The following is a 288,358-nucleotide window of genomic DNA, read 5'->3' as shown; positions in this document are numbered from 1 at the left end:
CCCCAAAAAAAAACTGTCAATGCTGGAGCTCAGTCAAAAATTTAAAAATGGATTTTGATAGATTTTTGTTAGTCAAAGGTATTAAAGATCATGGAGTAGATGAATTCAAGTTTAAGATCAGTCACGATCTAATCGAATGGCAGAAGAAGTTCAGGAAGCTGAAGGCCTCCTGCTTTCCTATCTTCCTGTGACACTTGGGAATGCCACACTTACCGTTTTTGGCATTGAGTGGCATCACATACCCTCATATAGAGTTACATGCAGAACAGAATTCCCTCTGCTCTACCTCAGTCATACCCCTATGCCTCATAATCAGAGGAGCCTGCCTTACTGTATCAGTGTGGCATTTTTCATTACCCCTCACCTCCCCTGATACTGGTTTCTGAGTGAAATTGCTGTTTGCCAATTTAATGCTGCATTATGTGGCACTGAAGCTATGGTATTAAGAGAGAGGGAACTCTGCTTTTTCTTCTTGTGAATATTTCAATGGCCATGCTTCTGGATGTTAAACCTGTGAATACTAGTATGGAAGATGTTGGGATCATTTTGAGTTTTGTAAATCATCACACCGTCACGACCTCCAATACGGTTAGGTCAAGGAGGCAGGTCCCGAATACACCCCAGTCAGAAGGGAGATTGATTCCTGTGCTCTTGATACCAATCTGATCCACACTGGCGGTCCAGCTGACTGAACCAATTGGCGTCCCAAGGAGTCAGGGATACTTTTACATGCTGTTGTAGCTTGGCACTATGGATAGTGATGGTAGAGGCTCCGCTTTTTTTCCATCATATGGCTGACTAAGAACCTCTTCCCTCCTGCTATTGGCATATGTTGGAAGGATTTACAAATTGATACTCAACCTGTTTGGCTGTGTTATGAACCCACCTTCCTTAGCTATCAAGTGCTGGAGTGGGACTTGAACCTGAGCCTGGTTCAGAAGCAGGGAAGCTACTCTCTGCACTACAGGACCCGCGCGCCTCCCCCATTGCCATATACTGAATAGAATAAAAAGAAGAAATGTGGTAAACAATCATTAGATCAGGCAGCATCTGTGAAGTGAGAAACAGAATTAACATTTCAAGTCAATTGGAAGATATTAAGAGGTGAGCAGCTTTTAACTACATAGAACAAGAAGAAAGAACATAAAAAATAGGAGGAAGAGTAGGCCATTCAGCTCTTTGAGCCCACTCTGCCATTTCAGTAAAATCATGGCTATTTTTTATGTCAACTGCACCGCCCCCATAAGCCTTAATTCCCGAGTATCCAAACAGCTGTTGCCCTCTGTCTTGAATATATTTAATGACTGAGCACCCACAGATCCCTGGGGTAGAGAAAAGATCCACAACCCTTCGAGTGAAGAAATTTCTGAGACTTTATATAGACTCCCCAGCTGGGGTTGGGTAGGGCAGGTGGTGGTGGGATGAGCAGAGAAACAGGATGTCTGATAGAACAGAGGGCAGGAGTGATTAAATGTCAAAAATGGGTTAGTTCTTGTATAATTTCGAATCTGAGCATTCTTGTGTGGTGCCTCCCCTGGATGGCATGAAGCTGTGAGATTGATGCATTTGATTTCATATTATTTATAGGCAGGAATATAGATCTGAGAAAGTGTCATCACTTTTGCATAATTACAATTGGTGAGAACTTGCTCGTGTTCCCCTGGTTGCAAAGGGACGGTGTCGAAAATTGAGTTGCATCAGCGGGTGTACAGCACATGGCACAGCTAGTCTATGCTGGTGTCTAACCCCATCAGTATATCCTTCTATTCCCTTTTCCCTCTTGTACCTATCTAGCTTCCCCTTAAATGCAATTGTAACTGAGGATTTTTAGCCATACTGCGGTTTGAAAGAACACCGACGTAAAACGCAAACAATTTTTGTACAGCCCCTTTTAAGTTGTACACCTAACATTTTTTCACTTTCTGCACTATTCCCTCTGTAAAAGTACAAACAGGAAATCAAAGTGGATGGGGTGGCTTCATGTCTCTTGACATCATAGTTTTTAAAAATTATTACAATCTTTTCAGCCAATTTGCAATAAATGAAAATAAAAACTGCAAAGAGAGTTGGAATCTAAAGTAAAAATAGAAAATGTCAGACAAACATAGTGGGTCCATTAATTAATATCTGAGAAAGGGAGCAGATAGATTAATGTTTTGGGTTGAAGGAATTTATCAGAACTGAAGTCTCCGCGCAGAATGAAGGTCATGGACTTGATTTTTACTGCAGGGCTTGAACATCTTATCTAAGCTGACATTCCCCAATGTAGAACCGAGAGAATGCTCAATTTTTGCATGGGCCTCTAAAAGGACAGTTAGTGGACCCACCCGAAAGAGATGAGAGCCTCCAACAAATGTTTAAATTGGAAACTCTAGTGGCCCCAGAACCTTCTAGGATACCTGTGCGTATCTAATTCTGGCCTCTTTAGCATCCCCGCTTTTAATTGCTCCACGATTGGTGGGTATGCCTTCAGGTGCCTTGGCCCTAAGCTCTAGAATTCTCTCCCTAAACTGCCCAGTGCTCTCCTTTTTCCTTCTTTAAGACTCCCCTTAAAACCTATCTCTTTGATCAAGCTTTTGGCCATCTGCCCTAATATTGCATTATGTGCCTTAATGTCCAAATTTGTTTAATAAAGCTCCTTGGACATTTTATTATGTTAAAGAGACTATATAAATATAAATTATTGTTGTTATTCTTCAGATGAGACATTAAGCCAGTCCCCCATGTTCGTGTTGCTGTGAATTTGGTGGGTGTCAGAGATCCCCTGGAAGAGGAGATGGAATTTCTCTCTGTGCCTTGGCTGGCATTTTTTCCCCCAGCTTTCGTCAAAAACAGATTATTTGGGTCATTCCGTCTCCTTTCTGATTCTGTCTGCACTGCACTTGAAAGTAAATCAGCACATATAAAGCACTGAGAGTCCACTATAAGACATGAAAAGCTGCTGGATAAAAGCAGGTCTTCAGCAGACCTGTGTATTCCCAGCATTTTTTTGCTTTTACTTAAGTACTGATGCACAAAGTGATACTTGTAATAAAAAAAATCCAAGTTATTGCGATGATTTGAAGTTGATGATTTTAACATGGTAAAAAGGTTAGTTTTAAAACTGGGTTTTTTTTTTCCTTTCAGCATCACCATAGATGATGTGGTTCATGTGATAGACGGAGGAAAGATAAAAGAGACTCACTTCGACACTCAAAACAATATCAGCACAATGGCAGCAGAGTGGGTCAGCAAAGCTAATGCCAAGCAACGAAAAGGTCGAGCTGGCAGGTAAAGTAAGCTTCTCTGTCAACTTGTGTTAGATGAAGTGTCATGGCAACAAGCTGTCTACAGTGCAGTCTGGAGGTCTTCGCAGAATTAAAGGTCACTTATTGGCTGGACTGGAAAAGAATGTCACAAGTATTTTTTTGTTTATTTTGCCAAAATTGTTGTAGTCGGTCAAGGTTATGCTGCCTGTTCAGTTTTCAGGGCAGTTGGTGACCCCAAAGTCTTACGGAATTATTTGCAGCATAGAAGCGAGCTATTCAGCCTATTAAGCCTATATTGATGCTAACTCTAAAGGAGTTGATTACTTTAATTCCATTTGTCTGCCTTTTATTTCTTTTGACTTGCTTTAAAAAGGAAATATAATAGTCCTTGCCTCCATTGGTGCTGGTGATTGGGTTACATCTATGATATAACTGGCTGAAGTGTATGCATGAAGTAGATGTAATTTAATTTACGAAAGTTTGCAACTATTAGAAAAGCAATCAAAAAAGGTTGTCGGCTTGCATAGTTATAGCAGTATACTAAAGCACTTATATGATACAAGTTAATTGCATGAGCCCAGATGATGCAATTAAAAGGCTAAAAGACTTCCTTAGCTTTTCTTGCCTCTGCAAGGAAGTTGGATTTTGCTTTTGTCATTGATTACAAGATAAAGCTCAATGACATGTAGCTGTGTTCAATATTATGGTACAGTGCATTAATATTTAATATAGTTATGCTTTGATTGAAAGTTATCTGTGAGCTTCACATCACTGTATTAGTTATTTCTGCAGCACAGTACCATTGCTTCCTGTTCTAATTTGAAGCCTGTTTTAAAATGATGAATCACTGTCATTGGACTATCTTAAATTTGCTGTTTCCCCATTAATCTGTTTTCTAACACCCTCGATTCCGATTAGTACAAGAAAATAAGTCAACACTCAAGTGAACAAAAGTTTTATTCCCAAAGATAAAATGAGCTGCTTACAGAGCCAGAATGTCTTAATTCGAGTGATAGTGCACTCGCGTTACAACGATGATATTGGTGCAAAGCGTTTTGTTTCACACTGGCAAAGCAGTTGTAAAAATAGCCTGAATCTGGAGTTGGGGCCTGAACTGACATTGGAGCAAAGCTCAGTCAGTTCGTGCCTTAATACCCGAAGTACAGTACAAATGGTTCACGTCTGTGCGACGCCAAACTCACTTTGTACTGACAGCCTTGGCCAGTCCCTCAAGGATGGCTTGCTTTAACTCAAGTTTGATGGATTCTGAGATGACTGATAAGTCCAATACATCTTCTACAGATTCTGCCACATGCAGGACAGGCGGTACTTGAAGGATCAGGTAGATGAGATGTTTCACCTTTCTTCACCCTTTTCAGGCAATGCATTCTTTTCCTTTATCTTCTACAACCCCTGTCCATTCTTGGAACCCATAAAAGTGAGGCTCCCAGACTCAGGAGTTCAGCTGTTTGGCATCATAATGTGCTGAAGTACTTGCGAACTGTTAAAGCAAGAATGCCTGCCGATGAAGACTGCTGAATATGTGACAACTGAGGATGCAAATCTATGGCTCGATATTTTATCACACTGGTTATTGAATCCCAACACACTAGCTAATTGCATCGAGTGCAGACCATTGCCTGTATTTGCAGGCTGGCACGTAGAATAGATTATATTTCATTGTCTAGACAGGGCAATAATCATCACAATGCTGCTTTAATTTACAAACACACGAATTAGGAGCAGGAATAGGCCACTGAGCTCTTCAAGCCTGCTCTGACATTCAATAAGGTTCACGGTTGGTCTGATTGTAACCTCAACTCCATATTCCTGTCTATCCCCGATAACCTTTCACCCCCTTATTAATCAAGAATCTATGCAGCTCTGACTTAAAAATATTCAAAGACTCTGCTTCGACTGCCTTTTGAGGAATAGAGTTCCAAAGACTCTCAGCCCTCTGAGAGAAAAAAATTCTCCTCATCTCTGTCTTGAATGAGCAATCTGTTATTTTTAACAGTGATCTCTGGTTCTATATTCTCCAACATGAGGAAACATCCTCTCCACAGCTACCCTGCCAAGACCCCTTAGGATTTTAAAGGTTTCAATTAAGTTGCCTCTTACTCTTCTAAACTCCAGTGGATACAAGCCTGATTTATCCAATGTTGCATTGTTCATTATTCATTCACTAGATGTGGGCTTCACTGGCTGGGCCAGCATTTATTGCCCATCCCTAATTTCCCTTGAGAAGATGGAGATGAGCTGCCTTCTTGAACTGCAGCAGTCCCTGTGGTGTAAGTACACCCACAGTGCTGTTAGGGAGGGAGTTCCAGGATTTTGACCCAATGACAGTAAAGGAATGTCGATATATTTCCAAGTCAGGATGGCGAGTGATTTGGAGGGGAACTTCCAGGTGGTGGTTTTGCCATCTATCTGCTGCCCTTGTCCTTCTAGATGGTAGCGGTTGTGGGTTTGGAAGGTGCTGCCTAAGGAGCCTTGGTGAATTCCTGCAGTGCATCTTGTAGATGGTACACACTGCTGCTACTGTGCATCGGTAATGGAGGGAGTGAATGTTTATGGATGTGGTGCCAATCAAGCAGTCTGCGTTGTCTTGGATGGTGTCAAGCTCTTGGGTGTTGTGGGAGCTGCACTCATCCAGGCAAGTAGAGAGAATTCCATCACACTCCTGACTTGTGCCTTGTAAATGGTGGACAGGCTTTGAGAAGTCAAGAGGTGAGTAACTCATCACAGGGTCCCTAGCCTCTGATCTGCTCTTGTAGCCACAGTAATTATATGGCTAGTCCAGTTCAGTTCCAGTTAATGGTATTCTCGCCAGATTGTTGATAGTGGGGGATTCAGTGATGGTGATGCCATTGAACATCAAGGGGCGATGGTCAGATTCTCTCTTGTTGGAGACGGTCATTGCCTGGCACTTGTGTGGCGTGAATGTTGCTTGCCACTTATCAGTCCAAGCCTGGATATCATCCAGGTCTTGCTGCATTTTGACATGAACTGTTTCAGTATCAGAGGAGTTATGAATGGTGTTGAACATTGTGCAATGATCAGTGAACATCCCCACTTCTGACCTTATGATGGAAGGAAAGTCATTGATGAAGCAGCTGAAGATGGTTGGGCCGAGGATACTACCCTGAGGAACTCCTGCAGTGATGCCCTGGAGCTGAGATGACTGACCTCCAACAACCACAGCCATCTTCCTTTGTGCTAGGTATGACTCCAACCATTGGAGAGTTTTCCTCCTGATTCCCATTGACTCCAGTTTTGATAGTGCTACTTGATGCCACACTTGGTCAAATGCAGGCACGATGTCAAAGGCAGTCACTCACCTCACCTCTGGAGTTCAGCTCTTTTGTCCATGTTTGAAAGAACGCTAGAATGAGGTCAGGAACTGAGTGGCCCTGGCGGAACCAAAACTAGGCGTTAGCAGGTTATTGCTAAGCAAGTGCTGCTTGATAACACTGTTGATGACCCCTTCCATTACTTTACTGATGATCGAGAGTAGATTGATGGGGCAGTAATTGGCCGGGTTGGATTTGTCCTGTTTCTTGTGTACAGGACATACCTGGGCAATTTTCTACATAGCCAGGCAAATGCCAGTGTTGTAGCTGCAGTGGAACAGCTTGGCTAGGGGCGTGGCAAGTTCTGGAGCACAAGACTTCAGTACTATTGCCAGAATATTGTCAGGCCCCATAGCCTTTGCAGTATCCAGTGCCTTAGCCATTTCTTGATATCATGTGGAGTGAATCGAATTGGCTGAAGACTGGCATCTGTGATGCTGGGGAACCAGTCTAGTAAACCTTCTCTGAACTGCTAACGCATTTACATCTTTCCTTGAAGAAGGAGACCAGTACTGTACACAATACTCCAGATGTAGTCTCATCAGTGCCCTGTACAACTGAAGCATAACCTCCCTACTTTTGTGATCCGTTCCCCTCACAATAAAAGATAACATTCTATTAGCTTTCCTAATTACTTGTTGTACCTGCACATTTGTGGACTCATCTTCAGCAGATGGAGGAGCTGCAGCTTGTGGTGACTGTATTTACCTTGTTAGTACCAGCTAAAACTCTTGATTATTGTGTCTGCTTCTAGGGTGCAGCCAGGTTCCTGTTACCACCTGTATAATGGATTGCGAGAGAGCCTTCTTGATGACTATCAGCTTCCAGAAATCATGAGGACTCCACTTGAAGAGCTTTGCTTACAGATCAAGGTTAAAGATAATTGCTGTTCAACAATTTAAAGTGCTTTTGTCGATTTTTGCAAAATGGGTCAATTAATATATGAGTACTGTGACATAAGATTATCTTTTTGTATCTGTGAATAGGGATGCACAGTGCCAGAAAAGACCTCTGTGGTCATGGTTTGATATGTAGAAGGACCCTAAATCCATTTGATCTCATTATCCATGATCCTGTCCTCCCATTACAGCTTATTAAGCAACCTGAGGAGTTAGACAAACCTTAGTTTAATGTCTCAGTCGCTGACCGTTACCATGAGTCTGATCCAGAGGGTGCGTGTACTCTTCTGGACAGGCAGTCACAGAAGAATTTTCCATATTTTTTCCCCTTATAGGCACTATAGTTGTCCTCTCTTTTTGCTTACCCAGGAGATTACATCACCATGGGGTGGGAGGGGTAAGCAAGTATTTTAGTCATGATGTTCTAGCCATCATTGTGTCTGGGGCAGGTTTGACGACCCAGCAAGTTGCTAACTTTCGTTTGGAACTTGGTGATTATGGATCTGGATGAGCAGCCCAGTCATTGTGAATTTGCATCCTGCCAGGGCAATGAACCTGGTAATCATAGAATCAGAATCCAAAAAATAATCATTTCTTTATTGTTTCATGAGGTGAGAGTGTTACTAGCAAGGCCAGCATTTATTGCCCATCCCTAATTGTCTTGGAGAAGGTGGTGACGAGCTGCCTTCTTGAACCACTATATCCATGTTGTGTAGGTACACCCACAGTGTTGTTAGGGGGGGAATTTCAGTCTTTTGACCCAGGGACAGTGAAGAAAAGGGGATATAGTTCCAAGTCAGGATGATGTATAGCTTGGAGAGGAACTTGCAACTGGTGTCCTCGTCATCTTGGGTAGCAGAAGTTGCGGGGTTGGAATGTGCTGGCGAAGGAGGCTCGGTGAGTTGCTCCAGCGCATGAATGCTTTTGGATTGTTATGTGAAGTCAACTTGCTCAGGGAAGCAAACTTGCCACTCGTGCCTGGTCAAGGCTAGGTGTAACTCCAGGCCCACAATATGCGATTGACTCTTAATGTCCATGGGCAAATTGGGACTGGGCAACAAATACTGCCATGCCCTCACCCACATACCAACTGAGTTAATCGTAAGATTGTAAGGAGCAGGAGTAGGGCATTTGGCCCATCGAGCCTGCTCCACCATTTACAAAGATCATGGCTGACCTGAATGTGGCCTTAACTCCACTTTCCTGCCTGCACCTCCATAACTCTTGACTAACCCTTTGATTGACTCCCTTGTCAATCGAAAATTTATCTAACTTAGCCTTGAATATATTCAGTGACGGGGCCTGCACTGTTCTCTGGAGCTAACATGCCATATAGTGCCACCTTCTTAACATGATGAAATGTCTCAAGGTGCTTTACTAAAGGGAAGTGTTTTAACATGGAGCTTGAGGTACTGGGAGCAGGCGGAAGGTACAGTTCAGGAGAGAGGTTTTTTAGAAGGCCAGTGAAGGAGCAGAAAGGTAGAGTGATTTGGGGCGGGAATTCTGAGTGCAGAGCCATGATGGCTGAAAGCTATGCCAGCTTTGGTGGAATGGAACATAGGCAGAAGCTCAGACGTCCAGACTCAGAAGAGCAGAGGTACACAAATATGTGACTTAGCAAGAAAAGTGCCAAGGAAGCTCCACTAATCGTCAGTATATTAAGAGTGATATGTTTGCCTGGCTCACCTATCTACCCAATTTTAGTCTTCACTGCCTGACCCCATCTTCATTGAACTCAACATTGTGGCCTTGATAGGACCCCTCCCTTATACCATGACTGAAAAGTTAACATGGTTCTGGCTGCATTCTTGCCCTCACCAATCCACCACCATAATGCCTGTACCCCTGACTGTATTCCTGTCCCCTGACCTGCTACCATAATGCCCACCTGGCATCGTGGCTGGTCCCTGCTCCATGGCTAGCTCCTGGCCACCCGAAGGATGCCATCTAGCTACTGTCCAGCATTAGAAGCCGAGACACAAGCGAAATAGAATCAGGCAAAAAAGCAGAGACAGAAATAGCCAGAGTGGGGCGAGAGGGAGAGGCAGTGTAGCTATGGAGAGAGAAGCAGCATGCAGAGATGAAAGTAAACAAAGGAAGAGATGAAAAGAGACAGAGGAAAGCATTAATGCACGAAGAGCAGGCCAGATTGTATCCTCCGTCTCAACACTGTTATGTCGAGGTCACCCAGACACAGCACTTTGTTTTAATGTGAAGCGATGTTTTTTAGAGATGCAGCTTGAAGTTGGCTAGAAATCTTCAATTTGCAAAGTTCCCTAATTAGACAACATTAAACTTTGGTCTTTGAACCTGTGCTTATTTAATAGTAACTAGAGTTAAGGAGACTTGGTTCCACCTTGGCTGCAGATTTGTCAATAAACGTGGTACATCACTGCTGTCAGTTCAAAATACGTATCATCTGACTTGGATGATGAATAATTCAGACACTCTGCTGGAATACTTATATTTATAGTTCACTCATTCATTCTCCTCTTCCCTAGTTGGAAGTTTAAATAAATTTGACACCTGGTTATAATTTGAGCATCTTTTCACAATTTTGTCTTTTAATGTAAAATGACTACCATTTGTATTTGAAGTGTTAAATAACAGTTTTATAGTTTAATGCTATTCTAAAGGCATAAATACATGAAGGTGTGGAATATATTAAAAGCCCCAAGTTTTAAATTATGAAAATTTTCTTTTACAGTCAAGAGGTTTATTTTAAAAACATATAGGTTGATTAAGGATCTTTGCTTTCATCTGTGTGTGACAATGTGTTTGATTAACCAGGTGCGTTTTGTTTTAATTTTGCCATAGATTTTAAATCTTGGTCGAATTGCCCATTTCCTGGAGAAGGCAATGCAGCCTCCATCGAAGGAAGCTGTCAACCTGGCTGTGACCCATCTTAAAGAGCTGGTAGGTATTTGCTGACCTAAAGTCAGCTGACAGGCAAGCTCAGCTCCTTTTGCTGGCTGACTTTGGAACTGTAAAGCTCCTGTTACAAAGTGATTTTCCTTTTACGCCTCAGTGACTGTGTCAGTGCAACCCAAGTCCAGAGTGACAGAACCATAGCACAGAGGGAGACCGTCGGCCAATCAAGTCTGTACTGGTTCTTTGGTAGGCCTATCCAAATAGTCCCACCCTCCTGTTTGTTCCCCCTATCCCTACAATTTTTTTCTCTGTCAAGTATTGATCCAATACCCTTTTGATAGCTATTGTTAAATCTGTATCCACCACTCTATCAGGCAGTTTTTCCTAACCACTCAATGCGTGAAAAGGTTTTTCCTCATGCTGCCTCTCGGTTTTTTGCCAATAGTTTTATATCTGTGCAGTCTGGTTGTGAATGCTACAGCCATTAGAAACAGTTTCTCTTTAGTTACACAGTCGCAGCCTGAACTGACTCTGGGATGCAGCGGAGCGAGACACACTGCAGTTAAGAACCTTGTTCCGCTGCATCTTGGAGTCATTGGGCAAGGGCAGGATTAGGCCAGTGTTTGAGAGGGCAGCATGGCCAAATATTGTCTTAGATTTATTTTCTTATGGTGAGACTGTGCTTAGTGAATTAGATTGCCCTGTGACTGATTATCTTTGTTAACCCCTTCTGCTGTCTTAACATTCCAATCACCTGGCATTTCACACAGTGGCTGCAGAATATGCTATCTGCAAGATGCCCTAGCAACCTGGCAAGGCTGCTTCCACAGTTCGTCCCGAACTGGCAAGGTTCACCATCTAAAAGGACTAGGACAGAAATTTCTTGGGAGCATCACCATTTCCAAGACCCCTCCAAAGCGCCTACCAGCTTTGGACTATTTGTCACTGAGTCACAATCCTGGAGCTTGCTACCCAACATTATCATGGGTGCACCTTCACCATACGGGTTCGAGAAGAAGACCTGCCATTACCTTCTGGAGGGCAACTAGGGGTGGGCAATAAATACCTGTCTAGCTCCTGAAGCCAATATGCCAAGTGTGAATTTTTTAAGAGTGACGGAAAATATGTCTGAAAATCTATTTCCGTCATTATCATATCATTACAACATTGGCAAATGTATTCAGAATCCTTGTTACTTCTGTCATGAAGTGCTGGAAGTGGAATTTTTTTTTAGTTATTAATTCTCAGAATATGGGTGTCACTAGCAAGGCTGGCATTTATTATTGGTGGTGAGCCATCTCCTTGACTCACTCCAGCCTGTGGTGAAAGGACCCCCACATTGCTGTTAGGTAGAGAGATCCAGGATATTGATCCAGCAGGCACAAGAGAGCAACCAATATATGCCCAAGTCAGGCTGATGTGTGTGACTATGAGGGGAACTCGGAGGTAGTGGCCTGCCCATGTAGGCCGACTGACCTTTACCTTCTAGCTGGCAGAGGTCACACGTTTGGACGGTACTGTTGAAGAAAATTGAGTGAGTCGCTGCAGTGAATCCTGTGGATAGCCCACTAGTAGTGGAAAGAGTGGGATGTTCCCTTTTCACTTGCGCATCTCAAAATGACCTAAAAATGAGTGGGAAGAGCTCTGAAAAGTCTGAAACAATGTGCAGGGTTATGGGATTAAGGCAGCAGAATGGCACTGGGCGACATGCTCATTCAGACAGCCAGTACAGACATTATGGGCCAAAGGGAGGAGGCAGTGGTGTAGTGGTATTGTCAATGGATTAGTATTCCAGAGACCCAGGGTAATGCTCTGGGGACCCAGGTTCGATTCCCACCACGGCAGATGGCAGATAAAAATCCGGAATTAGGAGTCTGATGACCACGAAACCATTACCGATTGTCATAAAAACCCATCTGGTTCACTAATGTCCTTTAGGGAAGGAAACCTGCTGTCCTTACCTGGTCTGGCCTACATGTGTGACTCCAGACTCACAACAATGTGGTTGATTCTTAAATGCCCTCTGAACTAGGGCAATTAGGGATAGGCAATGAATGCTGGCCTAGCCAGTGACGCCTACACCCTAAAAAAAAAGGCCTCCTGCGCTGTAACATTTCTGAGATTCTGTGTGCAGGTGATCATGACCAGAATGATGAGTGTTCTGTTTTGCTACTTTTCCTTTTGTAACAGATTGTGTGATGTTTGCAGAGCTTTTCTGAAGATTTTAAAATTTCCTTTTTCCCTTTCTGACAGAATGCCTTGGACAGGAATGAAGAGCTTACTCCGCTAGGGGTCCATTTAGCCCGTCTGCCCGTGGAGCCCCACATCGGGAAAATGATTCTGTTTGGAGCACTGTTGTGCTGTTTGGACCCTGTCCTCACCATCGCAGCCAGTCTCAGTTTCAAGGACCCATTTGTGATCCCATTGGTAAAGTGATAAGATTATTACCCGAATGATACAAAGGCTAAAGGGCTTAAATCATGAGAACATGTTGCATTGACTAGGCCTGCATTCCCTTGTGGATAGGTGATTAAGGAGTGATCTGAAAGCTTGATTCAATGATTTGATGAGGCAGATTGAGAGAAACTACCGAGAACAAGGGGGCAAATCCTTTAAAATGAGAGCGAGGTTATTCAGGGGGTAAAGTCAGGAAGCAATTCTTCACACAAAGTGTAGTGGAAACCTGGAACTCTTTTCCAACCCCCCCAAGCACTGTGGAGGCTGGTTGAACACTTCAATTCTGAGATTGATCTCTGTAAGCAAGAATATTTAGGATTATAGAAGCAAGGAAAATAAGACTCAAGATACAGACCCACAATGTTCGAATTGAGTGGCAGAACAGGCTCAAGGGACTGAATGGCCCCCTCTTGGTCCAATGTTCCTCTTAGATTTGCTCTGAGCCTCAGCAGAGAGAGAGACTTGCAGCTGGGGCATTGGCCATTCATTTAAACTATTACTTTGTGAGAGGTGTTGATGTTAGTATATCTCCACCTTATTTACTCAATGATAGTCTGGTCACGTTGTGGGCTTATTCCTCACCAAGCATTGTAATACTGCATTAGGGCAAATTGAATAGAAATCAGGATGCAACAACTTATCATGTTATCAAAATGCCTTTTCACATAATGAATTACTTCTGCGGTGCAGTCACAATCAATGTAATAGCACAGCGGAGGGAAATGTTTAAATATGCACTATTTTAGAGGGCTTCTTAGAATTTTTTTGAGAGTGAAGGTTCTTTCCCTAACAGGATTGCAAGAACCGAGAGGCATCGACCTAGGCACCGGAAACGACAACGGCTAACTCAGCCCTGTCACTCCTGCAAAGCCCTCCTTAGTAATATCTGGGGGCTAGTGCCAAAATTGGGAGAGCTGTCTCACAGATTAGTCAAGCAACAGCCTGACATTGTCATCCTCACGGAATCATATCTTACAGATAACACCCCAGCCACCCCCATCAGGACCCCTGGGTATGTTCTGTCCCACTGGCAGGGCAGACCAAGCAGAGTTGGCTGCACAGTGGTGTACAGTTGGGAAGGAGTAGCCCTGGGAGTCCTCAACATCGACTCTGGACCCCATGAAGTCTCATGGCACCACGTCAAACATGGGCAAGGAAACTTCCTGCTGATTACCACATACCGCCCTCCCTCAGCTGATGAATCAGTGCTCCTCCATGTTGAACACCACTGAGAGGAATCACTGAGGGTGGCAAGGGCGCAGAATGTGCTCTGGGTGGGGGGTTTCAATGTCCATCATCAAAAGTGGCTCGGTAGCACCACTACTAAAGCTGACCGAGCGGGCCGAGTCCTTAAGAACATAGCTGCTAGTTGGCAGATGGTGAGGGAACCAACAAGATGGAAAAACATACTTGACCTCATCCTCACCGACCTGCCTGCCGCAGATGCATCTGTCCCTGACAATATTGGTAGGACTGACCACTGCGCGGCCGTTGTGGAGACGAAGTCCCACCTTCACATTAAGGATACCTTCCATCGTATTGTGTTGCACTACCAACGTGATATATGGGATAGATTTCAAACCGATCTAGCAACTCAAGACTGGACATCCATGAGGCGCTGTGGGCCATCAGCAGCGGCAAAACTGTACTCGAACACAATCTGTAACCTCATGGCCTGGCATATCCCCCACTCCACCATTAGTCAAACCAGGGGACCTACCCTGGTTCAATGAAGAGTGTAGGAGTGCATGCCGGGGGCAGCACCAGGAATCCTAAGAATGAGGTGTCAACCTGGTGAAGCTGTAACACAGGACTACTTGCATGCCAAATAGCATAAGCAGCAAACGATAGACCGAGCTAAGCGATCCCACAACCAACAGATCAGATCTAAGCTCTGCAGCCCTGACACATCCAGTCGTGAATGGTGGTCGACAATTAAACAACTCACTGGAGGAGGAGGCTCCACAGATATCCCCATCTTCAATGATAGGGGAGCCCAGTACATCAATGCAAAAGATAAGGCTGAAGCATTTGCAGCAATCTTTAGCCAGAAGTGCGAATAGATGATCCATCTCTGCCTCCTCCAGAGGTCCCTAGCACCACAGATGCCAGTCTTCAGCCAATTCAATTCACTCCACGTGATGTCAAGAAACAGCTGAATGCACTGGATACTGCAAAGGCTATGGGCCCTGACATTAGTACTGAAGACTTGTGCTCCAGAACTTGCTGCGCCCCTAGCCAAGTTGTTCCAGTACAGCTACAACACTGGCATCTACCCGGCTATGTGAAAAATTGCCCAGGTATGTCCTGTACACAGAAAGCAAGATGAATCTGGGTTGGCCAATTACCGTCCCATCAGTCTACTCTCCATCATCAATAATAGTAGTCATCAACACTGCTATCAAGCAGCACTTGCTTAGCAATAACCTGCTCACTGACGCTCAGTTTGAGTTCCACCAGAACAACTCAGCTCCTGACCTCATTACAGACTTGGTTCAAGCATGGACAAAAGAGCTGAACTCCCGAGGTGAGGTGAGAGTGATGCATCAAAGCCATATTTGACCGAGTATGGCATGGAGGAGCCCTAGCAAACTAGAGTCAATGGGAATCGGGGAAAACTCTCCACTGTTTGGAGTCTTACCTTGGACAAAGGAAGATGGTTGTTGTTGTTGGAGGTCAGTCATCTCAGCTCCAGGACATCATTGCAGGAGTTCCTCAGGGTAGTGTCCTTGGCCCAACCATCTTCAGCTGTTTCATCAATGACCTTCCTTCCATCATAAGGCCAGAAGTGGGGATGTTTGCTGATGATTGCACAACATTCAGCACCATTCCCGACTCCTCAGATACTGAAGCTGTCCATGACCAAATGCAGTAAGACCAGGACAGTATCCAGGCTTGGGCTGATAAGTGGCAAGTAACATTCACGCCAGGCAATGATCATCCCCAACAAGGGAGAATCCAACCATCGCCCCTTGACGTTATCAACATCCTGGGGGTTGCCATTGACCAGAAACTGAGCTGAACCAGTCAAATAAATACCGTTGCTGCAAGAGCAGGTCAGGGGCTAGGAATTTTGCGATGAGTAACCCACCTCCTGACTGCCCAAAGCCTGTCCATCATCTACAAGGCACAAGTCAGGAGTGTGATGGAATACTCTCCACTTCCCTGGATGAGTGCAGCTCCCACAACACTCAAGAAACTTGACACCATCCAGGATAATGCAGCCCGCTTAATTGGCACCCCATCCACAAACATTCACTCCCTCCACCACCGACGCACAGTAGGAGCAGTGTGTACCATCTACAAGATGCACTGCAGGAATTCATCAAGGCTCCTTAGACAGCACCTTCCAAACCCATGACCACTACCATCTAGAAGGAGATGGGCTACAGATAGATGGGACCACCACCACCTAGAAGTTCCCCTCCAAGTCTCTCACATCTTGACTGTCGCTGGGTCAAAGCCCTGGAACTCCCTCCCTAACAGCACTGTGGGTGCACATAGACTGTAGCAGTTCAAGAAGGCAGCTCACCACCATCTTCTCAAAAGCAACTAGGGATGGGTAATTAATGCTGGCCCAGCCAGCAAAGCTCACATCCCATGAATGGATAAAAAAAAAACGCTATGTAAAAAGTTAGTAGTTTCTTCAGTGGTGAATAAGTGCTGCAAGTTTAACCTTCCTGTTTTTGTGCTGCTGACAGGGTAAAGAGAAACTGGCAGATGCAAAACGCCGAGAATTGTCCAAGCAGTCTCGGAGTGACCACCTGACTGTGGTCAATGCGTTTAAGGTAGGTAATGCTTAAATATACAACAGAGGCATGCTGAAAACCTGAAGTAGAAACAGGAACTGCTGGCAACTCGGTTTGTAAGCCAGCACCTCATAGGTGAAATGATGAATAAATGTTTGAAGCCTTGTCGCTTTGTCAGAAACCCATGGAGCTACTGTTCTTACCTCTTTTTAAAAAAAAAATCGTCTATAAACTTGTTAGCAATATTGTCCTCTGCGGCTTTTTATGTTTTGATTTCTTGTGTAAAGGGTAAGAAAGATTCACGTCTCTATAGCATCTTTAATGGCCTCTGGTGTCCCAAAACACTTAATAGCCACTAACGTACTTTTGAGATGTAGTCAGCGTAGGAAACGTGCCACCCATTTGGACACAGCAAGCGCCCGTGAACAGTAATGTGATGATGACCAGGTCATCTGTCTATAGTGATGTTGGTTGAATGATAAATATCGGCTAGGGCGCTGGGGAAAACACCCCTGCTCTTTGAAGTAATCCCACAGGATCTTTTACATTCACCTGAGGGGGCAGACAGGGCCTTGGCTTAACACTGCATCCGAAAGGCAGCACATCCAGATGTGCAACAAACCTGCAGCACTCCACTGGGAGGGTCAGTTTTGATTTTGTGCTCACACATCTGAAGTGGGACTTCAAATGCACCCCTTCCTAACTTCGAGATAGGAGTTCAACCCACTGAGCCATGGCTAATGTGACTATCTTCAGCGATAATGGGCACAGTAACACCGAGTAACATGTTACGAAATTTTGGGAAAATGCAACGTTGGGGTGCAGCAAAACTTTTACTCTAACCGTTCATAAACTGAAATGGCTTTGCTGGGGAAGTGGGTAGGGGGAAGGTTTGCAAGCAGTCCTTTACCTCTTGTGGTGAGGTTTGAATCTGAAGTAGGGGATTGTCCTCTGTTTCTGACCAAACAAAGAGCGCGAATCCCAATGAGATTTTTTCTTTTCCTTCAGCTCCGGCATTAAGGCCCAAAGTCAACCGGCTCCCCACACCTGATTACCACAGCCGGTCGGTTTGCTGGATAACTTTAGCTCGGTTTTATATCCCATGGAATTTTTTTTTTTCCTCTGTGTCTTAGGGATAGCACTCCACAGTTCCATCTCATTTCTCTGAAAATGGGAAGCTGCTGGCTTTTCCTGACCGTTGTAGACTGCCCTCTGTTGGAAAGTTTGCTTGTGTAAGTGAAGACAGGGTCAGGCATGTCCATGATGACACTGGTGGTTGAATAGCCTACCGATGTTTACTCACTTGTGTGGAGTGGGTTTCATCCAAGGTATTGGCAGTTGCCTGATCCCAGTTATGAAAACCACCTTCAGGAGGAGATAATTGGGAGGTAAAAATCAGCAATGTCAATTAGCAGATTTCTAACATGAGCGTGACCAGTTGTAAATCACTTTTACTTCAGTTCTAAGAGTTCATCATTGCAAAGAATAAGCTGGGGTTAGTGGAGGTGTCAGCAATTTGCTTCATGGAGAATTGCTAATTTCCATTTTGGTTTTCACAGATTGTAATGTCAATAGTTCTGACAAGGATTTTGAAGTATGCCAAATACTTTTCGAGATTGGAGCTATAGTGCAAATTTCAAAATGACTCCGAGCTACTATGTTTGATGGTGCCACTCGGTGTTGCGCGCTATCAGTTTCATACTATGGGTGTCACCCTCATGTCTTGGTTTATTGCCCTTGGGTGTTTTCCTGCATCTTTGTTGCCTATAACATGCTGCTGCCATTGTCAGTCTCAGTCACCCTCTTTGTCGTCTTGTATTGTCCAACTATCCTTTTCTTCCTTGTTCCTCTCTGTCTTTGGCCTCTGCCTTCTCTCATCATGCTTCATCAGATTTGAAAATTGCAAACGTGACTCCTCTAATCAAGAAGGGAGAGGGACAGAAAGCAGGAAACTACAGGCCAGTTAGCTTACAGCCTATCATAGAGAAAATGCTTGAATTTATTATTGAGGAGGTTACAGCAGTGCACTTAGAAAATCTCAGTGCGCTCAGGCAGAGTCAACATGGTTTTGTGAAAGGGAAATCATGTTTCACTAATTTATTGGAGTTCTTTGAGGAAGTAACAAGCAACATAGATAAAGGGAATCCTGTGGATGTCCTGTACTTAGATTTCGTGAAGGCATTTGACAAGGTAACACATCAAAGGTTGCTACACAAAATAGGAGCTCATGGTGCAGCAGGTAACATATCAGCATGGATGGAGGATCAGTTAGCTAACAGGAAACAGAGTAGCATAAATAGGTTAGCTTTGGGTTGGCAAGATGTGACGAGTGGAGTGCCACAGGGATCCGTGCTGGGGCCTCCACTATATACAATTTATATCAATGACTTTGATGAAGGTCCCAAATGTATGGTTGCTAACTTTGCTGATGACACAAAGATAGGTAGGAAATTTCTGAAAAAAGCAGTCAGAGTCAAGTTAAAAGCAAAATACTGTGGATGCTGGAAATCTGACTCAAAAACAGAAAATGCCTGAAAAACTCAGCAGGTCTAGCATCATCTGTGGAGAGAGAAACAGAGTTAACAAAGGGCCATACGAACTCGGAACGTTAACCCTGTTTCTCTCCCCACAGACGCTGCCAGACCTGCTGAGCTTTTCCAGAATTTTCTGTTTTTGTTTCAGATTTCCAGCGGTCAAATTGCCTGGTTTAAATTTCAAACAATGCTGGGCAGTTACTCGTCAGTCACAATCAACTATGTATCCTCCATGGCAGTGCCTTTACCAATCAGTCCACTTGTCAACCAATCAGCGCCCTCTTCTCATACAGTATAAATATGTTGTTTCCCCTGACATTGGTCGTTTCTTGCGAGTCGTCTCGATGAGTGCAAGACAAAAAGCTTCAACAAAAAAGTCCCTCGTTTTTTTCATCGGTACTCAAGTTCTGTGCTACCAAACGACCATAGGTAGGAAAGTAAGTTGTGAAGAGGACATAAGGAGGCTGCAAAGGGATATAGATAGGTAAAGTGAGTGGGCAAAAATTTGGCAGATGGAGTATAATGCGGAAAAATGTGAACTTGTCCACTTTGGCGGGGGAAGGATAGAAAAGCAGCATATTATTTAAATAGAGAGAGATTGCAGAACCCTGAGGCACAGAGGGATCTGGGTGACCTCATACAGGAGTTACAAAAAGTTAGTATGCAAGTACAGCAAGTGATTAGAAAGGAAAATAGAATGTTGTCATTTATTGCAAGGGAGATGAAGCATAAAAGTAGGAATGTTTTGTAACAGTTGTACAGTGAGATCACATCTGGATCACTGTGTACAGTTTATTTAAGAAGTTGTATAAATGTGTTCGAAGCAGTTCTTAGAAAGTTCACTTGACTGACACCTGAGATTGGGAGCTGGCGGGAATGCGGTTTATCTTATGAGGAAAGGTTGGACAGGTTTGGGCCTGTATATATTGGAGTTTAAAAGATTGAGAGGTGATCTTATTGAAACATATAGGATCCTGAGGGGACTTGACAGGGTGGATGCTGAGAGGATGTTTCCCCTTGTGGGAGAGACTAGAACTAGGCGATGCAATTTAAAAATAAGGGGTTCCCCAGTTTCAGGTGGAGATGGAAATGAAAAAAACTTTCTCTGAGGGTCGTGAGTCTATGGAACTCTCTTTCCCCAGAGAGTGGTAGAGGCAGGATCATTGAATATTTTCAAGGCAGAGGTAGACTCCTAACAAGGGAGTCAAAGGTTATCCGGGGTAGGCGTGAATGTGGAGTTGAGGCCACAATCAGACCAGCTGTGATCTTGTTGAATAGCGGAGCAGGCTCAAGGGACCGAATGGCCTACTCCTGCTCCTAATTAGCACGCTTGTATGTTTGTCTTGCCTTAGATGGTATTCCCTCTGTCTCTCCGCGCAGCCGACACATTGGGCCCTCCTTTTCTAATAACAGGGTGAGCATTGTTCTTTCATGTATTTACCTTTAAAGGATTCTGTCAGGTTGTTTTCTTGACTGATTTGCCACAGCCAACACTGTTACAACCTTCCATTGAGTGTGGTCTGATTGATGAATGTTTCTGTTTTCAGGGCTGGGAGGAGGCAAAAAGAAGAGGTTTCAGGTCAGAGAAAGACTACTGCTGGGAATACTTTCTTTCTCCAAACAATCTGCAGGTAACGAACCTGTGTAACAATCTGTGATTTTTCCCTTTAAAACAGAGAAGGTTAAATGAAGATTTATTGCAAGCGTTCAAAAGTATGAGGCTTTGGATAGAGTAGACGGGGAGTAATTGCTTCTATTGTTGGGTGGGTCAGTAACCAGAGGATCCATGTTAAGGTAATAGCCAAAAAAGCCAGAAGAAAGGTGAGAATTCTTTTTATGACCAGAATGCACTGCCTGAGAGGGTGGATAAAATAATTGAGTAATAACTTTCAGATGGAAATTTGATTTGTGCTTGAAAGTAAGAATTTGCAGTGTTAATAGGTGATAGCGGGAGGAATGGGACTAATTGGCTGGCTCTTTAAATGAGCTGACACAGGCACAATGGCTGCCCTCTGTGCTGCATCATTCTATGATTCTAAAATGGTCATGAGAAACAGACGTCAAATCAGGTCAGGAACAGTTAGAAGGAATGACCAAAGATTGGGTTTAAAATGCTATTTATAGGGGTGAGGGAGTTGGAAATGTGGTCAGATTTATGAAGTGAGTTCCAGAGAACAGACACTTGGAACACCCACCTCAATTTCTGTAGAACATAACCTTGAGACTAAGATCAATAAATGTTTTTGTCGGGTAAGAGTATCAAGGGATATGGAGCAAAGGCAGGAAAGTGCAGTTGTGATACAGATTAACCACGATGTGATTGAAAATGACAGAGCAGGTACAGAGACCCGAATACCCTCTTCCTAATGTTACTGTGAGACATCATCATGTTGTGCAGTACGCTGATGCCTTGTTATCTGTATTGCACTTCTGTGCCTAGTCTATTGCTGTACCGTATGTGTAAGACAACTGCGGGGGGTGCTCTCTAGCACGCTCCAATTTCCATTATGTGAGTGGGGGTCCTCCTATTAAGGTGGTTGAAAAAGGTTTCAGACGTGCTGGAGAAGTGTTTTGAAATAACCTTTTACTCATTGCGTCACTACAGATGCTTCATAACATGAAAGGACAGTTTGCCGAGCACCTGCTGGTGGCTGGCTTTGTCAGCAGCAAGAATCCCAGAGATCCCAAGGCAAATATAAACTCAGGTAATTAACGGAGGGAAAATCTATTAAAATCTCAGCAGGGATGAAGCCGTTTCTAATCTTGTTGTTTTCCGGTCACTCTTATGGAATAATATCTGTTCTGTTCCAACAGACAACGAGAAGTTAATTAAAGCTGTGGTTTGTGCTGGCTTATATCCAAAAGTGGCAAAAATACGACCAAGTTTCAGCAAGAAGAGAAAAATGTGAGAAAATTACTTTTCATAATCAACTTGACAATGTGAACCTGAGTCATAAAGAAAAGGTGGTCACTAATAAATTCAACAGAGAGTTCAGCCAAAAATATCTCTACCCAGGAAGTGGTTAGAATGTGAAACTCATTATTACAAAGCGTAGCTGAAGTGAAAAGCTTGGATACCTTTAAGGGGAAGCCAGATAAGTACATGGGAGAAAGGAAAAGAAGAATATGCTGAAAGGATGAAGTGCAGAAGGATAGGAGGAGGCTTGTGTGGAACATAAATACAGGCAGAGCATTTTTGGGCTGAATGGCTTCTTTTCCTGCATTGCAAATTCTATTTATCCTGTGTAATAAGAATGCCACTGGGTAACCTGCTCTCGAAACCCTGCTGTAACATCTCTGTCAACAAAGGACTTGAGACTTCAGTTATGGCTTGTGTCCATAAAGAAGGCCATTTGGCCCATTTGACTTCATTCTTCCATATTTATGACCCTGTTGCCTTTCCCATTGCAGTTTTAAATTTAACCTGAAAGAAACGGGTAGGTTTGACATGTCTTCTAAACTGCAGCATCTCTAAATGTGTAACATTCCCCTTAGCACTGGCCTGAACTATCAATCTAGGCTGAGGTCCTGTTGTAGGCCCAAGTGTGACCTCTGACCCAGAGGCGAGAGTGTGACTTGTTGAACTGACACTCGACAGCCAGTTGACACTTGCTGGATCCGGCTGGTTGGCCCCATCAAATTAATGTCTTTGCTTAGGGTTGCTGCTGTCCAGCTATATTGCCTAACATATAAATCATGTTAGATTACTGTATAAATGTGTGCAGTGAGGTTGTTAATGGAATTCTCCGGCTGCTGCGTAATATCTGTGTGAAAGCCAATGTTTGAGTTTTCTTTTTTGTTTTTGGAAATTAGAAATTTAAACAATTGTACAACGTGTTGCTTTAATTGTCAGATATTTATCAGTGTTCATGTAGCCTGTTTGTTTATAATGTTTAGCTTAATTGAAATAAAATGCGGAAGGGACAGAAATGCAGTAAATACAATTTGAGCTGCTTAGGCCTTTTTGAGTGTTGTTTTGCAGCTAGAGTTCCAGGGTTGTCTGTTGCTCTGTTTTGTCAGTGTTCCTTCAGTTCTCAGATGCAGCATTAGATGGAGTATAGAGCAAAAGTTATGTACTTGGCCCATTTGCTTTTTTCTGGAATGACTGCTGAACAAGATGGAAGCAAGCTTTGATCCTCACAGCACCATTTTCCTGTCAAAGGAGAGTGCTTCCCTTTTTGCCAAGTTTCCTATCTCCACATGAAGGCTGCTCTTAAAGTTCCTTTTGGGGTTAAACGCACTGATCACCCTCAGGGTAACTCGCACAAGTGGTTAATCTCTGATTATCAGCAGCCCATTCTACATTGATGGGAAAGGTGTCAAAATCCAGCCTCATCTCCCTGATGTCTACTTTCATGAATATGCAAACGTGTGCTCACATGCAGACACAATCTTTCACACGTACTCTCACACACATTAGTGTGTGCATTCACGCAGTCACACATTCACATACACTTATATAATCAAAGTCAGTACTCACTGTCACACTCCAGAAGAGGTAAGAGGCTGTCAGCCAAGAATCCTGCTTATTTTTTCCCCCTCTCCCTGGCCCAGGTCAGTTATTAGAGACCAACTCTTACACTCAGATCAACTCACTCAACAAAGATGAGGAAGGGATTTCCTAGCCTGAAAGACTTAGTGACACCCTGAATGATACCTTTGTTCACATAATCAGACCATTTACTCATCATTAGTGCTCACTGGATGGGATGTAAAAATAGAGTTCCTCCTGGTTCCTCCATTTGAGGGTGATCCGTCCCACATAATGAAATACATTTTCCTTTTGGACATAAAGAAAGAGTTTCAGTAAAAAGAGGTAGAAATTTTTAAGATTTGGTGGCGCATTTCCTGTGACCCTCTTGTTCTCCACTGTAACATCAAGAGGATGAAGCCCGCAATCCCCAGCAGAACAACACAGTCTCTGAGTGTTTGCGATTCTTCCACCAAAGCTATGGCTGACAATCAGGTGACACCCCACTCTCCCATCCCAAAGGAAATTCAGCCCCATTGTCAGGGGTTCGCATGCCATTACTTCTACAAGAACCTTAATTAGACTCCAGGCATCCTGGTGACTTGCTGGTCCTCACCTTTGTACTTTCAGGGCTAAAGTCTTCACCAAGTCAGACGGAAGAGTCAACATTCACCCAAAATCTGTCAATGCCGAAGAGGGTGAATTTGAGCACAACTGGTTAATCTACCATTTGAAGATGAGAACAAGCAGCGTAAGTGTTCCTATGAAAGTCTCCTTCTCTCTGTCTCCCTCGCTCCTTGTCTAAACCACTCAGATCTGTTACAGTACAGTTATTCTATGGATGTAAGGGATATTCCACAACCTATTGCTCCTGCTGGGGAATGCCCCTTCCTGACACCTCAGCCTGATCTGTTTCTTTCAACAGGCCTGAGAGAGCAGCATTTTGATTGTTCTCCACGGTGCACTTACTCGAAGCACTGGATTGTGGTATCGAGCCTGTGGTTTAAGGTTTTAGTGAAATATTCATTGTTCCGAAGCCCTCGTTTTGGATTCAAACTACATTTGGAAGGATCATGCCTGCAAAAATTCCAACCCCTGGCTTTCTTTGGGAAGCGCTATTATAGTTTTGCCATGCGGATCATTCATCTCCATCTCTTGTACCCTCGGCCCTTCTCAAAGAGATTCTGGGGGCTCTAACATCAGCTGTAACAATAAGAGCCATGTGCTTTCCGACCTTTCAGTGTACCAGCTTGATGGTAGCATTCTGCTGTCTAAGTCAGATGGGTTCAAGTTCAAGTCTGAGCATAGAGACTTGAGCACAAAATATAGACACACTCCTAGGGCAGTATTGAGGGAGTACCACACTGTTGGAATAGTGCAGTCTTTTGGTGAAATGCTAAGCTGAGGCTGTGCTCTCGCGCACTATCTTAAAGAACAAGGGAGCGCTCAGCAATGCCCTGGCCAATATTCATCCCTTGACTAATATCACTAAAACGGATTATCTGACCATTATCACCAATGCTCTTTGTGGGAGCTTACTGTGTGTAGCTTGGCTGCCATGTTTCCCTTCATTACAGCAGTGACTACACTTCAAATGTACTTCTTGGCAGTGAAGTAAGTGCTTTGGCTTGTGAAAGACACACATATAAAAGTTCCTCAGGGTAGTGTCTTAGGCTAACCATCTTCAGCTGCTCCATCAATGACCTTCCTTCCACCATAAGGTCAGAAGTGGGGATGTTCGCTGATGATTGCACAATGTTCATCATTTACGACTCCTCAGTTACTGAAACAGTCCATGTCCAAATGCAGCAAGACCTGGACAATATCCAGGTTTGGGTTGACAAGTGGCAAGTAACATTGTCCGGCACTTGTGTGGCACAAATGACCATCTCCACCAAGAGAGAATCTAACCATCGTCCCTTGAGGTTCAGTGGCATTACCCTCGCTGTACCCCCCCATGATCAACATCCTGGGGTTTACCATTGACCAGAAACTGAATTGGACTAGCCATACAAACACTGGCTACAAGAACAGGTCAGAGGCTAGGAATCCTGCAGCGAGTAACTCACCTCCTGACTTCCCAAAGCCTGTCCAACATCTTCAAGGCACAGGTCAGCAGTGTGATGGAATACCCTCCACTTGCCTGGATGAGTGTAGCTCCAACAGCACTCAAGAAGCTTGACACCGTCCGGGATAAAGCAGCCCACTTGACTGGCACCACATCCACAAACATTCACTCCCTCCATAACTGATGCACAGTTGCAGCTGTGTGTACCATCTACAAAATGCATGTTAGAAACTCACCAGGGCTCCTTAGACAGCACCTTCCCAACCCGCAACCACTATCATCTAGAAGGACAAGGGCAGCAGGCATATGGGAACGCCAACACCTGGAAGTTCCCCTCCAAGCCACTCACCATATATTCCTTCACTGTCGTTGGGTCAGAATCCTGGAACTCCTTCCCTAACAGCACTGTGGGTGTTCCTACACCACATGGACTGCTGTGGTTCAAGAAGGCTGCTCACTACCACCTTCTCAAGGGCAATTGGGGATGCCCACATCCCTTGAATGAATAAAAAAAGTAAGTCGTTCTTTCCAAGGTGGGGGGTGGAGAGCAGAATTCCTGGTCTTTGGAGGACAGCTTTGTAGTGTTCCTGAAGTACAGAGTGACCATTCAAGCCCAAATGCGCTTACTTTGGGAGCATTTAGAGAAAGCTGGGTGCCTGGGGAGCATTTGTCCTTTTGGGGCACACGTCACCCTTCCTTCTTCCCCATTGCAAACTTTGAAATACCACCCTAAGTGTTTGCAATGAGCATAACCGGGGAACACTTATCACTAATTTGTTTGACGCAGATTTCATTGCTAAGGTTTACACAGCAATGTGAAAAAATCCTGTAAATGTAACGGTGGGTTGGCTTTCAGAGTTAAAATGATCACGGGTATTTAATTGGCTGTAGGCTGTAAGGTGAAATGGGAGATAGTGAATCAGATGCTCATTTCACACTCCGCCCAGTATTTTCCTTTTTTTTCAAACTTGGTTGGCTTCAATAGAGAAGAAAGTTGAGCGGGTGTAAAATGGAATGTTGATTCACCAGCACCTGTTTTCTGCTACACGCACCTCAATCCCCACAAGGCTGATTTTCTCTCTTCCCATAATAGGAAAAGGTTTTTAATAGGGGTCTGAAATTCAGAACCAGCAGTGCTGCCCTGGGGCATTCTGCAGGGTGCACCCCCTATAGATTTTCCTAAATGCTACTGAATGACTTGACTGCTGAGGATCCATTGGGTATGTTGATACTGAATATTTTCCTATCCTTGCCGGATCTCACTGTGTGTTTAGAACTAGAATGCATCTGATCACCTGGTCCCAATTACAGCACCCACTGCAGCATTTAAGTAGTAGCTGGCCATTGCGCGGGTCTTCCATATCTATACTGTTGCTGACTTGCACTTACTTGAGGACCTTGGTGTCTTGACTGTTTTACAGATCTACCTGTATGATTGCACTGAGGTCTCCCCTTACTCTTTGCTGTTCTTTGGAGGAGATATCTCGATACAGAAGGAGCAGGGCCAGGAGACCATCTCTGTGGATGAGTGGATTGTGTTCCAGTCGCCATCTAGAATAGCCCATTTAGTAAAGGTAAAAAAAAAACAAATCGAGAGTTGTATTGTGACAGTGAATTGAAATTCAAACCAATCTTTTGCTTGCGGAGACCGATTCTGGCCTGCTGTGCATTTGCAACATGTTTTTATTTGAGAAATTCAATAACGCGCTGTAGATTTGAAACTTAGTTTATTGTGCTAATTAGCCAAATCATTCCTCTTTTATCATCACAAAAACAAAAATACCTGGAAATACTCAGCAGGTCTGGCAGCATCTGCGGAGGGGAGCACAGTTAACGTTTTGAGTCCGAATGACCCTGTTTTTGTTTTGGATTTCCAGCATCCGCAGTTTTTTTGCTTTCCTCTTTTATCATCATCTCCTGATCCAGTTCTAGGGCTGTTATTTTGAACCTCGGGGAGAGCTGCCTGTAAACCTCGCACTTGTTTCAAAAGAAAAAAGTTTATTAGTTAATTACAAGGGGCTTTTGCTTGAGTAAACAAGCGATAAGCAATGAGGCTAATTTTGTTTTAACATAGTGAGTTGCCGCGAACTGGCAGCGAGTTTTTGGAAAGCGTGTGGGAGGCAAATTCAATAGTAGCTTTCAAAAAGGAATTTGATAAATACTTGGAAAGGAAACAAAATTGTAGTGCTGTGGGGAAAGAGGAGGAAGCTTTGGGTCTAAATGGATCGCCCTTTCAAAGAGGGTGGCACAAGCACAATGAGCTGAATGACCACCACCTTGGCTGTAAGATACTATGATTATCAGTAGGTGGCTGATATAAATACGGACCCTGCAACTGCTCAGCTCCCTAAGCTCACGGGCAGCTGAGTCAAAAAGGCTCTTCATTTCTTAATTCATTCTTGGGACGTGGGTGTTATTGGCGGGACTGGAGTCACACCTAGGCCCAGACCGGCTAGATTTACTTCTCTGAGGGGCCCTAGTGAGTCAGTTAGAACATAACATAAGAAATAGGAGCAGGAGAAGACTAAATAGCTCATCGAGCCTGCTGCACCAATCAATATGACCACGGCTGATCTTGGGCTTCAACTCCACCTCCCCACCTGCTCCCCAGATTCCTTGATTCCCTGAGAGACCAAAAATCTGTCTCTCCTAGCCTTAAATGTATTCAGCAATGGATAAGTAGCAAGTAGTGGTTTGAATTGGGTTGTTTAAGACAATCTGATGGTGTCACTTTTGCTGATATCTTTTTACTTCCAGATTTCTTTAAACTTGAAGTCAAATCCTCAACTTACCATGGTCGGATTTGAACTCTCATTCTCATAGATTGATACAGCACAGAAGGAGGCCATTCGACCCATCCAGCCTCTGCTGGCTCTTTGAACAAGTTATCCAAATTGTCCCCCTCCGATATTTCCTGGGATTTTAGTGCAGGACTCAGGTCGAACAAGGAGGGGCTCTTTTATTCTCTAGAAAAGGGAAAACCTGGAAATGATCTGTGTTGGAGGCCCTCGAGGATTATGAAAATGGTTTGATAGATAAATGTAGAGGTGTTTACATGTGTGGGTGAGACCAGAATTGATGACCATAAATACATGATAGTGACTAATAAGATCAATAGGGAATTCAGAAAAAAAATCCTCTATCTGGAGATTGGTTGAAGAACACAAGAATTAGGAGCAGGAATAGGCCAGTCTAACCCGCAAGCCTGCTCCGTCATTTGCTAAGATCGTGGCTGAACTGATTGTGGCCTCAACTCTACTTTCCTTCCTGCCCCCCATAACCCCCCAATTCCCTTGTCAATCAAAAACCTGTCTAACTCAGCCTTGAATGTATTCAATGACCCAGCCTCCCCCTGCCGCCTGAGGAAGAGAATTCCCCAGACTAACGACCCTCTGAGAGAGAAGAAATTCTCATTACAGTAAAATGTGGAACTCTGTACTGCATGGAGCAGCTGAGGTGAATAGGATAGATGAAGGAAAGGGCAATAAGCATTTGGATGGGAAAGGAATAGAAGGATATATTGATGGGGTTAGATGAAGAGGGGGGGCGGGGGGGGGGGGCAGGGGGGGGTGGTGGTTGGAGAAGCCTAAATGAGTTGAATGGCCTGTTCCTATGCTAAGCTACTTTGTAATGCTAGCCTAATAACATACCACATCCTGGGTTAGGAAGATGCAGATTGGCCAGGTTTCCACTCCTGATCAAGAGCCAGTGATTTCCTCTGGAAAGTGCTTGTGTTTTGAACTTTGGTTGAGAATTTGACCAGGCTCAGGCCACCCTTGCTCAGTTTCACAGCTGACTGATGCGTGAGGTAGATCCTGGTGGGTAACCAGCTCATGTGGAACTAAACCCCAGCAGGAAGGAGATAGGGGAGAAGATCAGTAAACCACGCTGTATGTGAACAATTTCCCAGCCTGACACCTGTAACCACAGTGAACAGAATTAATTTAGATCCATTATATAAACTTCTGTCGGTAGCTGATTGTGAATAATAATATCTGGAATTAATGAAGTTTTGACCTTAGAATTATCAGATTAATTGCAGATTAATTTGTAGATGGACTGTCATTTTTTATATATATTTCATTTGAACATAGGAATAGGAGGCCATTCAGCCCCTCGAGCCGATACCATAGCTCTATCTACCTACCCATCTTGGTTCTGTTCCCTTTAATACGCTTGCCTAACAAAAATCTATTAATCCCATTTTTAAAATTTTCACTGGACCCCCAGCCTCAACAGCTTTTTGACGGAGCGTGTTCCAGATTTCCACGATCTTTTGTGTACGGAAGTGCTTCCTGACATCACCCTTGAATGGCCTGGCTCTAACTTTTAAGGTTATGGTCCCTTTGTCCTGGATTCCCCCTATCATGGGATATAACTTCTCTATAATTGGGAATGCTTCAACTTAATCTTCTGTACCCACAGAAATACAACCTTGTCCATGCTGCTTGCCCTTATAAATGAACACTTTTAGCCTCAGTATCATGCTAAGGAATCTGTGCTTCTCACCTTCCAAGGCCAGTATATCTTTCCTGAGCTGCAGTGCCCAGAACCTGAATACTGTGATCCATTAGAAATAATAATGGACGGCATTGTTTCTGTGACAGGCACAGAGAAACAATCTCTTATATCAATTAAACTGTACTTATCCCTGAAGTGTGAAACAATGAGACGCATAGGTACACTGTACAAATGGGTAATCATATCCCTCATTAAGTTATCAAAGTCTCAATTGAGCTGATTTGTGCTCGTCAGCCTAATTATAGCCTTTGCAATCTGATCGTAAGTTGTGGGCTGCAAGCCTGATAAATGAATCCTCAAACCAGCTGCTAGTTTGGAATTAATTCTCTCAATTTTACTTGGCACTTTATAGGTTATAGTTGGAGTTGAGCGTTATAGTCAGGGCCACAGTGTCTGCACTCGTCACATTCTGTCTTTATTTCCTCGGGATACTGGGAGTTTCCCTGGGGTTGTGGGGAATTGCACTGCGGTTTTTTTGTTGTAGAAACTAAAATCCTGAAGGATTGATAATGATTCAAGAACAGGGCAAAATTCAAAGCTCCAGCTACTGACAAACTGTCCAGACAGTGTTTAGGAGAACCAATCACTCACCGTGACTTCCCCATTTTTATTCAAGCTGTTTCTTTTACCCTTTTCTCCCCTCAACTCCTCGAGGTACTGAACCTGACTGTTGTTTGAGACGTGGTTCTTCAGATGCTTGGCATTTTTGCCCCACATTGATCATTCTTTACAAATTTAGTGTCAGTGACTGTGAGGGGTGCCACCTGCAAGCCCATTTCTGACCTCCCTTGAAATTCATATACATATGTTTCCCTGCATGGGTCACTGGATAGTGATGAGTTGGAATTTTTTTTTTCCCCACACACATTTCCTTAACCTGGCGAATCGATGACTGATTGTAGCATTCGCAATGCTGCAGTTGTCTGAGACCTGTTAACTTCACGAGCCGGGAACTGATTGGGTCTGCTTAGCTCAATAGCACAGAGGCACTGAAACAACAGGATCACTCAGTGGTTATCTTATCAAGATGTACGTGGGCGCAAACTCTCACAAGCTTGCTTTTCCAACACTGTAAGGATCACCTGGAAGGTCTTTAGCCCTTTTCCTCTAGTTAGAAATTGCATCTTATGAAAGAAAAGCTAGTCCAACGAGACTTCCTCTGGCCAAATGCAGTTGAAGATTTAATCAGATCTCTAGATTTTGGTTGTAGGCTTGCACTGTTTAATATGGACTTGTATTCATGCTGAGGCCCTTCCCTCACCACAGGACCTGAAGAGGGAACTAGATGCCCTCCTGCAAGACAAGATTAAGAAGCCCCGGCCTGTGGATTGGAATAATCGATCGAAAGACTGTGCTGTCCTTTCAGCAATCATAGACTTGATAACCACACAAGACAACGCCAACGCAAAGAACTACACACCCCGATTCCAGAGCTACTGAAGCCACAATGCCTGTCACCAGTTTTCTAGAGGGGTTCAGGCTGAACCTAAAACACTTTATTGTAGCTCACAAATACAGAGTTGTTTTGTGTCATTGACATTTTTTGACTAACTGAACAGAGGTTTTGGAAAATATGCCCGAGGGTCTCAGTGGTAAGATTGCATTGGCCTGTGCATGTAGAATAAAATGCCTGGTGTGTTTAAAAAGTGTAACTACATTCTGCCTTAGAATGTAGACCCTACAGAGAAAGAGGGATGCAGGTGTGACACCTTGATGATCTTAGGCAGCTCTCCTGGATAGCTTTGTTTTTCATATGTCACCTTCCAGAATAAAAAGCTGTGCTTTCCCAATTCTAGGTTGAAGTGGAAAACGTTCCTCATCCCCGCCCCCCATCCCGGAAAAGTTCAGAGGTTAGACTTTTCTTTTAAGATTGAGATGAAGGATAAGTAAGTTAGAGTAAGAACAGGAAATACACACAAACCTAACAGTGTCAAGGGTAATATTTAGGTGCAGACCCCTTATCAGATCCCTGGGTTGACCTGAAATTATAGCCAAGACATTAACCCTTCCTTTCTCCTTACAGGTGTTGATGCATCTGCTGTCTGCTTCCAGCACCTGCATTCCTTTTCATTTTCTTTTCTGTTTACAGTATGTTAATTTTGTGATGGGAGATACTTCTTCTGAAATGTAACCTTTTTTTGCATAACTCTCAAGTGATGGAGGGGAAAGCTTCATGCCGTTGGTTAATTTAACATCGGTCCAGGGTGAAGCAGCAGGTGCTCTACATGGTTTTATTTTTAATTTTTAACTGTTGTTAAAAACAAAATGACAAACAGCATGAGTCAATTTAGAAAAAAAATTGACTCATGGACACTGTCGTCTGTTACATCCAAAAATCCAAGGGAAAAATCAGGGGGGCGACCGTCCACTTGACGGACAATTGTCCTTGATCACCTATCACCTGGCATCTCCTCTCTTATGGGTTGTAACTAACTGAAACCGCGGGGGTAATTTTAACCTAACTGCCTGATGGGAATCCCAAGGGATCCACTGCAACATCGATTTTACAGCCTCCCCAACCCCTCTTATCCCATCCCCAAATTTCTCGTTCAGTTCAGTTGGGAGCGATACTGACCAGGGGTGTAAAACCAGCATTGTCATGATGACCGGGTTGGGTTAGGTTAAAATGATCCCTCTCTGTGGTTCAACTGCCTGATATCAGTGGGATCCATTTCAGGCTCTGGGCCTGAAGATAGGAACAGGATGAGACCATTTAGCCCCTCAAGCCTGTTCTGCCATTCAGTGTGCTCGTGGCTGATCTGCAGTAACTCCATATACTCACCTTTGTCCCATATCTTTTAATAGGGTTTGTTAACAAAAATCTCAGATTTAAAATTATAAATGACATGGCATCAACTTCCAAATTTCTTCTATGCTTTGTATGTACAAGTGTTTCCTAAATTTACTCCTGAAAGACCTGGTCCGAATCTTTAGACTATGTTCCCTAATCCTGTACTCCCCAACCATTAGAAATAATTTCTTTCCCTTGACTCCTTACTATCCTGAAAACTTTGAAATCACCCCTACCCTTCTAAATTTCAAGGAATACAATCCTAGTTTGTGCAATCTCTCCTCACAATTTAACCCTTGTGGTTTTAAAGACTTAATTTTTTTTTTTATTCTGGTTGGATTTAGCCTCCATTCCCGTGCGCTGAGTTTTGCCTTTGTGACGACATGTCTTGCCTGTAGAATTTTTTAAATTCCATTCGTGGGATGTGGGCATCACTGGCTAGGTCAGAATTTATTGCCTATCCCTAATTGCCCTTGCGAAGGTGGTGGTGAGTGCTGTCTTGAACCGCTGTAGTCCAGAGGGGCCTTATCTTGCCATTGGCCCGAGCGCACCGAGCAATTCAGAACATCGCAGAAGTCACAGCTCCAGTGTCCTCTATCCAATGTGCCATAATGTTTGGGAGGGTTGGCTACATGATACAATGGTTGGATTGATCATGGCGCCCCCTGCTGTCAGTGCTGCTTTGAATCCACCAGTGCATATCGTGGACTGCGAGCAAATACCATGTAAGACTCTTCCGCAAGCATTTCCTAAACTCCAATCCAAGACTTGAGCACATAATCTAGGCTGGCTGTACAGTAGTTTGTGGGGTGCGTCTTTGTCAGAGATTAGGTGTTAATCTGCCCAAGATTCAGTCGGACGTTAAAGACCCCATTATTCAAAGAATACTGAAGTTTTCCCCGTGCCCTTGGTCGATATTCTTCTCTAAACCAACATTGCCAGCAAGTGATTTATCTGGTCGCTCACCTCAATGCCACTTGTGTGATCTTGCTGTTCACAAAATGGCTGACGAACATACCCACATCGTGGTAACTTGCTAATGTAATATGTTTAGCAATTCAATCAGTTCTGCATGTTTCTGAGAGAGATTGAGGTGTTACAAAAAAACAAGCCCTTGCATTTGGTTGACATTTAAGCACTTCCCCCTATGTTAATGCATTGAGTATGTTTGCCTGGCTGTTGCGCAGAAATTTACATTGAACTTGTGTCTCAGCTGATTAGCGCTTAACTGGGGATTGGTCCCAATCTCCTTTGCCATCATTTTTAATGTATCGACAACGTATCACTGCTTCTACTCATCTCTCTGACAGGCAATCTATATATACAGAGTCAGAGGGGTAAAAGCTGTTGACATAAAACTCTTTTATCAGGCGACAGAGAGATCATTAATGGCTCAGCCTCACTCCCCAATTCTTTATGAAATGCTGATCAGTCATAGTTATCTCAAATGCGCATGGGATGACTTGACCATAAGTTCCAAAAAAGGACACCCCTCAAGCTTTGGAAACTTCTCCCTCCCTCCCTCGGTCTTTTGGTGATTGTAATGACTGAGTAAGAAACTTACCTTTCAAAGGAGCAAGATTTGGTCTAACGATCCTAGAGGTTTCCATTAGAATTCCAATTTCTGGGCATTTAGTATGTATCAGTAACTCTGTGCCCGATGCACTAGTTCAGCCCGCATATCAACGAGCTGTACCCAATAGTAAACCAATGGTATAACGCTGGCGAAATTAACGAATTGCCCCAAACCCTTTTTTTTTTGTTGTTGGAGAACTCCTGAATTTTGGGCAAAAATAAAGGACAAAAGGGCAAACCTTTTGTTGTTAGTGTAGTCTTAAGGCTCAGAGGGAAAGAGAGAGCAAAATTAAGCGATGTCGAGGAAGACTATTAGAGATTATACATTAAAGGCAAAATCTATTCGTGTACCTGTGCTCATGAGATGTTCAGACCATTGAAATTGCAGTCTGCCTGCACGCTGTTGTGTTCGGGTGCTGTCAGAATGCCCAGTGCCCTCTGTCATGCTGTAGTCGTAATCATTCCTGGTAAGTGAATAAAACACACAATGCTTTTTCTTTCCGATGTCCTGGCTTGAATTTTCTAGTTTCTGTTTTGTAGACTGTATTTATTTCTGTGACGGTTTATTAAGATGCGATGGCTGTTCTTTTTACATAGTCCAAGAATTTGTATTTTTTTTCCCCTCCATTAAAATCCTTACTGTACCTAAACCACCTTTGGTTTCTTGCCTGCCATCACTTCACATTGAGCTGCCTGCTATGTATGAGATAATTAAGGAAGAAGATGATGGAACGTTGCAGATGTTTTGAGGTCAGTGGGGTGGCAGGTTTTCGATTTGTTTCCTTGCATCCGTTAAAATAAGAAACTCAATTTTTTTTTTCCTGAATTGCTGGATCTCATGCATGGCAAGGATGGATAATATTTTGATGTTGGATGTGGATTGTGGTTAAATGAGACACATTGCAGGAAGCAAAATAGCACACATCCTGGAATTCTGAAAATAAAAACAGAACGAGGTGGAAAGACTCAACAGGTCAGGCAGCATCTGTGGCCAGTCATCGGATTCCCTTTCGCAGGACCCAGAGAACTTCTCGGTCATTGAGACAATGACTTCTGTTTCTGCACAGATGCTGCCTGACCTATTCATTTTTGAGGTGTGGACATCACTTGCAAGGCCAGCATTTATTGCCCATCTCTATTTGCCTTGAAAAAGTGGTGTGCCGTTCTTGAACAGAAATGGTATTTACATAGGATTGCATAGGAAATATGGCACAGGAAAACAGGTCATGCCAACCAAGCAATGCTGGTATTTATGCCCCACTGGAGCCTCCTCTCATCCTTTCTCATCTAAATCTGCCATCATAACAATTTATTCCCTTCTCCCTCATACACAAGTCTAGTTTCCCTTTAAATACATTCCCTGTGGCAGTGATAATTATCCTCCACATTCTCACCATTCCTTGGGTGAAGAAGTTTCTTCCCAACCCTCAATTGGATTTCTTGGTGAATATCTTATATTGATAGCTTCCCTACAAGAGAAAATAGTCTCTCTCTATCCACTCTATCAAAGCCTTTCGTAAGTTAAAGACCTCTGCAATACAACTGAATGGTTTCAGATAGCAGTGAAGAGTCAACCACCTTAGTGTGGAACTGGAGTCATACATGGAACATACTGAGTAATGATGGCAGATGTCCAATGCCCTAAAAAAAGGCATTGGTGAACCAGCTGGGTTTTTACAGTTATCCAACAGCTTCAAAGTCCTTTTTTTACTGATAACAGTTAATTTATTTCCAGACCTTCTGAAATGCATTGTAATTCTCAAACTGCCATTGCGGGATTTGAAATTGTATTCTCCAGGTCCCACAGGACTATTTTGAAGAAGGGCAGGGGCGTTCTCCCCAATATTTGTCGCTCAATCAATAGCACGAAAATCTCAAGTTACCCGTTTCTTATCACATTACTCCTTGTGGAATCTCGCCATGTGCGAGTTGGTCCCCACTTTTCCTACTTTAGTGATGTAGTGACATCTTCTATATCATTGACATAAAAACTTGTTGGCAGCTGCAGCGTATAACTGCACAGAGAATTTTAAACTTGAGAGAGCCTGGTTTAATGTCAATTTAAAAAAAAACCACTTCAATGTAACGCAAAGCCTTTCTGTGGAAAAATGGTCAGCAAACCTTGAACTGTGCCACTTGTGTTCACAATTACAATTTTTATGTTTTTCATATTTGACCTCTGGATGAGCTTCCAACCACATATTCCTGACATCACTAAGATTAATTAACCTCTAATATTGCCTAACTTCATCCTGTCTCCGCTCATCTGCTACTGAAACCTTCATCCATGCCTTTGTTTCCTGTAGATTTGGCTATTCCAATGCACCCGTAGAATTTGAGGCCATCCAAAACTCTCTCTCCCAAACATTAGCTCTCAGCAAGTCCCATTCACCTATCGCCCCTGTGCTCACTGACTTACGTTGGTTCCTGGTCAAACAATGTCTTGATTTTAAAATTCTCGTCCTTGTTTTCAATTTCCCCCATGGCCCTCCACCTCCATCCCTAACCACCTCCTGCTTCACGATCTGTGCCCATCCAATTATGGCCTCTTGCACATCCCGTTGTCAAGGTCCTGACCAGTGATATTCACTGGAAAAGTAGTGAGGGCCAATTGGGATATTGAAACATTTTAATCAGGCAGCAAATAGAAATGAGAAAATACTTGGAGATCCACTGATCTCGGTATGAAAAAAAATGGTTATAAAAAATAAACACAGTAACCGTACACATTGCCAAGTGGTACATCTTCAGGCTAATTGAGTAGCTATCCAAACTCAAATTCTTGTGCCAATATCATTACTGAAGACAGAAGATGCACCTGCAACTTAAGATGCACCCTCAGAGTTGCACAGTGTGTCATGAGAGGTTTTGTGGCAAAGTAAACTCTTGCAGCCTGACGGCATTTCTATAGGGCCACAGACACTTAACTAAACTAGAGAATTTAGCTGCAAGGATTATTCAGCACAAGGCATTGTTAAACTCCCTGCTGAATGTCAATCTAGGAACTGCTGACCCATCATTTATCAGCGGCACACAACACTACTGTGGACCTAATTGGATCGCTTCAGATTGGCCTGTCTGTCACACCTAGTTTACCTGGTTCCAATTGGGCATCTTGTGGTGTAGCCAACTATATTCACCCCCACAGCCCTGTACCCCCACACCTCCCAGACCTTGTATCAAGTAACAGAGCATCTTTCAAAGTAGTTACATTAAACACTGAACCATTTTTTAAAAGACGCAAATATATTAATGGATTGTTAACAAAGCTGTATGGAAAAGTAAAAGAGAAGTCAAGTACTTTCGGGTAATTGGCAAAGAACTAGAGCAGAGAGGAGACAATTTATTTTTCCTTGCAACAAGTTGTGACCTGAAATGCAATGGCTGAACGGGAGGGTGAAATATTCAAATGTTTGAAGGGAAAAAAACTGCAATCCTATGGGCAAAAGTAGCAGTGTAGGACAAATTGGATAGCTCTTAAGAGCCAGAGCAGACCTGATGGGCCAAATAAGCACCTCCTGCGCTGCTAATATAAAATAATAAAATATTTCAGTAGGTGGCAGTATCACTGCAACTGTGAAGTTATTCTCCCAGATCTAACAAGCGGCCAGTTTTACTACTGGTTCAGAATATTCATGTGAAAAAAAAAATAGCAGTGAAATATATATCTTGTGTTGGTGGGATGAAAACAGCCTGGTGGAAATTTAATTAAAAGAAATGTCACTAAAGTGGTGAGATGTGGTCCCAGCAAAGACAGATGCAGGAGAGGCTGTAATGGGTTCATTGCTGCAGTGTTACTGCCACCTAATGGCAAGTTTTATTACTTTATTTATCACAGAATGGTGCAGGCCAGGAGGCCATTCAGCCCATCATGCCAGTGCCAGCTGTTTGAAAGAGTCATCCAATTAGTCCCACTCCCCTACTCTTGCGCCATAGATCTGCAATTTTCTCCCCCTCAAGTATTTCAAAGTCATTATTGAATCTGCTCACAACACACTTTCACGTAGTGCATTCCAGATCATTATAACATGTTGCGTTTAAGAAAAAAAACCTCAGTCTCTCCTCGCAAGTTCTTGCTAATGGTCTGAAAGTGCTTTGTTTCGTAATACATCAGGCATTGCTGAATGAATACTTCTTCCACAGCGGGAGAAGTGGACAAAATTTTACCAGCAGTGTGAAGAAACCTAAAAATAAGTCATGGGGAGGAAAATATTGAATTTAATTTTAAAAATGGTCCTGAAGAAAATAATGGGATTTTGGATAGACAATTGTCCGGTACTTCATGCAGGACATTAAAAGAAATTGGTGAGGAAATTGTAGAAATGTTAGTCATTTCTCTGATACAGAAATTGCATTTTGGATTTAAAAATTGCATGTTATTCCATTATTTTAAAAGGAAGGGTGAGAGAAACCAGGTAACTACAGACCTATCTGTTCAACATCAAATTGCGAGGAAGTTACTGGTACCCGCAAACAGAGAAAGGGTGGATACAGATGAACTATTTCTGTTGGTGGGACAATGCAGAGGAAGAGAGCATAAGTCAATAATTAGAGCCAGGCCCATTTAATGATGATGCCCTTTCACAGCACCTTCTAAACCCATGTCCTCTACCACTGAGAAAGACAAGGGCAGCAGTGCGCAGGGACACCACCACCACCTGCAAGTTCCCCTCCAAGTCACACGCCATCCTGACTTACACAAGAACACAAGGAAAAGAGGAGTAGTAGACCATATGGCCCATCGAGCCTGTTCTGCCATTCAGTACAATCATGGCTGATCTTGGGCTTTAACTCCATTTTCCCACCCACCTCCCATATCTCTTCATTCCTTGAGAGAGCAAAAATCACAATGAAGCATTCACAACCCTCTGGGGTAGAGAATTCCAAAGATTCACCGCCTTTTGAGTGAAGTAATTTCTCCTCATTCTCAATCCTAAATGGTTGGACTCTTATCCTGACTGTGCCTCCATGTTTTAGACTCTGCAACCAGTGAAAATAATCTATCAGCATCTACCCTATCAAGCCCCTTCAGAATTATTTGGAACTATATCACCGTTCCCTCACTGTCGCTGGCTCAAAATCCTGGAACTCTCTCCCTAACAGCACTGTGGGTGGGGCCTACACCACATGGACTGCAGTGGTTGAACAAGGTGGCTCACCACCACCTTCTCAAGGGCAATTAGGGGTGGGCAATAAATGCTGGCCTAGCCAGCGACGCCCAAATCCCATGAATGAATATTAAAAAAATGTACTTTTTCACCCCTGAGGACAGTAGAATTCTGGAACTCTGTCCCCCAAAAGGTCATGGGACAATTGGAGCTCTCAGGGCTGAGATCAATTGATTTATGTTGGGTAAGAGTACCAAGGGAGCAAAGGCAGATCAATGGAGTAGAAAGAAAGATTTGCATTTATGTTATACTTTTCATACCCACTGGACATGTCAAAGTGCTTCGGAGCCAGCAAAGTACTTTTTGAAGTGTAGTTACTGCTGTAATGTAGGAAATGTGACCACCGATGTAAACAGCAACCCTCTTCAATGCTGCATCGGAGTGTCAGCTTTGATTTTTGTACTCAAGCCCTGGGGTGGGATTTGAACCTGAACCCTTAGGGTTGAGCCACATGAGCTAGGAAGATTTTTAAAAATTATTCATTCATGGGATGTGGACATTGCTGGCTTGGCCAGCATTTATTGCCCATCCCTTATTGCCCTTGAGAAGGTGGTGGTGAGTTGCCTTCTTGAACCGCTGCAGTCCATGTGGTGTAGGTACACCCATAGTGCAGTTAGGATGTTCCAGGATTTTGACCCAGTGACTGAAGGAATGGCGATATATTTCCAAGTCAGGATGGTGAGTGACTTGAGGGGAACTTCCAGGTGGTGATGTTCCTATCTATCTGCTGCCCTTGTCCTTCTAGATGGTAGTGGTTGTAGGTTTGGAAAGTGCTGCCTAAGGGGCCGTGTTGAGTTTCTGACATGCATTTTGTGGATGGTACACACTGCTGCCACTGTGCATCGATGGTGGGGGGAGTAAATGTTTGTGGATGAGGTGCAAATTAAGTGGCTGCTTTGCCCTGGATGGTGCCAAGCTTTTTGAGTGTTGTTGGAGCTGCACTCATGTAGGCAAGTGGAGAGTATTCCATCACACCCCTGACTTGTGCCTTGTAGATAGTGGACAGACTTTGAGGAGTCAGGAGGTGAGTCACTCACTGCAGGATTCCTAGTCTCTGACCTGCTGTTGTAGCCACAGTATTTATATGGCTAGTCCAGTTCAGTTTCTGGTCAATGGTAACCCCCAGGATGTTGATAGTGGGGGATTCAGCAACGGTAATGCCATTGAATGTCAAGAGGTGACAGTTAGATTCTCTTTTGTTGGAGATGGTCATTGCCTGGCACTTGTGTGGCACAACTGTTACTTGCCTTTGTCAGCCCAAGCCTGGATATTGTCCGTGTCTTGCTGCATTTGGACATGGACTGGGATAGATCTTTAATCTGCGTCGAGGTTAGTGATCCTAATCTGGCCAATAATTGGGGGTTTCAATACCTTTGGGATCTGGAGATGAATATTAGCCAATGTTCCTATTGTGACCAGTGGCTCTGGATGGAAAATGTTTTGCGCCCATGTCAGTTTGACCAATTGTTACTACAGCAATGGGAAACTTGTGCTCAACAGTAAATCACGGAATCAGAAAGCTCGGAAGGAGACCATTTGGCCCATCATGCCTGCTTCTGGTTCTATGAAAGCACTTCTCAATTAGTCCCAGTGCCCTGCCCTTTCTCCATAGTCCTGCATTTTTTTTCTTTTTCAAGTATTTACCCAACTCCCTTTTTAAAGTTACTCATGAATCTGCTTCCAACATCCTTTCAGGTAGTGCATTCCAGATCATAACTCACTGCATAAAAAATGATCTCTTCGGCTTCCCTGGAATTCTTTTGCCAATTATCTTCCGTCTGTGACCTCTGGTCACTGACACTCCTGCCAATGAAAAGAGTTTCTCCTCATATATTAAAATATCTCATAACTTTTAGAGCAGCTCTGTTAAATCTCTACCCGAAGGAGAACAATCTCAGCTTCTCCAGTCTTTCCACTTGGTAGAGGTCTATGCTTTCAGAAGAGCAGGCTAAAATATACACCATCCCGACTTGGAAATATATCACCCTTTCCTTCACTGTCGCTGGGTCAAAACCCTGGAACTCCGTCCCAAATGGCACTGTGGGTGTACCTACACCACAGGGACTGCAGGGGTTCAAGAAGGCACCACCTTCTCAAGGGCAATAAATGCTAGCCTAGCCAATGATGCCCACATCCCATGAATGAATATGTAAAAAAAAGTAAATGGCAGTGTATAAGTCGACTGGTGTATAAGGTGACCCCATTTTCCCAGCCCCCAAAATCAAGTTTCTGCATATACTCAGTGTTGTGTTTTTACAATGACCTAAAGGCACCAATCACTCGTAAGGGATCAGGTAAACACCTTGGGGATTCATTTATTAAGACTAGGCACCTGAGAACATATATACGTGTATAGAAAGCTTGAAGACATCAGCAGAATCGTCTATGTGCTCTGCTCTAAGCAAAAGCGAAACTAAAACTGGATCGCATGGCACACCTCCTTTCTAGTGATGTCATGCTGCAATCCTTTAAAGGCATATTATAACACTCGGCATCCATATTGGCCCCCACCCCCAGCACTTTTAAGCCACGACATGCTATATTCACGTTAGTCGTCAGCCTCAGTTTTTCACCCCATGTTTTACTTACCGGTACTTTATGATGGTGCTGGGCATCAAGCAGGCTGTGTTGCAAAGATGTGTGGGAGTTTAAGACATGCTCATTCTTTGATGGGATGATGATATTTCAATATGGTGACCACCCATGCTGGCAGTTCACTTTTATACTAGGCTTATATAAGTCCACCCCCATTTCTTTGGAGGGAGTTCTCGAGGCTTCAAAGGCCGATTTGTCTGCCGGCATCTACGGCACATCACCAAAAACATAAATAAATAAATTCCCCAAATGAGGGAGTTGATGTAAAAGGATTTGTGAGTGACTAGTAAATTATGTTTTCCCATAATTAACCAAAATGTGAGAATTAATTGATTTAAAGCACGCGACCACTGGTAAATCAGGTTTGAATGGTGGAGGATTTCACAGCTCTTTGCCGCATAATCAGATTGCCTTAATATCTCACGCTTTTGTTATTTATTCAGAGTGCCAGCTGTGGCCCAGTGGGCAGTACTCTTGCCTTTGTTTTGGGTGGTTGGGGTTCAGATTCCACTCCTGAGTTTTGAGCGCAAAATTGTACTGCATCGCTGGGGGAGTCGGAGGTGCCATCTTTCAGATGAGACCTTAAACTGAGACCCCCAACTCGTCAGGTGGACATAGAAGATCCCATTGCAGTATTTTGAAGAAAAATCAGGGGAGTTCTCCGAATGCCTTAGCCCTTTATCCCTCGACCAACACCTAAAAAAAAAATTTTGCTCATGATCTCATCTGTTTCTTGGAGTTTTACTTGGGTTGCAAATTGGCTGCTGTGTCTCCAACATTGCAACAGTGACTATACTTCAAAAGGTCCTTCATTGGCAGTAGATGCCCTGAGGTCATAACAGATGTTAAATGCAAATTCTTTCTTTTACCAAACTAATTAAGAAGCTCGTAAAGATTTTTGATTTTTTAGTGTTACAGTAAATCTTAACTCAAGGCTTTTGTGTTCCTACTCACTTACACAGTCGATGCTGGAATGCTCAGAAACCTGTAGTGTAGGAGATGAAGGGTTCCTGAAATATGTTCAGTGACTAGAAAACCAATTTTCGCTCAAATGGTTTTTGTGTAATTCACTACTGACTGTATTGTGGCAGGAAGCCAATTGTATTTGACTTGATGTCTGAGCAGTTGAGAATTTAAAATCATGCGACCTTTTATACAGGAAATCTGAGTGGCAAAAGAATGTAGGTGAATATTAATGAAATTTGTGAATTTCTGTGGGAAGCTCTGAATATTATCACTTGTGTTAATTGAATTCTCAAGTAAAGTCCTTTAGTACCTTTCTTTTGTGAATCTTTTAAATGAATAATGGCAAATTTGATTTAAGCAGTAGAATTAAGTGCATTAATATAAGAGCAAAAATAAAAGCAAAAAATTGCGGATGCTGGAAATCCAAAACAAAAACAAAAATACCTGGAAAAACTCAGCAGGTCTGGCAGCATCGGCGGAGAGGAACACAGTTAACGTTTTGAGTCCATATGACTCTTCAACAGAACTAAGGAAAAATAGAAGAGGGGTGAAATATAAGCTGGTTTAAGGGGGGGTGGTGTTGGGACAAGAAGAGCTGGATAGAGGGCCAGTGATAGGTGGAGATAACCAAAAGATGTCACAGACAAAATGACAAAGAGGTGTTGAAGGTGGTGATATTATCTAAAGGAATACCCAGAGCATTACCCAGACCTCCCTGTCACTTGCCATTTCAACACTCCACCCTGCTCTCATGCCCACATGTCCATCCTTGGCTTGCTGCATTGTTCCAGTGAAGCTCAACGCAAACTGGAGGAACAGCACCTCATCTTCCGACTAGGCACTTTACAGCCTTCTGGACTGAATATTGAGTTCAACAATTTTAGATCATGAACTCTCTCCTCCATCCCCAGCCCCTTTCCGATTTTCCCCCTCCTTTTTGTTTTTTCCAATAATTTATATAGATTTTTCTTTTCCCATCTATTTCCATTATTTCTAAATGTATTTCCATCCATTGTTTTATCTCTACCTTTTAGCCTTTTTAGATTCCTTCACCCCACCCCCACTAGGGCTATCTGTACCTTGCTCGTCCTGCTTTCTACCCTTAATTAGCACATTCCTTTAGATAATATCACTACCTTCAACACCTCTTTGTCCTTTTGTCTGTGACATCTTTTGGTTATCTCCACCTATCACTGGCCCTCTATCCAGCTCTTCTTGTCCCACCCCGCCCCCCCCTTAAACCAGCTTATATTTCACCCCTTTTCTATTTTTCCTTAGTTCTGTTAAAGAGTCATACAGACTCGAAACGTTAACTGTGTTCCTCTCCACAGATGCTGCCAGACCTGCTGAGTTTTTCCAGGTATTTTTGTTTTTGTTTTGAATTAAGTGCATTGATTAGGAGGAACATTTCTCCTTCCCTGAGACTGTTTCAGCCCAACTGCCATATCATTGTATATTTTACAATCGTTGTTTACTTCTTTGTAACTAGCTGCTTGCTAATCATCTTGTGCTGTCATGCATCTCATCAGGGGGTGGTGAATCTTTGGAATTCTCTACCCAGAGGGCTGTGGAAGCTCAATTGCTAGGCATGTTTAAGACCAAAATTGATCATTTCTGGATACATCGAGGAATATTGGGTTCATGCAGGAAAGTGGTGTTGAGGTAGATGATCGGCCATGATCTAAATGAATGATGGAGTAGGCTCGATGAGCCAAATGGCCTCCACCTGCTTCTATGTTCCTTATCCTAGTAGTGCTGTTACTGGTTCAAATCAATGCAGTACTATGAAATAAGCCATTCATTGTAAAAGGAAAACTTGGTTAAGTACTTCTCCCCAGGGCGTATATCTCACACCTGAGAGATGAGAAGCACTAACGTAGGACTTCTTCCCTTTATACAAGCTTGTATTACCCGGTAGCTCGGGAAGACTATCCTTCCCTGTTGTTTTCTCCACGTTAATGCCATGACCAATCAGAGTCAACTTGCCAAAACAATCAGCACCCTTTTCTCCTGTAGTATAAAGTGTTGTGATCATTTGAAATTTGGCATTCTTGCATTTGTCTTGATAAGTGCAAGATGAAAAGCTTTGCCAACAAGTCTCTCTTTTCGGCAATATTCAAGTTCTGCGCTACCAAGCAAATATTTGTTTATATCCGGGCTGCTGTTATAATCAACTTGAGTATGAAGGAAAAGAATCCTATGTTAGTGCTTCTCATTTCTCAGATATGAGACATACACCTCTCTTTTCAGCTACATAAACAAATATAACCTGGCATATGCTTTCTCTGAAAAAGCTGGAACTCAGTCTTGTAATGCTTTTCAGCCCTCACATATATTCTAATCAGGTCAGTCGGGAGAGCTCTGTGCTGTAACTCTATCTTAGCTGCGTTGCTGCTGTGTTACTCTCAAGTATATCATTACTTGGAAATGGCTGCACTGAAACAGATCCTTCATACGAACATATGAACAAGGAGGAGTAGGCCATTCGGCCCCTTGAGCCTGCGCTGCCATTTAATAAGATCACGACTTTAAGACCTGAAATCTACCCCCAATAACCTACCACCCCCTTGCTTATCAAGAATCTATCTGCCTTTGCCTTAAAAATATTCAAAGACTCTGCTTCCACCACCTTTTCAGGAAGAGAGTTCCAAAGACTCACGACACTCTGAGTGAAAAAATGTCACCTCATCTGCATTTTAAATGGGCGATCCCTTAATTTTTTAAACAGTGACCCCTAGTTCTAGATTCTCCCACAAGAGGAAACATCTGGAGACAGCAAAAGTTCCGTCATACCTCACTGACTTGGATTAATGATCAGGAGAAATGAGTTCAATCCCACCACGGCCACTGGAGAATTTCAATTTAAGCAACTAAATAAATAATCCCTGTGGAGCCAAATCTTCACATCGAGGATCCCCATTGTATTGTGTGGCATTATCACCGCGCTAAATGGGATAGAGTCAGAACAGATCTAGCATCTTAAAAAGGGGCATCCATGAGGCGCTGGGGGCCATCAGCAGCAGCAGAATTACAATCCATCATCTCACGGCCTGGAATATCCCTCACTCGACCTTTACCATCCGTTCAGGGGACCAACCTTGGTTCAACGAGGAGCCAGGAGCAGCAGCATGCATACCTAAAACTGAGAAGCCAAACTGGTGAAGCTGCAACCCAGGGCGACATGAATGCTAAACAGCAATATCCTGTGTAATCCATGTGAGATAACTTCACAGTGTCAGACACTTGGGCCTCAGTGGGCAGCACTCTGGCAACCATAGAAAATGGGAGCGGGAGTAGGTCAATCGGCCCTTTGAGCCTGCTCCACCATTCAATATGATCATGGCTGATCCTCTATCTCAACGCCGTACTCCCGCTCTCTCCCCATACCCCTTGATGCCATTAGAGTCTAAAAATCTGTTTCCTTCTTAAATATATTCAGTGACCCGGCCTCCACAGCCTTCTGTGATGGAGAATTCCATAGGTTCACCACCCTCTGAGTGAAGAAGTTTCCCCTTATCTCAGACCTAAATGGTCTCCCCCATATCCTGAGACTGTGACCCCTTGTCCTCGACCAGCCAGCCAGAGAAAATATCATCCCTGCATCCAGTATGTCCATCCCTGTCAGAATTTTATATGTTTCAATGAGCTCTCCTCTCATTCTTCTAAACTCCAGTGAATACAGACCTAGTCGGCCCAATCTCTCCTCATACAACAATCCTGCCATCCCAGGAATCAGTCTGGTGAACCTTCGTTGCACTCCCTCTACAGCAGGTCTATCCTTTCTTAGGTAAGGAGACCAAAACTACACACAATACTCCAAGTGTGGTCTCACCAAGGCCCTGTACAGCTGCAGTAAGACATCCTTACTTCTGTACTCAAGTCCTCTCGCAATGAAGGCCAACATATTATTTGTCTTCTTGACTACTTGCTGCACCTGCATACTTGCTTTCAGTGACTGGTGCACAAGGACACCCAAGTCCCTTTGTACATCAACATTTCCCAATCTATCACCATTTAAATAATACTCTGCCATTCTGTTTTTTCTAACAAAGTGGATAACTTTGCACTTATCCACATCATGCTGTATCTGCCATGTATTTGCCCATCCACTCAACCTGTGTAAATTGCCTTGAAGCCTCTTAACACCCTCCTTATCGCTCACATTCCCACCAAGTTTCACGTCGTCAGCAAACTTGGAAATATTACATTTGGTTCCCTCATCCAAATCATCGATATATATTTTGAATAGCTGGAGCCCAAGCACTGATCCCTGTGGTACCCCACTAGTCACTGCCTGCCACCCGAAAAATACCCATTTATTCCTACTCTCTGTTTCCCATCTGCTAATCAATTCTCAGCCAATGCCAATATATTACCCCCAATCCCATGTGCTTTAATTTTATACACACTAACCTCTTATGTGGGACTTTATCAATAGCTTTCTGAAAATCCAAATATATCACATCCACTGGTTCTCCCTTGTCTATTCTGCTAGTTACGTCCTCAAAAAGCTCCAATAGGTTTGTCAAACATGATTTCCCTTTCATAAATCCATGTTGACTTTATGTAATCCCGTTGATATTTTCTAAGTGTCCTGTTATCACATCCTTTATAATCGACTCCAGCATTTTCCCTATGACTGATGTTAGGCTAGCTGGTCAGTAATCTGCTGTTTTCTCCTCTCTCCCTTTTTAAATAGTGGGGTTACATTTGCCACCCTCCAATCTGCTGGGACTGTTCCAGCATCTATAGAATTTTGGAAGATGACAACCAACGTGTCCAGTATTTCCATGGACACCTCCTTTACTACCCTGGGATGTAGATTATCGGGCCCTGGGGATTTATCGACTTTCAGTCCCATTAATTTCTCTAGCACTATTGTTTTAGTCATACTAATTTCCTTCAATTCCTCCTTCTCACTAGACCCTTGGTTCCGTGGCATTTCTGGGGAGTTATTTGTGTCTTCCTGTGTGAAGACAGAACTAAATTAGATGTTTAATTGCTCTGCCATTTCCTTGTTCTCTATTATAATTTCTCCCATTTCGGACTGTAAGGGACCTACATTTGTCTTCACTAATCTTTTTCTTTTTACGTATTTATGCAAGCTTTTACAGTCCGCTTTTATGTTCCTTGCAAGTTTACTCTTAATCAGTCTCTTGGTCCTCCTTTTCTGAATTCTAAGCTGCTCCCAATCCTCAGGCTTTCTACTTCTTCTAGCAACTTTATATGACTCCACTTTGGATCTAATGCTATCCTTAATTTCTTTTGGTAGCCATGGTTGGGCCACTTTTTCTGTTGCACCAGAAAGGAAGTCATGGGTTGAAGCCTCACTCCAGAGCCTTTAGCACAAAGTCCAGGTTGACACTTTCCGTGCAATACTGAGGGAGTGCTGAGCTGTCACAGGTGCCATCTTTCAGGTGAAACGTTAAACCGAGGCCCCGTCTGCCCCGAGGCCCCGTCTGCCCTCTCAGGTGAATTCAGAAGATCCCATGTTGCTATTTTGATGAAGAGCAGGGGAATTTTCCCTGTTGTCCTGGCCAACGTTTATCCCTCCAATAACACCATTTAAAAAAAAAAATAATTAGGGAAATATCAGACTGCTGCTTGTGGGAGTTGGCTGTGCACTAATTGGTTGCTGCGTTTCCTACATTATAACAGTGCCGACACTTCACAATGACTACACTGGCTGCAAAGTGCTTTGTCCTGAGGCTGTGGAAACGCTGCATGACTGGACGTTGGCTTCTTTTTGGAGTGGATTTTTGAATTATACAACAGAGCCCAGAGTTCGAAATATATGAAACAGGCCATAGGATAATCGAGTGTCAAAGCACCTAAAAAAAAGGGGGGGGCAACAAAACTCAGGGCTGGTTACGGGGCTGTAAAGAAAATGTCAGTAATCTTCCCCCTCCCTCACCCTTGGTAGAACTTTTCTTTAATAAACTGCATCTTTATTCAGTGCATTGTAATCACATTAATAGTACTACAGAGCAACTCATAGTGGGGCCATCCCTGTAGTTTACTTCATTGTTTTATGTGTATTTGATAAATGGTCCAACAGCAGCAGCTTTGCTTCAAAGGCATCCACTATTTACATGAAGAAACCCTGATACTTGTCCAATCGATCACTGCTGCTTTCATTCATAAAACGCCAACCTCTGGACTTGCTGCTCCATCCAATGTTCTCGGGGGACTTTTCCTTTTCATCCAGTTAAACAGAACAATTCCCCCTCCTCCCCCCCCTCCCTCCTCCAATTCATCACTGGGTTGTGGCAGAGATGATCCTGCTGAGGTTCAAGTGCAACATTGGACAGGCCATTCAGCCTGGGGCTTTCTCGACTGCCTTTTAATTATATGACCCCTGACCCCACCCCCGCCACGCCCCGATAGTCCTTTCAAGTGGTACGGTCCTTGTCATGGAGAATTCTCTTGGATGACTTTCTCCCAAGGCTTGACTTGGACGAGGAAGGTGATGCAAAGATCTGGGACCGACCCTCTGTGAGGCCACGAGCACCATCGCTCCTCAGTGAATGATGGAGGGGAGAATGCCGAGCCTCTTGTAACCTGCGCCCACGCGCTCTCTCTCTCTCTCTCTCTTAGACATTTGTTTCCAGTCCCAGTAGGCGGCCCATACGTTGCATGTTCTTGCTGATCGTGGCTTGGCAGGTGATGACCTTGGCACACTCCATCGGGAACCAACCTATCTCACCATCTCGCAAACGCTCGCCTTCATACCAACCTGTAAAAGGTCAAGAAGTACTTTAGTGCCCAGTTTTACCATTTTATGTGTGTGCGTGCCAGAAGGAATGGATAACATCTCCACAGATTGAGAATCAGCAATCGGGTAAGTCTCAGGGTGCAAAGACTCTCCTCCCAGAGAAACCACTGACTCCAACAACACAGAAAGCAGGCCATTTGGTCCATCTAGTCTATGCCATCTCTCAGCAAGTGCAATTCAGCTAGTTCCACTGCCTTTTGGCCCTGCAAGTTTTTTTCTCTTTTCAGGTCCTTACCCAATTCCTTTTTGAAAGCCAAAATTGAATCTAGGCAGTGTGTTCCAGAGACAGGGGTGTAGATGGTGGTGTAATGGTAATGTCACTGGACTAGTAATCCAGAGGTCCAAGCTAATTCTCTGGAGACATGGGTTCAAATCCCACCATAACAGCTGGTGGAATTTAAATTCAATTAATAAACCTGGAATATAAAGCTAGTCTCAGGTAACCATGAAACTATCATCAATTGTTGTAAAAACCCAACTGGTTCACTGATGTCCTTTAGGGAAGGAAATCTGCCATCCTTACCTGTTCTGGCCTACATGTGACTCCAGACTTGTTAACTCTTAACTACCCTCTGAAATGGCCTGGCAAGCCACTCAGTTCAAGGGCAATTAGGGATGGGCACCAAGCAATGCCTGCATCCCATGAAAGAATAAAGGAAAAAAATATAATACTTGCTGTATAAAAAAAAATTTTCATCATTGCTTAAATGGAGAATGGCTGCAGAATTCCGAGGTGCAGAGGGATCTGGGTGTTCTAGTGCATGAGTCACAAAAAGTTAGTATGTACGTGCTAGTACTGCAAGTAATTAAGAAGGCTAATGGAATGCTATCCTTTATTACAGGAGGAATTAAGCACAAAAGTAAGGATGTTATGCTTCATTAATACAGGGCTTTGGTGAGACCACATTTCGAAGATTGTGTCTCCTTATTTAAGGAACAATGGTGCATTGGAGGTTCAGGGGAGGTTTAATAGATTGATACCTGGATTGAGTAGGTTGTCTTATGAGGAAAGGTTAGACAGACTGGGTTTGTTTCCACTGGAGTTTAGAAGAGTGAGGGGTGACTTGATTGAAGTATATAGGATCCTGAACAGTATTGACAAGGTGAACCTGTTTCCTCTGGTGGGTGAGTCCAGAATTAGGGGACACTGTTTTAAAATAAGGGGTCACCCTTTCAGGACAGAGATGAGATGAGGAGAATTTTTTTTTCTTTCAACTTTGGAACTCTCTGCCTCTGAAGGCGGGTCATTTAATATTTTTAAGGCAAAGGTAGATAGATTCTTGTTAGGCAAGGGAATCAAAGGTTATTGGGGGTAGATGGGAATGTGAAATTCGAAACATAAACAGATCATCCATGATCTTATTGAATGGCGGAGCAGGCTCGAGGGGCCGAATGGTCTACTTCTGTTCCTATTTCATATGTTGGTAAGTTGGTTTTGCTTTATTTGATAATCGCCTTAAAGCTGTGTCCCCTGTTCTTGATATTTCTGCCACTCTCCTGCTCTTTTACCACAACTCTGCATTATTTGCTTTGTCAAGCACGCATCCAATTTCTGACTCTACTGCTCTTTCAGGCATGCAAATTCTGGAAACAGTGCTAATTTACCAGCATTTGAACTTCAATCTATTTAATAGGCAGCCTATTGAATGCTCTTTACTCGTCATCTATCACAGGCGTTTAATCTAAAACCAGCCTCAAAAATTTACATCAATCTCAGACACTGTCCCAATGTAAGTTTACAATCAGGAAGCAATTACTGCTAGATTACTGTGGTATAACTTTGTAACCTCTGTTATTTATGGCATCAGTTGGCTCCATCTCATAATTATTCTGATATTCAATGTTTAAATTTCAGTGCTGCTAACCATAATTCTATGGTCAATAAATAATTGTGAGTTTGTAGCTCTGTTGTCTGACTTTGATATCTGGCAAGTAAGGGTTAATATGTTTGACTTGGTAATTCGTGCGATGGGAGGTGAATGGAATAACTGAGCCTCTAATCTGAACTGGTTGATGTAAAAGTAGCTCTACCAGATTTAGGCATTATTAACACCCAGACACAGACTGGGTGGGTATGCTGTAGGAAGTTCCTTGACATGGGGTTAAGATGAAAGGTTATGGATTTCTCTGGTGCCTTAGATGAATATTCTTGTCAGTGTATCACTCTCAGGGTTCTTACAGAATGTCATCTTGAGGGTAGCTTAGGCCAGGTACATTTTCTCAGAACATAAGCAATAGGAGCTGGTGTAGGCCATTCAGCCCCTCGAGCCTGTTCTGTCAGTCAGTAAGATTATGGCTGATCTATTGTGGCCTTAACTCCCACTTTTCTGCCTGACCCCATAACCCTTGACTCCCTTGTCAATCAAAAATATGCCTAACTCAGCCTTGAATGTATTCTTTGACCCGGCCTTCACTGCGGGAATGAATTCCAAACACTAATGATCCTCTGAGAGAAGAAATTCCTCCTCATCTCCATCTTAAATGGGAGACCTCTTGTTTTGAAACAGAGTTCGCTAGTTCTAGATTCCCTACATAAAAGAAAACATCTTCTCAGCATCTACCCTATCAAGCCCCTCAAAATACGTTTGAATAAGATCACTCTAATGAGTATAGGCCCAAACTGCTCAACCCTTCTTCATAAGTAAACCCTTCATTCCAGGTATCAGCCTAGTGAGTGAATCTTCTCTGAACTGCCTCCAATGTAAGGATATCCCTCCTTAAGTAAGGTGACCAAAACTGCACACAACACTCTAGGTGTGGTCTCGCCAATGCCCTGTACAGTTATAACAAGACTTGGATATGGTCTTGGATATGAGATCAGGCATACACTCCTGATTTTGGCTTGATGTACCTTGATGATAAAAAAAATGACATACTGCCAAACTTCTCCTCAGTAGATGCAATGGGTTGGAAAGAGTCTAAGATGAAGTAGATTGTCTACACGTTCTTGGGGGAGAAATGGGTTTGATGGGTTCTCCTTGCTTTTTGCTCACAGTCACCCCTGTACCACAAGTCCTGCATCAGCTGAGAACCTGGGTGGGTGACCTCTTTCTTGCCCCACATTACTGTTGCTCCAGGAACAGCCTAGAATAGCCTGTGTGAGAATGAGTGAATGTGGCAAACCGTGCAAGCGCCTACTGACCCCAACATGACAAAGACAGAGAGGAGGCAGAGTGAGCTGGACAGTATATTCAGAGGTATTAGTGTGCAGTTCATAGGAACAGGGCAAGGATATTCAGCCCTTCGAGCCTGCTTCAATCCATTCAATTCGATCATGGCTGACCTGTACCTCAACTCCCATTTACTCGTCTTTGTTCCATATCCCTTGAAATTGTTACTGAACAAAAAAACTATCGATCTCTGTCTTGAAAGCTCCAATTCTCCTCCTGCAGCCACAATCAAGAGACAGAGAGATTTCCAGACAGAGTAAAAGTATATGAAAAGAGCAGGCAGGGAGGGGATGAGATTGGGGACAAGGTGGAAGGGCGCGGTTGACTTTTGTTTCTACTTGTTCTTAGGATGTGGCTGAAACTGGCAGGAGTGCACTTATTGCCCATCCCTGGTTATCCTGAGGAGCTGTTGGTGGGCCTTCACCTTGAACTGGCGGAGTTTTGGTGGTGAATATATGCAACAACTATTTTTAGACATGACTGGGACTTGCCAGAAAACACTTTGCCCCATAAAAGGTATTGAAAACCTGTAACTCTTTATCCAACTGTTGAGTCTGGTGGGGGAGGTACAGGGGGCAGTCAAATGAAAATTTCAGAACCGAGTTTGATAGATTTTTGTTAGGTAAGGGTATTAAGGGTTACAGAACTGAGGTGAATCAATGGAGTCAAGTCATAAATCAGCCATCATTTAATTGAACAGAAGAACAGGCTGGATGGGCTGAATGGCCTCCTCCTGTCCCAATGACTCCCATCACAGGTTAGGAAGGGTACCAGGTTCTGCCCCTGAAAGACAACAAGGAACCACATTAAGGGATTTTTGTTAAGGCAATCTACCGCCTTTTATAAATTACATCGATGGATGAACTCAATTTTCAAGTTGTGGGTGGATTTGACCTCATGACTATAGGTATTCTTGGTCTGGCAAAATAGCTGCCAAGCCACCACATATTGGAGTGGTGCTACTCATATTGCATTCAGGGCAGCTTTAACACCAGAGCTGAGAAGTTTTAAACAGATTGAGGCTCTTCTTTCTTGTGAAATGAAGGTTGAGACCCCCCAAAACCAAGTGCCACAAATAGATGAAATAGTCATTAATAAATTCAACATGGAATTCAGGGTAAACTTCTTTGCCCAGAGAATGGTAAGAATGTCGAACTCGGCTAACCCAGGGAATGGCTGGGGTGAGAACACATTTAAGGGGAAGCTAGGTAAGTACACGAGGGGGAGAGGAATAGAAGGGTTATGTTGATGGGGTTAGATGGAGAAGGGTGGGAGGAGCCTCATCTGCAGCATTAGCCAGTCTCTGGCACATACTAGCATGGATCAGTTGGGCTGAATGGCCTGTCTCTGTTGTAAATGTAATCTTGTAGGCGCGGCACTGGAGTTTTCCTCGGTGATCCTTCTGTTCCGACGATGCAAGACTGGTGAAAGTTCAGCGGAAGATCCTGTTATGGTTTTACAGGGCGCATTCACCCATTTCTCCCGTGTTCGCTGACTCACGATGACTCCTGGTGAAGCAATGCCTCAATTTTAAGCTTCCCATACTTCTTTTCCAATCACTCTATGGCCTCACTACTCCATATCTCCGTAGGCTCCTCCTACCCCACAACCCTCTGAATTATCTATGCTCCTTCAATTCTGGCCTCTTGCACATTCCCCAATTCTAATCAATCCACAGTTGGTACCTCCAGCTGCCTAGGCTCCAATTCCTTCCCAACCTCTCTGCAACATGGTTCTGGGTTCAAGTCCTACTCCAGGCTTGGGCACATAAAATCAGCGCTGACACTCCAGTGCGGTAGTGAGGGAGTGCTGCACTGTCAGAGGTGCCTCAGTACCTCTCTCACCTACTTGGGATCTTTTGGTCTCTCAGGGACTCAAGGGATTTGGGGAGTGGGTGAGGAAGTGGAGTTGAAGCTGAAGATCAGCCATGCTCAAATTGAATTTCAAGGCAGTCTCAACAGGCTTTATGGTCTATTCATGCTCCAAAATCTTGTGTTCTTGTGATGTTCCTTAAAACCTACCTCTTTGACTAAGATTTTGGACATTGGACCAAATATTTCCTTATGTGGCTTGGTGTTAAATTATATTTGATAACCATCCTATGCAGCATATTGGGATATTTTACTATTGCTGAAAAAAAGACATACCGTTAAAGCTTTTTGTCTTGCACTCATCAGGACAGACGCAAGAATGCCAAATTTCACAGGGAACAACAATTTATACTGCATGAGAAAAGGGTGCAGGCATAAATTGTTGCTCCCTTTGAAATTTGGCATTCTTGTGTTTGTCCTGATGAGTACAAGATGAAAAACTTCAGCAACATGTCTCTCTTTTCAGCAATACTTCAATTCTATACTGCCAAATGACTATAATTTATTATGTTAAAGATGGTATGTGGCGGAGAGAGAGGGTCCCCAACCATGCCATGTCGCCCCCTCCCCTCCCCCAGATAGTCAGCGCCTGCATAGTTTAACTATCGTACAGAGCACACAGGGTAGGATACTCACCATCATCTACACTCTGGTATAGCAGGACCACATCAGCGACCTGGAGGGACAGCTCATCAGGTTGTTTGGCTGGGTACGTTCTGGTGATCTCCACCTGGGTCAAGGCTGTTATGAAGGGAAAGAACGTGGTCAGGTATCGTTTGGCCAGCACACTGTTTAAGCCTTTGAATACTCAATGCTCATGTGCCATCTTGGAAGAAACAGAATCTGGTCAGCTGGGTCAGAATTCAAAAGCAGAGAAGTTGTGTTAAACCCTTGATTAGACTGCGCTTGATGTACTGTGCACTGTTCTGATCTCCTCTAACATACAGGATACAGAAGCACTGCAATAAAAATTTATAAGGATATTATATCAGACTGCAAGGGTAGAATAAGACTGAACAGGCTGGAGCTCCTTTCTGTAGAAATGAGAAGACTGGGAGACAACCTCATAGAGGTGTAAAGATTGGATTTGATAGGTTGTATATACAGAAGGTATTTTTGTCTGAGTTGAAAACTATGGCTATAAATATTATATAATATCCCTAAAGCCTGTCCACCATCTACAAGGCACAGGTCAGGAGTGTGATCTCCACTTGCCTGGATGAATGTGACTCCAACAACACTCAAGAAGCTCAACACCAACCAGGACAAAGCAGCCCACTTGATTGGCATCCCATCTGCAAATATTCACCCCGTCCATCACCAAAGCACAGTGGCAGCAGTGTGTACTATGTGCAAGGTTCCCCACGAGCTCTATCACCTAAAAGGACAAGGGCAGCAGACGCATGGGAACACCACAATTTGGAAGTTCCCCTCCAAGCCATACATCATACTGATTTGGAAATATATCACCGTTCCTTCATTGTCACTGGATCAAAAACCTGGAACTCCCTTCCTAACAGCACTGTGGGTGTACCTGCACCACATGGACTGCAGTGATTCAAGAAGGCAGCTCACCATCACCTTCTCAAGGGCAATTAGGGATGAGCAATAAATGCTGGTCTAGTGTGTGGTCAGCTATGACTCTGTTGGTAGCACTCTTGCCTCTGAACTACAAGGTTGAAGTCCCAGTCCAGGGCTTGAAACATAAAATCAAAGCTGTCACTACAGTGCAGTAATGAGAGAGTGCTGCACTGTTGGAGGTGCCATTTTTTGGATGAGATGTTAAACTAAGTACCTGCTTGGGTGGATGTAAAAGATCTCATGGCACTATTTCAAAGAGGAGTAGGGGAGTTATCCACAGTGTCCTGACCAGTATCTATCCCTCAAATCAACATCACACAAAAAAAAAAATCTGATTATCTGGTCATTATCACATTGTTATTCATATTCTTAAAAAATATTGGCAGAATATGGATGTTAGTCTGTGATGCTGAGACAACCAAGCAGAAGAAGCCAGTGACACCCACATCCCATGAAAGAATAAAAAGATGGTCGCTAATAAATCCCAAGATGGAATTCAGAAGAAACTTCTCTTCTCAGAGCAAAACACGATAGATGCTGGAAATTTGAAATAAAGACAGAAAATTGCTGGAAATACTTAGCATCAGTGGAGAGAGAAGCCGAGTTAATGGGCTGAATTTTACCACGGGCTTCAGGTGCTGACGTTGGGTCAGAGTGGGAGTCCAAGGTCCGCACTTATCGGCAGCAGGGCCTGTTGGGTGATTTTCCTGAAGTCGGCCTCCTAACTGGCTGCCTCCAGTTCCGCTGTCCAATTAAGGCCCGGCAGCCCTGAAGCCTCAGCAGTGCCACTGGCTGCTGTAGCAGGTAAGAGACCGAGAGGTCTAGGAGGTGTAAGTTAAATAAGAACTAGTGAAGACCGAGGGTGAGAAGGCCCCCTTTGTCAGAAATGGGTTAAGTTTAGAGATGTAATGGTTGAAACAATTGCAGAGGCTGTGAAAGGGATGGGGGGGGCGGTGGTGGTGAGGAGTGTGGGAAAAACAAAAAGGTCTGTAATAGGATGGAAGGCAGGAGAGATTAAATGACAAAAGCAATGATGGTGCAAAATGGAGCGGCGATTGGATAAGTAAAGAAATAAAAGATATGTCCAGTGGAGGTGTGAATGACAAAATAATGAGTGTCTGCTGTCCGAAAGCCAAACTAGGAAAGAAAGAGGAATGGGAGTATGATCTGAAATTGTTCAGGTGAAGATAAACATTCGCATAGATCTGTTGGGCCGAATGGCCTCTTTATGTAAAAGCAAACTTCACTATTGTGTCAGTTTGAAGACCTCCAGAATCACCCCGCCTTTCTGGTTTGCTCTCCAATATGAGTTTCAGATATCCCCTTGTGAGCTAACGGATTGCATTCGGTCCTGGTGCAGAAATGTCACACGTTCTCTGACGGTTCCCAGCAACAGCGTGTGGGCTGGCAGAAATGTAGGAGCTGCACTCTGCCCCAGTGTCCAGCTGGTGGCAGTACAGGAGCAGCAATCGCTGGCTCCTTTGCCATAATCATTCCCTTCCTCGCGAACCCTCCCCACCCACCAGCCACCAGCTCCCATCCCACACTTCTGGCCGCACACTTACTTGTCCTGTCTGGGTGTTGTCTCTCAGTGCTCTTCTGCCCCAGAGCTGTGAACCAACGAGCACGGTCACTCCTGCACAAGAACCAACAAAAACAAGTGAGATTCCATCCTTTCCCAAGTGACCTTTGAGTGGCCGCAGTTTCCAACCTTCTCCTGGGCCTTTGACCAAACTGCACAATTCTCATGGTTAACTGAAGCTCGTTTAACATCCCACAGAATATTAAACAACAGTGCTCAGTTTAACTTCCTCACAGAAAGTTGCTGTTCCTGTGAAGTGCATAGTAATTACTCCATGTGTAATACTCAGTGTGCGATCCTCCCGTTGCCTCAGATCACTCAAATGACCCTTTTCTCATTATCCTTTGTATTCTCGCCCTGCTCTTCAATTTTAAATTTCTATCATGGGATGTGGGCATCATTTGTTGCCCATCTCTAATTACCCTCGAACTGAACAAATTTCAGAGGACAGTTAAGAGTCAACCACATTGCAGTGGGTCTGGAGTCACATGTAGGCCAGACCAGGTAGGGATGACAGAACAAAAACAGAATTACCTGGAAAAACTCAGCAGGTCTGGCAGCATCGGCGGAGATGAAAAGAGTTGACGTTTCACATCCTCATGACCCTTCAGCAGAACTGAGTGAAGTTAGGAGAGGGGTGAAATACTTCACTTCACTCAGTTCTGCTGAAGGGTCATGAGGACTTGAAACGTCAACTCTTTTCTTCTCCGCCGATGCTGCCAGACCTGCTGAGTTTTTCCGGGTAATTCTGTTTTTGTTTTGGATTTCCAGCATCCGCAGTAGTTTTTTGTTTTTATCTATAGGGATGACAGACTTCCAGGCATGAGTAAACCAGATGTCTCTAAAGGGCATGAGTGAACCAGATGTTTTCTTTAATACGACAATCAATGATTGTTACTGAGGCTAGTTTTCAATTCCAACAGCTGTAATCGTGGGATTTGAACCCACATCCCTAGAAAATGACTCTGCCCTCTGGATTACTAGTCCAGTGACATTACCACTACACCACTATCTCCCTAGCTTTGTACTGGGGCTATGGTTCTACTGATCAACTTCATCGTCCTGAGAACTCTGCATGAATCACCACCATATGATTATTTACTCAATTATGGGGACATTGTGGCTAAGATAGGTTGTTATGATCTGTAACAAAAATAAAAATAGCTGGAAAAACTCTGCAGGTCTGACAGCATCTGCGGAAAGGAACACAGTTAACATTTCGAGTCCGTATGACTCCATCAGAACTAAGGAAAAATAGAAATGAGGTGAAATATAAGCTGGTTGAGGGGGGGTGGGACAGGAAGGGCTGGATAGAGGGCCAGCGATAGGTGCGCGCAAAGAGGAGATTGCCAAAGATGTCATAGACAAAAGGACAAAGGAGTGTTGACGGTGGTGATATTAGCTAAGGAATGTGCTAATGGTGACATTAAGGGTAGAAAGCAGGACGAGCAAGTGACAGATAGCCCTAGTGGGGGTAGGGTGGGGGGAAGGGATCGAAATAAGCTAAAAGGTGGAGCTAAAAGAATGGATGGAAATTTGTCCTTAAACTCGTCTCACTTCCTCCAAATAAAAGGTGTGGCTATGGGTACCCGCAAGGGCCCCAGCTATGCCTGTCTCTTTATGGGGTATGTGGAACATTCCTTGTTCCAGTCCTTAGGCCCCCTCCCACAACTCTTTCTCCGGTACATCGATGATTACTTCGGTGCTGCTTCATGCTCTTGTCTGGACCTGGAAAATTTTATTAATTTTGTTTCCAATTTCCACCCCTCCATCATTTTCATATGGTCCATCTCTGACACTTCCCTTCCCTTCCTTGATCTCTCTGTCTCAATTTCTGGTGATAAACTGTCCACCAATTTCCATAACAAGCCTACCGACTCCCACAGCTACCTCGACTACAGCTCCTCACACCCCGCTTCTTGTAAGGACTCCATCCCATTCTCTCAGTTCCTTCGCCTCCGTCGCATCTGTTCTGATGATGCCACTTTCAAAAACAGTTCCTCTGACATGTCCTCCTTCTTCCTTATCCGAGGTTTTCCACCCACGGTGGTTGACAGGGCCCTCAACTATGTCCGGCCCATCTCCCGCACATCCGCCCTCACAGCTTCCTCTCCCTCCCAGAACCATGATAGGGTCTCCCTTGTCCTCACTTATCACCCCACCAGCCTCCGCATTCAAAGGATCATCCTCCACCATTTCCACCAACTCCAGCATGATGCCACCACCAAACACATCTTCCCTTCACCCCCCCTGTCGGCATTCCGTAGGGATCATTCCCTCCGGGACACCCTGGTTCACTCCTCCATCACCCCCTACACCTCAACCCCCTCCCACGGCACCTTCCCATGCAGCTGCAGAAGGTACAACACCTGCCCCTTTACTTCCCCCCTCCTCACCGTCCAAGGGCCCAAACACTCCTTTCAAGTGAAGCAGCATTTCACTTGCACATCCCTCAATTTAGTCTACTGCATTCGCTGCTCCCAATGCGGTCTCCTCTACATTGGAAAGACCAAACGCAGACTGGGTGACCGCTTTGCAGAACACCTTCGGTCTGTCCGCAAGCATGACCCAGACCTCCCTGTCGCTTGCCATTTCAACACTCCACCCTGCTCTCATGCCCACATGTCCGTCCTTGGCCTGCTGCAATGTTCCAGTGAAGCTCAACGCAAACTGGAGGAACAGCACCTCATCTTCCGATTAGGCTCTTTACAGCCTTCTGGACTTAACATTGAGTTCAACAACTTCAGATCATAGACTCTCTCCTCCATCCCCAACCCCTTTCCGATCTCCCTTTTTCCAATAATTTATAATTTTTTTAATACATTTTTAAATATATTTTTCCTTTCCCACCTATTTCTATTATTTTAAAGTATATTTCCATCCATTGTTTTATATCCGCCTTTTAGCCTATTTCGATCCCTTCCCCCAACCCCATCCCCAATAGGGCTATTTGTCACTTGCTGGTCCTGCTTTCTACCCTTAATGTCACCATTAGCACATTCCTCAGCTAATATCACCACCATCAACACCTCTTTGTCCTTTTATTTATGACATCTTTGGCAATCTCTTCTTTGCCTCCACCTATCACTGGCCCTCTATCCAGCTCTACCTGTCCCACCCCACCTTAAACCAGCTTATATTTCACCTCATTTCTATTTTTCCTTAGCTCTGATGAAGAGTCATATGGACTGTATGTAACGTTAACTGTATTCCTCTCCGCAGACGCTGTCAGACCTGCTGAGTTTTTCCAGCTATTTTTGTTTTTGTTTCAGATTTCCAGCATCCGCGGTATTTTGCTTTGATTATATTGTTATGATCTGTAATGCACTGTGCAACATGGTCACGGCAGTAGATTCAATAGTAGCTTTCAGAATTAAATTGGATAGATACTTGAAAAGGAAAAAAAAAATGCAGGGCTCTGGGGCTAGAATAATTGGAAAGCTCTTTCAAAGGGATGGCAAAAGCACGATGGAGCGAATGGCCTCATTTTGTGTTGTATGATTCCACCAATGAAATTGTTCCTGCGGGCAAGTAAGAATGTTATGGTAATATGCCGATCTTTCAAGAACAGGCAAGTTCGCTTCAGTATCCTGGGCCATTATTTATCACACAAACAGATTATCTGGTCCATTATCACCAGGCTGTTTGTGGGAGTTTGCTGTGTGTGAGCTGGATGCATGTTTCCTTTTTATATCAGTGACGGTAATTAAACGGTCATAAAGCACATTGGGAAGCCTTGAAGTTATGAAAGGCTCTGTAAGAAATCCATTTTCTTTGTGGTCTTATGAATACTTTATACAGATTTGTCGTTCAATTTTGACTTGTGAGCACACAAGGATCAATAGGTTATATATTTGACTGGGAAGTAATCCTCTCTTTGTTCCTCCTGCTTGCGCAACAGCCAAAAGAACCATGGGCAAGGAGTGTGTGGATGAAATGACGGACACCCCCTGCCGTTCACGGTCAGTTTATGGCATGACTAGTTACATATTAGACAGACAAACGTGGGAACAGCAGTGTAGTTAACTCGCTACCCAAGACCTGGGCTGCAAGGTGCAATCACTAATGTATTAACACACACACACACGCATCGATATACACAGGACATTTTCTGACAGTATCTCAGCTACTGCCTTGTGCTGGGCAACGTGTGAAGCTAATTCAGTGTTAACGTGTGATTTGGTCACACATACACTGAGAGTGTATTATAGGTTCAGTGCTGCGTAACATAAAAGCTGACATTGTGAAGCCAAGGCATTGTACTGAGATGGCTGAATGAATTATTTGAGCTCCCCTGTCATTTCTGGGCTCTGAGCCATTTTTCATTCACTTATTTCCACAGGAGACTCTCCCTGCTGAGGGACTGAGTGCACATTCTGTCACGCTATGTATCAAAAGGAAAGGGCTTAGCACTTGGAGCTCGCTGGGAAGATGCAGGCTACTTTGGCACCTTGTCTCCTCACTCTCTTTATTAATTGCTAACAGCACTGTCACATTGAAGCCGTTATAAAGATGGCCCCCTTTTGTGCTCGCTCAAAATTCTGCATTAAAATGTCAACCCCAATATTTTCCACTCCTCTTATTCTCTTCAGTGCCTTTCATGACTTCAAGACATCCAAAAGCACTTCACAGTCAATGACTAATGTGGCAGCCAATTTGTGCACAGCAAGATCCCAGAAACAGCAACTTCATAATGATCAGATAAGCTACTGCAGTGATTTGGTTGAGAGATAAATATTCTCCCCTGGTCTCTGAAGAGATTGGACAAACTCCACCTGCCCTTCTTCCACACAGTGCCATGGAATTGGAGCCTTTTAAGTCCATCCGAGAGGGCAGACGGTGCCCTGGACTTTGCGTCCCACTGAAACGACTGCACTTCTGACAGTGCAGCGCTCCCTCAGTGCCTCGCTGGATTGTGCGGCTAGCTTACATGCACAGGTCCCGGGAGTGGGGTTTGAAAATATCCTCCGACTCACAGGTGAGAGTGCCAGCCATTGTGCCAAGATAGTTACTTAAACTATAATGTAAAATAGATAATTCAGTGTTCTTATCAGTTTTGTTCTATTGCAGCTGGTGCCGAAACTGGGACTATACCCAATGTCAGCAGAACGGTAAGTATAATTTAAGGAGGGGTGCTGGCCTGCATTTTAGATGAAACGCTTTGGGCTACACCCTCTCATTGGCCCTCACGCACTGATTACAACATCCTCATTATTATAAGGCACTTTATGGCGCATGAAGGACTTTGGCTGTGTCGATAAGGAGAAACTGTTTCTAATGGAAGGAGGGTCGGTGAGCAGGGGTCATGGATTTAAGGGAATTGGCAAGAAGAACCAGAGCAAGAGTTGAGGAGAATGTTTTGAATCTGAAAGGATGGTGGCAGCAGATGCAACAGGAAGCTTTCAAATCGGAACTGGACAAATACTTGATGGGAAGAATATTTGCAGGGCTCTGGGGAAGAAAAGGGGAATGGGACTGATTGGATAGCTCTACAAATGAGCCAGTAAAGGCACATTGGGCTGAATGCTCTGCTTCTGTGTTGCATCATTCTGTGATCCTATGTGTAGGAAGAAATGGATTTGTCTTTTGACATCCAATATAGGTTTCCAGAAATCCCACTGTGTATGTCTGGACCAAGCCCTGGACTGGATGCTGAGTGTAAGTCGCTGAGAGGCATTCAGAATTCTCTGTGTTGGTGTGAGCTGAGAGCTTGCATGACCTCATTAAAAAACAGCAATCATTCCTTGTTGGGTCACATCTGTGTTTGCACAATTTGGAAACAATTTAACTGTCCTTGGAGACCAGTCTACTTTGACGATCTGAAACCCAGAAGTGTATATGAGAGTTTAATAAAACCACAAAATCATAAGGAACCAGCAGAGGGAGGGCAGAACAGAAAAGGTTGAGGGGGTGACCTGATACAGGTCTTTAAGATCATGAAAGCATTTTAAAAAATTCCTTTTACGTTATGTGGGCATCGCTGGCTAGACCAGCATTTATTGCCTATCCCCAGTTGCCCTTGAGAAGGTGGTGGTGAGCTGCCTTCTTGAGCTGCTGCAGTCCATGTGGTGTAGGTACACGCACAGTACTGTTAGGGAGGGAGTTCCAGGATTTTGACCCAGCAACAGTGAAGGAACGGCGATATATTTCCAAGTCAGGATGGCGTGTGACTTGGAGGGGAACTTCCAGGTAGTGGTGTTCCCATTTATCTGCTGCCCTTGTCCGTCTAGAGGTTGTGAGTTTGGAAGGTGCTACCTAAGGAGCCTTGGTGAGTTTGTGCAGTGCATCTTGTAGATGGTACACACTGCTACTACTGTTTGTCAGTGGTGGAGGGAGTGAATGTTTGTGGATGGGGTGCCAATCAAGCGGGCTGCATTGTCCTGGATGGTGTCAAGCTTCTTGAGTGTTGTGGGGGCTGCACTCATCCAGGCAACTAGGATGGACGTAGAGATGTTTCCACCTTCAGGAACCCACCAGAACTAGAGCTCATAAATATAAGATAGTAAATCCCCTAGAGAATCCAGGAAAAACTTCTTTACCAAGAGTGTGGTCAGGATCTAGGACTTGGTGCCACATCATGTGCTTGAAGCAAATAGCACAGTATCATTTAAGAGGAAGTTAGATAAGCACGCTGGGGAGAAAGGAATAGGAGGATATGCCAATTCAGTTAAGAGAAGTAGAATAGCAGGAAGCTTCTGCGGAGCATGAATAAAGGCACAAGACAAGTTGGGCCAAATGGCTGTAAATTCCATGAACGGCTTTGGCAGCTTTTGATAGAAATTCCTCTTTGGAGCCCGAGCATCAGAGCTCGGTGAGTTTTGTCGCAAAACCGACAGGAGTTGGCCAGTGGCCTGGCTTCTGCCCACCAAGCTGACACCAATAAAGCTTACATATTGTGAGCAGAAAAATTTCTTTGCCAAATTAACTGCCAACAATAATTCCTTCCTTGGCTTGCCAAAACACAGTTCATTAATCACCAAGCACATCACCCCCCCCCGGCCTCCACCACCCCCCGTCCCGGGTTCCAGCTTCCCTCAGTCTGAGCTAAGTTGGCTTGTGGGTGTTCATTGGCAAGCAAACTCACAGGATGGGGCAGTAAACAGTTCCACCCCTCAGTACTTCACTGGAAGCTGCGGTCTGGATCCTTGAGCTGTGCTCCTCTAACTCAGAAGCAAGAGTGTAGCCCGTTGAGCCACATCTCGCAGCTCACCCCGGCCGGCAGGTTTGCATAGGTGAGGCGATGCAGAATCACAGGTTAGTGTGACACCCGCTGATCAAACATGAAACAAGCAGGATGTTTTCCCTCAGTCCAGGAGAAACTGGGAAAAATTTATTCACATCACTACCGTTTTTCCGGACGTAGCGATTTCCGGGCTGTGAGGTCCTTGACCAATGTGGGCCTCTGATGTGACTATCACCTTGTTGGTCTTTGGCTGCTTATAGGTCTCCTTGGCAGCCACCTGAAAGCATGGGAAGAAAGATCCTGCACTAGATTCAAGCCTCCTCTACGGTATTCGTCAGAAACGAGGCAGAGAATGTGCAGGCCAGGAGCTCTTGGTTAAGAAGCAGGGGCCTAACCTTAAAGGGATTGCCAGAGGCCAAGGTAACAGGCAAGTAAATGTATTCTAACTTCCCGTTAAGAGGGAGTTGGGGAGGGAGAGCGCAAGAGTCAGTTCCCCTGGTTGCATGGCGAGCTGCCTCTAGACACTGGGCATCCCCTAGCATCTCACTGCACACCCTGATCATTGAGATGAGGCCTGAGGGTCAATTTGCAGAGGGTCCTTGGTCTTATTTCTTCAGGGGCTACCCAATTTTGGCCCTACCGGTTAAAACCTGGAGCACCATTACTGGTGAACGTGTACATGAGGTGCTGTCAGATTAACGATTTCTCAATGAGAGCTTCAAGGTCTTCATGTGCCGAGTGCTGCTCTAATATCTGCGATCAGTTGGACGGCACCAAAGGCCAGTTTCAACTGGGCTGCACAATATTAGTAATACAACTCAGAAAATTGCTCTGCACACTGTGTAACAAAGCTGTTTTAAAAAAGGGGAAACTCATGCTAACAAATTCATTGCTCATTTCAGAAGGCCCAATTTCACCCCCAAGGGCACAGTCTGAATTCATCCCTTCATTGCTTCATAAATGAACTGTTTCAACTAGTGATTAAACATGAAGGGTTTTCTCTTGCGTGTCAATGAGTGTCCCTGTCTTTTCTAGTGAAGTCAAAATTAAACGGGATGTCTCAGTTTCCATGGCACCGCAGCAAACAGTTGGATATTGTTGCTTGGTGTCGGAGGCCTCCCTCCAAGCCAGCAAATGGCTGCCCTCAGGAAATTGGGAGCATCCACAACAAAATGTTCATTTCCTGTGCTGATGAAATGATAAGAATCTCAGCATTGTGGGAACCGAATACTGGAGTACTGTTCTGCTTCAGCTAGATGTCTGGATGTTCTCACTAAAGCAACAGAACAACTTGTCCAAGGCAGCAACCCAACACCACCCTAACTTGCCTGAAGATCACTCAAATCCAGTGTACACACCCCCTGATGGGTGTAAGTGAAGCCTGTGCTGAACCAAGTACACAGGGCTTTTATTTATTGTTCTTGATGCAAACAAAATGTACCAGTGAATTATTTTTATCATTCATTCTCAGGATATTGGGGTTGGTGGCAAGGCCAGCGTTTGTTGCCCATTCCTAATTGCTCTTGATGGTGGTGAGCAGCCTTCTTTGACCACTGCATTATGTAGAATTACACAGAATTGTGTAAGTGGAGCAACAGGCTGTTCAATCCAACTTAGCCCATGCCGGTGTTTATACTCCACACAAGCTTCCTCTCATCCTACTATATCTCACCCTGTCAGCAGTGAGTATGGTGATGGTCCTCCCAAAGTGTTGTCAGGTGGGGAGTTGCAAGATTTTGACTCAATGTCGGTGAAGGAATAACCAATATATGGCCAAATTGGGGTAGCGTATGCAACTTGGAAGTGGCGGTATACCCACCCACCTGCTGCCCTTGATCCCGCTAGGCATCAGAGGCGTAGGTGAATTACAAAATATTGGCGGTTATTCAGAAATTAGACTGTCATCCCGTGACTGAGATAGGAAGAGCAGCAAAACTATTACCGGAATTGGGCTCCCCATCTCTGTGACCACCCCCAGTTCTATAACCCTCCGAGATGTCCACTCTCCTCCAATTCTGGCCTCTAATGCATCCCAATTTTAACTGCTCCACCATAGGCGGCCACGCCTTCAGCTGCCTAAGCTCTGGAATTCCCGCCATAATCCTCTCCACTCTTTCTCTCTCGCTCCCTCTCTTCAAACTACTCCTTAAAACCTATCTCTTTGACCAAGCTTTTGGTCACCTGCCCACTCTATGTGGCTTGGTGTCAAGTTTTGTTTCACAATGCTGCTGCCAAGCATCATGGGATGTTTTCCTATGTTAAAGGTGCTGTATCACACTCTGAGCTTGTTTGAGTTCTGAACAGGAATCCCTTGTCGCTGATGTGCACTCTTTACTGACAGTATGTCGGTCTGGCTTCATTTCCATTATATTCCACTCCTGGTTTTTGGCATCCAAAGCCTTTGACACATTAGGCATATGCTGTAATGGCATTTACAGTGCAGCTCACATGCTGCTGAATCCACTAACAGCTGATCTGATTACCCTATGCCCAAGAACTGCCAGTTTTTATTCTGTAAGTGTAACTTGGTGCCTGATGATGGATTTTGGACCCGCTGGCTCCCTCAGTTTTTACAACAGCTTATTTTGCAACCCCCAAACTACAGAAGAACGACAGGCTAGTGGATTTGTTCTCCGAATCCAGCATTTTCAATTAGTTCTAATTAATTCTACCCATACTCTGGAGAGGAGACATTGACACTATAAAATGTGCTTGGATTCAGCACGAGAACTCTCACTGTATGTCCCCTCACCATTAGACAACCTTCATTTTAACCCTTCCACAAATATTGGTAGAAAATCATATATATATATGTAAATCACAATATCCTAGATAAATTTATCCATTGACTTTCCTTTTGTGCCTTTAAAGAGGGTCCTGAGCAACTCGCAAAGTCCTGGGCTCAGGGTCAATGAGCCACATTTTGCTGTCAAAATAACAGTAAGGCTAATGGCGGTCCTCATTATTTAAACCGACAACAACTCCAGGCGAGGGGTAGGTGCGAGGTCAAACACCGATATCCCAAATTTGATGTCTGAGGTGCTTTGTGTAAACAGTATCTCTCTGTCTGCTGCACTGTTGAAATGTGTTGCAGGGTGTCAAGCTGCTGTATTGCACAAAAGGTTTGAACCAAACTCAGTCTTGTCACTTCAAGTGTAAGTTCCCCTTAAACTATGGGGAGAATTTTCCGGAAGGCAAGCGGGGGTGGGGCCCGCTTGCCGCGCCTCATTTGGATTTTCAGTTCGGCGGGTGCGCAGCCAATTCGGCTGCACGCCCACCAAACTGTCAAAGGCCTATTAAGACCTGTTAAAAACTAATTAATATAATTAAATGAGCTGCCTGAACAACCTTAAGGTCAGCGGGGGGGCAGGCGAAGAACCCAGACGGCCTTCGCATTTTTCATCCACAGGCGGGATGAGGTTTCGTGAAGTGTTTAAAAATCCAAAAAAAAAATTATTTTAAAAATTCATTGACGTGTCACAGCTCATGTGACATGAGGGGACATGTTTTAAAAGTTTTTAATTACTTTATTCAGATGTTTAAAACTTAAACAAATCTCCCTGAGATTTCTGCGCTCTTTCACGCGCATGCGCGAAACAGCGCAGGCCCAGACTCAGGGAATCCCCCTCCCCCCGCCTGCACAGGGAGCGCTCAGTGCTTCCAGGTGAGCTTCACGCTGGGCGGGACTTAATTGGCCCGCCTACGTAAAATGGCGGCGCAGACCCGATTGGGGGCGCCGATTGGGTTCGTGCTCCTCCCCCTCACCCCCGCACAACTCCCCGACAGGGGGAAAATTCAGCCCTATGTGATAGTAATTAATCACTGCCAATCAACCTACCTGGCACTGAAAATGAACTATTACGAGTGTGGAGTCTTATTCCTTCACATATTAATTGTTGTTGGAGATTTTAAAAATGCAAAATTTTGAATTTCTTTCCTAACTTTTCCTTTCTGTCTCTTTTGCTCTCTATTAATTCAAATGTTTCTTTCCCTCTTTATCTCTCTTTTTATACTTGATTTGACCTTGAATTCATCCATTTTTTGTTACTGTTCCTTCTTAGTCCTTGCCCGGTTTAATTCCACAATCCTTTAATCAAAATTGGTTAAGGGCACAAACAATTGTTTGTCCTGTTCACTGAAGTTCTCGATATCTGGTTTTCCTCCAACAACTCCCCATGCAATAAATTTAAAACTCTAGTGGCAGGCCCTGTCAGGTCCTTTGGCAGCAAAATCTGGCCCGATATTTTTGCTGTGAATCCTTGAGTTGAACTTGTATAGTGTGGTCTGAGTATGTGCAGTGTACCTAATCCCCCAGGATGAGTTATTACAATTGCTGGTACTGATGAGACATCCTAACACTTTCTGCTCAAACTTTTTCCCAAGATTACTTGAACTAAAGCTTGCAAGTAAATTTCAAAATCTTTATATTCTGGTGTATTTTTACTATTTTTTGTGGGGATGTGTGGAAAAACAAAACTGTTGCCGTGTTACAATGCAGGTCAATGCAGTCTTGATTAACAGTACCTCGTCTTTTGGCTGGGCACTTTAAAGCCCTCTGGACTCAAAACTAAGTTTAGCTTCTACCCTCTGCCCCCATTTGTTTTGTTTTTCTTTGCTGGTTTGGTTGTTATTTCTCTCATCTACTTCTTATTCCTTTTATTTTACTTTTGGGCAGCAGCCATTCAGGATATTGCCATTCACACCTCTTCTAGTCACCCACTTTTGTTTCTTTACTTGTTCCATTCCCACTCTTTTGCCTTTGCGCCACGAAGCCTTTTGTTATTTAATCCTTCCTACCCTCCAACCTACCACAGACCTTGCCATATTATCCTTTCTGCCCTGTCCCCTTTCGCTTGCTCAAAACCTATTACATTTCTAACTTTTCCCGGGTTCTGATGAAAGATCGCAGCTCTGAAACGTGAACTCTTTGCATTTTCTGTTTTCACTCCAGATTTCCAGCATCAGCTTACGCGTCAGCTGATCACATGTCTGATTCTAGCTTTTGGTTTGTGTTTCATAAACTCCTGAGGGTGCACTAAGCACAAAGAGAGAAAATTAAAGATTTTCCATATTACATTTGTTATTTTTTCAAATAGCTGAATTTTGACGCACAACAGTCTATAATCATAGTGCCTGATTTTCAACTTTTTCATTGAGAGTTGAATTACCTGATGTATCTGATGCAGAGGTAGACACATGCACACCTTTCTCACTTAAGAATAAGAAAAAACTCATTTTGAAACATATTAAAAAATTGATTATTGGAAGTGCTAAAATCTATCATGCTTTGTTGAGATTAATTCCTTAGATTTCCTTATAGCTTATATAAATAGTGATTATTTTTATTCTTTCATGGGATGTGGGCATCGCTGATTGGACCAGCATTTGTTGCCCATCCCTAATTGCCCTTGAGCTGAATGAATGGCTTGCTAGGCCATTTCAGAGAGCAGTTAAGGGTCAACCACATTGCTGTGGGTCTGGAGTCATGTGTAGGCCAGACCAGGTAAGGATGACAGATTTCCTTTCTTAAAGGACACTAGTGAACCAGATGGGTTTTTACACCAATCGATGAGATTTGTCACAGTCACCATTACTGAGACTAGCTTTAGATACTAGATTTATTAATTGAACTTGCATTCCATCAGCTGCCATGAACATTAGCCTGGACCACTGGATTAATAGTCCAGTACCACTGCTCCACCTTATCCCCCAAAAGCTGGGCTGAGAGGGACATGGAGATACCTGTCCAACATGTAAATAGCATCCTGAAACTCCTGTGCTTCTGTCTCGGTCCTCAATCCGGACAGACACAGGTATCATGGAGATCAATGCTGTAATACGGGGCACACTAGCTGAAATAAGGGAACTGAAAAGCTAACCAACCGCTTGTTGTATTTGTCACAACTCGAGGGGACAGTTGCGAGCAGCACCTTGAATATGAAGTGCCAAGATTTATACCTTGCCTTGCCCTGTACAGGCTGTTAAATCACGTGCCCATTGCATCACCTTCCCCATTTCACACCCAATTTCACTTTGGAACTTCTTTCAGTTCTGATGAAAAGTCATCGTTCTCTCTCTCCACTGTGTGTGTTGTGAGTTTCCAGCATTTCCTCGTATTAATCACAGCATCACCTTGTCTGGTTAATTACCTGATTGAACAATCTTTCTGACAGGCACCTCAGAACTGGCTTTAAACTGATGCTCTCCTATTAACTTGGGATAGTTAAAAATTTTCACACTTTTAACGAAGAGCACGTGAAATAGCACAATTTTATCAGCTACAATCGCACAAAAATTTGTTACAACTCACAAGTTAATACAAAACAACTGATGCAATTGGATAGATACTTGAAGGGAAAACAACTTGCAGGGCTATGGGGAATGGATACTCTTTCAAAGAATGGACATGGCACGATGGACCCAAGGGCCTCCTATTATGCTGTAAGATTATATGATTCTATGAATAACGGGCGCTGTAGCTGGTCATTTCTACAGCGGCTAGAACTAGGGGTCATAGATTCAGGATAAGGGGTCAACCATTTAGGACTGAGATGAGGAGAAAGTTCTTCACCCAGAGGACTGTGAATCCTTGACAATCTCCACCTCAGAGAGGTGTGGCTCAGCCGATGAAGACATTCAAGACTGACATCGATAGATTTTGGGCACTAAGGGAATCAAAGGATATGGGGATAGGATGGGTGGAGTTGAAGTCGAAGATCAGCCATGGTCTCATTGATTGGCAGAATAGGTTCAAGGGACCTACTGCTGCTCCTATTTCTTATGTGTTTTATGTTGATTTACGCTCTTGGCCTTACTATCCACTTTGGTGTCAAACACGACACCCTCATGCCCACCACTGAAACAAGTACAAGAAGTTCGGATTCTGCTGTGACATGTGTGTCTTTTTCCTTCCACAACCCTGACCATAAAACTGAAGTCCATCTAAGACTCAAATACATTTCCATCTCAGTGAGCTAGTACTTGTGTTAGAAGCAAGAGACTTCTTGACTCATTTTGATCTAGCCTCCAACCTCCCTCAATATCATAAAGTATCACAAAGCATTTACAGCACAGAGATAGGCCATTTGGCCCAACTGGTCCTTGTCAGCATTTGTGCCACATGTGAGCCGCTACACGCTATCTTTATGTAATCCCATCAACATGACCTTTTATTCCTTTATCCCTTGTGTGCTTAACTAACTTTCCTTTCTAATCCCATTCCAGGAATTCAGCACAGAAATCCAGGCTGACACTCCGAGTGAAGTACTGAGGGAGCGCTGCACTGTCAGAGGTGCTGTCTTTCAGGTGCGATGTTAAACCGAGGCCCCGGCTGCCTTCTCACATGGGTGTAAAAGATCCCATGACACTAATCCAAAGAAGAACAAGGAGTTATCCCTGCTAAGATAAAAGCAAAATACTGCGGATGCTGGAAATCTGCAATAAAAACAGAAAATGCTGGAAAAACTCAGCAGGTTTGGCAGCATCTGTGGAGAGCGAAAAAGACTTAACGTTTCGAGTCCCTATGACTAGTTCAGAGCTTTGAAATAGAGTCGTACAGACTCAAATCGTTAACTCTGTTTCTCTCTCCACAGATGCTGCCAGACCTGCTGAGCTTTTCCGGTATTTTCTGAGTTATCCCTGCCCAAAATTTATCATCCCTCAATTGACATCACAAAAAGAGATTATTTGGTCATTATCACATGGTTGTTGTGGGAGCTTGCTGTGCACAAATTTGCATTTCCTACATTACAACAGTCACTACATGCCAAAAGGACTTCCTTGGCAGGAAAGTGGTATGAGATGTCTGGTAGTTGTGAATGGAAGTCTTTTTTTCCCTTCATCTTTGTCAATCTCTCCTTTGCTCCCACCTATCGCTGACTTCTATCCAGCTTCACCTGCTCCACCCCCTTAAACAGTATAAATTCCATCACATTTCTACTTCTCTTGAGCTCTGAAGAAAAGTCATACGGACTCGAAACGTTAACTCTGTCTTTCTTGCCACAGATGCTGCCAGACCGGCTGAGTTTTTCCAGCATTTTCTGTTTTTGTTTCAGATTTCCAGCATCTGCAGTATTTTTCTTTTATCTTTTTTTTCTCTCCTTGAGTTGTTTCTGTGATAGCTCACAGGGGTCGTAGTGTTCAGAATCCAATGTGTTGCTCCCCTCACCTTCTCTACGTTAAATTTGCAGCAAATAGCTGGCTGGCTTTGAGTTGCTTCCTCGCAAAAAGTAACTGGGGGGAAAAGATTGGGTTTTCTTGTCGTGTTTGGGTAGCACGAATTGAGGCAAACGTAGGAAGCAGTGTAACTGCAATACTCATACACAGAATACCACTTTTATTGGACAACACTATTACGGTCATTGCTCCTGCATGTCCTTCTTGTTCCAAACTCTAAATGGAAGTACAGCCCTGTGTGTCTTCCAGTCTGCCAGCATTGTCACTGTGCTAAAATAATGGCAGCACACCATTGTCCCTAACTCACTCTTTACAAGATTTCAAACCTGTGGAATTTCTTTAACCTCCTTCAACTTTCGCTTCCTCTTACAATCGTTTCAAACACCAAGTGGGATCGGAAACCTGACACCGAGGTGAATTTCAGGTTCTGACCCCGCCTGCAGTTGCAAGTCCAGCCCCATATGTCTTCTCGTCCAATCGGGGCAGGCTCATCAATCCGATGGGGTGCAGGCTGGGACTGGGGCAGTTCACCTGACAGGGGTTTGGAAAATCAGTGGGACCTGTTCCTGTGGGGATCCCGTCTTGTCCTTGGATTACAGAATAGAATCATTTTAGGAGGAGACCATTCAACCCAACCATGCCCATTCTGGCTCTTTGAAAGAGTCCAATTTATCTTATTCTCTCTGCTCTTTCCCCAGGGTCCTGCAAATTTTTACTTTTCACGTGTATATCCTGCAACCGCTTGACAGTTACCATTCAATCTATTTCCATCACCCCTTTAGGTGTTGCATTCCAGAACATAACAACTCACTGTCCAAAAGAAATGTCTCCTCACCTCCCCTTTGGTTCTTTTGTCACTTTACCTTAAATCTGTATCCTCTGGTTACCGACCTTCCCTGCTAATCTTTTGTTTTATGATGGCAGCGGGTGAGGTGGAAGGCCAAAGGCCTTAGAGACAATGGGTCTCCTAATGACCTTCATGTGCCAAGTAGGTGTGTTGGGGCAGAGAGGACAAACAGAGCACCTCAGAATTACAATTTTAAAGGGTTAGAGCAGAACTCTCATTGGCTGAGGGTTGCCGAGGCTTCAGAGAAGGTGCCAAATCCTGGCAAATTGATCCAACTGGAGTCAACGATATCTAGGCTTCTTCTGTCCTTCGCTAGAAAGGGACATTGCGTCTCCTGTTAATGGAGCGGTTGATTGAGGCAACTTCTACAGTGAACCAGCCCCACAACTCGGTGACAGAAGTGGTGGCCATCAGTAGCCGGGGGCCAAGCTTGCGCAAGGTGAGTGAGCCCATCAGCATTGCCTTTGTAACCGCAGTGCTGTGTCCTGCACTACAGCTTGCATTGTGATAGCGTCTTTATCACAGTAAAACGCACCCCCACCCCTCTCCCAACACAGGATTCTTCACAGAAGCGTAGTTGAACAAATATGACACTGAGCCAATTGAGGAAATATCAGGGCAGATGATCAAAAGATTGGTCAAGGAAGAAGGTTTTAAAAAAAGCCTCTTAGGGCTGGAGGAGGTGGGGATGGGGAGAGATGAGCGTGGCCTTGAAGGATGAGGAAGTTATAAACTAAAATCCAGAGGGAATGTACTCACGGTGACTCTGCTCCAAACACCATCACCACCTTCTCTCCAGCGTGGTTATTGAGCATGGTGAGCCGAAAGAGGTGGTTGATGGAGCTCTGCCGCGAATATAACATGCCAGACGCAGTCTTCATGGGAGATAGGTTTAGTTCCTCAGCCTCACAGGGCTCAACCTGTAGAAGATCCCTCATGGCGTAATCCGTCACACTGTAACTGTCCTCGCTGGAACACCAGAATATATTTAAAAATCATTAAGATGCAAAAATCAAAGCATAAAATACAATTTCTCCCTCACCGCCGCCCCGCCCACCCCATCATTCTCATTTCCTACAGGTCCTGAATCCCATTGAGATAGAAATTCATAGCAGCCAGTAGTCTCTCTGATGCAACAGTTCTATTTAGTTCCCAGTTTCATTCATTTGGCAAGACTCCCCTCTCTGACTGAGATGCTCGTGGATTCACACCTCATCTCAGGGTTTTAGATCAGGGCTGAAAGGGTTAAATGATGAGGTCAGGTTGCCTAGATTAGGGTTGGGTGTACAAGATTAAAGGGTAATCTAACTGAGATGTTTAAGGTGATTAAAGGAATTGATAGGGTAGATAGATGGGAACTATTTCTTCTGGTGGGCAAGTCTAGAACAAGAGGGCATAAGCTTAAAATTACAGCTACATCGTTGATGACGGGCAGCACTTCTTCACACAATGGCTAGTACAATCTAGAACTATCGCCCCAAAAGGCCATTGAGGCTGGGGAGCAATTGAAAATTTCAAAACTGAGGCGATAGTTTTTTTCGTTAGACAAGGATGTTGAAGATTGCAGAACCAAGGTGGGTGGGTGGAGTTAAGATGCAACTCAGCCATGATCCAAATGAATGGGGGAGCAGGATCAAGGGGCTGAATGCCTCATTCTGTTTCTATGATGAAAGGTCACGACCTGAAACATTAACTCTGTTTCGCTCTTCATAGGTGCTGCCAGACCTGCCGAGCATTTCCAGCATTTTCTGTTCTTATTTCCTCCTGTTCCTGTGTGGTCAGGCTGAAAACACCTGCGCAGTACTGAAGTCACAGTCAGCTTTGTTTGGATGAGGCCCCGTCTATCTCTCCCTGTGCTAAAAATCTGAAGGCAGATTGTGTAGGGGGTGTCCTCCAACTAAAATGTTGGCGAGTCCCCAGCACAAACTCTATTCCCAAGACAGGGACCATATCCATCTACCTGGTCACTGTCTAGGGCAAAGCCAGAGCGTGCACAACCTTGCTGTCCTGTTTGACCCTAACAGCACTGCCGATGTACCTAAACTACAGGACTGCAATGGTTGAAGACAGTGGCTCATCACCACTGTCTAAAGAGCAATTATGGTGGACAAAATAGGTTGGGCTCACCAGTGATGCCCACATCCCTTGTAAAATAATTTTAAAAGGTGAGCTTCCAACTCCTTGTCCACAGCATCACCAGCACTGCTTACTTCCACCTCCATAACATTGGCCATCTCTACCCATCTCAGCTCATCCGCTGCAAAAACCCTCACCCAGGCCTTTGTTACCTCGAGCCTTGATTCTTGCAATGCACTCCTGGCTTGGCTCCCACCTTGCACCCTCTGTTAACTTGAGCTCATCCAAAACTTTGCCACCTGTATCCTAACTCTCACCAAATCCCAATCACCCATTGCCCCAGCTCGCTGATCTAGATTGGGTCTCTGTCCTGCAAGACCTCGATCTTAAAATTCTCGTCCTTATTTTCAAACCCCTTCATGTCCTCACCCCTCCCAATCTCCAGTCTTACAACCTTGAGATTCCAAGAGCAGAGCAGAGGCTGGGAATTCTGAGGCTCCTGACTCCCCAAAGCCTGTCTATCATCTACAAGGCACAGGTCAGGAGTGTGATGATGGAATATTGTCCACTTGCCGATGAGCGCTGATCATTTGCAAATTGTGGGACCTTGCTATGTGAAAATGACCATGCTGACCTACATAATGAGAGTAAGCACACCCCAGGAGTAATTCACAGGCTGTGAAACCCTTTGGAATGTCCCAAGAATGTGAAAATGGCTACATAAATGTCATGTCTTCCTTTTTTAACCTCTAATGGAGAGAGCTAGTGGAACTGGGAGACCCAGCTGTCATCAGTTGTATGACTCAACTTCACAATCAAATAGATTTAAAATTAAATGGATTGGGAAGCTCAATCCTGACTGCAAGGTCGGGAAACATTGTACATGTACTACAATTACACATATTGTGTATACTGCCTGTTATACTTCCTATATTACAATATATCGACACTTCAAAAAACACTTCACTGGCTGGGAAGCACTTGGGACATCCTGAGGTAGTGAAAGGTGTTATATGAGTGCAAGTTGCTGTTATTGATTTTATAGATTCTTAAAATTTCATAATTTAATTTTACCCCAAGTTCCTCAGGGTAGTGTCCTAGGCACAACCATCTTCAGCTGCTTCATCAATGACCTTCCTTCCATCATAATGTCAGAAGTGGGGATGTTCACTGATGATTGCATAATGATCAGCACCATTCATGATTCCTCAGATACTGAAGCAGTCCATGTCCAAATGCAGCAAGACCTGGACAATATCCAGGCTTGGGCTGACAAGTGGCAAGTAACATTTGCACCACACAAGTGCCAGGCAATGACCATCTTCAACAAGAGAGAATCCAACCATCACCTCATGACATTCTTAGGCATCAGCATCACTGAATCCCCCACTATCATCATCCTGGGGGTCACCATTGACCAGAAACTGAACTGGACCAACCATATAAATACTGTGGCTACAAGAGCAGGTCAGAGGCTGGGAATTAGGAGGCAAGTAATTCACCTCCTGACTCCTCAAAGTCTGTCCAAGATCTACAAGGAACAAGTCAGGAGTATGATGGATTACTCTCGACTTGCTGGATGAGTGCAGCTCCGTCAACAGTCAAGAAGCTTGACACCATTCAGGACAGGGCAGCCCGCTTGATTAGCACCCCATCCACAAGCATTTACTCCCTCCACCACCGACGCACAGTAGCAACAGTGTGTACCATCTACAAGATACACTGCAGGAACTCATCAAGGCTCCTTAGACAGCACCTCCCAAACCCATGACCACTACCATCTAAATGGACAAGGGCAGCAGATACATGGGAAGACAACCACCTGGGTGTTCCTCTTTAAGCCACACATCATCCTGACTTGGGAATATGTCGCCGTTCCTTCACTGTCACTGGGTCAAAATCCTGGAACTCCCTCCCTAACAGCACTGTGGATGTACCTACACCACATGGACTGCAGCGGTTCAGGAAGGCAGCTCACCACCACCTTCTCAAGGGCAATTAGGGATGGGCAATAAATGCTGGCCTAGCCAGTGACGCCCACATCTCACGAATGTATTTAAAAAATAATTCTGATGAAGGGTCATTCGGACTCGAAAGGTTAACCGTATCCCTCTCCGCAAATGCTGTCAGACCTGCTCAGTTTTTCCAGGTATTTTTGTTTTTGTTCTAGATTTCCAGCATCCGCAGTATTTTGCTTTTATTTTTAAAAATAATTTATTCTTTCCTGGGATGTGAGTGACACCAGCAAGGCCAGCATTTGTTGCCCATCCCCAATTACCCTTGAACTGAATGACTTGCTGGGCCATTTCAGAGGGGAGTTACCAGTCAACCACATAACTGTGGGTCTGGAGTCACATGTAGGCCAGACAGGTAAGGACAGCAGATTTCCTTCCCTAAAGAGCGTTAGTGAACTAAATGAGTTTTTACAACAATTGATAATAGTTTCATGGTCACCATTAACCGAGGCTAGGTTTCAATTTCCAAATTATTTCCTGAATTCCACCAGCTGACATGGTGGGGTTTGAGCATTAGCCTGGGTGTCTGGATTACTAGGCCTATTACTATTACTACTACTATTACTAAATGACATCACCACTGTGCCACCGTCTCCCTATAGGTGCTGATGGAGCTGTTAGTTTTGTGTACTGCATTTGCCTTTGCTGTAGAAACCAAACTGCACCCAATTCATTTTACTTGGGGCCATCAGAAAGAAGGGTTCTTTTTCAAACGTACACATTCTGGTTTAAATATGGGCCGAGGTTCCAGCTGAGATATGATTGTTCCACCCACACCACTCACCCCGACCATGAACTGGCATGGAGCATTTCGCAAACAAGACACCACTGTTTAAAAAAAAGTGCAACCTTCATTCAGCTATTCTCACATGTAGTTGCAACCCTTCAGCGATTCCTCTGTATATGCAAGTTGTCTGAATTAAAGGAGCTGTTGAATGCATGGTAAAAGACAAACATTGCCACAGCGATAACAAGATCTCAACAACATCATTAATTCTCTTTCTGCCATTGATCTCAGGCAAGTGCTGGAATTTCCCAGAGACAAAGACAACTCCAAGAGAACAATGCACACAGACTTACCATCCGCCACCCATCCCAACCCCCTACTGCAAGCTGTTTTCAATCAACACAGGTCTGTTTATGCTCTGCAATCCTTAAATCGTTGTTAATTGGTCAAAGGGGCCCGATTACAGGCGCCAAGGATTTGGCAGGGGACTGAGATTAGAGCTGCAGCACTCTCAGTAGGAAACTACACTGAATTACAAAGAATTTTACAGCACCATTCGGCCCGACAGGATTGTGCTGGCGTTTATGTTCCACACCAGCCATTCTTACTTCCCGCTCTTACCTCATCTCACCCTATCAGGTTACCCTTCTATTTTAAAAATACCTGGAAAAACTCAGCAAGTCTGGCAGCATCTGCAGAGAGGAACACAGTTAACGTTTCGAGTCCGTATGACCCTTCAACAGAACTAAGTAAAAATAGAAGAGAGGTGAAATATGAGCTGGTTTAAGGGGGGCGGGGTGTGGGTGGGACAGGTAGGGCTGGATAGAGGGCCAGTGATAGGTGGAGATAGCCAAAAGATGTCATAGACAAAAGGACAAAGAGGTGTTGAAGGTGGTGATATTATCTAAGGAATATGCTAATTAAGGGTAGAAAGCAGGACAAGCAAGGTACAGATAGCCCTGGTGGGGGTGGGGTGGGGTGAAGGGTAGGGATCGAAATAGGCTACAAGGTAGAGATAAAACAATGGATGGAAATACATTTAAAAATAATGGAAATAGGTGGGAAAAGAAAAATCTATATAAATTATTGGTAAAAAAAGGGGGATCGGAAAGGGGGTGGAGATGGAGGAGAGAGTCCATGATCTAAAATTGTTGATCTCAATATTCAGTCCGGAAGGCTGTAAAGTGCCTAGTCGGAAGTTGAGGTGCTGTTCCTCCAGTTTGCGTTGAGCTTCACTGGAACAATGCAGCAGGCCAAGGACGGACATGTGGGCATGAAAGCAGGGTGGAGTGTTGAAATGGCAAGCGACAGGGAGGTCTGGGTCATGCTTGCGGTCAGACCGAAGGTGTTCCGCAAAGCGGTCACCCAGTCTGCGTTTGGTCTCTCCAATGTAGAGGAAACTGCATTGGGAGCAACGAATGCAGTAGACTAAATTGAGGGAAGTGCAAGTGAGATGCTGCTTCACTTGAATGGAGTGTTTGGGCCCTTGGACGGTGAGGAGAGGGGAAGTAAAGGGGCAGGTGTTGCACCTTCTGCGGTTGCATGGGAAGGTGCCATGGGAGGGGGTTGAGGTGTAGGGGGTGATGGAGGAGTGGACCAGGGTGTCCCGGAGGGAATGATCCCTGCGGAATGCCGCCAGGGGGGTGAACGGAAGATGTGTTTGGTGGTGGCATCATGCCGGAGTTGGCGTAAATGGCGGAGGATGATCCTTTGAATGCGGAGGCTGGTAGGGTGATAATTGAGGACAAGGGGGACCCTATCATGGTTTTGGAAGGGAGGGGAAGGTGTGAGGGCGGATGCGTGGGAGATGGGCCGGACACGGTTGAGGGCCCTGTCAACCACTGTGGGTGGAAAACCTCGGTTAAGGAAGAAGGAAGACATGTCAGAGGAACTGTTTTTGAAAGTGGCATCATCAGAACAGATGCGACGGAGGCGAAGGAACTGAGAAAATGGGATGGAGTCCTCACAGGAAGCGGGGTGTGAGGAGCTGTAGTCGAGGTAGCTGTGGGAGTCGGTAGGCTTGTAATGAATATTGGTGGACCAGAAATTGAGACAGAGAGGTCAAGGAAGGGAAGTGTCAGTGATGGTCCATGTTGAAATGATGGGGCGGTGGAAATTGGAAGCAAAATTAATACATTTTTCCAGGTCCAAGCATTTCTGGTTGAAGGTGGTTGAAAATACTTCAGCCTTGGCTTTTGCACTGATATACTGGGGTCCCCAATCATTGAGGATGTGGATACTTGTGGAGCCTCTTCCTCCTATTTGTTGTTTAATTGTCCACCACCATTCATGACTGGAGGTGGCTGGATTGCAGAGCTTAGACCTGATCTGTTGGTTGCGTAATCATTTAGCTCTGTCTATCAGTTGCTACTTCCATTGTAGTCCTGCGATGTAGCTTCACCAGGTTGGCACCTCATTTTTAAGTATTCCTGGTGCTGCTCCTGGCATGCCCTCCTGCACTCTTCATTGAACCATGGTTGATCCCCTGCCTTGATGGTAATGGTAGAGTGGGGGATATGCCGGGCCATGAGGTTACAGATTGTGTTCAAGTACAATTCTGCTGCTGCTGTTGGCCCACAGAGTCTCATGGATGCCCAGTCTTGAGTGGCTAGATCTGTTTGAAAGCCATCCCATTTAGCACGGTGGTAGTGCCACACATTATGGAGGATATACTCAGTGTGGAGGCAGGACTTCACCTTCACAAAGACTGTGCAGTGGTTACTTCAACCAATACTGTCATGGACAGATGCAACTGCAACAAGTAGATTGGTGAGGACCAGGTCAAGTAGCTATTTCTCCCTGTTGATTCCCTCACCACCTGCCGTAGACCCAGTCTAGCAGCTATGTCATTTAGGACTCGGCCAGCTCGGTCAGTAGTGGTGTTACTGAGCCACACTTGGAGATGGACATCGAAGTCCCCGACCTACAGTACATTCTGCGACCTTGCCACCCTCAGTGCTTCCTCCAAGTCGTGTTCAACATGGAGGAGCACTGATTCATAAACGGGGGGTGGCGGGGGGATGCGGAACAGGTGGTAATAAGCAGGAGGTTTCCTTGCCCATGTTTGACCTGATGCCATGAGATATCATGGGTCCACAGTGAATGTTGAGGACTCCCAGGGCAATTTCCTCCTGACAGTTGCACAGGGTATACCCAGGGATGGTGATGATGGTGTCTGGGACATTGTCTGTAAGGTATGATTCCATGAGTATGACTTTATCCGGCTGTTGCTCGACTAATCTGAGGCACAGCTCTCCCAATTTTGGCACAAGTCTACATTGCTGGGAGTGGCATCACTGTTCCCTGTGCCAACGTCAAATTCAGGTGGTCCATCCAGTTTTATTCCTTTCTGACTTTTCTGTCGCGGTCTGGTACAACTGACTGGCTTGCTAGGCCATTCCAGAGGGCAGTTAAGAGTCATCCACATTCTTGTGGGTCTGGAGTCACACGTGGCCAGATGTGGTAAGGAGGGTAGATTCCCTCCCTAAAGAACGACAGTGAAACCTGATGGGTTTTTATGACAATCAAGGGTGGTTTTCTGGCACCGTTACTCAGAATCGCCTTTATTTCCAGATTTTTATTCATCAATTGAATCACATCCTTGTTTTCAAATCTGTCCATGGCCTTGTCCCTCTCTCTCTCTGTAATTTCCTCCAGCTTCACAACGCTCTGAGATATCTGCACTCATCCAATTCTGACCTCTTGTGGATCCCCAATTTTAATCTCTACCATTGGTGGCTGTGCTATCCGCTGCCTGGGTAATAAACTCTAGATTTTGCTCCCTAAATCCCTCCTGCTCTCTCTCTCTCTCTCTCTCCTCTTTTAAGAGTCTCCCTAAAACCAACATCTTTGACTAAACGTTCAGTCATCTGTCCTAATATCTCCTGTGGTTTGTTTTGTTTGAGGCACCTCGGGATGTTTTGCTACCCTAAAGGTATCATCGAAATGAAAGTTGTCAGTCTGGTTAGGCCCCAGGATGGGAAGCCAGCAGAGCTTGGAGGAGTCAAAAGTGAAGAGAGGCTAAAGAATGCAGGAACTCTCAGTAAGACTTGCAGAGGAAGATCATTTTATCTTTCAATGGGCACCTCCCCGAGTTGTCTCTTCACCCACTGCGAGAGGCTTCTGAAACCAAAACTAATCTCCGTCCAACGACCTCTCGTCTGTAACGCAGCCAGGGTCAATGAGGTCAGTGTAGATTCAGGGAGATGTGCCACCCCACTGGGAAACATTCCCCAACGAGAGGGAACCTGCCCCAAACTCAGTTTTGCCGATAGCTGACAGAAGAACCAGAGAGGAAGATGAGGAAATTTGTTTTTCATTGGAATATGCGGCCTGAAAGCAGATTCAATGATAACTTTCAAAATACTTAAAAAAAGAAAAAAATGCAGGGGCTTTGGGGAAAGAACGGAGGGAGGTGGGGGGGAGGGAGACAAATTCGATTGAAAGAGCCAAAACAAACAGGGTATTTTTTGCTGTTGTAAAGCTTGGTATAATCTTGATCACTATTCATCCTTGGCTTGTAATGGCTGTGCTTAGTGCTGAAAACCAAACTAACCTGTTTCAAATTAATCCTTTCAGTTCTATTGAGACTGTATATAGTTTCTGACGAGAATGCCTCTAGGATGTTTACCAAGACTTTTGTCTCTCTACATTCTTTGGGTGGAATCATCCCAGATTTGCATTAAGTGTGGTAGCCAGCAGGAAAAATAATGTTTTACCTGCTGGCCGCAATGGTGGCTTCTCACGCCGTATCCTCTCAATCCTGCCTCATTGATCACAAATTCCCGGGAAACACGCTGTTTCGATGGCGGGCGGGCTCTCGTTTGCCCGCCAAGCTATCACCTCGCCGCTTCGTCACGCCGGACGCCATATTTAAAGCACAGCCGCACGCACATCTCTCAGTGCTTCCAACCCAGGACTGCTACACAGATAGGATGGCGCCGAAAGGCAAAAAGACTGCAGCCCCCTCCGACCCGGTTTAGTCATGCCGGTGTGAGCAGACACTATGGTTTAGTGACGTGTCCTTCAAATGCCTTTTGGACGTTGTGGAGAGCCGCCATGATGTCCTCTACCCCCTACTCAGGCCGGAGGAGGGGCAGCGGCATCACCAAACCAGCATAGGCTGCGGTGGTCAGTGTCAACGCCCTGCAAGAGAGGACAGCCACCCAGTGCCGCAAGAGGATGAACGATCTCCTCTGTTCTGCCAGGGTAAGTCACTCTTCTCATCACTCTCAACTCACACACTCACAAACCCATCGCACATTCACAGGGCTCTCACTCACTGCCAGTTCAAGGGACATCACCATTCACTCTCACACTCACCGACATTCTCCTCATCCTGTCCATGGGACCACTCACCACCCACACGTGCCAGGCATACTTATCATCTGGCCTGGCAGGTGTCCTGCTTACAGTCTCTCCATCTCTATTCATGCAGGACAAGCTGGCACACAACAAGAGAGAGAGGTCACAGTCCGGTGGAGGACTGCCTGAAATCAAGGTCCTCATGGACTTTGAAAACAGAGCCATCCACTGGCAAGGGAAGGCCATTCCTGTGCTGATGGTGAGGTCGATGGTGCTCTACCAAGTGAAGATCCAGCAGTACAACATCCATCATATATGCAGGTCTATTACAATGAGGTTCCCGATGTCTGATGGTGGGAAATGCGGCCCTCCATCGACGGGCTGAGCGGACGGTCGCAAACTGGTTTCACGATGTTGTGAAACTGGTTTTGGCCTTTTCGCCATTGTTTCCGCTCACACCGGCATGACGCCTGGTGCCATTGGGCAGGGAAAATTCCACCCTTTGTTTATTTGTGTGTGTGTGTGTGTGTTGTGATGCTTTGTTCAAGGATGTTCTCAAAGCATCCCTGAAGAAGTCAAGCATCCCCTCAGGCCTCATGGGAGACCCTGGCTTCTAACTGACCAAAGTGGAGAAGGTTCATTCAAAACCGTACCGAACACATCGAAAGGTTTTGTTGGGAATGAGCAGAAGTGAAGTGGAGGTGTTGTCAGAAGGAGCGCACACACCTCCAAATGACCCATCTATCGAACCCTTCAAGCACCATCTGCCCTGTCTGTGACACTCTGAATTGGACCTATCAGCCATCTCAGAACCCATTGAACTGCAATGAAAGCAAGTCATCCTCATTCCCGAGGGACTGCCTCGAAGAAGAGGTGAGTAATGAAAATAATTTTCTGACTGCGTGGCAGCTATTTAAACAGGCTGGCTGCACTATTGTGGCATTGCTCGTGGATGGTATAGGCCCCTTGGAGCAGCACATGTGATTTAACTGGTAAGAGCCATCCTCATCTGGCCTGTTTCTGTAAGTAGTGGAGTGCTGCAAGGATCAATGCTGGAGCCTCAGGTATTTACAATCAATGTTAATGGCTTAGACAAAGAGGTCAACAGTAATGTAGCCAAGTTCGTTGATGATACAAAACTAGGTGGGAATGTAAGCTGTGAGGAGGACACAAAGAGACTGCCAAAAGATACAGGCAGGTTTGAGTGAGTGGGCAACATAGTAATAGAAGGAGCGTAATATGGGCAAATATGAGGATTTGTTATTACTTTGTTATTACTTTGGTACTAAGATTAAAAAGTTGTTTATGTTTTAAAAGGCATGAAAGTTTTAAGTGTAGATATTCAGAGGGACTTGGGCACTCACACAAGAGACACAAAGTTAGCATGCAGGTACAGGAAGCAATTAGGAAGGCAAATAGCATATTGGCCTTAATTTCAGGGAGATTGGAGTACAAGAATAAGGAAGCCTTGCTACAAATATACAGTAAGATTCTGCTTTAAGTCATTCCACTTTCACTTCGGTGGTATAATGGGGCCCGTATTGGTATTTAGCATTGGGGGGTTTTGTTTTAAACTCATTTCGTGTCAGCTCTGACATAGGGTCGCGTGATCTGATTGGTGCCATTTTGCAGCGACCTTGCCCGCTCCCTGACCCTTCCTCTCACCGATCCTCCAGCGTGTGGCCTCTCCCGTTCCCTGACCCTTGCCCTTGCCGACTGTCCTGGTCACAGCTGACCCTTGGCTAATGGCCTCTCCTGCTCCCTGGCCCTCCTAGCTGCTGCTGACCTCTCTCTTGCCACCTCTCCAGCTTGCGGCTTACCTCCTGCAAGTTGAAGCTGCTCTTCCTGCCTCTCACTGCTCATTTCCAGAGCCCTCGCTCAGAGTGAGGCTTCGGGAGACGGAAGCGGCGAGCGGGAGAGACGGGGAATAGGAGATTTGGGTGAGAGGGAGAGTTTGGAGAGGGGAAGGGTCAGGAAGCAGGGTGTGTAGCAAGCCAGTGGTTCAATGAGCAGGATTGGCAGGGACCATGAAGGTTGAGGCGTGGGAGAGGCAGCAAGTGGGAGGGTAGGCGAGCAGGTTCGGCAGCGAGCAGGGGGATAAGTAGAATGAGTTTACATATTTCCTTTATTTCAAAGTTTATTTTATTTTGAAAGTAATTTATTTTACCAGTATAGGAATTTAGCAAAGTAAAGTATTTCAGCTTATAGGATATAATGTTTTAATGATGAGAAAAGTCTTACAGAGCCTAAATCTCTACCCCAGAGGGTTGTAGTATTTTTTTTGTCCATTGGATGTGGGCATCACTGGCTAGGCCAGCATTAATTGCCCATCCCTAACTCATTTAAGAGTCAACCACATTGCTGTGGGTCTGGAGTCACATGGCTAGATCAAGTAAGGACAACAGGTTTCCTTCCCTAAAGGGGCATTAGTGAACCAGAAGGGTTTTAACAGCAATCAGCAGTGGTTTCATGGAATTTATTAGACTTTAATTCCAGAATTTTATTGAATTCAAATTCTACCATCTGCTGTGGCAGGGTTTGAACCTGGGATCCCCAGAGCATTACCCTATCACTGGATTTCTAGTCCAGCAACAATACCACTACGCCTGTTACCTCTATTCAAGAATGGGATGTACAGACTTCTGGTCTCTCGAGGAATCAAGGAATACGGGAGCAGGCAGGAAAGGGAGGTTGATCCCGAAGATCAGCCATGATGGTACTGAATGGCAAAACTGGCTCAAGGGGCCATGTGGTCTACTCCTGCTCCTATTTCCTATGTTCCTTTAAGATCACTGGTGAGGTACTTCCTGTAGCATGGGAAGGATTCAGAATTGACGCATGCTGAGGTCAATTAACATGCAAGTGCTTGCATTGTTGGAGGTGCCATCTTTCGGGTGAGACATTAAATCAAGGCCCTGCCTGCCCTGTCAGGTAAGATCCCATGCCACTATTTTGAGGAGGAACAAGGGGGTGATTGGCAAAAGGACCCAATGCAACACGAGGAGCATCTATTGTTTTTTTTAACACAGCAAGATGGGCTATGGGGAAAGAGCAGGGGTTGTAATGAATTGGCTAGCTCTACCAAGAGAGCTAGCTCAGACAGGACTGGCTGAATGGCCTTCTTCCATGCTGTATCATTCTACAAAGTCCTTGCATCTGAATGGAGATTAAATTTATTAAATGTGACACAGGGATTTCACAGAAAAGAAAGGGGGCAATCAGGCAGACAACTGACTGCTTTCTTCTGCCTGAAGTGCATCAAAATTGCAATAACACATTAAGAGCATTTATGGTGTTCCCTTACTTCAGGAAGTGGGAGTGTTTCCCTCAATTCAAGTGTATAACTTAGAAACATTCCCTTAAAAGAGTGAATGAATTAGGCAACTGATTTTTGATTCAGACTGCACTGTGCAGCAATCTTCGAAACAAAACTCCCGATTTATTGTCATAACTTTGGCAAAACGCCTAAAGGTGTGAAGGCCACTGACACCATCTCTCCAGGGCTTTCACAGATGTCACCCCCACACACCACACACCCCCCCGAACCCCCCCCCCCCCCCCCCCCTACACCCCATGGCTTTGTTGGTAGATGAAGAAACTGTTTTTTAGAATACAGAGAAAAAATTGGGAAAGATGTAAAACTGGCTGTTGGTTCGTACAAAATCAAAACGTGCACCCTTGTCCTTTAGAAGAGTAAAGCAGAAAGACTTCAAGTGATTGGCTACACTTGCTGAGGTCCTCACTTTGGAAAGGCTTAAAAATCGTGCTTTAAGTGATATTGATTGTTTTTGGATGGTGGTTATTATAAATTGGAGCAATTCCCTAACTCCCACAATTCTGAACACATTCCATTCGGATATAGATCGAACTTATACCCCAGTGTCTAAGCGAAAAGAGAGAACCTGCATTTATACAGCAGCTTCCACATCCGTGATATGTTTGAAAGCAATTTACAACCAATGAAGTACTTTGATAGTGCAGTCACTGTTACATTGGCAGCTAATTTAAGCACAGAAAGCTCCGACAAACAGCAATATGATGCTGACCAGATAATCAATTTAGAGTGGTGTTGGTTGAGTGATAAATATTGACCCGGACACTGGGAGGACCTCCTTTGCCCTTCGTCAAAATGGTGCTGTAGGATTTGTATGCCACTTGATATGGCGTATCTGTTATATCAGTTTAACTTCTCATTCCAAAGACGGCAGCTCTAACAGTGCAGCAACCCCTCAGAGCTACACTGGGAGCAAAAGCCTATATTTTTGTGTTGAAATCCTGGAGTGGGCCTTGAATTCACAGCCTCTTGCCTATAGCTGAGACGGTGTACAACACTAGTCCAATGCACGTGGGGGAGGTGATGACGTTGTGGTATTGTTGCTGGGCTAGTAATCCAGAGTCCCAAGGTAGTGCTCTAGGGACCCAGGTTCAAATCCCACCACAGCAGATTAAATGAAACTCTGGAATTAAAAGTCTGATGGTGACCATGAAATGATTGTTGTAAAAACCCATCTGGTTCACTAATGCCCTTTAGGGTGAGGAAATCTGCTGTCCTTACCTGGTCTGGCCTATGTGTGACTCCAGACCTCACAATTATGTGGGTGACTCTTAAATGCTCTCTGAATTAGGGATGGGCAATAAATGCTGGCCTAGCCAGTGATGCCCACATCTGAATGAATAAAAAATAAGATCACCTTTGCAATGAAACCCCTTCAATTCCCAACTGTGACTTCATATGAACATGTGTGTGCTATATATGTCCAACATCCCTGGACCTATAGTTCAGTTTTTATGGTACTTTGCTCCAGAGCAAACTTTTCCAACATTTTAAGTGGCTTATAAAGTGTAGCTGGAAATCATTAAGTGCCAAGAGTGCAATTGTAATATAGAATCCAAAAAATCTGTAAGAACTTTCATCACTCAGATTCTGGGGTCATTTAGTGCACAGCGCAGTTTGCGAGTTTAAAATAACACAGACTTGCCATTCTTCAATGAAATTCCTGGCATCATTTTCCATTCAATTAAATTCTTCCTTGCTGCCTGGTTAACCTCTCTGCTCCATTACGCCTAAAGCAGTTGAGGTGGTTTCACATTAGATGCTCTTTTGGCTGGTGTCACACTGCATTTACTCTATTACCTTATTTTGTATGGCTGGGTTTGGAACAACAACTATAATTTTACACCAAGATAGTCAAGCCAGGATATTACATCGGGAGTGGCGGTGTGTATCGCGGTAATACCTCCTTCGCATCCGCATGTGCTGTGGTTTATACAGATGTGGGTGAGGGATGCCCATGAGCTTCATGGGAGGTTGAAACCAGGGACCTCCTGTGACGGGTCTTTCTCGAGGCGTTTATTCGTGACTTCTTGAGAGGACCATTCATTTTTCCAAGCTTCTTCGGGGCTGAAATCACATTGTCTCAGGTTGTGTGCCTGGCTCCAAAACGGCTCATGTGATTTTAAACAGAGGTGAAGGACGTTGGTTAGGCCCTGGTGGGTAGGGAGGCGTTTGTTTTCCTTGATTCTCTGAGCTTCACGGAGGGTCACTGTGATTGGTCACTGCTTTGCGGTGGATTGGTTGTGGGCGGGGGGGAGGTTTGGTGCAATGTCTGCCAGCATGGGTAGCCAGGGTGTTGAGGTTGATGTATCCGGTGATGCATCTCATCGCACTGTTCAGTTCAACATCAACCAGACAAGTGTGGCTACTTCTGGTCCATACCAAATGATTGACTCCATTCACCTACTTGAACTGGCCGATCGAGGCTGAAGTCAGAGCAACTTCCTTCTCCCAAGGCCCACTGCTTTATCTACAGTGTCAGGGGGCAGCCTGACATTTGGCAGTCGGGCGTGGCTCAGCGGTAGCTCTTTTCCCACTGAGTCAGAAATTGTCCCAATCCAGACACTTAAGAACATAATCTAGACTCCAGTGCAAAACCGAGGGAGCACCACAGCACTGCAGGTGCCTTCTTTCAGATAGGGCATTAAATTGATATCCCATCTGCCCTCTCAGGTGGGCATAAGTCCCATGGCACTATTTCAAAGATGAGCAGGGGAGTTCTCCCGGTGTCCTGGCAAATATTGATCCCTCAATCAACAGCTGAAAAAAAATTATTTGGTCATATATCACGTTACTGTTTGTGGGGTCTTGCTTTGTTCAAATTGGCTGCCACATTTCCTACATCTTTAAAAATTCATTCATGGGATGTGGGCTTCGCTGGCTGGGCCAGCATTTATTGCCCATCGCTAATTGCCCTCGAGAAGGTGGTGGTGAGCTGCCTTCTTAAACTGCTCCAGTTCATGTGGTGTAGGTACACCCACAGTGCTGTTAGGGAGGGAGTTCCGGGATTTTGACCCAGCGACAGTGAAGGAACATCGATATATTTCCAAGTCAGGATGGTGAGTGACTTGGAGGGGAACTTCCAGGTGGTGGTTTTGCCATCTATCTGCTACTGGTGTCTAAGGTACCTTAGCAAGTTGCTGTAGTGCATCTTGTAGATGGTACACACTGCTGCTACTGTGTGTTGGTGGTGGAGGGAGTGAATGTTTGTGGATGTAGTGCCAATCAAGTGGGCTGCTTTGTCCCGGATGGTGTTAAGCTTCTTGAATGTTAGGGAAGCTGCACTCATCCAGGTAAGAGGGGGGTATTCCATCACACGCCTGACTTGTGCCTTGTAGATGGTGGACAGGCTTTGGGAAGTCAGGAGGTGAGTTACTTGTCACAGGATTCCCAGCCTCTGACTTGCTCTTGTAGCCACAGTGTTTATATGGCTAGTCCAGCTCAGTTTCTGGTCAATGGCAACCCCCAGGATGTTAATAGTGGGGGATTCAGTGATGGTAATGCTATTGAACATCAAGAGATGATGGTTGGATTCTCTCTTCACAGAATCACAGTGCAGAAGAGGTCCTTCGGCCCATCGAGTCTGCACCAACACGTGAGAAACACCTGACCTACCTACCTAATCCCATTTACCAGCACGTGGCCCATAGCCTTGAATGTTATGACGTGCCAAGTGCTTATCCAGGTACTTTTTAAAGGATGTGAGGCAACCCGCCTCCACCACCCTCCCAGGCAGTGCATTCCAGACCGTCACCACCCTCTGGGTAAAAAAGTTTTTCCTCACATCCCCCCTAAACCTCATGCCCCTCACCTGAATTTATGTGCCCTCATGACTGACCCTTTAACTAAGGGGAACAGCTGCTCCCTATCCACCCTGTCCATGCCCCTCATAATCTTGTACACCTCAATCAGGTCGCCCCTCAGTCTTCTCTGCTCCAACAAAAACAACCCAAGTTTATCCAACCTCTCTTCATAACTTAAATGTTTCATCCCAGGCAACATCCTGGTGAATCTCCTCTGCACCCCCTCCAGTGCAATCACATCCTTCCTATAATGTGGTGACCAGAACTGCACACAGTACTCCAGCTGTGGCCTCACCAAGGTTCTATACAACTCCAACATGACCTCCCTACTTTTGTAATCTATGCCTTGATTGATAAATGCAAGTGTCCCATATGTCTTTTTCACCACCCCACTAATATGCCCCTCTGCCTTCAGAGATCTATGGACACACACGCCAAGTTCCCTTTGTTCCTCAGAGCTTCCTAGTGTCATGCCGTTCATTGAATACTTCCTTGTCAAATTACTCCTTCCAAAGTGTATCACCTCTCACTTTTCAGGATTAAATTCCATCTGCCACTTATCTGCCCATTTGATCATCCCGTCTATATCTTCCTGTAGTCCAAGACACTCAACCTCACTGTTAACCATTCGGCCAATCTTTGGGTCATCCGCAAACTTACTAATCCTACCTCCCCACATAGTCATCTATGTCGTTTATATAAATGATGAATAATAAGGGACCCAGCACAGATCCCTGTGGTACACCACTGGACACTGGCTTCCAGTCACTAAAGCATCTTTCTGTCATCACCCTCTGTCTCCTACAACTAAGCCAATTTTTAATCCACCTTATCAAATTACCCTGTATACCATGTGCATTTGCCTTCTTTATAAGTCTCCCATGTGGGACCTTATCAAAAGCTTTGCTGAAATCTATATAAACTGCATCAACTGCACTACCCTCATCTACACACCTGGTCACCTCCTCAAAAAATTCAATCAAATTTGTTAGGCATGACTTCCCTCTGACAAAGCCATGCTGACTATCCCTGATCAAACCTTGCTTCTCTAAGTGGAGATAGATTCTCTCCTTCAGAATTTTCTCCGATAGTTTCCCTACCATTGAAGTGAGACTCACTGGCCTGTAGTTCCCTGGCTTATCTCTACAACCCTTCTTAAATAGCGGAGCCACATTAGCTGTTCACCAGTCCTCTGGCACCTCCCCCGTGGCCAGAGAGAAATTAAAAATTTGGGTCAGAGCCCCTGCGATCTCCTCCCTTGCCTCCCTCAGCAGTCTGGGACACAAATCATCCGGACCTGGAGATCTGTCCACTTTTAAGCCTGCCGACACCGCCAATACCTTGTCACTCCCTATATCAATTTGCTCAAGAACCTCGCAGTCTCTCTCCCCGAGTTCGATACCTTCTTCCTCATTCTCTTGGGTGAAGGCGGATATGAAGTATTCGTTCAACACTCTACCAATGTCCTCTGGCTCCACCCATAGATTGCCTCCTTGGTCCCTAATGGGCCCTACTCTTGTTGGAGATGGTCATTGCCTGGCACTTGTGTGACGTGAATGTTACTTGCTGCTTGTCAGCCCAAGTCTGGATATTGTCCAGGTCTTGCTGTATTTGGACATGGACTGCTTCGCGAATGGTAATTCGACTGAGTCGCGATTGGTGCTGAACATTGTGCAATCATCAGTGAACATCCCCATTTCTAACCTTATGATGGAAGGAAGGTCATTGATGAAGCAGCTGAAGATGGTTGGGCCCAGGACTCTTCCCTGAGGAACTCCTGCAGTGATGTCCTGGAGCTGAGATAATTGACCTCCAACAACCACAACCATCTTCCCTTGTCTTAGGAATGAGTCCAACCAGTGGACAGTTCTCTCCCTGATTCCCATTGACTCCAGTTTTGCTAGGGCTCCTTGATGCCACACTTGGTCAAATGTGGCCTTGATGTCAAGGGCAGTCACTCTCACCTCACCTCGGGAGTTCAGCTCTTTTGTCCATGTTTGAACCAAGGCTGTGAGCGGGTAGGTATCCGTGCCCATGACATGGTGCCCATGACATGACAGCAGGTTTTCTGCACCCCACCTGCCTGCCTATCTGCCCCCTGGGAACCATAAAATCCAGCCCTATATGTAATGAATGTATCCTCTCTGTGCTAACTCTGGTAAGGTTTAGAAATGAAGTTAATTAATTCCAAGATTTGTATGTTGTTCTAATACAAATACAGTGATTCTAATTCTTATGGCATTTTTAGGGACACAATATTAATTGGTGTTCTGTGTTGTCGATCTCCCTCAGTCTCTTCAGCCTTTGAGTCTGGATTGTCCTCCCAACCCATTGCCAGTCATTTGATTCTAAATCTAATTGATTGACAAGCTGAGTCACCCAACTGGTCTCCTGATTCCACTGGCTTTCTCTGTTAGAGGTTAAGAAAGGAAGACGTGGCATTTATATAGCCACTTATTCATCCTCGGGACAATCCAAATTGCTTGGCAGCCAACTAAATAATTCCTTCGGAAGGGCAATCACTGATGTTACGCAGGAAAACACAGCTATTTTCACAAGGCAAGATCCCACTACTAGCAAATGAGCAGTTAAACTGCTTTTTTTAATAGTGTTGTTTGAGGGAGTGATGTTGAAGCTCTTGACTGGCTGAGATTGACTGCCTCATATCATACCTGGGATCTGTATAGCTGAGAATGGACTCATCTATTTTACTGAAGAAAGAAAGACTTGCACTGACATAGCGTAGGAGACAGCAGGCAATTTGTGCACAGCAAGATCCCACAAATAGCAATGAGATAAATGACCAGAGAACCTTTTTCAGTAATGTTGGTTGAAGGATAAATATTGATCCTTAACAACAGGGAGCACTCCCCTTGTTTCTCTTTGTAAATAGCGCCATGGGATTTTTTGCATCTACCTGAGAGGGCAGAGATTTGCTTAACTTCTCACCTGAAAAACGGCACCTCCGACAGTGCAGCACTCACTCAGTGCTAGATTTTGTGGTCAACTCTGTGACCTGGAGGCGATTGTGCTACCAGCTGAGCCACGGCCAACACTTTTAGACAGTGTTAGTTTGGCTTAGTTGGTGGCACTCTCATGACTGAGTTAGAAGGTTGTAGGTTGAAACCTCATCTCAGGATGCGAATACATACTCTACACTGACCTTTCAGTGCAGTGTCAAGGGGGTGTGGCTTTATTCGTGGTGTTCATTGGAGACGTTAAGCCAAGGCTCCGCCTCTGCCTTCTCTCAAGTGGCCTTAAAAGATAGGCTTGGCACCATGCAAAGTGCAGGAAACTGGTATGTTGGCTAGCGTTCCTACCTCAGCCAGTATTGCCAAAAAAAGGACATCTGTTTCTCCAGAAAAGGCTCATTATATAATCAGAAATTCTTCCTGTTTAAAAGTCTCTCTCAAGTTTAATGATTTCATAGAGGATTATGGCGCAGTGCCATTCTTTAAAGAGGAGTCATGGAGTCCAACTTGACATTGGTTATACATGCCCTTAATTTTTAGCAGGAAAATGCTATCCCGGTAAGCCAGGTGGCCTCATGAAGCACCTCAGCCCAACGCAATAAGAAACAGATGCAAAAACGTTCAAAATAGTTAAAGGGAACAAAGTGAGAGTAATGTAATGAAAGGAAGTTCTTCACCATTGGGCTAGTTTCTTTCAAGAAGACAAAGAGGATTGATGAATGATTATGTCACTGCAGAAGTTGAATTCCGAACTTTCTGAGCTTCATTCCAAGGCTGAGGTCTCAAATATATAAGATTGCTGGCTTGCTCCCAATGGGAAATACATCATAAATGTTCAGGGCCCCCTTCACAAAAAGCACAGACTACATCCAATATTTCGCACGAGGCTCTTGCACAGTACATTGAAGTCCCAAAAGGTTGTTTTGAACAGCGGCACAACGGCAATTAGCTATCATTCGCTACATGGTAAGACCAAGTATACCACTCTGGTGAGAGCAGAAACCGGCCCAGAGAGACCGAAGAAGCTTCCTCTTACTCTACCTCTCCTCTCCATTCTATTGATGATTTGTGTATTCCTGGTTCCTGATGTCTGCACATGGACTGTAGCAGCTTCTGAAACTTAACCTCCCCATTCCATCACGTGACTGAATCACATCCTCTACCCAGATAGATGGGCCCATCAGTCTGTGGTGACATCAGCCATTACAGTTTTTCTCCCTCAACTCTTTCGACAACTATTCTGCCCAGAAAACAGTTAAGCTGTTTGGTATTTCAAATCCAAAGGAGGGGGTGTAATCTTGAAATTGGAGCCAGATCAGGAAACACTTTCTCCACAGGAAGGATAGAAGAAATCTGGGATTCTCTGTCCTTAAAATGTCTGTGACAGCTGGAAGACAACTGGAACCTTTGAGACTGAGTTCAATATATTTTTGTCAGGTCAAAGGATATGGGAACTAAGGTGGGTAAATGGAGTTGAGGTACAGGTCAGCCATGATCCAACCTTAAGAGGCAGGCTTGAGGGGTCCAATGGCCTTCTCCTGTTCCTGATATCCCGGTTAATCCCAGCCTAACACCATTGCCGAAGCACAATTACCCCAAGGACTGCAGCGGGAACAAGGAGAAGGCTCACTGTAGCGTAATGGGTTGACAAAATAGTTCTGCTAACAAGTGATGTGGATCATGATGTAACAGTGACGTCAGCAGCCATGTGCCAGACACTCGCGAGAGTGGATGGAATACAGTCTGTATTCATGAGAGACACACCTACTCTGTTACCTAGTTTATATATAGGTGTTAATAAACCAGTTTGAAGTAACTACCTGAATCAGACTACAGTCTCTCTAGATAAGATAGGCCTCGCCACCTGTATATGAAACAGCTCAACGCCACCTTCTCAGGGCAAGTACAGATGGGTAACCACCGTGCCAGTGCCAACCACAGTGCAAACAACATCAGCGGGGGTAATGAGTCATCAGCCATTTCAAAACCTGGTTCTTCCAAACCAACGCCTGCACTTATGTTTGTTATGGTGTGGGATCACCAGTGTACAGCAGTGAGTGACATCAGGAAACATACATCTGTCAGCTTTCCGAGTTGCTGCAAAACATCTGCTTCTGATCTATGTTGGATGTTTACAGCATTGACTTGAAAGCACGCCAGCAAATTTTGAACAGTAAGTCTTCCCCTCAATGTGTCTGGCTATTGAAAACTGAAGCGACAAAGGCCCTTTTACCCACCTTCTTCCCAGCAGCACTTTTCTTCTCTTAGCAAGATGAAGACTTCCAGAAACCAGATCAGACAGTAAACAATTCCTACAAACTGCCTCAAATTAAAGGAGCACTATGTACTAAACCCAGGATGTACGGTTCTTATTATTCTGCAAGTAGCAGCAATTGAGAAATATTTCTGGGAAAGCAGAATTTCAATGATTCTGGTGTGTGGATATAAATAAACAATATGTGATTGCCCTGCTTAACCCTTTGTTCTGTGGTAACATGAATAGTCCGATTGTTGGAAAGGATTGGTTTCAGCATTCCTTGATAGCTCAGGAAGTAAACAGCTGAGCTGTACATTAGGTACAACCCTCCAGGATCTCTGTGCTCATCCAAATCTTACCTCCTTTGCGTCCCTAATTTTAATAACTCACCATTTAAGGTCAAGCTTGCAGCTGCCTGCGTCCTAAGCGCTGGAATTCCTTCCCGAAATGGGTGGAGGAAGGCGAGAGGTGGGGGAGAAAGTGAGAGAAGGAAAAGGCGAGAGAGAGGGGAGAGGCGAGCGAGAGGGAAGAGGCGAGAGAGAGGGAAGAGGCGAGAGAGAGTGAAGGCGGGAGAGGAGGGAAGGTGGGAGAGGTGGGAAGGCGAGAGAGGGGGAAGAGGCGAGAGAGAGAGAAGGCGAGATGGGGGGAGGCGAGAGAGGGGGGAAGCGAGGGAGGGGGGAAGCGAGGGAGGGGGGAAGCGAGGGAGGGGGGAAGCGAGGGAGGAGGTAGGCGAGAGAGGCCGGAGGTGAGGGGGTTGAGAGAGGGGAAGGAGAGAGGGGAAGGAGAGAGGCGGGGAGGTGAGGGGGCGGGGGGGAGGTGAGATTAGGAAAAGGCGAGAGAGGGAAAAACGCGAGAGGGGGGGAAGCGAGAGAGGGGGTAAGCGAGAGAGGGGGGAAGCAAGGGAGGGGGGAAGCGAGGGAGGGGGTAGGCGAGAGAAGCCGGAGGTGAGGGGGTTGAGAGAGGGGGTAGGCGAGAGAGGGGAAGCTGAGAGAGCGAGAGAGGGGAAGGAGAGAGGGGAAGGAGAGAGGCGGGGAGGTGAGGGGGCGGGGGGAGGTGAGATTAGGAAAAGGCGAGAGGGGGAAAAGGGCAAGTGAGGGAGGAGGCGAGAGAGAGGTGGGGTGAGAGGGGGGAGGCCAATGAGGGAAAGGCATGAGGTGGAAGGTGAGAGGGAGAAGGCAAGAGAGGGTGAAGGTGAGATAGGAGGGAAGGCGAAGGGGGGTGAAGGCGAGAGAGGGGGGAGGGACAGGAGAGAAAGGGGAGAAGGGAGAGTGGGTAAGAAATCCCAACTCACCTTTTCTTCTTTGTGACAATAAGGACATCATTGAACAGGAAGAAATACACTTGTTGCCTTGACATGCGTTTGGAAAATATCCCCGTGTCCTCGACGAAACCCATCAGCTCACCTCGCTTGGACAACCATCGAGAGGAAGAGACCAGGGGAAATGGCTGGGAAGAGAAAATACCAGACTTTCAGATCAGACAGAGAGAGAACACAATAGGCAAGTAGTGGGTGCTATTTGATGATCCCCACCTTGACCTAATATAGGATGTAACGATAAAATTAACTTAGTCGGAATGTCCACAATGTGTTGATAGAAGGTGCTCCTGTTAAACCCTGAGTGTCTCCTGTCAATTTAATTTGCTATGAGGTCCATGTGACTCAACGCTAGAACAGAGGAATTCATGATCTGGTCAGACCACCAATCCTCAGGAGAATTTATTCTGTTAGTTTTGAAATAATTGTCCCTGGGAACACTCAAAAATAGTTTTTCAAACAAGCAAATAACACCTCCAGCAGTTTGCCACTTAACACAGGATATTGCTACAACAAATCAAACATTCCACCCCCCCCTGCCCCATGCATCAATCCTATTTAACTCAGCAGGAAGATGCAGAGCTTTTCATTAACAAAGGACAGAGACAACACAATGCAGAACAGATTTTTTCAACCTGCACGCAGAGATGCAAACAACACCCTGCATATACCTGTCACACAATTAGTTGGTAAAAATAGCTTTTCATAAAAATTCATTCTTGGGACATGTGAGTGTTGCTGGGCAAGACCAGCAGTTATTACCCAGCTCCAGTTGCCCTCAAGAAGGTGGTAGTGAGCCACCTACTTGAACCACTGTCATCTGTTTGATGAAGGTAACTCGCACAGTGCTGTTATGTTGGGAGTTGCAGGATCTAATCCAGCAACAGTGAAGGAACAACAATATACTTACAAGTTGGGATGGTGAGTGGCTTGGAGGGGAAATTGTAGGTGGTGGTGTTCCCATGCATCTGCTGCCCTTGTCCTCCTAAGTGGTAGAGGTACAGTTTTGGAAGGTGCTGCTGTGGAAGCCTAACTTTTGCAAGTGATTAAAAACTGTTTTGTTAACCTTACAACGAAGTGTTGCAGTTTGCATTATTAAGGCCACCAGCAATTTGAATTACAAAACATCCTGTGACCTTAACCTATTCAGACTCTACCACAGCTTAGGAGGAATTTTAACATTCGGTGGTATAGAATGAGTGATAATTGGAACGATTGATGATTATAAACTGGTCCGACTGTTCTTCCCATCCATTTCAGAGAAGTTACATTTGCAATTAACAAGACCTCAGCCAGTTTAGATAAGTTAAACCTGGATCACCGCATTAACTTAAAAGCATGACAGAAGGACACGGACACAGTCTGACTATTGTTACGGAAGTTTAATAATTTTCATATTTTTCTGATTTATTGTGAAGTAGGTTTATGGGTGTAAGTATAGTTGGTTCTGTCTGTATGATTGCAGTCAAGTAGACTGCAAGCTTGAAATTATCAAAAGAAGCTAGGCGTAGAAATGTGTTTGAGATGCTAATGTGTAAACATGGATGCTGACTTAGCATGTAAAGTGTGAAGGGAATTTGCATTTTTAGATAAATGAAGGGATTGTTTGAATTTCAAAGGGATGTTAGTCTGTTTACAACTAGCCGGATAAGCAAGGCTAAGGAGTGTCTTTATTTTTCCCAAAGGTTACTGGCAATATTGGCAACATTAAAATTTTTATATTATGAGGAAGATACAGTTTCAAAGACATATGGAACAATATAATTTACATAGTAAAGAGAGAGAAACATATATAAAGGAGAATGAAAGGCTATGTGAAGAGCGGGCCATGTAAGATCTAACAGGAGTGTGTGAAACAGTCTTCAAGAAGCCTGCAGCCACTTATGCATAAGTCTGCTATGTAAAGGAAATAAAGTTGGGGAAGCTATTTGGAATTCCACTGTCAAGTGGGTACTGTGTTAACTTGCTGGTTTTGTTTTAAATCTAAAATCTATTTTGGACTATTGCCTTAAAGGGGATGTGTAACTGGGAATCAGGTCAATTAGGAATTTTAGGAGTTATTATAGTGGTAAGTAATTTGTAGTCTTATTTATGTGTTTGAAATCTTTTACTTTGTTAATAAAAATTCTAATTTAATTTTTAAAATCTCTAAAGGTCTTGGTGGACTCATTACTTCTGAATTCAGTGCACACATCTTCTCATAATAAATACCAATTGTGAAACCATTGTGATAGCGCGACCAAGTTTCCCCTGTGGATTTGGTCCATCTGGCACACATCATCTGCCACATCATAACACTATGGACATGTTTATGCCTGATGCAAAGAAGCTTTCTTCTTCAGATTAAAAGTACACAACATGTGGAATTTTCTGGTGAATAGACTCATGGAGACAAGAACCCTGGATAGGGGACAGTAGGGTCATTTTGGATGCATGAGCTTGGATGGGCCAATTAGTCTTTCTTAACCTAAACCAACAAACAAAAAGGACAAGGGTAGCATATGCAATGGAAACATCATCTCCAACATACCACCCCCCACCTCCCCCCCAAAGTCAAGTGCCATCTCTACTTGGAATATATATTGCCATTCCTTCATGGGCCAAAATTCTGGAATTTTCTAACAGCACTGTGGGAACAGCTTTCACCATCGCAAGGGGAATGAGGGATTGGCAATAAATGCCAGAGATACCCATATTCCCAGAATGAATTAAAAAAACATTGATCCTATGACTTTGTAACTGAAATTAGCTGCATTATCCCCTCTCCATCCCAGTACCTCATCAACAGCTGATGTTGTACGGAACTACCACATGAACTTGTAGGGAAAGCTAACAACAGTTTCCATTTATATAGCACCTTTAGCAATAGTAAATCATCTCAAGGTGCTTCACTGGACTATTGCCAAAGTAAAATCGATATCGGGCTACATAAGGAGATATTAGGAAGGCTGAGCAAAAGAGGCTGGTCAAAGAGATAGGTTTCAAGGAGTGACCTAAAAGGACAGAGGAGAGGTTCAGGGTGGAATGAAAGATCTTAGAGCCTAGGTAGCTGAAGGGACAGCCACCAATGGTGGAATGTTGAAAATCGGGAATAGGGAAGAGTTCAGAATTGGAGGCGTGCAGACCTCTCGTAGAGATTACAGATATAGGAAGGGGTGAGGTCATGGAGGGATTTGAAAAGAAGGATGTGAATTTTAAAATTGAGGCTGGACTGAGAGTCAGTGAAGACCAGTGAACACAGGAGTGAAGGGTGAACAAAACTTGGTGTGAGTTAGGATAGGGGAAGCAGAGTTTTGGATGGTGCAAGGCCGACCAAGATTGGCAACCCTCCACCTGCAAGAAATGGTGAGGCATGCAGCCTCAGAATTTTGGTGAGGTCAGATGAGATCATCTGCTGCATTTCATTTAATGGCTGAACAAGCCGGTTCTGGAAAGGCAAAGTCTGTCACAAGTACCACACATAAAGTTGACCCTTGCCGGTGGTGTGGGATAATCTCTGCTGATGCCTTATATGTTGGGGTGGCATATGCTTTGGAGCTTCTGAACCGACATGTTGGCGTAGTGGTGAGCCCCTGCCCACAGCTGGTGTTACCCATTTGCATTGATCATTGCTTGAGTTTCCCACTAGTCGTGACTTGTGTCTCTTTTGACAGCATACTTGAATCAGAGCTTCGGATGCCCTGCTGGTCTCTTGGCATGGATACCTCCCCATATAGCATATACTTGGGGATGCAGCCATCTTCCATCCTGTGCATATGCCCATGCCAGCAAAGCCTTATTTGCGTGATTAGTGCCAGTATGCTTGGCATGTTTGCCCTAGAGAGGACTGCTTTGTTGGTGACTTTCTCTTCCCTTGTGATACTGAGGGTGTGTCATGGAGATTGAAGCTCCTGAGCTTTTTTTCTTGGTAGGTCTGAGTTGTCCAGGCCTCGCTGCCATACGGCAATGTGCTGAGGATACAGGCCTTATAGATAAACATCTTGGTCCTGTGGGTCAGTTTGTCGTTTCTCCATGCCAATTTTGTTAGTCAGCCAAAGTCAGTGGCTTGCCTTTCCAATGAGGGTGCTTAACTCTTAATCAAGAGACAGGCTGTCTGTCACCGTAGATTCAGGGTAGCAGAATTTGTTGACTGCTCCCAGCGGTGTGTGTTTGAGTCTGATCACAGGTGGAGCACAACACCCTGACCCAGAAGATGATACTGCGGATGCTGGAAATCTGAGATAAAAATCAAAAATATGCTGGAAAAACTCAGCGGGTCTGGCAGCATCTGTGGAGAGAGAAACAGAATTAATGTTTCGAGTCTGTATGACTCTTCTTCAGAGCTAAAGGGAAGTAGAAATTTGATAGCTTTTATACTCTTAATGAGGGGGCGGGGCAGGTGGAGCAAGATAGGAGGTCAGGGATAGGTGGGGGCTAAGGAGAGATTGACAAAGATGTCATGGGTAGAGGACCAAAGGAGTGTTAATGGTAGTGGTAAAGGCTAAAGAAGGTGCTGATAGTGGCATGAAGGTAAAAGCAGAATGTGTTAATAGCAGAACAAGGGTCAGCGCTCTGTGAAAGTATAACATAGAAACCAGTGACAGATGGCTCTATGGGGGGGTTGGGGAAAAAAAAGGATTTTAAAAAAATAAAAAGAAAGAAAAAATTAAATTAAAAAAACAAAAATAAATCAATTGGATTAAGAAAAGGAGTAGAGATGGAGGAGGGAGTTCATGGTCTGAAGTTGTTGAACTCAGTGTTAAGGCCAGAAGGCTGTAAAGTGCCTAATTGGAAGATGAGGTGCTGTTCCTCCAATTTGCATCCCTTGTCCCATAACTACAGTTGTTGCTACCCTGTTCCATAACCACAGTTTTCTTGACACTGATGGTGAGGGAGAACAGGACACAGGCACAGGACAGGTAATCCAAGAGCCGTTGGAATTAGTCTTCTATCTGGGCAACTATCACGCCATTATCAGCATAAAGTTCTCCGATCAGAACATGCTGAACTTTTGTCTTGGCTTTCAATCTTGATAGGCTGAGCAGTTTCCCATCTGATCATTTGTGGAGGTCCACTCCTTCCCTGTCAGCAGAGAAAGCATAGGGCAGTAGGACAGAGAAAAGATACCAGGGCGGGAGCTAAGACACAGCCCCGTTTCACCCCATTCTTGATCTCAAAACTGACAGAAACTGGTAGAGGCCTGCGTGCTCATGGCGACAAATGCTTTTGCGAGATCCACAACAGCAAGGTAGAGTGGTGTTCGCTGATCTCTGCACTTCTCGTGAAGCTGACGTAGGGAGAAGATCACATTTACTGTGGGTCTCCCTGCTCTGAAGCCACTTTGTACTCTGGGTATATTCTGTTGGCTACTTGACAGAGCCTTGTTAGAGGCCTTCCTAGTGACGCTGAGGAGTGAGATGACCCGGTAGTTGTTGCAATCCCATCGATTGCCTTTGTTCTTGTACAGTTCGATGTTTGCGTCACGTATATCCTGTGAGACAACGTCTTCTCTCCAGCAGCGGAGGTGGTGGTCATGGAAGTATGGGAGTGGGTGGGGTTTTCCATGTTTGAGTAGCTCAGTTGGTATCGAGTCCTTTCCAGGCATTTTCTTTGCTGCTCAGGAGTCAGTTGCCGTTTCAAACTTAAGTAATGAGAGTTCTGCATCAAGCTCAGACCTGACAGGTAGCTGCAGAGGACTATCAAGCACAGGCAGAGAGATATTGTCTCACTTGAGGATAGCTCAGAGTAGTGCTCTATCCAGTGGGCTATTTGCTTGATCCTGTCAGTGAGTACTCCCCCATCTGCAGATTTAAAAGGAGCAAATTTGGTGATGGTGGGACTGAGTGTTGTTTTGACACTGTTGTTTGTGGCACGAAGGTTATCCTTTGTCAATTGCAGTTATTATTTCTTCTCATTGCACTTACAAGCATATACAATCCTACAACAATGCAAAAGCTTGGTGAGGAGAGCCCGAGTAAAGCACTTCACAAAACAAATCCCTTTCTCCCCCTGAGGATTTCCGTTACCAGCAACGACATCTTGGTTGAATAAAATGCACTGCCTGTGCCAAACATTAAAGAGCTGTTTCTAGGATTGCAGATTGAATAATGGCAACAGTGGGAGGCTGAATTCCTTCCCCCGTAAAAAATAAAGCACGAGATAGGTTAAAACAAATTAAAGTATTGGCCTCCATAGCAGGTCCCGATCTATGAGGGCTCTGAATAATTGGCCAAGGTTAGCTTGTTGACAGTGATTGCCTTGGCTATTCAATGTCTGCTGTAATGGAAAAAATGCAGAAACAGAGACAACTAGTATGCAAGTCAATATTTTGGTACGGTGGGGCCATTTTAACAAAGCCATGTGGGTGGTGATGAGAACAGGTCACGAAAGAAAGACGCTAGGAGGACAGTGTGAAGTAATAAGAAGTAGTCTGCATGCTAAAGAAAGGAAGCAAAAGACAATTTGCATTTATATAATAGCTACACTTATAAAGTATATTTCACAAACTCACGTTATTCTGAAGTACTTTACAATTTGTGGTGTAACCGTGGTTGTAACATAGGCAAATGTAGCAAGCAATTTGTGCACAGCAGGATCCCATAAGCAACAGAATAAATGACCAGATAAACTGGTTTTGTAGCATTGGTTGAGAGTTAAATATTGTCCAGGTTATTAAGTCACATTTAGCACAAAGGAAGATGGTTGTGGCCAATCATCTCAGCTCCAGGACATCACTGCAACAGTTCCTCAGGGTAGTGTCCTAGGCACAACCATCTTCAGCTGCTCCATCAATGATCTTCCTTCCATCATAAGGTCAGAAGTGGGGATGTTCGCTGATGATTGCACAATGCTCAGCACCATTCGTGACTCCTCAAATACTGAAGCAGTCCACGTCCCTATGCAGCAAGACCTGGACAATATCCAGACTTGGGCTGACAAGTGGCAAGCAACATTCAAGCCACACATGTCAGGCAATGTTCATCTCTAACAAGAGAGAATCTAACCATCACCCCGTGACATTCAATGGCATTACCATCACCGAATCCCCAACTATCAACATCCTGGGGGGTATCATTGACCAGAAACAGAACTGGACTAGCCATATAAATACTGTGGCTATAAGAGCAAGTCAGACGCTAGGAATCCTGCGGCGAGTAACTCATCTCCTGGCTCTCCAAAGCCTGTCCACCATCTACAAGGCACAAGTCAGGAGTGTGATGGAATACTTCCCACTTGCCTGGATGAGTTCAGCTCAACAACACTCAAGAAGCTTGACACCATCCAGGACAAAGCAGCCCGCTTGATTGGCACCCATCTACAAACACTCACTCCTTTAGGCACTGACGCACAGTGGCAGCAATGTGTACCATCTACAAGATGCACTGCAGGAACTCACCCAAAGCTCCTTAGACAGCACCTTCCAAACCCACAACCACTACCATCTAGAAGGGCAAGGGCAGCAGACATATGGGAACACCACCATCTGGAAGTTCCTCTACAGGCCAATCACTATTCTGACTTGGAAATATATTGCCATTCCTTCACTGTCGCTGGGTCAAAACCCTGGAACTGCTTCCCTAACAGCACAGTGGGTGTACCTACACCACATGGACTGCAGCAGTTCAAGAAAGCAGCACACCGCCATGGGGATGGGCAATAAATGCTGTCCTAGCCAGCGACCCCCACATCCCATGAACGAATAAAAAAAACCTCGCCTAGTCTTCAAGTAGTAGCATGGGATTTCTATTTTTTTATGCCTACTCGAGAGGGCCGGTTAGGACCTGGGTTTAACAATTAGCAAAGTCACCCTCAACAGTGCAACATAAATGACACGCTCAAGTCTCTGGATTGAGGGTGGAATCCATGACCTTATGACACAGCTTTCCGAGCACTGCCAATTAAACAAGTCTAACATTATCCTGCCTTTGAAAGAGCACTGTGTAGGGTGAGCTCTATGATTGCGTGACTGAGACAGGAATCGGCTTTTTTTTGGGTCTTGTACAGTCCTCTGTTCCCCTTTGCTCGACTGCTCTAGGGAATAATAGGGAATTTTCCACAGCTTTTCCAGAAACCAGCTACAAATTGGTTTTTCCAGGTGTTACCATTATTTTAGAACTCTCCGCAGAAAAAGTTGAAAAATCTTTCACAAATAAAGAACTCAGATGTGCCGCCACAGCCTCTCTGAAAACTCTCCCTTTTGGATGCTCTGGAGTGTTAGCTAGGATTCTGTTTTCAAGCAGCTGAAGAAGTGCTGAATCCACAACCTGCTGACTGGGTAGATGGTGGCATTGCGGTAATGTCGCTGGACTGGTAATTCAGAGGCCTAGGCTAATGCTCTGGGGATATGGGTTCAAATCCCACCATAACAGCTGGTGAAATTTAAATTCAATTAATAAATCTGGAATATAATGCTAGCTGGTTTTTTCAGGGGTTATCATTATTCCAGAATTCTCTGCAGGAAAAAGTTGAACCATGAAACTATCATCAATTGTTCACTAATGTCCCTTAGGGAAGAAAATTTGCCATCTTTACCTGGTCTGGCCTATCTGTGGCTATTTGTGACCACAGCAAGGTGGTTGACTCTTAACTGCCCTCTGAAGTGGCCACTCAGTTCAAGGGTGATTAGGGGTGAGCAACGGATGCTGGCCTTGCCAATGACGCTCACACCCCATGGAAGGAATAAAGAAAAACAATGTAAAGAAAGGTTTCCTGCATCCACCTCACCTGCCACACAACTCAAGAGAATGGCAGAGCTGATAAGGTGAAATTATTCAGCACTGAAGAAATCTCGGACGGAGACATGCACTTGTGCCTCCACTCATAAACCAGTTTCTTCAATAGCTCGTGTACTTAACTGCGTTGTGAGGTACTAAAACTGCTGCAAATAGCCACTTGCAGCATCATATTTTCTTCTGCAACATGTGTCGACAAATTTAAGTCAGGCTAAAGCATGAAGAGACAAAGGATTGAGGACAGGGTGCCCTTTGAACAAGAGATTTTTCAGTCACTATTTGGGCTGATGTCAAGAATGCAGCCATTTCCATTTAAGTTGTTTATACCAGCAATGAATTTGAACTTGCTGTCCTTTTCTTTTCCACCAGATTGTCAGTAAGCAACACTCTCTGTACAGTGAAAACCTCAGACCCAGTGACATTTGGATGTGGCAAATGAAATATAGAAAGGCTTCATTGTAAGACTGAGAACAGCAGTGCCAATTTGCACTGGGTTGAGACGATCTCAAGTCAATGGCTACTGGCAAGAACTTGTGAACCTTCCCCTTTCCCATTTCAGCCCAATGAACAAATGGCTCATGAAACTCTGGCCCCACAATGTCAAGTTTGGAGCATCTCAGTCCTGTGCGAATCTGTCAGCTGAGAGGCAACATTGAGGGTATTGCAGTGCAAACTAAAGCAACAGATGAGAAATGACGCCTTGGAGGGAATTGAGGAACAATGTGGACTATGGCAGGAAGCATTAGACAAGAAGAAAATACAAACAGGCAGGAGCTTTATAAATTGGCACATGCCAGCTTGGAGCTGTGAGCTATGGAAGTGGGTATCAAGAGCTCGAGCAGTTGTTGAGCTGTTGAACGGTGTGTGTGTGTGTGGTGCCTGCAATTTTCCACATACAAAATGGTGCAGGCTGTTGACTGCCCCTGGTTAAGTTACAGGTTTATAAAGCCGTCACCTGCATCAGTGAATCTTTAACTTGCGAGATTTACTCCAAAAAGGTACGCAAAGAGAAGTTTAAAAAGAAAAAAATAAAAGCAAAATTATTCCTGACAAGAAAACTGTTGAAAATCCATCATTACCAGGTCACCGAATCTGGCCTACCTCTTACGTGGTTCTGATTGTGTGTGTCTTGGTCCCAACATTATAACTTAAATAATAATTATTGATCAAACCAAAAAGGTTCTTGGATTAAGCATTTGTTTTTAACTACTCAACCCTAAAGCCTCGTCGATCCACTATCAAATATTCCCCAGCAATCGCAGAACGCTATTTTGTGAAAAATGAGTTCCAGTTCAGTGCTGTTCGATTAGATTGAGTTGCTAAGCAGATGGGCTGCAGACAGCACCAAGATTTTGGGGGAAATGGCAATTTCAATCTCCAGTTTTATTGTCAACCTTGAACAAAATATAACCTCAATCCAGATACAACCTCTCTTTCCAGAGTGGTTAGTGAACACTGGAAAAAAAACAGCAGGTGGTAGAAAATGAAGTGTATGAAAGAGAAAAACAATAGCTGTGATCAAGAACTGACTAACAGCGATCTAAAGAGGGAGGGAAAAATAAATATCAAATACAAAATGAATAGAATTACAGAAACAAAGGAAATTACTGTATACAATAACATTAAAAAAATAAGTGACACTCGCAAGTAGCAAGTGACACAGCGCTCTTCACGATCTCAGGGCATCCCAAAGCATTTTACAACCAATGGAACACTCCCTCTTTGCAATGATCGCCTGGCAGTCGAATGTTCAAATTCATTAGAGAGCACCTCTGTGTTGAGGTGTCCTCTCAGTCCCCCTGTCTCAGCATGTCCACTCCCCCAGAGGCTCCAGGACTGGCGGCCCTGTGGTGGGCCCGCCATCATCAAGACATTGGAAGGCGGGCTCGGAGGTGGTAAATCCGGAGGCCGCTTCCTGGAGGACGGCTGAGCCGATTTCGGCGCAGGCAAGTGCGAGCTCGGGATTTCCATTCACTCATGGCCCCGAGCCGCGTGGGAAAATCCAGTCCCACGTGCCCCAGCTTACTGTGTTAAACACATCAAAAAATATATTTACCTTCAGTGCAATAATTATTATTACTTCAAAATTTGAGATATTCAAATTGTGAGAGTGGTAGTTACATTAATACAAAGGCATGAAGAATAACTGACAGGTCAGGACCCTCTGGTCCATCCAGTCCCTACCACACAAATACAATACCTTGTCTAGGGGAGAATTTTCCCCCCGTTGGTTGGGGGCGGGGGGGAATTGTGCAGGGGTGGGCGGGGGCTGCCACGAACCCAATCGGCGCCTCCGATCAGATCCACGCTACCCTTTTACGTGGGCGGGCCAATTAAGGCCGGTCCAGTGTGATGCGCGCCCAGAAGCGCTGAGCGCTCCCTGTGCGGACGGGGGTGGGGATTCCCTGAGTCCGGGCCTGTGCTATTCCGCGCATGCGCGTCAAAGAGTGCCAAAATCTCCCTGAGGCACGGAGGTGCCTCAAGGGTATAAGTTTAAGTTTTAAAAAGCTAAATAAAGAAAAGAAAAATTTTTTAAGACACGTCCCCTCGTGTCAATGAATATTTATAAAAAATTTTATTCAAGTTGTAAACACTTCATGAAACCTCATCCCGCCCGTGGATGAGGTTCCATGAAAATTGCGAAGGTCGCCTGGGCTCTTCGCCTGCCCCCACCCCTGCCGACCTTAAGGCTGGATGGGCAGCTCAGTTTGTTGGTTTAGTTAGTGTGGTGATGTCGAGACACATGCCCGACATCGCCCTGCCTCATTTTACACCTCAGTGAGCGGTCCTCGCCCCCACTCACCAAGCCAAACTTTCTGGCCATATGCATAAAATATATATATATATATATGTGTGTGTGCATATATGCTCCCCATGCATAAATCAAAGATTTCAATTATGAGTTTTAGTGATCAGTTTTAATCAGCAGTTTTATTTACAATATCTTGAAATATAACAAGTATAACAAGTAGACATGGTCACGTAAAATAATAGATACTTAGTGAACCGCACGGTTTTGCTTCTCTTTTAAGGCTGTGCTTGTTGCCAACGCTGTGCATGCTCAGTTCTGGTGTTTTACTCTGAGTGTGGTTTAGGAGCATGGGGTGGGGGTTATGGTCAGGAAACCAGGAGGCATGGATTTCTTTGACTGTTTTGGAGTTCCTGACTGCGCTCTTCCCTCCAGCCCCAAGGTTCATGTCACAGCCTCTCCTGGGGCCTTCCCTGCCCGACACACAGCCCAGACTTCCGGGGGGAACGTTTCCCAGGCAAGGGGAGGGGGTTTTGTGCCCGTGCGAGGGATCCTATCTGAGCTTCCCCACTCCATTTACCGACTGTTCTATTTTTCTTGTAGCTGTCCATTCGTAATCCTGTTCTAAGCCTGCTGTTTTATGATAGAAAGGTTTAACTGCCTGAGGACAATCGCAAACTGATTCCCATCTCCTTCCAGACCACGACTCCACGGCCGATGCTAAGCTATTTTTCCCTGGCCCTGGATCCCTGTTACATTGTCCTGCTGGCCCCAAAGGCCGTGACTTCAATTGGATTTCTGCGTAGTAGGGTCTCGGCGGCCATGTTGCATCGGCAGGAGACACGGTGCTCTTCTGATAACAATGGGCAACAGTTTGCAATTCTATTGTCCTCCTTATGCAGGGACACAGCTCAAAGAGCTTTACATTGAAGAATGCAAAATACTGGATGCTAAGGAGGGGAAAACGTTTAATAGAGAGTGGGCGGGCAAATGGAGTAGAAGACCAAGATCAGCCATGATTGCACAGGGTCTACTCCTGCTCCTATTGCTTATATTCTTGTGAAAGAGGGAGGTGGGGGGAGAGAGAGCTGGGGGGAGAGAGAGCTGGGGGGAGAGAGAGAGCTGGGGGGGAGAGAGAGGTGGGGGGAGAGAGAGGTGGGGGGGAGAGAGAGGTGGGGGGGAGAGAGAGGTGGGGGGAGAGAATGGGGGGAGAGAGGGGGGGAGAGAGAGCTGGGGGGGAGGGAGAGGTGAGGGGAGGGAGAGGTGAGGGAGGGAGAGGTAGTGGGGAGGGACAGGTGGGGGGAGGGAGAGTGGGGGGAGAGAGTGGGCAGGAGAGAGCGGGGGGGAGAGAGCAGGGGGAGAGAGCGGGGGGAGAGAGTTGGTGGGGAGAGAGTGCGGGGAGAGAGAGGGGGGAGAGAGAGGGAAGAAGGGGTTTGGCCTCAATTTGCCATTCATTCATTATGGAAGAAAGTAATGGCTATCTGCACGATTCCTGACACGCTGTAGTTCCTCTTCAGTGTAAAGTCAGAAAATTACCTCTTGTAAGCTCAGGGGCCAGGGCTGTCTCACACTCAACACTCACCAACCCTCAACAACAACAACTTGCATTTATACAGCAGCTTTAACATAGCAAATTTTCCAAGGCACGTCACAACTGAATGAATTTCCTCAGCTCCCCATCTGACCACAAGATGGAGCACCAGCTGAACGGTGACAAACTATATTTCAGGCAAGAAGTGGACCTGAAATTAATAACAAAAACAAAAATACCTGGAAAAACTCAGCAGGTCTGACAGCATCTGCGGAGAGGAAATTAATGTTTAGTTCAGTGGATGAGGGAGGTCTTGTGGCGCAGTGGTAGTGTCTCTACCTCTGGGCCAAAAGCTCCAGTTCAAGACCTACTACAGGACTTGATGGCCATGGAAAGTCACTTTATCAAACTGGTTGATTGTCAGCCTATAAATCCTTCTAATCTGGTAAGAGCGGGAGAGTTTCCTGGTCAGCCATAATGCTACAGCAAACCACTTCAGTACTTGGCCAAGTGGAATCATGGACAAGTCCAATGAAAGTCCATGGTTGCCAATACTATCTTAGGGAATGGTACTTGAAAGAGGAAGAGTTCAGTGAGCACTCGAGAAACTAATGGGGCTAAAGGCCCCAGGACCTGATGGGTTGCATCCTAGGATATTAAAGGAAATAGGTGCAGAGATAGTGGAGGCACTGGTAGTAATCTTCCACGAATCCTTAGATTCTGGATAAGTCCCAGAGGATTGGAGAACGGCCAATGTAACACCCTTATTCAAAAATGGAGGCAGACAAAAAGCAGGTAACTATAGGCCAGTTAGCTTAACATCCACCATTGGGAAAATGTGAGAGTCTATTATAAAGGATGTAATAGCACGGCATTTAGAAATGCAAAATCTAATCAAGCAGAGTCAGCATGGCTTCATGAAGGGGAAATCATACCTAACAAATTTATTAGAATTCTTTGAGGAAGTAACAAGCAGGATAGATAAAGGAGGACCAGTAGACATAATATATTTGGATTTCCAAAAGGCGTTCGATAGGGTACTGCCATAAGGCTACTTAATAAAATAAGAGCCCATGTTATTGGGGGTAATATATTAGCATGGATGGAGGACTGGCTAACTAATAGAAGGCAGAGAGTTAGGATAAGGGGGGCATTTTTGGGATGGCAACCTATAACTAGTGAAGTGCCACAGGGATTAATGTTGAGGCCTCAATTATTTGCAATATATATTCATGACTTAGATGAGGGAAATGAATGTACAATTGCCAAGTTTGCGGATGACACAAAAATAGGTGGGAAGGCAAATGGTGAGGATGACACAAGGAGTCTACAGGGGGATATAGGCAGGTTAAGTGAGTGGGCAAAAATGTGATAGATGGAATATAGGGCACAATTTTCCCCCCATTGGGAGGGGAAGTTCAGGAGTGGGAGTGCCTCCAATCTGCGCTCCCAATTGGGGGTGCGCCGCCATTTTATGTGGGCGGGCCTTAACTGTGACATCCGCAAGGAAGCGCTATGCACTCCCTGTGCGGGCTGCGGGGGGGGGAATTCCCTGAGCTGAGAGTGTGCTGTATCGTGCATGCGCACGAAAGATCGCACTCATCCCTCTGAGGCTAAGTGCTGCCTCAGGGAGATTGGCTCCAGAATAAAAAATCTTAAAAACAGAGAAAAAAAAAATTCCCTGGCATGTCCCCTCATGTGACACTGTCATGTGAGTTGGGATATGTCCATCACTTTTAAATACACTTTTATTAAATTTTTAAAAACCTACATGAAACCTTACCCCGCCCGTGGATGAGGTTTGATGCTTTTTCTAATTCCCGCCAGGACTCCCGGGCTGCCCGCCAGCCTTAAGGTTGGACGGGCAGGTCCACTAATCATGTTAATTACTTTGTCAATGGCTTCAATTGGCCATTAACAGGTCGGCGGGTGCACAGCTGATTCGGCTGAGCCCCCGCCTACCTGAAAATTGAAATGAGGCGCGGTGATGTCGGGAGTTCCACCTGACGTCATCCTGTGTCAGTTTACGGGTTGGCGAGTGGGCCCCGCCCCCCCGCTGGCCGACCGGGAAATCCTGGCCCTAATGTGGGAAAATGTGAGGTTATGTACTTTGGCAGGAAGAATAGAGGAGCTGAATATTATTCAAATGGAGAAAGACTGAAGAAAGCTGGAGCACAGAGTGATTTGGGAGTCCTTGTGCATGAATCCCAAAAAGCTAACATACAAGTTCAACAGGTAATAGGTAAGGCAAATGGAATGTTGACCTTTATTTCAAAGGGAATGGAGTATAAAAATAGGGAAGTCATGCCAAAACTATGCAAGGCACCAGTTAGACCACACTATGAATACTGTGAACAGTTTTGGTCCTCTGATCTAAGGAAAGATATACTGGCATCGGAGGCAGTCCAGAGAAGGTTCACTAGGTTGATCTTGGGTATTGAGGGATTTTCTTATGAGGAGAGGTTGAGTCGGTTGGGCCTGTACTCATGGGAAATTAGTAGAATGAGAGACGACCTTATTGAAACATAGGCCAGAATATTTAGGTTGGTGAGCAGGGGGCGGGGCCCACTCGCCGACACGTAAAATGACGGGAGATGATGTCAGGTGGAACTCCCGACCTCACCCCGCATCATTTCAATTTTCAGGTTGGTGGGGGTGCAGCCAAATCAGCTGTGCGCCCGCCGACCTGTCAACAGCCAATTGAGGCCATTGAAAAATTAAGCTCATTAATGGACCTGCCCGTCCAACCTTAAGGTTGGTGGGCAGGCCGGGAGCCCTGGCGGGCTTCAGGAAAAAGCATGAAACCTCATCCATGGGCAGGACATGGGGGTTTCATGAGGGTTTTTAAAAATTTAATAAATGTTTGATTAAAAGTGATGGACATGTCCCGACTCATGTGACAGTGTCACACGAGGGGACATGTCAGGGAAGTTTTATTTTTGCCCCTTCACCATTTTTAAATTTGGCGCCGATCTCCCTGAGGCAGCACTTAGCGTGCGCACGCGCAAAAGAGCGCACTCTCTCGCTGAGGGAATACTACACCCCCCCACCCCCCTGGCGGACGTCACGCTGGGTGGGACTTAATTGGCCCGCCCACGTAAAATGGCGGTGTACCCCCCCGATTGGGGGCGCCGATCGCAGGCGCGCCTGGTCTTGCACTTCCCCCACTGACGGGGAAAATTTCTTCCCATAGGCCAGAATTTTTCCCTCATCGGGCACGGTCGGCTCCGCTCCACAACTTCACGTGGGCCGAGCCAATTAAGGCCTGCCCTGTGTGGATCGCGAGCGGCTGCGCTCAGCGCTACCTGTGCGGTGGGGGGGGTGGGGGGGAGAGGAGAGAGAGTGGGCCTGACGTACAGTTTGTTCATGCGCGTGAAAGAGCACTTCACGGAGCTGCCTCAGGGAGACTGAAGCACTTTAAAAAAATATTAGCAGAGTAAAATTGTTTTTAAAATGGCCCCTCATGTGACTCTGTCACATGAGATGGGACATGTTTTTAAATCCAAAATTAAGTTTTTAGTTAATGTTTGTTTGCTTCAGGACCGGGATGAGGTTTCCTAAAAAAACGCAAAGGCCACTTGGCCTTTTCGCCTGCCCGACAAACGTAAGGTTGGACGGGCGGTGTTCATTTGACTTTAATTAGTTTGTTAATGGCCTTAATAGGCCTTTCAATTATCAGCGGGTGTGCAGCCGACTCCGGCGGGCACCTGCCGGACGAAAAATCGCGGGAGTGTGCAACGACGTTGCCAGGACAAGCGTCATATTACGCTCGGGCATGTCGGGCGGGCGCCCTAACGCCAAACGTAAAATTCTTCCCATCTAAGATTCTTAGGGGGCTTGACAGGGTAGATACTGAGAGGTTGGTCCCCCTTGAGGGAGAGTCTAGGACCAGAGGGCATAATCTCAGAGTAAGGGGTCGCCCATTTAAAACAGAGACGAGGAGGAATTTCTTCTCTCAGAGGGTAGTCAATCTGTGGAATGCTTTACCACAGAGGGCTGTAGAGGCTGGGTCGTTAAGTATTTTCAAGGCTGAGATAGACAGGCTTTTAATCAGTAAGGGAATCAAGGGTTATGGGGAAAAGGCAGGAAAGTGGAATTGAGGATTATCAGATCAGCCATGGTCTCATTGAATGGCAGAGCAGGCTCAGTGAAGAAGCAAGACTTCCCTATTTTTATACTCCATTCCCTTTGAAATAAAGGCCAACATTCCATTTATAAAAACAAAAAATGGTAAACCAGCTTATAGTTCACCCCTCTCCTATTTTTACTTAGTTCTGTTGAAAGGTCATGAGGACTCGAAACGTCAACTCTTTTCTTCTCCACCGATGCTGCCAGACCTGCTGAGTTTTTCCAGGTAATTCTGTTTTTGTTTCCAACATTCCATTTGCCTTCCCTATTTCCTGTTGCACTTGTATGCTTGCTTTTTGGGATTCATGCACAAGGACCCCCAAATTCCTCTGTGCTGCAGCTTTCTTCAGTCTTTCTCCATTTAAATAATATTCAGCTCCTCCTGGGAAACACAGCAAAAATTCATCCCTAGGAAGAAGAAGCATACTAAAGGGAGGACGAGGCAACCATGGCTGACAAGGGAAGTCAGGGACAGCATAAAAGCTAAAGAGAAAGCATACAATGCGGCGAAGAGCAGTGGGAAACCAGGGGATTGGGAAGCCTACAAAGACCAACAGAGGACAACTAAAAAAGAAATAAGGAGGGAGAAGATTAAATATGAGGGTAAACTAGCCAGTAATATAAAAGAAGATTGCAAGAGTTTTTTTAGATATATAAAGGGTAAGAGAGAGGCAAAAGTGGACATTGGGCCGCTGGAAAATGACGTTGGAGAAGTAGTAGTGGGGAACAAAAAATGGTGGAGGAACCGAATAGGTACTTTGCGTCAGTCTTCACAGTGGCAGACACGAGTGACATCCCCAAATTTCAAGAGAATTGGGGCGTAGAGGTGAGAATGGTGGCCATTACCAAGGAGAAGGTGCTAGGAAAACTGAAAGGTCTGAAGGTGGATAAATCACCTGGACCAGATGGATTACACCCCAGAGTTCTGAAGGAGATAGCTGAAGAGATAGTGGAGGCGTTAGTGGTGATCTTTCAGGAATTACTGGAGTCAGGGAGGGTCCCAGAGGACTGGAAAATCGCTAATGTAACCCCCCTGTTTAAGAAGGGAGTGAGGCAAAAGATGGGAAATTACAGGCCGATTGGCCTGACCTCGGTCGTTGGTAAGATTTTAGAGTCTATTATTAAGGATGAGATTTCAGAACAGTTGGAAATGCATGGTAAAATCGGGCAAAGTCAGCATGGTTTCATCAAGGGGAGGTCATGCCTGACAAATCTGTTAGAATTCTTTGAGGAGGTAATGAGTAGGTTAGACAAAGAAGAGCCAATGGATGTTATCTACTTGGACTTCCAGAAGGCCTTTGACAAGGTGATGCACAGGAAGCTGCTCAGTGAGATAAGAGCCCATGGTATTAGAGGCAAGGTACTAGCATGGATAGAAGGTTGGCTGTCTGGCAGGAGGCAGAGAGTGGGGATAAGGGGGTCCTTCTCAGGATAGCGGCCGGTGACTAGTGGAGTTCCGCAGGGGTCAGTGTTGGGACCACAACTTTTCACTTTATACATTAATGATCTAGATGAAGGAACTGAGGGCACTCTGAGGGCATAAGTTTGCAGATGATACAAAGATAGGTGGAGGGACAGGTAGTATTGAGGAGGCGGGGAGGCTGCAGAAGGATTTGGCCAGGTTAGGAGAATGGGCGAAGAAGTGGCAGATGAAATACAACATGGGGAAGTGTGAGGTCATGCACTTTGGTAGGAAGAATAGAGGCATAGACTATTTTCTAAATGGGGAGAGAATTCAGAAATCTGGAGTGCAAAGGGACATGGGAGTCCTAGTCCAGGATTCTCTTAAGGTTAACTTGCAGGGTGAGTCGGTAGTTAGGAAGGCAAATGCAATGTTGGCATTTATTTCAAGAGGACTAGAATATAAAAGCAGGGATGTGCTGCTGAGGCTTTATAAGGCTCTGGTCAGACCACATTTAGAATGTTGTGAGCAATTTTGGGCCCCGTATCTCAGGACGGATGTGCTGGCCCTGGAGAGGGTCCAGATGAGGTTCATGAGAATGATCCCAGGAATGGAAGTCTTAATATATGAGGAACGTTTGAGGACTCTGGGTCTATATTCAATGGAGTTTAGAAGGATGAGGGGGGATCTGATTGAAACTTACAGAATACTGAAAGGCCTGGATAGAGTGGACGTGGGGAAGATGTTTCCGTTAGTATGAGAGACTAGGACCCGAGGGCACAGCCTCAGAGTAGAGGGAAGACCTTTTAGAACAGAGATGAGGAGAAACTTCTTTAGCCAGAGAGTGGTGAATCTATGGAATTCATTGCCACAGAAGGCTGTGGAGGCCAGGTCATTGAATGTATTTAAGACCGAGATAGATAGGTTCTTGATTGGTAAGGGGATCAAAGGTTATGGGGAGAAGGCGGGAGAATGGGGATGAGAAACTTATCAGCCATGATTGAATGGCGAAGCAGACTCAATGGGCCGAATGGCCTAATTTCTGCTCCTATGTCTTATGGTTTCTATTCTTCCTGCCAAAGTGCATAACCTCGCACTTTCCCACATTATATTCCATCTATCACATTTTTGCCCGCTCACTTAACCTGTCTATATCCCTCTGTAGACTCTTCGTGGCATCCTCACCATTTGCCTTCCCACCTATGTTTGTGTCATCCGCAAACTTGGCGATTGTACATTAATTTCCCTCATCTAAGTCATTAATATATATTGTAAATAATTGAGGCCCCAGCACTGTGGCACTCCACTAGTTACAGGTTGCCATCCTGAAAATTCCCCCCATATCCCAACTCTGCCGTCTTTTAGCTAGCCAGGCCTCTATGCATGCTAATATACTACCCCCAACACCATGGGCTCTTATCTTATTAAGTAACCATATGTGTGGTACCTTATTGAACACCTTTTAGAAATCGAAATATATTACATGTTGCCCAGAATTGAACACCATACCCCAGCTGAGGGCTCACCAGCAATTAATCCAGGTTTAGCATTAGCTTCTTTGCTGTTCAGAACTACAGAATTGTTACAGCGCAGAAGGCCATTCGGCCCATCGTGTTTGCATCAGTTCTTCGAATGAGCAATTTACTTTGTGCCATTCTCCCACCTTCTCCCCGTGACCTTGCACATTCTTCCTTTGCAGATAACAGTCTAATTCCCTGTTGAATGCCTCGATTGAACCTACCTCCATCACACTCTCAGGCAGTGCATCCCAGACCCTAACTACTCACTCCGTGAAAACATTTTTTCTCATATCGCTTTTGCTTCTTTTGCAAATTGCTTCAAATCCGTGCCCTCTTGTCCTCGATCCTTTCACAGTTCTTCCCTATCTACTCTGTCCAGACCCCTCATGATTTTGAATACCTCTATCAAATCTCCTCTCAGCCTTCTTTTCTCCAAGGAAAACAGTCTTAACTTCTCCAATCTATCTTCACAACTTAAGTTCCTCAACCCTGGAACCATTCTATTCCCCTATTAATAAAACCAAGGACATTGAACACTCTTATAACAACCTTACTAACTGATGAAGAGTCATACAGACTTGAAACGTTAACTCTATTCCTCTCCGCAGATGCTGCCAGACCTGCTGAGTTTTTCCAGCTATTTTTGTTTTTTTCCAGATTTCCAGCACTCGCAGTATTTTGCTTTTATCTTAGCCTTCTTAACTTGCCCTGCTGCCTTCAAAGATTTATGTATGTACACCACCGCAGACGTCATACATTTGTGGCGAATGGGTATTTTTAAAACCCTCCTAATTTTTGCAGAATGAGGAAGATTATCAAAAATATTTAGGAAGAAGAATATGATTTATTTTAAGGGGGCAGAGACACAGAGACATCAGATGATGAACTGTGTGCTCTCCAACACAGCACAGCCACAGATATTCAGCCAAATAGGACATGACAAAATATGCTACAAATTGGACTGTGGTCTGTCTGTCTGAAAATCCCACCCACTCACTTCCCACTGTGGGAAGTTCCATGGTTATGAACTAAGTGGCTTGCTGGTGCCAAGAGTCTGCCCTTCCTGGGCCAGCATGTTTCACCAAGTGCCAGGACTTAATCGACTCAACTGTCGTTGCTTTTGATATAATATTTCTTCCTATCTGCTTCTCTCTCTACCTGTTTTAATATTTATTTCTCTCTATCGAAGTATCTAGCTATCTTATTCACTTATACCAGCTATTTAAGCTTTCTCTTATCAATCTCGCTACGTAAAATATGCGGGACTTATGGCCAAGAATAATGTTTTGAAAGTCAGCTGTGGAATCTTTCTGGCAACGCATGTTGCCCGATGAAAATCGCCTGATGAATATGTTACAAAGTTATTAAACCCAATAGGTTTACAAGCCAAACCATAAATCATATTTTCTCGCTAAACTGGACTTGCCAGCAATGGCATCCATTCTGCCCATCTGCTTAAAAAAATATCCGATGCAGTGGCAGCATGCTCTTGACAGTATCAAGCTGTCACTGGGTGACACATTGCAAAAGGAAAATCCCAGTTGAAAAGCCAAGGCCTGAAGGACAGGACAACACGGAGGCTGAGGAGAATGAGTCAGAGGATGAGGCAAATCAGCAATCGAGTGAAACAACTTGTTTATTGCATCAGCTCATGTGCGAGTCAGAAAATTGTGGAGACAAGTCCCTCACCGAGACTTGGAACACAAAATCCAGGCTGATAACCCAGTGCAATACTGAGGGTGCTCCAGGCTGTTGGGGGTGCTGTCTTTCAGATGAGATGTTGAACCAAGGCCCTCTCAGGTGAGCGTGAAAGATCCTATGGCACTACTTGAAGAAGACCAGAGTAGTTCTCCCTGGGTTCCTGACCAATATGCTTATTGCTCATCTAACATCACTCAGAAGAGGGTATTTGGTTATGTATTTCATTGCTGTTTGTGAGTTCTCCCTGGGTTCCTGACCAATATGCTTATTGCTCATCTAACATCACTCAGAAGAGGGCATTTGGTTATGTATTTCATTGCTGTTTGTGGGATCTTGCTGTGTGTAAATTGGCTGTTGTATTCCCCTACATTACAACAGTGACTATACATCAGAAGTGCTTCATTGAGTGTAAAGTGCTTTGGGATATCTTGAGGTGATAAAGGCGCTGTTTAAATGTGAGCCCTTCTATCTTCTTTCTATATTGCATCTTCAATGTAATAAGATATTCCAATGTGCTTCTGCTGGAGTGTGATCAGACAAAATGACTGGCTAACATTTCAGGCTCAGACCCTTTATTTAAATACAAAGAAGGTTTAAGGATACATTTTATAAACTGGAATTCCTCCAGCAGGTCTTATAGTGAGAGAAGGGCACTTCAAAGAGAGCGCACCACAAAGTGGCAACCCTGATCTCCATGCCAGACTCTCTGTGAGGTGCTCTTGTTGTGTGACATTCTGTATCAGAAGTTGTACAGTTTACTTAATGGCTAATGATTGATAGATATTAAATCGACTTTGCCCTAAGTATGATACAGGGTGTGTATCCATCAGCCTTGAGGGGGGAATATGGAAGAATTCTTCATAGGAAGAATATGGGCAATATTGTCCTATCGCATGGTGGTGGGGGTTCCAGTGTGTTCTAGTAATGCACTGGCCTATGTGTCCACTCATTAATCAGCGCCTTCCTTTATCCATTCCTCTCAGCAGTTTGAATGCAATTATCCTGTTCATTTTAGTCAGAACACCAGGTTTGTAATCTGATGCCAGAGTGAAGTAGTTGGAAACATTCTCAGGGACCTAATACCTAATCCCACCTGAGCCTGATAATGTGTGCTGTACAAGGCCTGTGTGTTCTAATGCCAGATTTATAAAACTCTCGTAATATCTTTAGGGTCAACTTGGTACTTTGCAAACAGAAATAAGAACAGAACAAGATTTTTTTCTAAGAATGCATTTTGAGACATTAGATGGCTGGCTTGGGAAAAGCAAATGCCACACATCTGCGCCTATGGACGAAGTCATCTTGTGGAGGAGGGACAGGGGTGGAATCATCAGAGGGATTTACTTTCCATCTATCCCAAGCTGATCTGATGATGCTTGACGTTAACAGTGGCTGCAAAGAATGGGGAACCATCTACTCTCCATCATTAGGCAGTCTGCGGGGAGCGTCGGCATAGAACAAAGGCACGGAAATTGGATTTGACCCAGTGAAAAAAATGTTTGGATCAAATAATGCCTGGGTCAGAAGTGAACGCACTTGAAGTAGATTCAGCTGAACAACAAGACTGGTTGATCATTCTGAGGCATCACTCATTGTTAGCTTGGCTCCCACTTGGTAACAACCTGGCCTGCGAGGGCTAAATTATGAGGACATGTTGCACAGACTAGGCTCATAATCCCATGAGGTGAGAAGATTAAGGGGTGATCTAATTGAGGTGTTCCAGGTGGTTAAAGGAGTTAATAGGGCAGATAGAGAAAGACTATTTCCTCTGGTGAGTGAGTTCAGAACAAGGGGGTAGAACAGTGAAGCACTTCTTCACACACAGGGCAGTGGAAATCTGGGTCACTCTCCTCCAAAATTTGGTGGATCAGGGATCAATAGACTTATATTAAGCAAGGACCTAAAACTGAATGGGCTGGAGGGGTTGAACAGCTTGGCGGGGCTGAATGGTCTACTTCATTTCTTAAATGCTGAGACTGTGGGTTCAAACCCCACCCCAGGACTAGGGTACATAATCTGACACTTCAGCACAGGGCTGCATTATTGAAGGTGACACCTTTCAGACGTGATTTTAAACAGAAGCTCAACCTGCCTGTTCAGATGAATGTAAAAGATCCCATCGCACTAATGAAAGAAGAGCAAGGAATCAGCTAGCCAATATTCATTTGGCAAACACCACCAGGAAGAAAAAGATTAGTTGGTCATTTACCTTAGGTGTTTTTCAAAATGTGCTGTGCGCCAATGAAATGACAATGACCATTCTGAATTGTTTTGCAGTGTCCCGCAGACACCAAGGGGGTGAAACTGGTCTTTGGTAACAGCGAATTGGCAGCTCCTCTGCATGACAGACAAAAACCAGTTTCAGCCCCGACAAAGATTTAATAGCTAAACACTTGGAAAACAGTGGCAGAATCGGACAGAGTCAGCATGGATTTACGAAAGGGAAATCATGCTTAACAAATCTACTGGAATTTTTCGAGGATGTAACTAGTAGAGTTGATGAGGGGGAGCCAGTGGATGTAGTTTATTTGGACTTTCCGAAGGCTTTCGACAGAGTCCCACATAAGAGATTAGTGTGTAAAATTAAAGTGCATGGGATTGGGGGTAGTGTATTGAGATGGATAGAAAACTGGTTGGCAGACAGGAAACAGAGTAGGAATAAACGGGTCTTTTTCCGAATGGCAGGCAGTGACTAGTGGGGTACTGCAGGGATTGGTGCTGGGACCCCAACTATTCACAGTATATATTAATAATTTAGATGAGGGAACCAAATGTAATATCTCCAAATTTGCAGATGACTCAAAGCTGGGTGGGAGGGTGAGCTGTGAGGAGGATGCAGAGATGCTTAAGTGTGATTTGGACAAGCTGAGTGAGTGGGCAAATGCATGGCAGATGCAGTATAATGTGGATAAATGTGAGGTTATCCACTTTGGAAGCAAAAACAGGAAGGCAGATTCTCTGAATGGCTTTAAATTGAGAGAGGGGAATGTGCAATGGGACCTGGGTGTCCTCGTACACCAGTCGCTGAAGGTAAGCAGGCAGGTGCAGCAGGTGGTAAAGAAGGCAAATGGTATGTTGGCTTTCATAGCAAGAGGATTCGAGTACAGGAACAGGGATGTCTTGCTGCAATTATACAGGGCCTTGGTGAGGCCACACCTGGAATATTGTGTGCAGCTTTGGTCTCCTTATCTGAGGAAGGATGTTCTTGCTATAGAAGGAGTGCAGCGAAGGTTTACCAGACTGATTCCTGGGATGGCGGGATTGACATATGAGGAGAGATTGAGTTGGCTAAGGATTATATTCGCTGGAGTTCAGAAGAATGAGGGGGGATCTCATAGAAACCTATAAAATTCTAACAGGACTAGACAGGGTAGATGCAGGAAGGATGTTCCCGATGGTGGGGGAGTCCAGAACCAGGGGTCACAGTCTGAGGATACGGGGTAGACCATTTAGGACTGAGATGAGGAGAAATTTCTTCACCCAGAGAGTGGTGAGCCTGTGGAATTCGCTAACACAGAAAGTAGTTGAGGCCAAAACATTGTATGTTTTCAAGAAGGAGTTAGATATAGTTCTTGGGGCGAAAGGGATCAAAGGGTATGGGGAGAAAGCGGGAGCAGGCTATTGAGTTGGATAATCAGCCATGATCATAATGAATGGTGGAGCAGGCTCGAAGGGCCGAATGGCCTACTCCTGCTCCTAGTTTCTATGTTTTTATGTTTCTATACCACAGCTTGCGTTTACATTGCACCCTGAGGAGTGGCTTCTCAAGGCATTGCACAGTGCCAAAATCAAAATGAACGAAGGCTGAGTAGAAGACGACAATCTTTGGACGTTGCTTGGTCAAAGAGGTCAGTTCTAAGGCATGAATTAAAGGAGGAGAAGAGGGAGGTGGGGAGGTTTTGGGAGGGAATTCAAGATGTGGGACCGAGGTGGCTGAAGGCATGGTGACCAATCTGTGTTGGTTTTATCTTGCACAAGCAGCAGTCATAATCCATGTACTTACAATGTTCCCATATCCCATTATCTCCCTTTCCTTTAACCACATATCTAACCTATTCTTCAATGTCAATATGGTCTCTCCTTCAATGCTGAGCTCTGATGATAATGAAATCCAAGCCCCACCACCCTTTGCACAGACAGGTTTCTGCTGTTTTCTGTCTACCACACTTACATTTGATCTTATATCAACGCCCCTATTGCTTAGAGTCATTGAATAGTGGAATCATCTACCACTTACTCGATGGTAATTAATTCCATTTGGCTGAATCATCCAAATAGGGAATTAGATACCCATGAATCAGGGAGCCATGGGTTGAAGGAAGGACAAAGAGGAAATATAATGTAGAGGTGATTTAATTCAGAAGACAGGATGGAATGATCTGAATGAAAGGGCCTTTTGCATTCCTCTCTCTTCAACTGCACCCAAAGCAATGTAAAACACTTACCTTTATTTTGAACTCCAGCTGACTGTTGATGGTGTACATCATCTCTGTTCGTTCCATTCTCCTTGCCCCTTCATTACACTGACGCACCAACTAACACAAAGCACAGGAAAAAGGATTACTTTCTTCCGCTGCCAGGACTTAACTTTGAGCATGGTAAGGTGACCCTGTTCTTGTAATGCAAGATGTCAATCCATCTTTCGGATCAGACAATAAACTGATGTTTCGTCTGCCCCTCTCAGGTGAACAAAAAAGATCCTGCGGCATTATTCCGAAGAAGACCAGGGGAATTATTCCCAGTGCTCTGGGCCAATATTTATCCCTCAATCAATATCCCAAAGAAACAGTTTATCTCGTCATTATCACATTGCTGGTTCCGGGAGCTTTTTGTTGTGTGCAAATTGACTGCCGCAATTCCTACTTGATGTCACTTCAAAAGTAAGTAATTGGCTGTAAAGCATTTTGAGATGGATGGTGCTCATGAAAGGTGCTACATAAATGCAAGTCTTTTCATTCATGTTGTTGATATGTTTAACTGCCACCCACAGTGTCTCAGTACCAACTTTGGCTCAGTGTCAGACCACTTAGATTCAAGCCCACATCAACTGCAGAGACTTGAACACATAATATGTTTTGGCAGGAAGGATAAAAAAGCCAAGTATTACTTAAACGGAGAACGACCGCAGAATTCTGAGGTGCATGAGTCACAAGAAGTTAGTATACAGGTACGGCAAGTAATTAAGAAGGCTAATGGAATGCTATCCTCTACTATGAGAGGAATTTAAAGGTCATTCGGACTCGAAACGTTAACTGTGCTCCTCTCCGCAGATGCTGCCAGACCTGCTGAGTTTTTCCAGGTATTTTTGTTTTTGTTTTGGATTTCCAGCATCCGCAGTTTTTTGCTTTTATAAAAGTAAGGATGTTATGCTTCAGTTATACAGGGCATTGGTGAGACCGCATCTTGAATTCTGTGTGCAGTTTTGGTCTCCTTATTTAAAGGAAGGATGTAAATGTATTGGAGGCGGTTCAGAGGTTGTTCACTAGATTGATACCTGGAATGAGTGGGTTGTCTTATGAGGACAGATTGGACAGACTGGGCTTGTTTCAATTGGAGTTTAGAAGAGTGAGGGTGACTTGATTGAAGTATATAAGATCCTGAATGATCTTGACAAGGTGGACGTGGAAAGGATGTTTCCTCTTGCGGGTGAGTCCAGAACTAGGTGGCACTGTTTTAAAATTAGGGGTTGCCCTTACAGAACAGAGAAGAGGAGAAATCTTTGGAACCCTCTGCCTCAGAAGACAGTGGAAGCGGGGTCATTGAATATTTTTAAGGCAGAGGTAGATGGATTCTTGTTATGCCAGGGAATCAAAGGTTATTGCGGGTAGACGAAAATGTAGAACTTGAAACACAAGTAGATCAGCCATAATCTTATTGAATGGCAGAGCAGGCTCGAGGGGCCGAATAGCCTACTTCTGTGCCTATTTTGTATGCTCATATGTAACTCCAATGTGGGAGTAGGTGATAGATGATTCCATATTGTCAGAAAATGCTGTCTTTGGGAAGAAATGTTCAAATGAGGTCCGGTCTGTCCTCTCAGATGGTTATAAACACTCTCATGGTACTATTTGTAGAAAAGCAGGGGAATTCTTCCGGCTGCCTTGGTCAAAATTACAAACCACCCTGAGCAACTACCCTCAATAAAACCAAATACCCTATCATCTAACTCTTGGCTGTTTGCACACAGTTGGCTGCTATGTTTGTTTACTAAGCAACAGTGACTACACTTCAAAAGTACTTTATTGGGGCTTCTTTAGCATTTCATGATGTCCAGAATACTTAAAAGGCAATATTTAATTGCACGTTCTAAGTAAATGGCATTTTCTTAATGAGAGACAAATTGGTGCCATGAATTTGTAGTTTCAGAGATCAGTCACCCTCCATGGAACCTCAACAATAAACAGAGTCCTTAGAACGAGAGAAGAGAAGATAGATTTTATTAAGAAGAACCAGGCATAAATTTGAAAGGTTTTAGAGACAGGTATGATCAATGAGCTGGTGGTGTCAGCTCTGTTACATATTCCCCAACATACAAACTGGTGCAAGTGTTGTTCTCTTATGGGACACAAAATGTCACGTTAAAGTCTATGCTTTGTATTCGAAATCCCGCTGCTGTTTGTGACAAAGCTCAGCACATGAGGAGGCCACTCGGTCCATCGTGTCTGTACCAGCTCTTCAAAAGAATTATCGAGTTAGTCCCACTTCCCCATAGTCCTGCCACGTTTTCCCCTTTGGGGTTTAGCGAATTCCCTTTTTGAAAGTTACTATTGAATCTGATTTCACCATTCTTTCAGGCAGTGCACGCCAGATCACCACAACTCATATATGGTTAAAAATAAGTCTCTCCATCTCCCTTCTGGTCCTTTTGCTATTGTGCCATTTTTACTTATCCTATAGTAATCTTACGCCAGAGTCAAAGGCCAGGAATTTAACATGAACTTTCACCTTGCCCCAATCTTCCCAGGTTACTAACTGTAGCTGGGTGTATTCCTGGGGACTTCATCTCTCTCCTTCAATTGATCAATCTATCAACATCCTGGGAGTTACCATTGACCAGAAACTGAACTGGACAAACCATGTAAATACTGTGGTTACGAGGGCAGGTCAGAGGAATCCTGCGGCAAATAACACTCCTCCTGACGCCCCAAAGCCTGTCCACCATCTACAAGGAACAAGTCAGGAGCATGACTTGAGGGAGCTTGAGTCTGTTGGGATTGAGTTAAGGGAGTTTGATTCTGTTGGGACTGAGTTGAAGGAGCCCAAGATGTGAAACAGGAGTGTAGTGTTACTCGCCTGCAGTGAGTAACTCATCTCCTGATGCCCCCCCACCCGCAAAGCCTGTCCACAAGGCACAAGTCAGGAGCGTGATGGAATGCTCTCCAGTTGCAGCTCCAACAATACTCAAAAAGCCGGACACCATCCAGGACAAAGCAGCCACTTGATTGGCACCCCATCCACAAACATTCATTCTCTTCACCACCGACGCACAGTAGCAGCAGTGTGTACCATCTACAAGATGCACTGCAGGAATTCACCAAGGCTCCTTAGACAATACTTTCCAAACCCACACCCACTACCATCCAGAAGGACAAGGGCAGCGGGCACATGGGAACACCACTACCTGGAAGTTCCCCTCCAAGCCACAGCCATCCTGACTTGGAAATATATTGCAGCTCACTACCACCTTCTCAAGGGCAATTAGGGATGGGTAATAAATGCTGGCCAAGTCAGCGATGCCCACATCCCATCAATGAATTTTCAAAAAATCTAGTCAAACAGCTTTTCCCTCCATTTCCGATTTTTCTTTTAATTCCAACCAAAGTATTCACTGAAAATGAAGAAAAATACACACTTTTTAATGTCCCGGTGATTTTCTTTCTCCCTGTTTTTAGCCACTGCAGTGTCCAGTTGATTAATTTGAAATTTCCGGAGTTAGGACCAATCCTGGAGGGTTGGCAACCCTACAACATCTGTGGCACAAGACTTCTGAGGAACCAGTTGGCATGATCTCGCTTGCGTTTGCTAGCTGGGACTGGTGGAGCTAATTCTCTGTCCGTGGGCAGCACTCGTGAGTAAGTGAGGTTTGTGCCCACACTGGAGCTTCTGAAGACCAGCCCTAGTTTTTTTAAGTTATTCTTTCACGAGATATGGGTGTCACTGGCTAGGCCAGCATTTATTGCCCATCCCTAGTTGCCCTTGAGAAGGTGGTGGTGAGCTGTCTTCTTGAACCGCTGCAGTCCACATGGTGTAGGTACATCCACAGTGCCGTTAGGAAGCGAGTTCCAGGATTTTGACCCAGCAACAGTGAAGGAACGGTGATATATTTCCAAGTCAGGATGGTGAGTGACTTGGAGGGGAACATCCAGGTGGTGGTCTTCCCAAATATCTGCTGCCCTTGTCCGTCTAGGTGATAGCTGTCATGGTTTGGGAAGGTGTTGAAGGAGCCTTGGCAAGTTGCTGTAGTGCTTCTTGTAGATTTTACACACTTCTGTGTCAGTGGTGGAGGGGGTGAATGTTTGTGGATGGGGTGCCAATCAAGTGGGCTGCTTTGCCCTGGATGCTGTCAAGCTTCTTGAGTGTTGTGGGAGCTGCACTCATCCAGGCAAGTGGGGAATATTCCATCACACTCCTGACTTGTGCCTTGTGGACGTTGGACAGGCTTTGGGGAGTCAGGAGATTAGCCGCACGATTCCCAGCGTCTGACCTGCTCCTAATACTTTAAAATGTTGCCCACCTTTTGCGCAGAGAGATATAGAGAGAGAGAGTGAGAGAGAGAGAGAGAGAAAGAGAAAGTGAGAGAGAGAGAGAGAGGGGCACCAGTTGTACAAAGCAACAGGACAAGGTTATGCCTCAGATTTTTGTTCAGAAGTAAAATTCTGTTCGTCCTGCACAAACTTTTTTCTCTTCTCTCCTTGAAGGTGCTGGGTCACAGTTCCATAGAGCACCACACCTCTGCAAGTATCATGCCCACATGGTCAGACATTTTACATACCAGCATCAATCATTTGTACCAGGCCATCATTGGCTAAAAACGTTTAGGAACAGCCTTATGGCACCATATGAATCCTTTTACAACGTTCAGATGGATTCAACCCACCCATCCCCAGCAACCCCACCTATCAAACAGTACCCAAAAATAGATGCACCCTAACAAGTTATTTAAACTAACAGTCAACCCCCTTTAACACAATCTATTTAAAGAGTAAAAGCAAAAAACTGCGGATGCTGGAAATCCAAAACAAAAACAAAAATACCTGGAAAAACTCAGCAAGTCTGGCAGCATCTGTGGAGAGGAGCAGAGTTAACATTTCGAGTACGCATGACTCTTCAACAGAACTAAGGAAAAATAGAAAAGGGGTGAAATATAAGCTGGTTAAGGGGGGGGGGGTGGGACAAGAAGAGCTGGATAGAGGGTCAGTGATTGGTGGAGATAACCAAAAGATGTCACAGACAAAACGACAAAGAGGTGTTGAAGGTGGCGACACTATCTAAAGGAATGTGCTAATTAAGGGTGGAAAGCAGGACGAGCAAGGTACAAAGAGTTCATGATCTAAAATTGTTGAACTCAATATTCAGTCCGGAAGGCTATAAAGTGCCTAGTCGGAAGATGAGGTGCTGTTCCTCCAGTTTGCGTTGAGCTTCACTGGAACAATGCAGCAAGCCAAGGGCGGACATGTGGGCATGAAAGCAGGGTGGAGTGTTAAAATGGCAAGCGACAGGGAGGCCTGGGTAACGCTTGCGGACCGACCGAAGGTGTTCTGCAAAGCGGTCATCCAGTCTGCATTTGGTATCTCCAATGTAGAGGAAACTGCATTGGGAGCAACGAATGCAGTAGACTAAACTGAGGGAAGTGCAAGTGAAATGCTGCTTCACTTGAAAGGAGTGTTTGGGCCCTTGGACAGTGAGGAGAGGGGAAGTAAAGGGGCAGGTGTTGCATCTTCTGCAGTTGCATGGGAAGGTGCCATGGGAGGGGGTTGAGGTGTAGGGGGTGATGGAGGAGTGGACCAGGGTGTCACGGAGGGAACGATCCCTACGGAATGCTGCCAGGGGGGTGAAGGGAAGATGTGTTTGGTGGTGGCATCATGCTGGAGTTGGGGGAAATGGCGGAGGATGATCCATTGAATGTGGAGGCTGGTGGGGTGATAAGTGAGGACAAGGGGGACCCTATCATGTTTCTGGGAGGGAGAAGAAGGTGTGAGGGCGGATGCGCGGGAGATGGGCTGGACACGGTTGAGGGCCCTGTCAACCACCGTGGGTGGAAAACCTCGGTTAAGGAAGAAGGAGGACATGTCAGAGGAACTGTTTTTGAAAGTGGCATCATCAGAACAGATACGACGGAGGCGAAAGAACTGAGAGAATGGCATGGATACCTTACAGGAAGCGGGGTGTGAGGAGCTGTAGTCGAGGTAGCTGTGGGAGTCAGTAGGCTTGTAATGGATATTGGTGGACAGTTTATCACCAGAAATTGAGACAGAGAGGTCAAGGAAGGGAAGGGAAGTGTCAGAGATGGATCAGGTGAAAATGATGGAGGGGTGGAAATTGGAAGCAAATTTAATAAATTTTTCCAGGTCCAGACGAGAGCATGAAGCAGCACCGAAGTAATCATCGATGTACCAGAGAAAGAGTTGTGGGAGGGGGCCAGAGTAGGACTGGAACAAGGAATGTTCCACATACCCCATAAAGAGACAGGCATAGCTGGGGCCCATGCGGGTACCCATAGCCACACCTTTTATTCCTTCCTCCAAATAAAAGGTGTGGCTATGGGTACCCGCATGGGCCCCAGCTATGCCTGTCTCTTTATGGGATATGTGGAACATTCCTTGTTCCAGTCCTACTCCGGCCCCCTCCCACAGCTCTTTCTCCAGTACATCGATGACTGCTTCGGTGATGCTTCATGCTCTCGTCTGGACCTGGAAAAATTTATTAATTTTGCTTCCAATTTCCACCCATCCATCATTTTCACATGGTCCATCTCTGACACTTCCCTTCCCTTCCTTGACATCTGTCTCAATTTCTGGTGATAAACTGTCCACCAATATCCATTACAAGCCTACTGACTCCCACAGCTACCTCGACTACAGCTCCTCACACCCCGCTTCTTGTAAGGACTCCATCCCATTCTCTCAGTTCCTTTGCCTCCATCGCATCTGTTCTGATGATGCCACTTTCAAAAACAGATCCTCTGACATGTCCTCCTTCTTCCTTAACCAAGGTTTTCCACCCACGGTGGTTGACAGGACCCTCAACCGTGTCCAGCCCATCCCCTGCGCATCCGTCCTCACGCCTTCTCCTCCCTCCCAGAAACATGATAGGGTCCCCCTTGTCCTCACTTATCACCCCACCAGCCTCCGCATTCAAAGGATCATCCTCCGCCATTTCCGCCAACTCCAGCATGATGCCACCACCAAACACATCTTCCCTTCACCCACCCTGGCGGCATTCCGTAGAGATCGTTCCCTCCGTGACACCCTGGTCCACTCCTCCATCACCCCCTACACCTCAACCCTCTCCCATGGCACCTTCCCATGCAGCCGCAGAAGGTGCAACACCTGCCCCTTTACTTCCCCTTTCGTCACCATCCAAGGGCCCAAACACTCATTTCAAGTGAAGCAGCATTTCACTTGCACTTCCCTCAATTTAGTCTACTGCATTCGTTGCTCCCAATGCGGTTTCCTCTACATTGGAGAGACCAAATGCAGACTGGTGACCGCTTCGCTGAACACCTTCGGTCTGTCCGCAAGCATTACCCAGACCTAAAAACAACAAACTACTGCGGATGCTGGAAATCCAAAACAAAAACAAAATTACCTGGAAAAACTCAGCAGGTCTGGCAGCATCGGCGGAGAAGAAAAGACTTGACGTTTCGAGTCCTCATGACCCTTCAGCAGAACTGAGTGAAGTTAGGAGAGGGGTGAAATATAAGCTGGTTTAAGGTCGGGGGGCGGGGGGGGGAGAGAAGTTGGGGGGGTGGAGGGTTGTAGGGACAAGCAAGCAGTGATACAGATGATCAAAAGATGTTACAGACAAAGGAACAGGGAGGTGTTAAAGGTGGTGATATTATCTAAGAGAATGTGCTAATTAAGGATGGATGGCAGGACACTCAAAGTACAGCTCTAGCGGGGGTGGGGTGGAAAGACTGACAGGGTATTAAACTTATAGATTTAAAAATAATGGAAATAGGTGGGAAAAGAAAAATCTATATAAATTATTGGAAAAAACAAAAGGGAGGGGGAAGAAACAGAAATGGGGGTGGGGATGGGGGAGGGAGTTTAAGATCTAAAGTTGTTGAATTCAGTCTTCAACCCGGAAGGCTGTAAAGTGCCTAGTTGGAAGATGAGGTGCTGTTCCTCCAGTTTGCGTTGGGCTTCACTGGAACAATGCAGCAAGCCAAGGACAGACATGTGGGCAAGAGAGCAGGGTGGCGTGTTAAAATGGCAAGCGGCAGGGAGGTTTGGGTCTTTCTAGCGGACAGACCGCAGGTGTTCTGCAAAGCGGTTGCCCAGTTTGCCTTTGGTCTCTCCAATGTAGAGGAGACCACATTGGGAGCAACGAATGCAGTAGACTAAAGTTAGAGGAAATGCAAGTGAAATGCTGCTTCACTTGAAAGGAGTGTTTGGGCCCTTGGACGGTGAGGAGAGAGGAAGTGAAGGGGCAGCTGTTGCATCTTCTGCGTGGGCATGGGGAGGTGCCATAGGTGGGGGTTGAGGAGTAGGGAGTGATGGAGGAGTGGACCAGGGTGTCCCGGAGGGAACGATCCCTACGGAATGCCGCCAGGGGGGCATTACCCAGACCTCCCTGTCGCTTGCCATTTCCACACTCCACCCTGCTCTCATGCCCACATGTCCGTCCTTGGCTTGCTGCATTGTTCCAGTGAAGTTCAACGCAAACTGGAGGAACAGCACCTCGTCTTCTGACCAGGCACTTTACAGCCTTCCAGACTGAATATTGAGTTCAACAATTTTAGATCATGAACTCTCTCTTCCATCCCCAACCCCTTTCCGATTTTCCCCTCCTTTTTGTTTTTTCCAATAATTTATATAGATTTTTCTTTTCCCACCTATTTCCATTATTTCTAAATGTATTTCCTTCCATTGTTTTATCTCTACCTTTTAGCCTTTTTAGATTCCTTCACCCCACCCCCACAAGGGCTATCTGTACCTTGCTCGTCCTGCTTTCCACCCTTAATTAGCACATTCCTTTAGATAGTGTTGCCACCTTCAACGCCTCTTTGTCCTTTTGTCTGTGACATCTTTTGGTTATCTCCACCTATCACTGGCCCTCTATCCAGCTCTTCTTGTCCTTCCCCCCCCCTTAAACCAGCTTATATTTCACCCCTTTTCTATTTTTCCTTAGGTCTGTTGAAGAGTCATGAGGACTCGAAACATTAACTGTGCTCCTCTCCGCAGATGCTGCCAGACCTGCTGAGTTTTTCCAGCTATTTAAAGAGTAAATGTGTTGGTGGTGTATGATAGACATACTGGTTTCACCACCCACTGAAAGTTGCTCCTCCAGTCCTGCCACTTCATGAATTCTTTCCTACTGGTGCCTGTAAGAAGAGACCGCAATTCCTTTCTAGAGAAAGAATTTACGAGTATTTATCTTTAAATAGCAAAATCACCTGTGGGCAAAGAGTATCATACACTTGACATGCATTGTCAAAATGCTTCTAACAATAGCCTTGTCGCATTGCACCACACCTCTCCCATCGTGGGTAGGTTAAGCACATCTCCAGCAGTCCATTTCCTGGGTGCCATTTGCGAAATCTAATCAGGCCCTTGTAATTGACAGTTTCCCACATGCCCAGAATGCCTTCATTTAGCAAAAGATCAGAAGGATATTCCTGGAGGATCACTTATGAGTCCAACTTAGACATTGGCTCTACTTGCCCCTAATTCTTTCGAGGTCTCTCAAACAGCAATGTGATAATTACCAGGTGATCTGCTTTGTGTTGGCAATGGGATCAATATTGGCCAGGAAGAGCTCCCCTGTTCTTCTTCAAAATCGCACCACGGGGTCTTTTAGATTCCAGCTGAGGGGGCAGAGAGGGCGTTGGCTCAGTATCTCATCAAAACGATGGCCCCTCCGACAGTGCAGCACTGCCTCAGTACTGCACTGGAGTGTCAGCATGGACGTTGTGCTCATGTCTCTTTAGTTGGACTTGAGCCCACAATCGCACTGAGCCACTGCTGGTACTTAGGTGCTTAAACTGTATACACAGCTCCCAACACATCATTGCATGCATGTAAGCAGCCGACAGAGTAAAGGCATGAAAACTCCTTCAATAAACTGAGGAGGTAACTGCCTTTTTTGAAGATCAATCTGAATGCTTTCTGTTCTGAATGTTAAATAGATCCAAGCCAGATGGTGAAGTGTGAAACTAGGCACAGATCCTTTTCTCGATAGTAGATTTATTCACAGAATGCAGCACGACATATTGCTGCCTCTTACCTACCAACACCCAGTATCCCAGCAGTTCCTTTTCATAAACAAAAATAAAAATAGCTGGAAAAACTCAGCAGGTCTGACAGCATCTGTGGAGAGGAACACAGTTAACGTTTCGAGCCCGTATGACTCTTCAACAGAACTGAAGAAATATAGAAATGAGGTGAAATATAAGCTGGTTGAGGGGTGTGGGACAGGTAGAGCTGGATAGAGGGCCAGTGATAGGTGGAGGCAAAGAAGAGATTGCCAAAGATGTCATAGACAAAAGGACAAAGGGGTGTTGATGGTGGTGATGTTAGCTAAGGAATGTGCTCATGATGACATTAAGGGTAGAAAGCAGGACGAGCAAGGTACAGATAGCCCTAGTGGGGGTGGGGTGGGGGGAAGGGATCGAAATAGGCTAAAAGGTGGCGGTGAAACAATGGATGGAAATACATTTAAAAATAATGGAAACAGGTGGGAAAAGAAAAACATATTTAAAAATTGTAAATTATTGGAAAAAGGGAGATGTGAAAGGGAGTGGGGATGGAGGAGAGAGTTCATGATCTGAAGTTGTTGAACTCAATGTTAAGTCCAGAAGGCTGTAAAGTGCCTAGTCGGAAGTTGAGGTGCTGTTCCTCCAGTTTGCGTTGAGCTTCACTTTTCATATGTGCTCAAGATACATAACCAATCAATACCCTCCAGCTGTTAATCCTCAACCTTAACACTCCAATTAACACAACATTAACACTGAACACAGCATGTGTAAAACACAAATATCCTTCCTTGCAATAAAAGGGGGGCTCCTATGTTAAGGCAGCTAGTTAATAGGTTTACAGTGAAAGTATAAAGTTCCTCACCTTGCTAACAGCTTGCAACGCTTTCTTTGCACACTCATACTCTGGGGATTCTTTTGGTGTTTTCTGGCAAATGGTCTGCAAAGAAAATTTCAAGGTATGTCAGACAAGGCAGAATGTTCTCTTTCTGAATGATCGCTCCCTCCACCACTGACGCACAGTAGCAGCAGTGTGTACCATGCACTGTAGGAATTCACCAAGAATCCTTAGTCAGCATCTTCCAAATCCATGACCACCACCATCTAGAAGGACAAGGGCAGCAGATAGATGGGAACACCACCGCCTTGAAGTTCCCCTCCAAGTCACTCACCATCCTGACTTGGAAATGTATCGCCGTTCCTTCACTGCCGCTGGGTCAAAATCCTGGAACCCCCTCTCTAATAGCACTGTGGGTGTACCTGCACCACATGGACTGCAGTGGTTCAAGAAGGCAGCTCACCACCACCTTCTCAAGGGCAGTTAGGGAAGAGTAATAAATGCTGGCCCAGCCAGCAATGCCCACTTCTCATGAATGAATAAAAGAAAAATCTAGTCAAACAGCTTCTCCCTCCATTTCTGCTTTTTCTTTTAAGACTAAAGTATTCCATGAAAATGAAGAAGAGTGCACAATTTTTAACGCCCCTGTGATTTTCTTTCTCCCTGTTTTTAGTCGCTGCAGTGTCCAGTCGATTAATTTGTAATTTCTGGAGGTAGGTCCAATCCTGGAGGGTTGGCAACCCTACAACATCCTTGGCACAAGACTTCTGAGGAAGCAGCTGGCATGATCTCGCTTGCGTTCGCTCTCTGGGACTGGTGGAGGTAATTCTCTGTCCGTGGGCAGCACCTGTGAGTAAGTGAGGCTTTGTGCCCACACTGGAGCGTCTTAAGACCAGCCCTAGTTTTTAAAACTTATTCTTTCAGAGATGTGGGCGTCACTGCCAAGGAATGGTGATGTATTTCCAAGTCAGGATGGTCCCTTATACTAGAAAATCAAAAGTCAACAGATCATGAGATCATTAGTCATTAGGAATGCTATTGGGCGCCATCAGTAAAAAATATGTGCTGTCCCCCTCCACTATAGCCTGTATCTGATTTTTAAATTATCCCTGGGTTTAAGCCTTCACTCTTGTAACTGGGAGTCCATTCATGAACTGACCACTGTTTATATCATGAAGATCTTCCTTGTATAAATTTATTCAGAACTAGTTCGAACCTATGTCTGTTTAAAATCATAGAAACATCACAGCACAGGAGGAGGCTATTCGGCCCATCGCATCCATGCTGGCACACTGCAAGAGCGAATCAGCTGGTCCCATTTCCCCACCCTTTCCTGTAGCCCTGCAAATTCTCTCTCTCTTCAGATAATGATCCAATTCCCTTTTGAAAGCCATGATTGACTCTGCCTACATCACACTCTTGGGCAGCCCACTCCAGATTCTAACCACATGCTGTGTGAAAAGGTTTCTCTCCAAGCTGGTTTCTTTCATCATTCACCTTTACCCCGTGTCCTCTGGTTCTCGACCCTTTTACCCACGGAAAGCGTTTCTCTTTATCTACCCTGTCCCGACCCCTCTTGATTTTGAACTCATCATCTTGTCCTACATGCACAGATTTACTTCTTCTGTACATTTACTTATATCTAATATCATAATATAATAGTATACATATTTTATACATCAGTGTAAAACCGATTTAAAACCTCCCTAAGACTTCAGCTGGATGCTTACCAAAGAATTGCCCAACACATGATTGCAAAAGGCAAGGCTGAAGCATTTGCAACTAGCTTCAGCCAGAAACGCCAATTGGATGATTGTAGAAATCAATTATAGGTCATAAATCACCTTTAACTCATGTCTGCAGAAGGCCCTTTTTAACTAATGTTTCTACAAAATTTTGAATAGTTGGGTATGAGGATTCTTGAATAGTAATTCAGGAAAGTTTATTAGAAAGTAAAATAAGAAACAAAATTAAACTTAACAGAGGACCCATGATAGTGACCATATAGCTGTAGTCAGCTGTGTGTTCTGGTGGAGCACAGGTCACAGATGTGACATATACCTTCTCAGGATGTTGTCAGGACTAGAAAATTGCAGCTATGAGGAAAGTTTGAACAGGCTGGGTTTGTTCTCCTTGGAACAGAGGAGGTTGAGGGGAGATTTGATTGAGATGTACAAAATTGTGAGGGGCCTGGGTAGAGTGGATGGGAGGGGCCTATTTACCTTAGCAGAGAGGTTAGTGACTATGGGGCATAGATTTAAAATGATTGATAAAAAGATTAGAAGGGAGATGAGGAAAATCTTTTTCACCCAGGGGTCTGGAACCCACTGCCTGAAATGGTAGTAGAGGCATATAAAAGGGGTCTGGATGCGCACCTCATGTGCTGTAAGCTGTGGAGCTACGATCAGATCCTGGGAAGTGGGATGAGGCTGGGTTGCTTATTTTTCGACTGGTGCAGGCACAATGGACCAAGTGGTCTCTTTCCGTGCCAACAGAATTTCTATGATTCTATAAATCTATTTTTCCAAAAAGAATTAACTCTCAGGACACGGGCATCATTGTCTATCTCTAACCGCTCTTGAGAAAGTGGTGGTGAGCCATCTTCTTGAATTGCTGCAGTCCGTGTGCTCAAGGTGCTGCCACAGTGTCATTAGGGAGGGACTCAACAACAATGAAGCAACAGGTTACAAATGTTTTCCTTTCATGTTGGTTTGTGTGGGTTCTCATTAGCGCCAATGGTGGTTCTACTCTATTTTGTCTGGAGCTTCTAAGAGTGGATTAGCCCAGAATCATTATGGAAATGCATTCCTAACAGCTCGGAGTTGGGGGTGAGAAGGTGGCTGGGACTAATGGAGAGGTGGAATTACAAGAGTAGGTGGGCCTTGATTCAGGAAAGAAGCAACAACAACTTGCATTTATATAGTGCCTTTAACATAGTAAAGCCTCTCAAGGCACTTCACTGAAGTCTGATCAAGCAAACAATATTTGACGTTGAGACACTTAGGGCAGAACTTTATAGCCCTGTCGTGTTGGGGCCGGGGCCATAAGATGTGGGCGACCAAAAGCTTGGTCAAAAAGTTAGGTTTTAAGGAGTGTTTTTAAAGCTGGAAAGCAAGGTAGTGGCGGAGAGGTTTACGGAGGGAATTCCAGAACATAAGGCCCAGGCAGCTGAAGATGCTGCTGCCAATGCTGGAGCAGTTAAAACTGGAGTGGGCAAGAGGCCAGGATTGGAGGAGTGCAGAGACCACAGCTATTTTTATGGCTGGAAAAGGAAATGATGGGGTAATGGAGCAATTTGAAACCAAGGATCAGGATTTTCAAGTCGAGGTGTTGCTTATCTGAGAGCCAATGTGGGTGAGTTTTGGATGAGCTTAGGTTTTTGGGGGGCGGAAGACAAGAGTCCGAGCAGGAATGAAAGAAACCCATGAGCCCCTCACACATCGAACATTAGCGTGAGACAGGGAGTGAGGGGAAAAGGAGAAGCCCACACATCAGAGGAGTGAAACATTACACTGAAAAAGGTCAAGTTATTGGCTTATTCTGCTATTCAGTTGATCCTGGCTGATCTGTATCTTAATACCATTTGGTTCCATTAACTTACCCAACAAAAATCTATCATCGACTTTTTAAATGCTAACTCTTTTAAATGTTTCTCTCTCAAGAAGATAGAGTCACAATCTGCTTCTCCCCCCCCATAGATTTTCCATTTAGTTAAGGCGGTGAATATTTTGATCAGTTCTTACTTACATCCATCAGTAGAGGAAGCCTTGTGACTCGCTGCATCGGGAGGATAAGGAAAGAAATCATGGGCAGGTTCCTGCACTCGGGATGGGCTTCAATCTTAGTCAGAATTTCTTTGAAGTTTGGATTTGTATTTCTGGGGGGAGGCAAAAAAAAGAAAAATTACAATTGTGAAGAGAATGGAGCGCTCAGTGTGGCAACGGGCATGAAAACACATCCCAAATTAAAACCTAACAATTATACTTCAATGTAAAAACGGCATCCATCGCCTGTTAATAATCAAGCAGTTTCCTGCAAGTTTTTGCTCCTGCTGTGTAACCTGTGCAAGCAAAGAGTATTTCACTTACCACAACACCTGTTGCTCAATCTGCATCCATACTTGCAACCATGTGTTAATGGTCAGTTCAGCACTGTTAGCAATGAGACACCTTAAATACAGTCGGGCAGCTCATATTTTGTTTATTCATTCCTGGGATGTGGGCATCACTGGCTGGGCCAGCATTTATTGCCCATCCCTAATTGCCCTTGAGAAGGTAATGGCGAGCTGCCATCTTCAACCACTGCAGTCATCTTGTTTTTTTGTTTCAATGGTGCACACAGGCCGTTGACATTGTAGCTGAGCTACCTTTATAGGTAATACATTTTCCTAACGTTCCATCAAGACAGGTTCCAAAATGTGCCATCTGACCTTCAACCCACAGGTCAGGTGACCCCATATCTAGTACAGAGTACCGTATAGTATCTAATACTGGAGCCCACTACCTATCATGACATAGGCACGCCCATTGTTCAATGCCAGGTGATCCATCTGGTTTCATTCATTGACTTTCTAGCGGTTTGATACAACGGAGTGGCTTGCTAGGTCATTTCAGAGGGCGTTTAAGAGTCAACCATATTGCTGTGGATCTGGAGTCACATGTAGGCCAGACCAGGTAAGGGCAGCAGATTTCCTTCCCTAATGGGACATTAGTAAACCAGATTTTTTTCCCGACAATCGACAATGGCTTCATGGTCATCATCAGACTTTTTAATTCCAGATTTTTATTGACTGAATCTGCAGTGGTGGGATCCTAACCTGGGTCCCCAGAACGTTACCCTGGGTCTCTGGATTACTAGTCCAGTGACAATACCATTACACCACCGCCTCCCCTCATGTTCAAACACACGAGGGTAGGTTTCCCTGGGTCGGAATTTTACGCCCCTGCCATCCCCATCCCACCAGGGCTGGGATGGCAGCCGGTGGGGGCCAATTAATGACCACTTAAGGGACTCTTCCCACTTCTGCTGGGATTTTACCTGCAGCAGGGAGGTGGGGGGCTGGCACCAGGCATCCAGCCTGCCATTAAAACCTGCTGGACTAGCGGCTGGAGAAGTGGGGAGGGTGCCTGCTTTTTGGGCCCCCTGTGTCCACCAGAGGCTCACCTCCAAGCTGTGAACACCCCACCCCTGCGTTCCCCAACCCTTGACCTGTCACCCATGCTTCTCACCCCACCTTCCCAGGGCCTGTCAGCCTGGTCCAGCAAGATCCCAGACTCACCTCTCAGTCTGGGCCGCATCACTGAATATCTTCCTTGGAGGCTGCTGTAGTCCCAGCAGTGGCCACCGTCTCCTGATGGCACTATAGGGGCATGAGAGCCGCTGGTCATTTTGGCTGGCAAAATTCTCGGATGCCGGACTTCTTCCCTGATGGGGGCGGAAGTCCCGCCTCAAACCAATTAATGAATTGGCAGCTGTTAGATGGCTGTGGGCTGAGCTGGCCAAGTGCAGGCAAGCTCCATCCAGACTTTTACACTGGGGTTAGGGGACCCCACACCCACTGGTCTGGGACTTGACATGTCGGATTGCTTGGTCACAGTGAAATCAGGAAATTTGGGCGAGGCGTGCATACTTGTAAAGAAGCCCGTCTCATTTTCCACCCAATTCAATGAATGGGTGGAAATTAATTGCATTACGCCTCATGGCAATAGCTTGAGGATACATTCATGCCCAAACACCCCATGCCTGCCTAAACTCCAGTCAGTTTTTAAAATTCATTTATGGGATGTGGGCATCGCTGGCTAGGCCATCATTTATTGCCCAACCCTAATTGCCCTCAAGAAGGTGGGGGTGAGCTGCCTTCTTAAACCGCTGCAGTCCATGTGGTGTAGGTACACCCACCGCGCTGTTAGGGAGGGAGTTCCAGGATTTTGACCCAGTGACAGTGAAGGAACAGTGATATATTTCCAAGTCAGGGTGGTGAGTGGCCTGGAGGGGAACTTCCAGGTAGTGATGTTCCCATGTTCCCACTGCCCCCGTCCTTCTAGATGGTAGGGGTTGTGGGTTTGGATGGTGCGGACTAAGAAGCCTTGGTGAATTCCTGCAGTGCATCTTGTAGGTGGTACACACTGCTGCTACTGTGCGTCGGTGGTGGAGGGACTGAGTGTTTGTGGATGGGGTGCCAATCAAGTGTCCTGGATGTTGTCAAGGTTCTTCAGTGTTGTGGGAGCTGCACTCATCCAGACAAGTGGGGGGTATTCCAACACACTCCTGACTTATGCCTTGTAGACGGTGGACTTTGGGGAGTCAGGAGATGAGTTAGTCACTGCAGGCGAGTAAAACTACACGACTGTTTCACTAGATCTTGGGCTCCCTCAACACAATCCCAACAAACTCAAAAGTCCTTAACTCAACCCCAACAGTCTCAAGCTCCCTCAACATAATCCCAACAGATTCGAGCTCACTCAATACAATTCCAACACACTCAAGCTCCCTCAACTCAATCCCAACAGACTCACGCTTCCTCATCTCAATCCCAACAGACTCAAGCTCTCAACTCAATCCCAACAGACTCAAGCTCCCTCAACACAATCCCAGCAGACTCGAGTTCCCTCAATTTATGGGTCAAAATCCTGGAACTCCCTTCCTAACAGCACTGTGGGTGTACTTACACCACATGGGCTGCTGCGGTTCAAGAAGGTAGTTCACCACCATCTTCTCAAGGCAACTAGGGATGGGCAATAAATGCTGGCCCAGCCAACGAAGCCCACATCCCATGAATAAATTTAAAAAATTCAATCCCAACAGACTCAAGCTCCCACAACTTAATTCCAGCAGACAAGAGTTCCCTCAAATCAATCCCAAACTCGAGCCCCCTCGACTGGATTCAATAAACACAAACTTCCTCCACCCTATTCCAGTGGGTATGGACTTATCACTTCTGTCCCTATAGAGTCCACTAATTCTTCCCAAAATATCTAAGCTCTCACCACACAATTTTAAAAAACTCCACTTTCCTCCACTCCAACCCAACAGGCTCAAGATTCCTCCAGTATTTCAAAACAAGACTTGAGCTTCATCCACTCTACCTAAAATGATTAGGGGAGATGGCGGCATAGTGGTAATGTCACTGGATTAGTAACCCAAAGGCCCAGGCCAAGGCCAACACACTGGAGAACATGGGTTCAAATCCCATATGGGATTTGATTCCCACCACATGGTGGGAATTTGAATTCAGTTAATGAATCTGGAACATTAAGTCTCAGTAATGGTGACTGTGAAACTATCATAGATTGTTGCAAAAACCCATCGAGTTTGCTAATGTCCTTTAGGGAAGGAAATCTGCCATCCTTACCTGGTCTGGCCTACATGTGACTCCAGACCCAAAGCAATGTGATTGACTCTTAACTTCTGAAATGGCCTAGCAAGCCACTCAGTTCAAGGGCAATTAGGGATGGGCAACAAATGTGGGCCTTGCCAGTGATGCCTGCATCCTATGAAAGAAAAAATCCTCAAATAATAGTAATTTCCAAGACCCACTGATGAGGAAAAGCTTTTTTTTTAATTTACACAACACAGGCAATACTCACAGGAGTTTCTGAAGTGTGCGCTGCTGGTAGACTTCATTCGAGCAGTACGTTACATAGGGGTCAAAGGTGGATGTGGCATGCTTCTCCACAATGTCACTGATATCAGGTATCAGAGCATTCTGTTGGTACCTGGCTTCAAGTTCCTTGAAGAACCTGTCAAATCAACAACAAAAGAGCTCAAATCCAGGCATTCAATGGCTTTCTTATCTCATGTAAACTCATTAAACAGTCACTCTTGCATCAATTTGAGCACAATTCCTACCAGCCCACTTAACACCATTTAGTATACGTTCTCGCAGGGTCCGTTCCCCTTCCCGTTTCCAGTCTCATTTGGGACAATACAAAATCCTTAGTTACTGATAATATTTCCGAACTCTGGTAAGAAATAGGGTACGTGGACTGAGGTCCCAGGCAGCAACAGGGAACAGGCCCAAAACTGTGGCCCCCCGACTGCTCTGGTCATACTGAGTAAAATCAGAAAATTTGATATATTGAGCTAAGGTATCTATGAGGAACTGAAGATAGGAAGAACAAAGCATTAGGGCAGCATCTCAGAATACCGTACTAAATTCTAATTTAGGTGTCAACTATGGCTCAAAGACAGCACTCCCTCTACCTGAGAAAGCGATAGCCAAAGCCTTCATTGGTGAAGCATTACATATGACTCCAATTCCACCCATGGCTGAATTGCCTCTAACTAAGGCTGCCTGGACTCATGTCTGATGACTGGCTGACTTATTTATTGGAGCTTAGGAAATAGGAGCAGGAGTAGGCCATTCAGCCCCTTGAGCCTGCTCTGCCATTCAATTAAACCAAGGTCCATCATTTACCTCAATGTCATTTTCCAGCGCTATCCCCATATCCCTTGATGTCTTAACTACCTAGATATCTATCGATCTCTATCTTGAATATGCTCAATTATTGAGCCTCCACAGCCCTCTGCAATAGAGAATTCCAAAGATTTACCACCCTCTGAGTGAAGAAATTCCTCCCCATCTCAGTCCTAAATGGCCTATTCTCCATTCTGAGCATTTGTCTCCTGGTTCTAGACTCCCCACCCCACCCCTAGCCAGGGGAAACATCCTTCCTGCATCTTCCTTGTCCGAGCCCTGTAAAAGTTTTGTAAGTTTCAATGAAATTGCCTCTCATTCTTCTGAACCCTAGAGGATATGGACCCATTTTTTTCAATCGCTCTTCATAGGGCAATCTCACTATTCCAGGTGAACCTTCATTGCATTCCCTCTATGGCAAGTATATCCTTCCTTAGGTAAGGAGACTAAAACTGTACACAATACTCCAGGTATGGTTTCACCAAGGCTTTATACAATTGCGGCAAGACTTCCTTACTCCTGTACTCAAATGCCCTTGCAATAAGGGCCAGCATACCATTTGCCTTCCTAATTGCTTGCTGCACATGCAAGCTGACTTTCAGTGACTCATGAACAAGGAGACTCAGGTCCCTTTGGACATCAACACTTCCCAATCTTTCACCATTTAAAAAATACTCTGCATGTTTTTCTTACCAAAGTGGCTAACTTCACATTTCTCCACATTATACTCCATCTGCCACGTTCTTGCCCACTCACTTAGCCTGTCTAAATCCCTTTGAAGCCTCTTTGCATTCTCCTCACAACTCACATTCCCACCTAGTTTTGTGTCATCAGCAAACTTGGAAATATTACATTTAGTCCCCACATCCAAATCACTGATACAGGTTGTGAATAGCTGGGGCCCAAGCACTGATCCTTGCGGTACCCCCACTAGTCCCAGCCTGCCAACCTGAGAATGAGCTGCTTATTGCTACTCTCTGTTTTCTGTCCATTAAGTAATTCTCAATCCATGCCAGTCTTTTACCCCCCAATCACATCTGCCCTAATTTTGTGTACTAAATTTATTGGCACTTCTTTATTGCATAGCTAATGCAAATTTCCGCCAAAAAATGAATGTTAATATTTCAGGAAACGTTAACCTCTATCTTAAAGAGCAAATATGAACCTAAATTGCTGACTTGTTTCTGTTTTTCTTTTGTGCTGTGTCATCCTGACAGCTCATTCAGTCACGTGTCCATGGCAACAGCTATCAAAGGGGTGGCTGTGATCGGCATGGAGACAAGACTGATTCAAATTTAAAATAATTGTCCTAAGAACCAGAGAGGGGGCGATGAGCAATACTTTTTAAAAAATGTATTGAGTTGCGATCTGGAACAGGCTGCCCGAGGGGGCAACAGGTTCAATAGTAAATTCCAAAAGGAAATTGGATTAATAGCACACCTGAAGGAAAATGTACCGGATTACAGGAAAGAGCAACAGAGCGGGAATTCTTTCAAAGAGCTGGCACTGGAGCGATGGGCCAAATGGCTTCCTTCTGTGCTGTAGCACTCAATGGTTCTAGTTGAAGCTGATCTTTAGGTCAATTTTCCATCACTTTTTCAAAGTGTTTGTTAAGCTTCTTAAAAGGATTACCTGTGTTTAAGGCCCATTTTCTTCCATCTAAAACTCAATGAGCAAGTGGTCCTGTTCAACAGCAATGATCATAAGATATTAAATTTAGTGCCCCTGATATTCTGGGGATCCCACTCCACTGTTGGAACAGAATTCCTGACTCTCCATGTTCAAGTTGCAGGGTCAGAGTGGTTAAAGGTGCAAGATGGAAGCAACCTGCACTTGTAAAGGTTCCTTTCAGAGGCACCTGACCTGACAGCTAGAGGTAAATATGTTACTCCCAGGCCAGATCCAAGGCCTAAGAAGGGCCAAAGACAAAAATGACAAACCTTTTTAAAGAACTTGTAATGCACTGTATGGGCTAGGATTGCAAATCCTGCAGGATTCCTGGAGTCTCAGGCCAATTGGAAATGAGGAGGTCATCTGATCATGCCCTCCAGGAATACTGCCAGTCAGGGCTGGTAACATGTGGATGTATTTGGAGATCCATTATTTCTTCCTCCTGCAGCCCCCTAAAGGGAACTCATGGCAGCTCTCAGCTCAGGATAACTGTTTGAGCCCATCAGGGAGATGGAGAGCATCAAGTCTGCTGGATTCACTGAGACGTGGGAATAGTAGGGAGTTGGATGCAAAGGACTCAGTCACTCTTTCCCCCACCCTCTGAATGGAATTAGCAACATTGCTTACACGTTGGGAACAAAGCAGATCTGACTTAGGCCCCAAATTCCAGCAGCCAGTCATCAGGCCTTCTGCCTTAGCCCCTCCACCTTTTAAATCTTGGCTATCTTAAGGAGAAAAGGGAGAGGAAGAGAGGTTTAGGAGGGAATTCCAGAGTTTAGGGCCTTAGCATCTGAAGGCACGGCTGTCAATGGTGGAGCAATGGAAATCGGTATTGCACAAATCGTCAAATATGGGAAGAATGGGGGTTGTGGGACTCGAGGAGATTACAAAGATGGGGAGGCGGGGGAAAAGCGGAGAGATTTGAATATGAAGACAAATTTTAAATTCGAGGCATTGCTGGGCATGGGAGTCAATGTAGGTCTGTGAGCAGAGGGAACATGCATGGGAGCACCACCATCTGCAAATTCCCCTCCAAAGTCTCACACCATCCTGACCTGGTACTATATTGCCTTTCCTTCACTGTCGCTCGGTCAAAATCCTGGAACTCCTTCTCCAGCAGCACTGTGGGTGTACCTACACCGCACAGGCTGCAGCAGCTCAAGAAGGCAGTTCACCACCATCTTCTCAAGGGCAACTGGGGATGGGCAATAAATGCTGGTCTAACCAGCGATGCCCACATCCCATGAATGAATTTAAAAAAGAGTGGTGTGTGAATGTTAGTTGGCATGAATATGGATATAGCCAGCAAAGCTTTGGATGAATTCAAGCTTCTGGAAGGTGAAAGAAACAATCGGGAAGGCAATGGAAAGACATGGACATGGGCCACGAGTGTGCCAAGGCCACATGTACAAACGTCACTCAAGTGTTGCCAACCCTCCAAGGCTGCCCAGAAGCGTTTGGAAATTGAAGATTAATCTCCTGGACATTGCCAAGAGCAACACGTGAGAAAGATTACAAGGGCACTAAAAAAAAAAGCTTGTTTCAATTTCTTTGAACATTTTCATAAGTGCCGGAGTAGGCCATTCAGCCCCTCATGCCTGCTCCACCATTCAATAAGACCATGGCTGATCGTCTATCGTAATTCCACCTTCCCACACTACTCCCATATCCCTTAATTCCCTTAGTACCCAAAGTATCATTGATCTCAGTCTTGAATATACTCAACAGAAAATCCATAGCTCCAAAGTGTAGAAAGTTCCAAAGATTCACAATTGCTTGAGGAAAGACATTTTTCGTCATCTTGCTCTTGAAGGGGTAACCCCTAAACTCTGAGACCATGGCCCTGTGTTCTAGATTGCGAACCAGGGAATAAGGGAAAAGGTTATTAATTATGTGGGGCAGTTGGCAGAATATCACATGATGAAATATCCAGAAATATGTCCAATTAGAGTTGGAATAAGTAACATTCACACCACGGAAGTGCCAGGCAATGACCATCTCTAACAAGAGAGAATCTAACCATTTCTCCTTGACATTCAGCAGCATTATCATCGCTGAACCTACCACCATAGAATAAATGCAGCACAGAAGGCCTTTCAGCCCATCGTGTCTGTGCTGACTCACTGCAAGAGCAACTCAGCTAATCCCACCTCCCCGCCATCTTTTCTCTTCAGATAACTATCATATTCCTTTGCAAGCAAAGATTGAATCCACCACCACCACATTTTCAGGCAGTGCATTCCAGATCCTAACCATTTGCAGCATAAGCAAATATTTCCTCATGTTGCATCCGATTCTTTTGCCAATCACTACATCAGTGTCTTCTGGTTCTCAAACCTTCCATCAATGAAAACAGTTTCTCCCTATCTACTCTGTCCAAATCCCTTATGATTTTGAACAGCTCTACCAAACCGGTTTTTATTTGTTCATGGGATGTGGGTGTTGCTGGCTAGTCTAGCGTTTAATTCACCATCCTTAATTGTCCTTGCTCAGAGGGCATTTAAGGGTCAACCACATTGCTGTGGGTCTGGAGTCACATGTAGGCCAGACCAGATAAGGGCAGCAAATTTCCTTACCTAAAGGGCATTAGTGAACCAGATGGACTTTTATGGCAATCGACAATGGCTTCATGGTCATCATTAGACTTTTATTCCAAATTTTTATAGAATTCAAATTCCACCATCTGCCGTGTTAGGATTCGAACCTGGGTCCGTAGAGCATTATCCCGGGTCTCTGGAATACTAGTCCAGTGACAATACCACCTTTCAACCTTTCCTTCCCAAAGGAGAACAGCTCCAACTTCTCCAATCTATTCATGCAACTGAAGTCTCTCATCCCCATAAAGTTCTCCAGTGCCTTCACAGGAACCCAGTTGGCTCAGTTGGTAACACTCCTGTCTCTGGGCCAAAAGGTCCAGGGGTCAAGCCCCATTTAATTGACTGATTATCAATGGAAGGAGTATTCAAGTGGCTCATTAACAACTTGAAAACCCCTTCCAACACTCCACACCATTCAACAAGGGAGAAGGGTGTGAAAATATAAATAACAAACAAATACCTTCACATCCTTACTGAAGTGTGGTGCCCAGAATTGAACACAAGGCTCCAGTTCAGGCTGAACTAATGTTTTTTTAGAGATTTCCCATAACCTTCTCGCTTTTGTACTCTATGCCTCGATTTATAAAGCCCAGGATTCTATATACCTTATGAATCACTTTCTCAATCTGACCCGCCACCTTCTATGAACTGTTCACATATGAACAATATGGAATTATATCTTAAATTTTGTATTGCCTCATACTCATTATTCTGGCCAAAATGTACCACTTCACACCTCTCTGCATTAAATTTTATCAGCAACATGTCCACCCATTCCACTAGCCTGTCTAAAGAAGTATATCGCTACCCTCCTCACAGCTCACACTACTTCCAAATTTTGCGTCATCTGCAAATTTTGAAATTGAACCCTGCACATCACTGACCAGAATCTTAACTGGACTAGCCATAAAAATACTTGACCTGCAAGACCAAGTCAGGGGCTCCTCCAGAACTCACATCCTGGCTCCTCAAAGCCTGTCCACCATCTACAAGAAGTATGACAGAATGATCTCCAGTTGCCAAAGCGCAACTCAAGCACCACTCAAGAAACTTAACACCATTCACAACAAAACAACTGGCTCAGCACCCTAAGGGCCATCATAAACATTCACTTCCTCCACCACCAGCTATGTGTACCATTTACAAGATGCACTACAGCAGCTCACCAAGGAACCTTTGACAGCATCTTCCAAACCCATGGCCTCTGCTACCTATAAGGACAAGGGCAGCAGATGCGTAGCGACACCTGCAAGTTCCCCTCCAAGCCACGCACCATACTGATTTGGAAATATATCGCTGTTCCTTCCTTGTCACTGGGTCAAAATTCTGGAACTCCCTCCTTAACAGCACTGTGGGTGTACCTACACCACATGGACTGCAGCCGTTCAAGGAGGCAGCTCACCACCACCTTCTCAAGGGTAATTAGGGATGGGGAAAAAAATGCCGGCCTAGCCAGCGATGCCCACATCCCTTAGTGAATAAAAAAAAACTGGCAACTTTACTCAGGGCCTAATTCAATAAAACCACGGCAGCAAATCAAAGAGACGAGGTCGTGACCCTGAAGGCTCTGCCAGCATGATGATACAATACACTGTGGGGGTCAAAGACTGCGGCAGGAAGTCAGACGGAGTGCCGAAGGTCACTGCGGCCAGATCACATTGCAGCCATTATGAGGCTTGTTGGTCACTGGGGTCCAGAATTAAAGGGACATCTTTCCCATTTCAGGGAGCAGGTACAGCTGGTGACATAATTCATCAGGGCTTGTATGAAGCTTTTGAAAAGCAGTAGGAGAATGTTGGCTGTGTTCAGTGACTGTGTTACTGGAGTAATAGTTCAGAAAATGCGAATTCAGACGCCATGGCAATTTGAGAATTTGAATTCATTTTCGACTGAGTATTTTTTTCTGGTCCCATCTCTCAGATCACTCGCGAAGTTAAGTCTAGAGTCCTTATGGTTTGGAGAATATCTTCATTATTCATGAACAACTGGGGAAACTTTCCGTAATGTGTCTGAGAATACAAACTACAAACCTCAGCTGTTGACGAAAATTGGGAAATGAAATGCTGGTATCAGTAAAATTGACCATGGAGCTATAGCATTGTCACAAAAACCTAACTGGTTCACTAATGGCCTTGAGAAGTAAAGCTGTTCTTAGACAAAATAAAAACAGAATTACCTGGAAAAACTCAGCAAGTCTGGCAGCATCGGCGGAGAAGAAATCAGTCAACGTTTCGAGCCCTCATGGCCCTTCAGCAGAACTGAAGCATAGTTTCAACAAGGGAGAAATATAAATTGGTTTAAGGTGGGTGGGGGGGAAGAGACACATTGAGGGTGTGGTGTGAGCAGATAATCAAAAGATGTCAGAGACAAAAGGGTCAAAGAGGTGTTGAAGGTGGTGGTCTTTGTCTGAGAAAAGTGCTAATTAAGAATGCAAGACAGGATATTCAAAGTACAGCTCTAGTGGGGGTGGGGTGGAAAGACTAAAGGTTTTAGTTTTAGATTTAAAATTAATGGAAATAGGTGGGGAAAGAAGAATCTATATAAATTATTGAAAAAAAAGGCGGGTGGGGGGGGAAAAGAAACGGGGTGGGGATGGGGGGAGGGCAGTTTAAGATCTAAAGTTGTTGAATTCAATATTCAGCCCCACCCCGTTTCTTTTCCCCCCCCACCCGCCTTTTTTTTCAATAATTTATATAGATTCTTCTTTCCCCACCTATTTCCATTAATTTTAAATCTAAAACTAAAACCTTTAGTCTTTCCACCCCACCCCCACTAGAGCTGTACTTTGAATATCCTGTCTTGCATTCTTAATTAGCACTTTTCTCAGACAAAGACCACCACCTTCAACACCTCTTTGACCCTTTTGTCTCTGACATCTTTTGATTATCTGCTCACACCACACCCTCAATGTGTCTCTTCCCCCCCACCCACCTTAAACCAATTTATATTTCTCCCTTGTTGAAACTATGTTTCAGTTCTGCTGAAGGGCCATGAGGGCTCGAAACGTTGACTGATTTCTTCTCCGCCGATGCTGCCAGACTTGCTGAGTTTTTCCAGGTAATTCTGTTTTTATTTTGTTTTGGATTTCCAGCATCCGCAGTAGCTTTTAGCTTTTTGTTTTTATCTTTCTGTTCTTAGACAGTCTGGCATCAGTATCAGCCATGACTCAGTTGGTTGCAATCTTGTCTCCGTGTAGGTCCCCTTAAGAACACTCCCCTGGGCCCAAGTCTCCCCACTCACCAGGGACTTGAAAATCTAGATTGACATGACCCGTGCAGTACTGAAGGAGTGCTACACTGTCAGAGATGCAAGTGAGACATTAAACCTCTCAGCTGGCTGCAAAAGATTCAGTGGCACTAATTCCATGCAAAGCCAGGGAGTTCTCCCTGGTGTCCTAGCCAATAGTTATCCCTAAAGCAACATCACTGAAAAAAAGTTGATCTGCTCATTATCACATTGATGTTTGTGGGCACAATTTGGCTGCCAAGATTCCTACATTACAACAGGTACTTCAAAAGTAATTCATTGGCTGTAAGGTGCTTTAGGATGTCCTGAAAGACATCATCTAAATGCAATTCTTCTTTATACATGACTATAGTCTCATAGCAATGCATCGAACACTTCTCTGTAACTCATCTGTCTATGAAGCATGGCAATAAATGCCAGCCTTGTCTGCAATATCAAAATCACCAAGAATTGACTGAAGTTATACCTTGAGGCTTCCTGTAGACCAGGTTCTACGCAACCTTTGTTTTTTGAATTGGCATCAGAACACCCTGTGAAGTCAAGGTCAAACGGTGCTAGGGAATCAAGTGGCCAAGGGACACTCTGCAGCTCTTACTGAATAATGAATTGAAGGTAGAAACAGAAAATAGAGGCAGGGGTGGGTCATTAGCTCCATTTAATGTGATCATGGCTGATCCTCTACCGCAACGCCGTACTCCCGTGCTCTCCCCATACCCCTTGATGCCTTTAGAGTCTAAAATCTATCTATTTCCTTCTTAAATATATTCAATGACCCGGCCTTCACAGCCTTCTGTGGTAGAGAATTCCACAGGTTCACCACCCTCTGAGTGAAGAAGTTTCTCCTCATCTCTGTCCTAAATGGCCTACCCCCAAAGGTGTTTCATTTCAAAGATTATTTATTTAAAGACTTCATGCAACAGTGGAGCCTAAACAAACCGTCATCCTGGACATAGGGGCCCCTCAATTAAAAAACAAACACTGTAAAAAAACGATTGAGACGGCATTGTATTGCAAGTGTCAGCCCTGGCCCAGCTGATATCATCCATGCCTCTGAGACAGGAGGTCGTCTATTTATGTCCCACTCCAATGACTTCAGCACAATATCTAGGCTGACACACCTAATGCAGCACTGACTTGTTGGAGGTGTGGTGTTTTGGATGAGATGTGAAAAGGAGAATCCCGTCTCCACTCTCAGATGGATGCAAAAGATTCCATGTCATAATCTGTAAAAGAGCAGGGGAGTTCACCCCAGTCCTCCTGCTCAACAAATTATCATGGTCATTAACACATTATTGTGCGCATTTTCTACAGTGCAATCGTGATGAATTGAATTACACTTCAAAAGTACTTAGTGGTTTTAAAGCATTTTGAACCACCCTGAGGGGGATCTTTGAATTATTTCTGCAGCACCGACCCCAGTGGACTCCCCCACCAAAAGGAAATAGTTTCCATCTACCCCTTCAAATCCTTTAATCATTTTAAATACCACAATTAGGGCAACCTTTATTCCCCCTATTCTTCCCCATACAATTCTGAAATGAGCTTGAATTCTCTGCCTCGGTAGGTGCTTGTTGTAAGGCAGTTCATGGTTTAATAACAGAGAGAAAGCAATCTGGCAACTCCCACCAACTGATGATTCTGAATTTATGTCACTCGTGAATTTAAAGTACATTTTTAAACTTTGCCAATCAGTGCATAGCGTTATCGCTGATTATTCTCTGAGAACAGGTTATAGCTTGCAAAACGTCCAGAGAAACAGCAGGAGTTGTGGGTGAAGTATAGGAAGGCTTCAACCTGATCTACACATGAATCTGCCCTTTAATCAACCGCTGTAACTTCCTCCCCCCATTCACAGCAACAGGCAAATTTTAAGACAGTTAAAACCTAATAAAACAGGACTTGTAATAAAGAGCTTTGTGAAGGCACTGCCTTCAACACAGGGGTGCCGCTACTCAATGGAGGGCTTCCTGAATAATCAAGGTCCTGCTGTTTGCCAACTGTAGCTATGGAGTTTTAGGGTGGGAAGGTCTGAGAACTGACAGACTTGAATTATACCCACTATTGGGAGTCGCAGACATCGTAGAGAAAGGTTTGAATACTGAGTTAGATGTGAGAGAGTCCATCATTTGTACAAGGTAAAAGGAAATTTAAAAACGTTGTGCTCTACGGATGAGGGACTTGTAGTGGAGAGACTAGAGAAACTAGAATTATTTGCCTCAGAGCAGGGGAGATTAGCAGAGGTTTGAATGACGTTTTCAAAACAAGAATAAGCTATTTCCATTGGCAGGTGGGCCGGTAACCAGACGGCACAGATTTAAGGTAACTGACAAAAGAATCAGAAGCGAGCTGAGGGGAATGGTTTTAATGCAGCAAGTTGTAACGATCTGGAACAAATTCCCTCAATTTAAAATTTTGACCCTTGTCTTTGAATCCCTTCTTGGCCTTGACCCTCCTTAATCTTCTCCAGCCCTACAACCTTCTGAGACCTCTGCCCTCCTCCAATTCTCGATTTCTGTGCATCCCCGATTTGAATCGCTCCACCATTGTCTGGGCCCTCAGCTCTGGAATTCCCTCACTAAACCCCTCCACCTTGCTACCTCTCTTTTGTCAATAATACACTCCCTAACCTACCTCTTTGACCAAGCTTTTGGTTTCCTACCCTAATGTTTCCTTATTTGGATGGGGGTCACATTTTCACAGAATTTGATGCCCTCCTTGGTGGCGAATTTGGTGGAAGAAGGACAGGTATTTCATTGGGCAGAAGAGCGGTGACCGTGCTGCGTTATTAAGTCCAGGTGTGAAGGTTTGCAGATGGCCTTGCTGCCCAGATGCTGATTGAGGCCCTTAAGTTGTCAATGTAATGCCCATTTAAGGGTCTCATCTCACCACTGCTGGTATTCAATCAGTGGCGGGCGGGGAACTCGCTATGCGGGAGCCTGAGGGAAAAACCCTATTGAGTTTGCTTGTGGGCTCCTGGGGAGGAGGGGCTCCTGGGGGTAGGGTGTCTCGTTCAAAGATAGCACTCGGTGCCTGATCAAAGGACTCAGTATCAGGAAGGGGAGGACCCAACAAAAGCAAACTCGCTCCCTTTGCCTCCTAACGCCTCTCCTACAACTCCCATCCCACACTCACTCCCCTCTTGTCTCAGGCCCCTCACTGATCCAAGGCTTCTGGTGGATGCACTCCCCTCAGCAGCCACTGCTTCCTGTGGAGAGATGCCAGCCGCAGCTCTTGGGGTGGGGGGAGCAGCATTTTCACCTCGGGTGCTTAATCCCAGGATGGCCTGACGGTGGCCACTTAAAGCATTTAATACAGTGGGCCCTCCTCATGGGAATGATGTGGGGTTCTTGCTGGCTGTCCAGCCAGTAGGCTAGACCCCATCACCAAGATTAAATCCCACTCTTTGATAGCACCCCTCTGTGAAGTTTTACTATGTTTAGTACAATACACACCATTGAAAGGACGGTGGAAGCAGCTTTAGTAGTAACTTTCAAAAAGGAATTGGGTATCGATTTGAAAAGGAAACATTTGTGGGTCTATGGGGAAAGAGCAAGGGAGTGGAACTAATTGGGTAGATGTTCAAACAGTCAGCAATGGCATTAAGGACCGAATGATACGAGAGGTTGTAAGGTGCCATGTTGGTCCCATCAAGGACACTACTTTGCACAGAGCAAATGCTGGCTGACATGCATATATTCCCCTGGAAAAGAACACACGGATAAGCAACAAAGGTGATTCCAGATATTGGGAGCTTTGTGGAAAAGGCAACGGAAATTAGGCACCTGTTTCTACTAAAGAAAATTCAAAATGAGTTCATGTTGGGGGTTAAGCTGAAGGCTTGCACTATGACCAGGGGTTTCAAATTGCAGGAGTCTCAAGATTAAAATTAAGAATTTAGGGATGAGAAAGTAAGTCAAGAGTAACCTTTTCACCTAATAGTTGTTAGAGTTGTGGAATCATTTCCAGGGGAAGGGGATTGACATGGCTAATAGTTGGGGAGGTGGTGCCATAGTGGTATTGTGGCTGGACTAGTATTCCAAGAGACCCCAGGCAATGCTCTTGGGACATAAGTTCAAATCCCACCATGGCAGATGGTGGAGTTTGAATTCAATAAAAATCTGGAATTAAAAAAGTCTGATGATGACCATGGGTTGACATTTTCCCCTTTTGTTGGTGGGGGGAGGGTTGTGAGAGTGTGAATCTGATTGGGTCTGCGCTGCGCTGACATTCTATGTGGACTGAGCGCCCGTGGATGAGGTTTCATGAAAAATGCAAAGGCCGCCTTAATAAGCCTTTGACAGAGTCAGCTATGCGCCCGCCGAACTGAAAATCTAAGTGACGCGCGGTGACGTCAGGACACCTGCCTGATGTCACCATGCATCGGTGAGCAGGCCCCACACCCGCTCGCCGACCAGAAAATTCTTCCCCCATGAAACCATTGTCAATTGCTGTAAAAAACCATCAGGTTCACTAATGTCCTGCTGTCCTTACCTGGTCTGGCCTACTCGTGACTTCAGACCCACAGCAATTTGGTTGACTCTTAAATGCCCTCTGAACAAGGGCAAATAGATGGGCAATAAATCGCCTAGCCAGTGATGCCCACGGGTATTCTGGGGAACTACATGTGCTTCAGGAGAAAAGGAAAGGATCTTGTATAGCGCAAGGAAACCCACAGTGCTCCGCTAATCATACTACCACTCAGTTCTAAAAGAAAACTGAAGTGTAGAGGGGATGTAAGGGCGGCTCCAGGAAAAAAAATCTGCCATCCCATTTATGAAAAAAACAAAGGTTTATTTTGTAGGGCAAGAAACAGGGGTTAAAGAGAGTTAAAAAAAAAAACAAGAGAAGGTAATTGAGAGGGTAATGATTAGCCCGATCAATCTTGGGGTCCGGAATCATAGAAAGTTTTAACAAAGAAGAAAGCCCATCGTGCTTGTGTCAGCTTTTTGATAGAGCTATCCCATTAGTGACGTCTTGTGGTGTAGCGGTAGCACCACAGAGGTACTGGGCCAGATGCTCTGGGTTCAAGTCCCACTTCAATGCTTGATGGCCATGGAAGGTGCATTTATAACTTGACCAAACAGGTTGATCATCAGCCTGTAAATCCTTCCAATATAGCAGGTGGGAGAGTTCTCTGGTCAGCCATACTGCAGAAGGCAACATGGCAAACCATGGCAGTACTCTGCCAAGCATAATCATGGACCAATCCAATGGAAGTCCATGGCTGCCAACACCCTCTTAGGGCATCGTATCTTAAGGAGGCGCAGGAATTCCATTAATCCCATTCCCACCCCTTCCATTCTTTTCCCGTGGACCTGAAGTTATCCCTTTTACAAGGATTGTTGGCAAGGTCAGCCTTTATTGCTCGCTCATCCCTGTCTGTCCCTGAGAAGGGGGTGACGGTGGTGCTTGAACTGCTGCTTTTGGTGCCACAGAGGGGGCATTGGTTGCTGTGGAGATGCAGGAGGTCAAACATTTCCCCGTAGAGAAAAAGCAAAAAAAATGAAATAACTGGGGGTGGAGTGGGGCCTGCAGATTTGTCATTAGGTTTTCTCCCAGGAACCTCTTTCAACCAATAGCCTTTTATACAAAAAATGAAAGCCAAAGTTTAAGGCGAGCACGAGTGTGCAGGACAGCAGCAAGATTGGGTTGAAGAAAATCATTTGCCTGAAGGAGCAGAGACTGATAGACATTAGGAGAGGGAGAAGATGGAGGGTGGCCTATTTACAGCACTGGAGGAGTGAGAGATTTAAGCACAGTGGGGTGCAGCAGTTGGAATTTGATGCTTGTGAGTAATGTACAGCTGTCCCCACTTATCAAGGTGAACGGCACCCTCATCGGAACACAGCCCAAGCGTTTTCTATATGTATTAAACGCATACACTGAGCTCTCTGTTACACCTGGCAGTCGTAGGCCATAGCATGTAACACAATATGAATAAATTCCAAGCCAAAGTCCAAGGATTTATGAAAAAAAGCTTGTAGAAAGGGAGGGGCGCCTTTCGGAGATAGGGAGTCACGTGACAAAGGAGGGATGTGTCCAAGAGATGTAGATAAGATAGGAATGTTTCAGTAGGGAGGGGTGTAAAACAGAGACAGGTTTTCCACCCATAATTATGTTTAGCTTTTAAACTGCCACTGGGATTTGGCATCTTTTACAGTTGAATTTGACGGCAGGTTTTTTTTTTATTGGTTTAATTTTGACAGTTTGCAAACTGTTAAAGTATTGGATAAAATGGCTGCTTCAGTCTTCCTGACTGATCATCACTCTGTTATCCTGGCTGTTACTGGGACCCAGTTGAAGTAATCCTGCACAAAAACAGTTTTAAATGGTAAGAGTTGAAAAAGATTTTTTTTCCCCTTTCTGGAGTTGTTTGCTGACTGAACTTCAAATTGAGCTAAATCTTGGTGCAGTAGATGCCAACCCTCCAGGAATTCCCCTGGAATCTCCAAAATTGAACAATTACACTGCAGTGAAAAACCGTCAGGGTATTACAAAATCATTTGTTACTTTTATTTTCCTGGAACAGTTTCAGCTCTTTTCAGTCATAAAAGTATTAGAAATGGGGATGAAATGCTGTTAAACTGGACAGGCTAGCTGGAGGTGTGACCTCATGTGACCCTACCTCCTGAATTACATCCAACTGGAGTTGCATACTTGAAGTCGCAAGGGTCCAAATTCAACAAGAATTCAAAAGAATTGAACTTGCTCTCTGAATTTCTCCACTTCTCAAAGACAGCCAATTTCTTCCACCAACCCCTTCTCAACCCCTCCACAACTGGCTCGCCAACCATTTTCCTTCTGGCAACTTGTGAAGCATCTTTGGACATGTCTTTACCTCAAAAAGGTGCTACACAATTTTTTTTAAAAATCCTTTCACGGGATGTGGGCATTTCTGGCATTTGTTGCCCATCCCTAATTGCCCTTGAAATGAGTGGCTTGCTCGGCCATTTCTGAGGGCAGTTAAGAGTCAACCACTTTGCTGTAGGTTTGGAGTCACATGTAGGCCAGACCAAGTGAGGATGGCAGATTTCCTTCCCTCAAAGGACGTTAGTGAACCAGATGGGTTTTTACAACAATCGATAATGGTTTCTTGGACTAGCTTTCAGTTCCAGATTTGTTAATTGAATTTAAATTCCACCACTGCTAAGGTGGAAATTCACACTGTTGAAAAATGCCAGACTCAAAAGGAGTGGCATCTAATGTTTATTCAAAGGACTAAATTATGTATTGCAGATAATTAACAGCACAGAAAGGTCATTCGGCCCGACAGCCTCATGTCATTGTGTATATGTTCCAGAAGAGTCACCTCTCACCCCATCTGTCACACTTCATCTATCAGCATATCCTTCTCTCTCCGTCATATGTTCATCCAGCTTCCCCTTCAAAGCCTCCATGATGCAGAGAGCTCTCAGTGTCACTTATTGTTCCCACCCTCCCAAATTTTCTCCCATCCTTTCTCGTGAAGTTAACATCAGACTGCAACACCATTCCACAAATGCCAGCTGCCTTGCTCACCCTTGCTATTGTTTAAGTACCAGCCAAGTGATAGTGCCAGGAAGCTATCCAACTGCAGGATTTAATCAAAGCCAACATACAAGAACACTTACACAGTGATTTGCAAGATGCAAGATGATCCTCTTTAAAAAGGATGCTGAGCAATGTTCTTCGTGGTTTCGAGATGAGTGGATCAGGAAGCTGGAAGCTAGATCTGTATTCTGTGCTAAGCGCTAGGGCAGATGCGGGGGGTGAGGGGGTCCATTTGGCCTCAGTGTCCTGAACTTAGGAATAGGACAAGCAACAGACAGGATTCCTTGATCATGATCCCGTGATTCCTGCTGCCAAGGGGATGATGGATGAGAACATGATTTGAGTTTGGCTGTGATCCCCTCAATGGTTAACATTCATCGTCAGGACCACAGGCCACACAGACTATGGTCAATATCGTCTCTGGCTAATTGGATGGGATACTGGAGGGTGATAGCCAAGTGTACCCCAGTTGGAATCAATGCTTTTGAGACATGGGGTGGGCAGAAAATTCAAATAAAGAAGGAAAAAAAGGACAGCATTAAGAAAACGTGAAGAGGATATGCCCAGACAGTCAGCCCCACAAGAGTTAAATCCAAACAAGTTCAGCTTTACAGGCTTGGCTTGGAAGCCAGTGAATGTGCAACAGCTGCCAAAAAATATCCCAGGAACTGAGTGGAGGCTCTGGTTGATCTGAAGCGTGAAGAGAAGCAAGTTGCCTGTATCTGTTCAGGGCCAAAGTGGATTGTACACTGATCTCTCAAGACTCTTCCAGCTCCACTTAAATCAATGGGACATGGTCCAACAGATAGACAGGGCATACCCTGGCAAAGTTACAACCTACAACTCGTCACACGTAAGTTGGCACCTTGAATAGAGTGACCTGATAGCAGTCTTTGTGATTAGGAAAGGGGCAGACAGGGTGAATATAAAGAAGGTGCTTCTACTTGTAGGGATGGAAGGGGAGGGGGACGCAACCCTAGACACAATTATAATAAGGCACTCACTATTAAATGCAATAGGGAATTCAAGATAAACTCCTCTACCTAAAGAATATTTAGGATGTGGAACTCGCTAACGCAAGGAGTAGTTGAGGGAAACAGAATAGATTCATCCAACGGGAAGCTAGATAAGTACATGATGGAGAAAGGAATAGGAAAATATGCTGATAGGGTGAGATGATATAGGGTGTGAGGAGGGTCATATGGAGCAAAAACACTGGAATGGACCACCTGGGCCGAATGATCTGTTTCTATGCTGTACATTCTACATCATGGTGCCAGCCAGACATTTGTAGAGAAGTGTTTCACCTGATGGATAAGAATAGGTGTTGGATGAGAACATGATTGAGATTGGCTCGATGGGCCAAAGGGCCTACTCCTGCTCCCAAGTCCTATGAGATCCTGGGGGTGAACCCACATCACACCACTGTAAACAACATTGACTCATCAAAGCTCTAGAGCTTCATCAATTCTTTTCACTCTCTCACTGGCCCTGAGTAATACACACAAGACAGGTTTTACCCTTTGCTATAGCAATGAACCAAGCCAATCACCGAAAACCCCAACTCAAGGAAACAACTGAAGGTGCTGACTCCTATTAGGGAAATGGTTCCTTGGGCTATGGTGGCCCTTTGCTGAAGCTGTTAGGAGAGCTTTCTGTTCTTATTTATATACAAATGAGGACACTTTCCGGCAGGTTTTCCTGCTCCTGCACCTGAGGCAATTGGACTACCTGGGCACTTATCCATTACCTCTGCGCTTGCTGACCTATGCTGACTCTTGATCCAGCAATGTCTCAATTTTAAAACTCCCATCCTCTGTTGAAAGCCTTTCATTGTCTTGTCCTCTTAATCCTTTCATGGTCTTGCCCTCTTAATCACTTCAACCTCCTGCAGCCCTATAACCCTCTAAGTTTTCTGCGAATCTCCAAATTCAATCTCTTCAGGATCTCTGATGTATTTTGCTCCACCAGCGGCGGCTGTGCCCTCAGTGCCTAGACGCTAAGCTCTGGGGCTCACTCCCTAAAGCTCTCCGCCTATCTGTTTTGGTCACCTTTCCTAATAGCTCTTGTGGCTGGGTAACAAGTTTTGCCTGGTAACACTCCTGCAAAGTGCCTCAGGACATTTTCCAATGTTAGTGACACTATATGAACCCACAGGCAGTCAAGGCAGGCAAGCTGAGAGTAGTGAGAAATTAATTTCTGCAAAGAAATCCCACTCAATTTTCCTCACATTAATATTTCTGGATGAAAAATTGGCTGCGTTCAGTTACAGCAGTGTAGTCACTGCAGCCCAGGCAATGCAATCACTCCAGGTGCAGGAGGAAGAAAAACTGCCCCATTGTCATATGATACCCCTCATGCAATGAATGTGACATCATTGGCGGCTGTGTCTTCAGCTGCCTGGGCTCTAGACTCTGGAATTCCCCCTAACCCTCCCTGCCTCTCTACCCTTCTTAAAACTACCACCTTGAGCTACCAAGCTTATGGTTACCTGACCCAATCTAAGCTTATGTGGGCTGTGTTCCTCTCCGCAGATGCTGTCAGGCCTGCTGAGTTTTTCCAGGTATTTTTATTTTTTGTTTTATAAGCTTATGTGGCTTGGTGTCACATTTTGTTTAGTAATCACTCGTGTGATGTTCCTTGAACATTTTTATTATATTAAGGGCACTTTATGAAATGCAAGTCGTCATTGTCAAATCCAAATATCCAATTGCCCATGTGGTGGAAATATTCGTATTGTGGTCATTCGCTAGTTCAGCAAACTGAATGCCGCAAAATGCCTGAAGCGTCCCCAGTTTCGAGTGAGCTTTCAGCAATAGTTATGGCTGTCTGCAACAGTGACAGTTACAATGGGCTCTAGTTATTTAAACTCACAGTGACTAAACTTTTGTCAAGCTCCCTTACCTGTCCTCCCTACCTCCCACATTCCCAATGTTTTCTTTCCTCTTTTTCTCTATCGAGGAATTTGACTCTGCTGTGTATTAAATTTCCTCGGGCTCCAGGTTCCACTTCAGCATCTCGCCCAATTGGACTTTCTTCATGGCTGAACTAGTCAATGGGAACAGTGCACTTGACTCAACCAGTCCGGGTTGGCGTTTCTCCTCCACAAAAACAAATAGTCCGCATCGCTTTTCCACACTCCATTCATCCCCTTTTTCTTCCCACTCCTATCCAATCAAATCCTGAATGGTGCCATGGTTTCTGCTTTGATCACTATTCCCAGTAAACAATTCCACAGCCTCACACTCCTCTGTATGAGGAGGTTTCTCTCATGCTATGCACTCAAGTTTTAGCCATGGCTTAGTTGGTAGCAATCTTGCCTCTAAGGCACCAGGTTGTGTGTTCAAGTCACCGCCCAGGACTTGAGCACAAAAATCCAGCTGATGCTGCAGTGCAGTACTGAGGGAATGTTGCAGGGACAATTGTTTGGCTGAGACATTAAACTGAGGCCCCATCTACACCCCCGCCCCCCCCACCCCCAGTTCGTGACATCATAAGCGGGAGTAGGCTATTCGACCCATCAACTCCACAAATTTTCTCCCTCCTGCTGGACTTTTTTCTCAGCGCATGAGAACAATGTTTGAATATCCAAACATTAATCCATTTCTATCTCCTTCTTTCTGTGCATTAACTGCAGCACAGTGATGATACATCCCGTTGAAATAGCGGACCCTGCATATTGCTGGTTGGAGTACAGACACATGCTCCTCACTGCTGTCATCCAGCTGGGTAGGGCTGCTCTCACCTGGTTCCATTCTAATCCATCCAATCGTAGCCAGAGAATTACTGACAATGGCTTCGCTTCTTGCTCCTGCACCATTACCTTTGGTGTCCCCCAAGAATCTACCCTTGACCCCCTCCATCCAAAGGTACAGTGTTAGTTTTCACATATCCGCCAACGACATCCAGCTCGACTTTACCACCACCACCACTGTCGCTCGATTGTCAGATTGCTTATCTGACACCCAGTACTGGGTGAGAAGAAATTTCCTCCAATTAAATATTGGGAAGACTGAAGCCATTACTTTCAGTCCCTGTCACAGACTCCAATCTCTAGGCCCTGACTTCATATCCCTCCGGTCAGTTGTCTGAGGCTGAACCAGAATGCTCGCAAACCTGAGGCCAGAGTTTTACGCTCCCGTCCCCGGCAGGTTCCGAGGCGGAGCAGAGCGTGAAATTGCATGGATGGGATTCCCGCCCATCCCGACCTCGGCTTCCCATCCAAGGTCCTGCCGGCCCGCTCTTGTCCCAATTAAGGCCCTTAAGTGGCCACAATGGTCAGTTAAGGGCCGTTTCCTGCCTAGCCTCAATTTTTAGGCTGGCAGGCAGATGATGCTCAGCGGGGAAGGGTGAGGGGGTGGTGGGAAAGGAGGTGGGGGAGGCCATAAATACAGCGAGTTAGATCTCGATGGGTAGGGGGGGGTTTCTCCATCAGAAGCCCCTTTCTTATTGGGGCTGCCCCCCCTCTTAAGGCCCAGTGACCTACAGGCCTCTTTCTCCCACCCGGCCTATCTCCTGAGATCCCGATCGTGCCCCCCCCACCCCGCCACTCGCCTATTTCTCCGGTTCCCTGGGCAGGCTGAAGAAGCTTCTTGCAGTGCCTCTTCCGGCCACTGCAGCGCTGTTCCTGGAGGGACTGGAGAGTTGCACTGGCAGGACTTCCTCCCAAGTGAGGGGCGAAAGTTCCACCTACTGCCAATCAATGCTTGTTAGAGCATAAAATGGTAGCGGGGCTGTCGGAGTCGGTGGGGGTATGTTCCCCACCAACTGGCCGAGCTCTACCATCCTAAAACTTCTGGCCCTAGTGTTGTATTTGACCCTGAGACGAACTTGCGTGTCGTCACTAAGAATACTTATTTCCACTTCTGTGACATCATCTGACGCTACCCCACCACCATTCTTTTGCTGTTGAAACCTTTACTGATGCCTTTGTTACCTCTAGACTTGACTATTCCAATGCCCTTCTGAACGGCATCCCACACTGCACCTTCTGTAAACCTGAGGGCACCCAAAACCCTGCTGCCATGTCCTTACTCACACAAAGTCCCATTCATCCATCACTCCTATTGGTCACTAAACCGACACTGGCTCAGAGTTAAGCAATGCCTCAATTTTAAAATTCTCACCCTTGTTTTCAAACCCCTCCACGGTTGTGCCCTTCCCTATCTCTGTAATCTTCTCCAGCCCTAAAACCCTCCATCATCTCTCCGTTCCTCCATTCTGACCTCTTCAACATTCCTAATTTTAATCCCTCCATTATAGGCGGCCGTGCCTTCAGAAGCCTGGGCCCTCAGTTCCAGAATCCCTTCCACAAACCTCTCCACCTCGCTTTCATCCTTTAAGACACTCCTTAAAGACCTCTCATTTGAACAAGCTTTTGTCATCTGACCTAATAACTCCTTATCTGACTTGATGCTGTACTTTTGATTTATAATGCTCCTGTGAAGTGCCTTGTGACATTTCAATACAGTAAGGCTGCTATGATAATAAAAGTTGTTCATCAATGACGACATTTCAAAGAGTACTTCAAGGCTGTAAAGCACTTTGGGACATCCTGAGGGAGGTGCTACATAAATGCAAGTTTTGCTTTCGTATGTTTGCATCGCTGGTATCAAACAAGCGAATCTCTGTTCTGCTGCTCAAGTTTGAACTTTGTTTAATAATGGGGTGTCAAACAATTGCACAGATTACTACAGCGATACAGATTTACATCATCAACACCTTTTATTTGTACTTCTTGTGTTCAAAAAACAAATGCTTAAATGCCAATGGCTCCTGCCTTTCGTACAATTCCTTCAATTCCTTTCTGTTGTACTCTGTGATTAGTAACTTATAAGCAGAGAAGCCCACCCCTCCCCCAAAACCAAACAAGACATCAATAGGTTTCTGGGGCCCCCCATCTCTCTGTGATGCTAATGAGACTAACACTTGGGAATTTTACTATGAAATTGAAACTCTGGGTAGTCCTGTGCTATTCACAGAACTCTGTTAATATGAATGTGTGTGCGCGCGTGTGTGTGTGTGTGTGGGTATGTGCGTGTGCGTGTGTGTTTGTGTATGTGTGTGGGTATATGTGTGCATGCGCATGCATGTGTGCGTCTGTGTGTGTGTGTGTGTGTGTGTATACACGTGCGTGCGTGCACAGGGGGAGGGGGGAATAAAAGGAGCAGCCTTGCCAGCAAACAATTATTTCAATCCCACTTTTGCATTCAATGTAATCCATTTCTTCCATTCAAAATTTGGATAAATGGGACTTTCAGATTTTGAGATTGAAATCAAGTAGTAAATGCAATGGGATTAAGACGTGAAGTTGGAGTTAATATGGCAGAACAGCATTAGGGGCTGAATGGCTTCTTCCTGTCAGGCACTGTAAAGAGCTCCTCTGTACTAGGAGAGATCCTGCACAAGAAAGAGTTAATTGTGTACCAAAGGCACATTATGTACACTACATTGGCCCTGTGCCAGGATCCCACTTAACTCTACATTTCTAATAGCTTTACAGCAACTAAACAGGTGGCTCACATGGGTCTGGATTCAAGTTTAAACCCAGCTTGTACTCCGCACTGTAAATGCTCCTTGCAGCATTGCAAACCGAAGTGACTGAAAGAGCAGGGTGACCAGACATTCCGGCTCTGCCTGGATAGCCCCAGTTATTCCGTAAACGTCTCGGTGTCCCGACAACTTCCGAAAAGCGGCTCCGAACGTCCCAGTTTCCAGCTTTCCCGTTCACTCTGCGGGAGTGGAACGAGTTTGGATTGAATTTCGGTTTCCGCACAGGCTCTAACTGCCGCTTTGCCCCCCGCAGCTCGACAAACCATTTCCGGATTAAGCGCAGGAAACGTTTCCGGGGTGAGATGGGCAGAAAACGGGTGGCGTAGGGAGTTTGGGGGAGGGGTGGGGCCAGTGGAGCGCTTGTCCGAGTTGTTTACATCCGCAGAACACGATTTCCTCGGGACTTGGTGGGGGGGGATTGACTTTAAAAGGAAGGAAAGGCATCGATTTATGGCCACTTCACTTGTTTCTGGTAGTATGGCGATTGAAAACGGATAAGGTGCTGCACCTCGGGAACTGCATCGAGAAACCTGTTTGTTGCGAGGGGGCATTACCTCAAAGTGTCCCAATTTTCACCTATGAAAATCTGGTCACCCTATGCAAGAGCCCACCACCCTGTGAGAGGAACTACTTGGATTACACCTTAATTAAAGGCTCAAGATGCACAACCTGAAGAGATATACAAATAAAAATCTCTCCCAGAGCTTTAGATCACAAATGACTGCCCCTCCCTGCAGGATACTCCTCTGTCCTACAGTGGATAGCTCGCTCGCCTCGAGACAGAAGGTCCTGCTTTGAAGTCCAAACGCTCGAGGACAATAATCAGGGCCGACATTCCAATAAAGTACAGTGCTGAGCAAGTGTCAGAGGTGCCACCTTTCAGATGAGATATTAAGCTGAGGTCCTTCCTGCCCTCACAGGTGGATGTAAAGAAAAACCCTATTTTGAAGAAGAGTAGGGGAGATCTCCTCAGTCTCCAGGCCAAAACTTAACCCTCAACCACTAGAGATTGTCTGGCCATTGTCATGTTGCTCTTTATGGGAGGTTGCTATATCACAACACCGACTGCACCTCAAAGGCACTTCTCTGGCTGTGATGCACATTGGGGCATCCTGTGGTCACGCCACTATATAAACACAAATTCTCTCTTTCTTGCAAAGGCCTGGTTTCGCAGTTGGATCCTCTCAACAAGGAGACTGCGCCCAGGATGAGCTGGTCGGAAAACTGCCCGATCTTCCATTGTGTGCTTGCCATTTTCTGGCCAGCGTTCTATGCGTCAGAACCCCAGCTGCTAAAACATGACCGAGTCACATTAAGGTCTGGTGACCAAAATAGACATCCCGTACCTCCTCCATATGGTCACTTGGTAGCACTCTCAGGCGGACATGAAAGGGGCAATCGAGGTGCAAGTCTTTCGTTTCCCTTTGTTCTTCATATAAAGTCGAGACAATGCCAATTTTCATTTACACTTCACCTTTAACATCATCAATATTATCTAAGCTGCTGCACAGACCGAGAAATAGTGTAAAAGGTTGAAGCAATGACTTTAAGTAATAAAAGGTCAACTTACAGGTGGTTTGTTATCTTGCTCCCCATTACTGTAAGCTTTTTGGGCCCTGCAACATTTGAAGGACAGTGTTTCTCCAACTTGGCAGCTTATGCAAGCTCCACTCCCCTCAGGCCATCATTGATGCCCATCCCTTGAGCTGTCCAGACTCAGAAATTATCCCCAACATCCTCTTCCTTTAACATCCTCGCTGAAAATTATTTGGCCAGACAGCCATCCTAATAACTCCCTTGGGCCTGGGGTTAAATTTTGCCTGATAACACTCCTGCAGTGCACTTTGGGCCATTTTAGGTTAAAAGGTGCTATATTAGTGCAAAGGAGCAGGAGTAGGCTATTCAACTCTTTCAGCCTGCTCTGCCATTTGATAAGATCCTGGCTGATCTGGTTGCGGTCTCAGCTCCACCTCCCTGTCAACCCCCATAACTCTGGACTCCCTTGCCTATAAAAATAACTATTGTCCATTCAACTCGCTCAGAAGATGATGTGGGTGGATGTCGGAGGGTAAAATAGAAACAGTTTTAAGGGTGGGTAGGCGCATTGAAGCAAATCCTCTCTCAAAATATTCAACTGTACCTCTTGGCTGCCAAACTAGTGCAACACAGGGTTCAGCCAAACTTGTAAACTGAATGAAGCTATGTATGCTGAAATCTTGGCTGCCTCTCTGATTCCTAACGATTGAATCAGGTCAAATGTGGGCCAGGCTGGGCTGGAGCCCAGAAACCCCAGCTCAGGCTTACTGGTTTACATACGGGCCTTTTGCGCAATACATGTGACTGATTCAGTTTTTTGAGCATGAAGCTAAATTGACAGAGACAGAAGGCTAATTTTGTCATTCCTTTCCTTCTCCCCCGTTATAAAACAAAAACAACGTGCATTTATATAGCACTTTTATGATACCAAAATGTTTCAAGGCGCTTGGCAGGAGTGTTATCAAACAAAAATTTGACAGAGCCACGGAATGAGGTATTAGGGGCGGATGACCAAAAGCTTGGTCAAAGAATCAGGTCTTTATGAGCATCTCATAGAAGGAGAAAGAGACCATGCAAAAGTTTTGGGAGGGAGTTCCAGAGTACGTGCCCTAGGCAGCTGAAGGCAAGGCCGTCAATGTGAAGAGATTAAAATAGGTGGTGCACAAAAGGCCAGAGTTCGAGGAGCGCCGAGATTGCGGAGGGACATAGGACAGGATGAGGTTAGAGAGATAGGGAGGCTCAACATTTTACTCATTCTTTAGTTCTGCTACTCAGTCCATGAATATCATCAAGTGCCAGCTTGATTTAGTTGGCATTGTGCCTAGTGATGTTGGCATAGTGGTAATGTCACTAGATGAGTAATCCAGAGGCCCAGGCTGATACTCTGGGGACATGGGTTCAAGTCCCACCATGGCAGCTGGTGGAATTTAAAATTCAATTAACTATATCTGGAATTGAAGGTCTTTGAAACTATCATCAATTGTCATTCTGATTCATTAATGCCCTTTAGGGAAGGAAACGTGCCCTCCTTCCCTGGTCTGGCCTATATGTAACTCCACACCCACAGCAATGTAATTGACTCTTAACTGCCCTCTGATTGAAGTCATTCAATCCAGAGCCAATTGGAGATGGGCAACAAATGCTGGCCTTGCCAGCAGTGCCCACAGAATGTAGCAAAACAATTTGTTGACCTTTTGATGTTCTGCAGATTGCATGTTATCCTGAATTTAGTTCCTACGGAACTGGAGGAGTGCAGAGATTTCGAAGGGTTGTAGATTTGGAGGGGCAGGAGGAGAAAGGCCATGGAGGGATTCAAACAGAAGGGTGAGAGTTTTAAAACTGAGGCACTGTCAGACCTGAGTGCAGCTCTTTTGAGAGCAACCAATTAAACTAAATTAACAAAAATCAGGGAAAAAGTAAAAGGCAGCCTCTTAAAGGGATACTGCAAAAGAACAACAAATCACAAAGGAAACTTACATCAATGAAAATGTGATGAAAGGGGTAAATAAAGCACCTCAGTCCCCACAGCGCCCACCGAGCACAGAAGGCCTCGACTGTGCTGGTGGACACCACGTCTCCCTCTCCAGGGACACCCGGCTGCAAACCTAGCCGCGGAAGAGGGCAGACAGTCGGGCCGGACGACCCACTCGATCGCCTGCTGCCCAGACCTGTTGATGACCAACTTGGCCAGGCTCAGGAGCAGGTTCACGAGGGGGTCCTCCTCCCTCCCCGCCCCGCACACCTCTGCGCCGGGTGTCCATAGATCAGGAGCGTGGGACTGAAGTGCAAACAAAACAAAAGCAAAAGGTTTTTCAAAAAACTGAAAAGGGGGTGCAGCCTACAACAACTTACATAAGCTTGGTCCGCGGACTCCATGGCCGCAAAAGACACAAGCATTTTGGGAGCCCGTGAACCGCGAGGTCAGGGGTGATGAAATAGACTTGATGCAAATTTGGGTACTAGCGTCATCAAACAACTGGGCACAAGGGGGGGCCCCTTCCCCTAGGCCATCAGTTGTCCCATTTATCTTTTGAAGATTGTACTTTGTACATTTCCCAAAGTGAGAGAGACAACAACCCTGCAGTGATTCACATTGTTGACTCCTTCCATAACAACCTGGAAAGGCTACAATGGAAATTACTTTGGCTCAATGTCAAGATGTCACAGCACTGAAGGCTACCAGTTCACTTTATTGGGTCAATCGAATTCAGGTTCAATGCATTTGGCGCAGATCAGGTAGAAGAGAACTCAATGCTGTTCATTCAGGATGAAGATGATGCACTTCCCATAGAAGAAAGTATGTGTTACAGTTCACTTAGGGAGCCCAGGTTGCTGTGGTAACATGGACTTTTACACACATGTTGTAGTCCGGAGCTATGGATAGTGATGGTAGAGGCCCCAACTTTTGTCCCATCACATGGCTGACCAGGAATCTCTCCCGCTCTTACTGTCCGCCATTGGCATGTGTTGGAAGAATCTCGAGGTTGATAATCAACCTGTTTGGCCACATTATGAATGGCCATCAAGATCTGGGGTGGGAGTTGAACCTGGAGCTCCTGGCTCAGAGGTAGGGATGCTACCCATTGTGCTACAAGCCCACCGTAGAACACAGTAGGAGGCATTTATTACCTTGGGTGATATCAGATCTGTTTCCAGTTCACCTGGACTGTATATTTTCAAGATTTTTTTTAATAATTCATTTCCGGGACGTGGGCATCACTGGCTGGGCCAGTCAGTGTTTATTGCCCATCCCTAAATGCCTTTGAGAAAGTGCTGGTGAGCTGCTTTCTTGAACCGCTGCAGTCCATGTGGTGTAGGTACACCCACAGTACTGTTAGGAAGGGAGTTCCAGGATTTTGACCCAGCAACAGTGAAGGAACGGCGATATATTCCCAAGTCAGGGTGGCGAGTGGCTTGGAGGGGAACTTCTAGGTGGTGGTGTCCCAATCTATCTCCCGCCCTTGTCCTTCTAGATGGTAGTGGTCATGGGATTGGAAGGTGTTGTCTAAGGAGGCTTGATGAGTTGCTGCAGTGCATCTTGTAGATGGTACACACTGCTGCTACTGTGCTTTGGTGGTGGAGGGAGCGAATGTTTGTGGATGTGGTGCCAATCAAGCGGGCTGCTTTGCCCTGGATGGTGTGAAGCTTCTTGACTGTTGTTGGAGCTGCACTCATCCAGGCAAGTGGAGTGTATTCCATCACACTCTTGAATTGTGCTTCGTAGATGGTGAACAGGCTTTGGGGAGTCAGGAGGTGAGTTACTCACTGCAGGATTCCTAGTCTCTGACCTGCTCTTGTAGCCACAGTATTTATATGGCTAGTCCAGTTCAGTTTCTGGTCAATGGCAACCCCCAGGATGTTGACAGTGGGGGATTCAGCGATGGTAATGCCATTGAATGTCAAGGGGTGATGGTTAGATTCTCTCTTGTTGGAGATGGTCGCTGCCTGACACTTGTGTGACGTGAATGTTACTTGCCACTTGTCATCCCAAGCCCGGGTAGTGTCCAGGTCTTGCTCCATTTGGAATTGGACTGCTTCAGTGTCTGAGGAGTCGCGAATGGTGCTGAACATTGTGCAATCATCAGCGAACATTCCCACTCCTGGACTTATGATGGAAGGAAGGTCATTGATGAAGCAGCTGAAGATGGTTGGGCTCAGGACACTACCCTGAGGAATTACTGCAGCGATGTCCTCTCTAAAGTCACAGTCAATGCCTGAATATTCTGACTTAAGCTCTGATTTTACACTGGGAATCAAAAGGGTGCGGGGATTGAGGTTGGGCTGCCAAGGCAGCTGGGCAGAACCAGCAGAGTTCCTGTGATTTTAACACTCAGGCTTTCGGGTTCCGGAGCTCGAGCAGTAGCAGTGCCTTCTTTCTTATTGGACTGGACACATACTGCTGCTGAAAATTCTCCTGAACAGCTTCTAGAAACAATTATTCAGGATAGAACTAATAGTCACATGGAAAAACATAGTTCGATTAGGAAGAGTCAGCATGGATTTCTTAGGGAAAAATTGTGTTTAACTAACTTGTTGGAGTTTTTTTGAAGAGGTAACAAAGAGGGTTGATGAGGGTAACGCTGTTGATGTGGCGGACATGGACTTCCAAAAGACATTCAATATAGTGTTGCATAACCAACTTATAAGAAAAGTTATAGCTCATGGAACAAAAGGGACAGTAGCAACGTGGATACCAAATTGGCTGAAAAATAGGAAACAGCGAGTAATGGTTAATGGATATTTTTCAGGCTGGAGGAAGGTTTGTAGTGGGGTTCCCCAGGGGTTGGTATTGGGGCCCTTGCTTTTCCTGATATATATTAATAATCTAGATCTTGGTGTGCAGGGGACAATTTCAAAGTTTGTGAATGATACAAAACTTGGAAGCATTGTAAACTGTGAGGAGGACAGTCTAGAACTTCAAAAGGACATAGACAAGCTGGCGGAGTGGACAGATAGGCGGCAGATGAAGTTCAATGCAGAGAAGTGTGAGGTGATTCATTTTGGTAGGAAGGACACAGAGAGACAATATAAAATAAGGGGTGCAACTCGAAATGTTGCGCAGGAGCAGAAGGACCTGGGTGTATATGTACATAAGTCATTAAAGGTGGCAGGACTGGTGGAGAGAGCAGTTAGTAAAGCATACAGTATCTGAGGCTTTATTAATAGGGTCATAGAGTACCAGAGCAAGGAGGTTATGCTGAATTTGTATAGGACACTAGTTAGACCTCAGCTGGAGTATTGTGTACAGTTCTGGACGCCACACGTTAAGATGGTTGTGAACGCAGTGGAGAGAGTGTAGAAGAGGTTTACAAAAATGGTTCAATTTATGAAGATGAATTGGAGAAGTTGGGGCTGTTCTCCTTGGAGAGGAGAAGGCCATGAGGAGATTTGATAGAGGTGTTCAAAATCATGAGGGGGCTAGGCAGAGTAAATCGAGGGAAGCTGTTCCCACTCGTGAAATGATCGAGAACGAGAGGGCACAGGTTTAAAGCGATTTGCAAGAGAAGCAAATGTGATGTGAGGAAAACCTTTTCCACACAGACACGATGGGCCGAATGGCCGCCTTCTGCACGGTAACAATTCTGTGATTGAAAACTTCTCAGGATAGAAATAAAATAAAAAGAATTTTTCTCAACGTGAAGCATGAAAAAAGCCATTTTGGGAGTAACCATTGCCCTAAGTACCTTAGCTGCCGTGATACAGTGTCAATTGTAACTCAGTGGGAGCATTCCTGACACCTAAAATGATGAGGAAGTAACCTCACATTCTCTGCTAATCCCTGCCAAGAATGGATAAAAATAAAACCTACATGGGCACCAAGTAAGAACACGAGTTGAAAAAGAGGCAAATAGAAGTAGAACAAAACAAAAAAAATGAACACCTTGAAAAAAATGAACACGAGAACTGAACATAAGAACTAAACAAAGACAAGTTATGAGCGTAAGAAACGATGAACATTACAAATAAACATACAAATACGGGGGTGGGGGTGGGGGGAAGACCCTTGCTGCATTTCGCCTCTGCAGGCCATCTGTTCCCGCACCTCGTTATGGCCACCTCCCGCCTGCCCCAGTACTCACCTCGCCCTCCTCAGGACTCAATACCTCCTTCCCCTCTCCGTTATGACCTCCTACCCCGGGACTTGTCTCACCCTCCTCGGCATTCGAAGCCTCACTCCCACTGCTTGCTGACCTGGTCCCCATCACCAAATCTCTTGATCGGGCTGCTCGCCCTCCTTCCTACTGCACCTCCCGAGCCCTTAGTGAGAATGAAGAGCTCGGGGTGTGCAGTCTGAAGGAGGGGCGAGTGGCCCCAAAGAGAGATTTGGCAACCGGGAGGTCAGGATGCACCAGGAGAGCGGTGTCGAATGCCGGGGAGGCCAAGGTGAATACATGGGCAGGTGGGATCGGCCATAATGGAAAGCAGGAAGGAAGTGTTCAGAACTGGGAAAGGTGGGAGTGGCCATTACTAGCAAGCAGATGAGAGGCAGCCATTACTGTGGAGTGAGTGAGGGGCGGCCGTTACCAGAGAGTGGGGGTGAGGCGGCAGTTACCGGGGATGCGGGGGAGAGGCAGTTGATACCGGGGAGCAGGGGAGAGGAGACGAATGCCAGGGAGGCCAACGCTTGAACCGGGGTGGGCTGCATCAGCCATAAAGGAGAGCGTTCAGAACTAGGAGGGCAGGAGCGGCTGTTACCAGCAAGCGGGCGAGGGGCGGCCATTACCAGGAAGCGGGACAGAGACGCTGCAGTAACCCCAAAGCTGCCTGGAGCCAGCGCAGGCCGCAATGTGACCCACTAGAGCGGGGGCCAGAATGAAGATGGAAGAGGCCCGCCCACTACACCCTGATTGGCCAGCTTCAGCAAAAAAGGCACTTTCTGATTGGCCATAGTGTTTGTCAATCAGCAATATGTGTCCCCCAGCTCCTGCAGTGTTGGCTGAAGGAGGGAAAATTTGTTTATTTGCATTTTCTCACTGAGGGGGGTTGAGGATTTGACAATTTTACTGGGACAGGTCTGAGGCTATAGGGCTATTTTAAGATCACTTCTTTAAATATTCAAATAACATCGTTGCTCTCTTTTCACAGGTAGATCTCTTTTTTAAACTTAATTCTTCAATGCCTGTCAGAGTTTGCCTTGATTAGTTCCTTGATCAACAGTACATCTATCAAATTGTACAGCAACATAAATCCCTGTCTGGTGCGATGGATCCCGTCAAACAGCGGTGGACGACAAGAGGCAGAGTAAAAAGTGGATTTCGAGTTCTAGGCTCATCGTCATGCAGCCAATTGTTAACTCTCCTTGGAGTTTCAACTCAATACTTTAGCAGGGAGGTCAGTGACTAGGGGCAATGACTGGTGGAACAATTAAAAAGGGGAGATGAGAAAAACATTTTTCACCCAGGGGGTTTGCTGGGGTCTGGAACTCACTGCCTGAAAGGGTCGTAGAGGCAGAAACTCTCCACTCATTTAAAAGGATATACACCTCAAGTGCAAGGCTATGGACCAAATGCTGGAATATGGGAATAGGCTGGGCGGCTAATTTTTTCAGCCAGTGCAGACACCGAGTTCTTTCCTTCTGTGCCCTTAGCTTCCTATGATTGTCACAGATAGATTTCAAAGATATAAGGAAACTTTCTTTTCATCAAAAGGGGTCAGAAGATTTGTGAACCATGGAAATCATTTGCCTGATATAACGTCCCAACCGACTAGGCAGGTAAACGTAAAATGTGCCATGCAACGCTATTAGATTGTTCTTGATCCACAGGCACCCGTGAAGAGATCCAGCAGAAGTTACAGAGTTCGGGGTTGTGAGAAAGATTGTGAACAGCACTGTCCAGGACAACAGCACTGGTGACAACACACCCGCACCGGATGAACAGAGCACTTGAAGATGCAGCCAGGGTAAATATCTTCTCACTGATTTCCATTGCAAATGGTTTATGAGATCTCAAATCAAAGTTAAACGATTTCAAAAATATCTTCTCTCTGGCAGAAGGAAGGGAAAGTCTGCCTGCCACAGAGGCCTGAGAGCAGCGATGGAAGAGAGAATGGCTGGAGGGAGGATTTGATAGCCTCTCAGTTCAAGAAAAAGCAGCTGGAGGCCATGAACCACAAGCTAGAGGAGGAAATTGTGGAACTGTCAAAAATAGGTCAGATATCACTGTTATTTTAATATTACTAGTACAACTCTTTCTGCGGGTAATGCAGCTCTGTGTAGTCAGAAACAGATAATAGAGTGAACTGGGTTTGTGCAACAGCCTCCCAACGCTGATATATGAATGATGCAAATTATTTTTCACCGTGTTGCTAGGCAAGGTGATGCACCAGCACCACACAAGGGAAGAGTGTTGGAGATGCCTACACCACCCAGGCAGAGTCAGCAAGCCCCCTGTATAGAGCTCGCAGAAACCAGTGAGCAGTTGTACATTGTAATCGATGACAAGGTAATGATTCTTAGAATTAATTTTCAAAACATTTGATAATCAATGTTGGGTTCAGCAAAAATTGACAGATCATTATGATGGTCGGTGCAGTGTTAAACTTGCCTCCGTTACTAATGATTTGTCATTCGTTGAGACTGAACCGTTGAATAACCTCACATAACATCTGTAGTTAATCTATTTTACCTGTAGGATATTGAATATGTCCCTGATTTTACTTACAGGTGTGATGAACGTATAATTTCATAATATTTTTCGGGGGTAAGTATAGTTGAGTCTGTTTGTGATTTACTTACATTTAGAGTCAAGTAGACTGCAAGTTTGGAATCATCAAATGTGGTGCTTGACATGCTGGCTTAGCATGTGAAAGGAATTTGTATTTTTAGATAAATGAAGGGATATTTGGATTTCAAAGGGGTCTTAGTCTGTTTGCAACTAGCCAGATAAGCAAGGCTAAGGAATGTATTTATCTTTCAACATGAAAGTTACGACAAAGATACAGTTTCAAAGGCATATGGAACAATAGAATTTACATATTAAAAAGAAAGAAACATATATAAAGGAGAATGAAAGGCTATGTGTCAGATGGTCATGTAAGATCTAACAGGAGCGTGTGAAATAGCCTTAATGAAGCCTCCAGCATATGTGCATAAGTCTGCTATATAATGAAACTGAAGTTAGGAAAAAGTCATTTGGAATTCCACTGTCAAGTGTGTATTGTGAATTTGCTGGTTCTGTTTTAAATCTAAAATCCATTTTGGACCATTGCCTTAAAGGAGGTGCAACTGGGGGTCAGATTAATTAGGATTTTAGGAGTTATTATGGTAGTAATTATAGTCTTGGGTATGTGCTTGACATCTTTCATATTTTGTTGATAAATATTTTAATTTAATTTTTAAAATCTCTAAAGGTCTTGGTGGACTTATTACTTCTGAACTCAGTGCACACACCTTCTCATAATAAATACAAATAGCAAAACCATTGTAGTAGCGTGACCAAGTTTCCCTCGTGGATTTGGTCCACTTGGCACACAACATCTGCCACGTCATAACACAGGGCAAAGCTGCCAGGTGGCACTGAGATACCAGAGGGAACGTGGAATAAGGCACACAGCCAAAGGATGAATTCATCATTGGCATCTGTGGGTCCGATGAACTGGCAGGCTGTTTTATTACAGGCAAAAAAGGGAGTGCAATTTCGTGCAGGAGGTTGGCTTGGAGACCTATTGTCACCGGTTTTGGAAGACCCCAACTAATTTCAAGCTTAAACTTTGTCCCTTACTTTACAGCATGTTTCACCCGCCATCTCCAGACCCAGGGGAAGAGGTTGTCAAGAAAGAGTCATCCCTGAGAAGATTCAGGACCTCAATAAAGGGACAATAATCCAATGAAGTATTCAACAGGTAAATGTAAATGCTTAAGCTCAATATTTTGATTAACTACTGTAAGTTAACATTTCTGCACTTTAACTGTGTTTATTTTCTCGTTCCTGCACTGTTTATTTGGTATTTGCATCATGCATTTTGTGTTTTTACGCACCACAATAAAATTTGAAACTAACAGTGCCGTCCAGTCAAGTTATAATTCACTAGAGCACATACTGACATATTATTGGCAGTTTCTTTTTCATTTATTAGTGGAATTTATATGAAAGGAGTGAAATAATTTTCTAGATTTTCCCTTTCACAAATTTTGAATTCTTAGCTGCAGGGTGACTAGCTGTCCCATATTTCAAGTGATTGTCCATTGACTGTTTGTCCCCTAAAGGACACTTTGTGTCCAGTATTTTCTTGGACAGCCTGTGGAGACTGATCCTGGGAGTCTGCAGGGTGAGTTTGAATGATTCGAGCGGCACTGGAATTGAGTGAGTTGGCCAGCAGAAGGTCTCAGCAAGTTGTAATCCCTGCCTCTGGTTTCAATTAAAAGAACCCCCACCCATCTCAACACCACCCAACACCCCATAACACTTACCAAACCCCCACCTCCTGCTCTGACGGTCACCAAATACTGTGGCTACAAGAGCAGGTCAGAGACAAGGAATCCTGCAACGCGTTACTCACCCCCTGACTCCCCAAAGCCTGTCCACCATCTACAAGGCACAAAGTCAGGAGTGTGATGGAATACTCTCCACTTGCCTGGATGAGTGCAGCTCCAACAACACTGAAGAAGCTTGACACTGTCCAGGACAAAGCAGCCCGCTTGATTGGTACCCTATCCACAAATATTCACTCCCTCCACCACTGACGCACAGTAGCAGCAGTGTGTACCATCTACAAGGTGCACTGTAGGAACTCACCAAGGCTCTTTGGGCAGCATCTTCCCAACCCACGACCACTACTATCTAGGGGGACAAGGGCAGCAGGTATATGGGAACACCACCACCTGGAAGTCACTCACCATCCTGACTTGGAAATATATCGCTGTTCCTACACTGTCACTGAGTCAAAATCCTGGAACTCCCTTTATAACAGCACTGTGGGTGTACATACACCACATGGACTGCAGTGGTTCAAGAAGGCAACTCACCACCACCTTCTCAGGGGCAATTAGCGATGGGCAATAAATGCTGGCCCAGCCAGCAATGCACACATTCCATGAATGAATTAAAAAAAGCATCCCACTCCCTACCAAGTCCAATGGTGAAAGTGTTCCTTTAAAAAAAGAATTGATCAACTCGGGCCAGTAAATTTAACCAGGCTAACTGGACACAACTAGGACAAGCTTAATGACTCAAGTGGAAATAATTTAACCGGGAGCAGCTCAACTGGACAACCGGAAGCAGCTCAACTGGACAACCGGGAGCAGCTCAACTGGACAACCGGGAGCAGCTCAACTGGACAACCGGGAGCAGCTCAACTGGACAACCGGGAGCAGCTCAACTGGACAACCGGGAGCAGCTCAACTGGACAACCGGGAGCAGCTCAACTGGACAACCGGGAGCAGCTCAACTGGACAACCTGGAGCAACTCAACTGGACAACCTGGAGCAACTCAACTGGACAACTGGGAGCAGCTCAACTGGACAACCTGGAGCAGCTCAACTGGACAACCTGGAGCAGCTCAACTGGACAACCTGGAGCAGCTCAGCTGGACAACTGGGAGCTGGTCAACTGGGAGTGGCTCAGCTGGCTGACTGGGAGTAGCTCAGCTGGGACTAGTTCCAATTCCCATTTAAAACTGGACCAGTTGACAACTGAATTTTCCATGAGGGAGGTCAGGCGGCTGGTCAGAGAACAGACCAGTTCGGTAGAACGGTGGGGGGGGATAAAGCTGGCGTAGGGATGGGGGCAAGACAAAGGAGGGACAAGGGGACATATCAGACAGGTGGATTAGAGGGAGAAGGCCAGAGCGCAAGCCAGGGGAGAAGGCCAGAGCACAGGCTACGGTGCAGGCTGTGGGCGGGTGCAGCCAGAGGGGCAGCTCAGTTCTCTCTAAAACTACGCCAATTCTTTTGCTGCAAATAAGGGAGATTGGGGCTCTTTTCAACTCTAAAGACTTCCAAGAACAACAACCCAGGGTTAACAGAAGTTAAGTATCTACCAGAATCAAAGTCTCTTCCACAACACTGCATATGGGAACAGTACAGGTCAGCCAAGGTGATGGAAAGCACCATGACCTTGCACCAATGTTGTACTTTTGTTTGGCACTTGCAGTTAACTCTCTCTCTCACCATCTTATAAGTGCTCCAAAACCTTAACATGAGTAATCATTATTTCGCAAGGTTTTCAAACCCCAACTACCACATTCGCAACCTCCATCTGGAATGTTCCTTTACACACAAGTCCAAAATATTTGTCCCACATAAGGGGGTTAATTTTGCCTGTTTTTATACACAATATGAGTTGTGTGCTGACACCTGGATCTCCTTTTGGTCACATGACTTCTCACATGTTAAACTTTGCTTGCAGGGAGCCGGGGTGGTGGGGGAGGGGTGGGGGGCTGGTGTTGGTGGGAGTGTGAGGAGACAGCCCATAACAACCAGGAGAAGACATTCATCCGGGGTGTGCCTCCTAGCTTTGAAACTCTGACACCGTGTACAGAAAAAAGTCCTCCAGATCCTTGAAAATGAGACCATTGTAAAAGGTGGAAATGGGGAATGGGGAGGTTTGCTGCTCTCTCTCTCTAGTTTCATAAGAAGTTTTTGATGCCCTTCCTCCTCATCCCACTCACTAATCTACCTACTTGAATAGATACGCTCAGGCAATTGCCATGTCACTCTTTCTAAAGCAGAGAAAGAAAAGGAAAAATATTATATCTGTTTTAGTGACACTGATTGAGGGATAAATATTGTTCATGACACCGCGGGGGGCAGGATTTTCCCTTTGTCGGGCGGAGGTGGTAGGCGGGCCCGTGAAACAGACTGTTGCCTGCGATCGGGCTCCGACTGCGAATCCACGTGGCGGGCCAACTAACAGCCAGCCAGCGTGAAAGGTGTGCCAAAAAGCTCAGCACTGCCGGGGTGGGGGCGAGCGTGGAAGTCTGTGCACGCGTGGTACAGCGCGCGCCGACAGCTCCCCGAGGGCACTGAGCTGCCTCAGGGAGCTGAAGAATTGGACACTGAGCAATGATTTTAAAGATGAAATAAACGTGTCCCCCACATGTGACTTGGTCACATGAAGAGGGGCACATTTGAAAGATGGCAACATTGTTTTTTACTGGTTTTATATTTGCTGTTGGAAACCTCATCCCGCCCGTCGATGAGGTTCCGTAAAAAATGCAAAGGCCGCCTGGCCTATTCGCCCGCCCGCCCGCCAACCGAATGGTGGAGTGGGCAGCGAAGGATACACATTAATTAATACTTTAAGAGCCTTACTAGGCCTCTTAATTGACGGCAGGCGTACTGCCAACTCTCGCGCGCGCCTGCCGCCCGAAAGATCGGGTGAGCGCGCGATGATGTCGGGGTGCTCGGCTGATGTCAGCACACGTGAGTTTACACTGATCGGGTTGGGTACACGCTCGCCCGCCGAACGCCAAATCCTGCCCCTGGGAGAACTCCCCTGCTCTTCTTCCAAATACTATTTCACTTCCATCGGAGAGGGCAGGCACGGTTGAGAATTTTAAGCTTTGCTTAATCAGAAATCAACTTAGGTCAGCAAGCTTAGGGTGGATGGGAGTTCACATGGGCAGGACATGGGCAGCTGAGTTTTGAATGATCTCAAGTTTACGAAGGGTAGAATGTGGAAGGCCATCCAGGAGAGTGCTGGAATAGTCAAGACTCTCAAGGTAAGAAATGCAGGGATGAGGGGTCCCACAACGGATGAACTGAGACAGGAGCAGAGTCGAGGGATGTTGTGGAGGCGCAAACAGGTGACCTTAGTGATGAGGCGGATATGCGACAAGTGCATTACACAGTGTATGTCACTGAAAGATGGTAGGCTTTACCCATAGTGCAGAGAAGCAGTACAAATCCTCCACCTTCAATACACAAACAACACAGCTGAACCATCCCTGTAAAGGCGTTGGACGGACATATTCAAGTGATAGTTAATCAGCGGACTAGCTCATCACTTATTTCCCATTAGCACGTTAGAAACACTGGTCATCAGGAAGATGATATTTCCTTAACGGATTGAAAAATCTAGGTTGTAAATTGTCCATGTTCTCTGATACCAGTTCAACCCTGCATCATTTCTGATTGATCAGCCCAAAGGTGGAACTGACCCCGAAGAAATCTGGCTGAAATCAGAGAATAAATTTTCCAATTGCCTTGTTTCAATTGGTGTTGCCTAGAAAACCCCAGGAGTGGGTGACAAGAGTTATTTCCCTCACTTGCTGCGAGGATAGGTGGATATCAGGAAATTTCACATGTGGGGGGGATCCAATGTCCTGATATACGTCCCAGAGAGTGGGACTCTGCATTGGGAGTGTGCAGTCGGAGAATTTATCCTCTGATATTTAAGCATTAAAATGGCAACCTTAATGCCGCCTCTGTCTGGTATAAACCCAGTATTTCTTATGAGTGTCTGGTGCCCCTTCCCAGAGCCAGAACAATGTCACTGGGCAAGGCAGTGAACGCATTATTCAGATTTTTTTATTCCATCACTGACAAGACGGACAATTCTGCTCCAGTATCAATGCCTGGCTGGAATGTGTTTGCCTGAATTTCGCACAAGACAGTGGATGCTTTGTAGGGATCTGCATAAACAGCCGAAGTTGTTTGGAGATTCAGCTTCTGACCTTTCTGGGGATATTTCTGAGCTCCCCTCCTCCCCACCCCACCTCCAAACAAATGAACTCTCAGAGAAATCTTTACATTAACGACAGGCGCAAGGCATCAGCCAGTGTTCAAAAGCAGTCACATCGTGACAAATCATCCACAGGATCAATGAGTCTTTGGCGAGTGCAATACGCAATTAGACATTTGAGTGAAGAATTTATATAGTGCCTGTGACCACCTCAGGATGACCCAAAGCTCTTTACAGCAATGATTGCACTTCATTAACTGTAATGTGGGAAATGTGGTAGCCAACCTGTGCACCACAAGCTCCCACAAACAGCAATGAAATAATGACTAAATATTCTGATTTAATTAAGTTGGTTGAGATTTGAACATTGGCCTAGACATTGTGCCTGTGTTTAATGCTGTATTCAGGTGACATTCAACCAATGCGTATAAAGTTATGAGGGGCATAGATAGGGTAGACAGGAAGAAACTTTTCCCCTTGGTGGAGGAATCAATAACCAGGGGGGCATAGATTTAAGGTAAGGGGCAGGAGGTTTAGAGGGGATGTGAGGAAAAATTTTTTCACCCAGAGGGTGGTGGGAATCTGGAACTCACTGCCTGAAAGGGTGGTAGAGGCAGAAACCCTCATAACATTTAAGAAGTATTTGGATGTGCACTTGCGATGCCATGGCATACAAGGCTATGGGCCTAGTGCTGGAAAATGGGATTAGAATAGTTAGGTATTTGTTTGACCAGCGCAGACTCGATGGGCCGAAGGGCCTTTTTCTGTGCTGTAGACCTCTGTGACTCTAACCCTGATTTGAGACTTTTTAAAATGCAAAAATTGGATTGTCCATCCAGCAAATCGAGCAAATATGAGGAGGTGTAGAAAGCCCATAGAATGCCCAGGCCTGGCAGGATCAGAAAATTCTGGCTGAGGTTATAATTAGATCGGCCACGATCTTAATGAATGGCGGAGCAGGTTCAAGGGGCCTACTCCTGCTCCCAATTCGTATGTTCGTATTTGCTGTTCAATATTGCACTGTGCCAAATCACTTGGCATAATCATGATGCCATATTGTTGTTGCCAATGTTGGGTGTACTGTATCAGCCGTGGCTCAGTGCTACCACTTGCTTCTGACTCAGAAGGTTGTGGGTTCCAGAGACTTGAGATGACAGCCCCATGGCGCTACTGAGGGAGAGCTGCACTGTCAAAGGTACGTCTGGCGGATGAGGCCACATCTACCATCTCAGGTGGATGTAAAAGGTCCCGTGGCGCCATTTCGAAAGAAGAGCAGGGGAATTCTCCTGGTGGTCAATGGACTCGTGGTCATTATCTCATTGCCGCTGGAAGGAACTTGCTGTGCGCAAACTGGCTGCAGCGTTTCATGTATAAAATCAGTCACTGCGCTGCATTGGCTGCAAAGGGCTTTGCATGTTCTGAGGACATGAAAGTTCTTTCGCTTTTAATTACAGCGATTGTCACCATTTACAAACTGTTGACGATTTCTGCTCCTGATTGTTCTAGTTTGCTTGGGATGCTGTAGAGAACCTTCAACTGAAGCGTTTCTGTTAAATTTATTAAAGGCAGTTTATGTATCTTTGATGGGTGAACGCCGGTCACGTAGCTGCTTCCTCGAAATTCAGAAAACATCCTCGGCCCAGGAGAAAGGGGAACATTTGGACACAACCTAAAAGGATGTGAAACTCAGCTGACTTTCGCCTGTTCCAATTAGCTTGAGCAGTGCCAGAAAGCAGTCCACTGGGGGAGATAAGAGGAGCGCCAAAAATGTTGGAAATTTGATTGGGGAACCAATTTTTTTTTTCTTCTTTATTTCTTCATGGGATGTGGGAGTCACTGGCAAATCCAGTATTTATTGCCCATCCCTAATTGCCCTTGAAGTGAGTGGCTTTCTAGGCCATTTCAGAGGGCAATTAAGAGTCAACCGCTCTTGTTAAAGGTGCAGCAGCATGCATGTGGTGGCGTATTGACTATATTATTGAATTAACAATCCAGGGAATGAGTTCAAAATCCAATTTAAATCTGGAAATAATAATTTAAAAATGGTTTAAAAATGATCAGGAAGCTATCAGATTGTTACAAAAACCAAATGGGTGAATTGCAGTTCCATAATTAACGTGGCTGACTCTTAACAGCCTTTAAGTCTTCAGGGCAACGAGCGCTGGGCAATAAATGCCAGCCTTGCCAATGAAGCCCATATCCCGAGAATGAATTATAAAAAATGCCAGAATCTGAGGGGAAAAATGTGATGCCTCAGTTGGAAATTTCCACCAGGAGAACGTTAATAAAAGCACTGGTTTCCATTCCTGAGAAAGTTCAAAGGGTAATGCAATCAAACAGGAGGTAGAGAAGTCACGCTGAAGAGGAAAGAAAGCCTTGCATTTATATAGCGCCTAAAAGTGTTCCACACCAATGAAATACTTTTGAAGTGTAGCCGCTCTTGCAATGTAGGAACTGCAGCAGTCAATTTACACTCAGCAAGATCCCACATGAGTGATAATGATCAGGTAATCTGTTACAATGACGCTGTTTTAATGACAAAGGATAAATATTGGAGATAAAAGCAAAACACCGCGGATGCTGGAAATCTGAAATAAGAGTTCCAGAGAGTCATATTGGACTCGAAACGTTAACTCTATTTCTCTCTCCACAGATACTGCCAGGTCTGCTGAGTTTTTCCAACATTTGGGAAGATCTCCCTTGCTCTTCAAAACATTGGCATGGGACTTTTTGCATCCACCAGAGAGGGCAGACGGGGACCTCAGTTTGATGCCTAAACTGAAAGAAAGGATTTCCAACAGTGCAGCACATCCTTGGCACTGCACCGGGAACATCAGCCTAGATATCCGTACTAAAGTCTTTGAACCGCAGTCTTTCAACTCAGAGGTGACAGTGTATCTCACTGAGCCTCTGCTGACTCTGAAGGAAGGTGCATGCTGGACACCCAGACAAGCAGAAAAAGCAAAGGGAGCATTAACACTACAACAGCAGTTCCTGCGAGGGAATCTGGGCCCATAGCTAACGTTCCCTCGATCAGGAATATGCCGTGCAGGGGAGGAACAGGCAATGTTCCCTTTAAGCTGCATGCATGTGTCAATCTTAAAGGGACCGCACAGTGAAACAAGCCAGTCATGCACTGCAAACAGAGGTCAGAGGGAACATTGCTCATACCAAAGCTTTCTGCGTCTTAGCTGCACATCGAGCCTGTATAAGATGTCCTCAAGCTGGCAATGTTTTTCATACTCATTTGTAGCCAGACCTTTTATTTAACAATGCAGCTTTATATTCACTAAAGCATCTTTATTTATCTACAGAGCCACCAGCCACTTAGCTTGGAGGGACTGATGCCTCTTATACAGTTGAGTAATCTCTACTGAAGTGAGATGGAAGAATGGATGAGAGTCACAATATACTCCCTCAGTACAGACATCTTCCTTTCCGTGTGAGCTACTATTTCTAAAAAGACTTTGGGAAAGACCTGGAACTATATCGCCGTTCCTTCACTGTCACTGGGAAAAATCCTGGAACTCCCTCTCTAACAGCACTGTGGGTGTACCTACATCATGTGGACTGCAGCGATTCAAGAAGATGTCTCACCACCACCTTCTCAAGGGCAATTACAGATGGGCAATAAATACTGGCCTAGCCAGCGACGCCCACGACCCACGAAAGAATTAAAAACAAGCTCCCAAAGCTGTGAAAGGCTTTGGTTCTCGAATCCCAATTAGGAACATGGGAGGAGCATCTTATTCACGGCACTTTCCGGACCCACAATTTCCACCATCTGGAAGGACGGAGGCAGCAGGCGCACGGGAAACGCTGTCATCTTCAAGCCACTCATCACGCCAACGTGGACATGTGTCCAAGGTTCCTTTATTGTCGAAATCTGACAAAAAGCGAGGAACGCCCTCCCCAAACAGCGCTGTGCAAGAGCCACATGGACTGCGGCGGTTCAGGAAGAAAATTCACAATCGCCTTTTTGAGGATAGCGAAGTAAAATACCAGCCTTGTCAGCTCCCCCCACATTCCCAGAAGGAATTTTTAAAAATACACATAGCATCTTTGTGGGCAGTTAAAAATTTTGAATACCACATACTGTTCTATCGTCCACATCTTTCAAGTCGTATTCCTGGCTAACTATCTATTCCTTTCCCTCTAGAGCAAAGATTAATCCCTGCCATCTATCTTCACCGTGTCCCCAGACAATCTGTCCCACTGAAGGGAGGGCTGCTGTGCAGTATTGACAATATGGATTGCAGATGCTTTGCTTGAAATGAATGTCCTGCTTTTTTCCCCTTTAGCTAATTATTTTCTTTCTTCTCCAGCTCACGGAAATAAAAATCTAAATATACGAACAGTAAATTCTCCAGCGCCTCCCAGTGTATCATTGCTGATGAGCTGATGAGGTCACCTGTAGAATTAGGTTTGTCTCATTGTCTAAAAAAATTAATTCCAACAGATGGTTTTTCAACCAATTAAAGAGGCAGTCCACTGATATTTCAACCTGCTCAATTGTTATCATCCCCACAGTCTCCAAGACCCAAGACTTACTATATGTGAGAAGCTCCGTCACTTTTGGATGCGGTACAACATACAAACATACGAATTAGGAGCAGGAGTGCACCACTCGGCCCCTCGAGTCTGCTCCAACTTTCAATAACCTCATGGCTGATTTGATTGTAACCTCAACCCCACATTCCTGCCTACCCCTAATAACCATTCACCCCCTTGTTTATCAAGAATCTAGCTAGCTCTGCCTTAAAAATATTCAAAGACTCTGCTTCCACTGCCTTTTGAGTTCCAAAGGCTCACTACCCTCTGAGAGAAAAATTCTCCTCATCTTTGTCTTGAATGAGCGACCCCTTATTTTTAAACAGTGACCCCTGGTTCTAGGTTCTCCCATAAGAGGAAACATCCTCTCCACATCCACCCTGTCAAGACCTCTCAGGATCTTAAAGGTTTCGATCAAGACATCCGTTACTCTTCTAAACTCCAGCAGATACAAGCCTAGCCTGTCCAACCTTTCCTCATAAGACAACCCGCCCATTCCAGGTAAACCTAGTAAACCTTCTCTGAACAGCTTCTAATGCATTTACATCTTTCCTTAAATAAGGAGACCAATACTGTACACAGTACTCCAAGAGGAGCTCATTGTCAGACAGCAACACCCCTGGTCTGCTGCCTTACAACCCCTTCTCTGTCACATCTGTCTCTCTTCCCCTGAATTGTGCACTCTCGCTATGAATCCAAAAAAGCTATGGACAGCGCATCTCTGAACTTTCCTCTTCCAAATACATACCCTGACACCTCCCTACATTACCTCAGTGTTCAAATCAAGATCCTGTTTCTGGTATTGTTACGACCAATGCCGTTGGTAAAGTGGAGCTATTTAAAAATCCCAGAGGGAAACTGTCATGATCAATAATTTTAAGTGTTATGTTTGAGATGCGACTCTAAATTCAGGAATCTGACCACTAGTTCTCGAGGTTTGACATTAAACTAAGTGAAACATTTCATCAATTTACACAGGTTAAAATATATATACACATGGCTACAAATTACTACCATCATAACTTTTAACAAATTACCAAACTAATCTCCATTAAGGCAACAACAACCCATAGACTTAACCACACAATAGGCAAAGCATTTTCACCACAAATTCAAAATGAGGTTCCTTTCACTGTGAAGCCAGTTGGAGGCTTGCAGCTGCCTTTTGATTTAACATTGCCTCTGCCTGCACACCCGAAAACTACTGAAGTTATACCTACCACCACTAATTGGATTCAAATTCTCAATGTTTCACCAGTCTCTTTGAGCTTTACCTTTTAACAATGAAACCCTATTCATTGTACCAATTTTATTAGTAATGTAAACATATGGCTTGGTAGCTGTTAGGAAGGTGTCAAGTTTTCAACCCACTTCTTGAATTCTATATTCAAAAAATGCAAATGCACGCTATCTCGCTTACATATCAAAACTAGTACATATCAAAGCACCTAGACTTGCTGGCTCTAATCCAATTAAGACATAACCACAGACTGAACCTCTGTTTAGAAAGAAAAATATTTTCCAAAATATTGTATACATTAATAGCTTCATGACAGGCATCCTTCGCAACTCTTACTTTTCTGGGAGATATGTAACTCCTTCCTTCATCACATCACCCCTTGCTTCTACAGTTTTGAAAGCCTGAGTTGATTCATTGAATCACCAGCTGTCAATTTGCCTTTTCTCTTCCTACTTTTCAAATTTGGTGATGTTCTGCCTCCGTTGGCTTTGGCCCTTGATGTTATGTTCTCAATCGATAAAGTAAAAGTTAGAATTTTCAAATCCTTGGCATTATACTCGCTGGGAGTTTGTGACTTGGTGCCAATTAGAATTTGGGCAGCACCATTTTTCGAGGAGGTAAAGTTAATGGAAGGTGGAGACGGGGGAATGGCCAGGAGAGCATTGGAATAGTCAAGTCAAGAAGCAACGAAGGCAAGGATGAGACTATCAGCAGCAGATGAGTGCATGAGAGAAAATGAAAGAAATGAGTAAAGGTTGAGATGAGGTAGGAAGAATGGGAGGAGACTTGTGTCGAGTATAAACACCAGCACAGCATAGTTGGGCCAAATGGCCTGTTTCTGAGCTGTACATTCCACATCATTTTATACAGCTGCCTGAATCCCACCCCCCGACCCAACCCAACCAACCTCCGAGTACCACTGCTCTCTCATGGCAACATAGTGAAGAATTCGGGATTACAATCAAGGCCAAGCTGCACAGAAAGAGCCAAGATTCCACAAACAAGTCGATCCTACAAGGCCTAAAAAAACATAAGAAATTCTCAATGGGGAGAATGTTTATTCGCAAACTATGAATCTGCTCTTTTCCATCAATTTTTTTTGTCGATGGTTCCCGACCCAGAATCAGTTGAGATTCACACCCACTACTGCAGAGGGAAGAGAGTTCAGCTAACAGTACGGTCACTCACTCAGATAAAGAATCCACTCTCTTTTTAATAATCAACAAACGTTCTTCATGTCTGGTGCGTGCGTGTCATTTTTCTTAATGCTCTCACTCGTTGCACAATCACACCAAGAGCGAGTGAGATCAAAAGAAACGTGATTTCAAAGCCCAGTCAACAAACACTTCTTTAGTGAAGGCATAATTCTTCAAACTGACATCTCCAATTCCGGGGCCCAGGGATAGCTTCCCATGCAACAAGTGTAGGAGGGGCAATCAGTGGCTTTGGCTACAGTTACAATCAGGAACTGGTGCTGAGCAGCACTCATTACTGATGGGAAGATCCCAAAGTCCATCGACCTTCAAATACCAGAGTCTTTTTGAAACATATATTTATTGAAGTGGTCTGAAGAAAAGAAGCAACTTCCATATAACATAAAGTTCCTCGTCACTTCCTTCACTGTCTTGTATTTAAAAGCACGGTCCCCCTGAGTGAATCTACAAACCATGCTGGCAAAACAAGGTACTCGCCAAAACTCAAGACATCAATTACAGTCAGAGATATTCAGAGAACAAGCCAGGTCCAAGTTTATGTGACACAGTGCAAGGGCATTTTCTCCTCACAGTACAGGCATGACGGGCTGAATGGCCTCTTTATGCACTGTAACTTTTCTTTGGTTCTAAGTACACAGATTTGGTTATGCAGCAGCATCAGGTGTTATGCTCCAACAACAGATGGTGCCTTTGATAGCACAGCACCCCCTTAGCATTGCATCAGGAGCACTAGCCTAAGTGATGAGCTCAGATCCTGCATTGGGACCTGAACGCATGACCTTCTGATATTCAGGCAAGAGTATCACCTGCTGAGCCACGGCTGATAACTACAGTCACCACTCCTTAACAAGTGTACATTCCATAGCAAGGAATCTGAAGGACAATGACCCTGTTCCTGGATGCACAGCATCCGGCATCTCTGTAACACTGATTCAGCTACCAACCAGCAAGATATCAAAGTGAACACAATTACTTGGATATATTCAGCATTTCTTTTAATATTTGTCTCCTTCAACAGCACCTTCCAAACCCTGTGATCTCTACTAGCTAGGCAGACAAGGGCAGCAGGTGCAAGGGAAAATCATGACCTCCAAGTTTCCTCCGAGTCGCACCCCATCCTGACTTGGAGTTACATTGCTGGGTCAAAATGCAGGAGCCCCCTCTCTAACAGCACTGTGGGTGTACCTACACCACATGAACTGCAGCGGTTCAAGACAGTGGCTCACTACCACCTTCTTGCGGGCAATGAGGAGTGGGTAACAAATGTTGGCTGTGGCAGTGAATAATGAAAACAATGGATACCTTAAGAGGAATATGGCTGAATGACAGACTACAGTTAAAAAGAAACATGCAACTTTAGTTGTGATTAAAGGTCATTGACTCAAAACAGTAACAACATCTTGCATTTACAGTTAACTCTGTTTTGCTCTCTCTATAGATGGTCTAACCTGCTGAGTGGTTCCAACAATTTTTTCTTTTTATTTCAGAAACTGGTAACTGTTAAGAGAAGTATAATAATTTGCATTTATATAGCATCTTTAACATGGCAAATTCTCCCAAGGTTCTTCACAGAAGCATTTTCAGCAATATTGAACACCGAGCCACAAAAGGAGATAAGAACAGGTCATTAGCTTTTTTGTTCATTTACAGGAATGAGGTCTCAAACCATCCAGACAGTTAAGAGTCAATCCTAATGCTGGGAGACCGGAGTCAAATAATAGCCAGAATGGGTAAAGGCAGTAGATTCCCTTCCTCAAAAGGACATGAGTGAATCAGCTAGGTTTGGTACAACAACCTGGTGGTTAACTTTACTGATAGATTTATCTATCAACTGAATTTAAATTTCTCTGCCGCAGTGGGATTTGAACACAGCTTCCAAATCAATTAGCCTGAGGCACTGGATTGCAAATCCAGTAATATAACCACTATGCTACTGTTGCTCAGACTGAAAGCTTAGCCAAGTAAGTCGGTTTTAAGGAGCATCATAAAAGAGGAGCGAGGTAGTGGGCTGGAGGGTTTGGGGAGGGAATTTCAAAGCTTAGGGCCTTGGCAGCTGAAGGCATAGTTCACGAGCGGTTACACAAGGATATAAGAAATAGGTGCAGGAGCCGACCATATGGCTGTTCAAGCCTGCTCCGTTATTCAATGCAATCATGGCTGATCGTGGGCTTCAACTCCACTTTCCTGCCCACTCCCCATATCTCACGATTCCCTGAGAAACAAAAAACCAGTCTATCCCAGCCTTAAATGTATTCAACGATGGAGCATCCACAACCCTCTAGGGCAGAGAAATTCACGACCCTCTGAGTGATGAAATTTCTCCTCATCTCATGCCTAGGTAATTGGCCCCTTATCCTGAGACTGTGCTCCGATGTTCTAGATTCTCCAAGCCAAGTGTTGAGGGATTGAAAACTGGAAAGCGAGAATTGCAGGGGTACAAAGATCTCAGATGGTTGCAGAACAGGAGGATATTATAAAGTTATAGGATTGAATGAGGTCTACCCTCAACTTGAATCCTGATTTGAAAACAAGAATGAGAATTTTAAAAATCAAGGTACTGTCGATCCATTCGTCTTACGGAGATCAAATTTCAGTTATGGATCAGTCAACTGATAGCGAACCTTCGAACATCAAAACAGATTAGAAACCAATTTCCTGTGCTTGAAGAGCAGACTTTAACCAATCCCCAATATTGTCAACAGGTCAACCCAGTGTCCAGCTCTCAACATCCCTCTGATTGTCTCTGCAGCCAATTTTATAACATCTTCTCACTGGCAACATCTTTCTCAGTTCTGGTGCCCATGGGTTTAATACAAAATTCTATTATGAGGAAAGGTTGAGCAGATTAGGCCTATACTCATTGGAGTTTAGAAGAACGAGAGGTGATCTTAATGAAATATTTAAGATTCTGAGGGGGGCTTGACGGATAGATGCTGGGAGCATGTATACTGTTGCTGGGGAATCTGGAATTAAGAGGCACAGTTCAAAAATAAGGGGTCACCCATTTAAGATAGACTTAAGGAGTAATTTTTTCTCTCAGAGGATTGTTAGCCTTTGGAATTCTTTACCCCAGTCAGCAGTAGGGGCTGGGTCATTGAATATATTCAAGGCTGAGTGAGATGGACTTTTGACCGACAAGGGAATTAACAGTTATGGGGGGCAGACAGGAAAGTGGAGTTGTAAGGCCACAATCAGATCAGCTAATCATATTGAATGGTGGAAGGAGGCAGTGGCGTAGCGATATTGTCCCTGGACTGATAATCCAGAGACCCAGGGTAATACTCTGGGGATAAAAGCAAAAAACTGCGGATGCTGGAAATCCAAAACAAAAACAAAAATACCTGGAAAAGCTCAGCAGGTCTGGAAGCATCTTCGGAGAGGAACACAGTTAACGTTTCGAGTCTGAATGACCCTTCAACAGAACTAAGTAAAAATAGAAGCGAGGTGAAATATAAGCTGGTTTAAGGGGGGGTGGGACAAGTAGAGCTGGATAGAGGGCCAGTGATAGGTGGAGATAACCAAAAGATGTCACAGACAAAAGGACAAAGAGGTGCTGAAGGTGGTGATATTATCTGAGGAATGTGCTAATTAAGGATAGAAAGCAGGACGAGCAAGGGACAGATAGCCCTAGTGGGGGTGGGGTGAAGGAATCGAAAAAGGCTAAAAGGTAGAGATAAAACATTTGGATGAAAATATATTTAAAAATAATGGATGTAGGTGGGAAAAGAAAAATCTATATAAATTATTGGAAAAAAAAGGGGGGGGAATCAGAAAGGTGGTGGGGATGGAGGAGAGAGTTCATGATCTAAAATTGTTGAACTCAATATTCAGTCCGGAAGGCTGTAAAGTGCCTAGTCGGAAGATGAGGTGCTGTTCCTCCGGTTTGCATTGAGCTTCACTGGAACAATGCAGCAAGCCAAGGACGGACATGTGGGCATGAGAGCAGGGTGGAGTGTTGAAATGGCAAGCGACAGGGAGGTCTGGGTAATGCTTGCGGACAGACCGAAGGTGTTCTGCAAAGTGATCACCCAGTCTGCGTTTGGTCTCTCCAATGTATTTTCTTTTCCCACCTACTTCCATTATTATTAAATGTATTTCCATCCATTGTTTTATCTCTTAAACCAGCTTACATTTCACCTCTCTTCTATTTTTACTTAGTTCTGTTGAAGAGTCATTCGGACTCGAAACATTAACTGTGCTCCTCTCTGTAGATGCTGTCAGACCTGCTGAGTTTTTCCAGGTATTTTTGTTTTTGTAATACTCTGGGGACCTGGGTTTAAATCCCACAGCAGATGGTAGAATTTGAATTCAATAAAAATCTGGAATTAGAAGTCTAATGGTGACCACAAAACTATTGCCGATTGTTGAAAAAACCCAGCTGGTTCACTAAGGTCCTTAAGGAAGGGAATCTGCTGTTTGGCCTACATGTGACTCCAGACTCATAAATGCCCTCCGAACAACTCTCATCTTCCTAATTTTAACCTGCGATTCTTAATTTTAAACCCCATTCGTCATTCTTCTCCCCAGATTCTAAGTATTTGTAGGTTTTATTAAATTTGTCTACCCTCTCATCCATTTTGATATCATTCATTTCTCAATCATTCATAAATATCTGTACTTTGCTCTCTTCCTAACTCAAAGCTACTGAGGACAAATGTAATGTCAGCTGTCATCCTGGCTAAATGCCAAATCCACGACCACTACCATCTAGAAGGACAAGGGCACCCACCACCACCTGGAAGTTCCACTCCAAGCCACTCACCATCCTGGCTTGGAAATATATCACCATTCCTTCAATGTTGCTGTGTCAAAATCCTGGAACTCTGTCCCTAACATTACTGTGGGTGTACCTACACCACATGGGACTGCAGTGGTTCAAGAAGGCAGCTCACCATCACCTTCTCAAGGGCAATTAGGGATGGGCAATAAATGCTGGCCCAGCCAGCGAGCCCACATCCCGTAATGAATAAAAAAATGCTACGCTCACCAGGAATGATATCTGAGGCCTTATATAAGTGTGAGGTTCAGAGCAGGTGAGTTGAATTGCAAGTCACGTTTTGCTCTTCCCTCCCAGTATGTTTGTCTTCAAACCACAAATACACAAATCACCAAAAGTTGTGGCACAGGTTACTAAAAGCAAAGTCCACTGGAGTCCCTGAATTATAAGAGCTGAAAAAAACTGGGTGGTTATGAGGCAGAGTCCAAACAAAGGCACCATTAAAATATAAGATAGTCACCAATAAATCCAATAAGAAATTTAGGAGAAACCTCCTTACCTCAGAGAATGGTGGGAATGGGGAACTTGGGGATGAGAATTTTGAAATTAAGGCGTTGCTTTACCAGGAGCCAATGTAAGTCAGCGAATGCATGGGTGATAAGGGAAGAGGACTTGGTGCGAGTTAATGGCAGCAGTGTTTTGGGTGACCTCAAAGATACTCTGATCAGTTGAAATGAAAGGTGTGGGAGGAGGCTCCAGCAGAACCTAAACACCGGCATGAAACAGTTGGGCCAAATGGATTGTTTCTGGCATGTATGCTCGATCCAGTTCTTCTGCGTGATTATAAAGAGCAATGGGTCCGAAAACAGGGCCCTGGGAGATGGAGGGGGAGGGGGAGGCGTGGACAAGGCAAGAATGCACAGCTGCTCCCAGCTGCTCAATTAGCACATTCCCATTGCTAACTTCCCTCGGCTTTCCGAAATCCATCCAATTAATAATTCAATTTTGAATCCCACGGACGTTCAACTCACTCGTCAATTTTGCACTGAAGGTCCTTTCCAAAACAAATCAAATAAAATCCTTGCAGCTCTGTCTCATCTACAGACGGGGTCATCCTCATGCAACCCATTTACTTCTATTAGGTACAACCTGCCTCTCATAAACTCATGTGGGTTTGATTTTATTGGATTTCAGCTCACTCAAGTTTCTGTTCTTTGTTGGAGGTGAATGGATTTCTCACTTCAAACAGATTTATAACATCTGGAATGTTCTAGCTATATTTATTATTTTAAAATTATTTCTTCCTGATTTTCTCCCTTCCTCTCCTGAATACCCTCTCTGGGCTACAATTCCACAGGTACCTCTTCAAATGCTCATGTTCCTCATGTGTTGTTAGCCCAAACTATGGGTGTCAACTGTGGCTCAATGGGTAGCACTCAAGTCAGATGCTTGTGAGTCAAGTCCCACTCAAGGTTGACCTTTTAATTCAATGAAGAGGGAGGGCTGTGCTGTTGGAGGTTACAGGTTAAACAGATGACCTGTCTGCCCTCTCAAGCACTCACAACCGGTTCCACGGAACCATTTTGAAGAAGAAACAGGAGTTTTCCCCGGTCTCTTGGCCAGTAATTATCTCTTGACCAACTTTAATAAAACAGATTATCTGGTCATTATCACATTGCTGTTTGTGGGAGCTTGCTGCTCACCAATTGGCTGCTGCATTTCCTACTTTTCAACAGTGACTACACTTCATTGAACATAAAGTGCTCTGGGATGTCCTGAGATTGTGAAAAGCGATATGTAAATGCAAGCCTTTCTTGGCACAATCAGGATCAGCAGACCTTTGACCCAGTGCAACATATCCAATCCTGTTGTCCTCACTTGACGTCTAAACACCAGCAGCACAGTTCTTTCTTCATGAGTTTTCTGCCCAAAGGCAGGTACCTGCCATTTATTCATCCAGCCACAGCAAAGTGCTTAACGTTTTAATACAGGTAGAGCGAGGAGACAGGCCCCATGTCTACCTCAGCTGGAAGGGGAGATGAATCCCAGGCTGTTGGTGTTAATCTGATCCACACACTAGCTGTCTAGCCAACTGAGCTATTCGGCCCCCTTATAGGGCACAGTAGAGATCACACCAAGTGGCAAATCAGGGTCAGAAACTGTGATCTTACGGCACCATAGAAAACAACGGTAACCTTCGCAAACAATTAATTTAAATTAAATAATATCTGGAAGAAAGCACTTCAGTCAGTTAATAGTGACTACATGACTACCATATTGTTGTTAAGAACCCACCTGGTTCACTAATAACCATCTGGGAATGAAACTTGCTGTCCATACCTGGCCTGACCTATACGTGACTCCAGATTTATATCAATGTGCTTGACCCTTAACTGCACTCTGAAGTGGCCAGAGAGCACACACAAACCTCCGAACAGCTCATCTGCCAACCTTGCAAGCACCACCTGCCCAGCACGTGGCAGAGTCTGCAGATCACACACTGGACTTATCAGCCATCTCCGAAACCCATCAAACCAAAGTGGAAGCCAGTCATCCTCAACCCTGAAGAATGCCTGAGAATCAGCAGCAGAAGTTTTCATGCCAATGTCATTTGCATGCTTTTTACGTTGGCTGGCATAATGGGGCAGCGTTAATAAAACTAGAAATCACACTGTTCAGAAGTAACATCCTTTGAAATCTGCTTTCTGTCATTTATTCTTTCTCAGGATTTAAAATTGTGTTATTCAAGACCAGGCAGGCCCCAGGTTGGATCCCTGATCTGATCTTGCTCAATTCTGCTTTAGGGGTTCCACAAACGGACTCCTCCTCCCTATATCCTCATTCTGAAGAAATCAAAATCATTGAATGTGTTCAGTTAAAAAAGCACTTCAGTCCAGTTGGAAAGCAACCTTATCATCTTCATTACTAGACCTGCCTGTTTCCTATATGAGTCTAGTCTCCTGGGCCTTAATCTCCTCCCAGCCATTCATTCCAGTTGTCAATAACCCTCTATGTAAAGAAGCACTCCAAAGAGTTGTGGCTCAGTTAGTAACACTCTTGCCTTTCAACCAGAAGGCTGTGGGTTCAAATCCTCCACAAGGATTTGAACACAAAAATCAAGGGTGATACTCCAATGTGGTATTGAGGGAGTGCTACACTGTTGGAGCTCTCTATCTTTTGGATGGGGCGTTAAACCGAGGCTCCAAATGCCCTCTCAGGTGGATGTAAAAGTTCCCAGGGCACTCTTTCGAAGGAGAGCACTGGGGTTATTCCTGGTGTCCAGGCCTATATTTATCCCTCAATCCACAGTACAAAAACAGAGAATCACATTGATGCTTGTGGGCGACTGCGGTGTTAAAACTGGCTGCCACACTTCCTACATTACAACATTGACTGTAAAGCATTTTGCGACATCCTGTGGTCATAATGGTACTATATAAATGAAAGTCTTTCTTTGAACTTGTATTGTACAAATTGGACTTCTTTTTCACTGGTCTCCTGATATATGTTATTGACTTCCTCTATCCTATTATTTAAGTATTTTCCTATGATTTAAGTATTTTTTGCTTCTGCGAGGTTTCTTCTGAAGCTTCTCTTTTTGAAAAGCCCCACTGGGTCAAAAATGCGTATTTTGTCGCGTCCCTTAGGTTTAAAACTGACAGCAGCTCAGTCTTTTAAAATGGCAATTGTGTCCCTCGAGGCTTCAAATGTCAGCTGGTGTCAGTTTGGCTGTGGAAATGGTGCTGCTTGCCTTTGATCAGTGACCAATACTGTTAACATTGCTGGAAATAACACATTTGCGATGCTGCTACACACAGTGACCGAAGTAATGCTTCTCTCCAAACCCACCAAGACTTTTCAGGCACAATCGGAGTGAAATAAAATCTGTGCTGGTTTAACAAAGAGTCAGGGCTTCCAGTTCATAGCCTGAGCTTGCCCTTTTAAAGAGTGCTCTCTTTTCAAACAGTCTCACCCAAACTCCCCTACGATGGAACATTAACTTGCCCTAAAGCCATGGCAAAGAGAACCACATAGGTGCCGTGCGGTAACTTTGCTGTTTTGGTCCTTGGGTCAGGCTGTCCCGATTATGGAACAAACTGTTACATCAAACACAAAGCCACAAGATACAATGCGAAGGCTACATAATTTTTGATGATTTTATAAAAATCTTTAATGATTCTGCTGCACAGCTTTGAATCAATTAAAACCACAGCAAATGAAAACACAAAAAACTTTAGAAATGGAATTTTCTGAAGATGATTACAGGATTTGACAGGGTAGAGAGAGAGATAAACTATTTCCTCTGGTGGGAGACTCCAGAACAAGGCAGGCGTGGTAAAGTAAGGTACCCTGACCTTTTAAGATAATGTAAGTGTACTGATCATGTGACAGCACTGACAAATCACTGTACAGCGCGGGCAACTGAGAACTGTAAGTCTAGTTCTGGAGGTTTCTGAGTGAGCACGTATGATCTGGTGTTCTGCCCCATGTCTCAATAAACCATCACTATTTATTCTTACATCAGTCTCTCCCAATTATTGATTGCAAGCAGCAATTGACGAGAACGTAGGAAAGTGTGCAGTTAGAGTTCGGTTGGCCAATGAACCTATTTACCCAAGACATAAAAAGGAGGCATAACCTTAAAACTAGAGCTGTCAAAATTAGGCAGTTCACGTGTGATGTCAGGAGGCATTTCTTCACATAAGAGGCGGTGGAAATCTGCAACTCTACCCCAGAAAGCTATTGGGACTCAGGGTCAACTTAAAACTTCAAGACAAAGAATGATAGAATTCTGTTAGCCAAGGGTGTTAATGGTTATGCAACCCAAGGTGGGGGTAGATAGAGTTAAAGATACAGGTCAGCATGATCTCGATGAACGACAGAACAGTTGAGGGGCTAAATGGCCTCCTCCTGTTCCTATGGGAAGAATGACAATGGAAATAAAAATTAGAAGAGATGCAAATCAGTCTGCCAACTCGCTATCATCCAGTTATGTTATCACTCAGTCAAGATCTATCCCAAAGTTTCCTGCTGGGGAAATGTGAAGTCACAAAATCAACCCTATAATATAGTCTCCACGTATAACTAAATCTGCAGGGGGAGGAAAGGGATGGTGAAGTTAATTGGAAGCTGAACTTAACAAGGAATCTTGACGAAAAGATTTCCCTTTTTAACCTATTGAAGGCGGAAGCCTTTTCCCACAGTAATCATTAAGGATATTTTTGATGACCTCATTGTCATTCATCACTCATGATCACAGACGCAAGTACAAGGGAAACATTGTAAGACCAGCACCAGAATGTTAATGAACGCTATTCACACCAATGTTGCAGCCAAAAGGATTATTGATGAGTACAATGAGCAGATAATAGGCAAATAAATCCCTGTTGTCTTCCAGGCAGAGCCTGCTGGACTTTATACTTGCTACAAGGGCAAATTGTTTAAAGTAACTCTCTCACGCTTAAAGACACACTTTCACATTTGCTGCCACAGTTACCAAGAATCAGTTACAAAGAATTACTATTAATTTTGACATTGTTTTAGCTTTATTTTTTCCTGTCAAGTGTAACTCATTTTTCCCTCCCCCGTCACAATGTGTGACAATGAAAATATCTGGCAATCTGTGGGGAATTTAAACCCAATGTAAAATAGCGCTGACAGAGCCAAGTTAAGAAATTACAAAGACATCTCACGCCCCTGTTCTCAAAACTACAGCACATCACAGATAAGGTAGAGAGAGTGATTGCTAAACGCCCCACTTAACTAACCACTGCCATCACGAGCACCCAGAAACATACACTCCTTCACCCTGGAGCAACACTGCTGGAACATTCACAACTGGGCCAACGCAGTTGGATTGATGTCAATGTGTGAAAGCCAACATGTCAGTTTTTCCAGTAGCAGATATTGGACAATGGATTCCACTCTGCCCAATTTTCTAAGATGCGATACCTTCAGAACCTGGGGCTCCGATGCAATTAAATGGGACACAAGGCATTCTGCTACTCCATCACCCTATCAGACCATTCTCTTCAACTGAGCCTTTGGTGCCTTCAGATGGGGTAGATATCTTTTCATACAGGCCCCCAAGGAGTGGACCAATTAACCTCGTTCTTTGTTAACTTCTTTCCACAGGATGTGGGTGTCACTGGTACTTTTGCAATCTCAGAATAAGACTAAGTATCCCGCTCTGAGCAGCATTATGTTCTATATAATACTAAACTAAATATTGTAGCTATGATTAAATGGCATGAGGAAATGTCCAGTTCTTTTCTTGACCACATACAGTCAAAATTATAATTTTCCATCTCCAGAACACTGTCCACCTGAGTCATTATTAACATTCTTCACCTGCTATTGAAACCCTCAGACATATCTGCACGATCTCAAAAACTGATACCTGGAATTCTTTCCTGCCAACTTCCCCACTCCAACCTTTTACAAACTCTAGTGAATCCCAAGTTCTTTCTCAAGCAAAGCTTGGATCACCCTTACACAAGATCAAAAGAAATAGAAGCAGAAATAGGCCATTCGGCCCCTCGAGCCTGCCCTGCCATTCAACAAGATCATGGTCGATCTGATCGTGGCCTCAACTCCATTTTACCACCTGCCACCATAACCCTAGACTCCCTTGTATCCTTCAACCTTGTTCCTGCTGCTGTATCAATCTTTGAGGTCCTTCTTTTCTCATATTCTTCCATAGACTCATCACTCCATGTCTCAGCCAAAATATCATACAAACTGCAACCCTTTCTCCTTCAATGGTACACTACATCTCCCACCCTGTACTTCAGTTCTTTTATTAATGGTCCATCACGCCGCACCCCTACTCTTTGGAGCTCTCTCCCAAAACTACTATACCTTGATGCCTCTCATCGCTTCCTGCAAATGCCTCTTGGAGACCATTCTCTTCAACTGAGCCTTTGATGTCTACCTCTCATGTTTCTTTCCAGCTGAGTGTCCTCTACCCCTTAATACATTTTTGAGCACTCGGAGAGGTTCTGCACTGCATGGGGCAGGATATGAATACGGGTTGCTAATGTCCTACATTTTAACAGTATTACAAGTTTCAGACATATTCCATGATGTAAAGCATGAACTAGGTCTGGTTAAGAGCTCTAATTGCACAGCTTCAACTACATGAAACTCAACAAAACACACAAGCAGATTTCAATAGCCAACATTCCCAAACGTCAATGCTGGGACTGCCTCTGTAACCTCCTCCAGCCCTACGAGATATCTCTGCTCCTCCAACTCGGGCCTTCAGTGCATTCCGGATTTTAATCGCTCCAACACTGGTGGCCGTGCCTTTAGCTATCTAGATCTTAAGCTCAGGAATTCCCCCCCCTAAACCCCAGCCACTCTCTTCCTCACTTTCCTCCTTTAAGACATTCCTTAAAACCCAAACAAGTTGTTGGCCACCTGTGTTAATATTTCCGTTATGTTTGGCAACAATCTGTGAAGCGTCTTGGGAGGTTTTACTACTGTTATTAAGTAATGTTCAGACTATTAAAGTATATGGAGAAATGGGAGAAAGCTGCCATTTTTGTTAACCATGGCAGCTTGCCCTTTTTTCATCCCAATTTACTTTTTCCTGCTCCTATAATGGTCTACTCGAATTCCAATGTGACTATCATAAATCCTTCAGCAAACATTAAAGTGCCAGGTTACTTCACAGTTCATCAACTGTACAGTTTACCCCCTCACCCACAGACGATGGTCCAACATTCCTGCACCTCAGGGAGATGAACAACAGAATGGACCAAAGTGAACAGAACAGGTACAACCAAAAAGACAAGCAACTGAATGCTACAATAAGTGCAACTCACTTGTTACTGGACTTGTGGACATCAACGATGTTGGAAAACAGATGATGCCTCTCAGTTTTGGTCATGGTTAAGTTCAGTGCTTCTGAATTCTTAAACATGCGGATGAGTATTTCGAGGCTCAGCATGTAGGAGTGTTCCGATGAAATCACTTCAAAAATAGCCTGTTGACAAGGACAAAGTTCACAGTTCACAGAAAGAACGATGAAGAGTCAGAGCTCCATTTCTCCAATGTCTTCCTACCCATCATCCCATCCTTTACCCTCCATAGGGACAGGAGGAAACCACACAGCCTCTCGAGCCTGCTCTGTCATTCATTAGATCATGGTTGACTTGTATCTTAAGTCCATTTGTCTGCCTTGGTTCCATAACCCTTGATACCCTTGCTGAACAAAAATCTATCGATCTCAAAAATTTTCAACTGACTTAGCCCCCATCAACAACAGCTTTATGAGAGAGAAAGTTCCAGATTTCCACTACCCGTTCTGCTAAGAATTGCTTTTCTGATATCATCACTGCATGTGCTAGCTCTAATTTTAAGGCTATGGCCCCTTTTTCTGGACTCCCCTACCAGAGAAATTAGTTTCTCTCCACCTACCTTCCAACTCATTTGATCATTTTAAAAACTGGCACTTCTGGCTTTGGTCAGATACCCATTTTACACCAAGTCCAACATTACTGCCAATTACCTAGTCCCACCAGATGTATTAGGTTAAAATCTGAACTCAGGACTGAGGATGGGCCGTAGTATGACAATGGCTTGTGTTGGATAAATACTAGAGTTTCAATCTTTAAATACTGCCAGTCACCTGATCCTACACCTTTGTCTTAAAGACAGATGTGTTCTCCCCGCTGTAGCCAAGGGCCAATTATAGGATCCCAATTGCTACCCGTATGAGATCTTCCAATTCAGCACCAAGCAGGGATATCCTGGTCTGCGCAGATTAATGCTAAACACTGTAATGTGTTTACTGATCGAGGTACAGGGATGTCGAACGCGATCAAAATTATGGACCCATGATTTGATAAGGCCGACCTTCGAGCACCAAAATATTTTCTCTCCTTTGGTTGCAGAGGGAGAGATGGTGTGGAAGTGAGAGTGTCTTCAACTGAAAGCACTTTCCCCACAGTATCACTTCCCTTTATAACTGCAGTCAAAATAAGGGGAATTCAATCTGGGCCCAGAAGCATAAACCATAATATACACAGAACACTGTAGCCAACTGTTCTGGTTTACGTTCCTAGCGGCTCTGGTTTAATAAATAGTTTGCAGCACAGAATGATGCTAAAATATTCCCTGAATCGTATATAAGGAAAGGAAATAGTTCTGTCAGATTGTTTACATGAAGCATTATTGGAACTTAGGCTAAATGAAAAGATCCATCTAGTTTACCTTCCTGGTTGTCATGGATATATAGTGATAATTGGGTTCTTGACTCTTGATGGCAATTAATCTCTTATCAATCAACCTTCAGCAAACTCAGAACTGCAGGGAGGGAACCCCAAGCGGAGGAGAGCTTGAGGAACCATAGGTCCAAAGTCATCTAGTTCCTTCCAAGCACTTATCACTTATCACATGCCATGTCTTTAAGTACTCATAAACCATACCACAAAATGTTATTTTCAGGGAGGAATCAATCTAATTTATAAATGAATGGATCAGCACCATCTACTTCCACGTGGGGATCAGTTCCATGGATTGATCACTCTTTCAATGAAATATTGTTTCCATTGATTATTTGAATTCTTCCCACTCAAGTACAGACCAAGCCTCAGGCTCTACTGTTGCAGATAAGGTGACGCAGCTTCTCATAGTCTACAACTCCAACAAAAGAGAATCTAACCATCGCCCTTGACATTCAATGGCAATACCAGCGCTGAATCCCCCAGTAACACCACCCAGGGGGTTGCCATTGACCAGAAACTGAATTGGACTAGTCATATAAATACTGTGGCTACAAGAACAGATCAGAGGCTAGGAATTCTGCGGCTAGTAGCTCACACCCTCACTCCCCAAAGCGTGCCCACCATCCACAAGGCACAAGTCAGGAGTGTGATGAAATACTCTCCACTTGCCAGGATGAGTGCAGCTCTAATAACACTCAAGAAGCTCAACACCATTCAGGACAAAGCAACCAGCTTGATTGGCACCCCATCCACAAACATTCACTCCCTCCACCACTGACGCACAGTAGCAGCAGTGTGTACCATCTACAAGATGCACTGCAGGAACTCACCAAGGCTCCTTAGACAGCACCTTCCAAACCCACAATTGCTACCATCTAGAAATACAAAGGCAGCACATAGATGGGAACACCACCACCTGGAAGTTCCCCTCCAAGTCACTTAACATCCTGACTTGGAAATATATCACTGTTCTTTCACTGGCGCTGGGTCAAAATCCTAAAACACTCTCCCTAAGAGCACTGTAGGTGTACTTAGAGCACATGGACTGCAGCGGTTCAAAAAGCCTGCTCACCACCACCTTCTCAAGGGCAATTAGGGGTGGGCAATAAATGCTGGCCTAGCCATTGATTCCCACATCCCACTAATGAATTTTAAAAAGCATTATATAGCCCCTTAAACCAGCAATCATAATACCTCGCAACCTTCCCTTCACCAGTGATCTCACAGGACGTCAGAATCCGACCACAGTTTCTTTTAAGTAAGGAATGAAATGTACCTCCTGCCTCTTTTTTTCCTCCTGAGTGACAGTCTGTAATATTCCACTTTTCTTCACCTGGAAGGCAAAAGCACACCCATTATTTCTAAATGAAGCGTTGGTCAAAAAAGGGAAAGAGAAAACTTAACAAGAAACCTGTTCAGTCAACACCCACTTGCCTGGATGAGTGCCGCTCTGACAACACTCAAGAAGCTCAACACGATCCAAGACAAAAACAGCCCGTTAATCAGCATCCCATCCACTGGCCACTTTACCATTCACTCCATCCACTGCCAGTGCACAGTGGCAGCAGTGCCATCTACAAGGTGGACCGCAGCAACTTGTGTAGGGTTCTTTAAGAGCATCTTCCAAACCCACGGCCTCTATCACCTAACGAATAAGCAAAGCAGGCGCATGTGGACACCATCACCTCCAAATGCCCCTCTCCAAGTCCCAGACCATCCTGACTTGGAAATACATCATTGTTCCTTCACTGCGGCTGGAGGTGAGTGTCACTGGCAAAGCCACCATTTGTTACACACCCCTAATTGCCCTTGAGAAGGTGGTGGTGAGCCATTGCCTTGAACCGCCGCAGTGGTTCACTGAGGTACACCCACAGTGCTGTTAGGGAAGGAGTTCCAAGATTTTGACCCAGTGACAGTGAAGGAATGGTGATATATTTCCAAGCCAGGATGGTGTGTGGCTTGGAGGGGAGCTTCCAGGTGGTGGTGTTCCCATGAGACTGCTTCCCTTGGTCTTCCAGGTGGTAAAGGTCACGGGTTTGGAAGGTGCTGTTGAAGGAGGCTTGGGGAGTTTCTGCAGTGCATCTTGTAGATGGTACACACTGCTGCCACTGTCTGCCTGTGGTGCAGGGAGTGGATGTTTAAAATGGTGGATGGGGTGACGATCAAACAGACTGTTTTGTCCTGGATAGTGGATAACTGATCACAAGCTTGGGTTTCAAATGCCAGTAGTTTAGATTTAGACTCGGAAGGCTTCCCGTGTCTAGAGACCCATGAAGCAGATGAAGCACATGCTTACGTCTGTTTTCCATAGCTTCCGTGTCCTGGAACAGGCCGCTAGTCTGAAGCCAGAAGCTATAGTATGAGGGGCGCCACCCCACATCAAGTTTGGCTGACCAGAACATTCTCTCGCTCTTACGACTTGCCATAGGCTTGTTGGAAGGACTTGCAGGTTGATATCAATCACTTTCCTTGGCCACCAAGTCTCAGAAGGGGACTTGAACCTGGAGTTTCTGGCTCAGAGGGACACTACCCATTGTGCCACAAGACCTCCCTCAGTAGTTTTTTTTAAATTCTTTCATGGGATGTGGGCATCACTGGCAAGGCCAGCAATTATTGCCCGTCCCCAATTGCCCTTGAACTGAGTGGCTTGCTAGGCCATTTTAGGGGGCAGTTTAGAGTCAACCACATTGCTGTGGGTCTGGAGTCACATGTAGGCCAGACCAGGTAAGGACGGCAGATTTCCTCTGCTAAAGGACATTAGTGAGCCAGACGGGTTTTTATGACAATCAATGGTCGTTTCATGTGAGATTAGCTTTCAATTCCAGGTTTTTTTATTAATTAAATTTAAATTCCACCAGCTGCCGTGGTGGGATTTGAACCCCTATCTCCAGATCATTGGCCTGGGCCTCTGACATTGCCACTAAAACACCATCTCCTCCCCTTTCAGCAAGAAGGGAAAAGCAAGGGACGTGAGGATTTCTGCAGATTTCATGGTGATCTGGTGATCGTGAATAAAGGTCAAGGACTACGAATTAAATTAAAAGCGCTGTAGCATTTTATCCAACAGTGTCCTACTGATAAGGAAAGGCCATTAGTTAACACCTGCAAGTAATACATACAAGTACAAAAGGAAAATACAGGGTTGCCCTGGCTAGGAATCCAACAGTGTATCCAGTCCAGGTTTTTTGGAATTTCCACTAGACTTTCCATTTGTCACTGGCACTAAGGGTTTTCAATTTTCTTCCAAGCCGGCAGTCTTTATTGGTAACACAATGGATGGTGGCCACTTATACTTAACATTGTGCGTTGAAAGGCAAAAAAAGCAGAAGTCGGAAACACTGATGGTAACTTCAAAAACCTGGAGTGAACTCACAAAAAAATTAGATCTGGCAGCTGCCACTCCAAGGGAGGCCCAAGTTACCTATATTGATTGAAAAGCTAGCTCATGTACATGTTACATTTGATTCGATAGAGTTCAAACAAACTTTCAGATAAATCTGGCTGCTAAATCTATCCACGATTTTATGGTCCTCCAGACATCGCTATCTATAACAAAAACAAAAATACCCGGAAAAACTCAGCAGGTCTGGCAGCATCTGCGGAGAGGAGCACAGTAAACGTTTCGAGTCCGAATGACCCTTCAACAGAACTAAGTAAAAATAGAAGAGAGGTGAAATATAAGCTGGTTTAAGGAGGGGTGAGACAAGTAGAGCTGGATAGAGGGCCAGTGATAGGTGGAGATAACCAAAAGATGTCACGGACAAAAGGACAAAGAGGTGTTGAAGGTGGTGATATTATCTAAGGAATGTGCTAATTAAGGGTAGAAAGCAGGACAAGCAAGGCACAGATAGCCCTAGTGGGGGTGGGGTGGGGTGAAGGAATCGAAAAAGGCTAAAAGGTAGAGATAAAACAATGGATGGAAATACATTTAAAAATAATGGAAATAGGTGGGAAAAGAAAGATCTATATAAATTATTGGGAAAAAAAGTGGGGTGGGGGGGGCGGAATCGGAAAGGGGGTGGGGATGGAGGAGAGAGTTCATGATCTAAAATTGTTGAACTCAATATTCAGTCCGGAAGGCTGTAAAGTGCCTAGTCGGAAGATGAGGTGCTGTTCCTCCAGTTTGCGTTGAGCTTCACTGGAACAATGCAGCAGGCCAAGGATGGACATGTGGGCATGAGAGCAGGGTGGAGTGTTGAAATGGCAAGCGACAGGGAGGTCTGGGTCATGCTTGCGGATAGACCGAAGGTGTTCTGCAAAGCGATCACCCAGTCTGCGTTTGGTCTCTCCAATGTAGAGGAAACCGCATTGGGAGCAGCGAATGCAGTAGACTAAATTGAGGGAAGTGCAAGTGAAATGCTGCTTCACTTGAAAGGACCCTTGGACGGTGAGGAGAGGGGCTTGTAATGGATATTGGTGGACAGTCTATCACCAGAAATTGAGACAGAGAGGTCAAGGAAGGGAAGGGAAGTGTCAGAGATGGACCATGTGAAAATGATGGAGGGGTGTATCTATACGTTATCTGTATGTTGAATATCAAATACTTCAAATTCGACTATATTATTAAGAAAGACTTGCATTTATATAGCACCTTATCACACCTCTCAAAATATCTTAAAGTAGAAAGAGTGGGGGCCGTTATACAAAGAAAGATAGATTTGCACTCATATTGCTTCTTTCACGATGTCAGGTCATCCCAAAGCACTTTACAACAACAGCATCCTATAGCATCATTAATACAGTGAAACATGCCAAGGCGCTTTGTAGGAGCTTTACCAGACAAAATTTGACCTCGAGCCACATAAGGAGATATGAGGACAGTAAAAGCTTGGCCAAACAGGGAGGTTTAAATGATATCTTAAAGGGGGAGAGGGAGATGGAGAGGTGTGGGACAAAATTCCAGAGTTTAGGGTCTAGACAGCTGAAGGAAGGGCCACCAATTGTGGAACATTGTGGAATGTTCCAGAGGCCAGAATTTCAGGAGAACAGAGATTTTGGAGGCTTTTAGGGCAACAGGGGATTACAGAAAGAGGGGGCAGAGGCAAGGCCATGGAGGGATTTGAATACAAGGACGAGGATTTTAAAAATCGAGGTATTGCTCAGCTGGGAGAGAATGAAGGTCTGCGACCATAGGAGTGACAAGTGATAGGGGCTTGGTACAAGTAAAGACAAGGGTAGCAGAGTTCTGGATTCTCTCGAGTTTACACAAGGTGTAATGTGGGATGCTGTTCAGAAGTGTATTGGAATAGTCAAGTCTAGAGGTAACAAAGGCATGGATGAGGCAGCAAAGACGGCAAAGAACTGCGGCAGGGTAGAGTCCGATGATGTTATGGAGGTGGAAATAAGCGACCTTCATGATGGCACAGAAGCTCATCTCAGGGTCAAATACAATACTAACGCAGCAAACAATCTGGTTCAGCCTCAGACAGTTACAGAGATATAAAGCCAGTGCCTAGAGCATCAAGTTTGTGGCAAGGACTGAAACCAATGGCTTCAGTCTTCTGAATATTTAGCTGGAGGAAATTTCTGCTCATCCAGTATTGGATGAAGAACCTGATGATTTAGCAATAGTGGAGGAGTCAAGAGATGGTGGTGAGGCAGAGCTGGGTGTCGTTGGAAGAGAAGCAGGTGATTCTCTCACTACAACTGGATAGACAAGAATGGAACCAGATGAGTGTAGTCCCACCTAGCTGGTGACAGTGGACAGGCCTTGGAGCAGGATGGTGTGACCAACCATATATAAGGCTAAAAAACAGGTCAGAAAGGACAAGGAGGGAGAGTTTACCTTTGTAACAGTCACATAGGTTGTCATTTGAGAGTTTAATAAGAGCCTTTCAGTACCATGGCCGGGGCGCAAACGTAATTGGAAGGATTCAAACATGAAGTTCTGGGGAATACGTGCATGGATTTGGGAGGTGACAACACATCCAAAGAATTTGAAGATGAAAGGGAGGTTGGAGATGATGGGGTAGTTTGCAAGAAGAGTGGGGTCAAGGTTGTTTTTTTTCAGAGAGGTGATGACGGCAGATTTGGAGCTATGAAGTACTTTTCAAGTGTCGTCATGCAGCAGCCAATTTGCGCACAGCAAGCTCCCACAACATGATAATGACCAGATAATCTGTTTCTGTGCTATTGATTGAAGGGTGAATGTTGGCCAGGACGTTTGGAATAACTCAGTTGTTCTCCTTCGAGATAGTGCCATGGGATCATCATGCTTGACCAAGAGGGCAGACAGGGCCGAAGGTTAAGGCATCATCTGAAAGATGGCACCTCTGACAGTGCAGCACTCCTTTGGCAATACGCTGAAGTGTCAGCCTGGAATTTTGTGATCAAATATCTGGAGATGCCCACAGTAATGCCTAGCAATGACCAACTCAGGGTATTTGATAGTTTTGGGTGTTCTGATGTGTCGTTGTGATATTTCATTATTTGTTTACAGCCTTGGGCTGCTTGTGAAGATACTTTTTTGGGGTGATGCTGCTTTCAATCTTTCAAGGCCAGCTTGCAGCTTGTTTTTAACTGGCTTATTCCATTGTGCCGATGGGTACATCTGTTCTATTCTTAAGATCCAGTTCCTCGGGTTAAAAGTTCAAGGATCAAAGGTCTCCCATAGGCTCAGTGGTTAGGTACATCGCCTGAGGCAGACAGGCTTAAAAATAGTCGAGGCCCCAAGCTCTATTCCCGGTCAGTGGTGATGTGACAGTTGATGCACTATTACCTGACCGCAATGATCTTAGGGTAGGGGGCAGGAAAACATCAGATCAACCTGGGTCCCTGATCGCTATCCCATAATGTGTTCGGGAAACTGTGTGTGTTAAGATGTTACAGTGACACTAATATCAGCTTAGGCTGAGATGATCAAATAAAGAACTTGTATCTTACAGCACCTTTCACAGCTTCAAAGCACTTCACAGCTAATGAAGCACTTGTGAAGTGTAGTCACCATTGTTGTAATGCAGGAAACAGAGCAGCCAAATTGCTCAAGGTTTCAGTAACAGGAATAAGGCAAGTGACCACACTAACCTATTTTGTTGGCGTTGGAAGAAGGATAAATATTGACCAGGTCACCAGTGGGGGGGCAGGGGTGAGGGGAGCGGGAAAAGGAAGGTAAACTTTCCTGTTCTCATTCCAATAGTGTCCGTGGGATCAAGCAGATCCACAGCCCTTCACCGAAGTCTCTGGATTGGGGTTTGAATCAGAGGGGTGAGCGTCCTTCCACTGAATCAAGCTGACACATCCCATAATAACATCAGATCATAGGAACAGGAGTTAGGCCATTCAAATCCTATTTCGCCATTCAATTAGATTATAATCAATCTGTGTATTAATGCCACTCACCTACCACTGTTCTGTATCATCTTGAGACTTTAAACCAACAAAGTCACATCAAACTCAGAAACTTCACTTGTCCCCCAGCATCCACAATGTTCTGGGGAGAGAATTCCAAATTTCCACTTCCCCTTTTGTGTGAAGAAATATTCTTCAGGATTTCTCTCCTGAATGGCCTAGTTCTAATTTTAAGATTATGTCCCCTTGTTCTTCCCATCAGAGGAAATAGTTTCCCTGCCTTTACCCCACTGAATCATTTTGACATTTTAAACGCCTCAATCTGATCAGCCATTATTCTTCTATACTCAAGGGAATACAATACCAGCCTATGCAACCTGTCCTTAAGACATCACCTTCTAAGGCCTCAAATCACTTCTAGTGAATCTGCGCTGCACTCCCTCCAAGAAAAACACATCCTTCCTGATGCGAGGTGCCCAGAATGAAATACTGAATTCCAAACTGGGTCTGGCCAAGGCTCTGCATAGCTGCAGCATTACGTACACTCTTTCATATTCCAACCCCCATCAAATCCATCTATGGCCTTGCCCCTTCACTATCTCTGTAAACTCCAGTTCTCTGTTGTGTCTCTTGAGTTCCTCCAATTCAGGCCTTTTGCACATCCCTGAATTTAATTGCCTGACCATTGATGGCCATGCTTTCAGCCTCCTAGACTCTAAGCTCTGATATTCCCTCCTTGAAACGCCCCATCTCCCTCGCTCCTGCTTTAAGATGTTCCTGAATAGCTGCCTTTTTGATGAAATTTTTGATCACCTTCCCTAAAATCTCCTTTTTGTGGTTCAGCACTCACTTTTGTTTGATAATGCTCCTGTGAAAGCGCCTTGGGACATTTTACCAGAATGAAGGTGCTATATGAATGCAAGTTGTTGTTATTTATTCCATTGACCATTACTTGGGTTGATGCATTCAAATTGACGACTTGGGCTGAGGTACCGATTGACCATTAGCTGTTGTAAAGCCACACCCCCTACATGGAGCAACAAAGGTTGGAGAAGGTTGTTGGGGGGGGTGGGTTGTTGGGTGCAGAGGATTGGTTGACGTTAAAATACAGGTGGAAGAAAATTTGCGAGGGAGATGCTGCCTTCTGGGGCAAAAAAAAAATCAAGTGCTCACTGCCTACCCTAATCTGAATTGCTTAATGCAAGCCAAGTTTATTGTACCCACACAAAAAAACTTGGACCTGCGAGTGGAGCACTGGAGTCAGGATTACTAGCGGAAACAGAGGGAACAGGCGCAACAAGTCCCCAGGATTGGGCCTGAATGCATGCTGAGGTATCAACAGCCAGGTGATGGGGGTGCTGCATGAGGAGTGGAGGGAGATGGCCTGAATGTTAATGTTATGTTATGGGGAGGCGGTGACGGAGTGGTATTGTCACTGGACTGGTAATCCAAAGACCCAGGGAAATGCTGTGGGAACCTCGGTTAGAATCTCATCATCGCAGAAGGTGAAATTTGAATTCAATAAAAAAAATCTGGAGTTAAAGTCGAATGATGACCGTGCGTCTGGTTCACTGATGCCCTTTAGGAAAGGAAATCTGCCATTCTTACATGTGACTCCAGATCCACAGCAAATGTGGTTGACTATTAAATGCTGTTTCTAATGGCCTAGCAAGCCTAGCAAGGGCAATTAGGGATGGGCAATAAATAAATGTTGACCTAGCCAGTGGTGCCCAGTGCCAAGAATGAGCATTTTTAAAAATTGTATTGTTAAGGCTAAACTGATTGATGTATTGAATAAGCATCTTGAGCACATATAAAAAGGGCCTGTTTAGTTACAGGGGCCTTGAGTTATTGTTTAGTTTATTGAATTTTTGTTTTCTCAAAAAAAAGAGTATAAAAAGGGACTGCTGAGACACTGGGTTAGGAGATAGGACACAGGCGTATGTAATGCTGCATTCTGTAAATAAATGAGCTATCAAGAAAAGGATTTGAGTCTTGTTTCATACATCAGCCTCTGGCCTGGGACCCATTCGTCACTGAATATCCTGTCAAAGAATGAGCTCCAGAGGAGGGTTTTTAATGGTGGTTGGGGAAGTGTGGTGGAGGGGAAAGAGGGATGCAGCAAGACCGATGGGTTTGGGGATGAGCAAAAGATGGGAGGAGTGAGGGAAGGGCACAGCAAGGCAAAGGTGTCTAGGGATAGAATTCCAGAGTGCAGGAGCTGGATGGGTGTAAGATATATTCCACTGAGAAAGACTGTGCGAAGGATGCACGATCCATGGCTAAATAAGGAAGTTAAGGATGGTATCAAATTGAAAGAAAAGGCAAAGATCAGTGGTAGGCCAAGAGATTAGGAATTTTTAGAAACCAGCAAGGAATGACTAACGACATAATAAAGAGGGGATAAAATTAGAATTTGAGACAAAACCAACAAGAAATATAAAAACACACAGTAAAAGCTTCCCCAAGCATATAAAAAGAAACAGGTTGGCTAAAGTAAACATTCGTCCCTTAGAGGATGAGACTGGGAAATTAATAATTAGAAAGAAGGAAACAGCAGAGACTTTGAACAAGTATTTTAATCCGTCTTCTAAGTAGAGGACACAAAATGCATCCCAAGAATAGTAGAAAATCAGGAGGCAAAAGGAAGGAAATTAAAGAAAAAAAAAAAATCCCCATCACTAGAGAAAGAATACTGGGGAAACTAATGGAGCTAAAGCTTGCCAAGTCCCCTGGACCTGATTGCCTACATCCTAGGGTCTTAAAAGAAGTGGCTGCAGAAATGACAAATGTAATCTTCCCAAATTCCCTACATTCTGCAAAGGTCCCAATGAATTGGAAAACCACAAATGTAACACCTCTATTCAAAAGAGGGTGACAGAAAGCAGGAAACCAGTTAACCTAACATCTGTCACTGGGAAATGCTAGAATCCCTCATTGAGGAAATAGTAGCAGGACATTCAGAAAATACCACTGTATCAGGCAGGGTCAACATGGTCTTGTGAAAGGGAAATCGTGTTTAACAAGTTTATTCGTGCTCTTTGACGATGTAACAAGCAGGGTGCATAAAGGAGAACCAAGAGATGTCGTGTACTTGGATTTCCAAAAGGCATCCGATAAGCTGCAGTACAAAAAGGTTACTGCACAAGATAAGAGCTCATGGTGTTGGGGGTGATATATTAGCAAGGACAGAGGGTTGGCTAACTAACAGAAAACAGAGAGTCAGGAAAAATGCATCATTTTAAGGCTGGCAAACTGTAACTAGTGGAGTGCCACAGGGACCAGTGCTGGTGTCTCAACTATTTACAACCTAGATGAATGACTTAGATGAATGGGCCAATTGTATTGTCGCCATATTTGCTGAAGATACAAATGTAGGTAGGAAAGCAAGTTATGAGGAGGGTGCAAAGAGTCTGCAAAGAGATATCGATATGTGAGATGAATGGGCAAAATTTTGCAGACAGAGTATAATGTGAGGTTGTCCATTTTGGCAAGAATAGAAAAACAGTATGTTATTTCAATGGAGAGAGACTGCAGAACTAAAAACAGAAAATGCTGGAGAAACTCAGCAGGTCTGGTAGCATCTGTGGAGAGAGGAACAGAGTTAACACTTTGAGTTGTATGACTTCCTGAAGACCTGGAGTACTATGTACAGTTTTAGTTTCCTTGTTTAAGCAGTGAAAGCAGTTGAGAGAAGTTTCACTAGGTTGATTCCTGGGATGAAGAGGTTGTCTTATGAGGAAAGTTTGAGCAGGTTGGACTTATACTTAATGGAGTTTAGAAGAATGAGAGGTGATCTTATTGAAACTTATAAGATTCTGATGGGGTAGATGCCGCGTGGATGTATCTGCGAATCTAGAATTAGGGGACACAGTTTAAAAATAAGGGGTCTCCCATATAAGACTGGGATGGAGAGATTTTTTTTTCCCCTCAGGGGGTCGTTGGTCTTTGGAATTCTCTTCCACAGAGAGCAGTGGAGGCTGAGTTGTTGAATACATTCAAGGCTGAGCTCGACAGATTTCTGATTGGAAGGGAGTGAAGGGCATGCAGGAAAGTAGAGTGAAAGCTACAATCAGATCAACCATGATCTTATAGAATGGCAGAGGGGCCAAATGGCCTACTTCTGCCCCTATTTCTTATGCAGGATTGCAGGGGTTGAGTAGGTGGGGTGGGGTGGGGGGGGGGAAAACAGTGAAATGGTGGAGGATGTCTGTTACTGATGGTAAAATGGAGGTCTGGGAAGTAGCCTGGATTCAGAAGAGTGGAGGATGGGAACTAGGTCATGGGGCTGGAGGAGCTGCATAACCAGACTAGAGGGAGGCCATGGAAGAATTTGTGAAGCCCAAGTTTAAAAATATGCTCCTGCCAGTGCACACACAAACATGTAGCCGGCTGCTGGGAGACTCACCAAGGCTTAAGTATTACGTCCACCCCAGAGAATTTGAGGCAGTCCCACTGGCCTGATTAAGAAGTATGTCTGGAATGCTCCTAATCTGTAACACACTGCAGCTGTAAACAGCACAGCAACGATCAGTATGCGTGCTACCAAGTGTCACGGCATAGTCATCACCAATGCTGACAGTGATGGATACAGCCTTCTTCTTGAAGGCTGGACGATTGTGTAATGCCAGCTCAGTATCTCTGCCACTGTTTTAAAATTCTGCTCATTCTTTCTACCCTTACGTAGAGAAGGCACTTCTATCAGCATTCACTGTCCTTTTACAATATTGCAGCATTTCAAGAGCGATACACTAGCCTCAGCTGCCAACTTCTACAGCTGTGAATGCTGGGAAGGGGGATATTCATAGAATTTTACGATGCTATTCGGCCCATTGAACCTATGCCAGCTTTTTGAAAGCTCTCAATTAGTCCCACTCTCTCTGCTCTTTCCCAATACCTCGCATTGTATCCCCTTTCGAGTATTTATCAAATTCCCTATTAAATTTGCTCCACCTTCCTTTCAGGCAATATATACTAGATCATAACAACACGCTGTGCAAAAACATTCCCCTCATTTCCTTTGGTTCTTTTGCCAATTGACCATAAAGCGCTTTGGGACATCTGGTAGCCGCGAAAGGCACTGTATAAATGCAAGTCTTTCTTTCTTTTGTACACTACCTAGAATTAGCCACAATACGCAAAATGATGATATTCATCTTGAATGCACACGTCCTAAATGTTCAGCATTACTTATTTGATTTTTTAAATAGATAAATAGTCGTTTGGTAGTACAGATCTTGAGTACTGCTGAAGAAAGACATTTTGCTGAAGTTTTTTGTCTTGCACTCACCTGAACAATCGCAAGAGTACCAATGTCAGGGGAAGCAACAACTTTATACTTTATGAGAGGCGAGTGCTGATTGGTTGGCAAGTGGAGTCTGATTGGTAGAGGCGTTGCGATTGAGAACGCACCAGTTAATGGTGAGTGACAGTTAACTGCCAAGCATTGCTTGAAATTCTAAACCAGGCAGCTTGACTCGGATTGGTCAAGCCATTGCCCTGAGGAATGAACCAGCGAATAGCTATCACTTATTTTGTTTAGCTGAAACAAGCACAATGTTTGTACATGTTCTTTCTGTCTGCAAATAACAGGGCCCTGTGTATTAATATACGTAGCAATGACATGTACTGGAAGCACCACTACTGACCGAGCTGGCTGAGTCCTAAAGGACATAGCTGCTAGACTGAGTCTGTTGCAGGTGATGATGGAACCAACAAGAGGGAAAAACATACTTGACCAGAGTCTCACCAACCTATCTACCACAGATGCATCTGTCCATGACAGTATCGGTAGGAGTGACCACCGCACAGTCCTTGTGGAGACAAAGTCCCATCTTCACATTGAAGATATCCTCCATCGTGTTTTGTGGCACTACCACTGTGCTAAATGGGATAGATTTTGAACAGATCTAGCAACTCAAGACTGGGCATCCATGAGGTGCTGTGGGCCATCAGCAGCAGCAGAATTGTACTCGAACACAATCTGTAACCTCATGGCCCAGCATATCCCCCACTCTACCATCACCACCAAGCCAGGACCAAGGACATGCCAAGAGCAGCACCAGGCATACCTAAAAATGAGGTGTCAACCTGTGAAGCTATAAAACAGGACTACTTGTGTGCCAAACAGCATAAGCAGCAAACGATAGGCAGAGTTAAGCAATTCCACAATGAACAGATCAGATCTAAGCTCTGCAGTCCTGCCACATCCAGTTGTGAATGGTGGTGGTCAATTAAACAACCCTCCGGAGGAGGAGGCTCCACAAATATCCACATCCCCAATGATGAGGGAGCCCAGCACATCAGTGCAAAAGATAAGGCTGAAGCATTTGCTACAACCTTCAGCCAGAAGTGCCGAGTAGATGATCCATCTCAGCCTCCACTGAAGGTCCCCAGCATCACAGATGCCAGTATTCAGTCAATTCGATTAATTCCATGTGATATCAAGAAACAGCTGAAGGCACTGGATACTGCAAAGGCTAGGGGCCCTGACAATATTCCGGCAATAGCACTGAAGACTTGTGCTCCAGAATTTGCCGCGCCCCTAGCCATGCTGTTCCAGTACAGCTACAACACTGGCATCTACCTGGCAATATGGAAGATTGCCCAGGTGTGTCCTGTACACAAAAAGCAGGACAAATCCTGCCCGGCCAATCCCATCAATCTACTCTCGATCATCAGTAAAGTGATGGAAAGGGTCATCAACAGTGTTGCTAAGCAGCAATTGCTTAGCAATAACCTGCTCACTGACATGAAGTTTGGGTTCTGCCTGAGTCACTCGGCTCCTGACCTCATCATAGCCTTGATTCAAACATGGACAAAACAGCTGGACTCCAGAGGTGAGGTGAGAGTGACTGGCCTTGACATCAAGGCAGCATTTAACAGAGTATGGCATCAAGGAGTCCTAGCAAAACTGGAGTCAATGAGAATCAAGGGGAAAACTCTCCGCTGGTTGGAGTAATACCTAGCTCAAAGGAAGATGGTTGTGGTTGTTGGAGGCCAATCACCTCAGCTCCAGGGCATCACTGCAGGAGTTCCTCAGGGTAGTGTCCTAGGCCCAACCATCTTCAGCTGCTTCATCAATGACCTTCCTTGCATCATAAGGTCAAACTGAGGATGTTCACTGATGATTGCACAATGTTCAGCACCATTCGCGACTCCTCAGATACTGAAACAGTCCATGTCCAAATGCAGTAAGACCTGGGCAATATCCAGGCTTGGGCTGACAAGTGGCAAGTAACATTCATGCCTCACAAGTGCCAGGCAATGACCATCTCCAACAAGAGAGAATCTAACCATCGCCTCTTGGCATTCAATGGTATTATCTTCACTGAATCCACCACTATCAGCATCCTGGGTGTTACCATTGACCACAAACTCAACTGGACTAGCATTGAGGCTCAGAATACTGCAGCAAGTAACTCACCTCATGTCTCCCCAAAGTCTGTCCACCATCTACAAGGCACAAGTCAGGAGTGTGATGGAATGCTCTCCACTTGCATGGATGAGTGCAGCTCCAACAACACTCAAGAAGCTTGACACCGTTCAGGACAAAGTACAAAGCAGCCCGCTTAACTGGCACCCCACCCACAAATGTTCACCCCCACCAGTAGCAGCAGTGTGTACCATCTACAAGATGCACTGCAGGAATTCACCAAGCCTCCTTAGACAGTACCTTCCAAACCCATGACCACTACTATCTGGAAGGAGAAGCAGCAGACCCCTGGGAACACCACCGCCTGGAAGTTCCCCTCCAAGCCACTCACCATCCTGATTTGGAAATATATCACCATTCCTTCCCTGTCGCTGGGTCAAAAATCATGGAACTCCTTCCCTAACAGCCCTGTGGGTGTAACTACACCACATGGACTGCAGCGGTTCAAGAAGGCAACTCATCACCACCTTCTCAAGGGCAATTAGGGATGGGCAATAAATGCTGGCCTAGCCAGCAATGTCCACATCCCATAAACGAGAAAAAAAACTCTCTTTACTACTGCACCTCCTTAATGATTGGACCACTTTAGGAGGACCTGCTCCCAATTTTGTTTTAAAAAGCAATAGTTATTATTGGTTCAGTTGGTACTTATGTCACATCTGCCAGAGATCCCAAATGTAATGAACGCAGGAACAGGATTCAGCCATTCAGCTCCTTGAGCCTGTTGCACCATTTGATAAGATCATGTCTGTAGCTGCATCTCAAATCTATTCTCGTGCTTGTGCTCCTTATCCCTTTGTACCCTTGCTAAATGAAATGCTTTTGAAGTACAGCCACCATTCGTAACCAGACAGCCTCAGCTGCCAATATGTGCACAGCAAGATCCAATATTCCAACCAACCGAGTTCATTCCACATTCCCAGGACTGGAACAGATAATATCCCTGAACACTCCTGCGTAATACTTAGGAAACCTTGCTTTGTTGGAAGTACCGAAATTCCTTCAGATTGGAGCTGATGAGCCAGAAATGGAACGCCAATCCATAAACATACTGCACAGATTGCCTTGGAATGAGTTCTGGCCGTGCGTATATGGCACTTCAGTACAGAACCCAAACACGTGACAGAGTGCAAAACTCAGCATCTATCCCATAACCAACAGCGCAAGAAAGACATTACAAAGAATGCAGCTTTGTAACAGGAATCTCCACAGTTCCCAAGCGCGCAAAAGGAGATCTGTAAACCCAAATGTGCACCCTCTGATTTGATAACAGCAGTGCCATCACTGAGCTCAAATTAACATGCCATGACTGTGGTATACCACTCTCTGCTGAAAAATTCCAGGTTGCTCCCTCTCCCACTGCAACAGAAGGTATTCAGACAGAAGAACACCGAGACAGAGCTACTAGATTCCAGAGAAATACACAACCAAAGCAAAACATAAAACTCATGTGGAATGATTTTTATCCCATGCCAACCTTTAGGGGTAGGGGGTGGCATGGAAATGCTTGCCGTAGCTTTCGAAATGGCATCGCCCATGTAGAGATGCTTGAGAACACACAGGGGCAAAGCATTAATACGAAATGCATTTTTATAAATGAGGTCTCCTTCAGCTCTGAGTGGACCCCATCAGGGAGATAATGGAGATAAAATGAGCCTTGGAAGATGGCACTATGCAGGAGAGAGCATAATAGGCTGCTTATTCTGCACCCCAATTCCGTTTTCTTTTACCTTAAAATCCCAAAGCACTTGACATGCAATGGATTGCTTTCAAACGTAATTACTCCTGTCACATCGGCAAAGGTAGCAACCATTTAGACACAGCAAGAGCCCGCCGACTGCAATGAAATTATATCACCCACCTGGTATAATTTGTTTTTTTCCTAACTGTCACCTGAATTTTGATGTAGCAAATTTGGTTTGTCATGCACGATCCACTCCCTGCCCACCAACACCCCCACCCCTAGTAAATGAAGAGCAACTCAAAAGACCTTTTTTTTAAACCGATAGTTTTAACAGAGAGACCATCGGCAGCAGTGTGTCTTATATCAGAGCACTGCTCCCATCTGAACTGTATCCGACAGCAAAACATCTTCCGGGGCAGAAGATGAAACTCCTTGGGAGTGTCTCCTTTTAACAGCCTCATGCAGCAGATCCGCTCCAGTTACTATAAAGATTAGTGCAGGCATGGAGGCCTCCACCACTATGTTTAATTCAAAAGAGATGAATGAAGAATCACCCCCTTACCCATTTACATTTCTGCTCATACCAACAGCAGCACATACAGTAGAAGCAGAGAATCTGTTAAGCCATTACCTTCTTTGCTGCCCTCATCTTGAGCAGTGTTAGAACTGTCAGCGAGTCTATCTATCAAGACAACTAGACAGTGCTCAGAAAATGCATGAGTACGAAGGGGCCAGCTGTCTAGTCTCTCTTTCACGTGTTCTCTCCTCCTTGCTTGCTCTCTCTCTCTCTCTCTCTCTCTCTCTCGCTCTCTAAATTCCAGTGCACAGTAACACGCAGCGTCCCGAACACACTGACTCCAACCACCGGACTGTTTATTTTTCTTTCTCTCTCTCTCTCTGTCTCTCTGAGATGGCGCAACAAAAAAACGAACCATTCAACCTTCAAGTTATCTCCCAAATCACTGCAAATGCAAGAAGATGACCCTAATCTCACTTTTCCAAACCACTAGCCTGCTCTGAGAGGGGAAGGAGTACAATATCCGAGAGGTTGCCCATTGTATCATCCCATTAGCATTTTATTGCCGTTTTGTAAACTGCGTGGATCTATTGCTCTATCTAAACACTTTCTGGCATTTACAAAGACTCCTGATTAACAAGTTTTCTAAACATTTCGAAGTATTACAAGCCCCTCGCTTCAGTCAGTTCTCGCTCGACTTCTTTTGTCTCACTTTCGCCATGGAAAGATCTATGATTCTTCACAGCTCATCTCCTCTTCGTTGCCGTGGCTACCTTAATGCCAGCTAACATATGGCCGCCTGGTTCATTGCCAAGTCTACGACAACAACTTGCGCTTATGTAGTGTCATTAGTGTGTAAAATGTCCCAAGTCTAAGCAAGTACAAGATTTAAGGCAGTCCCAATATCCTTTCCTCCTTACCTAACTGTTTGGGATACTAATCTTTTCCGATCATTTTCGATGATTCTGCCTGGGATCTCTTCCCAGTGCTTCAATAGTCAGTGCCCTCAGAATATTCCTCAACCTGTCCTGTAGATAGTACAGGCTATTGTCTTTGCCTAGATACTATTAGTTGTGGTTCAGAGGGCATCACTCTCGCCTGAGTCGGGAGGTCATGGGTTCATGTGCTCAAATCAATAATTCAGGCTGGCACTCCCTGGGGAGTACTGGGAGATGCTGCACTGTCAGTGGTGCCAGCTGTCAATTACAATGTTAAAGTGAGACCCCAGTCTCCCCGCAGGCGGGTGTAAAGAATCCCATGGCACAATTTCGAAGATGAACAAGAGCGACCTCCTCATTGTCCTGACCAATATGTAGCCCTCAATCTACATTAGTAAAACAGATTAATTGGTTACCATCTCATTGCTGTTTGGAGTGGTTTGCTGTGCACAAATGGGCTGCTGCGTCTCCTATGTTATTTTAGTGACTACACTTCAAAAATGTACTTTGTTGGCTGCGGCGCTCTGAGATGCCCCAAGGTTGCGAAAGACTTCCTTTCATTACTCAGCTGTAACCAACATGACCACACTGACCACTATACAAGCTCAATGGGATGGTGCAAATTCTCTCTTTCCTCTTCTGGCCCAGAGACAGGGAAGGCAAGGGCAATTAAAATAGGCAACAAATGCTGACCTTGCCAGCAATGTTCACATCACAAGAACGAATAAAGAAAAATTGCAGTAGTTTACGACCAATTGGACTAAAAACAGTCAGCTCAGTGCAAACAAAGACTCAACCCTATCCGACTCAATTGCAGCAGTGGCCTCCAGCAACAATAAAAATAACAAATTGTATTTATATGGTGCCTTGAACACAGAAAAACATCCTAAAGCTTCTCACATGATGGTTATCCAACAAGATTTGAAAGCGAGTCACACGAGCAGCTATCAAGCCGGATGACCAAGAGGAGTCGGTCAGAGAGGTAGGTTTTAAAGAAATGACTTAAAAAAGGAGTCGAGAGAGAGAGAGAGATGGGTTTTCAAAGATATCTTTCACTCAGACTATGAACGTTTGGATAGCTTCACTACCCTAACGAAAGAAGATATTAGAACAGGGTGGACAAAAGTTTGGTCTGAAGGTTTGGATTGGCTTTAAGGAGCGTCTTAAAGGGGAGGGAGAAGTGGAGAGCTAGCGAGGTTTTTTAAAAATTCTTTCACGAGATGTGGCAGCGCTGGCTAGACCAGCATTTATTGTCCATCCCTAATTGCCCCCGAGAAGGTGGGGATTTAAGGACGGAATTCCACAGCTTTGGGCCTAGGCAGCTGGAGGCACAGCTGGTAACAAACCATGAAAATCGGGCAGAAGGCCAGAGCTGGTGGAGCACAGGGATCTCAGAGAGATGTAGAGTTGAAGGAGATTACAGAGATGGGAGGGGCGAGGCTGTGGAGAGATTCGCAAACAGCGCCAGCCCAGGAGCCAGTTTAAGTTGACGAGCAAGGGATTATGGGTGAATGGGGCTTGGTGCAGGTTAGGTCATGGGAAGTGGAGTTTTGGACAAGCCCTAGTTTCTTGGGGGAACAAAGTGGAAGACCAGCGAGGGGAGTATGAGAATGGTCATGTCTTAGAGTAACAAAAACATGGATGAGCGTGCATAATTGTATCAATCTCCAATTCTAAGACAGCACATAAACTCTACTTAAACATCACGGGTTACAACTTGAAAGGTCTTCTCTTACCACAGAGAGCTGGCTCCATGAGGATCGGATTGGCTTGAACTGCACGATTATTCTATCGCCTGACTTCTGCCCCTCCGCCTGCACATTCTGATCCGAATCTTCATCTGAATCCCCGTTATTCAGTGTCAGAGCCTTTTCTTTATAGTTCTGATAAAGAACTGCATTTTCTGCAAAAAAAAACCTTACGTAAATAGAAAGACTTGCATTTCTATAGCACCTTTCACAACCTCAGAATGTTCCCAATGTGCTTCGTAGCCAATTAAGTATCTTTTGAAATGTAGTCACTGTTGCAATGTAGGAAACATTGTAGCCAATTTGCACACAGCAAGATTCCCACGCACAGCAAAGCGACAATGATCCAGCTAATCTGCATCCATAGATGTTGGTCGAAGGGTAAATATTCACCAGGAAACCAAGGAGAACTCCCTTGGCTCTTCTCGTGCCACGGTATCCTTACATCCACCCGAGACCACAGACGGGGCCTCAGTTTAACATCGCAACGAGAAGATGGGAGCTCTGACAGTTCAGCACTCCCTCAGTCATACACTGGATGCAGCAACCTGGAGTAGGTCAAGTCTCTGGAGGACTGGAACTCTCAACCTTGTCACTCAGAGGTCCAAGTGCTAGCCGGTAAGCCACAGCTGAAACTTGCAAATCACTCCACATTAGTGCCATTCTTCCTCGCTCTCCTATAGGGACCCTCCAACATCCTATGTTTGACTAGAATGGAGAAAAAACCATTTCTCACCAAAGTGTAACCCAGGGAATTATTATTGTTGCTCCTTGCTCTGATAACCAGAAATCTTTGGCTGACATTTCTGCTGTCTGCTAGCTCTCTCACTCTTTGGAGGCATTAACTCATTTAAAGTGAAAGGTTTAGCACCATGGAAATGCATGAGTTAGTCTTAACTATATAAAGCTGTGACTCTGGTTGAATGTATTTCTGGAGATTTCACCACAAACCTCCTACCTCCAACTAGCACTCCTCCCACACTCCCGCAATTAGTCGCCCGGCATGTCTACCCTCGCAGTGCCTCCCCATGGTCAATCGGAAAGCAAGAAGACTCTGCAATATCTGATTGGATGATTCCTGACTGTTCGCCAAACAAACTTCCCCCTTGCCCATCTCCAATTGCAACTAATAAACAGAAGTGTTTGCAGAAAGCCTTGATTTTTCATCAGGTTTTACTCGCTGCTGTGCGCTGGCAAAGTAATCTTCGACTCCTGAAGACTCCAGGCCATTCCTAGAGGGTTGGTAATCCGAATCCACTAATATTGGCCTCCAAGATTTTCTAGTGGTCATCGGGATCAGTCGGTACCTACTCGCCCTATCAGAAAAGGACCAACGGCATAATTTAATATTCCTTAGGACGTGGTGGGACTGGATTTTGCAGTTACTGGCCGGGTGAGAGTGGTGGAGTGGAGAGTGGCTCCTCTCACTCCTGCTCCCGCAGCCTCAGCTCAGCGAATCAAGCCTTGGACGGCCAATGAGCAGCCGCCTGGCGGGAAGGCGGCCAATTAGCGTTGCGAAGACGGATGGCGGGGGGGTTGGTGGGGGGAGGGGTGGGGGCTCCATACCCAATCGGAGTCCAAGCCGGGATGTCATGCGGCAGAGAGGTTGTGTCATGCGGCAGAGAGGTTGTGTCATGCGGCAGAGAGGTTGTGTCATGAACAGGAAGTCGGACACGGCTACACAAATTTTAAAGCCCCTGCTCTCTCGATATCTCGTTTTCCTTATGGCAGGCTTAAAAAAAAGTTAATAAATAAAGTCCAAAACCATACAGATGTTGCCACCCCCACCAGAAGAATTGGCTGCCACATGCAGCCATGGTCCAGGTGACAGGCCTTTTCCTCCACCCTTGTGCCGCCTCATCATAGCTACTGTAAAGCACCCCCCAGTCTTTTTCCCGTTCGATGCCCCAAAAAAAATGCAGCGGGCAAAGAGAAATTCCACTAAATTGGCGCTTCAACAAGCTCAACAGCTTGTTAGTTGGATTCCTCAAAATGGCGGGCAGGCATCACATTTCAGCACTCACTCGCCTCCAGCCATATCAGAAACAAGCATGACAAGGTCGTAATGCAGGCCCGATGCCAACATGCCATCTTTTATGCTCACACGTGTTTTGCGCCCACCCAATTTAGTGGCTGTAAAATCCAGTCCATGGTTTCTGTCGCATTGGGATGAAGAAGGAAAGGAGCTATGGGGACTGAGAAATTTACTGGAGAAACTTTTCAGGCATGTGACAGGGGAGATTTTCCTCAAGAAAATAAAATGAGTGAGGGTATGGCCTACAAGAGGCTGAACAGGAGTTGGCCACTGGGCCCTCAAGCCTGCTCCGCCATTCAAGAAGTCCATGGCTGCTCTGCGCCTCATACATAATGATGTAGTAGGAGTAAGCTTGATGGGCCAAATGGCCTCTGTTAATTCCACACCTTCTTAAATTGTTGATGGCAACAAGCTCAGGTCAGCAGCTCAATATGCAGAGGGTCACTGGTTCATTATGTCAGCTACCAATGGATTGGGAAACAAATTCAAGGTATTGCAAAACTGCCACACCAACCTGATCAATCCTGGTTTGAATGCACTTTACCTATATCAATAAAACCTTATGGCTGAGTGGGTATTTTTGGAACCATGCCATACAGATCCTGAGAATGCCCCAATGCCAGGCTATGAAGAATTTGCTGATCTCCACCATGGAATTAGTTGTAACTCTGCAGTCCACTCAATAGCCATGAGTTAATGAAGGGGAAAATTGACCAGGACCAATGATCACTATCCAGTATCAGGATAAATCCATGCAAGTTAAATGGGGATGGGATCAGGCATAGGTTTGACACTCCATGTGGTGAAAACGTTTGCCAACGGTCCTTTTAAGTTACAGCCCCTGGGAGGAGATGCCAGAAAGCGTGGCCTTGAGGATGGGACATTGGAAAAACAAACTCAATGGCCTCTTTTTCATGACTGCTTCACCCACGCCTTGAAGAGGATGCGGAGAAGACAGCAGAACCACGAGGGATGTGGAGACACTCGAGAAGCTGGGATTGTTCTCATTCAAACAGAAAAGGTTAAGGGGAGATTTAACAGAGGTGTCCAAAATTATGAATGGCTTTGATAGAGTAAATAGGCGGAGCTTGTCTCCACTGGTAGCAGGGTTGGTAACCTGTGGATATAGATTTAAGATCATTGGCACTGGAACCAGAAGTGAAATGAGGAGGTTTCTTTTCGTATAGTGAGTTGCTATGATCTGCCTGAAAGGGCGGTGGAAGCAGATTCAATACTACCTTTCAAAAGAATTGGAAAAATGCTTAAAAAGGAAACATTGCAAAGCTCAGGGAAAGAACATAAGAAGTAGGAACAGGAGTAGACCATTCGGCCCCTCGAGCCTGCTCTGCCATTCAATAAGATCATGGCTGACCTTCTTGAGTTTCGATTTCCACATTCCCATCTAACCCCGAAAAGAATGGGGGTGGGGAAGGGGTGGTGGGCGAGTGGGACTAAGTGTATAGTTCTTTGCAAAATCTGGCGCAGGCACAATGGACTGAATGGCCTCCTGTGCTCTAAGAACTTAAAAACACAAGAAACTGAAGCAAGAGTAAGCCATTCAGTCCACTGAATCTATTCCACCATTCAATAAGGTCATGGCTAATCTGATCTTGACTTCAACTCCACGTTCCTGCCTGTTCCCCATAACTCTCCACGCCTCTATAAAGTTCAAGAACCTATCTCAGCTTTGAATATATTCAATAATCCAGCCTCTATGGCCCTCTGGGCCAGGGAATTCCAAAGACTACTGATCCTCAGAGAATAAATTCCTCATCTCCAATTTAAATGGGACACCCCTTATTCTGAAACCGAGTCCCTGAGCTCTAGATTGCCTCTCAAGGGGAAACATCCTCTCGGTATCTGCCCTGTCAAGCCCCCTCAGAATCTTATATGTTTCAATAAGATCACCTCTCATTCTTCTAAGCTCCAATGAGTATAGACCCAACCTGCTCAACTTTTCCTCATAAGACAACCTCTTCATCCTAGGAATCAAACTAGTGAACCTTCTCTGAACTGTGTCCAATGAAAGCATATGCCTCCTTAAATAAGGAGACCAATACTCTGGGTGTGGTCTCACCAATGCCCTGTAGAGTTTTTATTTTACTCATTCACGGGATGTGGGTTTTGCTGGCTGGGCCCTAGTTGCCCTCAAGAAGGTGGTGGTGAGCTGCCTTCTTGAACTGCTGCAGTCCATGTGGTGTAGGTACACCCACAGTGCTGTTAGGAAGGGAGTTCCAGGATTTTGACCAGCGACAGTGAAAGGATGGCGATATATTTCCAAGTCAGAATGGTGAGTGACCTGGAGGGGAACTTCCAGGTGGTGGTGTTCCCATCTATCTGCTGCCTTTGTCCTTCTAGATGGTGGTAGTTGTAGTTTGGAAGGTGCTGTCTAAGAAACCTTGGTGAATTCCTGCAATGCATCTTGTGTATGGTACACACTGCTGCTACTGTGGTGGAGGGAGTGAATGTTTGTGGATGTGGTGCCATTCAAGCGTTTGCTTTGTCTGAACGGTGTCATGCTTCTTGAGTGTTGTGGGAGCTGCACTCATCCAGGCAAGTGGGGAGTATTCCATCACACTCCTGACTTGTGCCTTGTAGATGGCGGATAGGCTTTGGGGAGTCAGGATTCAGGAGGTGGGTTACTAGTTGCACAATTCCTAGTCTCTAAACTGCTATTTTAGCCACAGTATTTGTATAGCTAGTCTAGTTCAGTTTCTGGTCAACCATAACCCCCAGGGTGTTGATAGTGGGGGATTCAATGATGGTAGTGCCATTGAACATCAAGGGGCAATGGTTGGATTCTCCCTTGTTGGAAATGGTCTTTGCCTGACACTTGTGTGGCGCAAACGTTACTTAACACTTGTCAGCCCATGCCTGAATATTGTCCAGGTCTTGATGCATTTGGACATGGACTGCTTCAGTATCTGAGGAGTCGCAAATGATGCTGAACATTGTGCAATCATCAGCGAACATCCCCACTTCTGACCTTATGATGGAAGGAAGGTCATTGATGAAGCAGCTGAAGATGGTTGGGACGAGGACACTACCCTGAGGAATTGTTGCAGCAAGACTACCCTACTTTGATACTCTAACCCCCTTGCAATAAAGGCCACCATGCCATTTATCTTCCCGAGTACCTGCTGCGCCTGCATGTTCACCTTTTTGTGTTTGTTTTCTATGTTAGGCAGCGGCAGCAAAGTGAAGCATTGCTGAACGACAAAAGGCCGCACTCTCTGCAGGGGGGGGAACCATTTAAAACCTGCACCAATGGAATGGCGAGAAACTAACCGATTGTTGGCACCAATGTTGCTGTCTATTACATATCAATTACATGGATCACTGAGGTTCTTTTCAAAACACAAGGTAACTCTAGAGAGAACATAGTGTACCTAACTTCTGGAACCGACCCAGCTAGCCATTACTTGCATTAAATCCCTTATGAAGTTTTGCCACAGGGTTCCTTCACGGAGGCCGGAACCTCCCCTTTAAAAGGGTCGCCCTCTCCAAAATAAGTCGGCTTATCAAAATCTTTCTTTTTTTTGGGAAGGAAAATCAGGCACAACAGCCACGTCACCATCACAATTATGTCACCTTGAGGTGAGGCATTGATACAGTTTGAAACCATGCCATTTAGTTTCATTTTATCTGGGTAAACTTGCCTTTGTGTACTGAACTACTCCAAAGCAACTGTTAATCCCATTGAAACTCCCTTTGCACAAACATATGTAACAAAAGCAAGAACACTGGAATAGGAGGAGGCCATCCAACCCTTCAAACCTGTTCTGCCCATTCAATTCGATCACGGCTAATCTGTGCCTCAACTATATCTACCCACCCTGGCTCGGTAACCCTTAATACATTGGCCTGAAAAAAAAATCTATCCATCACAGGTTTGAAATGTTCAACTGACACACGGGTGTTCTGAGGAACAAAGGGACCTTGGCGTGTGTGTCCATAGATCTCTGAAGGCAGAGGGACACGTTAGTGGGGTGGTGAAAAAGGCATATGGGACACTTGCCTTTATCAATTGAGGCATAGATTACAAAAGTAGGGAGGTCATGTTGGAGTTGTATAGAACCTTGGTGAGGCCACAGCTGGAGTACTGTGTGCAGTTCTGGTCGCCACATTATAGGAAGGATGTGATTGCACTGGAGGGGGTGCAGAGGAGATTCACCAGGATGTTGCCTGGGATGAAATATTTAAGTTATGAAGAGAGGTTGGATAGACTTGGATTGTTTTCGTTGGACCAGAGAAGACTGAGGGACGACCTGATCGAGGTGTACAAGATTATGAGGGGCATGGACAGGGTGGATAGTGAGCAGCTGTTCCCCTTAGTTGAAGGGTCAGTAACAAGGGGACATAAGTTCGAGGTGAGGGGCAGGAGGTTTAGGGGGGATGTGAAGAAAAACTTTTTTACCCAGAGGGTGGTGATGGTCTGGAATGCACTGCCTGGGAGGGTGGTGGAGGCGGGTTGCCTCACACCCTTTAAAAAGTACCTGGATGAGCACTTGGCACGTCATAACATTCAAGGCTATGGGATTAGGTAGGTAGAGCAGGTGTTTCTCACGTGTCGGTGCAGACTCGATGGGCCGAAGGGCCTCTGCTGCACTGTGAGATTCTGTGTGACACTCAGCCTCGACAGGTTTTCGCGGGAGAGCGTTCCAGATTTCCACTACCTTGCGTGTGTGAAGTAGTGCTTCCTGGTGTCACCCCTCAGCAGTCTGGCACTACTATTAAAGACTTTCCCCCCTTTTTGTTCTAGACTCCACCAACCAGACGGGGGTGGGGGGGAGGGAATAAAAAAGTTTCTTTCTGTCTACCCAATCAAATCCTTTAATTATCTCAAACATTTAATCATCAGCACACGACCAGAGGAAACAAAGGTCTGGGAAGCACAAATCCTTTGGGCATTGTTCACAGCAGGTGGGGAGATACAGCGAGGGCATTGAGTGAAGCACTGGACATTATTAACTCGACCACACCACATGGGTCTTGTGCTGGAGTTGATCTCCTGCCCATCCGCTTTCAGGACTCGGCACATTTTTGCCCTCATTGAAATGAACGGAAATAAAATTCAGAGATGTCTGGTAACAGGTCAGTGATCCATATTCACCAGACTACTGCTGAGCTGGGTGAAGCTGAAAATTAGCCCAGTGCCAACTGGCAGCTAGAGGGAGACAGTGGCGTAGTGGAAATGTCACTAGTATTCGTAATCCACATGTCCAGGCAAATCCTCTGTAGGCGTGGGTTCAAATCCCACCATAGCAGCTGGTGGAATATAGATTCAATTAATAAAAAATCCGTCACTCAGTTCAAGGGTAATTAGGGACAAGCGACATATGCTGAACTTGCCAGTGGCACTCACATCCCATGAAAGAATATGTAAAATTTGAAAAGCATTACGAGCAATGTGCCCAGGGATACTACATAAAAATTTGCATTTGTACTGCACACCATCACATCCTCAAGTGATTTCCTTGTTTGTTTTACTTCTATTCCAATGATTTCCTTCTGGAATGTTGTCACTAGCATTTCAAGTAAATGAGTGGTCTCTCAAACTAAAAGTTAGGCATTTATAATAGTCTGGCAAATTTCCCATGGACCTTTTTTCACTTTTGAGTCACAGGCTATGCTGTTGGGAATGGGAGGCAGATTTGGGGGTGTGGAGGTCTTGTAGGGGCATTGCACTCGCAATAGGGTGACAGCTTTTGGAAGGGGGTGTGTGAAGTGATTCCCCCCCACCCCCCCCAGAGATGGTGAATCCATTTGGATTGATTGATGGGAAATGAATCATATGCTCCTCGCTTAATCCTCTGTAATTCGATAAATAAACAACTCGGTCCCTTCACATATGTAAATAGGTCATGGAGAAAGCAACTCCTTATCGCCCATCCGCTTAGAGGACTGGGATCTTGCAATGAAGGCCAAAACCTTATGAAATTTAAGCAAAATATGTACGTTTAAGCCATACAAATACTGTGGTTAAACTGCAGCTCTCAAGAAGAGTCATTCGGATTCAAAACGTTAACTCTGTTTCTCTCTCCACAGATGCTGCCAGACCTGCTGAGTTTTTCCAGCATTTTCTGTCTTTATTTCAGATTTCCAGCACCTGCAGTGTTTTGCTTTTATATTAAATACTGTGGCTGCGAGGGCAGGTCAGAGGCTGGGAATTCTGCAGCAAGTAACTCGCCTCCTGACTCCCCAAAACCTGTCCACCATCTACAAGACACAAGTCAGGAGTGTGATGGAATAAGTTCCACTTGCCCGGATCAGTGCAGCTCCTACAACACTCAAGAAGCTCGACACCATCCAGGGCAATGCAGGCCGCTGGATAAACACCCCAACCACCACCTTCAACGTCCACTCCCTCCACCTCCGGTGCACAGTGTCCGCATGTACCATCCATAAGATGCCCTGCAGCAACGTACAAAGGCTCCTTCGACACCACCTTCCAAATCCGTGACCTAAACCACCTCCAAGGACAAGGGCAGCAGGTGCAGGGGAACACCACCACTTGCAAGTTCCTTCCAATCACACACCATCCCGACTTGGAAATATATCGCCGTTCCTTCACTGTCACTGGGTCAAAATCCTGGAACTCCCTCCCTGACAGCACTGTGGGTGTACCTACACCACATGGATTGGTTCAAGGAGGCGGCTCACCACCACCATCCCAAAGGCAATTAGGGACGGGCTATAAATGCTGGCCCAGCCAGCGACAGCCCACATCTGAGGAACGAATAAAACAAAATCCTGAGATAAGCTAATTAAGGAGGTACATGCTGAGGTCAATTAGACTCTAGCTAACTCGTAGGGACCTCCTGAGCTAATACCATCCTTGAGATGTGAGGTTTCTAAACCTGCTGATTAACATTCGCTAATCTCCTGCATTTCAGTTTATGTGAAGCCGTGTTTGGGCCAAAGAGCCACTTGAGGAGTGTCACATCAGCTTTTTTCCTGCAGGGATGGTTGGGGAGACACCTCAAAAGGAGATGAGGGAAGATTACCATTGACACCCATTCCAGGCCCTTTGGGTCTAAACACAGTTTCACATCCTCGTGAGCTCATCTTAGGGTTCAACACCTTTCCTTGAAGTGAATTTAAGTGACTGCTCTTCCAGAATTGATAGCGTTAGCCGTGAAAGTTTGCATCATGACCAGGTCATCTCACGCACATGAACCAGGCCTCAGTCACAAACATTTGCACCATCATGTCCGTACGCCATTCATGGAGAAATATCAACACAAAAGGATGAACCCGACAGTTACCTTCCCCATCGAACGGACCCTGCGCCGGAAGCTGCTTCTTCTCGTATTCCTTTCCACAGGAGGAGAGAAAAATAAAAGTGAGTTAGTGTTCGTGATCACTTTTCTGCCTGCAATAGTTCACTACACTTCACAGGGAACATTTTATGAGGGAGTGAGGGAGGCTGTGAGGAAGAGGAGGAAAGGCAAAGCGAGAGCATCATGGGAAAAAAAAATGAAACAACTTACATTTCTATAGCACCTTTCACAACCTCAGGCTATCCAAAGACAAGCTTCAATATCAATAAAGTACACTCTGATGTGTCGTCACTGCTGTAATGTGCGAAATGCAGCAAACTCTTTGATACCACCAGCTCCCACAAACAGCAACGTGGCAACGAGTAGACAGTCAGTTTTTAAGTGATTCTAGTCAAGAATCAAACGCTGACCAGTTCACTAAAGAGAAACCCCCGTCCCTTTTTAAAATAGTGCCACGGGATCATTTGCGCCCACCCAAATGGGCCAACAGAGCCTCAGTTTAACGCTACATCGGCACCTCTGACAGTGTAGCACTCCTTCGATACACCACCGGGGCCGCAATCTTCTGTCCTCCACGGCAACAAGTTTAGTGGCGAGGGGCAGGGGATGGAGCATTTGATCAGACATGAGGGTGGCAAGTGGTGACAACGCCCGCTTCCTGCCCCCATCCCAATTAAGTGTGGGACCGGAAAGCCCGTGGATGACTTTCCAGCTCTGCTGCCAAATTGAGGCCCCTCAACGACCAACTGCTTCCCACTTAAATGCCTCATCCTGCCGACCCTGCTATTAACCCAGCGGCAGGTGGGGATGGGGCTGCATGGTGGGAAGCATGACAAGCAATCCCATGTAGAGTTGCTTGTGGGAACCCAAGGGGTGGGCAAGGAGGGGACCCTCGTTCAAAAGGTACTCAGTACCTGAGAGGGACCTGTCATCAGGAATACTGACCCCTCTGACCTTGCTGTTGACCCCTCACCCCCACCCCCCCATGCCCCACAATTCAACAATGATCCTGGCCTCGAGTGGGCATCGTCACAGCAGCAGTCACCCCCTTCCCACTGGCCTCTGATTGGCTGACAACTCTTAGTGGGCGGGACCTCCACCCCTGGGGTCCTTGATCCTCGTAAAGGCACACTGCTGCCCCACTTAATGCCTGATTGACACTTAATGCAGTGGGTCTTCCTGGAAAGGATGAGGGGCTCTCGTTGGCTCTTCAGCCAGTGACCAAGACCCCGGTCACCTCCATAAGATATCAGCCTAGGAGTATTGGCCTAGATTGTGTGCTCAAGTGGCTAAAGTGGAACTTGAGCTCACAACCAACTGACACAGAGGCCAAAGTCCTACCACTGAGCCATAGCTGACAATGACAAGAAGGAGAATAAGGGAGAGAGTGGGAAGGAAGAGCTTCTGGAAGTTAAGAGAGCGACGAGGTATGGAATTGTGGAAAAATATATAGTTATATTGGCAGGTGACCCATGTCATTGGAAATGGGGAGTGGACACAATTGGATGCTGTGAGCATCAGCAGCACAGATTGACAATGAGAGAATCAGTGCAGGAGAGCCATATATGGCTGGAGAGTAGCGTTGCAACTCTGTTTGGATTTTTTTTTATTCATTCATGGGATGTGGGAATCACTGGCTAGGCCAGCCTTTATTGCCATGTCTTATTAACCTTGAGAAGGTGGTGGTGAGCTGCCTTCTTGAATCACTGCAGTCCATGTGGTGTAGGTACACCCACAGCATTGTTAGGGAGGGAGTTCCAGGATTTTGACCCAGTGGCAGTGAAGGAACGGCAATATATTTCCAAGTCAGGATGATGCGTGGCTTGGAGGGGAACTTCCAGGTGGTGGTGTTCCCATGTGTCTGCTGCATTTGTTCTTCTAGATGGTAGTGATCGTGGGTTTGGAAGGTGCTGTCTAAGGAGCCTTGGTGAATTCCTACAGTGCATCTTGTAGATGGTACACACTGCTGCTATTGTGCATTGGCGGTGGAGGGAGTGAATGTTTGTGGATGGGGTGCCAATCAAGCGGGCTGCTTTGTCCTGGATGGTGTTGAGCTTCTTGAGTGTTGTTGGAGCTGCACTCACCCAGGCAAGCAGAGAGTATTCCATCACACTCCTGACTTGTGCCTTGTAGATGGTGGACAGGCTTTGGGGAGTCAGGAGATGAGTTACTCATCGCAGGATTCCTAGCCTCTGATTTGCTCTTGTAGCCACAGTATTTATATGACTAGTCCAGTTCAGTTTCTGGTCAATGGTAACCCCCAGGATGATGATAGTGGAGGATTCAGCAATGCCAATGCCATTGAATGTCAAGGGGTGATAGTTACATTTTGTCTTGGTGAAGATTCCAATGGTCCCACCCACACATTCACATTAGGTCACCTGACACACCCATCATCACAGTGCCCCACCTTCCCTAGAGCCAATCAGAAAGCAAGAAGGCTCTTCATCACCAGATTGGATGATTCTTGTATGTCAGTCAAACCACACTCCAGTCCAATATTTTATTACTCGTACGAAATTTTTTTTAAAAACCCACAATGTTTGTGTATGCCCCTTTGGATTTTTCTTTTGGGTTTTGCTCAGAGCAGTGTCCTGGAGATTGATCTCTAATTCACGAAGACACCAAGGCAATCCTGAAGGGATGGCAACACCAGACCAGAGAGGCCAAAAACAGGAAGTGGGGAAAGCAATGGAGAGGGTAGTGCGCCCACTGAGGGCGAGAGAATTAGTGCGCCCACTGAGGGCGAGAGAGTTAGTGCGATCACTGAGGGCGAGAGAGTTAGCGCGCCCACTGAGGGCGAGAGAGTTAGCGCGACCACTGAGGGCGAGAGAGTTAGTGCGACCACTGAGGGCGAGAGAGTTAGTGCGACCACTGAGGGCGAGAGAGTTAGTGCGCCCACTGAGGGCGAGAGAATTAGTGCGCCCACTGAGGGCGAGAGAGTTAGTGCGATCACTGAGGGCGAGAGAGTTAGTGCGACCACTGAGGGCGAGAGAGTTAGTGCGCCCACTGAGGGCGAGAGAGTTAGTGCGCCCAATGAGGGCGAGAGAGTTAGTGCGACCACTGAGGGCGAGAGTTAGTGCGACACTGAGGGCGAGAGAGTTAGTGCGACCACTGAGGGCGAGAGAATTAGTGCGACCACTGAGGGCGAGAGAGTTAGTGCGCCCACTGAGGGCGAGAGAGTTAGTGCGCCCACTGAGGGCGAGAGAGTTAGTGCGCCCACTGAGGGCGAGAGAGTTAGTGCGCCCACTGAGGGCGAGAGAGTTAGTGCGCCCACTGAGGGCGAGAGAGTTAGTGCGACCACTGAGGGCGAGAGAGTTACTGCACCCACTGAGGGCGAGAGAGTTACTGCGCCCACCGAGGTCGAGAGAGTTAGTGCGACCACTGAGGGCGAGAGAGTTAGTGCAACCACTGAGGGCGAGAGAGTTACTGCGCCCACTGAGAGCGAGAGAGTTAGTGCGCCCACCGAGGGCGAGAGAGTTAGTGCGCCCACTGAGGGCGAGAGAGTTACTGCGCCCACCGAGGGCGAGAGAGTTAGTGCGCCCACCGAGGGCGAGAGAGTTAGTGCGCCCACTGAGGGCGAGAGAGTTACTGCGTCCACCGAGGGCGAGAGAGTTAGTGCGCCCACCGAGGGCGAGAGAGTTAGTGCGATAGCAAAGGCCTGGAAACGAGATGAGGAATCGAAGGTCTTATGTAACAGATGCAAGATGGACTGGATAAATATTGGGGAAATGTTCCTCATGCATTTTATATAGAGCAAATATAGGATCAAAAGATTTATAAATTATTGGAATTAGCAAAATATTAGGTTGTTGAGTTGGTCATTTTTATATATCTCTACTGCATAGGCATGTTTGTAAGGGGATATAGGCCAGAATCTTCTGGTCCCTCCCACTGGCGGGATCTTCCAGTCCCGCCAACGTCAACAGGCAGTTGAATGACTCGCTGCCACTGGAAGTCCCGGCCATAGTGCGGTGCTCATAGTTGGGAGAATCACATGATTATTTGAACAATCAGAAAAGCTTGACTTTTTTAATGCCTCTTCTGCATCGAAATGTAATGTCCAACTAAATATTTGAACATTTTTTTTTATTTATTCATTCACAGGATGTGGGCGTTGTTGGCTAGACCAGTATTTATATAAGATTGTGAATTAGTTGTCAAAAACAAGGGAAAGACAAGGCAAAAAACAAAAAACAAAAAGGAAGAGTGACAGATATACAGAAAGACAGATAGAGTGACAGATAAATAGGTGGATAAATAGATACAAAAGCAGATCCAGGACAGAAAGGTAAATGTACAGGCAGATAGGAGGAGCAATGCTTCGGTTACTAATCTACTGACCGTTCTCCAAGTTGATTTGTGTGATAAATATGATACCTGAGGTACGCTGTCTTATGACATGCTAAATGGGAAATGCAGTAATGGGGGAAATGAAATTGAGGTGCTGATCCACCATGAACTGACTGAACGGGAGGATCAGGCTCGAGGGGCTGAATGGCCACCTCCTGTTCCTCCATGAGCTTTAACCCTTTTCTATCAACCTCTTCATTTCCCCGGCACTCCCTGGTGCAGTGCAGCCTCAGATTGAAAACCAAACCCATTCTCATGATCTCCCCTCTCTCCGACTGAAGGTTCGTTGTGGAAGACCCCGGGAAGGCACAAGGACCGATATCCAGGGAATTCCTCTTCCCCTTTCAAGACAGCTTCTCACTTAGAACAAAAAATATTTGAAAAGTCAACAAGAAACATCAAAAAGACCTCAGCAGTCGCTCTCGCTATTCCTGTCATAAATATTAATGTCCCGATGCAGCTTTGCTGAGACGGAGGATGCTTCAGTACGCTAGGCGTAAGCTGCTGAATTGATTTTCAAGAATGCGAAGGAAGTAAAAAGTCAATGTGGAGAGACTGGAGGAGCTGAGATTATTCTCTTCAGAGCGTAGAAGGTTAATGGAAGATTTAACAGAGGTGCCCCAAATTGAGACAGTAAATAAGGAGAAACTGTCTCCACCAGCAGGAGGGTCGGCAACCAGAGGACACAGGTTTAAGATAATTGACTGAAGAACTAGAGGAGGGGGGAGGGGGGGGTGGGGGGGCGAGGAGAATTTTTTTCTTAAAAAACACAGCTTGTTCTTGTCATCTTGAAATGCACTGCCTGAACTGGCGATGGAAGCTGGATCAATAATAACTTTCAAAAGGGGATTGGAGAAATACATACAAGGAAGTAAAAATTGCAAGCCTGCGCTGAAAGAGCAAAGGGAGTGGGACTAATTGGATAACATTTTCAAAGAGCTGTCATAGGCACGGTGGACTGTATGACCTCCTCTGTGCTGTATTATTCTATTTATCTACATTTCAAAGCAAGACCTCCAAACCTGGAGCTAGATTCAGCACGAGTGCAATGTAGGTTACAGGGTGCAATGGCTTGTGGACCTGATTTGTGGCGCTTGCAATTTTCAGGCAATTTGAAAACAAAACTCAGGAGGATTCCAATTCTGCTGCTCCATTTGGTGTTCTGCTCAAGAAAGGAGTGGAGCCTCATAAAAATTGCTCTCTGAAGAGAAAAAAAAGACGCCCCAGGGTAAGCCTGACAACTAGTGTAGCACAGAGACATGAGGAGCAGGTCAGTCCGAGTACCAATCCTACAGTTCATTGTGAGAGCTTACACAGATCAAAGGATTGAGGTGTTAGCCCTAGTTCAGCCTCAGGAGTCAGAATGTTGTGGGTTCAAGACCCACTCCAGCGCCTCGGGCACCTAATCCAGGCTTACACTCCCCGGTGCAGTACTGAGGGAGTGCTGCACTGTTGAAAATGCCATCTTTCGGATGAGAAGCTAAACAAAGGCCTCGATCCACCCTCCTGGCATCAGTTTGAAGAAGAGGTGGTGAGTTATCCCCAATGTCTTGGACAGTGTTTATTACTCAACGAACATCCTGAAAAAATACATTGGTCATTACCTGTTTATGGGATCCTGCTGTGCACAAAATTGGCTGCCATGTTTCCTACTGTACAGCAATGTTAACTCTTCAAAAGGTACTTCATTGGCTGTGAAGTGCTTTGGGACATCTCAAGGTGGTGAAAGGTGTTATATCAATGCAAGATCTTGCTCCTTCCTAACGCTAGCACTAGCAGTGCTCAGCTACTTGATCATAATCTGAACAGGAGTAGAGGGCTACAGTGGATAAACAAGGAACAGGCAGGGCTCCCACTCTTAACCGTGATCCAGGGACACAAGAACACAAGAAATAGGGGCAGGAGTAGACCACACGGCTCATCATGCCTGCTCCACCATTCAATATGATCATGGCCGATCTTGGGCTTCAACTCCACATTCCCACCTGCTCCACATATCCTTTAGTTCCCTCAGAGACCAAAAATCTGTCTACCCCAGCCTTAAACATATTCAACAATGGAGCATCCATAGCTCTTGGGGTACAGAATTCCAATGATTCACAACCCTTTGAGTGAAGTCATTTCACCTCATCTCAGCCCTAAATGATCGGCCCCTTATCCTAACATTATGCCCCCGTGTTTTAGCTTCCCCGACCAGTGGAAACAATCTCTCAGCATCTACTCTATCAAACCCCTTCAGAATCTTATATGTTTTGATGAGATTGACTCTCATTCTTCCAAACACCAGAGAATATAGGCCCAATTTACTCAGCCTCTCATCACAGGACAACCCCCCAATCCCAGGGACCAATTTAGCACACCTTCGCAGTGCCGCATCCAATTCATCCAAAGAGTGTTGTGAACGAGAGTGACCTCACTCAGCAAGGCTTTTTGGCCATGGGAACCATCACAATTGATCCTGTTCTCTCCCATTTACAGGTACTGGTCATTATCACAATTTTTATTTTGGAGGAATTTGCTGTGCGCTAATCAGCCACTGCGTTTCCTACAGAATGACACAAACTGCTCGTCTAAAATACATCATTGGCCGTAAAGCGCTTTGGGACATCCTGAGATTGCAGGAAGTACTGTAGAAATGGGAGTTATTTCGTAACTCAGGGGTGATCTGCACCTCAGCCTTTGCTTCATATCCCTTGATGCCCTTAGCTAACAAAAAATATGTTCACTCCACCTGGTTTGAGTGAAGTCCCCGAGGGTCGTTGGCACCTGCGGAACAAACAGGCCGACAAGAGGAGCAAGTGAAAGGGCCGAGAAAGTCGGAAAGGAAATCAAGGAATTTATGTTGAACTTTTCTTGGGACTCCCTGATGTTACAACAGGCTCTGTGCCAAAGGGTTTACATCACTTTCAGTAAGTCTGAAGTTGGGCAGGTAGTTGAAGAAAGACAATTTACCAGGAGAGGAGGAGGCTTCCCGAAGGCCTTCACCGAGATGATGCTAATGGCAGCATCCCCGACCTCTGGACCCTTCCTTTTCACTGAAGAGGGTTGATTTGAGCAGCACTGCAGCAGAGAGTCTAGCCGACAATGTGCCAAGAGCACAGGTTTCCCACACTGGCCTGGCACGGCTGAACACAGGGGGGCTGATTTTTGGCAATGCACTGCAGTATCAGAGAGGACACTGGGTAGTTGGCGCTGTCTCAGCAGAATGCCTACTCCAAGCGTGCTACCCTGAGAACGTTTTAAAGACTCTACTGGACAAAGTGCCAAAGGGGTGGAGGGAATGCTGCCAGATCCCTGAGATCTTTAAACTTGTAAAAACCACAGCCTGTCTATTTAATTCGCATTCAGCAGCGCCCGTTTAAAAGTGGTAAGGTTTTTTTAAAGAAGTCATGAAAGAATTCTAGCTTTGGTTAGACGCACACATGTGTTTTTGATGGCTGGTAATGTCAGTGCACGGACAGTTTTTCATTTTACACACAGCATATGAGCAAACAAACAAGGAACAGCGGTAGGCCACTTGGCCCCTCGAGCCTGCTCCATCATTTAATAAGATCACGACTGATCTGATATTAACCTCAAATCTTGCATCCCGCCTACCACTGATAACCTAATGCCCCCTTGTTTACCAAGGATCTATCCACCTCTGCCTTAAAAATATTCAAAGACTCTGCTTCCACCACCTTTTCAGGAAGAGAGTTCCAAAGACTCACAACCTTCAGAAAAAATTTCTCCTCATCTCTGTTATAAATGAGCGACCCCCTTATTTTTAAACAGTGACTCCGAGTTTTAGATTCTCCCAGAAGATGAAACATCCTCTCCACATCCACCCTGTCAAGAACCCTCAGGAACTTATATGTTTCAATCAAGTCGCCTCTAAACTCCAGCAGATACCAGCCTAGCCTGTCCAAACTTTCCTCATAAGATAACCTGCCCAATCCAGGTGATGTCTGGTAAACCTTCTCTCAACTGCTTCCAATGCATTTACATCCTTCCTTAAATAAGGTGACCAATACTGTACACAATATTCCAGATGTGGTCTCACTAGTGCCCTGCATAACTGAAGCATAATCTCCCTGCTTTTGTAATCAATTCCCCTCACAATGAATGATAACATTCTATTAGTTTTCCTAATTACTTGCTGTACCTGCATACTAGCCTTTTGTGATCCATGTAGTATTTCTTATATTGAGTTCGTAAGTCTGCTGGAGTGGAGCATCAGGGAATATGAACAGGATAATGCAGGTGTGGAGCAGGTCAGCCCCAAACTAAGAAAAAACTCTTACTTCTACAGTTTTCACAACCTCTGGACATTCCAAAACATTTTATGGCCAATGAAGTACATGTAATTTACATTGCAATGCAGGAAATGCGGCAGCCAAACTTTGCACAGCAAGATCCCACAAACAGCAATGAGATAATTACCAGATAATCTGTTTTAAGCATTGGTTGAGGGATAAATGTTGCTTAAGATGTCATCTAATTGCTTTCTGGTGCAGAGCCAGGGGTTGAATGTCCTACTAATATTCTTACTGTCACCACATTACTTACTGTGTTTAAAACCACAGAATGATAAAGTACAGAAGGAAGCCATTTGGCCCATTATTCCTGTGGCTTCTCTGTCCTTGATGGTACAACTTTACCCATCCTCATCCACCAGTATGACATCTCACATTTACAAAATCAGTTTCTCTCTGTCGCTTTGCTAGGCAAAGTCTCAATTCCATCCTAAATCAGGCCAATTTCATACCTTGCACCAGAGTCCACAGATATTGGAGCTCACTTACACGTGCTAGGAGCTATATACATTGACACATAGGGCCCTGTCCTTTGCAGACAGGAGGATCATGTCCATGCATTGTGCCTTTTTCAACTAAACAAAAGCTTGGGGGGGTCAGCCATTCCCTGGTTCATTCCCCATGGCAATGTCTTGACCAATCAGAGTCCACCTGCCTGGTTTGAATTTAAACAATAGCTTGGCAGTTGACCGTTCCCTGGAGCATTCTCCATGGCAATGCCTCTACCAATCAGAGTCCACTTGCCAACCAATCAGCATCCTCTTGCTGGGAGTCGGAGCAGAGCTGCAGGGGACAGTCAGGAGCTGAGCAGCACGCTGTTTCACTGTTTCAGCTGCTGTGAAGCTGCAGTCCGGGAAAAAGAGAGAAAAAAAGCAACTATAACATCACTGGAAGCTAGCAAGTTGATTGGCCGGTAAGTGCTCAGTCTAAGGGAGTGTGTGTGAGAAACCAGCTTAGGGTGGGCGCGTTAAGGTTAAGGTATAAATAAAAAGAACTAAAGCTTTAAAATAATAAACCAAAATTTGAAAACTTTAAAATTAAAATCAAACAATAAAGATAAAAAAAGGCAATAAAAATAAAGCAATTTAAACAAACATCTGAAACACATACCTTGTAGTTAAGAAGCATAGAACCTTTAACGTTCAATAAGCACAGTAAATTGCACCATACATAGGAAGAAAGTAATTAAAGTAAATTTACTAAATAAATAGCTTAGAATGGCGGGACAGGTGTTATGTTGCAGCTGTGAGATGTGGGAGCTTTTGGACGCCAAGACGATCCATGACAAACACGTCTGCAGGGAGTGTAAGCAGCTTGAGAAATTCTGGATCAGGATTATTGACCTGGAAGCCAAAATGCAGACACTGCGCAACATAAGGGAGGGGGAGAAATGCCTGATACTTTGTTCCAGAAGACAGTCACACCTCTTAGAAGAGGGTCATCTGTTTGGTCAGCAATGAGGGACAGGAGGCTGTGGCTGTCAGTGAGGCAGGAGTGGGACCGAGCAGACAGTAGGGGAGGAGCCTCAGGCTTTGCAATTGTCAAACAGGTTTGAGGTGCTCACAGCCTGTGTGGATGAAATCGAAGTCTGCAAGGTGGGAGAAGCAGGTTCCGGTTTGTGGGGCACTGGCATCAGTACCGGGAGAAGTGGGGGCTGTACCGTTAGGATGGTTTACACCTGAACCATGCTGGGGCGAGTGTCCTCACAAATTACATAACTAGGAAAGTAGAGAGGGCTCTAAGCTAAACAAGATGGGTGAGGGATCAAGCTTGGGTAGCAATTCAAGTGATAGAGTCAAGACAAGAGAGCAAAATAGTAATATGAGAAATGAGCGTCAGAGAATGGCAGGAAGGAACAGAGAGAAAAAACCTAAGAATACATCAACAGTCAAGGCTAGATGTTACAAAGGTAAGAAAAAGACAAAACTGAAGGCTCTCTATCTGAATGCATGTAGCATTCATAACAAAGCAAATTAATTGAAGGCCCACATTGAAGTATGTAAATATGATCTGTCAGCAATTACAGAGATGTGGCTGCAGGACGACAAGGATTGGGTCCTTAATATTGAAGGGTACATGATATTCAAGAAGAATAGGAAGCTAGGTGAAGGTGCAGGGATAGCACTGTTAATCAAAGAGGGCATTGATTTAATAGTTAGAGATGACCTTGGTTCAGGAGGTCAGGATGAAGAATCGGTTTGGGTGGAGATGAGGAATAGTAGGGGAAAAATGTCATTAGTGGGGATGGTCTACAGACCCCTAACAATAGCCATAGTGTAGAACAAAGTATTCAAGAGAAAATATTGTCTGCTGGTGATAAAGGGACAGCAATAATCATGGGTGATTTTAATCTACACATGAACTGGAAAAATAAGATTGGCAATAGTAGCCTAGATGAGGAGTTCTTAGAATGCTTTTGAGATAGTTTCTTAGAGCAGAATGTTCTGGAACCAACCAGAGAGCAGCTTTTATTAGACTTGGTATTGTGTAACGTGACAGGATTAATTAATGACCTCAGAGTAAAGGCACCCCTAGGTAGCAGTGATCAGAATATGATTGAATTTTACATCCAGTTTGAAAGGGAGAAGAGTGGGTCTAAGACTAGTATCTTAAACTTAAATAAGGGCAACTATGTGGGGATGAAAGCTGAGCTAGCTGAAGTGAACTGGGAAACTAGGCTAGAGGATAGGTCAATAGAGAAGCAGTGGCAGACATTTAAGGGGATATTTCAGAGTATTCAGAATAAGTACATTCCTACTACAAAGAAAAATTCTAAGGGGAGGACCCATCATCCGTGGTTAACTAAAGAAGTTAAGGAAAGCATCAAACTTAAGGAAAAAGCATATAACTGTGCAATGATGAGTGGCAGGACAGATGATTGGACAGAATATAAAGAATGGCAAAGAATAACAAAAAGGATAATCAGGAGAAAGAAATTAGAGTATGAGAGGAAGCTAGCTAGAAATGTAAAACTGGATAGCAAGAGTTTCTACAGGTATTTGAAAAGGAAAAGAGCAAGTGAAGTGAGAGTTGGTCCTCTAGAGAGTGACAGTGGGGAGTTAATAGTAGATAATAGGGAAATGGCGGAAGAAATTAACAAATATTTTGCTTCTGTGTTCACTATAGAGGATACAAAAAACATTCCAGTAATAGCTGCAAATCAAGAGGAGAATGAGAGAAAGGAACTTGCTGAAATTGAAATCACCAGGGAAACGGTACTCAGCAAATTGATGGAGATGTGGGCTGGCAAGAAGTCTCCGGGTCCTGATGGACCACATCCTAGGGTCTTAAACAAGGTGGCTAATGAGGTAGTCGGTGCACTGGTGTTAATTTTCAAAAATTTGCTAGATTCTGGAAAGGTTCCATCAGATTGGAAAGTAGCAAATATAACTATTCAAGAAGGGAGGGAGGCAGAAAACCGGAAACTATAGGCCAGTTAGCTTGATAGCTGTCGTGGGGAAGTTATTAGAATCGATCATTAAGGAGGTTATAGTTGGGCACTTAGAAGGCAATAGGGAAGAGTAAGCACGGTTTTGTGAAAGGAAAATCATGTTTCACCAATTTATTGGAGCTTTTTGAAGGAGTAACATGCGCAGTGGATAAAGGGGAGCCTGTAGATATTCTGTACTTAGATTTCCAGGAGGCATTTGATAAGGTGCCACATCAAAGATTATTATGGAAAATAAAAGTACATGGTGTAGTGGTAACATATTAACATTGATAGAAGATTGGCTGCTGGCAGGCAGAAAGCAGAGAGTAGGCATAAATGGGTCTTTTTCTGATTGGCAGGATGTGACAAGTGGAGTCCCACAGGGGTCTGTACCGGACCCTCAACTTTTTACAATTTACATCAATGACTTAGATGAGGTGAGTGAAGACATGGTAGCTAAATTTTCAGATGACACAAAGATAGGTAGAAAAGTTGTGAAGAGGACATGAGGAGGTTGCTGATGGATATAGTTAGGTTGAATGAGTGGGCAAAGATCTGGCAAATGGAATTTAATGTGGGAAAATGTGAAGTTGTTCATTTTGGCAGGAAGAACAAAAAAACAGAGTATTAATGGAGAACAGCTGCATAATTCTGAGGTGCAGATGGATCTAGGTATTCTAATTCATGAGTCATAAAAAGTTAGTATGCAGGTACAGCAAGTAATTAAGAAGGCTAATGGAATGCTATCCTTTATTATGAGAGGGATTGAACATAAAAGTTTGTTATGCTTCAGTTATACAGGGCATTGGTGAGACCGCACCTCGAATACTGTGTGCAGGAGGAGGTTTACGAGATTGACACCTGGAATGAGTGGGTTGTCTTATGAGGAAAGCTTGGACAGACTGGGCTTGTTTCCACTCGAGTTTAGAAGTATGAGGGGTGATTTGATTGTATACAAGATTCTGAACGGCCTTGACAAGGTAGATGTCGAAAGGAAATTTCCTCTTGTGGGTGGGTCCAGAACTAGGGGGCACTGTTTTAAAATTAGGGGCTGCCCTTTTTGGGACAGAGATGAGGAGAAATTATTTCTCTCAGAGGGTTGTGCGACTTTGGAACTCTCTGCCACAGAAGATGGTGGAGACGGGGTCATTGAATATTTTTAAGGCAGAGGTAGATAGATTCTTGTTGGCAAGGGAATCAAAGGTTATCGGGGTTAGATGGGAATGTGGAAATCAAAACACAAGACGATCAGCCATGATCTCATTGAATGGCTTGAGGGGCCGAATGGACTGTTCCTATTTCTTATGTTCTCTTTGCATGCAGTATAAATTGTTGTTCCCTTTATAATTAGTATTCTTACGTATCTGTCCTGATGAGTGCAAGACAAAAAGCTTTGTCGGCATGACTTTCTATCAGCAATACTTTAGACCTTCCTTAAAACCTGCTTCTTTGACCTGTACCTCTTTATGTGGTTCTTTGTCAAATTTTCTTTGGTAAGCCTCTTATGAAGCACCTTGGTAAGTTTTATTATGTTAAAGATGCTAAGTGGTAAATATTATGTTAAATAAATGCAAGTTGTTGTTGCTGTTGAATGTGCTATATTAACCATTACCACGATGTCTGAGCTCAGCTTAGTGCTAGGGCTCTCGCTTCTATGTCAGAAAGTTGTGGGTTCAAGCCACTCCCCAACAGACTGGAGCATATAGTCCAGTCTGATCCCACAGTACAGAGATCCTAGAGTGGGAGCCTGCAATGTCAGAAGTGCTAACTTTAATCAAAAACCCCATCTCTTTGTTTGGGGTTAATGGTAAATTATCTATTCGGCCATTCAAAGGTCAGGCATTCTCCTGGTGTCCAGCCCAACATTCATCTTTCAACTGACATTGCCAGAAGATACTTGCGCCCTCTGGTCTGTCTAGTGTGAATATGAACTCAGGACCCAGGCTTAAAGAGGTAAAATCTTGGCTCTAAGGTGGGTCCACAACGGAAGAATTAAATTACATAGCTTCTTTCCTGACCACAGGACATACCAAAGCACTTTACAGTCAATGAATGACTTTTGAAGTGTAGTTGCTGTTACAAACGTAGGAAACGCAGCAGTCAATTTGTGCACAGCAAGCTCCCACAAACAGAAATGAAATAAATGACTAGGGAATCTATTTTAAATGAGGGACAAGTGATGGCTGCAGCTTTAGGAGTACGCCCCTATTCTTCAAGTGGTGCTGTGGGATCGGTTACATCCACCTGAGAGAGCAGACAAAGCCTTGGTTAACTTCTCATTCATAAGGCAGCACCTCCAAAGGTGCAGCACTCCCTGAGTACCTGTGGCAGCCCCGAATTTTCTGCTCAAGTCCCTCGAATCCACAAACTTCCTTCTCAGCCAGAGGTGAGAATGCCACCCACTGAGGCAGAGAGATACTGATACATAAACTAAACCTCTCAGCAGTCAATTGACTGTTCACCGGTGAATTTCCATCCCCCCCCAACATCCTACACGTAGACTGCGATAACTCAGAACCTCTCCATCAAATAATGTTCCTGCTTGTCACAGCCTCTGTTCCTGCTGCATTTTATAAATCAGGTGATAGCAATGCATGAGCACCATGTCAAGAAACGGTTCCTCCTACAGTCATCGGTTGCTCCAGTAATGGAATGACTGCAGAAGGTCAAGACGCTCTGGTTACAGAGAGAGACAATAGGAGACCGATGAAAGAGTGAAACAGAGACAGGGAGCAATGTAGCTGTTGTTCCTTCTCCTCCTCAAAGAGAGAAAGACAAAAAAGGAGTAACAGAAAGGCAGAAATAGTTGGAGGGAGACTGGGAAAGAGAGACAGAAATGAAAGAGAAAGACAAAAGGAGGGAAAGAGAGAGCGAGAGAAAAGGTCAGTAGGAACAAGCAAGGTGTTGTCCCATGCAACAGAAATGAGATACGGTGAAAACAGTCGTGTTTTCCAAGTTTCATTCAGCTCCTTCGCAGACAGCACCTGCGGCCAGCTTTAGTTATCAATGCGGGAGCAGGCTACAGCCCCCAGTTGTTCCGGCAACTCAGCATGTCTTGAAAACTCAGTCAAAGACCAGCGCATACCACATAACTGCTCAGTATCATGACAAAATAAACCCACACAACCCCCTACAAAAACACTGCTTCTAGTACAATGCACCCACCACCCCCCTCACCTCCTTCTAGACACTGGGGGACTGGGAAAGAGAGAGAGGGGGAGGGAGAGAGAGAGAGAGAGAGGGGGGAGGGAGAGAGAGCGAGAGGGGGAGGGAGAGAGAGCGAGAGGGGGAGGGAGAGAGAGCGAGAGGGGGAGGGAGAGAGAGGGGGAGGAAGAGAGAGAGAGAGGGGGAGGAAGAGAGAGAGAGAGGGGGAGGGAGAGAGAGTGAGGGGGGGAGAGAGAGAGAGGGGGAGGGAGAGAGAGTGAGGGGGGGAGAGAGAGAGAGGGGGAGGGAGAGAGAGAGAGGGGGAGGGAGATAGAGGGGGAGGGAGAGAGAGAGAGGGGGAGGGAGAGAGAGAGAGGGGGAGGGAGAGAGAGAGAGGGGGAGGGAGAGAGAGAGAGAGGGGGGAGGGAGAGAGAGAGAGGGGGGAGGGAGAGAGAGAGAGAGGGGGGAGGGAGAGAGAGAGAGAGGGGGGAGGGAGAGAGAGAGAGAGGGGGAGGGAGAGAGAGAGAGAGGGGGGAGGGAGAGAGAGAGAGAGAGGGGGGAGGGAGAGAGAGAGAGAGGGGGGAGGGAGAGAGAGAGAGGGGGAGGGGGGGAGAGAGAGAGAGGGGGAGGGAGAGAGAGAGAGAGGGGAGGGAGAGAGAGAGAGAGGGGGAGGGAGGGAGAGAGAGAGGGGGAGGGAGGGAGAGAGAGGGGGGGAGGGAGAGAGAGAGGCGGGGGGGGGGAGGGAGAGAGAGAGGCAGGGAGGGAGAGAGAGAGAGAGAGGGGGAGGGAGACTCTGCACTGCAAACATGTTCAAGGATCACTGGAAATCACTCCCTGTCAGCCCTCCACAGTAAGTATTAGTAAACTGTAAACCGCAGGCATCTCCAGAGCTGTGGCCAACTGTACTTCATCTGTCAACTGCACATTTGCACTCCTCAAAGGAATTGGGAACAGGAACCCTAGCCAGTTATTCCCATTCACTCCCTCAGCTTCTCCAGGAAGACAAGTAGCTTCTACAGCAGCGATCGCTGAAGGACTGCACCTGGGATTTCCCGAACCCACTATTACACAGTGCATTTAGCCAATATGCCAGCAGGTTGCACAATAAACATAATGCACAGCTGAGAGAAGCTGACTGGCAAACCAGTCCCCTGATAAACGCCTTTAAGCTGCCACAAAGGGCTGCCATTTCTATAGCGCCGGTCACAACCTCAAGTCATCCAAAGTGCTGTACAGCCAACGAAGTACCTTGCAATGTAGTCGTTGTTGTAACGCGGACAATGCAGCAACCAATTTATGCACAGCAAGCTCCCACAAACAGCAGTGTGATAGTGATCAGATAATCTGGTTTCTTATTAGTGATGTTGAATGAGAGATAAATACTGACCAGGATCGCAGGGAGAGCTCATCGCCAAAAAAGGTGGCATGGTATCCTTTACGTCCACTCGACACGTGGCCTCTGTTTAATGTCTCATTCAAAAGTCAGCACCACCAACAGTGCAGCACTTCCCAGTACCGCACTGCAAATGTCTCAGACCTCACGAGTGGGATTCGAAATCAGAAACGTGAGTGTTACCAACTGAGTCACGACCGACACTGAAAGGACTGGGCCCCAGCTCCAAGCGGAAACAGGCCATCCAGCCTAACACAATCTACACAGAGTTTATGCTAAATAAGAGCCTCCCCCTATCCTATCTACGTGTCCTTCTAGCCTTTCTTCCCCCAGGTAATTGCCTAGCTTCTCTTAAAGGCATCCATGTTATTTACCTCAACTGCTCCTTGTGGTAGTGGCCTACACTGAGGACGAAGGAAGGAGCGCGCGTGTGTGCCATCGTATATTATTTTATCACCTTCACCTTTAAACAGGATCAGTCTAGTAGCCAATGAACAATAACACCAAAAAACATGTCAGCTTTATAGAGGAAATATAAACTCTGCCTGTAAAGAATGCTAAGTGAGCTGAAATGATACATGACAGTAATTGAATCTGAAACTCCAGCTGTAAATTGCCCCAGCTTTGATCTTGCTCCTTATCAGGGCTCAAGCACATCTTCGATTAAATTACTGTCTTCAGCCTCACTCTCAGTCATCTATTATCCAATGCGCATTGGACCAAAAATGGCCACAACTGGGAGCTGGAGATCACAGTCAGTTGTAAAAATGAGGGTCGGGTTGCCAACCTTCCAGAATTGCCCTTGAGCCTCCAAGAATTAATAATCTCAAAAAGACTGCTGAAAGCAACGAGAGAATAGAAATCACTCAGTGGGGCACTAAGTTTTTTATTTCATTTTCTTTGAACATTTTTGTCTATTTGTCATGGGGAAACAGCAGAACAGAATGTTAATTGGTTTATAGTCCAGAATCACCCCATCATCGGGTAACAAGGCAACTATTTGTTGCCTGGTTAGACACAGGAAGATTGATGTGTTGGGCAACCAATGACAGGAGTGTGGGGGCGGAGCAACTGCAGGGGAGACGTCACTGATGAAGCCTCCAAGAATATGTCCAACCAGAGACATCATCTCTCTGTTAAGTGAGTCAATGTGAAACCATTTTAGCCACATCTGGGACTAGTGGGATTTAAAAAAATTCTTTCGAGTTATCAACAGTCACAGATTGCAACTCTTTCGAGTATAATCACAGTTCTTGGTTTCCGGGAGTGGGACATGAACCCACAACCCTCTGATTCAAAGGCGAGGGTGCTATGAACTGAGCCACAGCTGACACCTCAACTAGTGGGATTTAATTGGGACAGAGTTCCTTACTCCAGTAATAGAGTCATGGAGGTCTACAGCACAGAAGGACATGCAGCAGCCAATTTGCACACAGCAAGATCTCACAAATAACAATGATAATCTGATGCTCAAAAGGAGCATGAACAGGATGTAGGAACAAACAAAAACTTTAATTTTTATACCGTCTTTCATGATTTAAGGGTGCCCCAAAAAACTTTACAGCCAAATCAAATACTTTTGAAGTAATATCACTGTAGGAAACACGGCAGTCAATTTGTACACAGCAAGTTCCCACAAACAGCAATGAGATAAATGACCAAAGAATCTGTTTCTGCGATGTTGATTGAGGGATATAAATATTGGCCAAGGCACTGGGGAAGAGTCCCCTGCCCTTCTTCAGAATAGTGCCCTGGGCTCGTTCACATCCAACCCAGGAGGGCAAACGGAGCCTCAGTTCAACATCTCATCTGAAATATGGCACCTCCAACAGTGTGCAGCGCTCCCTCAATACTGCACAGGGAGTGACAACCCTGTTATAGGGCTACAACACTCAATTCTCCACAAGATGGTTCCTGAGTAAGGGACCCTACTGGGAGCAACGGGTTGATGAATTTACACTGCAATCTTCACATCTGTGTTTACAATAACACTACGCACGGGAAACCAGGGCAATTCTGACCCTCATATGTTTCTGAAACATTTGTTAGACTGTTTTCGGCACCACCCTCTGACTGAGTCTATTCACATCAGAGTGGTCACCGGGCATAGTGGCACCAATGTGCCAGCGGGGAAACTGTACTTGACCTAGTACAAAGAGGCCATGCATTCCAATCATTTCATTAGTAAGTCACTAATTACAGAGTGAAGTCGGCATTCGCTTGCTTTTCATTAAAAAACGTTGGGGTATGATCCACTGCTTTAAGGCTAGAATCTGTAATCGTGAGGATTATTCAGTCCAGACTTCAGTTAGTAGCACTGTTACCATAGACAACAGTCCCGATATAGGGCGCTCTAAGGAACAGAAGGACCAACATAGTGACACTCTCATGCCCTCTACACTGGCAGATGAATTTGGGTCTGTGCCAATGGATGTTAGCAGTACCAGCGCTGACATATAGATGACAATTCAGCCAATCCTTAAATAAAAAGGGGTGCCACATAACCTCAAAGGACAGCTTTCAGTCTGGCTGGACTTAGAATTACAGAGTCATACAGCATTGAGGGAGGCCATTCAGCCCATTGTGCTTGTGCCAGCTCTCTGAAAGAGCGATCCAATTAGTTCCACTCTTTTCACGTATTTATCCAATTCCCTTCTGAAAGTTACCACTGAATCTGCTCCCATCACCCTTTCAGGCAGTGCATAACAGATCATCAAAACTTGCTGTGTAAAAAAAAAACTCTCATCTCCCCAGGTTCGAATCCCACCACGGCAGATGGTGGAATTTGAATTAACTAAAAATCTGGAATTAAAAGTCCAATGATGACCGTGAAATCGTTGTCGGAAAAACCCATCTGGTTCACTAATGCCCTTTAGGGAAGGAAATCTGTCGTCCTTACCTGGTCTGGCCTACATGTGACTCCAGGCCCACAGCAATGTGGTTGACTCTTAAATGCCCTCTGAACTCAGTTGTATCAAACCGCTACAAAGTCTAAAAGTAATGAAACCGGACGGACCACCCGGCATCGACCTAGGTACCGGAAATAACAACAACAACAAACTCAGCCCTGTCGACCCTGCAAAGCGTTCCATACTAACATCTGGGGACAAATGCCAAAATTGGGAGAGCTGTCTCACAGACTAGTCAAGCAACACCCTGACATAGTCAACCTCACGGAATCATAGCTTACAGAAAAAGCCCCAGACACCACCATCACCATCCCACTGGCAGGACAGACCCAGCAGAGGTGGCGGCACAGTCGGGAGGAAGTTGTCCTGGGAGTCCTCAGCATTAACTCTGGACCCCATGAAGTCTCATGGCATCAGGTCAAACATGGGCAAGGAAATCTCTTGCTGATTACCACGTACCACCCTCCCTCAGCTGATGAATCCTCATGTGGAGGATCACTTGGAGGAAGCACTGAGGCTGGCAAGGGCACAGAATGTACTCCGGGTGGGGGGGCTTCAATGTCCATCAACAGGAGTGGCGTGGTAGCACCAGTACTGATTAAGCTGGGTGAGTCCAAAAGGACATAGCTGCTAGGCAGGTGGTGAGGGAACCAACAAGAGGGAAAAACACACTTGACCTCATCCTCACGAACCAGTCTGCCGCAGATGCATCTGTCCATGACAGAATCGGTAGGAGTGACCACTGCACAGTCTTTGGAATACCCTCCATCGTGTCATGTGGCACTGCCACTGTGCTAAATGAGATAGATTTTGAGCAGATCTAGCAACTCAAGATTGGGCATCCATGAGGTGCTGTGGGCCATCAGCAGCAGCAGAATTGTACTCGAACACAATCTGTAACCTCATGGCCTGGCATATTCCCCACTCTACTGTTATTATCAAGCCAGGGGATCAACCCTGCTTCAATGAAGAGTGCAGGAGGGCATGCCAGGAGCAGCACCAGGCATACCTAAAAATGAGGAGACAACCTGGTGAAGCTATAACACAGGACTACTTGCATGCCAAACAGCATAAGCAGCAAGTGATGGGCAGAGCTAAACGATCCCAACAACCAATGGATCAGATCTAAGCTCTGCAGTCCTGCCACAGACAGTTGTGAATGGTGGTGAACAATTAAACAACTCACTGCAGGAGGAGGCTCCACAAATATCCCCAACCTCAATGATGGAGGAGCCCAGTACATCAATGCAAAAGATAAGGCTGAAGTATTTGCAGCAATCTTCAGCCAGAAGTGCGAATAGATGATCCATCTCAGCCTCCTCCAGAGGTCCCCAGCATCACAGATGCCACTCTTTAGCCGATTCAATTGACTCCACGTGATATCAAGAAACAGCTGAAGGCACTGAATATGGGGCCTAACAATAATCCGGCAATAGTGCTGAAGACTTGTGCTCCAAAACTTTCCAAACCCCCAGCCATGCTGTTCCAGTACAGCTACAACACTGGCATCTACCCATCTATGTGGAAATTTGCCAAGGTATGTCCTGTACAGAAAAAGCAGGACAAATCCAATGTAGCCAATTACTGCCCCATCAGTCTACTCTCAATCATCAATAAAGTAATGGAAGGGATCATCGACAGTGCTATCAAGCAGCACTTGCTTAGCAATAACCTGCTCACTGATGCCGTTTGGGTTCCACCAGGGCCACTCAGCTCCTGACCTCATTACAGCCCTGGTTTAAACATGGGCAAAAGAGCTGAACTCCAGAGGTGAGGGGAGAGTGACCACCCTTGATATCAAGGCCGTATTTGACCGAGCGTGGCATCAAGGAACCGTGGCAAAACCGGAGTCAATGGGAATCAGGGCAAAAACTGTCCACTGGTTGGAGTCATACCTAGCACAAAGGAGGGTGGCTGTGGTTGTTGGAGGTCAGTCATCTCAGCTCCAGGACATAAATGCAGGAGTTCCTCAGGGTAGTGTCCTAGGCCCAACCACCTTATGCTGCTTCATCAATTACCTTCCTTCCACCATAAGGTCAGAAGTGGGGATGTTCGCTGATGATTGCACAATGTTCAGCACCATTCATGACTCCTCAGATACTGAAGCAGTCCATGTCCAAATGCAGCAAGACCTGGACAATATCCAGGCTTGGGCTGACAAGTGGCAAGTAACATTCATGTCACACAAGGGCCAGGGGATTGTCATCTCCAATAAGAGAGAATCTAACCATTGCCCCTTAATGTTCAATGGCATTACCATCACTGAATCCCCCACTATCAACATCCTGGGGGTTACCATTGACCAGAAACTGAACTGGACTAGCCATATAAATACTGTGGTTACAAGAGCAGGTCAGAGGCTAGGAATCCTGTGATGAATAACTCACTTCCTGACTCCCCAGAGTCTGACCACCATCTACAAGGCACAAGTCAGGAGTGTGATGGAATACTCCCCACTTGCCTGGGTGAGTGCAGCTCCCACAACACTCAAGAAGCTTGACACTGTCCAGGACAAAGCAGACTGCTTGATTGGCACCACATCCACAAACATTCACTCCCTCTACCACTGACGCACAGTAGCAGCAGTGTGTACCATCTACAAGATGCATTGCAGGTGTTCACCAAGGCTCCTAAGTCAGCACCTTCCAAACCCACGACCACTACCATCTAGAAGGACAAGGTCAGCAGATTGTTGGGGACACCACCACTTGGAAGTTCCCCTCCAAGTCACTCACCATCCTGACTTGGTAACATGTGGCCGTTCCTTCACTGTTGCTGGGTCAAAGTGCTGGAACTCCCTCCCTAACAGCACTTGTACACACACCATATGGACTACAGCTGTTCAAGAAGGCAGCTCACCACCACCTTCTCAAGGGCAACTAGGGATGGGCAATAAATGTTGTCCCAGCCAGTGAGCCCACATCCTGTGAATGAATTTTTAAAGATGTTCTTTTTCCAATTAACTTAAAACTCCTATGAAACAGTGTTCTGAAGACTCCATTGGTACTTTGTAGCACGTGGCCAAATTCATCTATTGAAATGTCGGCCCTTAGTCTGCTACGGGTGGTCATGACATCAAGGGAAGTGGTGGACAGGTAAAGCTCGGAGTACACAGAATCACAGAATAGTACAGCACGTCATCCCTGTGGAAGGCTTGGGTCTGTGGTGTACTCTCATGTCAGTCAGGGAGGGGGGAGTGTGATGCACAGACACTCTAGGGGGCTTTCTTGAGAGTTTTGATATAAACCCCGGGCCATGGGAGAAGCTTGCCCAGGATCGCTGCAGCCAAATAAAAAGGGTGGTAGCCTCCTTCAAAGGTAAGTGCGTGTCAGGGGCAGGGAGAAAATGCAGGAAGAGGAAATCCCAAGTGAGCAGCTCCTCCGGGGCTCGGTCATCTGCGGTATCCTGTCCTATTTGCAGCAGAGCCTTCCAGCCGCAAATCAGTCACCTGGCACCCACCAGAACCCTACCAAATACTCCAAATGATGGCCAAGGTCAACTTTGCCTCAAAGGATTAACAACATGACCTTGAAGCAAGCGACAGACAGGTAAAGCTAGGAATACATAGAGTTAGGGGAGGTGGTGGTATAGTGGTGCTGTAACTAGACTAGTATCTCAGAAGCCCAGAGTAATGCTTCGGCGACCTGGGTTCGAATCTTACCATAGGTGGAGCTTGGATTTAATTTAAAAAATCTGGAATTAGAAGTCTAATGATGACCATGAAACCATTGTTGTAAAAACCCATCTGGTTCACTAATGCCCTTTAGGGAAGGAAATCCTTCCCTGGTCTGGCCTATGTGTGACTCCTGACCCACAGCAATTTGGTTGACTCTTAAATGCAATTAGGAATGGGCAATAAATGCTGGCCTGGCCAGTGATGCCCACATCCAATGAATTAAAAAACTGCAGCACAGAAGGAGACCACTTGGCCCATTCCAGTCAGTCCCATTCTTTCTCCATCTCTCAATAATTTATCCAACTCCCTTCAGAAGGCTCCTGCTGAACCTGTATCCAACACCAAAACCAGCAGTGCATTCCACATCCTAACCACTCATTCCCATTTGAAAGTTCCCAGAAAGCATACAGAAGCTTTTCCCCATCAATATTAGAATCAAAAAGGTGCAGAAGGAGAAATCGTCGGTTAAGATGTGCCAGGGCAGGTAAATCAGCCCCGGTTTAGGAAGATTGTGGGTTCATGCTATGCTTCAGCCTTTAAGCACATTGTCCAGGCTGACACACCAGGTACACCAGGAGGACTACATTACCAGGAACCAAAGCCCGATCTGTCTATTCAGGTGATATTTAAAGCGCCCATGGTACCTGTTCAAAATGGAGTAGAATAGAGAGTTCTCTAAGTGTTCTTTCTCAAGCATCAGCGGGGAAACAGATTAACGGACTTTTCACTTGACGAGACCTTGCTGTGTGTAAATTATCTGCTGTATTTGCTTATGTAACAACATCTCATAGACCACTTTGGGGCAGCCTCAAAGATGTGAATGTAACAGGGGTGGAACTCTAACACACTGGACAATCCCAGGGAAGAGAGATGGTGAAGGAGCCCAGCACAGGCCATCATGTTGAACAAAACCATTGTTGATTCAATCGAAGCACGCACGATTATCACTACCAAAGTCACAAATCAATATAAAATGCACCTGAATTAACCCAAGTAAATAGGTGGATTAAACACTGAAGTTGAACAATAACTGAAAGTTGCATTTTTTAAATTGTTCACTCCTAACATGGAGCCTGACCTACCTATGTAATGAAATGCATGAACTCCAATATGTGCCTCCCAGCGGGTGAAGCTCTTCTTCTGGGACAATCAGGTATTGTACCAGGAAGAAACACTGATGGAAAAGTGAAGCCCATTGACGCCCATCACAATAGTAATCCAACTTGTCCAGCCTAATGCTCGAAAGCTGCTTGAACATAGGAGGATCAGAGCAGGTGGAGGCCATTCAGCCTTCGAGCCTGTTCTGCCATTCAAATAGATCATGGCAGTTTATGTATCATAAATATTTTGTTCACTGGCCAAAAGTAGTTATTGACCAGGCACTAAGCTTACGCAGCCCTTTTCCCTTCACATCTTAACCTGATTAATGTGCCTTGGTTCCATATCCCTTCAAGGCCCCCAATTAACAAAAATCCACCGATTTCAGTTTTGACATTTCAATTCACCCTCCGGCCTCAACAGCTTGTTTGAGGGAAGAAGATCTCCCGATTCCCACTACCAAGACTGATTGGGTCTTTGAACCAACAAACACTTACTTTTCCTCTGCCCAAGCTGAAGAACTTCTCCTTATCCTCCAGGACGGTCTTGAGATTGGGCTGGGACCGGCGATTGTTATTCTTTACACTTGACGTGTTGTCAAAATGAATCCCACTGACCACCGCTCTTCGATACGAGGTGGACCTCAGCCCCCGGCGGAGCTGACCTGGACTCTCCAGTTCAGGGTCTGTGTCTCCCTCTAGCTCCAGCTTCGGAATAAGCGGGGCGCTGAGGGTCTCTACCATACTCTGCACCCGCCGACTTCTCGTACCAACCTCCAGGTTCTGATTGTTTTGATGATGGTTCTTGATTTTAATTCCCGACGCTAAGTCCTTGGGAATGATCTGCTGCGTTCCATTCTTCAACGAAACGGCGCTGTTGGTGCTCAGGACAAGGTGCTGCTTCTCAGGTGTTGGAAGGGAATGGGTGGAGGCTTGCCTCTGGAGGAGGAGCCGGTCATCTGGGGAAGGGTGAACATTCCCGTTATGGGTGGGGACATTTCCGTCCACTGGGAAATCCGTCACCAGGACACCATCGATTTGGTACGAGGATGGTCTCGGTCTGCTACGTCGGTTCAAATACCTTGTATTGGGCGATTTGGGAGTGGGTCTCCTCTTCCGCCACAGTGGAGTTATGGCAAGATTGGACAGGTCAACCTCACTTTCCTGATCCATCCTTGTCGGTCGCGGTCACACATCAGCTTGACACAGGCGATCTCCCACAAAACTCCATCTCCTTAACTCCTTTAGGACTTCAGTGCGGGGACTGGAGTCACATGTAGGCAGGAACGGAGGTGGTGCTGTCGGGTAACGAAAGAAGTTGCATTTAAAACACTTCATCAAGCTCAAATCCATGGAATATTACAACAGAGGGGAGGGGGGAGGGGGGGGGAAAGAAATAAGGGAATTAAAAGCTGCGCCAAACAAGCCTTGTTAGTTGAAAGGCATAAAGGTGTAACGGCATCTCATTTATTTTTCCATCCTTCTCGCTTCAGAGTTAATTTTTAAAAGAAGGATAGCTGCAAATCTGTCACAAAATCTGAAAATGTTGACGCTGTATCATCGATCAGTCTGAGATCATGGAGCACTGACCCAAATGTCATCGGTTCACAAACCACTGTGGCAAGTTGTGAAACTAAATTCAGTAAATGTACTAAGCTGTGGGTTGGCAGCAGAACTAAACCACTTTAAAAGCCATCAGGTTGCCACAAAAACCCAAAGGGCTCATTAATGCCCTTCCAGAAAGAGAATCTGCCCCCTCTATCCCATTCTGGTCTACACGTGACTCCAGTCCCACACTTCAGTCCTCTAAAGCGGCCCATTCATTATATATTAGTCCATTAATATTTTGGGGGTCTAAGCCTTTCAGAACAGTTACACAAGTTATATATATATATATGGGAAACATGAACTTGCCTTTTATATTTCAGAAATGGCTCTCCTTCCATCGCCTCACAAAAACAAAATTGGGATTAGTACGGTTCAACTTTCCCTTTTCATGCCCACTTTTTTTTTCTTTTCATTCACAGGATCGGGATGCCAATGGCAAGCCCAGCATTTGTGGTGAGCCGCATTCTTGAATACGAGCGGCTTGCAATGTCATTTCAGAGGCCAACTGAGAGTCAGCCACATTACTGTGGGTTTGGAGTCACATACAGATCAGACCAGGTAATGACAGCAGAATTCCTTCCTTAAAGGACATTAGAGAACTAGATGGCTTCTATGGTGATTTGGTAGTTTCACGCTCACCACTACTATCTTTTAATCTCAGATTTATTTAATTAACTGAATTGAAATTGCCCAGCTACCATGGTGGGATCTGAATTCACGACTAAGTCACTACCTTTGGATTATTAGTCCCGTAACTAAATACTATGTATCCCTGCCTCCCTGCTATATTCTTGTCTCAAATTAACTTTGGATGGAAGCCAATTATTTTCATCTCAATTTGTTTTTCCCCCCAGTTAACAGGCCATATAGCACAACGAATCAAACACAACCCGAGGAATTTCTTTTTAAATAACAGTCAGTAGCATACCACCATTGAACCAGATGAAATAACCCCTTCAGTCTCATCCTTCCTGAATACCAAGGCTATTGCCGCCCCATTCGCCTGACCAGGAGCCTGATATAAAGCACTATCTGTAGGATGACACCTCGAGCAATCCTCTCAGTACCGCACTTGGGAGTCCCAGCCTCCGTGACACTCTCAAGCCCTGGTGAGGGGCCCCAAGCCTCAGGCAACATATTCGCTAAGAGCTGAGAGTCCTCCTCTACTCAACTAGGCTGACACATCGACCAGACGAGCTTCAAAGAGATAAAAACTCAGAGCAAACAGCTCATACCTCCTTATCCCCCAGTTTCATGGTTTACACATCACCTTTTCTTTTAAAAAACAATACATTCTCAGAATGGAGACATCGTTGGCAATTGGGCATTTATTGACCCAGCGACAGTGAAGGTGATTGTGGACCTTCCTGGAACTCCTGCAAGATCCTTTGGTACAGTTTGGCACGAGTGAGTGGCTTGCTAGGGAGACAGTTAAAGGATCAACCACACCCAATGCCTGAAGACATTGCAGCTTTCACTTCTGAATTCAATGTGCATACAGGCCACTAGCAACAAATAGCCGGTTCAACAATCAAGAGTACTTACTTTCATAATAATTTGTAATAGGGAGATAAAAGGGATTTGAACACTGGAGATTTAAGTCCACTTTGCAATCAAACAATCCTATCTCACACAAAATAGGACATTCTGTTTTTTTCTAAGTTGTTTACTGTACTACTTTAGCACTTGTACTCCAGTAAAACCTTGAACAGAGGGTAGAAAATTAACGTAGAGAATATACATACAGACTCTGCAATCCATGTCCCATTACCAGTTGGATCTGATAGGAACATCCTCGTTGCCTGAAGATGTACAAGAAAGGGTTAAATTTGTTCTAACTTCAGTTTAATTAGAATCATCCCTTAAATGTTCCAGATAAGACATTTTTTTTAAAGAAATCCCCTAATCTGCCAGAGGAAAACAACTGAACAAGATATCGCCTGGCAGTCTCTCTAATTAATTTTTGAGACATTGTGCAACCAGTGTTTAGTTTAGGCATCAAAATATTGATTCGATAGAAAACCAGATTGCGGTGTCAAATTAAGAGAATATATAGTTGGACATGTGCAGAAATAAAAGGTTTTTTTTTTAATAAAAGACTGGAACGATTTAGATGCAAGTGAAACTTTGTAAACTGCTACGTGCAACCTGTGATCTGAAAATAATAGGTGAACCCTCTCAGCCGAAGGGAACGAGCGACCAGTTTCTCTCCCCAAGCGCCTCTTTAGATTAGGAACAAGGGAAAGGGAGAGAGAGAGAGAATCTGAGAATATCCGCTTTCCTTTCCCCCGCTCCCAAAAGCATTCAGAATGAAACTCAGAGATAAAAACAAAAAGCTAAAAGCTATGAAACTCACCCTCTCTCTCTCTACTTTCCCGCTGTAGCAATGGGGGTCATTGTCCCACAGTCCTTGCGGCAAGTTCCCATTGTACAACCTTCAGGCTACACACGGCGTTGGATGGGGATTTTCTTTGGGTTATATATCTCTCTCTCTCTCTCTCCACTCTTTCTTCTGCTGTTCCCCTGCACAGACCTGCCACTCTTCCGTTTTGCACTAATCCCCCGACCCTCTTGGGTCTCAGTGAAATTGAGCTTCGCTGAGCTTGGCAGGTTTAAGTGGCTGTGTCCCCGGCACCGTGAGAGACTTGAGTGTGGAGCGAAGTGGACTGGGGAGGGGGGGGTTGGGGATGATTCAATGTTGGTCCAAGTTCAAAGTGACGCAATGTGAATCCTGATTCCTTTAAAAAACCCCCCACCCCTCTCTACAGCAGCTCAGTGCCAATAACCGGGGCTAACAACATCCTCATTCTTGTCATTTCCAACTCACTCCCTTTCTTTTAAAAAGTTTTGAACTTTTGGGAGTTTTTTTTTCCGAATAGAAACCCCTAAAATATTCGCTGAAATGGCGCGCCTCCTTGTGGCCTCTTTCCGAATAGATTTGTAGGTTTTTCAACCTACTTTGATTATTGCTGGCAAACAATATTTTTATTTTGAAGACCAATTATTTCCTGTTAACCACTTTCTATCCTTATAATTAGATAATCAGCTACAACACTGGCATCTACCCGGCTATGTGGAAAATTGCCCAGGTATGTCCCTGTGCACAAAAAGCAGGACAAATCCAACCCGGCCAATTACCGCCCCATCAGTCTACTCTCCATCATCAGTAAAGTAATGGAAGTTGTCATCAGCAGTGCTATCAGGCTGCACTTGCTTAGCAATAACCTGCTCACTGATGCTCAGTTTGTGTTCCACAGGGTCACTCAGCTCCTGACCTCATTACAGCCTTGGTTCAAACATGGACAAAAAAGCTGAATTCCAGAGGTGAGGTGAGAGTGACTGCCCTTGACATTAAGGCCACATTTGACCGAATGTGGCATCAAGGAGCCCTAGCAAAGCCGGAGTCAATGGGATTCAGGAGGAAAACTGTCTGCTGGTTGGAGTTATACCTAGCACAAAGGAAGGTGGTTGTGGTTGTTGGAGGTCAATCATCTCAGCTCCAGGACATCACTGCAGGAGTTCCTCAGGGTAGTGTCCTAGGCCCAACCATCTTCAGCTGCTTCATCAATTACCATCCTTCCATCATAAGGTCAGAAGTGGGGATGTTCGCTGATGATTGCACAATGTTCAGCACCATTCGCGACTCCTCAGATACTGAAGCAATCCATGTCCAATTGCAGCAAGACTTGGACAATATCCAGGCTTGGGCTGACAAGTGGCAAGTAACATTTGCGCCACACAAGTGTCAGGCAATGACCATCTCCATCATTAGAGAATCCAACCATCATCCCTTGATGTTCGATGGTATTACCATCACTGAGTCCCCCACCATCAACATCCTGCGGGTTACCATTGACCAGAAACTGAACTGGACTAGCCATATAAATACTGTGGCTACAAGAGCTGGTCAGAGGCTAGGAATTGTGCAAACAGTAACTTACCTCCCGGCTCCCCAAAGCCTGGCCAAGATCTGCAAGGCACAAGTCAGGAGTGTGATGGAATACTCTTCCAGCTGCTCTGGGTGAGTGCAGCTCCCACAGCACTCAAGAAGCTTGACACCGTCCAGGACAAAGAAGCCCACTCGATTGGCACCACATCCACAAACATTCGCTCCCTCGACCACCGACGCACAGTGGCAGCAGTGTGTACCATCTACAAGTTACACTGCAGGAATTCACCAAGGCTCCTTTGGCAGCACTTTCCAAACGCACGACCACTACCACCTAGAAGGACAAGGGCAGCAGATAGATGGGAACACCACCACCTGGAAGTTCCCCCCCAAGTCACACGCCATCCTGACCTGGAAATATATCGCCGTTCCTTCACTGCCACTGGGTCAAAATCATGGAATTCCCTCCCTAACAGCACTATGGGTGTACCTACACCACATGGACTACAGCGGTTCAAGAAGGCAGCTCACCACCACCTTCTCAAGGGCAACTAAGGGTGGGCAATAGATGCTGGCCCAGCCAGCGATGCCCAAATCCCGTGAATGAATAAATAAAAAATTCACTGGCTCTAATCCCATTGACATCAGGTTTCTCCTTGTTCCTTTGCATAGAATGGTAACACAGAAAGAGGCCATTTGGCTCATGATGCCTGTGCCAGCTGTTTAAAAGCACTATTAACATTGGCAGGGGCGTTGTGCCAACGTCACTAGCCCAGACATCCAGGCTAATGCTCTGAGGACAAGGGTTCAAATCCCACTACAGCAGATGGTGGAATTTAAATTCAATTAATCAACCTGGAATTAAAAGCTAGTCTCAGCTATAGTGACCATGAAATTGTTAAAGCCCATCTGGTTTGCTAATAAAAGAAAAAAAAATGAGTTCCATTCCCCTGATTTTCCCCATAATGCTGCAATTTTAGTATTCCCTTTAGAAAACTACTATTGGATGTGCATCCAACACCCTATTAGGCAGTACATTGCAAATCCTCATTCCAATTTGGGGAAACTTTTTATGAGGCTCCAATCAGTGAGTGCAGTCACAATTCTCAAATCAGGATCCTCCTGGACTTTTTGAATGCCCTGAAAATCGGGAGCAGCACAAATCAGGTCTGCTAACCATCAAACCCCAAGTCTTTAAAACAAAAACAAAATTCTGCGGATGCTGGGGACCTGAAATGAAAACAGAAAGTGCCGGAAAAGACTCAGCCGGTCTGGCAACACCAGTGGAGAGAGAAACAGAGTTGACGTTTCTGTCCAATATTACTCTTCTTCGATCCTTTTCCAGGGAAGAGTCACGTTGGACTCGAAATGCCAACTTTCTCTGTCCAAAGATGCTGCTGAGTTATTCCAGCAGTCTTATGTTTTTATTACAGCCAGTTCTCTGTTTGGCACTCCTGTTGAACCAAGCTTTGCACTCAGGGACCTTGTCTTGCAACATTGACCTTTAGAATTAAACAGCATGGAAGGAAGCCATTCTGCCCATCATGCCTGTGCCAGCTCTTTAATTCGTCCCACTTTCTTCTTTAGCCCTGCAGTTTGCTTTCCTTTTTAAGTATTTATCCAATTATCTTTTGAAAATTATTATTGAGTCCTCTCCCAACGCCTCTTCAGACAGTGAATTCCAGAACATAACAGCTCACTGAGTAAAACAATTTCTCCTTTGGTTCTTTTGCCAATTATCTTGAAGTTGATGCTTACAGTTTTGCCATTTATATTCTGTCACATTATAGTAAATGCAGTGATTGTTACCGCAATATAAAGGTTGAAATTCTCAAGGAAATCTGTGTAAGAAATAAAAGCTTTTCATCTTTAATGCTTTATTTTGGCAGCTGTTAAAAAGGTAGGAGAGCTGGGCACTGTGACTTTGTAGTTGAAGTCTTGCCTTTGGATTCAGAAAGTTATGGGTTCAGTCCCACTTTGGAGAGTCAAACATAAAATATCAGCTGACTTGCTGTGTAATACCGAGGAAGTGCTGCACTGTCAGAGGTGCTGTCTTTCAGATGAGATGTGGGTGGATGTAAAAGGTCTCAAGCTGCTACTTTGAAGAAATAATATTTATCCCTCAACCCACATCACAAAGAAAAGAGATGATCTGGCCGTTAGTCTTACTGCTATTTATGGGAGCTTGCAGTGTGCAAATTGGCTGCTGTATTTCTTACTCTACAACACTGACATTTGAAAAGTAACTCATTGGCTGTAAAGGGCTTTGGGGCACCCTGAAATTGTATAGGTTACCATGAAGTTACAAGAATTTCATCTTGTCTTTATTCTCAGATGTTGTGAATAGCATGTAGTTTCAAGAATCCTAATAGTCCTGATGACCTGACAGCTAATAATATTAATTCAAGTTACACCAGTTTGGACACTGTGGGTGATTGTGGATCAGTAACCTGCCACAGAAACTCAGCTGATTTCCAATTCAACTGATTATAAAGGTTTTTAAAATCAGGCAGCTTTTATGTCAAGCAACCAATGTGCGATGACTGTTTTACTCCGGAGCAACAGGCTGTAAATCTGATACCACCACCCCCCGCCATCACCCCCACCCCACCCCTCCACTTTCTTTGCTTTACCTTTCGGGGTGCATAGAAGTTCAGGGGAGGTCATAAGAACATAATAGGAACAGAAATAGACTGTTCGGCCCCTTGAGCTTGATCCACCATTCAAAATCATGGCCAATCTTCTACCACAACTCCACCTTTTCACACTATCCCTGTATCTCTTCATTCCCTTATTACACACAAAAAAAATATCAACCTCTGTCCTGAAGATACTCAGCAACTGAATGCTTCAGTGCAGAGGGATCTGGGTGTCCTCGTGCATGAATCGCTGAAAGCTAGTATGCAGGTACAGCAGGTAATAAGGAAGGCAAATGGAATTTTGGCATTTATTGCTAAAGGAATAGAGTCTAAAAATAGAGAAGTGTTGCTGCTACTGTACAAGGCATTGATGAGACTGCACCTGGAGTACTGTGCACAGTTTTGGTCCCCTTACTTGAGGAAGGATGTAGTTGCATTGGAGGTGGTTCAGTGGAGGTTCACTAGATTGATTCCAGAGATGCGGGGCTTGTCTTATGAGGAGAGATTGAGCAGTTTAGGCCTATACTCGCTAGAGTTTAGGAGGATGAGAGGAGATCTAATTGAGGTACGTAAGATGCTAAAGGGGATAGACAAAGTAGACGTGGAGCGGATGTTTCCCCTTGTGGGGCATTCTAGAATGAGAGGCCATAGTTTTAGGCTAAGGGGTGGTAGATTTAAATCAGAGATGAGGAGGAATTACTTTTCTCAAAGAGTCGTGAATCTGTGGAATTCACTACCTCAGAGTGCAGTGGATGCCGGGACGCTGAATAAATTTGAGGAGGAGATAGACAGATTTTTAATTAGTACTTGGTTGAAACATTATAGGGAGAGGGCAGGAAATTGGAGTTGAGGCTGAAATGAGATCAGCCATGATCGTAATGAATGGCGGGGCAGGCTTGAGGGGCTGAATTGCCTACTCCTGCTCCTAGTTCTTATGTTCTTAACTGAGCATGCACATCCTTCTGAGGTAGAGGGTGAGCCAATCCAACTGATTTGAGGCAAATATTGAGGCAGTTCTTATGACCACACAAAACATCCATCAAACCACATGACCATGTCCAGACATCAAACATTACATTTCAAGGTCCAGATGGTACGAATCTGCAGGCAGGAGGTCAGATCACTGCCAATCTTCACCAAAGGGGCAACAGATCACGGAGACCCTCTATATCTTGCACAATCAAAGCATCTCTTCACTCAGCAGAAATATATGCGGGCATTCTGCAAAAAAGTGGGTGCAGCCCTATAAAAAGACAATGGAAATGAATTGCACCAAGAGTCCCCACAGCCCTTTCAGAGGCTTGGTAAGCTCAAACATGAATACCACATTACATTACTTCCAGATACTACGTCAGTATGTCTATTTACCCCCAGGAGGGTACCACATCTACTGCTGCTGTAAGTTAAAGAGGAACTCGACAGAATGCTACACAGAAGAGTCATATCATCTGTCATAGGGTCATAGAGGTCTACAGCACAGAAAAAGGCCCTTCGGCCCATCGGGTCTGCGCCAGTCATGGAGTCAATCCAGTCATGCTTGGGGTTTGTAACTGTCCTCAAAACGAATGGTCAGCCTAGGCTTTGCATTGACCTCACACAATTAAACAAAGCCGTCCAAAGAGAAATCCATCCCATGGTGTCCGTGATGGACAGCTTGGCAAAACTTGCAAACAGTGTCGGGTTCACTAAACTTGATGCTAATAGTGGGTTTTGGGAAATACCCATCGACCTGGAGTCCAGGCTTTTAACATTTATCACACCATTTGGAAACTTTTGTTTTAACCGCCTTCCCTTCAGGATATCATCAACTCCAGAGATATTCCAGCGAATATTTGATTGAAACGTTTAAGATCCTGTGGGGTCTTGACAGGGTGGATGTGGAAAGGATGTTTCCCCTTGTGGGGGGGATCTAGTACTAAAGGCCACTGAGTAAAAATAAGGGGTCGTCCATTTAAGACAGAGATGAGGGGAAAGTTTCTGCTTTGGAACTCTCTTCCTCAAAAGCCGTGAAAGCAGAGTCTTTGAATATTTTTAAGGCAGCGCTAGATAGATTCTTGGATAAGCATGGGGGTGAAAGCTTATCGGGGATAGGTGGGAATGTGAAGTTGAGGTTATAGTCAGATCAGCCCTAATTTTATTGAATGGCGGAGAAGGTTCGAGGGCCAAGTGACCTTCTCCTAATCCTAATTCATGTGTTCATATGTTTGAACCATGTCAAATATTTTAGAAGGTAAACAAGAACCCATTTGTCACATGGATGTTGTCCTTATCCATGGAGCCCACAAGAGCGTGACCATAGATTACGGGAAGTTCTCACATTCTACAGGAGGCAGGTATCGAGAAACGTGAATTTGCCAAAACGACCATTAAATTCTTGGGACACATCATTCAAAGCTAAGGCACAATGGTAGACACTCAAAAAATGAAAACCATCAGCAGCTTCCCACAGCCAAAGTGTATTATTGGTGTCCAGAGGTTCCTCGGAATAGTCAATCAGGTTGGCAAATTTATTCCAAATTTAGCTACAATCACTGAACCTCTGAGTGACCTTTTATGAAAGGGCCAACAATGGTTTTGGGACATTGAGCAAACCAATGAGTAAAGGAAAGGCTCACCTCTTCAGACATTCTGGCACATTACATCCAACATTGCCCACGGTGGTGGCCGCTAATGCATCCACAACAGGCCTTGGAGCTGCACTCACTCAGGTCCAGAAGAACGGCAACAGAAAGCCTGTGTGTTTTGCCTCCATGGCGTTGACAGAAATGGAGCAATGCTATGCAACCGTAGATAAGGAAGCATTGGCAGTGACATGGGCAATAGAGATATTCTCCAACTACTTGATGGTTTACCTTTCCAAATGGAGACTGACCATAAACCATTGAATTCCACAGAGATTGTCAAAATGCCCCTACACATAAAGCAGTTCAGTACCAACACACAGCTGTGTAAATGCCTGGGAAATCCCTGACCGCAGCTGACGCCCTATCCAGAGCTACGGTTGATCACACCGTTACCCAGGACTTCATACTTGTTTCCAAACTGGAAGCAATTCTTGTCAATCATAACAAATTCCCTACCAGTGGCCTGGCCCCCCCACCCCCACACACCGACGGCAATATTCTGCCCTTGAAAAAGAATGGGACTCAAGCTCTTCAATTTTCGCCGACAAGCATACCTCATTACCGTTGACTATCCCAGGTGCTTAGAAGCTACCAGGTCCCACGCTACGACAGCTGAGACTGTGATAGGGGCATAGGGGCAGAACACGCGTGGGCTTCCGAGCAAAATTGCTTCAAATAACGGGCCACAATTCGTGAGTGAACATTTCAAAAAATTTACAGATGACTGTGGGATCAGCCATGTTGCCAGTTCCCCTCTCCACCTGCAGGCCAATGGAGAGGCTGAAGGAGCCATGAAAACCATCAAGACATTAATGACCAAGAATTCTGACTGGAATTTAGCCCTGCGGAACTACAGAGCTACATCTTGAACTCATGGCTTTTCACTAGCGGATCTGCTCATGGCTGAAGACACAAGTCCCTTTGCTGCGACAGAATCTGTAACCCAATGTTACACCAGCTGACCGTAAAAGAATGAGGACCATGGAGACCAGTTACATGAGAAACAGAAGAACTGGTATAACTCCAAACATCGAGTCAGGACTCCAGCCCAGGCCAGAAGATCTGGATTCGGGATTGGAAACCTGAAGGCATGCTCCTTCAACGAACAGGACAACTGCGTTGCTACCTCGTTGAAATATCGTTAGGCACTTTCAGAAGAAACATGAAAGCCATGATCTCCTAGCGCCTACAAGAACACATGGGGGACAATTTTCTCCCCATCAGGTGGGCCGTTTGGGAGCGGGCGCGGGCAGGCGTGGAGCCGATTGCCGCCTGTAATCGGCTCAGCACCGCCAATTTACGTGGGCGGGCCAATTAAAGCCCACCCAGCGTGAAGCGCGACTCCCGAGGATAGAGGGAGTGGGCGGGCGGCAGCGGGAGCGCAATGGCCGCCGGGCGGCCTGTTCAAATAGAGCGCAGGCAGCCTTGCAAAGGCTGTTCATCGTGGCCAACAGAAGGGCACCCCAGAGCGCTGCTGGAGAGCAAGCCAGGCAGGAGGGCAGGGCAGCGGGGCAGTGTGCCCCTCGGTTTTCTGATGAGTGTCTAGCTGCCCTCCTGGAGGAGTTGGCAGCACGGTGGGAGGTCCTTGATCTGAGGGACTGGAGGAGGAGGCCCTCCCAGCTGTCCAAAGGTGGCGGAGATAGTCAGCTCCCATGACATGGTGTGAGGCACGTGGTTCCAGTGCCGCAAGCGATTCAATGACCTCTTGTGCTCGGGAAGGGTGATTACCATGTTGGCAGAGGTCACTTAACACAGCAGGTAGGCTTTACCCTCAGCCCCCACACCCCAACCCCGAGTGCAGTTACAGAATTGAGTCATCCATGGCATGTTTCCCTCACTGGATGGATGGGCCAGCAGTTATTGTCCATGTCTATACAAAAATAAAAATACCTGGAAAAACTCAGCAGGTCTGGCAGCATCAGCGGAGAAGAACACAGTTAACTTTTCGAGTCCATATGACTCTTCAACAGAACTAAATAAAAATAGAAGAGAGGTGAAATATAAGCTGGTTTAAGGGGGGGTGGGACAAGTAGAGCTGGATAGAGGGCCAGTGATAGGTGGAGATAACCAAAAGATGTCACAGACAAAAGGACAAAGAGGTGATGAAGGTGGTGATATTATCTAAGGAATGTGCTGATAGGTGACATTAAGGGTAGAAAGCAGGACAAGCAAGGTACAGATAGCCCTAGTGGGGGTGGAGTGGGGGGAAGGGATCGAAATAGGCTAAAAGGTAGAGATAAAACACTAGATGGAAATACATTTAAAAATAATGGAAATAGGTGGTAAAAGAAAAATCTATATAAATTATAGGAAAAAAGGGGATCGGAAAGGGGGTGGGGATGGAGGAGAGAGCTCATGATCTAAAGTTGTTGAACTCAATATTCAGTCCGGAAGGCTGTAAAGTGCCTAGTTGGAAGATGAGGTGCTGTTCCTCCAGTTTGCGTTGAGCTTCACTGGAACATTGCAGCAGGCCAAGGACGGACATGGGGGCATGAGAGCAGGGTGGAGTGTTGAAATGGCAAGCGACAGGGAGGTCTGGGTAATGCTTCCGGATAGACCGAAGGTGTTCTGCAAAGCAGTCACCCAGTCTGCCTTTGGTCTCTCCAATTTAGAGTAAACCGCATTGGGAGCAACGAATGCAGTAGGCTAAGTTGAGGGAAGTGCAAGTGAAATGCTGCTTCACTTGAAAGGAGTGTTTGGGCCCTTGGACGGTGAGGAGAGGGGAAGTAAAGGGGCAGGTGTTGCACCTTCTGCGGTTGCATGGGAAGGTGCCGTGGGAGGGGGTTGAGGTATAGGGGGTGATGGAGGAGTGGACCAGGGTGTCCCGGAGGGAACGATCCCTGCGGAATGCCGACGGTGGGGGGTGAAGGGAAGATGTGTTTGGTGGTGGTATCATGCTGGAGTTGGCGGAAATGGCGGAGGATGATCCTTTGAATGCAGAGGCTGGTGGGGTGATAAGTGAGGACAAGGGGGACCCTATCATGGTTCTGGGGGGGAGAGGAAGGTGTGAGGGCAGATGCGCGGGAGATGGGCCGGACACGGTTGAGGGCCCTGTCAACCACCATGGGTGGAAAACCTCGGTTAAGGAAGAAGGAGGACATGTCAAAGGAACTGTTTTTGAAAGTGTCATCATCAGAACAGATGCGATGGAGGCGAAGGAACTGAGAGAATGGGATGGAGTCCTTACAGGAAGCGGAGTGTGAGGAGCTGTAGTCGAGATAGCTGTGGGAGTCGGTAGGCTTGTAATGAATATTGATGGACAGTCTATCACCAGAAATTGAGACAGAGAGGTCAAGGAAGGGAAGGGAAGTGTCAGAGATGGACCATGTGAAAATGATGGAGGGGTGGAAATTGGAAGCAAAATGAATACATTTTTCCAGGTCCAGACGAGAGCATGAAGCAGCACCAAAGCAATCATCGATGTACCGAGAAAGAGTTGTGGGAGGGGGCCGGAGTAGGACTGGAACAAGGAATATACCCCATAAAGAGACAGGCATAACTGGGGCCCATGCAGGTACCCATAGCCATACCTTTTATTTGGAGGAAGTGAGAGGAGTTTAAGGAGAAATTGTTCAGTGAGAGAACAAGTTCAGCCAGACGGAGGAGAGTAGTGGTGGATGGGGATTGTTCGGGCCTCTGTTCGAGGAAGAAGCGGAGAGCCCTCAGACCATCCTGGTGGGGGATGGAGGTGTAGAGGGATTGGACGTCCATGGTGAAGAGGAGGCAGTTGGGGCCAGGGAACTGGAAATTGTTGATATGATGCAGGGTGTCAGAGGAATCATGGATGTAGGTGGGAAGGGACTGGACAAGGTGAGAGAGAATGGCCATGCCTCAGTTCACCCTGAGAGGGTAGTGCTAAGATGGGCTCTGTACCTGCAGCATGTGTTAGACTGACACCCAGAGTACTGTTTTGGGGGCAACCTCAAGGATCTGCACCTAGGCGCAGTGCTGGAACTGCAAAACATGTCAACGTCAGGCTGCTGACATGCTGGGAGGGGAGCTTCCAGGTGGCAGGGCACCAATCCATTTGCTGCCCTTTGCGTTCCACGTGCTTGTGCCTCATTGCTTTACAAGGTTAGACCGTGTGGTGCTAAATGTGATGGAGACAGCATTTGGGCAAGGGGGGGTCAGCCCTGGCTTCTTTGTGTAAGTGTGCAGCAGCTGCGGGGTGACCAAGCACTGGAGCCCTGCAATGTCCCACTCTGGTTGGGGTGGCAGGAATGCGATGGGAATCCAGGTACAAGGTGGACTAATCAATGCTCCTCTCTCCTTTTTAGGAGGAGACTGCACACACACTGCCGAGCGGCTTCGGACTGGCGGAGGCCAGGCCCAATTGGCCATAATCACCAGATACGAGCAGGAGGCGATGGATCTGGAGAGACGCCATGCGCCCATGTCTCCCTTGAGAGACGGAGCCTCCTTCGGCACTGCACCTCACACATATTGAGGTACCTGCTTCGCCCATCTGTAAACTCTGGCAGAAGGATAGTGGCATCTTCTGCGGCCCCTTCCGCCTTGGACTTCCTGTTGGCTCTGCGCCTCTTGTGCCTGCGCCTCTCTTCCCAAAGGTGGCTCTCCTGGAGGCTGAATGTGGACTCCTAGCTTCCTCTCCCTTCTGGCCCTCCCTTCCTCCTTAGAGGAGGTGCCTCCAGTGGAGAGCACAACTCCCATTCCCAGGCTAAGCGAAGGTTTCTTGAGGCCAGAAAGGCCCCAGAAATGATGTTGACTCCAGAGTCCTGACCTGAAGCCTGTTACTCCTGTCCAAGCACCTGTGAAGAGTTTTGAAGTATTCCTGCTCACACGGGCAAGTATCGATAACTTTAAGCATTAAACGTCTGACAAATAACACTCGTGACCCTCCCCCACTGACCCCTCTTATCCCGCCCGTGGATGAGGTTTATTAAAATGTGTCCTACCCGCCTGCCCGTTGCGCCCTTGCGACGACCTGAAGATCACAGGGGGCCCCAAAAAATCGGCATCAATTGCTGCCTCGAGGGCTTTAAGCGGCCCGTTAATTAATGGCGGGCACGTTTCAGAGAGTATCACGCGCCTGCCCACCGAAATATCACGATGGCACATGGCGATGTCAGGACGCTCGCCCGACGCCACCGCGTGGCATTTTACACCCCCACCCCCGCACACCGACGAGAAAATTCTGTCCACAGATGCTTTGGGGTGAAGGTCTGAAGAATACCCCAATCGACTTGCAGAACGCTGACCCGTCCAACATCCTGGTTTAAGGCCACCACTCCCCACTCAATGGTCACAACAACATGATCAGGAAGAGTTGTGAAGGCATCACAAAGACTTAATCTGTGAACTTGGACTTTGGGGGAGGTGGTGGTAGAGGGTAAATGTGACGTGGATGGTTTAAGAAAAAGTTTAACATTGTTGTTAAAGAAGTTAGCATTATATTTAGGTTAATATATGGGTTAATAGTTATGGTAATGAGTTAGTGATGTGTATCATGATGTAATAGTGACGTCAGCAGTCATGTGCTAGAGACTCGGTAGAGCAGATGGAAGAGTCTGTACTCAAGAGAGATGTACCTACTCTGTAGCCTATCTTGTAAATATAGTTTGAAGTAACCTACCTGAGTCAGACCAGAGTTACTCATGGTAAGAGGAAACCTTCCCTGTGTAGATTAGGCCAGAAGACCAACCCGCTAAACGATCTACAAGGAGAGAGGCACTAGTGCTAGAGGTGGGGAAGTAAGAGGTACAATGCTGGCACCATCTGCAGTTTACATATCAGAAAAGGCAGTGAGATGAGAATGAAGGGCCATGTGATAAGGTGTATTAGTTAGAAACATAGCATCATTGTCTATAGTCTCAGCCCTGCCACTGGCCACGGCCTCAGCAGCTGCTGCAGTTCTGGCGACCAGCATCTCCTCTATGGATGGAATGACTTGCAGCAGTGCCTATCCATACCACTTAGCTGCTGCTGCCCCTGGCTGTGCGCCACCTTGCCCTGCAAAAGAGATAGGAGTGCGGCTCTAATTACAGTGCATTGTGTTAGGCTGTCATGATTGAATAGTGGGCATTGTGTGCAAGCTGTGAGATGTAGGCATGAGGTTTGCAGCAGTGCTAAGTGTGTGATCGTGAGGTGACGCTATGAATGTTCGATATGAGTTATACTTGATGGAGGTTGTCGGTAGGTGAGTGAAGCGGAAGGTGCTGGGGAATCGAACAGTGTGAGGCTAGTGGTTAATTTATAAGGATATGGCGTTTGAAGATGAATTCACTGACTTTGACCACCTGTATGAGGTTCTTAAACAAGTTGCGGCATTTCATTCAAGTTCACACCTCCGTGGCTATCTACTTCCATTCCCTTCTAAGCGTGGAGGGCTTCCTGGCCCCATGGCAAGAGCACCTCTCTCCTCCTGTCACCTCCTGCAGCAAAGCCTCAAGTGCTGCATAATAACATGCTGGAGCTTGTTCACTGCTGTGTTGCACCATCTTTACTCTTCTCTAGGTCAGAGACTCTTCTCCAAGGATTTCCAGTACTTGCTGCAGTCAGAATGCATCTCTCCTTTAAGCAGTGCAGGCTGCCTTTCAATGGTAGTAGCTTCGCAGGAAATTGAGGAGTAGGCTGAAATGTGTGGACACAGCGTGCGTTTAGCACTGGGTTACACACCACTGTCATTATAATATTCAGATAGCATGAAGTTCGTGTGCTGCCTGCACTACTTTGAACAGGTACAGGTAAATCACACACTGTGATTCCTGTGCCCCTTTTTCTCCTTTATTCTTTTGTGGGATGTGGGCAAGGGGGCATTTGTTGCTCATTCCTATTTGCCTGTGAAATGAATGGCTTGCTGGGCCATTTCAGAGGGCAGTTAAGAGTCAACCACATTGCTGTGGGTCTGGAGTCAGGCGTAGGCCAGACCAGGTAAGGATGGCAGATTTCCTCTTCTCAAGAACATTAATGAGTCAGAGGGGTTTTTACAAGAAGCAATGATAGTTTCACGGTCACCATTACTGAGACTAGCTTTATATTACAGGTTTATTTATTGAATTTAAATTCCACCAGCCGCTGTGGTGGGATTTGATCCCGTGTCCCCAGAGCATTTAGCTTGGGCATCTGTTTTTCGGGCTTTTGAATTTTTTTGCACTCTTGTCGTTAGTGATGTTGTTTGAGGAATAAATAGTGCCAGGACTCTGGAGAAAGCCTCCCTGCCCGTCTTCAAAATCACATCAATGATTCTGGCAGGGAGTCTACTGTCCCGACTGAAAAAATGGTACCTCTGACAGTGCAGCCCTCCCTCAACACTGCACAAGCTGGTGTCAGTGTAGATTTTATGCTTAAATCTCTGGAGTGGGGCGATAAACCCTGAACCTTCTGCCTCAGGGCGAGAGTGCTACCATTGAACTAATTCAATGTATTAATTCAAGTGATGAAGAATTCAAACAACCGTTCTATTGGTGTGAACTCGTTATGGCAATCAGAACAAATGAGAAAGAAATCAGACTCACTCTTGGGACCTGTGAATGCAATAGATCCAAACCATTTGGACTGAGCGATTCTCTATGAGGAAAGAAAGCCATAGAATTTTAACGGAGGAAACCTTTATCCGCCAAAGCATTGAAAGATCCAGTCATGAACCTAAAACACAAATTCGATTTTATACTACTGGAGTATTGAGTGCCTTTGAATAATTTGCAAGAGGGATATAAATTTTTTGATTGGAATAAATGCATTCCGATTCTGTTTGCAATGATGTCAATAAATGATGGTGGGAGCAGATTCAACATAATAACTTCCAACAGAGGCATGGATCTCTAAATGAAAAGAAACATTTAGCAGGACTATGGGGAATGAGCATGGGGTGTATAGAACTTGAGAAAGCCAGCAGAGGCATGAAGGGCCAAAAGTCCTCCCTCTGCGATGTATGATTCGATGAAGAGCTGGAGTTTTGGATTGTGAAATCGGTGGTTCCGGAGAGGATTATTTTCTGACATTCCTTCTGGCACTGAGCCTTGTCCACTGGGAATGCTGATGGAAAATTTGGGGGCCAGTTATGCCATGATTTTCCAACCACTTCAATTAATGAGCGTGAAAGCCAAAAATGACTCCTTCAAAATTGGCACATCACCCCCTTCTGGAAATGGTAAGTCCCATTTGAGGAGAAAGATTGAATAAACAGCTTAATAAATCAAGTTCAGCTGTCGTTTTGCAACCACTGAACATTAACAAGTATATTAACGAGAGAGACAAACTTAAAGGGACAATGAGTGTATTTAACATGCTAAAGGAGTCCAGTGCAAGTTTCAGATAAACGCATTGCTGTGACCAATATTATCGCAGCTTTAGCTAGTCATATGATCCAATTATTTAAGAACTTAAGGTTAGCTAATGTGTAAAAAAGGCCATTCAGCCCATCAACCGTAACTTGCCTAGGAAGCTGGAGCTTGGACGTAGGTCAGCCATCCTGTAATTGAAAAACACAACACACTTGAGAGGCTGAATAGCCTCCCCTTCTAGTCCCACTAACTCTCTGATGGTAATGCTGTGTCAGCTTGGTTCAGCTGATAGCAGCAGTGGGAAGAATTTTCACGGGAGGTTGGAGGTGGCTTTGGAGGTGGTGGGGTGGGTGGAAAACTGGATAAAATGTGGTTGGACAAGTGACTCAGTGTATTCGTGCCTCCTGCTACCTGACCACGGGGAGGACCGGTGGAGAAGTCAGGAACACCTTAATTGAGGAAAGAAGGCAATTGAACTCATTAAGGATAGAATTAAGCACAATGTCCCAAGTGAAATCCTCTTTTTCAACAGCCTCCAAACTGGCAGTGAGCAGAGGGCGAGAGCACAATGGGAGCAACTGTCTCAATGCAACTGACAAACTGTGAATGCTTTGATCAGTTGCACTGAAGGACTGCAAATATGGCCAGGTCTGAGAGGCAGGTCATTCCTTCCCTCATTTTGTTTTATTCATTTATGGGATGTGGGTGTTGCTGGCTGGGCCAGCATTTATTGCCCATTCCTAATTGCCCTTGAGAAGGTGGTGGTGGTGAGCTGCCTTTTTGAACCACTGTAGTCCATGTGGTGTAGGTACATCCACAGTGCTGTTAGGGAGGGAGTTCCAAGATTTTGACCCAGTGGCAGTGAAGGAACGGCAATATATTTCCAAGTCAGGATGATGCATGGCTTGGAGGGGAACTTCCAGGTGGTGGTGTTCCCATGTGTCTGCTGCATTTGTTCTTCTAGATGGTAGTGATCGTGGGTTTGGAAGGTGCTGTCTAAGGAGCCTTGGTGAATTCCTACAGCGCATCTTGTAGATGGTACACACTGCTGCTACTGTGCGTCGGTGGTGGAGGGAGTGAATGTTTGTGGATGGGGTGCCAATCAAGTGGCTGCTTTGTCCTGGATGGTGTCGAGCTTCTTGACAATTCTGGTGCAGTACTAAGGGAGTGCTGCACCGTCGGAGGTGTTGTCTTTCGGGTGAGAAGCTAAACCAACACCCTGTCTGCCCTCTCGTAGGTGGATGCAAAAGACCCCACAGCACATTCCTGAAGAAGAGTCAGGGGGGGGTTCGATCAAACAAAGTCAACCTGGCTCTGACTGAGTGTCTATGTGGCTTTTTTGAGCCACTCAACTTCTCTTGGCTTAAGCAGCGTGTCACTGATCAAGAATCATGCAGCTCCCATGCTGAGACATTCATGAATGGATATTCTTTATTTCTCTCATATTTTGGTGCCAGCAACAGACTTTTTAATCATTTACCAGTTGGGAGCTTGCACAGGCTAATCGAGTAACTTTGATAGATGTTTGTTGAGATTACAGCTGGGAAAACTCCCTGCACAGCCCTTTAAGCAGTGAGTGCTGCTCATGATGACAGAATGTCACAATTTCTAAAGATATGTGTTGTTGATTATGTAACAATTTCCACACATGGGATCTTGGCATTATCCTCTCATTAATCCTACACAAGCTTGACAAATGTTTTTGGTGTCTTTGGGGGGAATTTTCCGTGCCCGCTGGCAGCGGGTGTGATAGGTGGCGAGCGTGGACAATACGGTGCGATTGGATTCACGATGGCTGGAAGGCAGGTCGCGATCATCCGCTCAGCCTGACGAAAGCGGGCCCCGCGTTTCCCAGCAACGGTCGCCGGGGAGCAAATTGTAACACATCGGCACATCATCAAAAGGTCGTCCCACCAGGGTCTGAGACCCCCGCTGGATCATCCACCCACGTCGGCGGGAAAGCACATCGACACATTTCACAGCAGGCGCACAGGCAACGTGCCCTTGGCGGCCTTCACCTTGGGGTGAACTGGAGGTGAGTGAGCATCATCGTTCTGCAGAGCTCGCCAGGGTGGCCTGTTGCCGTGCAGCCTTCAGGGGCGCTGGGAGGCTGGGGTGGTGCCTCCCTGCCTCAGAGGCAACTGTTGTCGGGGGGAGGTTGTGGAGGGGGTGCAACTGCTGCCCTGGCGTTGGATCCAGCACACAAGAGATCGAGGTGAGGGGGCAGGGTAGGTGAGGGAAGTGGCCACGCAGTAGGGACACCTGTATAAACTGACCATTCCGCTGCAGCTGGGATAGTTCAAGCACAGCCACAGTGATATGATTGGGGTCGGGCTCCTAGCCTGCCCACCCATGCAAGCAACGCGGAGGCACCAAAGCGCCACCAAGTGCTCCATACCTTACCCCTCCCCCCCAACATCCTCCCCACCCCCAACCCCCCCAACCACCAGGCACAGAACGCGAGTCCACGGTCACTTTATTGGACCGCGGAGCAGTTGGCCTGCACACGTTGTACAATCTCCTCGCCAACACTGGCCATGTAGCAGTCACTGCTGGAGGTGCTTACAGCCCCTTGCAATCTCAGCATCCCGGTTAGGAGCAGTCTCCCCCATGCCGCAGGCTGATAGCCATGCAGTGCACTCATCTGTGGCCATCGAGGGGTGACCAGCACTCTCCGGGAAGTGTTAAGGGGCAGTCACACAGGGCCAGGAAAGATGCTAAGTACAGCCATGTTAACTACGTCTCTCACTCTCCCTTTCATGCTGCAGGAGGACCATATCAGGAGCATGGATCCTGGTGACCTGGCTGTATGCCTGATGGCCTACAGAGAACGGAGAAGGCGGAGGAGAGAGCGACTGAGGCTTCTGGCCGCGCAAAGGCAGGAGCAGCAACCTCATGAAGAAGGGGCAGCGAGGGCTCCCGCACACACTGCCCAGGAGTGACAGCGAGCCATGGCTGGTCAGCGCCTAGCAACACCCTGGGCCTATAGCCTGTCATTCTTGCTGATGACTGAGAACCAGTGTTGTTGACAGCTGAGAATGTCTAGGTACCTGGTGGCTCACATCTGCCACTTACTGCAGGACTTAGCGCCAAGGGACATGGAGGGCATCCAGTGCCAGTGGTTGTGAAAGTGACCGTGGCGCTCAATTTCGATGCCAGTAGCTCCTTTCAGGGCTCCACAGGTGACCTCGGTGGGATTTCACAAGCCGCCACCCACAAATGCATCCATGAGGTCACGATTGCCATCTTCTCCAATGGCACACAACCTTGTGCATTTCGCCTGGGACTGGGACAGCCAGGATGCAAGGGCCATTGGATTTGCCCTGATCTCGGGATTCCCACAGGTGCAGGGTGTGATTGACTGCACCCATGTGGCTCTCAGGTCTCTATCGCTACACTCAATGGGCTACATCAACCGCAAGGGCTTCCACTCACTGAATGTGCAGCTGGTGTGCGACCACCAGAAACGCATCCTGCAGGTGTGTGCACGGTTTCTAGGGAGTGTACATGATGCCTACATCCTCAGTCGCTCACAGATCCCTGGAGTCTTCCAGGGTCCACAGAAGCTGCAGGGTTGGCTCCTCGGGGACAAGGGCTACCCGCAGTGGACGTGGCTGATGACACCCGTGCAGCAGCTTCAGACTGCAGCAGAGTGATGGTATAATGAGGCTCATGCTGCAGCTCGCAGGTGGAGCAGACTATCGGGATGCTGAAGATGAGATTCCAGTACCTGGACAAAGAACCGGTCTGGTGGAGCCCTGTAATACAGTCCACAGAGGGTGTCATGCATCATCATCATCTGCTGTGCCCTTTACAACCCGGTGCTGCATCGAGGAGACGAGCTGGCTGAGGAGGAGATGGAAGAGCTGCACGTCTCCTCTGATGAGGAGGACGCTGATGAGGATGAGGGTGAGGAGGTCCTCGGAGGCGATGATGACGGGGATGAAGCCCTCGCACTGGCCAGACGAGGCAGGCGCACTCGGGAGGCCCTCATAGCTGCCAGATTTGTGGAGGATGATGATAACATGCAGTGAGGTGTCCCCATAGATCCTCACATCGGAGTTGTGAACGTTTGAATCCAGTCTGGCTTATGGCAGCACGAATACCCTCTGTGATAAGGCTGCTGTTATGCAGATGCAGTGGAGGCCCTAATAGCCACTCGATTGCAGGAGGATGATGACAATTTGCAGTGAGGACGCTCCATAAATCTTCACACAGCCTCTGAGAATGTCTGACTCCTGTCTGGCCGAGGGCAGCTTGCTTGTGCTCTGTGATCAGGGTCCTATCGTAGAGACATAGGCATGAAACTTTAGAAGTTCTGATGCTTTGTCTGCCTTCAGCACCTGAGCCCCTCAGGAGCTGGTGCACAGCATCAGTGGCCACAGATGCTGAAGAGATGGAGGCCAGCCCAACCTCAAAGGTGCTGAGAGCACACAGAGAGAATGAGAGAACTCTGTGGCACCTGCATGCTACATTCTAGCAGCAATGACCAGCACCATCGAGGTGCAGACATCAGTAATGTTTCCAGGGATTGTGAGGCTGGACCATCACTGTGGTCTGAAGGCTGCACAGAGCACAGGGAAGAGGCCCTGGACTGAGATACCTGCCTTTACCTTGTACAGAAAGGTTTCACATCTGAGTGACAAGAACACTGCTCATCAGAACAAGGAGCCATAGGCAGGGAGACATTCTTGGGAGTTTATTGACAATAGTGAACATTATGTACAAGTGATTAACACCCATGCCCAGGCTGTGCAACCAATTTTCTTTAACTTACCTAACCCTGCTGCTATGTCTTGGTGCTCCCCGGACATCCACAGCAGAGGTGGAGGCAGCCTGCTGACAGCGATGCCCTGTCTGTGATGACTTTGGCGTGTGTCCTCTGGAGGGCTGAGATTTGGAAGACCCCCGGCCTGCTATTGGGGCCATGCTGTGTGGCAGTGGCACCCTCCTTGGCCTGTGGAGCTGGAGCTGCTGGGGTCACAGGAAGAGGGGAGTCAGATTGGCTGGACACTCTCGGAGTCACCCGGATGGGTGGGCCCGCTTTGTGCACCTGTGGATCCTCCTCCTTGTGGGTGCCCGGGGGCCCCAGGCTGACTCCCTGTGGAGCAGGGGTAGCTGGAGTGAGATCGAGCTGCTCAGCACCCCTCTCACATACATAGTGTTGGAGGTCAACTGTGGCATCAGTGATAGAGTTGAGCCCGTGCAGCAGTGCAGGAGTCCTGGGCCAAGGTCTCCATGGCGCCTGCCACCCTACCAGTGTTGACCTTGGTGCGTCAGCATGCTGGCGCTATCACCTCAGCCTGAAGGCAGACGGACTCCTCCATCGTGCCTTACAAGCTGAGGAGTGCAGCAGACATCCCCTCCTGATGTTCCCGAGCTTGTCTTTGCAGCTCCAGCAACTGTGACATGACCGAGTCCAGAGGCTTGTCATCTGACTCGGACTCAGCAACGTTCAGGCCTCCAGCAGTCCTCCGAGTGCTGAACGCCAGGGAAGTCCCTGCCCCCACCTGCTGTGGATCAGACAGTGCAATGTGCTCACCAGATTGTGATCCCAAGGCTACTCTAAAGCTAAGTCCCATCGAGGTGTGTGTCTCTGCGCTGGTGGAGGGTGTGGGTGACGCTGTGATGGGACTTCAGGGAGGGTGCCTCCAGATTCCTCTTCAGAGGTTTCTTCAGGGCTTGATTGGAGGCCCTGGGTCATGGACTCTGTCGGCTGTTTGGCAGATGTGCCTGCGAAAGCAGGGAGAGATAATGAGTGCATGGCAGTGGCCTGTGAAAGAGGGCACATCACTCACAGTACGGTTGGCTGATAGATGTTGCACTGCTGGACCCTCACTTGGTAGAGCAGCGCCGATCTTCCTGTCAGCACAGGACCGGTCCTGCTTGTCAATGGCTCTGTTTTCAAAGTCTGTGAGGATCTTGATTTAGGGCATTCTGTCAGCAGCCGGTGACCTCTCTCCTCTTGTTCTGTGCCAGCTTGTCCTGCAAGGACAGCGGTGGAGAAAGAATAAGCAAGACGCCTGCCAAGTCAGATGATAAGTATGCCTGGCCTGTGTGGGCAGTAAGTGGTCCCATGGACAGGATGAGGACAATGAAGGTGTGTGTGAAAGAATGAATGGTGATGTCCCTTGCACTGGCAGTGAGTGAGGGCCCTGTGGGTGTGTGATGGGTTTGTGAGTGTGTGAGTTGAGAGTGACGAGAAGAGTGACTTACCCTGGCGGAACGGAAGGGATCATTCATTCTCTTGTGGCACTGGGTGGTTGTCCTCTTCTGAAGGGCGTTGATGCTGACCACTGCTGCCACCACCTCCCAGGCTGGATTGGTCACGTTGCTGCCCATCCTGCGGCCAGAGCTGGGGTAGAGGGGTACAGGACATCCCGGCGGGCCTCCGCAGCATCCATCAGTCGCTCCAGTTGTTGAAGGTGGGGATGCTACAGTCTTTTTTCCTTTGCTGGCCATATCTTCCGTGCAGCAGTGGTGAGCTGGGAGCAACCAGTGCTGTGCTTCCGGCTGGACTTTAAACATGGCGCCCGGCGTGATGCGGCGGTGGGGTAATGGCCGGCGGGCAGATGAGAGCCCGCTCGCCGTGGAAACGGCGTGTTTCCCAGGAATGCATAAATAATGAGGCGGGCTTGGGATGATACAGCATGAAAACCTGGCATCACTTTACCTGCTCGCTACCGCACTTAGTGCAAATCTGGGAAAGTTCCGCCCTTTGCCTTTGAACCCCTGGGGCAGAATTTTACAGCCCCGTTTCAGCGGGGATGGGGCCATTATAAATGCCATTGACGACAGCGGGAACTTAAAATCCCTCTGTCGTAAAATTCTGCCCCTGGTGTTTAACTAGACATAGAGAGAGGAAAGGACCAGGACCCAGAGCTAGGTTTGTGCCAACTTAGCTGATCTCTACCGAAGTGTTGGCACAATGCTAAAATTGACCTCAGCACCTCTCATGGTGGGGGAGGGAATAAAAATCAGCTCGTGATCTTGAAGGAGCTATCCAATTCGTCCAACTTCCCTGCCTTTTCCCATAGCCCTGTAAATCTTTGTTTTTTTTTTACATAGAGATCCAATTTCCTTTTGAAAGTTGCTGTTGAGTTTGCTTCCACCAGACATTCCCATTGGAACAACTCGCTGCATAAATAAAATTCTCCTCCTCTTCCCACGTTTCTTTACCAATCGTTTTAAATCTGTGTCTGATGATTACCAATCCTCTGGGTAGAAGAGATAATTCCTCCTTACCTACTCTTTCAGTATATCTCCTAATTTTGAACCTACTCTTCTCTGAGGTGAACAGTCAGCCCGTCTACGTACCTGAATCTGCTCATTCCAGTTTCCATTCTAGTAAACCTCCTCTGCCCCCTCTTTACTGTCTTGATGTCCTTTCTAAAGGGCGGTGCCTTTTTCTTTATTCTTTCATGGGGGTGTCATTGGCAAGGCCAGCATTTGTTGCCCATCCCTAAAGGCCCTTGAATTGAGTGGCTTGCTAGGCCATTTCGGAGGGCAGTTAAGATTCAACCACATTCCTGGAAGGAAAAAACAGTTCGGACCAATATTCTTATTCCCCAGTTTTTACTGGTGTTCCATTTTAAGGTATACAAGACCAGTTCAGACCAGTATTCTTATTTCCCAGTTTTTACTGGTGTTCCATTTTAAGGTATACAAGACCCATTTGAACAAGTATTCTTATTTCTCAGTTTTTACCATTTTTGCTGAGGGTCTGGAGTCAGATGTAGGCCAGACCAGATAAGGACAGCACTTTTCCTCCCCCAAAAAGGGCTTTAGTGAGCCAGATGGGTCTTTATGACAATCGATAATAGTTGTCATGGTCACCATTACTGAGGCTAGCTTCATATTCCAGATTTTTTAATTGAATTTAAAACCCACCAGCTGCCGTGCTGGGATTTGTATGCTTTGCCTCCAGAGCATTAGCCTGGACCTCTGCATTACTAGCTTAGTAGCATGACCATCAAGCCACCATCTCCCCAGGCACAATACTCCAGCTGAGGGCCTAACCGGTGACTTATAAAGATTTCACATAACTTTCTTGATTTTGTACTCCCTGGCTTGTTTTATAAAGGCATGGATTTTACGACATTCTTTCCCCGTGTCCTATCTTTCCTCTCCACAAGGTGTTTGCTTCATCTGGGGTGTGATTCCATGGATGCCAGCCAAACACTGGAGCTTTACTCAAATAAGGATCCGGGAGTCTAACCTGTGATTGTCAGGGGTCCTATTTAATGGTTGGCTGCTATGGGTGAAGCCTGAGGTTAAAGGCATATGTATGAAAGTGAAACCCAGGCTTGCAGATGATGCCAGCAAAGGTCTACACATAATGAGGGATAAAAGGCAGGGGAGGGAACGTTGATCCCCAGCAAATGTGAGTGTGCAGGCACTGGAAGGGAAGCTGTTTCAGCTGAAGTGCTTGCAGGAGCTGCATGAGAGTTATGGAGATAAAGCAGGGGGTAGCGGAAGGTATTAGATAGCTCTTACAAAGAGGTGGCACAGGTGTGATGGGATGAATAGCCTCCTTCTGCGCTATATCATTCTACGATTCTGTGATTCTCAAGTTAATTGTGCCAAACGTAATTGCACAGAATGTGACTGAGACTCTCTTGAGTTGGGTAGGCCCGTTGGAAGCCTGACTGAAGGAATTGAACAGGTAATGATAATGGTTGGGTGGTGACAATTTGTCCTAGAAGCCAAGAATGGAAAGGGGATTGTAGATGTACAGCAGTTGAAGAGGATGGAGTCACAGTGGGTAGGCTTCTACAGTAATGGGGCCAATATGGCGACTTTGGAAGGTGAGGCATGGGAAACAATGCCTGAATTTACAATTCTAGCGAGCATTGGATTTTTAAAAAAGAATTCTTGGGCATCGCCTGCAAAATCAGCACCCATTATCCATCCCTAGTTTGTCTTGAGAAGGTGGTGGTGGGCCATCCTCTTGAACCATTGCAGTCAGTGTAGTGGAGGCATTTCCACAGTGCTGTTAGGGAAAGAGTTTCAGGATTTTGACACAGTGACCCTGGAGGAACAGCCAATATATTCCTAAGTCAGGATGTGTCTGACTTAATTAGAGGGACACTTAGAGGGGGTGGTGTTCCCATGCACTGACTGTCATTGGTCCTTTCAGGTGGTGGGGGTCAGGTATTTGGGAGTTATTATTCAAGAAAGATTTGAGAGAATTGATCTCATTGAAGAAACACATATGGTTTGAGCTGGGATACTGAAAGGGGAGGTCTATCCACAGAACTTGGATAGTGGGAAGCTGGGGCTGAAATCAGAAGTCCTTTTTCTATTATTCTTTCACGGGATATGGATATCGCTGGCTAGGCCAATATACATAGCTCATCCCTAATTGAGAAGGTGGCAGACACCCAGCTTCTTGAACCGCTGCAGTCCACATGGTGTAGGTACACCCTCTGTGCTGTCAGGGAGGGAGTTCCAGGATTTTGACGCAGCGACAGTGAAGGAATGGCGATATATTTGCAATTCAGGATGGTGAGTGACATGGAGGGGAACTTCCAGGTGGTGGTGTTTCCATGTGTCTGCTGCCTTTGTCCTTCTAGGTGATAGATGTTCTGGCTTTGGAAGGTGCTGTCAAAGGAGCTTTGTTGAGTTTCTGTAGTGCATCTTGTAGACGGTACACACTGTTGTCACTGTGCATTGGTGGTGGAGGGAGTGAATGTTTAAGTTGGTGGATGGGGTGCCAATCAAGCCAGTTGCTTTGTTCTGGATGGTGTCAAGCTTCTTGAGTGTTGTTGGAGTTGCACTCATCCAGGCAAGTGGAGACTATTTGATCACACTCCTGAATTTTGCCTTCTAGATGGTGGACAGGCTTTGGGGAATCAAAAGGTGAGTTACTCGCCTCAGAATTCTCAGCCTCTGACCTTCTCTTATAGTCACAGTATTTATATGGTTGGTCCAGTTCAGTTTCTAGTCAATGGTAAATCCCAGGATGTTGATAGTGGGGTTTCAATGATGGTAATGCCATTGAATGTCAAAGTGAGATGGTTAGATTCTCTCTTGTTGAAGATGGTCATTGCCTGGCACTTGTGTGGCACAAATGTTGGTTGGCACTTGTCAGCCCAAGCCTAGATATTGTCCAGGTTTTGCTGCATTTGGGCATGGACTGCTTCAGTATCTGAGGAGTCCTGAATAGTGCTGAACATTGTGCAATCATCAGCGAACATCCCCACTTCAGACCTTATGATGGAGAGAAGGTCATTGATGAAGCAGCTGAAGATGGTTGGGCCAAACAAACCAACTACCCTGAGGAACTCCTGCGGTGATGTCCTGTGACTGAGATGATTGGCCTACAACAACTACAAAAACTTTGCTTTGCTCTAGATATGACTCTAACCAGTGGAAAATTTTGTCCTAATTCCTATTTACTTCAGTTTTGCTGGGGCTCCTTGATGCCACACTCGGTCAAATGCTGCCTTGGTGTCATGGGCAGCCACTCTCACCTCTCCTCTTGAGTTCAGCTCTTTTGTCCACATTTGAACCAAGGCTGTAATGAGATCAGGAGCTGAGTGATCTTGCTGGAACCCAACCTGAGCGTCAGTGAGCAGGTTAGTGCTGAGTAAGTGCTGCTTGATAGTCCTGTTGATGACCCCTTCCATTACTCTACTGATGATTGAGAGGGGCAGTGAGTGGCTGGGTTGGATCTGTCCTGCTTTTTGTGGATAGGACCTACCTGGGCAATTTTCCACATTGTCGGGTAAATGCTAGTGTTGTAACTGCACTCGAACAGCTTGGCAAGGGGCATGGCAAGTTCTGGAGCACAAGTCTTCAGTACTATTGCTTGGTCAGGGTACAAAGCCTTGGCTCCAAGGACCTAAAAGTGAGTTTTCTAGCAACAGATAAACTGAAGTCAGCAAAAACACCTCTTTTATCGGGGATATTACTTTTCCAGTATTGCATCTGCTGCAACTTCACCATAATCCCTTTTCCTGTTTAGAATATAAGATACTAATACAAAATGCCTTCATTCAGCCTAATGATTCACGACGGAGTAGATGACTGTAATGATGTCTGCTCCCCACAAGATGGCACTGTGGCGTGACTCAGCAGAATTTACATATGCCCGATCTTAGCAACAGTTTCAATGAATGAAACACAAATAAATCGCCTTCAATTAGTCTTTTAAATGGCAGCTCATTGAGAAATATGGAGCAATAAAACCTGTTCAAACTCAGTGATAAAATGCTCAGATTGTACACAGCTGGTGAAACCAAACCTTTGAGTATTCGCTTGTGTACAGTGTGCAAACTTTGACAGAAACTATCGCGTTTCCTTTTAAAGCCCAATTGGGAATATGGGTATTGTATTAATACAAGAAAAGGGGCAATAAGTTATAGAGTGCACCTAAATCTCTATTGATCAAAGCTAGCTAAAGCCAATATGAAATGAAATAGACTGCAATACCTCAAAGTATTCGACTTTTATCTAGATTCAGTTCTATTCCAATGCTCTCCTCACCTCGACACCTTACACCCTTCGTAAACTTCATCTCATCCTTATTCACATGCAATCCAGTTCACCTATCACTGCTTGTGCTCACAGTCCTACACTGGGTCCCAAGCTAGCAACTCCCTGATTTTAATATTGTCATCCAAGTGTTCAACTCCCTCCATAACTTCGCCAGCACCTCCCCCCCCCATTCTCTGTAACCGCCCCATTAACCTTACAACGCTCCAAGCACACTGACTCCTCTAATTCTGGCCTCTTGCACATCCCCAGTTTTCATTGCACCACCGCTGGCAGATGTGTCTTTAGCTGCCTGGGCCCAACGTTCTGGAATTCCCTCCCTAAACCCCTCCAACTGTCACTCTGCCTTTAAGATGTTCCATCTCAGTGGGATGTGGGCGTCGCTGACAAGTCCAACATTTATTGCCCATCCCTAATAGCTCTTGAGAAGGTGATGGTGAGCCACTGCTGCAGTCCATGTAGGTTCCAAGCTCTTAAGAGTTGACCACATTGCTGTGGGTCTGGAGTCACATGTAGAGACCAGACCAGGTCCTAAAGGGCATGAGTGAACCAGATTATTAGACTTTTAATTCCAAAGTTTTTATTGAATTCAAATTCCACAATCTGCTGTGGGATCTGAACACAGGTCCCCAAATCGAGCATTACCCTGGGCTTCTGGATTACTAGTCCAGTGACAATACCACTCTGCCACTGCCTACCCTCCATATTAAATGAAAGTTGCTGTTGTTGTTCAATAGGTGATGATAAGTCCTTCATTAATTCTTCTTCTTTATTATGAAGCAGTCTATGTCCAAATGCAGCAAGACCTGGACAATATCCAGGCTTGAGCTGACAAGTGTCAAGTAACATTTGAGCCACAAGTGCCAGGCAATGACCATCTCCAACAAGAGAGAATCTAACCATTGCCCCTTGACATTCTATGGCATTACTTTCACTGAATCCTCCACTATCAACTTCCTGGGGCTACCATTGACCAGAAACTGAACTGGACTAGCCATATAAATACTGTGGCTACAAGAGCAGGTCAGAGACTAGGAATCCTGTGGCAAGTAACTCACCTGCTGACTCCCCAAAGCCTGTCCACCATCCACAAGGCACAAGTTAGGAGTGTGATGGAATACTCCCACTTGCTTGGGTGAGTGCAACACTCAAAAAGCTCGACACCATCCAGGGCAAAGCTCGATTGGCACCACATCTGCAAACATTCACTCCCTCCACCACTGACGCACAGTAGCAGCAGTGTGTACCATCTACAAGATGCACTGCAGGAATTCACCAAGGCTCCTTAGACAGCATCTTCCAAACCCACGACCCCTACCATCTAGAAGGACAAGGGTAGCAGACACATGCCAGAACACCACCACCTGGAAGTTCCCCTCCAAGCCACTCACCATCCTGACTTGGAAATATATCACCGTCCCTTTAATGTCACTGGGTCAAAATCCTGGAACTCCCTTCCTAACAGCACTGTGGGTGTACCTACATCACATAACTGCCATGGTTCAAGAAGGCAGCCAACCACCACCTTCTCAAGGGCAATTAAGGATGGGTAATAAATGCTGTCCTAGCCAGCGACACCCACATCCAGGGAGTTCCCTGTCTCAGGGCCCGTTAGGGAGGTATCCAACAAACCTATTTGGACACAGAGGAAATCAGAATGAGTTGGGGCCTGTGCTGCTCTAATACAGCTGGAGGACCCTTCAAGTTCCCCTTCAGGTAGATTTTCTGATTGGTTACACTCGATAATGCAGCTGACAATCAATCAGAACTATGGGCTCAGATCCAGTCAGGTGTTTAAGAAATGCTTGCAGTGCCTAACAGATTTCCAGATGCAATATTTAAATGAGGCCCCGATTCGGGAACCCATTAAGGTGCCAGCTGTGCTCAGTGAGTAGCCCTTTGTGTCAGAAAGGTTGTGGCTTCAAGTCCCACACTACAGACTTGAGCAGATAACCCAGGATAACACTTTCAGTGCAGCACCGAGGGAGTTCTGCACTGTCAGAGGCACTGGGTACAGGATCAGGCATTAAAGAAAGGCCCTATCTGGACTGATAGGTAGATGGGAAAAGATTCCATACTGCTATTTCAAAGAAGAGTGGCAGAGCTCTTTAAAGCATCCTGCTCAATATTCATCGCTCAACCAACATAGATTATCTGGTCATTATCTCATTTCTGTTTTGTGGGAGCTTGCTGTGCACATATTAGCTGCTGCATGTCCTACACTGCAACAATGGCTACACTTCAAAATAATTGAAT

The 288,358-nt window shown here is 45.4% G+C and overlaps 2 protein-coding genes and 1 long non-coding RNA gene across 3 annotated transcripts in view; 2 read left to right on the top strand and 1 right to left on the bottom strand.

Moving 5' to 3' along the window:
* dhx36 (DEAH (Asp-Glu-Ala-His) box polypeptide 36) overlaps positions 1-35,187 on the top strand; it is a 99,750-nt gene extending 64,563 nt beyond the window's left edge. Inside the window, exons 15-25 of the mRNA XM_078564333.1 lie at positions 3,127-3,270; positions 7,356-7,473; positions 10,318-10,416; positions 12,625-12,798; positions 16,530-16,616; positions 20,659-20,742; positions 21,717-21,816; positions 21,926-22,016; positions 24,213-24,333; positions 27,072-27,224; positions 31,438-35,187. Of these exons, the coding sequence (XP_078420459.1) occupies positions 3,127-3,270; positions 7,356-7,473; positions 10,318-10,416; positions 12,625-12,798; positions 16,530-16,616; positions 20,659-20,742; positions 21,717-21,816; positions 21,926-22,016; positions 24,213-24,333; positions 27,072-27,224; positions 31,438-31,611 (1,345 nt within the window). The 3' untranslated portion in view covers positions 31,612-35,187. The remainder of the gene's footprint in view (positions 1-3,126; positions 3,271-7,355; positions 7,474-10,317; positions 10,417-12,624; positions 12,799-16,529; positions 16,617-20,658; positions 20,743-21,716; positions 21,817-21,925; positions 22,017-24,212; positions 24,334-27,071; positions 27,225-31,437) is intronic.
* A 14,005-nt stretch (positions 35,188-49,192) lies between these two features.
* LOC144694013 (rho guanine nucleotide exchange factor 26-like) lies at positions 49,193-259,214 on the bottom strand. The gene is made up of 15 exons (XM_078564337.1): positions 257,515-259,214; positions 256,099-256,898; positions 231,289-231,337; positions 221,974-222,140; positions 203,653-203,709; positions 200,973-201,133; positions 142,836-142,988; positions 138,997-139,126; positions 135,277-135,351; positions 124,441-124,530; positions 98,230-98,384; positions 75,210-75,419; positions 58,229-58,299; positions 55,719-55,823; positions 49,193-50,002 (listed from the first exon to the last, which is right to left on the bottom strand). Exons 2-15 carry the CDS (start codon positions 256,771-256,773, stop codon positions 49,860-49,862), a joined length of 2,241 nt encoding a protein of 746 aa, XP_078420463.1. The 5' UTR covers positions 256,774-256,898; positions 257,515-259,214; the 3' UTR covers positions 49,193-49,859.
* Positions 174,791-176,640, top strand: LOC144694015 (uncharacterized). The gene is made up of 3 exons (XR_013579635.1): positions 174,791-174,947; positions 175,109-175,241; positions 176,527-176,640. It is a non-coding gene; the product is annotated as an uncharacterized LOC144694015 (long non-coding RNA).
* Positions 259,215-288,358: the final 29,144 nt, after the last annotated feature.

Source organism: Cetorhinus maximus, chromosome 19 (genome assembly GCF_964194155.1).
Source record: "Cetorhinus maximus chromosome 19, sCetMax3.hap1.1, whole genome shotgun sequence".
In the NCBI taxonomy this organism is placed as follows: Eukaryota; Metazoa; Chordata; class Chondrichthyes; order Lamniformes; family Cetorhinidae; genus Cetorhinus; species Cetorhinus maximus.
The sequence above is the reverse complement of the archived record's forward strand: the minus strand, read 5'-3'. Positions and strand labels throughout refer to the sequence as shown.

What these genes read in the sequence shown, in the direction of transcription:
- LOC144694013 (XM_078564337.1), bottom strand. Translation starts at nt 256,773, where the DNA reads ATGGATCAGGAAAGTGAGGTTGACCTGTCCAATCTTGCCATAACTCCA. An exon ending in ATTGTCACAAAGAAGAAAAG is followed by an intron (nt 75,420 to 98,229) that starts GTGAGTTGGGAT and finishes CTGGTGTTCCAG; the next exon opens with CGAGGACAGTTACAGTGTGA. An exon ending in ATACCAGAGTGTAGATGATG is followed by an intron (nt 50,003 to 55,718) that starts GTGAGTATCCTA and finishes GACCTTTTACAG; the next exon opens with GTTGGTATGAAGGCGAGCGT.